General features: G+C 34.9%; 3 protein-coding genes, 2 long non-coding RNA genes and 2 pseudogenes across 11 annotated transcripts; 5 read left to right on the forward strand and 2 right to left on the reverse strand.

Moving 5' to 3' along the window:
* Nucleotides 1-11,074: 11,074 nt before the first annotated feature.
* LOC150020026 (uncharacterized) lies at nucleotides 11,075-58,365 on the forward strand. The gene is made up of 3 exons (XR_016509106.1): nucleotides 11,075-11,191; nucleotides 56,231-56,293; nucleotides 57,748-58,365. It is a non-coding gene; the product is annotated as an uncharacterized LOC150020026 (long non-coding RNA).
* On the forward strand, nucleotides 33,538-34,972 carry LOC150020027 (uncharacterized; annotated as a pseudogene).
* Nucleotides 44,473-45,251, forward strand: LOC150020028 (large ribosomal subunit protein eL8 pseudogene; annotated as a pseudogene).
* A 1,197-nt stretch (nucleotides 58,366-59,562) lies between the features above and the next one.
* ODAM (odontogenic, ameloblast associated) lies at nucleotides 59,563-70,222 on the reverse strand. Of its 6 annotated transcripts, XM_090268126.1 has the most exons (10): nucleotides 66,265-66,407; nucleotides 66,024-66,089; nucleotides 65,901-65,942; nucleotides 65,319-65,366; nucleotides 64,529-64,756; nucleotides 64,065-64,112; nucleotides 62,078-62,182; nucleotides 60,392-60,460; nucleotides 59,845-60,006; nucleotides 59,563-59,616 (listed from the first exon to the last, which is right to left on the reverse strand). In XM_090268126.1, exons 1-10 carry the CDS (start codon nucleotides 66,373-66,375, stop codon nucleotides 59,587-59,589), a joined length of 909 nt encoding a protein of 302 aa, XP_090124252.1. In that variant the 5' UTR covers nucleotides 66,376-66,407; the 3' UTR covers nucleotides 59,563-59,586. The 6 variants fall into 6 exon arrangements, 1 of the variants encoding a protein (XP_090124252.1); XR_016509319.1 differs by lacking the exons at nucleotides 59,845-60,006; nucleotides 66,265-66,407 and adding an exon at nucleotides 70,000-70,222 and having other exon boundaries at nucleotides 60,392-61,264; XR_016509317.1 differs by lacking the exon at nucleotides 59,845-60,006 and having other exon boundaries at nucleotides 60,392-61,264.
* On the forward strand, nucleotides 64,714-175,298 carry LOC150020030 (beta-casein-like). 2 transcript variants are annotated; one of them, XM_090268128.1, is made up of 9 exons: nucleotides 64,714-64,776; nucleotides 169,611-169,673; nucleotides 170,383-170,406; nucleotides 170,505-170,531; nucleotides 171,406-171,429; nucleotides 171,782-171,826; nucleotides 173,141-173,656; nucleotides 174,479-174,517; nucleotides 175,246-175,298. In XM_090268128.1, exons 1-8 carry the CDS (start codon nucleotides 64,750-64,752, stop codon nucleotides 174,482-174,484), a joined length of 732 nt encoding a protein of 243 aa, XP_090124254.1. In that variant the 5' UTR covers nucleotides 64,714-64,749; the 3' UTR covers nucleotides 174,485-174,517; nucleotides 175,246-175,298. The 2 variants fall into 2 exon arrangements, with proteins under 2 accessions (XP_090124254.1, XP_090124255.1); XM_090268129.1 differs by having other exon boundaries at nucleotides 171,785-171,826.
* Nucleotides 150,248-152,963, reverse strand: LOC150020031 (uncharacterized). The gene is made up of 3 exons (XR_016509316.1): nucleotides 152,913-152,963; nucleotides 150,945-151,008; nucleotides 150,248-150,271 (listed from the first exon to the last, which is right to left on the reverse strand). It is a non-coding gene; the product is annotated as an uncharacterized LOC150020031 (long non-coding RNA).
* A 31,102-nt stretch (nucleotides 175,299-206,400) lies between the features above and the next one.
* LOC150020032 (beta-casein-like) lies at nucleotides 206,401-210,923 on the forward strand. The gene is made up of 6 exons (XM_090268130.1): nucleotides 206,401-206,451; nucleotides 207,712-207,738; nucleotides 207,828-207,854; nucleotides 208,905-208,928; nucleotides 209,020-209,064; nucleotides 210,387-210,923. The coding sequence occupies exons 1-6, from the start codon at nucleotides 206,401-206,403 to the stop codon at nucleotides 210,921-210,923; spliced, it is 711 nt and encodes a 236-aa protein (XP_090124256.1).
* Nucleotides 210,924-288,358: the final 77,435 nt, after the last annotated feature.

The raw sequence follows: 288,358 nt of genomic DNA on the forward strand, positions 1-288,358 counted from the left end.
TTGTCAGGAGTATCTCTACTCATAGAGAAAAAATGAGTCAAGTTCACTATCTGTAGTACTATCTGAAAAAGTCAATCCAGTTGGAGGAACATTCCAGGTTTATGGAGAGGAATGAATGTCAGCTTGAGTTATTATTTTTCTCTCCAGAACATCACCATATTCAGTTGCCCTCTCTAATACTTCTGACATTGTTGTTAAATATTCAGACAAAGAATTATCTGCCATTAGGCCAGAGGTTTCAGGATTTTCAGTTAAGAAATTAGAAATAAGCATGGCAGATGTCAATAGAGATAGGAATGGTCTAGATTTAACATTATCTTCTCCAGGTAACTTGGAATCACCACCTTCATAACTGCCTTCGGTGGAAAGGACAATGGAATCACTCATAGTGTTGGCTGCCTTATTCATAGATGAGGAAAAGATTGAAGCTATGTTGTTTTCTTCTTCATTACTTTTACTGACAAAGGGAATATAATCAGGAATGGTATTGAACTCCGCCAAAGGAATAATGTTCTGTGAGTGGAGCATATTTGCCAAGTTTGGTTTATGTTTCATTACATTGAATCTGGTTGATATGGTGATTTTGTTTTATCTGAGTTAGCATCATTATGAAAAAACAGATGAAACATTTTGCCCGTTGAATTGTTCTTCATACTCTATGAGACTGGTGATCACAGCAGGATCAATGGGATCAGTTGTGAATATCCTGCTTTTTCCCATTTGTGTTATTAATTCTGGTTCTTGAATAAATGGGTACTTCATTCTTTCACCCTTAGGGATGAAAGTGATTGTATTATCTCCAGTGAGGAAATGATTTTCCATAACTGTTTCATCTAGAAACTCAAGTAAAAAAAAAAAATCCAACTTGAATCAGTTAGAAAATAAATCATGGATCTAGGAGCCTTAATATTAAAATTGATAGTAGAACTTTTGAGAAGAGTAGCATCAGTGTCAGAATTAGGATTTTCATCTCTCAGGATTAAGTTTGGGTGTTTTTTGGCAGTTTGGATATCAGTTGGTAATCCTTGCAATAAATGTTCTGAGATTGCAGCACTGTCATAAGGTGCATGAAACTCAAGTACCTTAGAGTCAGTAGGGTGTGTGATCTTTCTTATAAGAGGACCATTTTCTTCCTTTAATAGTTCAAAAACATAGTTGTCTTTCACATATTCAAGGGTACCATCAATAGGCATAATAGTTATATCCTCATTGTTTGAAATATTTTCACCTGCCAAAAGGGTATTATGTGCCTCTTCTAAAATATTTTCTGTAAAATTAATCCCTTCAGTTGGATATATCTTTCTTTATAAAAGTATTATCTCCAAATTTATTATTATTAATAGTATTAATAAGTGTTTTTCATTTCTTTTGTTGAAATAACAATAGTAGGTGAAATAATGACCTTGTCAGATGGAGTATTTCTTTCTCCAGTTGGAATAATATTATCAGCCTTTGTTGTGGTATGCTTTTTCATTTTGTTAACTGGATCAAGTTCACAATACTTAGATGAACTCATGAAGGTTGCGAAATCAGAAGAAAGAAGAGTTGATTTTCATGGTGGTAGGCCATATGTCCCAATGGGAGTATTTGCAATGGTTCCTTATCCTCTAGTGATTTCAAGAGAAGAGCTTTGATCTTTATACCTAGATACTTCTGAAAGACTTAGTGTGGAACCAAATGAAAATATTTCTTTTAAATTGAGGGGTGCTTGAGGTTTAGTAAAAGTAGCACCACATTTAACAGTGAAAGAATTATCTTTCAATGAACTTGCATCCTTTGGGAAAAAATTGTCTGCTTCAGAAATATGAACTTCTTCCACATTATTGTCACTCTTGGATGGAGTACTAGGTTTGGTTATTGAGGGAAATAATTTCTCCATAGCTAGACTGAGAACAGTTGCATTTATAAGGTGGCTTAAATCAGATTTAGTAGCTAGATCTTGATCGGAAAACTTAACAATTTTTCTTTCTTCATAAACCCTATGTTGAGAGACTTCTGTATTAGAAAAGTCTTTCATGATTGTTCTTTGAAGTTCAGAGTAGATTTCATCTGCATCAATTTTAGAAAGATCAGCAGTTTCTCTGTTTACTAAGGGCAGTGAATCAAACTCACTACTTGTGAGATTGTCTGAAAAAGTAGTGTAACTGATGAGAAGTTTAGTTGAGGTTAAGGAGTAATACTCCAAGTCAGTCTTATTTTTAATGGGACTACCACCATGATTAATAGAATGAGGATATTCAATTATTGATTCAATCATATTTGACAGTGCAATTGAAGAACTGGTCACTGGGTCAGAGGTTTCAATATTTTCACTTAAGTCATGAGGAATGAACATGGGCTTTTCTGGAATTGGTAGAGCTAGGAATCCTCTTGATTTACTATTCTCTTCTGGCAGCATAGAATCACCTTCTCCATAACTACTTTCAGTGGCGAGAACAGTGATATCATTCACAGTGTAGACTGTATTTATAGATGAGGAAGAGGTTGAAGCCATGCTGTTTATACTTTTAGTATTTTCACTGATAAAAGGAAATTTACCATCAGATATGACATTGAGGTCAGCCAAAGAAATAATGCTGTTCCATGAGTGTTGAGTCTCTGCCATGTGAGTTTTACCTTTAACATTGTCCTCTCTGGATGATAAGATGTTTTCTGTTTCACCTTGGGCATCAGTATTAAAAATAGCAGATGAAGTGACTTCCCTGTAGAATTGATTCTTATTTTTTAGTGGAGAAATGATCACAATAGGATCAGTGGGTTCATCTGAGAACATCTTTTCCTCTACCATGGTTACTATTATTTCTGAGTCTGGAACAAGGATATATTCCATCCTTTTGTCTTCAGGGAGAATGATGATGGTGTCATCTTCTCCTAGAATGTCATCTTTTAGAGTTGTTTCACCAAGAAATTTGTGAAAATTATCACTCAAGTGAATTAATGGGTAAAACATGGATTTGAGAACCTTAGAATTCAAATTGTCAGTGGAACTTTTGGGAACAGTAGTGTCAAGGTCAGAACTGGTGGGTTCCTTTCTAGATATCAAAATTTTCAGTATTTCTTTAGTTTTGGTCTCAGTTGGGGCTTCTTGAGATAAATATTTAGAGGCATCAGCACTGGAGTAGAATTGATGTGACCCAACTATTTGGGGTTCATAATTGAGAGTAGTTACTTTGACAATAGCATTGTTTTTTTCCTCCTGTGGTTCAAGGACATATTCATTTGCAACATACTCAAGAGCTCTGTCATCAAGAACAGGGCTTATTAAATATTCATTATTTGGAATATTTTCAATATCTAAAGTAATATCTGAAATATGTTCTGTAATATAAACAACTTCATATTCAGGAAATATATCTTTCCCTACAAAATATCTGTGCACAAATCTTTTATTAAGAATGGTGTTCAATGCATCTTTTGTTGAAGTATTGATACTTGGTGAAATAATGGGTTTGTGAGATGGAATATTTCTTCCATCAAGTGAAATATTATTACTAGTCTTTGTCATAGTATTTTTTTTCATTTTGACAACTGGATCAAGTTCAGAATATTTAGATGAACTACTAGAAGTTGTGACATCAGGAGAAGCTGTTAATTTCCATAATAATTCATATATTCCAGTGGGAGCATTATGAAGCAAACCTGTCGTGCTTGTATTTTCATCAAAAGAAGTAGAATTTTTATCCTTAAGCTTTATAGTCCTTTCCAGAGGCATGGTGGAATCAGCTGTATAAATTATTTTTAAATTCAGAGGAGCTTGAAGTCTAGCAGAAATGTTAAATTTATCAATCAATGAATCATATTTCAATATCCTTGACTTTTCTAAAACAAAATCACCTGCTTCGGAAATACCGAGTGTCACCTCTTTGTTGTTATCGCTCTTGGAGAGGGCACTGGAGTCAGGGGTTGAGACAAGACTTTTCTCCAAAGTTGAAGCAAGTGCTGTTGCATTTATAGTGGAACCTGAATTGAATTTAGCACATGGTTCTTCTTCAGCAGAGAGTTTAGCCATTTTCTGTATTTCAGGAGGGAAAGGACTTCTTTGTCTAGATAAAAGAACTGTCATTATTGTGCTCAGAGTTTGGACATCTGTCTTAACTTTAGAATTAACAGTGTCTTTCTCCATAGTAGATGTTGAGTCAGCCTCATCATCTGTAGACTTGCTGGTAAAAGTTATTGAATCAATAGGAAAAACAATGGAGTCCAAAGAGTGAGGCTTCAGGTCTGTTTGATTTTGAATGTCCTGATTTTCTGAAATTATATTATTAGATATAATAGACTCATCAGTCAGTAACAATTTTTTGTTGTTCTCTCTCATAGTGAGTGGTGGATTTAGTTTAGAGTGATTGATTTTAATAAAATCAGCAACAAAAGCTGTAGAATGAGGTGTTGATTTCAAGGGTAAATGATATAAGTTATTATAGGAGTTTGTAGTAGACCTCTCTAAGTTATCATTACCAAGAAAAAATGAGCTCCTAGCCCCAGCCTTTGTTGGGTTTGTTGTGCTCACTGTAGAATCAGGGTAAAATATTTCTTTTAAAGTTCTAGGTGCTTTCTGTTTATCAGAAACAACATCAGGCTTAAGAATGAAAAAAAGATGAATGTCCACTGAACTTATATCTCTTAAGTTCACTGGAATTTTGGCTTCAGAAATATGAGATTTATCCTTTACAACACTTATATCTTTCTGGAGGGATGCATTGGCCTCAGATTCTGAAGTAGTGACTTCTTTTGCAGATGGATTGATAATTGCTTTATTTACATGGTGACTTACAACATGGTCAGAAGTGTTACCTATTTGTTCTTTTTCGTAGATTATTGGCTGAAGGGATATATTAGGTGCAAAGGCCACAATGTCAGATTTATTATTAATGCCTACATTTTCAGTGGTAGGTATGTCAGTGATTACATTTAAATAATTCTCTAAAAGAGTAGTGGGATCTTCCAGAGGAACAGAGGAGACCATAGAGAAAAACTGAGGGTCATTTTGCATCTTGGCAACTTCCTGATTTTGGTCAATAATAATAGAGTCTTCACCCAGTGGTTCTGTTACATCTAGTGCCACTGGTTTATCAGATAAGGAATCATCAATTTCACTAAAAACAACTGCAGTTCTAGGTCTCTTCTGATTGGGAATTAATAGGGATTTTAATTTCATGGACAGGATACCATCTATTGTAGGCATGATAGATTCACCATTTTCATTGCTTTCCTTAGAGTCCAAGGCAGAGGCACTATGTGAAATAGTGGTGGCATTTGTTGGCATTTTGTTGGTATTAGCAGGATGTAGAGAAGCTACTGAAGCTGTTTTTATTCCACTCTTGGTAATTTCACTAACATAGGAGATATTCTCAACTTGAGAGGCAAATTCCTGAGCCAAGATGTTACTATGATCATCTGAAGGAATTACTTCAGAAAAATCCATTTTATTTTCATTGACTTTTGATTTTTCTGATGTGATGGAATCTGCCAACCCCACAGCAGCTGTGTTATGAACATTCGATGAAATACCTTTCCTGTAGAAATGACCTTGGTTTTGTATGGGGATGGAGATCACAGCATGGTCAGTGAGGACAGCATTAAATGTTTTGCTCTCTCCCATCATAATTGTTTGTGTGTGTGGTACAAAGAAATACTTGATTTTTTTGTTTTCCAAATTGGAACCTTCAGGGAGAATAATGATGGCATCATCGTCACTTAGCGTGCCTTTTCCTATAGATGTCTTTTCTTGAAACTCAGGGGGAAAATTCTCATCTGCATCAATTAGGGAAGACACCATGGGTTTCAGATGCTGAATATTGAAGTTTTTGTTGTAATCTTTGAAAGAAGTGGCAAAAATATCCGAGTCAGAATTTTCTTTTTTGAGACTAATAGTTTGATATTTCTCTTTAGTTTTAAACTCAGGGTGAGTTATTCTATACAGAAGACTCTTTGAGGTCTCACCTTTAGAGGAAGATGTATGAGATGCAAATCTGTTGGGTCCACGTGCAAATTGAACAGGTTTTTGAATATAATTGTTTTCTTCCCTCTCTAGTTCAAAAGTATGCTTATTTGAAATATATTCAGAATCACTTTTATCAGGTTCAATGATGATCAAGTCCATAGCATCTAGATTATTTTCCTTTGCCAGTGTGGTCACTGGCCTACGAATAAAGAAAACATTTCTCAATGTGTTTGTATATCTCAGTGGTAGAGGAGCACTTTTTTCAGATATATGATAATAATTTTCCACATTTATGTCTTCAGAGGAAACAGGCATAGAGAAGGTGACAGGTATAATGCTTGTATGAGAATTTATTATGCTGCCTGTAGCAATTTGCTCTTTTTCTGTTCCAGGATTAGTTTGCTCATCAATATAGGATGCGTAATTTTTGTTGGAAGTTCCCTTATCTAATAACACAGTGTTTTCCAGAGCAGACTTTATATTGTCTTTCAGAGGAATCCTAAAGGTGTGCCTTCTTTCGGGGGGAAATGTATATCCTTTTGTGATGTTTTCTTTCATCATTGGATAAAGAATATCACCAAAGAATGCATCAGATTCAGCACCACTATTACTGTTTTTTATAACCATTTTTTCTTGAATCTCAGGGGTAAGTTTTCCAGGTAGAGATTTTGAGATTTCAGCCATATAGGATGATGTAGGATCCTCAAATTCGAGTTGTTCAGATGTGATTTTGGTTGTTCCCTTGAACCTTATAGAGTTATATACATCAGTGCCAAGAGAATAATGTTTTGCTTCCAAGTTGTTGCCTTTAAGAACATTATCATCTGCAATAGGGATAACATAAATATGATCCCTCACATTTTCTTCTTTTAGTATATCTTCTTCCTCTGCCATGACGTCTATGTCTTTTGGGGGATCTTCTTCATAGGTCAATGTTATATCTTCCTTGAAAGAGTTTTCAGATTCATATCTTGGGATATAAAACATAGTGTCAACATCTTCTTGAGGAGCAGAGGTGGCAGGTACAGTCAAAACTGTTGGGGTGGGCATACTATAAAAAGTTTTTGGTATTATGATATCAGCCAAAGAGGTTTTTTTTACAGGGTTTGTTGCTTGATTAGGGGAAACAGACTTCATAAAGGCAGGGGAATCAGCTATTAATAGAGTGCCATCATCTCTAGACATATAAAGATCTCTGGAAATGGTAAAGTCATCTTCTAGTTCATTAGGTTTATTGTTAAAAGTATTAACTTTATTCATGGTCAGAAGGACTTTCTTTATTGGTGAGGTGGCAGCTGTTGAAGCCAAGTCTGTTATAATGTCAGTGTTTTGATCTGCATAGGAAATATCATTAGCTACAGAGGTAATGCCAAGAGGGATATTTGTTATTTCAGCCCCAGGCATTTTGTCTTCATTGGTCAGTCTCTTATCATCGCTTGAAGTGACAGCAGCATGGGTTTGATAGCCATCCCTGTAATCAATAAGGTGTGTATCACTCACTGTGGAGAGTAATAGTTTATGTTTCATGATGCTCTGAGCAAGATTTTGGTTCTCTTTGGTGATAGTAAGTGGATTGCCAGTGATTACATAGTAGTATAAATTAGGGAGTAAGTGGTGATCCATTCTTCCAGTTTGGAGGATAGAATTACCAGGTGGAAGGAATTCAGTTCCTTCTGCTGCCACATTCTGTTTCACAGTTACACGTTCACCCAAACCATTGGTAGCCACTGTCTTAAAATGTATTTTATCATTTGCAGGGTTAGTGCCATCATACAGAACATCAATTTTTTTTCCTCCAGAATTGGTAAGATCTCTCTCATTTATTGTTACTTCAGCGATAGGTATAATACTATTTAATTGGGAAAGAGACTTTGCGTTATTGACAGGAACAAATCCATTCCTTTCAAAGCCACTATCTCCTGATTCAAAGTACTTGAAATTATGTTCAGGTGGAAGGCCTTCTTTTACGTGGAAAACAGCATCATCTTCCAATGCAGACTTTACTTCCACATAGGGAGTAGATTTTTCCTCATTAGCCATTTCTTTGTCTATCAGACTTCCAAATCTTTTTCTTGATGTAATAATACCAGCTGTCCTTGCAGACAAAGAGGTGGTGGTTACACCAGGCCTTCCTTTTGGCCTGGTGACCTTATTAATCATCAGATCAGAACTGTTAATTGTATTTATGGCCCACTTACTTGCACTGGCAGTGACATTGTATAAATCATTGGGGGAAATGAAATTAGCTGTAAGGGAAATAGACTCCAATGGATGGTTCGAAGTATCCTCTGATACTTTGTTGATTTTCCATTTTTGTTTAATAGTATCATTAATGACATAAGGATTTTCAGTCAAAGGATCTGATATCCAAGCACCAATCAAGGGATCATTTCTAATTAGCAGGGAGTTTTGAGCTTCGTTATTTTCAGCATTAGGTATTAGGGCAGGTGGTTCTGCTACTGACAGAAAAGCATATCCTGTTTTAGGGTTAGGACCTGCACCACCATCAGCATGGTTATTATTGGTAGAGAAACTAATAGTTTCATCCACAAAATCAGTATATTTATTTGAAGGGGTTATACTGAACTTTGAAGCTGAGATCATTTCAGCTACACTGTCTTCACTATTGTCGACAGACTCAACACTTCCAGGGTGATTGATGGACGCCACAGGGGTGATATTGCTCTGGAAATTGGTGGTTTTAAACACAGCAATTCTTTCAGCATCCATTTTTCCTTTGGCTTCATTGGTAGTAATTGTGGTAGGGGTCCTATAGTCACCTCTGTTGTCAATGAGATTTGTGCTGTCCATTGCAAAGGGCTTTACTTCATATTTGAATAATGAATTTAATATAGCAGAGAGGTCAGAAAGGATGATTTTGTTTCCTGCTATTTGGGAATAATCTGCATCAGGGTTAAGAGAGTAAACTTTTCTTCTAATTTCTGTTGTGGAAGTGTCTGGGTGAAGGATGAGTTCCTCTACAACTTCACCATCTTGGTCCATATGTGCAATTTCTTGAGCCATGGGAATAATAAACTCAATTTTATCCATGTTCACAGTCTTAAAATTGTTCTTATCCATTTTGAGATATGCATTTGCAGGAATATTAGAATGGTGCTTAGTTATTAAATTATGTAGTTTAGATCCACTTGCTTTAGCAATATTGTTATTGTTATGTGTTGTGATGTTTTCTGTCTGAACAGTATGTCTGCCTTCTATTATTGTACCACCCTTTGAAGGCAAAGTTATTTTAAAGTTAATATTGGTGTTCATCAATGGCTCTATGAGGTTAGGGTTAGCATAATGCTTTGTAGAACTGATGTCATTTGTTTTGAAAATAATTAAGTCCCCCACATGCATATTTTTAGCTATATCTAACATTGCTTTTGTATCATCTGAATTACTGGTAAGATTATTACTTTCCCTATACATTCTATAATTAAGAACATGATTTATTGGATTAATATTGGAAATAGTATTAATGGGATTGATATTGGAAACAACTTCATCAATGTCAGTGGCAATCATGATAGATTTTGTATCAGTTTTATAAGTCCTCAGGATAAGAATAGATTCAAAGTCATTACTATTTTTTGCAGAGGAAATGCTAGGTGTTTGAGTATTACCTATAGTTCTATCATGATTCTCCCTGTCTGCAGCATCAATTACAATAGAATTTTCTTCCTGTGAAAGATCAGGAATGTTGTTTACAGTTTTGCCATATCTTTCCAAGTAAGTAGTATTAATTATCTTTTTGTCCTCCATGTCAGGAACATCAAGCAGAGTTGTGTAGTTTTCTAGAATAGCTATGGCATCAGTTCTTTCTGTATTGCCTTCTCTCATAAGGGTTGTGGTACCAATCAAAGATATACTCTCTGGTTTTACTTCTTCCTCACGAGTAGTGATGAAAGTTCCAAGGTGGTTGTTTGCACTTACTATGGCAATGGTACTGTCATCTGCAGATGCATGGAGCTCATTCTTAGCTCTTTGGATGTATGCAGCAGGATTAGTGGCAAAGGATGGTTTAGATCTTCCAGTGGATGGGAAGAAGGGTTCAAGACTTTGAGTTGCTTTGGAGTCTCTCTGTAAGGGGAGGGGATTGCAAGGAAATAAAACATTATGGGTGGTGGGTGGTTATAGATACAGGTGTTGAGATGTTATTGTCCCCAGAAACAGTTATCCTGCTCTGTGCTATTTTGGAGTTGGGGAAAGTCTGGAAACTGTGGTATTGACAGCAGAAGTATCCTGCATAGCAGCAGATATATCCTGCATAGCAGCAGATGAAGGTGTAGCACTGCTCTTTGAAGCCTTTGCCAGAGTAGAACTGTATACTGTATCCTTAACATAAGCACAGCTAGCTGAAATCTGATTAGCTGGAGGGTTTCTTGGTGATTAATCCCCAAATTAGGGAAAGTTATATATGCAAGCTTGAAGAGTCTCTGAGCAATTTCTCTTTAAAAAAGATCCAGAGTGCTTCGTTACTTTATCAATAGACTCAGAGTAGCTATGTAAATAGTTTGTAGGTGCAGAAATTTCCTTTGTTCTTGAGATGGAAAAGAGTTGCCTTGCTGCCGTTTGTCTGATGGGAACAAAGATGTATTGGCGGACAAATGCTGATTTATATGACAGTATTTTCTGACTCTCATTATACTAAAGGAAAAGAAGTACAACATTTTGTGATACTCCCCTCACAGATTATATTCATTAAAAACCTGAAATTAATAGTTACTGTATTAAATTGATCAAATAAACATTCTGAAGGTCTTTGCTTTATTTTTTATTCATTGATTGTTACGTTAGTCAAGTTAGAAATATATAATATAAATGTAGAAAGGAACAGCTAATAAATTAAGTTTAAGTATACTCTGTGAATATAAATCCAGGTGATGTTCTGTAGCAAACATTCAGTAAGAAGTTTCTTACAGTATAGAAGGTATAGAGAAATCCCATTCAGATTCTCTACTATGATGTATTATACCTTCTGTTGTATTTATTTATTATATATGTGATCAATTTTAAAAGGATATTTATGAACAATAGAATTTTAAAACTACAGTGATATTTTGTTTAGCAAAATATTCTTTCTTGCTGATGATCTAAATCCACTCTTTCCTACCATCTAATTTTCAGTTCTGTAAGGATACTGTTATCCAAAATACTGAAACTTACCGGGAAGTACACCACAGAATTCAAGATGGTCACAGTCAGAACTAGGATCTTCATCATGTCTTGCTATTTCCTGCAACTAAGGTACAAGATTGTCCTATGTTACATTAACATATTGACAATTAAAGTGACAATTTTAAAAACATCATAAATAATCTCTATTTTATTTTAATATTATTGAGATTAACTAAAGTGCTGGCTTACTTAATAAGATAAACACAGTGTCCAAGATGTTCTAGTGCATTGTTAGAAATGATAATATGTGGAATAGAATACTCTAATTCTAAGGTCAGTACCATTTTAACGACCAGTGCAAATAGGAAGAATTTTGGCTTTTTACTATAACTTAGAGAATCAAGGAGTAAACAATCTAACTAGCAAAAATATTTTGGATAGACTGCTTCAGTGAGGACTTCATCATATAAATTCACCCTTGTTCTCATGTTAATAATTATCTATTTGTTGCACTTTCAGGAGCATTTAGATAAAAGTTAATTTATCGAATTCAGTCAGAATTTTAAATCTATCTAAGTATGTATTCCTTAAAGAAAAAGGTTATAAGAAAGAATTATTTTGTGATGGTTTCCTTTGCTGTGCAAAACCCTTTTAGTTTGATGTAGTCCCATTCATTATTATTTTTTGTTTGTTTCCCTTGTCTGAGGAGATGTATTAGATAAAGTATTGCTATGAGCATTGTCTGAGATTTTACTGCCTATATTTCCTTCTAGAATTTTTATGGTTTCTGGTCTAACATTTAAGTCTTTAATCCATTTTGAATTTATTCTTCTGTGTGGCATAAGAAAGTGGTCTCATTTTATTTTTCTGCACATGTCTGTCCAATTTTTCCAATACACTCTGATGGGAGAACATGTAGGCCAATACATCTGATAAGGGTTTAATATCCAAAATTTATTTAAAAAATCTTATACAACTCAACACCAAAACAAACAAACAAAAACAACAACAAAGAACAAACCCAAATCCAATTGAAAAATGGACAAAGGACCTGAATAGACACTTCTCCAAAGAGGACATACAGATGGCCAATAGACACATGAAAAGTTCAACGTCACTAATCATCAGAGAATGCAAATTAAAACCACAATGAGATATCACCTCCCACCTGTCAGAATGGCCATCATCAATAAATCAACAAACAACAAGCTGCTGGTGAGGATGTGGAGAAAAGGGAACCCTTTTGCACCGTTGATGTGAGTGCCGATTGGTGCAGCCACTGTGGAAAGTAGTATGGAGTTACCTCAAAAAATTAAAAATGGAACTGCCTTTTGACCCAGTGATCCCACCTCTGAGAATATATCTAAAGGAACCCAAAATACTAATTCAAAAGAATATAAGAACCCCTATGTTCATTGCAGTGTTATTTATAATCACCAAGATATGGAAGCAGCCCACATGTCCATCAATATGCGAGTGGATAAAACAACTATGGGACATTTACACAGTGGAATACTACTGTAAAAAGGAAGAAAACTTTACCCTTTGTGACAATGTGAATGGACCCGGAGAACATTATGCTGAGAGAAGTAACTCAGTCAGAGAAAGACAAATACCATATGATTTCACTCATTTGTGGAATCTAATGAACAAACTGAACTAACAAGCAGAAAAGAGACAGACAAGAACAATGACAGCTAAAGAGAGAGGGAGGTGAGAGGGTGGAGGGATTGAGAGAAAAGGAAGAAGGAATCATGGACGTGGACATGGACAACAACAGTGTGGTGATTGTGGTGTGGGAGGGCGGTATAAAGGGGACAAATAATAATAAAAAAATACAATAGAACATAATTTAAGAAGAAAGAATTAAGTAATTGGTAAAAGAATGGCTCCAAACCTGACTTATTTAAACATTTACCTTGGGAAGGAATCCTTCCTTTCAGTTGCCTTCTAGTTTTAACTTGACCAAATCAGCCTGGCTCAGCAATGCGTGGATAGAGGTGAATCCTTGCAGGAAGTCTAAATCTAAGAAAGAAGCTCCTAATTCTCTTCTTTATTGCAGTGGAGAGAGAAGACTCTTCACATATAAGGGATTGCTTTTGAGCTAATCCCAAAACAAAAGAGAGGAGGTGGCTGTTGGCTTTTGTGCAAGCATCTCTCAGGCACAAAGTGACCTAATTAACTTATCTTCTTGAAAAGGGCAAGGCTCATGTTTTAACTATTAAGAAGCCTTTTAAAAATTAACTCTCTAAACTCTAGTGTCATTTTCCTGTCATTTAAAAAAATTGCTCCTTCCTCTGCTTCCTCAGCAAAAATTTGATTCACTATAATATTATTTAATATGTATTTCCATTTATTAGTTTACATTAGGATTCACCCTGTGAGGTTCTGGTTTTTGTAAGGACAATATTATATTTGGTTGAGTGTCTGAAAATTATATTTATAATATAGAAGAATACATCACTTAAAAATCAACAGGATTGAAACACCCTCTCTGCTCCCTCTTCTACTGGATTTGTGTAGATCCCATGCTGTCCTCTCAGATGCTTCCTCTGGTAAATTCTACACTTGCTGATAGAGCTCTTAACTCCAGTTTCTGAAGCTAATTTTTTATTTGTGTGGAATTCACTAAAATACGTTATCCCTACTGTGTTACTTGTTAAGGTAATTCATTGGTATACATTTTAAAACCTCCATAAAAATACAAAATTACATTATTTTTTATGCTATTGGCTTTATTTTTATGCTATGCAAGGCATGGTGCAACAATACCTTTATAAAACAATATAGAGACTCCTTCTGAACACAATCAGCTTGCTCTCTGTTCTCATCTGAAGACACCTAAAACTTTACTTACTGACAATTGCAACTTTTTTTTTAACTCAGCATAGTTCTTTCATATCATGTAACCCTAAAATTCATAATGCTTTTGATATATATTTCACTAGGTCTTACTAGGTAGAAAGAAAAAATTAAACTTCTTGCAGTTTATTTTTCTTTAAGCTTCCTTAATTTCCCTATTCTCTGGCTCATCTTTATACTTTTTTTTTATTTTGTAGCTGACATTCTTTTATTATGCACTGGAACAAATACTGAATTCCTAAAGTTAGGTCCAAGACTATATTCAATTGTTCTTTTTTTTATCAGGCAGAGTATTGATGTACAAATCATCTATGTACATTATAAATTACCTTCAGATAAGCAACGTGTCATGAGTTGAACAAGTATAATGCTATTACTTCAGTAGCTTGGAAATACCATACTTGTGACATTAAAATTTTTTTATTCAAGAGAACTGAAGTTGGAAAGGTAGTGCAATAATACATACTTAAGGATGCAATGTTCATTCAATTAAAGATGATATTTGCAGCTCTATTCATTTCAAGGAAGCCTCCAGATTCAGACACAGAATTACTGGTTGGCACTGATTCATCTTTATAAGATCTTAGATAACTAAGATTTCCACTTCATGGTTTCCAAAGGTGAACTTGGAACAAGAAGACCAAAGCTTTGTCAGTTAAGAAACTTGATCTTTGAAATTCTTTTTCTATACTTCAAGAAGTCTTAATCCTAGTCAAGAATAAGTATGAAGGATCCAGGGACACAAACAACAGGCTGAGGATTGACTGGGCATGGGGTGTGGACGGGGCAGGAGACAGCAATGGGAAAAAAAAGTGGGACAACTATAATTGAACAGCAATAAAAGAAAAAGACATTGGAAAGAAAGAAAGAAAGAAAGAAAGAAAGAAAGAAAGAAAGAAAGAAAGAAAGAGAGAGAGAGAGAAAGAAAGAAACAAAGAAAGAGAGAAAGAGAGAAAGAAAGAGAGAAAGAAAGAAAGAAAGAAAGAAAGAAAGAGAAGAAGTCCTAATCCATCGTCTGCCTTCATGTAGGTGAATAGTTCATTTATTTTTTCACACGCTTTCCAGTAAATGAACTACTCACTATTTCTGGAAGTTGTCCTCTATAATGAGTAACTAGGCTAACACCAGTGCTTTTCTGTATACTAAAATAATTACACTGAAGCAGAAAACAAATTATGTGCCCACATTTAGTTATGATTCTTACATGGCAAAAATGAAGCCTAAATGCATAGCCCTAAATGACTTTTACAGAATTCTTATTTTGTTTTATTGAACCTCCAATTCAGTACCATACATTGAATGGATGAGAATATATTGGTTCAACAAATATCTATTAATTGTCTGTGAAAGGCACTGGGGGAAAAACAGAAGTCAAAGATTTAACACTTACTCTCAAAGAATTTATAATCTATTTTAGGACCAAAGGAATGTACATGATAACCATGTCCATTATCATTTGTTTAATCAATCAAGAATTAATTGAGTGCTTGTTAACTTTAAGTGATTCAACATTCATATACTTCACAAAGTGATCGTCACAGTGAGTCTAGTAACTGTCACCACTTACATTCATTATGATGTCATTGACTCTATTTCCTGTGCTGTATATTATAGTACCATTAAATGGTCTTTAACTCAAGTGAGTACAGAACATTGTTTCTCACTTCCCTTTATCAGTGATCAGTTTTTTGTATCCACTTGAAAGAGGTGGCTTTTGAGAGTCCTAGGTTTATGTGGAGAAACTCAGTTCCAGCTATTTTTCTGGAGTAGGCTCAATGCCCATTGTTTTGTTCTCATCTGGGTTTTTAAATTTAAGCTCCTGAATGTTAGACACCAAGCACATCCTTCAGGGCAGCCTTAGAGTCCATGCATATATTCCCCTCCCTCGATTTCATTTCCATGTTATATTGTGTGGTTTTCCCTTAGTATTATTTTTTTCCAAGGACCACTATAGATTTAAAATTGCCTGAAGGAGTAGTAGGGCTAGGTGGAAGGGGGTAACGGGGGGAAAATTGGGACAGTTGTAATAGGATAAACAATAAAATATAATTAAAATAAAAATAAAAGTATATTTATTACACTTAATCCAAAATTTCAGTCTAAAAAGTGTAATTATATTTTCCATGGTTTTAAAAATAGGTAAAATGGGAAAGATATCTCAGATTATGTAAGTGGGCATGGAACCTTTGTTTTCATTCCTTTGGTATCTTCTTGTGGAGACTGGCTGATGGGAGTTTTCGCTCAAGCTTTATGTATTTATCATTTCTGCATTCCATGCATTTACTTTGTTGAAACAAAAATTGCAGGATGAAATTAAACAGGTAAGAAAGACTTCATTCAAGACTACTGCAATGGTCAAGTCTGCTGAAACTAAATGTGAGAGATTTTTAAGTGCTGGAATGAGCTAAAGGATGCTACTGGAATGCTGATAAATGGGATGTGCTGAAAACACTGTGTAATTCTTGAGTTTCTGAGTGTTTTTCTCTGCGATTAGACCATCTGTATTTGCTAAGTGGTGCTTATCTAACTTAGGCTCCTAACTTCCCGTAGAGACTGAGTGTTAGGGGCACTTAAGGGTTGCAAAGTTGGAAAAAGGCTTTCATGAAGATGGCAGTATTGCAAAGTGACCAAGAAAGAATTTATAATTGCCAGTTTTCTAAAGAAATGTCCTAAGACTCCAAGGGGCTTAGAGTCAGGAAGAAACCTGTCTGAAGTTTAGTTAAGCTTGGTTAACCTTATATTTAAGTCTTTTATATTGGGAACTTTTTAAAAGGACAACCATATTAATCTTTCAATTAATTTCCAAATATGCGAGTGATACAAATGCATACAGGGAACAAATGGTTTTCAAAATGATTTATTGAACAAAACTTAAAGAGTAAAATTGACTACATTTAAAAAGTGAGAGGGAAAAGCAGAATTTCTAGAATGGTCTCATTTCTAAAATGTGATTGCAGTCAAATGGAAGCAGGCATTTCAGATTTTGGGGTGGTAGAGTTCAGTCCAGTGACTAACGCATCAGACAGACCCAGTGGTAGAGGCGGAAACTGATGGAGGCATAGTGGGAGCCGCAGGGGTAGGTATATCTACAGATTCTGTAATGGCCTCATTCTCTCTAGTTGTATCTTCAGTGGCTGAAGAACCAGGTTGAATGGAGACAGAAGTAACTGGGATGGTGGTGGCACTCCCTGGTATACTCGTACTGGCAATGGTTGTGGCATCTGAGGCTGATGGTATGATTGCAAGACTTGTGGAGGTTGCAGCTGTTGCCATGGTGGCTGTCATAGGAATTGTGGTTGCAGATGAAGCAGATGTTACAGTAGTAGTCACAGAGGTGGTGCTCGCTTCTAAGGTTGTGGAGTCAGATGAAGGGGCCGTGGCATCGGTGGGTGCAGTTGTGGCACCTTCGGTTGGAGTGGTGGCAGCATCAGTGGTTGTGTCATCTGCTGTTTCAGTGGTGGTCTCACCCACCGGTGTGATGGCAGACATGAGTGCAGCTGTGGTGGCAGTACCAGGCACACTGGTGGTTATAGAGCTCGATGCAATTGTGAGACCTGAGGCAGCTGTGTCTGTGACAGAACCAATAGCATTCATAGAAGTTTTGGGTACTTTTGTGGCAGCAGGAGCAAGAGTTGTGGCAGCACTGGCTAATGATGAGGTAGCACCAGTGCTGGTGACATCAATCCCTGGAGTTGTGGAAGGTGTTACAGTTGTGACTCCACTTATGGAGGTTGTGGTTGTACCAGTGGTGGCAGCCATAGCAGGGGATGTGGCTCCTGTGTTTGCTGAAGTTGTAACAGCAACTTGAGTAGTGGAATCATCTGGGAGAATGGCGTCATCTGCTGTGTTTGCTTCATCTTCTGAGGCCTCTGTGGTAATATCAGGTGTAATGGTGGAGGCAGACATTAAGAGAGTTGTGGAGCCAGCCTCCAGGTGTATGGAGGTTGCAGCACTAGAAGCAGCAGACTCTTGTGATGTGTATTCTGCTGAAGGTGTCACTGAGGCTACCAGAGATGTTGGGACAGTTGTAGTGGGGGTAACACCTATTGCTGAGTTAGTAGTTGATGTCACTTGGACTGTGGTGGCAGCCACTGGGCATAGAGTTTCTGGTGTTCTAGTGGCTGCATTATATCCTTTAGTTACAGTGGTTGGGCCTTCAGTTATGTTTTCAATGCCCCTTGGCTTTTTTGCAGGGTTTGGTTTATGACAGGGTAGCTTAGAAGGCAAATGAGGTTGGTGAGGATGCTGCTGGTGCTGGGAATGTGGATCATATGGCCATGGTCTTGGTGGAGGTGGATAGAATTGATGGGTCTGCGTTGGGCACTTTTGTGGTAGATTTGGTCTTGGACAAGGAAGTTTAATGTGATGAAATAAAGATGCAACATGTGAAGGTAATGGTATTATGACTCTATGTGGATACTTTCTCTGTGCAGCTTGAACAGAGTTTGAGCCTTTTGGTTTAGATAATTTCAACCTCTTTCTGGCAGGTGTAGATTTCCTTTTTTTAGATTGTTTTACAGTTTTGCCTACTAGGCGGGGTGGTATTTTCATTCTTCGAGGGGATTTAAGCTGATTTACATCTTTCTTAAGAGGTTTAGACAATCTCTGTTTTAATATACTTGGTCTTTTCTTTACTGTTAGAGATGCAGGCTGCCCCTTTGCAGTCATTTTACCTGTGGTGGGCTGTTTCTTTTGAATTTTCTTATTTGCTAGAAATCTTTTTGGTCCTGCTTGGGCAGATTTAGACTGATTGAGCAGTTTTTTGGAAGGTGGTTTAGAATTTTGCTTTTTTCGTGCAACTCCTCTTGGTCGATTAAGGTTTCTCTTGGTGGATATTGATGCTGTCTTTTTAGACTTAGTTAGATTTTTTTTTTTAGCTTTGGGATCTGCTCCTGTTGCTGTTGCCTTAGTTGGCTCTTTTTTGACTGGACTTAACTGTTTATTTTTTTGTTTCTTTAAAGTTTTCTTTTTGGCTAAACTTTTTTTGGGGACTCCTTTAACTGCTTTTGCCTGATTCTGTTTTTTCTTGGCAGATGATGACAGAGTTCTGTGAAATTTACTTGATCTTTTCTTTGGAGTTGAAGAGGTTTGGGGGGAAGATTTTATCGTTCTGGATTTAGGTGATTGTTTTTTTGATAATTCAGGCGAGGTGTTTTTAAAATTCTTTAGAAAGTTCTTCTTACGTAGAGATATATTTGAAGCTGTGCTCCCACTTGTGGGCTGTTTTAACTGTTTCTTAGCAGGTATAGACTGGATTTTCTTAGATTTTTGTGAACTTTTCATTGCAGCTGAAATTCTTTTTAATGCTGCCTTAACAGTTCTTGGGAAATTCAGATCCCTTTTGCCAGAGATGGACAGGGTTTTTTCAGGTGCATTTCGACTTTTCTTTGTGGCTGAAGGTGGTTTTGGTGCTGCTACAGTCCATTTTGAGTGTTGCTGGACAGTTGTCTTTTGACTTTCTTTAGGCTGTTTTAGAGTTTTGCTTGCCCTTAATGGAGTATTTTGTCTTGTTAGAGCAGATGAATAGGAGGTCCATCCTTTCTTGGTAGAAGTCAGTGTATTTTTCTTAGGCCTGACTTGTATACTTTGTCTTTTTGATCCCTGGATAGATTTTTTCTTTTTATTTGATGTCCTAGAATTTGAAGATAATTGGCTGGCTGCTTTGTTAGTCAATACAGATGGGGCAGACGCATGAGAATGGCCTTGAGGTTTCCCAATGACCTTGCTGGACGGAGACCTCCTTTGTGGTGTCCTGGCAGGGGAACTTTGCACTGGTTGACTGTTGATCGCCTTTCCTATCACCAGGCGCTGTGCTTGCTGACTTGTACTGAACTGCAGGGGGTAAAAATAGAAGACGTTACCAAGTGAAATATTCAATCCATTATTGTTTCCTATTTTTATTTCAATTACAGAAATTGGTCTTCTCTTTAGGTTGAGAAGTGCTTTGGATTTGAATGCGATATAAATTTGGAATAAATTGTACTATGAATTTAAAACCACAAGGCAAAATATATTGGTGATTAGATAAAGTACCTGGTCATTACTTTCAATGCTAAAGTGTTTACTATAAAAATCCAGCCAAATACAAAAATATAATTTTATGAAATGCAATTAGCTGGTTTCCTGGAATGCCATGAGTAAATCTAAGAAAACGTGTGTTTCCCTTAGAGACTGCAGAGTGAATATCATTGTCATGTCCTTTAGGAATTAAGCAAAAAATCATACAGGCAACCATATTACATGAATCTCACTGAAATTATTATAACAAAAGTCTAGTTTAGAAATTATACGAAAGAGAAATATTTAAAAGCAGAAAGTTGGATGTTAGAAATATTCAACAAAAATTAAGTTACTTTTGCTTATAAAAGCTTTGTCTGAGGCATTGAATGCTGTGGGACGAATTCTATGAGAAAATAATAGTGATGGCGTGAAAGGAAAGGATCCTTGGAATGAAGCATGGCTGGTTAAACAGAATTGAACAGACGCTTGAAGCTGACCTATAATTCTAACATTACTAGAAGCAATGCTCTCTAATCAAAGAGAGATATAAGGAGCTAGTGAAGAGTACATATATAATTAAATCAGAAGAGGGTATTTAAAAAAAATTCTGCAAGAAATATATATATATAAAAGCAAAGGCCATTATACTCGAGAGACCCAGGCTCGCTCAGAAAAGTATATAAAACCTATTTGAACATGTCATGTTTCAGATAAATCAAATTTGTGACATATAACTATATTTTATTTTAGATACCAATAGAAGAGACTGTTTTCCTTTTCACTATGCTTATGTGTTATTTTTATTTTTAAATTTTAACATTTATTTATTTTTAGAGAGAAGGGAAAGGAGGGGGAAAGACACAGAGAGAAACATTGATGTGAGAGAGAAACCGATTGGTTGCCTCTTGCACACCCCCAGCTGGGGACCTGGCCCACAACCCAGACATGTGCCCTGAGTGGGAATTGAACTAGCAACACTTTGCTTTGCAGGATGACACCCAACCAACTATACCACACTGGTCAGGGCTTACTGTGTTTATATCTTAAGCAGAAGAATATATTATAGCCTTCGACTGTGAGAACTTAATAATAAGACTTGGAGGGTGAGTGAAAATCAAACACCATATACATAAACTCACACTCATTCTTCAAACTTCATAAGGGACTACCCTTAAAATAGAGGTGGTAGGTGAACCTGGATATTAGGAGAAGTAAAGTCTTGGTGACTTCTTCCTCTAAACTTATTTGGAGATTTTTTCATACCTTACGCTCCTCAACTAATAGTCATTCTTTTCTGCTTCTCTGCCTCTTTTTCCTTTTCCTTCCTTTCCATGCTTCCTTTTGTTTTGGCTTCTCCTCACATTCCAAGTGATTTTGAATATTTCCATGGGTATTAGAAGTAGAAGGTAATTGTTTGTGTATCTTTCCATCTCATGTGACTCAGTTTGGACTTTAGAAATACAATGTGACAATCTTACTCTGAACCCCATCTCAATGTTATGTAGCCCTCAATTTTAGGCTGTTCTTTTAGTTTTCACGTGTGTCGAATCTTACCGAGAAACAAAAGGCAAAGACCAGAATAAGTCCGGTTAGGATTAAAGTCTTCATCCTGTCCCTTAACACCTATTAGTAAAGAAACAAGAGAAAATACTTGTTATGCAATTTGATGATGAAAAGATAAGTTTTACTGAACTGCACAGTGCTACAAAATTAAGATTTCAGTAGCAATTTAAATAATAAAAAATTCTTTTTCTAAAATTAAACTTAAATGTGGATGTGAAATGAAAAGATACATATTTTTTTAAGACACCATCATTATTTAAAAACACTAAAATATTCGCTTTTTTACTTGGTTTGATAATGAGACTTCTTTAAATTCTCACCTATAAGGAGAACTTCATCTTCTATTGGGAATTACAATAGTTAAGAAATTCCTCATTTACCCATTAACCACTCACTGTGTGCATATGTGTATCTGTGCACGCACACACACAAATCCTACTTGCCTTACCCTCCCAACTCCCATGATTTAGGAAAATTGTAGCAGCTGTGACATAAAGAGAGTTCTAGGAAGGTATATGGTATGTTATCAAGTTGAGAGGTCAACTTATGGAACTTAGTTCCTATATATATGACAGGTAACATGGTGTCCTATGTTTTACTGTGTTGCAAAGACAAGTTTCATGAGGTCCTCAGATGATATTGTTTTTTGCTCTTTTTCTCCCTCCAATTTATATTTTTGGTCTACATACTATTCTTAAAATATTTTATGAGATATTGTGTACTTTGTTGCCAATTCATTTTTAGATGAGGTTCACATCACAATTAAACTTATTGAATTATGAACTCTATTTCTGATCTGTATTAATCTAATTTTTGAAAAATACTATTGTGTTCTTTCTGATGTAAGATGGTCATGTGGGAGCAAAGTATATGATGTTTCCATGATGCCAGTTCATTATGATGGGTATACAGAAAAAAGACTCCTTACACCAGAATTTTGTGAAAGAAAAATGAAAACTAAAGGCAGCCTGTACCTATGTTAAGAATTCCCTTAGGGGAGCTCAGTATAAATGAGCTAGTTCTAGTGGTATGTGGCTTGTGAGAATGATGGTGGAACCCCATCTTTAACTGCCATCAGTGCCAACAGATCAACTTTTAGATCATCTACAGAAAACCTTTGAAACCACATGGTGCTTCAGCTGGAGTCTGAACTGAATTAGTTTACATCACTATCTTTTCTCATAAAACAGTCTCTCCTAAGTGCTCCCCATTGCAGTGAATGGTGCATTATTCACCAGTAGTTAGTGTAAGCTGGAAACCTGAGTCAGTCTTGACTCTCTTTTTCATTCTCCCATGTCCATCAGTCACTTAATCCTCATTATATTTTACTTCCTAGAGAGTGTTTTCAATCAGTTCACTTCTCTTATCTTCACCAATAGCATCCTATGCAAATTAGCATCATATCTCATTTGGGCTACTTCTTAACTCAGCAAATATTATTATGTAGTCAGCACTGTTCTAGAAGATGTAGATATAATGTCCTTGACCTACTGAGGTTTCAATTTTCATGATTACCAAAGCAGTCTCTTAACTGGCCCACAATGCTGTTATTAATTAACTACAGTCATTGTGATATTTATAAATTATGAATATGATTATTCTAGTTCTCTGGTTAAAATGTTCACTGGTTTCCCATTGCATTTTAATCTAAAGCCAAAAAAAAATATCCTCAAGTGGCTTACAAAACTAGTTGCAGTCCTGCCTTTCATTGATTTTCAGTCACACCTCTCCAGTCTCACCCACATTCTGTGTGTGTGTGTGTGCACACTTGTGAGAATCTTTTTTTTTTTCTTGAGGGCCTTTATATACATATTCTACTACACAATTCACTGAAATAGGGGCGTTTGTTCTATGTAAATATTTAAACAACTCCAATAAAGGTAGCTAATGAGGTGCTCATTGTCAATAACTCTTACCTTACAGGAGAGAATTCTCTCTAGTGTATGATAAGGAGTCCATCTCTCTTCTCTTGGCTTCTGTGAAACCATCTTATCCTGGTTTTCTTTATACCTCTCTGAAGTTCTTTTTAAATGTTTATGAACTTTCTTTCTTCCTTTCCACATTAGGATCCTGGTGTCAGACCTATTTGTCTCTCCCTCTATAGCAATATGCCTATATGATCTCCTGCTTTTCTACTCAGAAACAGCATCCATTTGGTTGTACTGTTGTACCTTTGACACAGCCTGTCCAAAATTGAAGCTCTAGCCTCTTCTCAATTAAGAAACATGGTGTTAATAGAGAAAAGAAGATTCTAGAAGCATTGTCATTACCCACACAATTACCTTGAAAGCACTGCCCCTTTGGGATCTCGGTCAGGACTTGCTGCTTTTCGATCCATCCAGTGCCTGTGAGACTTAATGCTTGCAGATGTAAAAAGAACTAATTGCATGGTTCTTCCACCTAATAAGGCAACAGTGCCTTCCCTTAGCACCTCCTACTTTTTCCCTATTGGTTGTGGTTGTAAGCGATGACTAGGAAAGAAATATTCATATGTGGGATTATTTCAGTTTAATCTTAAAAAATTTCCCTTTAGATTTTCTGTGCCAAGAACATTGAGAACTCCATTTTTATCTTTTACTTGATAAAACCTGATAGTTAAAAGAAAATTCACAAAAATCTGATAGTTAAAATATATAACTTTTGTGTATATCATTCATTTCAAGAAACTATTATTCAGTTTTTGAAATGCAGTTATGAAATAATTTATATTTTGTCAAACATTTCCCAAATTTTGAAATTTGATCAAGTTTATTTTTGCAGTTTACTTCAATATTCCAAAGTTTAAGAGAATTGAAGAGATAAATGTCTGAAAGAATGTAATAAGAAGGTATACTCTTTCTGCCACTGAATTAAAACAGATAAACACATAATTTCAAAGAGCCCATGCTAGTGAAATATGTCCACCCCACTGCACCCCATCCCACTCCCTTTTTTACCTAGAATTCCTCAAATTTTGAAGAGCACACATTTAATTATCTCACAATCTACTTTATGAATCCTTTTTCATTTGTTCTGGTTATGCAATGAGAAATTCAGATAATTTCATTTGGCATACTTGTTTTTATTAATTTTATTCTGGTTTACCATTTTCTCATATTCACCTATGTTAAACCACACACTGGAAGAAATGTCAAATTATCTGATTCTCAACTAAATAACTGTGAATAATCACCATTGTGTTTGAGAAAATAATAGAAAAAGGTTTTAAGGGCAATTTTAGAATGGTAAAAAGACTACTAACCTTGGACTCAGAAAACCTAGGTTTAACTCCTAGCTCTGTCATTTTATTACTATGTGAGCTTGGTGAACTTGTTTGCAATGCTGTTTTCTCATCTATAAGTGAGAATCATCCCTGATCTATTTACTTGAAAGAATTGGTGTTAAAATTAAATTAGAATATTCATTTACTTTGCAAACTCTAGACCACTATGTGACAATATATTTACAATTTAACTTGTGCATTGAGTCTTCCTAATAATTTATTACTTATCGATATACTTAATATAACTTTTAATGTTAACATTATTTGGAATGACAACTTTGAATTATTTACTCATTTAACAGATTTTTTTTAGATATCAACCCTGTGGAAGGTACTGTGAATTCAGTAGGAACAAGACAGACTTGGTTCCTACTTTGATGGGTTAGGGATTTGTTGGAAAGCAGTATAACACAAACAGAAAAGAGTGGCTTTGATCCATTGATAGCTGGTTAACTTAGCAAGTACACTTCCACTCAGCCTTTCTTTCGGACAAATTTTCATCACCTTTTCTTCCAAGAATCTCATGAAGATCCAAGTCAGGGTTTGGCTGCCCTTGAATGACTGGATGGTTGTGTGATAATGAATGCTGCGCAATAACAATACACAATATTGTCTTTGCTAAGAATTAAGGTAATCACTTTAAAGTTAATAAAATTATATATATGCATGACTGACACACCGATTTGATTCATAATGAGGTGTGACTCCTTTCTCTTTTATGCATGTCATTACTTTGGAACACTAATGACACTTTTATGAAGTCAATATTATTTTAGGTGTTTCAATTTATGGTTCTTATTTTTATTGAAAATGGAATATAGTAGAAATAACTTTGAAGGTTAAAAACTGGTTTGCATATTCTCTAACACAGTTTATTACTTAACAGTACTCATTTGAATTTATACTTAACAATTTTACAAGAAAGAACCTTATATGGAAATTTTATCATATAACAAACTCTAAGTTTATGTAAAAATTATTCATGCATTTGCCAATGTGAACTTTTAGAAAAGCTTTTAGTGATCATCAGTAAACATATTATGTATTTATTAACATGTTATTGATATGGAAAAGATAAATTGTTAATAATTTCATACTTAAACATCAACTGAGATTAAACAAAATATTTCTGGACATATTTCTGTCAAATTTTAGTATATTAACTTGACCTTAGATGTATTTCTATCAGGTTGTTTTGAAAAAAAATAGGAGACTAATTGCTGACACATGGTTTATATCCAATAATTATAGAAGGGAATTTTAGACTTACTTACCCATCTGTCCTAAAATATAACATTTAGAAAATTAAGGCAATGCAAAATTATTGTCTAGTAGAAATTTGAAAGAAAAATAAATATATTATATATAATTTTTGGAAAGAAGGAAGAATGATTGCATAAATAGAAACTATGGTCTCTTAGCTAATTCCAGATAGTAGGTAGCAATTCAAAACTAGGTGAGAATTTGCAGATACAGTGTCATTTGAAGAACAATAAAATGTATTAAGTGGAGATATCTTCATTCTGATATATATATATAAGGAGTGTTCAGAAAGTATCCAGCCACATACTATGAAAAATAGACCTTTATTAAAGAAGATACAAGATACAAGAAACATTGTACATAAGACAATGACACCTCAGTCCTCTTCAAAGTAGACACCTTAAGACCTCACACAGTTCTCCCAATTGTCATCAGCTGCACCGTCATATTTTCCTGCATCTCATTGATGGTCTGAAATCTCTTCCCTTTCAAAGGTGATTTTAGTTTTGCGAAAAGTCAGATGTTGCAGGGCACCAAATATGGGTTGTAGGGGGGCTGAGTCAGCTAGGTGATTTGATGTTTCACCAAAACACTCTGCATGAGATGTGATGCATGAGTGGGAGCACTGTTGTGAAAATGAAGCTGCTAATCACCAGTTGCCCATAGCTGTGGCCTTCTGAATTAAGACTTCTTTTTTTTTTTTTCCTTTCCTTTTTTTTATTGTTGTTCTATTACAGTTGTCCCATCTTTCCTCATTGCTCTCCCCTGCCCCGCTCACCTCCCCTCTCTCCCACAGTCGATCCCCACCCTGTTGCCTATGTCCATGGGTCATTTATACTAGTTCCTTGACTAGACCATTCCCCTTCTTTACCTCCTTCTCCCCATCCCCACTCCCCTCTGGTCACTGTCAGTCTGTTCCTTGTTTCCATGCCTCTGGTTCTATTTTGCTCATTTGTTTTGTTCATTATGTTCCTGTATTAGGTGATATCATATAGTATTTTTCTTTTCCTGCCTGGCTTATTTCACTAAGCATTATACTCTGCAGTTTCCACCCATGTTGTCAAAAAAGGCAGGAATTCCTTCTTTCTTTCTGCTGCATAGAATTCCATCATGTAAATGTACCGCAGTTCTTTGATCCACTCATCCACTGATGGGCACTTAGGCTGTCTCCTGCATTTGGCTATTCTAAATAGCACTGCTATGAACATATGAGTGCATAGGTTCTTCTGAATTGGTGTTTCAGGATTTGTAGAGTATAATCCTAGTAGTGGAATTGCAAGATCAAAAGGCAGTTCCATTTTCAGTTTTCTGAGAAAATTCCATACTGTTTTCCACGATGGTGAATTAGGCCTTTTGAATCATCCAAATAGTTTCTGCAGAGGAATGTTGAAGTTTAACTCAAATTTCATGCAGATTTATTGCTGTACTAGCTCAGTCATGTTGAATGTGACAATCACACAGTATACATACTCACTCAACAGCACCTACCACCCCCAGGTTATATTGATGTCATGCAAACTGTTCTCATTATATCACCAATGGGTGGACATTTTCTGGAGAGACCTTATATGTACATATACAAATTCTTTAAAATATATATTTCTTTCAGTTAATTTCACTGTGAAATGTTTTTATCTTTTACATTTTTAATTTTCTGCTAGTGTTTATTTTTCTTCGCTCATAGTCATCATCTTTAACTCAGCATTTTCAAGAATAATGAAATATGATTTCCCCCAATAGCTTATAATTTAAGCTAGTAAATTTGTTTATTGAATGGATAAATAAGTAAAAATTTAAACGTGTACTTTAACACTCAATGTGGTGTTTTCTGAAGTATAGACACAACATTTCAGTTACAGATTTATGGAACTATTTGGGCCCATATATTCAACAATGTGGAAGTAAGTATACTTACAGTAAAATGAAATTTGCCTGTAGTAAAAAAAATATTATTTTTCCCCAAATTTCTGACTTTATAATGTATAATGGCTTTATAATAGCATACAGATTTATTTAAAATCTCTTTTAAGAGAAATTTATAGTTTAGTTTTTGAGTTAATTCCTATATGCTTATATTCCCTGGACAAAATAGTTGAATAGCTGCCATTGATTTTATATTAATCTGTTTTCCCAGTCCATATTCTTTTATTTTTCTGCCTTCTATGCCTAGCTATTCATCCATATGTGCATTCTTATTTTATCCTGAAACAGATGAGATCATCAGAAATTGAGTTTCTCCATTCATTTCAAACTAGTGCTCAATGATTAGATGAATCTAACAAGAAATAAGTATTATTTAGCTCTTGCTACAAAACAATAGATGCCTGATCACTTGTTCTATACAATATTATACTGGAGGTCCTATCAAAGACAGTAAATAAAAGGCTAGAAAGACAGAAAGAAAATTCTCACAATGTACAGACATGTGTTATATGTAAAAAATTCAGAAAAATGTACAGGAAAATGATCAGAATTACTAAGAGAATATAGCAATGTCATTATATAAAGTTAATAAAATCAATTATATTTATATATATATGCAACAAAGAGAATATAAAATTTTAAAATAATTGGCATTTACAATATCATAAAATACTAAATTTAATGATATGTTCAAATTCTTCAGTGAAATCTAAAAAACTTTATTGTATTAGTTTGTTATTCTGCCATAAAAAGTTACCATAAATTTTTTATATTGCAGTTTTTAAAGTCAGAAATATGCTATGGGTCTCACCAGATTTAAACCAAGGTGTAAGCAGACTTTCTTTCTTGGAGTCTCTTGGGTAACCTCTGTTTTTTCCTCATTTGGGTTGTTGGCAAAATTCAGTTCCTTGTGGTTGTAGGACTGGTGGGCCCATTTTCTTTGCCTTATAAACTTAGAACTGTTGCTAACTTTTTGAGGCTGCTACATTAAAAAAAAAAAATCTACACCAGGGGATATGTTCATTGATTTTAGAGAGAGCAGAAAAGAGGAAGAGAGAGAGAGAAAGAGAGAGAGAGAGAGAGAGAGAGAGAGAGAGAGAGAGAGAGAGAGAGAGAGAGAGAGAGAGAGAGAAAGAGAGAAATGTGAAAGAGAAATATTTATCAGTTGCCTTGTGAACATGCTGTGACTGGGGATTGGATTGCAATCTAGGTATATGTCCTGACCAGGAATTGAATACACAAACTTTTGGTGTACAGGATGATGCTCCAGCCACCTGAGCCATCTAGCCAGGGCAACTTTTAAAAAATTAATAATTTAAATTTGACCTCTTTCATATTTTTAAATTGCTTTTCAAGACATTAATTGTTATAGTAGTTGAAGCTTAGTTATATCATATTCCTGACTATGCCTCTCTTCCAGACTCTAGCATTTGAAAAAGACAGAAAATAAAGGTTCATAAATCATTCCAAATAATAGCACATCTATTGGGGATTTCAGCAAAAGATTTTATGGATGACCAGTAAGCACTTTGCAGAGGTTGAGTGATTTATATTTTTCCTGGCATGATGTATTGAATATGGAGTAAGCATATAAATGACCCATTCATTTTCCTGTACTATTTGATTAAAGGAAAAACTGTCATATTTTTGTACTTTGAGTATTCATCAATTTTTTGTAAACTGGGGTAACTTCAATTCCAAAAGCTTCATGACGTGTGTGTGTGTGTTTGAACAGATATGAGACTGTGGCTTCAAGCCTGGAGGAAACTGGTCATGCAGGTTAAGAGCCTCAATCAACTCCTTGATTCTTGCCATGAATCTTCTTGCAGTTGTGGTTATCTGTAGCCTGCCTATGCCTAGAATTTGCTCTTGGGAGTGATCTAAAGTTAGCAATACATCTCGGGACATAAATTTAATGCTAACTGTAGGGTCCCCATAATTCCAAATAGTCACTTTGGGGTCATCTGGATTCAAACACCATGACTTAGTTTTTCTCTAGTCCCAATGACTAGGCCGCAAATTTAGATGTTCCAGTGCTATCCTGGAGAAGATATTCTTAATCAGTGTTAGACCATGGAGCACTTTGAGAATCAGTTGTAATTATGAACTTTGTCCCCAGTTAAACTTGCGTACTCAAACTCATATTAAATTTGCCTTGGAATTTTAAGGTGTTAAAGATCCCTGAAGCATATTCACAGACTCTTCTCAAGTTAAGAGATCCAGTTGCATTCATTTGGCTTTATTGTACAAAAGCCAAAAAATTAAATGTTGCATGAAAGTACAATATAAGGGCAGGAGACAGAGTTGAATCTGTGAAAATCACATTTTCTCTTGACTAAAGGCCGACAAATGGCCAAAGGAAAGCTTGAATTGATTTCAGCAAAATCTAAAAAAAAAAAAAAAAAAAGACATTTTAAAAATTTACTTCACTTTCCCTTCTCTCTGCACTTCTCCCCCTTCCCCATCCACTCTGGTCACTCTCAGTCTTTTCTTTGTTTCCATGACTCTGGTTCTATTTTGCTCATTTGTTTGTTTTGTTCATTAGGTTCCAATTTACACATGTGCTGATCTAAGTAAATGATAGTGTTTTTTGTTGCTATTTTCTTCAAATTAGACAGCCCATATGGAAATAGATGGCATAGTAATTGAACCTTCATATCTAATATCAATAAGGATGTGAGGTATTGGCTATAAGTAAATCTTAATATTTATTAATTTTACCTTATCTTTTCTAATGCATTACATTGTACAGATTGATCAAATTCTATAATTCTTTTACAATATGCAGTCTCATTTAAATCTCATAGTAACCAAAATCCTGAGAAAATAAAATTTCAGAGGGACTAAAACTTGCCTAAGGTCAACACAAATAAGAGAAACATTCTTCTCTGATCTAACTCTATTATCATTAAATCACATAACAGTGTTGTATTTTAGATAATAAAACATGTAGGCAGTATAACGCACTGAAAGTATCTGTTGCACTCAAAAATTTGTAACTTTCTCTTCAAGTTATTTTATACTCTTTGGTCCTTTTCTGCTTTGTCAATCTTTAACTTCTTCCCTAAGTTTCAAATTGTTTTAGACTCTGCCATTACTCATCGACTCAAGTAATAATAGAGACAATTTACACTACACTTCAAGTTCTGAAAGTACTCTTTTAATATGATATGCTTTCAAACTAAAAATTAGATTTCTTCCATGTGTTTATTTTAGGATAAAATAAATTTGTAGTGCTTAAGAGCGTGGATTCTTTCACAAATGATATCTGAAATAAAGGAAATGGGAAACATATTTCCTTTCCCTTCATTCATACAAAAATTAAAGTGCAAGAATACTGTTAAATGATTAATATGTATTTAAACTCATATCCTCTTGAAAATAAGAAAAATCATGAGATAACATAATATTTACTCTATTATGTGTGAATAGTAATAAAATAAAACTAATAAATTCTGGGAGCATTCCAACTGTCAAAAAACATTTGATAATAAAATATGGAAGTTTTCTTCATTTTGTAAAATAAGATTATTTTTCATTTTTTTGTTGGAACAGAATCTAGTGTATCAATGCTATGACACCATCAAATTAAAATTATAATTAACCCATTTCCTGTCCTCATAACAGACTTAATTTATCCATTAGTATGAATGGATAGTATAAATAGTATAATTTAAATTTTATTATTGTATTGATAAATCCATAAATCTTGTCTTTACTTTTTTTTCTTTTGCTCATTTACCTGTATTGTCTTCTTTGATGCTTCCATAGGGTTTTTAGACCATGGATGAAATAAATGTGATTGTGGTATCCTCAAGTGTGCCTGTGATGAATTCTGAGGAAACTTCTGAAATAACTGCAGTTGGTTCAATGGTAGGAGTAGGCCTAGGTTCAACAGCAGCAATGGTGTTGACCATAGGGATAACTGTCTTATCCTGAATTTTCTTTGGTGGAACGGCAATAAATGATGGATGTAGGTATGGGTGACATACCACAGTGGGTGGGTAGATATTTGGCAAGGCTTGCCATTGAGATATTTGAGTATGTGGTCTAACTGATACTTGTTTTGCATAATATGGGATAGACATATATTGGTTATTAATTGGTACAGCTGGCCTATATTGGTAGTAATTGAATTCGGAATGAGGATATCTCTTCAGAATATAATGAATTGGAATATATTTTACTGTCTTTTGATCAAACAATCTTTTACCATTCTCACGACACTGCAAAAAATAAATTATGCCAAATTGTATTACTGTAGAGTAGAATGTGGAGATATCTTAAATAAGATTTTTTGAAATAATGTTATAGTATTTAACCTTAAGTACAGTATTAAAAGTAGCAAACCCAGCAAGCATATTATTTATAAGATTTGATGTGTCGCTTTCTTTCCACTCAATTTTTAACAAATATTAAAAATCACATTAGTTTCAAACAAATTAGATGACCTAATCTATAATGTAAACCACATTGGCAGATATGAAGAGTGCTCAGTAAATGTTGAGCATTATGGTAAGTGCAACAGCTATAAAAATCTCCTAGAGAGCTTTGACATATTATACATAAACAAACCACACAGAGAAATATATATGTTTTTATATAGATGTGTGTATGTATATATGCAGTCTCACCACATATTAATAATTGTTTAAATTTTAATTTATATGGATATTCAGGTGAGGGGACTTTTTTTCCTAAACTAATTATAGCAGAACAATAAAATAATATGATGTGTGTGGGAGAATTCGTGGATTTATACTTTAACGTTTTTCAGTTTACTGTTATCCATTAAACATCATTTAGGGAATTTTCTATTTTTATTGGTCTCTGTTCTGATTATGTGTAGTTATCAAATATGTTTTCAGATTTTCCTGTGTAAATGGAAACAAATCAACAAAGTTACACTACAAACATTTCTCATAAAGAGAAACATTTAAATATATTAATTTAAACATATTTGGGAAACAAAAGGAGGAAGTAAATACAAGTGCAGGATAATATTCAAATGTGCTCAGAGCAGAATGTTTCCCAAAGTCTTAAAAAATAGGCTCGAGAGACATTAAATTAATTTTCTTCTCAATTTTAAATTCTCAGGCAGTTTTATCATTTGCTCAATACACATGAAAATGGAAACCATATGACTTAGGCTATAAAATGTCTTTAAAATTTACAGATGAACATTGAGGTTGATTCATATGATGGTTTGCTGAACAGTTTTTACAATAATTACTAGATTCTTTATGGAGTTTATTTATTTAGTTTTTAGACAGAGGTATTATTGAACTTTGCAGAATTGTTGTACTTGGAAATTCATTCTCTAGCAGAAATAATTAAAGTAAACTTACAGTTGGTTGTTCCTGGTTTTGCACCTCTGTATCCTGGTGCGGTTCAAAGAAATAATAAGAAATAAGAAGTTTATTAAAAAGTAAGGCAGATCTAGATTTTTTGTTTGCCTTTAAATACTAAAGACAAAGCATGTTTTTTTTTAAAATTATAGTATTGTAAAATACTGTAAAACATTTTCCTTAATCTATAAGGTCTGTGAACCACTCAAAAGCAATTTACTAATTAAAATAGCTATAATGGAGGGCGGAGCAGGCAGAAGTAGAGTGAGGAGTGGCTGCATTGCCTAGCCGAGAAGGCAGGAAACCGAGTGGGAGCAGGAGCTGGGTGGGCACCATGGCTGGGATCACCACCATCGAGGCGGTGAAGCGCAAGATCCAAGTTCTGCAGCAGCAGGCCGATGATGCAGAGGAGAGGGCCGAGGGCCTCCAGCGGGAAGTGGAGGGGGAAAGGCGGGCCCGGGAACAGGCTGAGGCTGAGGTGGCCTCCTTGAACCGTAGGATCCAGTTGGTTGAAGAGGAGCTGGACCGTGCTCAGGAGCGCCTAGCCACTGCCCTGCAAAAGCTGGAGGAAGCTGAGAAAGCTGCCGATGAGAGCGAGAGAGGTATGAAGGTTATTGAAAACAGAGCTTTAAAAGATGAAGAAAAGATGGAACTCCAGGAAATCCAACTCAAGGAAGCTAAGCACATTGCAGAAGAGGCAGATAGGAAGTATGAAGAGGTGGCTCGTAAGTTGGTGATTATTGAGGGAGATTTGGAACGCACAGAGGAACGAGCTGAGCTGGCAGAGTCTAAGTGTTCTGAGCTGGAGGAGGAGCTGAAGAATGTCACCAACAACCTCAAGTCTCTTGAGGCTCAGGCAGAGAAGTACTCTCAAAAAGAAGACAAATATGAGGAGGAGATAAAGATTCTTACTGATAAACTCAAGGAGGCAGAGACCCGTGCTGAGTTTGATCGGTAGCCAAGCTGGAAAAGACAACTGATGACTTGGAAGATAAACTGAAATGCACCAAAGAGGAACACCTCTGTACACAAAGGATGCTGGACCAGACTCTGCTTGACCTGAATGAGATGTAGAGCCACCCAAGTCCTGCCCTGCCGCTGCTCCTCCCTGTGACCCTGACTCCGCCTGAGGCCAGCCTGCCAGAAGCTGACCTTTAAACTGAGGGCTGATCTTTAACCGAAAGGCTGCTTTCTCCTTTTGCTTTTCCCTACCCGCCATCCTCACCCAATTTTTTTCCACCCCTCTCCCCCCCGCCAGACTGTCCTTGCCTCTCCCATAGATTACAGTTGGGCTAGAGGTTGAGCACCTTTGGGAACAACATTTAAGGGAATGTGAGCACAATGCAGATTGTCTTTAAAAGCATGTTGTGATGTACACATTTTGTAATTACCTTTTTGTTGTAGCAACCATTTGTAAAACATTCCATATCCATAGTTCTCAAGTAGCAGTCTAATCCCTTTCACTTTTAGAAGGTAATTTTTCAGCTTAACCCGTATTGTCTTCTCCACAGAGGCGGGAAAGGGTATGGGCCTGCCTTACTGAGAGCCAAACAGAGCCCAGAGAAAGACTCACTGTGGGGCATCACTGATTTGTGCAGAGTACCAGCCAAACCAGAAAGGTGATTACAGGAGGAGTTAGCCAAAAAAAAATTGATGTTCAGGTTTCAGCTTTAAGGTAATTTTTTTTTTCATCAAAAGTGACCAAATTAAAATGGTGATACCTCTGTCTGAGACCAAATCCTTGTCCCACCTCTACCCCTTTCTCAGTGGCTCACAAAGTGGATTATGTGCCCCTGATGTTGAAGTGACCAATTATTCGCTCTCATGCCTCCTTGAAAGAAAGAATATTATGTTTTTGCCACTGATTTAACCATATGAAACTCATCTCATTACCCTTTTCTGGGTCTGAAGCTGCTGTCTCTAAAAGTGCCATCTCATTGTGCTTTTTATCAGTTAGTGCTGGAGAAATTTTGAATAGTTTATGTACAAAACTGTTTTTAAATTTTATATTATTTTGAAACTTCGCTTCTTTGGGGTTGGGGCGCACTGGCCACCCCATCTGGCTGTGAAAGTGCTCTACAGTCTGGGCTGGCAGTGTGCTGATGTTTAAGTTTCTTTCCTTACCCAGTATCCCCTTATCAGTGAGGTTTCTGTGAGGTCTGTTAGGTTTGCATCCTTCAGCTTATTGGCTTAAAATGTACTCTGCTTTGATGTGGTCTCTTTGGGGACCGATTGGCAGAAAGAGAAACCAATAGTACAACTATTTTGGTACTGAAAATTGACAAATGTCTTTTTAAAATAAAGAACCAGTCCCTCCAAAAAAAAAAAATAAATAAAAATAAAATAAAATAAAATAGCTATAATGAACCTCATGGTTAAATTGTCTTAAAAAATCATTGCCTAGGGAGAAATATTCAAAGTTGAAAATGATATGATGATCTAACTTTTGTGCTAACAAATTTATTTGATATTTGTTTAAATAAAAAATATGAAAAACATATAGGGGGAAACCCAAAAAATCCCAGAATTTATTTATAAAAATTGTATATTTATTTTTACATGTTTAAACTTCAGTCACCTTCAAAGTACTCTCCATCTGATGCAATACACCTACTGAGACATTTTTTTCCACTGCAGTTTTTGAACATGTCAGTTCTGATGTCTTTTAATGCTTCTGTTGTTTCTTGTTTCACCTCTTCCACATCAGCAAAATGTTTCCCTCTGAGGAATTTTTTCATTCAGGGAAACAAAAACATGTCACTTGAAATTAGATTTGGTGACTAGAGAGGGTGGGGCAATGGGGCCTTGTCTTTTTTGGTCAAAAACTGCTGAACACTCAGCATGGTGTGAACTGGTGTGCTCCTAAATCACCCATCATGAAATGGGCAAATGTGTTGAAAGTCTCCAAAAAAAAATTCACTGATGCCAAACTCAGCCTCTCACAACAATGCCAGCTGGTACACTGATACGGATGGGTTCCTAGAACACTCACCTAGAGGGGAAAGCCTGTACTACAAGGGGTCTGCCCTCCAGAAGATAATTTTGGTATTTTTGTTTCCCTTCATATTTATTTTATATTAAATGTATATTTTTAAAAATAAGAGGAGCATAAAACATACTTTCTTTTTCTGTTCTACTAAGATGACTTATGAGACTTATGTAGATTTAAAACAATAGCCTCTAGCATAACATCAATATATAAATATTATACACATACTAGTGTTTTTTAAATCAAGTTTTATTTGTTTTTATGGTACTTTTATTAATCTGGTTTTCAATGTGTCTAGAAAACCAAGAATGAGAAAACAATTTTCATAGATGCTTATACAAGTATATATACAGCTTTAAAAATTCACAAGCACCCTGGCTGATGTGGCTCAGTGGATTGAGCACCAGCCTGTGAATCAAAGGGTTGCTGGTTTGATTGACAGGGCACATGCCTGGGTTGCAGACCAGGTCCCCAAAATGGAGCACACAAGAGGCAACCACACATTAATGTCTTTCTCCCTCTCTTTCTAAATAAATAAATAAAACATTTAAAAAACAAAGCAAACAAAAAAAATTTTGAGATAAGGTCATAATATAAAATATTTTTTTTAATGACAGTTCTAGTTGAGAACTTGTCACACATATCCCTTGAATTAAAAAAAAAAAAAAAGATTGTAGAAACCTTTCTAAATTTGTAGGTACAGAAAATTAGAAATTTGATAAAAATAACAAAATTTAGGTTGTATTGAGACAGACTTCTTTTTCTCTAAATTTATACAATTACTAGTTTAAAGTTTAAATAGTGATATAAATATTATGGAGACTTCTTCTATATTAGGAATTCTGATCATCAAAATCTTTTAACATAATATCAATCTACATCATTTGTTTTTGGTATATGTTATTTAATATCTTGTATCTTTTTTTGGAAAACTATTAATCTCATAATATTTTCCCATAGTTTTCATACATGTTTATGGTTGAAAAATAAATGATCGATAATTACGTCATAAAATGTTTATTTTTTACTCTTGTTAACCATTAGTCTTCTTTCAAAAAATATTTTATTATAGAGATAAATAATATATGTGTACCAGTCATCTTTTTAAATACTTTTATTAATTCATTAAGATAATTTTTTTTTAAATGTGACTTTTGAATGGGGGGTTGAGAACAAAAATTCTCTGATAGGATTATCAAATTGTCCAGAAATGTTGTGCCAACTTATAATGCCACCAATAGGATATAAAGTTGTGCAGTTCATATCATATTTGCTAATATAATTATTATTTGAACCATATTTTGGAGAAAGAAATAAACGAGTACATAAAGGATCCTATAACATTGCTCTTTTAATTTGTATAACATTGACTACTCATAACATTTAATGATAAAATCTATAAATTTTTTGTTCTTTGTTTGAGTTACTTGTTAAAGTCCTTAGGGCTTGAAGCTTTTGTGAAAATAAGAGGAGTGTCTGGGGCCTAGAGCAGGCTCTAGTAGCTCAAGAAGAGGTTGCTATCGGTCAGCTAGCTGTGGATCATTTCCTAATTTAAACTTTAATTCTTATCATTTAAAAAGATAACTAAAGTTCTAAATGTGTAGGTGGCCACAGTAGAATGAAATTTCAAAGAATGAATGAAAGAAATTAAAAATGAGTCATAGTAACTCAAATTTTTAAAAAGTTTGACTACAAGAATTTATCTAATAGAATAGCTTAAGAGATATGAACTTAAAAGCAAGTCCAAGCAAATAAGTGCCTGGAATCCCCAAATGAACATGAAAATAAAACAGAGCACTGGTCAAAACAACAATAAAAATTAGTCAAAACATTAAAAAACTTTCTCTTGGTCTAATAGCTTTAACACACAACATGTAATTCAAGAAAATGCCTGAAAACCATAAAGTTGTTTATGTACATGATCACTGGGAAGAAATCAGTCAGTTGACATAATGTGAAGAGTATAACAAAGGATACCATAATGTTTGAATGTTAAGGGTAAATATATCAAGGTCTTTGAAATTGGGAGTAAAGCTTGAATGAGCTTCTAATCTTTTGTGATTTCTGTATTCTTTATAAATTATTTTTAGAGCATTTTATAATAAAAAATTTTTAATATTGCTTTTTTCCCCTTTGAATGTACTTCTTCTATAACATTAGGATTTTAAAGATTTTCTATACATGATAAAGAGTAATTTCTTAATTCCTCGGAACTAAAAGGATATTCAGGAGAACATGACTTTAATTTTATAATAGAAATAAATATAAATTACTTAAGAAAATAGATCTTGTATACAGTTATTTTGTTCTATAAGGTATAACTGTATTAGAAATTTACATAATTAAAGTCATTAAATGGAATTTCTTAAAGTATTAATATAAATTGATTAGATAAAATGAACTCACCAAAAATGGCAGGGTTAGTGCCAGGATATTCACTAGAAAAAAACTTTTCATAATTATGTCTAAAAATAGAAATAAAAGTATTAAATTAAAAGAATCTGTTAATAATTTAGGAATGATTTGGAACAATGTTTTCTTTTTTTTAAGGAAATAAAAGCTAATTGATAGGTAGATTTAGCCAATATGGAAATGTATTATATCAAAAGCTTTAGAATAACCAAACTTGGAGTATAAGACTCTCAGCTGATTTCTCAAAAGAAACTCTGCAGGCAAGAAATATTCAAAGTAATGAAAAGCAAAAACCTACAACCATGATTACTCTATCCAGTGAAGCTATCATTCAGAATAGAGAAGGGCAGAGAAAGTGCTTCCAGGACAAAGTAAAACTGAAGGAGTTCATCAGATCCAAACCACTGTTATATGAAATGTTAAAGGGACTTGTTTAGGAGAAAGAGAATCAAAACTATGAACATTAAAATGAAAACTGTATCACAACAGCCAACAGCAGAAGCTAGGGAATCAAAAGAAAGGCAAACTAAGTAGGCAATGAGAGTGGGAAAAGAATTATAGGTATGGGGAACATATTGCGGAGAGATCAGTGGGGAGAGGGAAGGAGGGAAAGAAAGGGAGATGGTGCAGGAATTAAGCATAGTAGGAGGGAATGGAGTAGACAGGAAGATGTTGAGAAAAACTATATGCACAACCAATGGGCATGGACTAAGGGGGGGTACAACTGGTGGAAGGGGGGGTCACTTGGTGGAGGGGAACAAAGGGAAAAGAAATTGGGACAACTGTAACAGCATAATCAATAAAGCATATTAAAAAAAGAAATTAATAAATTCTTTGTGTAAGAGATAATATGTAAGTGGGGCTTGTCCTTGCAGATATTAATACAATAGTTAGAGAAAATTTTCAAGTAGAAGAGAAAGCCTTGAGAATATCCATGGACATTACACATAAAGAGTTTCATGAGAAGAGAAAGATAAAGTTGGGAAGAAAGTTTGTGGCAGAAAAGGGACAGGTCTTATTTGCCAGGTTAAAGCGTTAAGCATGGCTTTATAAACAACAAAAGCCAGTTGAGTTGTTTTGAATTAGAGAATGATGTGACTATACATTCCTTTAGAGAATTGAGTCCTATCTGAGACTCTGTCTCTACTTGTATAACTTTGGCAAGTAATTTACCTTGCCTAGGCCTTATCTTTCTTGCTTATAAAATGAAATGAGGGTTTAAACTAAGTGATTTCATAAATTCTATGATTTCGTGATTGATAAAACAGGAATATGTAAGGTGAAGGGGAGGGAGCATATTGTGAAATCATTTTTTAAATAATTTGCCTTTCTAATAATCATAAATAATATGATTAACTTTATTGTTTTAATGAGCAGTATAGATATGACAATCGTGGCTTTTACTAAAATATTTAAAGAAATAAATTAGTCTTATCTTTCTAAACAAGTATTGGGGTGTTATACCTGCCTATATGATTCTTTTAATAAATTGTCTTTTCAGAAAGATATATGTAGCACTTCAAACTTTTAATATTTAAGTGCATATTATATTTTTGAAGTAAATACTAACTATATTTAACTATTTTTTGCAATTATTGATATGCCATACTAATATAGACTTGAGCTTTGCAAAGGAGGGTCGCAGAGTTTAAGTCCAGGCTAGGGAAGGAGAAACACATCGGTCTGCGCTTGCCTCAGATTCTCAGGTAATAATGAATAGGAAGGTTGTCTACTAAACTGACTTTAGAACCTCTGATAGGATATCATTAAATGGAAAATAACTCATGTGAACTTAAATTTGAACAGCCTATATCAAATTCAAGTTTCATTGATAAGGATAGAGTTCCTTATTAATTCCCCACCTGCCTGTTAACTTTTTTTTCAATTTAAATATATTTGACATATAACACTCTGTAAATTTAAGGTGTGCAATATGTTGATTTGATATATGATTGACATAGTGGTAATTAGCACCTTTATCAGATCACATAATTATAATTTTTATGGTTGGAATAATTAAGATCTAACATCTTAGCAAGCTTGATGATTATAATACAGTAAATATAGACAGCAATATTATATTACAGTCACCAGTTAACTTTTAAGATTATAGACTAAACTATATTTCCATGATGTATCACAGACTCCTTTTCAATTCAAACATTCTGTAAAATGATAGCAATTCCTCCCATTTTAGCATAAGCAGAAATCAAAGAGATATGATCATATTTAAGTTATCACTTAGTTAAACCTATGAGTATTTAAATTTGCCTTATGGTGAAACAGTAGAATTAGTTAGCTCTTATGAGGATATGAAAGGCATATTTTAAAACAATAGTTATAAAAAATAAAATTATGACATTTGGATAGAAATAGGATTTGAAATTAATTAAGGGATCCATGTGGATTACTATAATACACCGATCTTCCTTACAAGTTAGTCCTCTATATTTGTCTGTAGAGATAGGTTCATTGTCTTGAACACCTTTTCTTTAGAATTTACATTGTTTCCAGTTGTTTAGCCAGTATCAAACATTGGTTTTAACCCAAAGTAAAATTAAAGATAAATTTGATGATAGTATCATACAAAATCGAAGGTTTAGGTTAGAAATTAATCTCAAAATGATGTCAATATGTATCCAAGTTTAACAATTTAAAACTCAAAAAAAAAATAAAAAAGAAAATGTACTTTTAAAATAACTTTGGTGCTGTTATGACTAACTACTTAACTGTGAAAAATAATTGTTCTCTCTTGATGTTTTAATACAATTACCTAAGATTCAGCTCAAAGTCCCTTGTGGGACTTTTCCTAATTTGTGTAGGCAGAGCTTGTTTCCCCTCTGGTTTAAAAACAAACAAGAGCTCTGTAAGTGCTTTATTGGAGCATGTATTTATTGAAATCATATACATGTTTATTTCCCCTCACTAGATTGTAAGATTTTTAAAGCTAAGATAGTTCCTTGTCCAAATCCCTAGCTTTTAGCACAATGCTTGGCACAAAATAAGTATTTACTTTTTTAGAGGTTGAATAAAATCTGAAACATTATATGGGAGACATGTGAGTCTTCTCTCCAAAAAACTAACAGAATAGTAGAGATGAATTTAGCTCTCTGTTTACTTTTCTATAAAAATCTTTGTCAATAATCAGTGGTGCTTAGTGTATTTATAACTGATTATATTTTAAACTAGCATATTTTGTTCCAGGACACTCTAATTTTATCAACATTTTTAATGGGGATCATTCTATTGTCAATTTAGTTTTGGAAATGTAGTTAAGCAAAATGATTTGTTAAACTGGCCTTCTCAAGAATTTTATCATATGTATGTATACTGTAAATTTCCAATGGCTATTTGAGGATGAACATTTATTTTGGGGGCCATCTGGTGAAAATAATGCTTCAAGAAACACACTTTGGGAAGCAGTGCTTTTGTGTGGATCTTATCCCCATAAACCACTAATTTACAAAAGAAAATGGAACTTTGGTTGACTGGCTTGTTGAGAAACTGTTCCACCAATCACAATAACCAAAAGTGTCAAGAGCAGGAATGATGTTGCTCAAATCCAGTGGGGGAATAACTGATTAATTTTAACAGAATGTATTTGCTTCACAAATCTAGAAGTTAAAAAAGTTATTGACAGTGTGTTCTTTTCTTCCCAGAAAGTTACAATGACATAATTTGAGGTGAACAAAAGTTCTAATATGAGAGTTAAAGACATATATCAAAAACTTTCACACACACACACACACACACACACACACACACACACACACACAGGAAAGACAGTAAATTACAGAGTTGGTCCTCCAAAAGTTCAGAGCTGCCACTGTTTGCCTTTGGCCATTCTTCACACTTTGATTCCCTACCTTCTTTATGGCCCCTTCCTCTATGTTTCCCATTACTGCCTTTCTTCAGTCATGCACTGATCTCTAATCTGTCAGCTGTAAGGATGGGAAATGCTCCCTATAAAATCAATTTACCAAATTATATTGAGGACAGTTTGATCCTCGTCCTGTCCCTTCCATAGTTTTAACTGGGATTACTGACTTTAATATCAAATAATGGATATTTATTGTTTGAACTGTTTCTTTGCTCAAATTAAGCCAAAGCTCATTAGGCCGACCTTGATTGGTAGCCAGTTTATGGTTCATGGCAGAAGACGTTCCGTCATTGACGCAAAGGGTCTCAGCTATGTACAATTTAAACTTGGGCGGAGAAATGTAATCTTTGTTCAAAGAGAATTTTTATAATTTCCTGATAATTTATCTGTGGGGACAATGGCTGCCATTGTGACACACTGGAAGACTCATTGTGCAATCTTGCTGGGTGACTTTTGTCATATACCATAAGAAAGTTTATTTTCAGCACCACCGGCTACCTTTTCCTCCTTCAGAGTTTTGTTTCCAAAGTGTTTATTATGGAAGAACTGATGATCAGGACAAATTACTCCTCAATAAAATCCACAAAGATTTTGCTATGTGCATTTACTTTATATGAAAGAGAAAATATACTTGTTAAAGTAAAAACCTATAAACTTGTATTTTTTCAAGGCTGGCACAGATGTTAAATCCTTAAGACATAGACATGTATACTTTTTCTGATGCTTGCATTGTCCTGGAACAAGTAATTTTAGTCACAACTTGACATTTATGGGCCCTACAATTTCAATAGAAGAGTATGGGTGTTAATGTTGTGAGTAAGGAAGGACTGTTACCATATAAATACTGATTTTAAGAAGTTTTTGTTTTATTTGACAAAAAGAAACATTTTTATAACATATGTTCATATGGGTCAGCAATAGGAAAAGAAATAAATATTTTTGAAAATTTTATCATTATATTTCATTTCTTAAACATTCACGAGTACCTTCTGCTCTGCTTAGTACTAGGGAATAGTACTATTATTGTGATACTCCAGGAACTTACAGTCTCCTCAAGGTGGATATAAATATAAATGCATGAGTTATTGGAAGGTAAAACACAGTAAGTTTCATAAATAAGTGAAAATAAAATGCAGTGAGGAAGGGTGAAAGTGGTGAGTGATTCATTGTGTTTGGAGAGATAGAAGACATTTTCTCATGAAAGTCATAATATTGGATTTGGGTTTTGAAAGATAAACTGGATTTACTCACTAAAACACAGGAATGGACATTCATTGAAGACAGCATAGTATAAGGGAAGGCACAGCTGTGGGAGAGTGAGGGCCAGTTATGGGGAATGCCAACGGCCTGGTGTGACAGCAGGGGTGTTAGAGAGGCTGGGCTGGTGGCAGGGGAGTTTGAAAAGAGCTTCAAGATTAGTATGGGGAAGGCCTTGAATGCCATGCAGAGGAAAATGGATTTTATATTGTAGGCAATAAGAAGCCTTCCAAGGCATTGGAGCAAGTCAGAAATATGTCAATACATGTTTTGAAAAATCACACTGGTGGCAGTGTGACAGAGAGATCAACTGAGGAAGAGATGGGTGGCTGTTCCTTTTTTAGCATGGCTTTGATTTTTCCTCCTGCAATAAAGTGAAAACATATGGAGTTAACTAGTTTTTGGCCAGGCCATCACGGAGTCCTGGACTCAGAATTTGTTTACTAGATATGCAGCTGAAACAGAGGCATAGGAGTTGGAATAGCCTGGTGTTGTATTTCTTTTCTGCTACATACTAGATCTATGACTGGGTAGGTCCACAGAACTTTCATGATCTTCAGTTTCCTCATGTTGAAATGCGATTACTGTATAGAGGTTAAGTAAAGATTTGATGATATAATGACTCAAAGAAAGGACTTTGGATCCCTCCTCCTGCTGCCTGAGATGCTGGAGAAGAAGGCTAAGGGGAAGAAGATGGCATTGGCCCTTGCCATCATCAAGAAACAGGAGGCCAAGAAGGTGGTAGATCTAAAAGCCCAATAATTTTGGCATTGGATGGGACATTCAGACCAAAAGAGACCTCACTGTCTTTGTCAAATGGCCTGGCTACATTTGGCTGCAGCAGCAAAAGGGCTATTTCTGTAAGTGTCTGAAAGTGCCCCTGCCGTTAACCAGTTCACCCAGGCTTTGGAACACCAAACAGCTACTCAGCTGCTCAAGTACTGACCAGAGACAAAATAAGAGAAGAAGCAGAGATTTCTGGCCTGGGCTGAGAAAAAAACTGCCAGCAAAGGGGATGCCCCCTCCAAGAGGCCATCTATCTTTCCAGCAGGGGTTAACACTGTCACCACCTGGGTGGAGAATAAACAGGCCCAGCTGATAGTGATTGCACATGATGTGGATCCCACCCAGCTGCTTGTCTTCCTTCCCACCCTGTGACCTAAGATATGGGTACCCTACTGCATCATCAAGAAGAAGGCCAGGCTGGGGCACCTGTTCCACGGGAAGATCTGCATCACCTTCACAGAGGTTAACTTCGAAGACAAAGGAGTGCCGGCTAAGCTGGTGGAAGCCACCTGGACCAATTTCAGTGAGAGAGATGATGAGATCCATTGCCACTGGGGAGGCAACATCCTGGGTCCAAAGCTGTGACTTGCATTGCCAAACTGGAAAAGGCTAAGGCTAAGGAAAAGGCCACCAATCTGGGCTAAATGTACACTGTTGTGTCTTCTGTACATAAACAGAATAAGAATTATCCTTTGAAAACAAAAGAAAACAGAGAGAGAGAGAGAGAGAGAGAGAGAGAGAGAGAGAGAGAGAGAGAGAGAGAGAAAGGACTTTGTAACCTACCAGGATGATAAAGATGCTATTTTTAGTACCTCATCCATTGTCAGTGTTTTGAAGTTACAGAGAATACTTGAGTTCTTTTGATATCGTTTACCAATGCATCAAGTTTAATACTCTACTGTGAATAAATAATAGATATAACTGAGCAATTGAGACTCAATTAGTCATATTTTTTTTTGAATTAAATTAAATCAACCTCTGGCTCTATTAATGCAATCAGTGCAACTACTGAACATAAGCTGCTGAAGAGACTTTTATTCAAGGTATTTCCAGGGCTGGTTGATTTTGGTTACCTCCACTCCCCATACTTTCCCTAGAATGTTTAGTTATCAAGAAGGGTGTATTAAAACTTGTTAAAATTAATTTTTCATTACTATTGGTAATGCACATTTATAAACTAGGAAACCATGATCTTCTTTTTTATGTTAACAAAAGAGGACCACTAAAGAAATCAATGAGAGAATACTGTATGTAACTTTATATTTATTTTTCTTTTATTAACAAGATTATTGATTCTTCAAGGAAGTGGCTCATGTTCAATTTTAGTGACCTGAAATAAATGACAGGCATACAGTTATTAATTCTAATGGGTCACCTCCTTGTGAACTTATAACATTTTTTGCTTTTTAATTACTAGTATTGTCTCAAAAGTACATCTAGTTTAAGAACTGAGAAACTTTTTGCTCAAGAAGACTGAATAAATACAAGAAAAAAGACAGAGGCCTTCACTGGTAGATATTAGCTGATTTTTTCCTAGGAACTAGGAAACAAAATAGTCCTCTGGGTCTTAATGTAATCTTTACTATATCTTTAATATAGTCTACTTTCCCTCAGTTCATTTGGTAATTGACAGACCATCAACTTTTTTTTTCTGATATGTTAAGATGACTGGGCCTCTACTATAAATGGAACATTCAGCCTTTAGGATTTTTATAATAATGTGACAATCATAGGCTAGGTTTGGGGTTTTACTATTAATTAGAAAAATACATGATTTTCTAAGGAATAGGCAGAAATCAAGTTTAGATCCTAGACCCACAAGTTCATCTATTATGATCTCCACTTTCGTTAAAATTTTGCCTTCTGAGTCAGCCCCCAAATGCACATATCACGATGAAAGCAGAAAAATGTTTAAAAAATGTTTTGTAAAAATATTTTAATAAGAAAGTATTTGTTTCTATTACATCACAGAAAATTAGGGATTTAAACTGCTATGTTGATATGATCATGGAAAGACACATGTATGTATCTTGGAGTAGAGGCCCTATCAATCTCTATCAGAGAACACTGAAACAAATTGTAAATTAGTGCGGATAAATGAAAACATTGTAACATTTTCTTTTTCATGGAGTGATGCATTCCAAACCGCAGACAACAAACTTAAAAAGCACATGCTTTGTGCTCTGTATACCTACCACCTATTTCATCTTAAATTGTACCAGGACGGCTCTTTCTTATTTATTTTCCACTCATAGGTGTAGGGGCAGGCACAGGTACTGGAACAGGAAAGAAACAATATCTAAACCATGGATATCGTTGATATAGAAATGGTGGATATAGGTCAAATGGATATCGGTAAGGAGGAGCATAAAACTGTGAAGGTGATTCATTGCTCCCACTGACCTGTTGGGAAAAAAAAAAGAAGTTAAAAAGGCTACTTTACTCTTTAAAAGGAAATATATAAAATAGTCTTGTAACATGTTCTTCATTTTTAAGTAAAAAGCTATAGAAGCTCTAAAATCATTTACCTCTTCTATGTGAACTAAGAATAGAGATTTGATTAATTTACATCCTTTTAGGAAATTTTAGGAAATTACTAAGAGATAACTATGCTTCTTTACCTTTCTATTTATAGCCAAATTTTTCTGATAATTACTTTTATAATTATAAGGCCAAGGGCGAGGGTGTGTGTGAGGGGCCGTCAAATTTCTCTCTTTGCGTTTATACAAGGTCTTTACACAAATCATGTATTAGACACAGTTTCCTCTTTGTCTCTTTTTTCTCCCCTCTTTCCCTCTCTGGAATGGACTTTGCAGAGTTAAAGCAGAGTAGAGGCATGAGAAATTATGAGCCTTTATTAAATAAGCCTTGATAATTTTAGAAAAGTTATTATAATTCAATGTATCACAGAGTGATACATGTTTTAATTTGGATCCCACTGTTACATGAGATATTCAGATATTCCCTTTATATAAACAGAGATCAAATCCCTGAAGTCTACACTGTTGAGTACTAATATGTAAACTCTTTAAAGATTTTTCTAGAATTTGAGAAGTTAGAGTAAAGGAGTATCTTTAACCAACTTACATGAATTTCTCATGGAAATTTTGTATGTTAAAAAGAGGAAATGTAAGAGAAAGGTGAGAACTTCCAGCCAAGATGAAGCCATAGACAGACATGCTGCTTCTCCTTCCACAACTAAGAAGAAATACAACTACCTCAAAACTAGAAACAACCAGAAGTTCCAGAAAATCAAAGTGCATGGAAGTCCAGCAAACAAAAATGTAAAAAAGAAATACTCATCCAGACAGGTAGGACAGGCAGAGCCTGGGCAGAAAGGACACAGTGTGGTGGTGGCAGCAGTGATAGGCCAGCAGAAAGTGCAGTTAACACATTTTAAAAAATCAGGAGGGACACCTGTGGAGTGTTCCCAGCTCCTCACCAGAGCAGCTCACTGTCCAGCACCGAAGAAAATCAAGCCTCATTGATTTTGACTATACAAACCAGTGGAGGTTGGGACAGAGGCAGGAACTGCCGGTTTCTCAGCAGAGTCAGCTTGTTTAAAGGGCCCGCACAGACCTAGAACATTCGCAGACCCCTCCCCCGCATACAGCTCCACAACATGGTGAAACAGGTCACCTGTTACTGATGAATACCTAAGGCTCTGCCCCTTACAACGTAACAGGAGCAACAGCTCTGCCTGGGACATGGAAGCAAACAAACACAGGAGACTTCTGGCCAAGATGGAGGCCTAGACTGACATGCTCCGTCTCCCTCCACAACTAAGAAGGAATACAACTACCGCAAAACAAGCAATAACCAGAAGTCCCAGAAAGTAAATGGAAGTCCAATGTATGAAGTTATAAAAAAGTGGTGCTCGTCTGGACAGGTAGGAGAGGTGAAGCCAAGGAGGAGAGGTCAAGCTGTGCTGTCCGCCGCCGCAGCAGCAGCAGCAGCAGCAGCAGCAGCAGCAGCAGCGAAAAGACAGTGGTAAGCACAGACACCCATATTTAAGGGGAGGTGATAAGTGCCTGGGGAGCACCCCAGCTGCAGACCAGACCCGTCAGCTTGCGATTCCAAAGATGGGGAAGGCAGACCCCCATTTCCTTGGACAGTGAGGCCCAGAGAGGGTGGGGACTGAGGAGGAAGCTCCCAATCGCTCAATGGAGAGTGAGCGGCAGGAATCTATCTTGGACCCCACCACCGAAGAAAACACCACAGTGTGGTGAGGTGAGTAGCCCGGTTGTGATGAGTGCACGGGGCTCTGCCCCCTATAGGGTAGGAGATGTGACAGCCCCGCCCAGGAAGCAAAGGTAAATACAAACCTGTCAGGATGGTACAGATCATGATAGAGATCTCAATTATGCAGCTGACCAGATAGCAAATTTCTAATCTAACGAAGCAGCAGATAGGAAAACTTTCTGAGGCTCAGTTCAGGGCTTTGCTTATAAAAGTGCTTACAGACCCAATAGCAGATCTTAAACAAGACAAGGAAGGAATGAAGGTTAGTCCTGCTGAAATGAACAAACACACATACATAACTAGTGGTGAGGATAAGAAAACCAGGGATCAAATCAACAAATCGAACATAGGGGTGGAACAAACAGTCAATCAGTGCAGAAAGAGGAAACGAGAAATGAGGAAAATGATGAGAGGCTCAGAAACTTATCTGACAGCTATAAGCGGGCCAACATCCAAATCATAGGGTTGCCAGAAGGTGAAGAGACAAAGAACTAGAAATGGAAAAATTATGTGAAAAAATAATGAAGCAGAACTTCCATAACTTGGGGAAGGAAATAGACTTAAAGATCTAGGACGCACTGAGAGTTCCAAAAAAACTGGCCCCAGGGAGAACCACACCAACACACATTATAATCAAAATGTCAAAAATTAAGGATAAAGAGAGAATCTTAAAAGCAGCAAGAGAGAAGAGAATTACGTACAAAGGGGTCCCAATAAGACTGTCAGCTGATTTCTCAAAAGAAACTCTGCAGGCAAGAAGGGACTGGCAAGAAAATTTAAAGTAATGAAAAGCAAAAACCTACAACCATGATTACTCTATCCAGTGAAGCTGTCATTTAGAATAGAAGGGCAGAGAAAGTGCTTCCAGGACAAAGTAAAACTGAAGGAGTTCATCAGATCCAAACCACAGTTATATGAAATGTTAAAGGGGCTTGTTTAGGAGAAGGAGGATCAAAACTATGAACATTAAAATGAAAACTGTATCACAACAACCAACAACAGTAGCTAGGGAATCGAAACAAAGGCAAACTAAGTAGACAATGAGAGTGGGAAAAGAATTATAGGTATGGGGAACATATTGGGGGGAGGTTAGTGGGGAGGGGGAAGGGGGAAAATGGAGGGAGATGGTACAGGAATTAAGAAGCATAGTAGGAGGGAGTGAAGTAGACAGGAAGATGTTGAGAAGAACTATGTGCACAACCAATGGGCATGGACTAAGGTGGGGGAGACAGCTGGAGGGAGGGATGTCACTTGGTAGAGGAGGACAAAGGGAAAAGAAATTGGGACAACTGTAACAGCATAATCAATAAAGCATATATATATATATATAAAGAGGAAATGTAACTTACACTTCGTGGTTCTCTTTCCTCATCTTGTGTGACCTAAAACTCAAACAGTGAAATTAATTCAAGTCATGCTGGTGAAGCACACAAACTGACATTGTATGAAGGAAAGAATTTGGCTACCCACTACCAGATATTCTCTCATAGTATTCATTTTAAAAGATCTAGAATTTGAGTGTCCATAATATATTGTAAGGACTATTTTCTGAAAAGTCTTAATATGTATTTTAAGTGATTCTAATTCCACTGGACTAAGGTTATGTGGAATTGAACTATGCAGTGAGCAATACATCATTTATAATGTTTTCTAAAATAAAATGTTAAAAGGGCAGGTGTTAAGCATGTTTATAAAGTAGAATACAGTGTGTGTAAAGGGAAATAAATTTGGATTCATGATTAGAATAAAATAATACTAATTACTCTGGAGTGTAGAAATGGATACTTACTGGGAAACCAGCTGTGGCTACCAACATGGTTGTGATCAGAAGAAGAAATTTCATCTTATGTTAAAATAGCCTAGAAATCAGCAGAAAGAGCAAATGTTAGCATAAATTTGAAAAATATTCAGGTAGAGTATATGTTAAGTTACCAATAGCTCTTTGATGTTGGACAAGTCACTTAATAAATTCAGGAAGCATTTTTAGAGAATATAGAATTCAAGCCCAGCATTTACAATAGGAAGGTATTAAAGGTTTCAGGGGTTCTTCAAAACCAAATTAAGCAAAGAGTAAGTAAACCACATCACAGACTTGCAGATTATATTTTGTAGTCAGGTCAAAGCATAATTACCAACTACCCCTTTTTAGTTTTTTACTTTTCAAGCTTCAGCATGCAGAGCAGTATATGGATGTATGACTCTGAAAAAAATTAGATGTATCATCCTGGAGCATCATTTTTATTCAAGAATTTATAAGGAAACACAAGTAATTTTATATTAAAATCAGCATGATATAGAGTGGAATATAACTACAGCAAAATTTAAAGGTCAAACAGACAGCTACAAATAAACTGGCAGTTGTTCATACTTTAGAAAATACCTGGTATTGCATGTTCCCTTTGTTTCCTGACTTGAGACCCATGAAAATCAAAATGATGAGCCTCACTCTGTACCCATCTCAGTGTGTACCCGGCCAGCCTTCCACCCCCACAAGGATTCATTTACAGCCATTCTAAAAGATGCACTTACTATGGCTGGGTGTGGTTTTTAAAAAAGTTTATCCTAAATGATTATCTAATTACTTAGCTTACAAATTCCCAAGCAACCATTACATGACAATCCCAATAATTTTACTTTTGATAGTTTACAGGATATCTGTCTATTATCTATCTATCTTATCATCATCTGTCTAGAATTTATCTGTCTTTTTCTATATAAATTAAATCTATATATGATATGTCTTAGTTTACAATGATATTCTTACCGTCAGTTTCTTTTCTAGAATGCTGCTATGGGCAGTGGGAAATGACTGGCCCTGGAATATTACAGCTGTTTTATATACTCTGAAGTAAGTGGAGTTAAGGCTGTAGATTGAAGGCCTCTCCCCTTGGATTAGTTATGACTCAGTTGAATCATCAACCATCACATTGTGTTGAAATTGGGGAATAACCAACACTTATAGTTTCATTGAAACTTTGGCTGAGTGACTACCAAATTATATCTTTGTGTGGTTTCTTTTGAAATTTGTGTGTATCTTATATATTCAAAGCTTATCCATTTGTGTTGGCCCACAGGTAGTCCTGATTATGTTAGTGGGTTGCATAAATGGTTATCTTGTTATTGAAAGTCCACCTGTTATGAGGCAACAGGAATAATGAAGATGCCCCCAAGCTACATGAAAGGAAGAGCTCTGGATCTGACAGATTTGTATTTAGATTTGTAGATCTTCTTTATTAGCTGTAAAAAGGCAAGTCAGACTCTAAGTCTCAGTTTTCTTACCGTTAAAGTGAAAATAAAGATAATTATCTTTGGAATTGGGAATGAAATGAAATGAAATGTATAAAAACACTCATCACGGTGTTTGACTTCATAAATGATAATTTTATCAGCATCAAAGCTGAAGCTTTGAGTAAATCAGACCTCTTTTTGCCATATATCCTCAGGGTTCCTCAGATAATTAGGTTCCTTAGCTAATTTAATGGTATATGAAAGTAGCTCATATAGTAATTGGAACTGAATAAGAGTTTTCTTACTACGTTAGTTAAAATATACATGGGGGGAATTTGCAACCAAGTAGTATCAGGAAAGAGGAATCATTCTTTGAGTTTGGTGATTTAACTTCACTGTTCACACAAAGCACCAAGCACTGGCTCACAACTGTAATTCTGGCTGAATTCAGATGTTTTTACTTTCCTGTGTTAATCTTAGTTTATGTGGCTAGAATATAATAAACAGAAGTTGCCTCTGTGAAGTCTGTGGTTGTCCTTCAACGAACAAGGTAAACCAAGGAAGAGCAACTGGGATGTTTTTCCCAGAAAGAGGTTGTGCGTGGCCTTCAGAAGCTGGACAGGCTATCATATGAAAGAAGACTTGAGTTTATATTTGGGGATGCAGATTGCAGTAGTGAGAATTAGTATATCAAGATATTAAAAATAATCTGTAAGGAAAAACTTTTTAAAAGTTAAAAACACCTATCTCTGCAGATACTGAAGGGAGGTTGATTGGCCACAGGTTGAGGTATAGCTGAGGGGATTTTTGTGTAGTCAATGGATTTTGTTAGATGACCTCTCTATACCCTTTCAGTTATGACTCTCAGACTGGGTTGTAAGCAGGGATGAGACTATCTACTGGAAAAAGTTTGGCAATTAGTGGGGGGGGGGGAATGCCCACAGGCCTATTTTCACTAAAGGATTGGAATTAATGGTAGGAACACGTACATTTTAAGTCACATATAGAAGCTTTAGCAGTAGATTTACTGACTCTAGCTTCAATGAGAGAGCAGAAATACCTTGTTCCATATTTTGTGGCTGACAAAGTTTATATAAATTCAATACATCCAAAATCTTTAGGCAGTCTCACTTTTTTGTGTGTGAACTGAAAACCATGAGATATAACCTAAACTGTAATAGATTTGCAGACATGTTAGTTCTAAAGAGGAATTTTTACTTTAAAAAGCTTTTGACATCTTCCCTCCAAGAGAACAGATACAGACAAATATCTGAATTCTCTTCAAAACCTGTATAAATGTTATATATTTAACCAGAAGTGACTGTAGGGACTATGGATTCCTGCAAAAGATTTGGAATCCTATGTGGCCATGTTGTAGAATCTGAGAAATTTTCAATTCCCCAATCTCCATGGCACACTCGGCCCCCAGCTGTTGAAAAGGGAGGTGGTAATAGAGTTCTCATTCCCAGAGTCAGAACCAGCAAGTGCCAGAGTCATGGGCAGATAGTCCCATGTCCACTCTAGTGTTCCCTGGAATGGGTCTGACTTACACTGGCACCCAGTATGTGCTTAATAAAAACCTCTTGAGTTAAAAAAATATGCTCTTCAAAAACTTCTTTGGATGTTTTCTGGGGCCCTTTATCAGTTAATACCATATCTTACAGTCCAAAGGCCAAAAGCTAAGAAATTCTGTTTATTAACTGTTTTCATAGTCATGGGACATAAATTTTTAATGATTTTATCTTTTCTCATATGGCCCAACTGATGGAAATTGCTATATTCAATATATATTATAAACAGCTTATGTAGCCCATTCCAAAACTCCCCTTTCCTTCTGTAAAATATATCCTTTCTTTTCTCAAATTCTAACTAAAGGTGGTAAATACAAAATTTTAAAATATTAATGACCTCCTCCTATGTACTTAACATTTTTTTCTAAAATATTTGAATGGAACCTGCTGTTCTGATATAAAACATGGGTTACAGAACTACAACCCAGCCTGTGTTACACAGAGCTTTTTAGACACGTCCTTGGTTCCTCCCGAGTAGACGTTTTCCCCTGATGTATGCTCCTTAGGTAGAGGTTAAGAAAGTGGCCGGCAGAGTCATGTATCCAGGATCTCAATCACACCTTCACTTAATTTGGATGACTCTCTAACTCTTTTATAACAACCCAATTGAACATTAAGATAACAATAACAACAGTTTTTCCTATTTGCCTCATAGCTTTAACAATTTAAATAAAAATCAAATTTTTGATGTGGCAGCATATGAAAATCAAAGGTCTTAAACTATGGGTCTCCTTCATGTATGCATCTGATCTTCTCCATGTTCATGGTTCACTTTGAATATCAAAATATAAGAAGCTCTCTGTATTTAATAAGGATTCCAATTATACTAAATCCTAAAGGACCCACATGAATAGAAAATGTCCTATTAGCTTTACATTATTTAAGGTGACATTGTCAAAATGCTTATGTGCTAGAAGCTGACAAATGCTTTCCATGAAATACATTATATCTTATGATTTGGGGGGAACTAGTAAACAGAGCTGCTCAGCTGTTGGCCCTTGCAATTTAAGTTATGAAGCTATTGATGTATAAAACCAGATAGTGTTCAAAGTAGGTTTTGCTTATTAATTTTGTATATAATTGTATTATATTAAGCATTTATTGTGCTTTAAGTAAAGTACTATGCAAGTCACTGTGTAATACTGGTCAGAGAAGACACTGTCCATGCTTCCTAGAGCTTATAGCTTATTAGACAAAATAAACAAAATTAACAATAGCATTTGTAAGTGAAATGATTAAGGGAGTACAGTTACTGTAGAAATACAGAACAGGTACCTACCCCAGCCTAATATAAATGGTCTATGAAAAAGTAAAGATCTAAGAAGTGATATGACATTAGTCAAATGAAGAGGAGGACTAATTTTCTAGGCATAGGGGACAGAGTGTGAAATTTCAGGTATCAGGAGCTCATGGCATATTTCCTGAACTGTGAATGAGTTTACTTTGGCTGGAATGCAATGATCAAGGGGTTTATGACAAATGTGTCATCAGTACCAGCTAACGTAAACTTTTTAGCCAATTAATGGAGTTTGGAGATTAAGCAGAAACCAATAGGAAGGCATTACATGATTTTAAACAGGGAAGTAACACTCTTTCAAGGAGAACAAATATGAAAGCGGTTATACACTAAACCTTGTAAGCGATGAGCATGGTCTTCAGGAGAGATAGTGCTGATAAAGATAAAAAGATTCCAAAGATACTTATAAGGAAAAATCTTCAGATTGTAGACTTCCAGCTTCTGTTAGTGGTAGTGCTAATTACAATTACAAGCTCTGGGCATAATATGGAAACAAACAAACAAAAAACATTTGAAAGACATTGGAGAGTGACCAAAAGGAGGTAGAAAGTTAAAAGGAAATTAGACCCTTGTAATTAAGGTGAAATCTACATTCATGTCATTTTTTTAAATAGGGACTCCCCATCTGCAGTGTGTAGGGGCAACTCAACCTCAATAAGAAAGCAACAGTTTCTGAGGTATCAGAGGAGGGAGTTCGGGAGTGCTTGAGAAGTGGCATCCCACAATGTAGGGAACCTCTGAGGTGGGCCCCTCGAAATCTGTGTATAAACTCTTTCCAAATCCTTGGCTGACCACTGAAATATGCATATGCAAAGCAAAATGACCAGTATTCAGGGGAAAACAATAGCTGGAAAGTTGAAATAACAGAGTAGAGATTTTAGCAACTTCCTATTGCTGTGGAGACAGAGTAGGAATTAGAGTCCCACCAACTTAGAGAAGTTAGATATACACCACAGGACAGAAGGCAGCCTCATAGGTGTGAAGACCATGTTGATAGGACTTAGTTTTGCCCAAACACCAAGGTCAAAAGTGAAATGGATATATGAGTAAGTAAAAGCAAAAGCCTCTATAAGATCAATGTGATCCTCCAGCACATTAACTATACACACACACACACACACACACACACACACACACACACACACCATCAAACTTCACACAAAGTCCATGTATTTAAAAGTGTTACTAGACTATGATATTAGAATGTATATGGATGTAACATTGACAGTAAGATACATGGGTTTTATATATCAGGCTTGAACTAATGCTGTTATAATTCATTTAGATAGGAAGCACCTCATAGAGAAGACTGGCAGGGAAAGTTTTGATCCTACACAGAATGGGAAAGGTAGGTCAATAATAATAATAATAATAATACTATAATTAATAATTAAATAATGATACAAGAGTAAACTCTGTGTTTCATGTACTCACAACCGTATTGTGAATTTGCCCATCTCTGTACTGTGAATTAGCAAATCTAAGCAAAGCTGATTCCAGGGAAATTATTCTGCATTCTACATAGGACTTTTCCAGTTAAACCTGTTCAAAATTAAATTTCTTTTAAAGCTTCACCTTTCTGTCACTGGCCTGGGTTGAGGAGATTGGGATGCTAGGGTTAAAACTAACAAAACAAACATAGTTTTTTGCATGTACTCTGGTGGTATTTTAAAAAACTATACATTCCTGTTTTCTTAGCTTTGGTTAAAAAGAATTTAAAGCTCTTTTATTAAATATTTAAAAATTATAGAATACTTCATTGGTAGCAATTATAGTATCCAGGTTTTCAAACCCAGTTGTTGTTCAAGAATACCTTAACACTTAATATCTTCCTGAAATAGATTGAATCTTGAACAGAGATTAGGGAATTTACTTTTAAGGTGTTATTAAATTGGATCTGTTAAAATTATCCAGAATCATAAGGTCCTATTAAAACTGCCTAGAATAAATAAATTTATCACGCTGAGTTAAATCTTAATGTTTTAACAAAATGTTTATTCTTGATGTAACTTCTCAAAATTTATCATTGTATTTTTATGTAGTTCTTATCTATTTTATGGTTTTATATGTTAACATTGTATTTATGTAATCCACATGTTTTTGAATGTATTTGTTATAACCCCTAATATTGACAAAGTCTCTTGACTTGATTAGAGCTGGATGCTTAAAGTTTTGTAGTTTTCCCTGAGTTCTGCTTCTATTCACTGCACCATAGAAGAGCTATGTTGTCTCATTGCTCATCATTAGTACCTGACCACACAGTTCCATCTCCTTTTTAAAGAGAAAAGCTAAATACTTGCTGTGTTCTAAAGTGTATTCTAAACACTCAACATGAATTACCTCATGGAATTTTTTTCAATGATCTTGTGAACTCTTGGAATTTTGAGACATAATGTTCCTAAGACAGCACTTGTGTTTTGTCAGATATGTTGGTGTTTAACTCTCTGTATCATGTCAAATATTATCAGTTAATTACCCAGAATTGCATTCATTCAACTAACCAATTTAGGAGAAAAGGATCAAGTATAAGATGAAGCTAGAACAGGTAGGTGGTTGGTGGATTACTCTTTTCATCAGTAAGTAGCAAATTCTAGAGTCATAACATTACTATATGCTGGGAAAGGTATGATTCTATGAATTGTGATAAACTTTAAAGCCTAGAACACTAATCAATTTTGTTTGAAACCACCTAATGCATATTCATTCATTCATTTTTTTCTTTTCTTATGCATACACACATCAATTCACATCTATATATAAATATGTAAAGTATATTGATAGTCAATTTTTCTGTTTTCTCAGAATTTCAGGTGAAGATCCAGAGCTGAGAAAATAATCAAGAAGTACTTCCATTGTGATAAGTGAAAGGGGAAAATTTAACATTTTCTGTGTATTTGGTATGACTCATTTTTTTACAGGTGTTATTTCGTGTAGTCCTTTTAGAATTTCTAAGTGGTAGGTATGGTTATGTCTATTTTACACCTGAGAAAACTGAGACTCAGGCAGTATAAGTGACGTGCTGAAGGTTCAAAACTAGATTGAATTCCCGATCTAGTGAAATCGAAAATCTGTGCCCCATTATGTACAAGATACTGCCTCTCCAAACCAGTGTACATCCTCCTGGGGATCTATCCTTCTGGGTGAAGACAGTCATCTCTGCCTCTGTAGCTGTGAAATACTGGGAGCATGCACTTCATGATATCTGCCACCAAATAATTTTGGTTTTAACAGAGAGTGCATGCAAGGAGTCTAGCTGAATGAGCCTGGGGGAAATAATGAGATATGCCAAAATTAGGTACACACTTTAGCTCGTCAGTCTCAATCACCACACTCAGAAATCCAATGTCAGTATATCTTCATTCTCATCAATTACATCGTTTTCCAGAGCCACTCTTTATTGATGCAATTATTCAGTTTATTCAGTGGTATTAGCTTCATTCTCATTGTTACTTTATAGATTATGCAATGATAGGATATTTGAAAAGAAATATAATTTTGTAAAGACAGAACTTATTAAATAATTGTATTATTTTTCTGTGTCTTATCTAAAGAGTGAAAAACTGAAAGTAATATTTCAAAGAACCAATATTAGCAGCAAGGAAGCAAATACCCTAAAATAATATATGAAGCATTGCCATGTCTTCTTTTCTGAAAAATAAGATAGAAGAACATTTTAGTATCATTAGACTGTTCTGTGTAAAATTTCCTAGATATTTTCTAAATTGTTTATAAAGAAATGGGAAACTACATTTTCTGGCATTACTGCTATGTAGAGTTAAGGTCACACTGTGCTGATATCCCTTTAATATATCTAATTAAGTAACTTTGATTAACTTGCATTGTTAAAATTATTATATAATAAAAGTGACTTCTCTGAAAAAGTGCTAACACTATTCATTTCTGATTATAGACTTTCTTTTTATTAAAAGGATGCTGAATATTTTCACAGAAGGAGGGATCAGAAGAAACTTAAAGGCAACAGGAAGGAGATTTCAAAACAAGCAAACAAACAAAAGAACTTGCCTTTTCTCCCTTTGTTCCAAATTGTTTGCTTTTTAGTTGGTATTTTTTACTTCTTGGTCCCATGCCATCCTGTCCTTCTATCAAGCAACCCTAGCCTCACAGCTAGCCAAGTATATTAGAATAGGTATTTAAGGTTACATTTAATATGAAAACAATGGCATTTTAAATTTCCAGGTGATTGTGTAATTTTTTAAATCACTGACACTATTTCACTCCAATCTAATACAGATTGGTTGATACTATTACAACTTGTAGCTTGTGAAATAAAGTCCTGATTTGGGAAAATTGACTCTGTAAATAGTGTCTGTAGAATGACTTATTTGGACCTAGTATATTTACTATTTGTGTTTTCAGAGTTTATACCAAGTTTACAATACAAACATACATGATTCTCAAAATTTATTCTGATTTAAAAATATTTCTAAATTCCCATGACTGTTATTAGCTTTGTAGGAATATATAAGCACTAACTTTTTTTTTTTTTCCTTTCTAAGATCTCTTCATTTGTTCTCCTGACAGTTTTTTTTTTTTTTTTCCTCTTTTAATTTAGGATTTGTCATGAAACTTAATGCAGGCCTCTTGGCAAATACCTACCAAAAACTGAATGGTTAGGACATCTTATGGTTCCTTTAGGCTACTGGTCTTGGCCTAGTAAGAAATAAGATTCATAAGAAGTTCTTATAAATCAAAATTAAATTATACTCTGATTAATTTTCAGTATGTAATTTTGGGCCTCCTCATTCAAGGTCAAGACCATATATTCTATTGTATTATTAATTCATTTTCATAACTAAGTCCTATAAATTAAGCACTAACTCTAGCTTTATATTTTTCTGTTAGATAACAATATCTTAAATAAAATGAATCTTTGATTACTTTCTCTTCCATGAGCTCTGGGGTATTAGTTCGGTCTATAGCAGAAGCAAAAACATTTGTTGTGCTGGGTTTTTGTGAAGTCGAAGGAGTAAAAATTCCTTTACTGGCATGTCTAAAGTTTTTCATTTCTTTTTGTAAGTATGGCATCACTCTTCCTCCTGGCTATAGAGAATGAGAAAGAAAATAAAGTAGTTCCAGGTTCAAGTTTAAGATCAAAATCAGGAAGAACGTAAAGCAACAGGCTTGAGATGCAAGGCAAGGAGTTAATTTAAAAAGTAATTGCCTTTAATATTTCCTAGATATAACATATCCATTAGAAAGACTATGCTAATATGGATGTCTCTTAATACCTAATTTTAAATGAGTGTACATAGGAGAGTATCTGACACATGGTAGTCCCCAATAAATATTTGAGGAGCTGAGTAAGTTGATTCTTGACTGGCATAGCTGTAATAATGGTCGATGGATAATGTTTTCATTAAAATGAACAATAGTACAGAAACCTGTAGGTTGCCAGTTGCTAGTGAAGTGTGGTGAGGAACCTTACCACAACAGACGTTTCAGGAGCTGTATCTATGAAGGTGTCAAAGGCTGGCTGCTGCTGTCCTGGTATAACCTGAAAAATCGGAACGTTTATAAAAGTCTAAATTATTAACTTCTAAAATATGTTGTTTTGCATCCAAGGCAGTTAAACACTTCCCAACTTCTTAAATTAGTTTCTTAAACTAAAAAATAATCACTTAGATTTGAGAAAGAGAAAAGTGGCTCCTGACACCGGGGAACCTGCCTGACACAATAGCTCTGCTTATGTTCTCAGGAGCTTCTTCCTGCCATTCTGCTGGGTCTTGGTGTTCTCTGGAACATTAAAAATCTTACAGAGCATCAACACCAGACAAGTCTGCCTCTGAACACAATGAAGTGTGACAAAAACAAGATCACTTTGTAATCTTGTCTAAAGCAAGATCACAGTGTGAGACATGAAAATACCAGGCATCCTCATATTCTCGCTAGTCTGAGTAACTCTTGCTTCTTTATCAACCACAACCTTGCATCACTATTAGTACCTTTGAGGTAAGAATCACAGTTACCCAATCATAGAACCATCATTCTTTGAACTCTCCCCAAAATCACCTGACACAATCCCAGATCCCATAAGAAGTCATTTCAGTACCTTCTTCTTAAGACACCCCCACAGTTCCCCATGGTGTTTGTCCTCCCTCATTTCAATGAGTAGATAAATCCAACTTTGTTCAACTAGGGATGTGTTCCTGGTGGTTTTTTGGCTGAAACGCACTGATAGATTTAATGTTCTGAAGTAAGTAGTTTCAAAAGTTAGTTTTTTTTTTACATGGAAAGGTTTGCATTTACTTACAGGTTCTGCTTGTTGTAGGATATTTCCAAACTCAGTATAGAATGGCATCTGTCAGATTTTTTTTGAAAAAATGCATTAGATTTGCTCTGATGATATTTGACATAATTTTGTGATAAATGATTACATAAAATTATATATTTTTATATTATACTAGTTGTTTTTTTGAAAGTTCATCTGTTTTAGGCAGTAAAAATTGTTGTTAAATTACTAAGTATCCTTTTAACATCATATTATTTCTAGGTTAAAACTTTTCCTTTGTCTTTAATTTAAGATGTCATTTGAAATTACTACTACTAGTCATTTAAAGCACAATTTTCAGCTTTCTCTGATTTGGTTTGGCAAGTATTAGAGTGGTGATAAACCATTAAATTTTTTTTCCATTTTAAGTAAAAAATATATAGTTATTGTGTCCCACCTGAATTTACATTAGAATTCTAAAAGATATTACAGGTTCATAAAACTAATATATTGTTATTAAATTTTATCTCAAGATCTGATAATCATAGGTAGCTTTCATCAGGGCAGCTATTTGTATTTTAAATAACAACCACATGTGTATATGACAAGAGGGATGCTGGTAGATTTTTTAAGTTGGAAAATTTCACTTTCCAAGACGATTTAGCTTTTGGCCTTTGATTTCATTAAGTCCACTCCCTGATTTTATTCTTTTAAAATCCAGCCTTAGGACATTTCCTAATTAGTCATTGTTAGGAGAAAACACTATAATCTTTTATGAGCACCAGTTCAAGCTGTTGAGTTTCTTCACTAAATATACGCAGATATTCTTTCTTCTGAAAATTTACCTTATCCTCTTTTTTCTCAGATGGAACTAGTCAGATTAAAATCAAACACTTGCAGTACCTGCTCCTCAAATTGCTGCTGTCCTGTTTGTGGAGGTGACTGCGTGACTGTTTGCTGAAGTTGTTCCCAGGGTAGAAGCATGTAAACTGGATAGTATTGAAGTATCTATTTATAAACAGAAACGTAGATGAGAGCTTCCTTTGAGTCAGTATAGGCATATTAAAAAAAACCTTCTAATGTCAATATTCTCTTAAATCTGATGTATATTTAGCAACTTTATGAACAACAACAACAAAAAACACATAACACATTCCTTCCCAAACTTTATAAACAGCTTGGATTGCATATGATACTGGACTGGACTTTGTCTCAAAGTTGGTTGGTCAAACACATTCAGGAAATAGTGTATTCAACTGAATGGCATACTTTTTAAAAAGGACTCCTTGGACTTTCTTTACAAAATTTAAGCTTTATATACAAATTACTTTGCAAATATCTAAGAAGAGGATAGCTTATGTAGCATTTCCTTTATATATTTTGACAATCATCATTTTGCAGGGCATGGTATTAACAATTCTACTATAATGAGTACAATGTCAATAATATATTGCCTCTAATAATTGATATTTTATTAAAACAATCCATATGTATTTTAGAATATTCTGAGAATCCAGAGATAAAGAGCAAATAAAATCACCTGCAACTTTACCATTCACATTATCTTGTATTGCTTCCACTAATGTCTGTGTGTCCATAGATGCATATGTTCATCAGAAATAGGGTTCACAGTACATACATAGAGTTTTTATGCTGTTTTGTTTCCTTACATAATTAAATTAGACTAGATTAGACATGAGAGTTAACAAAACAACTGCGGTTTGAGAAATATATTTTGTGCAATTGTTCTTAATCCTGGCTAAGAATCAAAATCATTCATTGAGCATTTTAGCAGATAATTATATTTGGAATCTACTCATGGGGTTTTGATTCATAAGGTATGGGAAGGGTCCAGACATTTGTAATTTTCAAAATTACCACCAGAGATTCTAATGCAAAGCCCAGGTGGAGAACCACTGGTTTGGTGGTTAGAGGAAGAGTGAAGAATTCTATTTCAATTCAGCTATTTACTTTCATTAGAATTGAAGATTTAATTTCATCAAGGCTTATTTTTCTGATCTTTAAAATGAAGTAATTCCACATGCCATGTATCTAACTCTTTAAATGCGATGACATACAATGAGATAATGTCTAGAAGTAACTTTTGTTTTGTAATGGGGTGGGACAAAATTACATAATTATGATTACAGTAAAGTCAATCAGTATAACAGAGTAGTGAATGAATGCTCAGTACTCTATAGGTGAATAATATAATTTATCTATAATCTTATTTCTTTGAACCCAGGATATTATAAAATGAATTAGCCTAATCTTGAGAGGGTTTTCCATATTACTCTAATGATTCTACTAGTTTTTGTTCATATTTTTAAGATTCTCCTATTTCATGGAAATAGCCATCATTTGATTGTAATATGGAGTTAAATTTAAAATATACCAGAACCTGGAAATGTTTTGACCAGAATTTCATAACTGTCAAATAATGTGGCGAAGTGTTTCTTATCTCTACACTATATCATCATATCATATTTTATCAATTTAATGCATCTCCCTATGAAACAAAATTTGGAGTTGGGCAAAATCTGCCCCTGGTATTTCTCTTGAGTTATTCCCAAATGCCAGCATTTTAGATGCAGAGAGGACATAACCTGGGGCTTAGTGAGCTCCTTTACTCCCCACATGGTAATGCCCTAGGAACTCAGGAGTCCTGTGGATACTCCTTAGCTGGTCTTTCTTCAGGAGTTATTAAGTGAACCTGCCATTAACAAACTGATGCCAGCTCAGCAATAGCAGTATTCAAAACAGTGATACCATTGGGTTTTTATAGCCCTGCTACAGTCACGGCTACAAATATATATAAAAAAAAAATTTATTCAATGGCAAATGTTAGTAGTCCTTTCTCTATAGGAGTGATGATATCCTATGTATTTACCGGTGCTTGCTCTTGAGGCATTTTAAAGGAGAACACATAAGGCGTTGCCTGCCAGAAAAAGAATCATAAAAATGTTTTACTTGACTTTTAAATTTAAAATTCCAGAGCTATTCTTCTCAAAACTAGTCATATAAATTTATATATTAGCAGACTTCTATGAAAACAAGAGGTCATTATTAAATGCATTATCATGAATATAAATTACCTTTTTTCCATAATTATATTTTCTAAAACATGTTTTAATGCTTTTGATGTGTGGCTATGATCCTATAATAGCTGGATTAAATGGTATTTTTAATGTTAGAAATCAGAAAAGATGAGGAACTTCCAGTGAGAGTAGAAGCATATTATGAGGAAGAATTCTTGCTCAATAATTCCTGTCTTATTTTAAAGCTGATTCATATTTATTTTCACATTCAATATATATCATCTCTTTAGAACAAGATGGAAGAGGCCCAACTTACATGATTAGGGCCCTGCTGGGTCTGCACTGGTGTTTGAGGCTCTGAGGGGTCCAGTTTTCCCACATGGTTTCCCTGGAGAAAACTGACCTGTTCTGGGAAGGTTATCTGATTTGGGAACAGCCTAGCAAACCGGTCTAGAGTTGATAAAGAGAATTGGGAGAGTCCCGGAAGTTGAGCTTGCTGTTGTAGAATCCCAGAGAAAGGAGGAATCCATGAATTAAATGGTCCCTGGAAGAACGCAAAAGAAAGTAAGCTTTTCTCTTTCATTTCAGAAATCATTGAAATCAGTACTGAGCAAGTACACAATTTATATATTTTCACTGCTGCATTAATTTAAAAAAAAAAAAAAAGAGCACCTTGGCACATTATGAGCTATGCAAATACTATAACATGAACAATACTAAATTCCCAATGATCATGAGAAATATGGGGGCAGAATGAAGTCAATAAAGAGCATAGTTTCTGTAGTTGCCAGACTGGATTCAAGTCAAATCTTTTTTAAAACCAGGTAGCTAAGTATGACTTTATGTAAAATAGTTAACTATCCCATAGTTGTGAGAATCTGTGTCTGGCATGTACCAAGTTCTTTATAAATAAATGCTAATTATATTATAGTCTTGACTTTAGTGTTCAAACAAATGGTCATTAAAATATATGGGACAAATTAGTAATGTTAAAAATTGAGATTTCATAAATAGAATCAGAAAACATTTTGCTCTTATAAAAAGTGCCATAATAAGAAATGAGCAGTAGAAAAATGTTCTTAAAATAATTATTGAGGTAGAAGTACCTGAAGCTGTAGTGGTGGAAGTTGAGCATTATTAAGATTCAGCAGTAACTAGAAAAGGAAATATAATATAAAAACAAGATTACTATGTGGTAAAGTTATTAAGAACAGTGTTTATTACAAATATAGCACAAGTCAGAGCTGACTAATCTTAGTTTCCTGTTAGGAGTGAAATATTTTTTCACTAAGCTTATACTAAATTGCAATGATTAGAGGTTGGGGATTTAACTACCTCTTCCCTGCTATGTATGAGATTGTACAACTTTATTCCATTTCAGTGGTTTAATTTGTCATTTTATGCTCTTAAACAGCTGTATACACCTGCATTAGGTGCTATTAAAACAAAAAGACATATAAGATATTTTCATTGCTTTTAAAGAATTTAAAACAAGGCAAGATAATATTCTAGAAATAACCTGGTATACAAAACAAACATGAACATTGGAAAAACATTTAGATATAAGAGCACTGAAGAACCAAAGAATCTTTACTGCCTCTAAGTACATTTTGAATTTTTGGCTTTTATCTCTACCCTACTGCTTTTAGAAAACAAACAAAAAGGAGGATATTGTTTTGAGTACTAACCTCATTGCTGTTGCTTGCAGACAAAAGTCTCTGTGGGATAAGCTAAAAAAAAAAGGTAAAAAAAAAAATTTGTTAAAGGTTTTACATACTGATTAATATCCATTGTACTATGAAATCACTTACCGGAGCTGACATTGTGGCTTCCAGCAGCCAAAAAAGAATTATCGTTTTCATTTTCAGATAAAATATCTAGGAAAAATAATCATGAAATTTAATTTTAAAAAGAATATGTAAAAATCATGATAATAATTAGTTGGTATTGTTCAATCAGGAGAGTAGTTAGGTGAATATTATAGTATTTGTTTATATATCAGGATTTGAAATAAAATATTTGTAAGTATCTATAATAGAAATTATTATTTACTCTAAGTAGAGAGACAAACCACAATTGTTTGCTCATCCTTTCAGCTTTACCAAATGACTCATTATGGGGCACGTGATGTAGCTGAATAAGATACAAACAAGATGGCCTCATGTTTTGTGCTGCTCTACACTGAAAGGAGTGAGTCCTTCTGACCCTGGGAGTGCCGATGCCTGGGTTCTTATTATAAAAACAATTTTAATATCTATTTAATGTAGTAGTAAAAATACTACAATAAAGATCAGACAATAGCAGTTTAATACCAAATAATTTTCATTGAAGAATCTAATAACATTAAGAATATATCAAAACTAAGAAACTGAGTTAATATATTTCTAACTCAGGGAAGAAGTTTATAAAATTAAATTGCAATATTGATTTATAGGGCAATCTATGAAATTATATTATGTCTTGTCCTCTGGATGTGAAAACCCTGCCCTACTTCAAATTACTGTCCTACACAAGCAGTTAGGGTGACCTTGGTAGGCTTTCCTATAGGGTTGATGGATTTCAGTTATTAATATTATGAAAGCAAAGATTTGATATCTTACCTCACTCCTTTGCTTATGAAGAGATATCTAGACCCATGCAAGGTCTGTGTTCTTTTTATCTTTCAGCTTTGCTGTTTGGAACATCTCTTATATTTAAAAACCCATCTTTAGAAAAAAAAGACCAATTGTTTTTCAAAAGGACCAGTGATTCAGTGGGTTTCAGACAATGGCTTAGCTAATCACCCCTTTCATAATCATCTAGGTGGTATATGGATTCCCACACTTGATCATGTCATTAAATTATCCTCTGAGAAATGTTTCCCTTGATTATTACAGGTTTCTGTTTTGGTTATGACTAAATCTTCTAGAATAATTTCATTCTGCTCATTCTTTTTCAAAATCATCCATAAAATGGATAACCTAATAGAGTGACTCTAAAAGCCTTTATTAAGGTAAAAAGTTAATGGGTAATAATTTTTATTTTAATAGTAAAATATAGAATTATTAGACATAAGACATAGGTCTAAAAGACAAAAATTCAAAACCAAGTTAGGAGCAGTAAAGATTCTTTGGTTCTTCAATGCTGGACTAAGTAAATAGGAGCTAACTTTATTTAGATTCAACCTTAAAAACATCAGTAAATCTCTTTCTACTTATGGAATAAAATCCTCAAAAAATAGCTAAATCTCTATGTGTCTATGACATGTATGTCCCCATGTGATATGTTGCTTAGGATAATTTTATAAGTAGAAACATGATGGTCCATATATTTTTAAAAAATAGTGGTGAATGTTTTACACTTTAAATATTCTTTTTTTTGCTAAATATGATATTAATATTTAAAATAAATTAAGTATTATTCTATGTACATCATTGATATTTAAATTTTATTTATAAACTGAATTTTGTGACTATTTGTCTTGTTTCTTGTTTCTCTTCATGTTAATGTTGACTTCATTCTGATAGTTCAGGATCATGAGTTTTGTGATAATGTATTATCAATTAATTTCTACTTTGGAAAAGTTCTTTGGCTAATGTAATCTTAAACAAGTAATGGTAGCCTTTTCATGCAGGAAAACATGTTATTGGCTTTAAGTAAGTTTGTTTTTTTTCTGCAGGATGATACACTTCTTAAAACTTTCATGGCTCATAAGTACTAAAATGAAGGCATTTGTTATTTAGCCTAAAAAACTGGAAGGACAAAAAATTAATTAAAATAACAAAATCCTTTTCTTTACGAATGAAAGAAAGTTACTACTAGGATTGTATATTGTTAGACAGGAACTTTCCCAAGATTAATGAATGTTATCTTTTTTAATTAGCTAAATAGATCACCCTAGATGTTGATGGCAGATTTAACTAGAGCTGGGTGATTAATGTAACCAGTTGTTACCTGGAAAATCCAGCATATTGGCGAGTGGGTAGACAGGGTAGATGGTGCTGTATTGCCTAATGATATATATTTACAACTGATGACCTTGGTCTATTATGAATGTTGTCAAATTAAATTTAGTACACATAAACTCTCAGTCTTCTGAGATTTTCTATTGTATCGTGCAGGGTCTTAAGCAGCTAACCTCACTCTGAGCCAGAAAGTTGTCAAGGGTAACAAAGAAAAATTTAGGAATTATATTACAGAGCCAAAATATAGTCAATGTGAAACTTTCCTGATGATGAATAGTTTTATCTAGATATATTCCTCAAATCTGAAGGTAGTTGGAAGAAAATTTCTGTCATTGCCCACCATTATTTGAATATTCTAAAGAAACACAGTTGAAACTGCTTTTTACAAGTTAAAGTGGCAAAGAACTGGCTATGCTTTCCTACCAGATTGCTTCCAACTCTCTGTGTCATTGGAGGCAAAGTTATCTGGCTAGGAAAAGTAGCAGCAATATCACATTGTAGTGTGGATATTGTCTATGTATTTCTCCCATTCAGCTATGCTGAATTTATTAATTTTGCTATCCCATGTCAATCATCCAGTAGGTATTCCCACTGGGAAATTATATAAATGAGTTCCATCATTCAGGGGAAAAAAAGGTGATACAGATCCAGAGCAATGCCAGTCTGTATGGATTAATGTGTGGAAACCTTAAACTGAGAAACCTTAAGATGAGGAAATCCTAACCAGACATTGTCATTATTTTGTTTTAGTTCAATTATCAGAACATCAGACACCCTTCATTTAACTAAAAGTACAAAAACATATATCAATGCCAAGTACGTATGACTGTTGGATTATGTACCATTGAAATTATCCGGATCTTTGCTTTGTTCCAACAACATAAATGATGAAGAAACAACAATGGCCTGTAACTTTGTCCTTTCAAAATGTTATCATTGTGTTTTATTCCCCTTCTACTACCCTGAAAAATCAAATAAGAGTCTTATAGAGAACCATTGTGAAGTAAACCAATATTCTGTAAACCAAAAATCAAATTTGAATTTTAGTATTGCTTATAATAAAATAATTTTCTTACATATGAGCTTTAATTTATCAGAAGCTTCTAATTACATATGCAGATTTTCAGTGAGAAAGCTGACATACAGAACACTCAGTGACTTCATTCATTCATTCATTCATTCATTCATTCATATAACTAATAGTTATTGTGCAGCTTCTATAGTCCACAACTTTGCTAACCATGGAAAACTTAATGTTAATGAAACAGACGTAACCTCTGGGTTCATGGCATTCCTGTTCCCCACCCACCCTCACACACACTATTAAAAAGGTACCAGAATTGTGGCTAGTATGCAGGTCTTTTAATTCTTAATTAAATAGTGTTTCTAAAGCACCAAGCTGCCTAACCACAGAGGAGAGAGACATAGTACAACTTCATCAATAATTAACAGATAAAAATAATAAATACTAAAAATGAGTATTTTCATAAGTTGCCAGAGTTGAAAGAATGAATCTGAACTCAGTAAAGTTAATAGGTCTTGCTACTTTAACAATTACTTTACAAGTAATGTGTTCAGTAAATAAAGAGAATAGCCAAGTTCTCAATAAAATATCTTTTGGCACATAGAGTGTTTACTTTCTGTTAAAGAGTGCACATTACTTGATATTAATCATTATATGTCCACTAAGACAATATATCCTAGCTTAATGGCTCTAGCTTGGTTATATAAGTCTAATTTTATTAAATTTAAGACCTGTATGTAAATTATGACTATAAAATATTGTTTCCAGGAACAATTTGTTCAGGAATAGTGGTATTAAGGAAAATAAAATAGTTCTTACCTATTTCTTTCACAAAAGGACCCACGATGAGTTTCAGAGTAACTGAGAGAGGCCAGTCCTCAAAACTAAGCTTGGGCTACAAACTAGCAACTGCCTGTGATTCCCTGAAGAGTGGCCTCCAGAGCATTCAATGAGAGGCACATCCTTTCAAATACAACCCATCCTAGTCTGGGAATCAACAGTTACCTTCTCTGAAAATCACTTTCTTTGTCCCCTGGCTTGAAATTTTTTTGTTCTACTGAAACTTTATAGTATTCATTTGCACCGTCTGTTCTCTGTAAATTTCAGACCCACCACTTTCATCATGATCCTTGTATCTGTTTCTTCTTTTTGAACCTACGATCAGAGTTTGGTCCCCACCCAGGCTTCTATACTACAACCTCCCAGAAACAACTCCATTTTAACCAAAATCTTATAGTTATAGGAACTTGATTTCAGATTAATGTTTTGGGCTGATTTCTGGCTTTCTCCTTGTCAGACATCTAGCCTAAACCATGCTGTGGTCATGCGACTCTCTTGTGAATGTCCCAGTCAAGGGGAGTAGCACCCCAGGTGCGTCTGCCTTAGTTCTCCCTCAGAATTCTGTTGATCGTCTTTTGTTTCTCATTCTGTTACATTAACAGTTAATTTCTTTATCAAGATTTTATGTTTTCTAATAGCAATGGCATTTTATTGTTCAAAATATATTTATATCTTGTTTTCCTTTCTCCTTCCCCTCTTTCTTTCTCCTTGCCTTCTTCCATCTATGAGTTTTTATTTACTCTTTTATTCTCTTTTATCTGCTTCTCTGTTATTTTTTCCTTTTCTTCTAGTTAACCTGGTTTACAAAGCCCTCAATGATCTGGCTCTTTCTTTGTTCTTCCCTTTTATTGCTTTTCACTCAGGTCCTTATTCATTAAGCTCTATGCCTGGAATGCTCTTTCTCTGATCACCAGGGAGCTCATGCATTCCTGACATTCATTTTAGGAATCACGGCACAAAAGGATAGTCCCAAGTTTTCCAAACTATAACAGCAGCTTCTATACATAAAATCCTGTTTAGATTTTCTTCAAAGCTTGTGCTACTATCTCATAATTAATATAATTGTTTACTTATTTGGTTAGTATTATTTATAATCACTTCTTTTTATATTTTTACCCTATGCCAGTAGAATACAAGAGTATAACTTTATTAGTGTAGAATCTTCGTTTTGTTTACTTCTTTATCCCCAGTGCCTGGCCCATAATCAGTAATCAAATATTTGTTGAACAATTGTATGATACCGTTCTTACTTGGTAATTCCAAAGACATTTTACATAATGATATTAAATGGCACCTACAACACTGACAAATATTGAAAGTCGCTAAAGTATCTGAGATATTATATTGTTTAATATAATTATTATTCTTTCTATAAATGTACACTGCCATACAAATATATTGTTAATGCTATGTATCTTTTATATTCCAAAAAATTATAGATCTAGCTTGATTTAAATACTTCTCTATGATAGAATCTGTTACCTCATTTCTGGTGAAATTACATGATAAATTTGGTAGGAGGATGTGGTAATTTGTAATTGTGTGTCTATCTGTAACATCTTAATCTACACCTTAGCAGTTGTAGAAAGTGTTTTTTTTCTTCTGATGCTACTTGAACAGTGAAAGGGGAACTGATATTTGTCGCTTGGGGAATAAGGCCAGATGTCAAATCTGATCATTTTGTCAAGGAGAGAAATGGAAGCCAGACTGGCAGACAGAAAAATCAGAAGTAGGAAAAAAATCACTTTTAAGTTTATGACAGATGATGCTATAAAAGGGAACTGCATGCTTATTCAATATAATAAGCTCAGTTTATGGAAATAAATGTAGGTAAAGGGGCTGATAGACATCACTCTGTCATCCTGCTCCACTTTGGGAACAATCGTCTCAGGCACCAGTGTTGGTCAATTGGTCATCCATCTTCACCTCACCTTGACCTCTGGAGTTAGTAATGAAGAAAAGTCATCTTTAGTTTCTAACTCTCCTTTTTCAGAATTCTCTGTCAGTCTTCGTAGTGGAGACTGTGATTCTCCAACCAGACCCCATTCAGGGATGAAGGACTTAATGCTCCAGCTGCTAGGAGTGTTGCCATGGACCGCCTAAACAGGATTTCCTCCCCTGCCTGCCCTAAGGCCATTCCTCCTTTGCAGGACAAGGAACAGCCCCCACCCACTTCACTAAAGGGCAAGTCTCTCACCAGCTCCAGAAATTTCCTGAGATTGACTGAAGCCTTTGTTAACTATACAGCAGCTCCACTCCTCCCTTTGCCTGTTCCTGCTTCCTTCCCCTCCTTTCTGTGGTGTTAATTCCAAAGACTCTTAAGTTTTCTGCATGTTAATCCTCACCTCAGCTGGCTTCCTGGGGGTCTTAGCCTGAGAGAGTCACCAAGACTTCAGTCATGAAAATATTATCTCTGGGTGACATGTTATAAAGATTTGATCATAGACCATCAAGTGTTAATTATTTCTCATCAGTTAGGTAGCCCTGAGTCACTATAAAGAATGAATTATTTCTGAGAAATAATGTCTAACTTGATAGTCTCATTTATAAAATTAATGCTATCTTTGTGTCTTGGGCCATAATTTAACATCCAAATTTAAGCTTCTCATTAGTCTTGTTATTATATATTCTAGGGATTAGATATAAATTGAATAAGATCCAGCATTATTTAATATGATGGGTATACAATGCTTACACAGAAAACCATAAAACCCTATGTTCAGAATCCCTGGTAAGAGATTTTTGCAAGTTATTCTTTTTTTATAGAGTGGTTTATAAAACTTGTCCTCCACCATGTTGTTTCAAAACATTTTGGGGGGTGGGGAGGAGAAAAAGAGAGAACAGAGACCACACCAATGTAAGAAGCACCTGGCATTTTTGCAGAGTGTGCACCAGGAAGTTTAGCACTGCATGCATTTGTGGAATATACCAAGTTAGGAGCAGGATAACCAGGCCTATGGACATTTAAATTTTCAAAAACCATCATAAAACCTCCTAGTTTATTGTATTAACTTATTACTTATTTTTTTTAGCCATTTTTATCTCAAAAAGGAGCTGTGTAGTGTTGACAGTAAGAGCATGAACTCTATAGTCATTTTGCATGTCTCTAATTTTAACTGCCAGCTGTAAGCTCTTGAATTGTGGGCAAAGTTTAAATCTCTTTGAAGCTCAGTTTACCTTTCTGCAAGGGAAATACTTCACAGGGTTGTTGATATAATTAATGGTCTAAGCATATGAAAACATCTATTGTTAATTACATTAAGTATTAGACTGTATGTACCATGTGCATGTCAGGGTCTGACACGAGATTGGCACTGAATATTTGTTGAATTAATGAAATAATGAGGCATAATACACAAAAATACTTATTCTTACAAAGACCAACATGGTAAATTGAATGGCATTTTGTGTAAAAGTAAAGTGAAAAGTAAAGAGCCAGTGTGATATTAGAAATAAAAGATCCATAGAGCCCTAGGATAGAGGTAGGCCCCTGAACCAAAATTAAGATATAAATTATCAATCAATTAGTCATTTAATTAAAAATACTTTTGAAATTTTCCAAAATATCTATTCCAATATATCATTATGAAGAATTCACTTGAGTCCACCAACCCCTCTGATCCTCAAATTTTATCCTTTCTTTTTCAGTCAATAGTGTGCTAGTAAACAAGATCTCTGACAAACAAAAACAAAAACAAAAACAAATGAAAACCCTTATTTGTACTACCTCCAAATTTCCATATGTAGATATTCTCACCAAGGCCCACATCCAATTACCAACTGTTTAACAATTGGCTTTAAAAATTTCTAAATATTTAAAGATTGAATCTCAAGGTACAGCTCCACAAATTAATGCCTTTACATAATGGGTAAAGGTTGAATCATATAGTTTGGTTGCCCTGGTCAAAAGTATTTTATATGATGTATTTCAACTAATGTATAAATCAACCATCAATTTATTCTGAGGATGTACGTATTTTGAGATTTGTGAAACTGACATTTGTTTAGTGCCACATATCAGGTTCTTGGTTATGTTCTCTAAATATATATTTTTTCAATTGATTCTCATAAGAATCTTCAAAGTATCGGTATCATCATTATCGTCGTCGGCAGCCGTCCGTCTCGAGAGACGATGGTGTAGCTTCTTAAGAGTCTATCTGCACCGCCGAGAATGGCTGTGCAGTCCGACTCGGGAGTGACACGGCATCTGTCTCCTCCCGTGTTGAATCGACATCTTGCGATGACGCTGGAGTGTCCTCTCCAGTGAAGCTGAAGCTACAGAGCCTGGGCAGGGTGATATGGAGGGTCTGCTGTTGCCCATGCAGCAGACCCCCCCTCTCTTCGCAGCTGAAGGGTCCAAGGGAAAGACGGAGTCAATACAGCTTGGCTTCAGGTGCGCCGCAGGAGTTGCCGGTGTTGACTACAACGTCAAACCGCCTTAGGGACTCCGGCTCCGGATTTTCTGTCGGGGTTTACTCCCTTAGCCTTTCCCCTGAAGAGGTATGCCGCAAGGCAGCGGAGGTTTTTTGGAATCAGAGTTTTCCTTCTCTGATGTGCCCTGACTGGAAGATCGAACCAGCGACACTTAGCTCGCAGGCCGACGCTCAATCCACTGAGCCAAACCAGCCTTATCATCATTATACTCATAAGGAAACTAAGACTCAAATAGGTTAAGTAATTTGCCCAAAGTAGCATAGTTTCTAGTGATAGAGCTCGGATTGGAACACAGGCCTTTTTCCAAAGCAAATGCTTACTTATTTCAACACCATTCTTTGTGTCTTTGCATGGGACCAAATATTGTATAATTTCTTCCCATATACTTTTGAGATATATTAAATAAATGTCATAATTTTCTTGATCAAAATTTCTTTCTCATCATTTGTTTACGAGTCCCAGATGTCTTCAATTATATAAATTCTGACATACATTCTGTTATAATCAATATCTCCCTAATTCTGAGTTTTGAGAAACTTACCTTAGATTGCTTTTGAGTTTTCTAAGACAAAGATGCTAAGCCAGAAAATTTATTTCTGCTTTTTTGGTAGTTTTAAAAACTCATTCTAATATAAGGAAATATGTCCATGATTGTTGTTCCAGTATACAGTTTAAGGGCCCTCAACTGAGATTACCAACCATGAAGGTCATGTAATAACAGTGCTTATTGTTCTGGTCACATTTCAGTGAAGGAAGTTTTATATTCTCTATTCCTTTTCCAAGAAGCTCTTCCACCTGCAGAAACAATCACAGCATCAGAAGCCAAGAACTAATAAGCCAATGTTACAGACAACTTTCTTCATTAAGGCTGCTTTCAGAAATGTAGAAATTGTGGAAACATCAATATTGTGTCTTCATTGAAGTATCTGCTTCATTAGATATTTTAGATTCAGTAGCCAAAAACATTTATAAATTAACAATCATTTTCTGTTTTGTCAAATAAGAATCCCATGTGACTTCTAATAAATGGTAATATTACTTACAAAGTATTCTTCTTTTCTTCTGAAATTAAATTCATGACTACATGAGATGCCTCATCACATTTCTACATGTATGTGTTATTATCTTCTGGAGCATAATCTTGCTTTCTCTTTTTCCATATATGGGTGTGTATACCAAACAAGTAAAAATTTATTTGCAAACTTCTGTAACATCACATTCAACACCTATTTATGAGTGATGATGCTAATTAGAAAATAATGTTTACTAACATGTAGATTGTGCAAGATAATATAATAAGTGCTTTCTTTACACAAATCAATTCAATTGTAATAATCTTTTTGCAACCGTGAGGTTTTAGATAGTGGCATTCTCACTTGATAGATCAATAATATGTAGATCACTGGTTCAGAAATCTCCACAAAGGTATGTGATTAGAGTGCCAGAGCCAGGATCTGTACCAAGGTTTGTACAACTCCAAAATTTATTGCAGACTTATTCCATAACCTTAATGTTTAAATTTTCATGTATGTGCACATTAAAAAAAAAAATTCCACTCAGTAAACTGAATCGTGTTTTGGCATGGGTCTAATGGGTATGAATCTACACTTCTACAAATGTTTTTTTTTTGTATCCTGTTGTAACATCCATGCATAGGAGTTGAAAAAGTATAATATTTATTAATAATTTACTATTAAAATATTCCTTTCTGTTGTCATTATTGAGAAAAAGATCAATTTCTCATGCTGTCGTTTATTGGGCAAAGATTAAAAAAATAGTAATGAGATAAATTTATTGAAAATGCTACAAACTAAGTTCTAATCCTGAAGGTATGAAAAAGTATTAATGAGACTGAGTCACAAAATTGGCAATTAACCTTTATAAAGGAGACAAAAGTAGCCCATGAGTAAACATTGTGCAATGATTTGCAAAATGTCTGAGGATGGGTTACCTGTCTAAGCCCAGGCTTTAAGTAAGTGTTAGGTTGGGTGGAAATGACTCTCTTAAAAACCAATGGGAATAAAACAATTTGTGGGAAATCATTTTGAAGCAGCATGAGCTGTCTGGGTGCAAAGACAGCAGAAATAACCACATGGACCCTCTTTCTTTGGTAATTAGCCATCCTGATTTTTCTGGAAGATAAAATTTACTGAGCAGTCATGTTAATTATTTGCTCCAGTGAAGCATGCTCATGGGGTCTTCTTGTTTAAAAAGCAGTTTGCATGCTTGGGGCCTTCACACAAATTCTAAGCCGAGGATATCACTGAAAGCTGAAACAAATAAAATCTCTATTGTAAGTAGAGTTTTTGAAGACACTTTTAATACTTCTTCACAAAAATATGTCTAAAAGAAGACAGCATCATTTTATGTTGGATGACAGAATGAAGTTTCTAGTTCTGTATTTCATAGAGACTACAGAGAACTTCCATGAGTAGCTGAGCCTTCAGATAAAAATGCTGTTGGAACAAATGGATACAGTTTGAGCTCAGAAAGAAATAATTGTGAAAACATGGCCTGGGGCTAAATGTGAGCATTTAACAAAATGCTTTTTAGAAATCACTGGCAGTTTGATTGTGATATTGGGAAATTCTTGGTAGAAGTTCCTAGAAAACAAATGCATTACTCTTTCCCTTTAATTGTCAAAAAATACCAAAGAATTCAAGGACATGTTCTACCCAATGGCATGTGTCCAGGTAAGTGAGACGGTAATATGATTTCTGGATATGTAATCACCATAAAGTACCAAGCCTAGAGTAGGTCCTAAACTTTGACAAAAACAGCAGCTGTTTGTGAAGTATAATTTCAGCAAAATTTATGAGTCTCAAACTAGCATCTGTATAAGTGAGAAAGCCTGAAGTCTATAAGTAATTAATGCTCTTTGGATAAAAACTTTGTGAAGAGAATTCCTAATAAAACATGGGGTAGGGTGATACATTAAGATATCAACTTCCATAATCACATGAGTATGATAAACTTATTCATTATTACATTTATTGCATAAATGATATTGTTGATAGCATGGCTTCATCATCAAAAAATATTGAGTTTGAATTCCATTTCAGGTACTCATGAGTCATATAACTTTTCTGAACCTCTTTCTGTCTCTGCAAAATGGGAAAAATTACATACTTCTCTCCAAATAGCTACAGAAAGTAAATGCTACTAAATGGGAAAATGAATTGCTCATCACAGTAATGATTCTTAATAATCCATTTTAAGAGAAACTTGACACATCAGGTTTCCCAGGGAGAGGTCTTTAAGAGATAAATGTAGTTTTAAAAAGCCTCCTGAACTGATTTAAAAATATGTGACCCTCCACTCTAATTTAAATAACCAGGCTGTATTAAAGAAGAGTTACTTAGAAAAAATGTTAGATTTATCAGTAAAGAATAAAAAACTAATGCCCATATACCTATCCCTTGCTGTTCTATATTTTTTTCAAACATTCCCTGGTTTATTGGTGAGTTTAGTATTCACAATGGATTCTTTTTGCTAATCTTGGTATTCCTTATTAAAGTGCAGATAATTTCTTCCTTCAATTCTAACAATGATCCAGATCTAGCAATGATCTAGAGTAATTGTATTGAGAGCACTTACATTCTAATAGATGAGACTTACATATAAACAAATGAGTGTGCTACTGTTTGATGAGGATAGAATAGAGGTAGGACCGTGTGTGTGTGGATCAGGGGTGGAGTGGGCTGATAAAACTTTATAGGGCAGAGAACCCCTGTGCTGGGCCCTGAAAGAAGAGTAGGAATTCACCAGTCAGACATAGCTGGAACAAAAAATTCAAGCAAAATGTACATCATGAACAAATGCCTAGGGCATGGCATAGCTTGGCACTTTGCGGGTATAATTATTGATTTAAGATAATTAGGATATAGGATTCCTGTGGAAAGTGATGAGAGATGAGGTATGGCAGGTACTTAGAGGTCACATCATCGAGGATTTTCTAAGACAAGTAAATGCACTTGGATTTTATCCTATTCATCATTGACATCTATCAATTAAACAAGAAAAACATGTATTAGTCATCAGTAATGTCTGGCATATATTTCCATTCCTCCTCCTGGTTGCATATAAAGTTCTGCTTATCAGCCCTTGAATTTAGTGACTTGCTATGGCCAGTTAAATATAAGTAAGAAATAGCAAGCGCCACCTCTGGCTGGAAGCTTTCAGATAATTCACCCACCACTGTCTTTCTGTTGTGGCCACTAGCAATGTTCTACATGTTACCTCTTCCATTAATATGAATTCCTTCAATTTGGATCCCTCAGAGAGAACAATATGAAACAGAACTTCTTATTGACCTAGAGTGAATATGCAGTGTAAAGAGAAATAAATCTTGTAGTTTCATGCTACTGAGATTTGGAGGTTCTTACTGCAGAATAATTTAGCTTACCCTTATTGTTACTCTGTCATATTATTACCTTGCCAAATACTTTTTTATTAAAATGTAGATTACTCAAATGTATTTTCTCCATAACCCTACTAAGTTTTTCTTTCCTAGGATTGTTTCATTCATCTCATTTTCCAGTGGCAGCAATAAGCTGCACCGGCATAAGGTCATTCCAGCTCTGTGATATGTTACCCAAGTGACTTCAAGAGAGCCACAGAAACTTTACACCTTAGTTTATTTGTCTGTAAAATAATACTAATCATATCTGTTTTGTGGGACTATTGTAAAAATTAAACCACATTCCTGGAGAGAATTTAGCAAGATGACAATGTAGGCAGACATGGCTTACTGCACACAACCACATCAAAATTACAACTAAAATGTAGAACAGCCATCAGCAGAACCATCAGAAATCAAGTTGAATGGAAGTCTGACAACTACGGAATTAAAGAAACCACATACATTGAAATGGATAAGAGGAGTGCAGATGAGGAATAGGTTGGTTTCTCATCCACATGTGGTGGGTAAAAATTTGGGAGGAATATCTCAGGAGTGAGGAATCCCAGCCCCACACCAGGCCCCCAGCCCAGGGTTCCAGTGCCAGGAAGAGAGTCCTCACAACTTTTGGCTGCCAAAGACCAGCAGGGATTGAGTCAGTGGAAGATTGAGGGAGCCATAAGCACTTCCTCTTAAAGAACCCACACATGGACTCGTCTGCTCAGACTCACTCCCTCTGAGCTCCAGGACCAGGATAGAGCTTGAAAGGCACCAGTGGTATACAGGGAGAAACTGAAGTGTCTGGCATCAGGGCCAGCAGAGGCTATTGTCTCTTTTTTAAACCCTCTCCCAACAGAGCCAGCAAGCTGGTGCTGTATCTGAGACTCCATCAATCTGGCTAACAATGTTTGACATGCGTTGGAGTTACCCAGAGACTCTGCCCCACCCAACTTACAGGCCCATCCAATCTGCTTTCCCATATGAATGGCTGATCTTGACTCATGCTTCACAACTTCCTAGATCGTATCAAACAAGCAATATTTGGCCTCAGTGAGCTCCAGGCTTGGCATGACCAGGAGACAGCCTAGATTCAGAGCTTGGCTTCACATGGGAATCTCCAAGCCCAGTACAAGTAGTAGCCATCTCAGATTGCTTTATAGATAAGGCAGGGTGCTCTGGGAAAAACACAGGTGGGGCTGATTTTGGCTTATCCCATTTGGGAAACCCCAGAGCCAGAACACCCAGTGGACAGCTACAGACCACATCAGAGCACCACCATCCTGTCCCTGCACTGCTGATTCTCCACAGAGGGCAGAGGTTGGTGATCAGTGGTTACAGCCAGTCTTTGCAGCTGACTTCCCTGGACAAATCCCTCACATTGATCTGCCAACAGCAACTGAGGCTCAACTATAAGAGGAGAATAGACTAAGCCCAAATGAAGGGCACATCTTGAGTACCCAGCTGGGGTGATAGGGAAGGCTGTGCCACTGGACCCTACAGGACACCCACTACATTGGGTCATACAACCAAGACATGGACTCAAAGCAGCTCTACCCAATAAACAGAAACAAACACAGGGAGGCTGCCAAATCAAGGAGGCAAATAAATTTGGCCCAGGTGAAAAAACAGAACAAAACCCCAGAAAAAGTACTAAACAAAATGGAGATATTCAACCTATCAAATATAGAGTTCAAAACACTGATAATCAAGATGCTCAGGGAAATGATTGAGTATAGCCACAAAATAAATGAAGTAGTGAAGGTTTACAAAGTGAAATAAAGAAAAGTCTGCAGGAAACCAACAGTAATGGGAAGGAAGCTGGGATTGAAATTAATGATTTGGAACAAAAGGAAGAACTAAACGTTTACTTGAAACAGCAAGAAGAAACAAGAATTGAAAAAAATGAGGAGAGACTTAGGAACCTCTGGGATAAATTTAAACATACCAACATCCAAGTCATAGGGATACAAGAAGGATAAGAGGAAGAGGAAGAAATTGAAAACTTATTTTAAAAAATAATGAAGAAAAATTTCCCTAATTTGGTGAAAGAAATAGACATACAAATCTAGGAAGCACAGAGAGTCCTAAATAAGTTGAACCTAAAGAAGACCACACCAAGACATATCATAATTAAAATGCTAAAAGTTAAAGATAAAGAGAGACTCTCAAAAGCAGCAAGAGAAAAGGAGAGCATTACCTACAAAGAAGTTCCCATAAGACTATCAGCTGATCTCTCAAAAGGAACTTTGTAGGCAAGAAGGGGCTGGCAAGAAGTATTCAAAGTGATGAAAAGCAAAGACCCACAGCCAAGACTACTCTGTCCAGAAAAGCTATCATTTAATATGCAAGGGAAGATAAAGTGTTTCCCAGATAAGGTAAAGCTAAAGGAATTCACCATCTCACCATCATCAAGCCATTATCATATGAAATGTTAAAGGGACTTATTTAAGAAAAAGAAGATCAAAACCATGAACATTAAAATGACAACAAACTCACAACTATCAACAACAGAACCTAAAAAACAAAAACAAAAACAAACTAAACAAACAACCAGAACAGAACAGAATCATAGGTATGGGAATCATTTGGAAGGTTATCAGTTGGGAAAGTGGAGGGGAAAATGGGGAAATGGTATAGGGATCAAGAAGCAGAATTGGTAGGAACAAAATAGACAGGGGGATGTTAAGAATAGTATAGGAAAGGGTGAAGCCAGAGAACTTACATGCATGACCAATGGACATGAATTAAGGGTGGGGACTGCTGGAGGGACGGGGAGGTACCAGGTGGAGGGAGGCAAAGCGAAAAAATTAGGACAACTGTAACAGCATAACCAATAAAATATACTTAAAAAATAAATAGAATACAGCTTGGAAGTACTTTATAATGGATACTCACAAATCGGAATCTGTTACTATAATTATTATTAATGCTGATAATATTTCTACTTTATTCATGTCAATCTCTCTACCTCTGGTGCTTAATTTCCATAACAGGTAATCATGTACGTGACCAATCACAGCCTTCCTTTGAATTTCAAATCCTGTAACTCTGTAATTGATGTCTCAGCATTTTTTTGAGCTTCACTGATCTAATGATACTCTTTATGATTTCTAATTACAAATTCACTCTTGAAACACCATCTGCTACTTGATGGTTCACATTTATAAATATGAGTATATACTTATACAGATTTTTTCAAATTTTACTTTAGGGTGCAAAATCCTCAATATCTATAAACTATGCCTAGAGCCAGTCAATGCTACAAACTGCATGACTATTTGTTTGTAGATGGAGTAATAATAAAATAAATATCATTGGACTGTATTGATAAGAATAAGCTACAGGCAACAGATCCCTAAATAAATGATGCTCAAGCACGATGTGTGTGTGTGTGTGTGTGTGTGTGTGTGTGTGTGTGTGTGTGTGAGACAGAGAGAGGGAGAGAGAGAATATGGTTGGTGATGCGTAATTGTTACAGGATTAAGTTTTTCTCCCTATCCTGTTTGTTTTTGGACAGATTGTTAACATAGAATTAGTAAAAGAAAATTAATAGAATATAAAATCAGAGACTTGAACACACGAGTCTGAATCTCATCACTTTTGGGTGTTTCATTCACCTAAATGATCCTGTGGCTAACTAACCAAATAAAAATGTTATTTTTAGTGCCAGACACAGCTGTTTGTATGTAGCTTCTTAGAATGTTGTTCTAAGATTTTTAAGGCTAAATCAATTAGTAATGGCTTCAATAGGCACAGCATGGGCCCCATGACATGACAAAACTGTCAGACATAAAGCAGGTTATATAGGCTACCTATATATGCAGTATCTGCTTGTGCATCACCACATGGGGGCACTCTCTCGACAAGGCATACACATGTTTAGTCGTTTCTTCAATGTAATTCTTTCTAATAGAAAATATAAATTGCAATTTATCATACTACATTCTAAATTTTCCACACACTAGATCCATGATATATAAAATACATTTCGTATAATTGTAGGTAACTTAAACTTAATTTCAGCCAACTGGATATGTTGAAGAATCTTCAAGACTACAGATACTAACTAGGGCAAAAGGACAAATTATGCTGGATGGATTTGTGGTTAAGGTGCTCATTGGTAATTATAAATGTGGATGCATATCTGGTACTTTTTGTAAGTAAAATGTGGAGGTGTAAAAATTTAAAAAATTCAAACTTCCTTTGTCTGAAGAGCTTTATAAGTGTTATAAATCAAAGTATGAAATCTAGTATGTGATGAATAGGTGCTATTTGTTTGATTCTTCTGTTTGTTAAGTAATGTAAATATACAGGGGTGTGCAAAAGTAGGTCTACAGTTATTCATATGGAAAATAATACAATAATTAATAAATAATAATAAAAGAATAAACTGTATTTCACATATTCACAACCTTTTCCCACCCCTGTATACAGCCATTTGAAAATAAGGCAACATAGTGGTATCCCTTGCAGTGAGAATTAGTTAAAATCTGGAGATGATTTATTTTTTATTTGTATTTAATCTTAATTAAATATTTATATATATTTTAATGTGGCAAGCTTTCAGAAAATGTTAAATGCTAGAAGAAACTCAGTGCCAACTCAGAAGCTTTGAAAATGATCCCTTAAGCTCTGTGGCAACATTCAGAAGTATATCCTCTTTCCGTAAGAATTCCACTTAGAAGGGCATAGGCTAAGGTCACTTATGGCAGTAGAGAACAAACACATCCAAAGCATTAATCAGGAATAGAATTTAGTACAAGGAAAATTAAGTGATGGCAGAACTCAATGGAGACATTCACAAACAAGAACAGAGACATATTGTTTGCCAACCAGAGAAAAGCCAAAGGAAACAAAGACACGTGGAAATGTCAATAGAACTGAGTTCATCCCAAATAAAGCCAGTGGCTTACTCAAGCTGTCTCATGGACAATGCTAATATTTGGTTCATTAAAGTTTAAATGGATAGGCAGGAGGCCAGTCACCTGTGTGCATACCCAAAAGCATGATTAAACAGCATTTTTGTCAGCTGTTTATGTGGCTCAGCCATTTCAAGGGGCAGATTTTTTTAAATCCATGAGTTCTGCTTATCACCTGCTCACTGATGCCAGACTTTTCCCCCAAAGAAGGTGATTCTATTTTTAGTTTGAGCTTTTGAATTCCATTCTGTGGGTGCTAAAAAAATATTAATACTTTTCCTCCCATCCTCTAGACTCTTCTAACTAGGCTAATAATCAAATTAATAGAAATAGATTAACAGGAGAAAATTACAGCTTAATACAAGCTCATGGGTTAATTATATAGTCTTAATGATTCCATAAAAAGTCTAAAGACAAGGAGGTAATCTTGGATATATAAGACATTTTTGGACAAAAAGAAAAGGAGGATAGAACATTAGATTTCAGAAGTGAGAATGAGTGATTTACAGGTAGTCGAGGAAGAGCAGAACACACATGGAGGGAAAATTCTGTTAGGCAACTGAGAAATAATGGGATGCAGTGAGTATCTAGCTAACATGCTTGAAGCTTCCTGATAGAGTGAAGATACTTATGGTGGTTAAGCCAAGGCTCCCTTCCTAAAGCAGGTCTTTTTTATAGAGTTTTGAACTCTGTGTGAATGGTGCCTCTTTGTAAGCAGTGCTTGACCATTTACCTAAATGCATAAGTGAATAGATTATTTTCAAAATCTAAACCTTCTCCAATGCTAAAAATCATCCTCCCCACCATTATACTCATTCCACTCACATGGTTGTTAAAAGATAAATTGTTCTCATTACTCAGATTAACATTATCTCTTCCATGTTATAATGGAATGATCCAGTTTTATATTAGGAGTTAGGACTTGGAATCTCAGAAGGTGAGAAATGGAAGTGCAGGCTAGCCCCTTAAAGGAGAAGTAGCTGGAAAAGGTCATTTACACTGTTAAGCTATCCTCGAGTGCAAAAACTAAGAAAATATCACATGCCATTGTTTTAAAATGTCCGATGAGTTTATGTCTCCAGGTTAAATTAACCATTAAGATATTGGGAAGAATCAATAAGACTTTATCACTGGTAGGATAAAGGAAGACAAGAATATAAAGTCAAACATATCTTTTCTTGGGACAACTCAAAGATGGTGAAATGTAGGTTGGATATAGAGGTGTTGGGGGAGGGTCACCTTTGATGGCTTGTTCTACACCTGCTACTTCTTTCAGGAGGAATATTTTGGTCAGGAACAAAATGAATTGAAACAATCTATACATTCTATTTGTGATGTATACTTACTGTCAGGAAAGTTTATTGTTGAATTGTATTTTAAGTTCTAACAATATTTTAAAGTTATAGAATTAATTTTTTTCTTAAAACAGAACTGAAGAAAATATGTATATATAATTATTACTTCTGTAATTAAGATGACTGAAAAAGAGAAAGCAGATCAGACATTTTAATATATAATAATAAATAAAATTTTAAAGAACAAAAATATTTTATATAGATTTTATTGACTTCTCCCTCTCTACCTAAAAAATATTAGTTCGTATTCACACAATGTATAAAGTCTCATAAAATCAAAATTAGATTTCACCAGCTTTATAATTTCCATGTTTTTTTTCACTGCAACTAATTTTTTATGTAAACTCTTGAGCATAAATAACCTTTTAAAGTAGCAGATGTATAATAGGTACTGGAAAAAATTCAGGACATTTCTTTTATAATTTAGTCATTTGTATGTGTGCATGCAGTATGTATGGGTTTCTGATAGCCTGATTGGTACTATCATATGCTGATACTGCCATTAAAAACTCTTACTTCGTCTATTATAATGAGAAATATTTCCTGAGAGACTTTAAAACATTTTTACGAATGGATAATTAATAATAACATTCATAAACTAAATATTTTATCTTGAACTATTTATTAAATTTTATTTGTAATATATTGAAAACAACCAAAAGAAAAATGAATATAGCAATTGTCATGTGTTAATGAATTTCAGCTTTTAAATTAGTTGGGCAATGTATATGTCAATACTTAGAAATGTTGTTTGGATTATGCTGTTACTGACTCCTACTGAGAGTGAATCAACTCCTTTCTATAATCATTTAATGATTGTAGAAATATTTTGCCAACAAATCAAATAAAACTTTGTTATTTTCCTGCAATAGATAATTATTTGTACAATTTAAACTGATTTTTGAAGGGCTGAAAGAATAAGGACATAGAATTACAGTGGCCAGATTGTCTCTGTCCCTCTTGATCATCTTGCTGCACAAGTGGAGTCTCTGGAGCAGCATGACCAGGAATCCAGTAAGAAATGTAGAAACCCAGGCTTCACTGCAGACCCACTGAATCTGAACCTGTGAGCTAACAAGATCCTCAGGGAATTTTTATGCCAACTAGAGAAGCACTGAAGAAGAGAGAGAGGGAGGGAGAGGAGGAAGAAAAGAGAGAGAGAAGGCATAGGATGGGGGAGGAGAAGAATGGAAGGGAAGAGAGCAGAATGAATGAGATTGAAATGGTGATTGGGGAGGGATTTGGGCAAAGGAGGGAGGAAGAGACAGAGGTTATAGATGTTTTTGGCCTGTGTTGCTTTAGTATAAAACAGTGGTTCTGAGGCAGGGGCAGATATGAGGATTGGGTTTTTCCAAATAATATATCTAATGCCTATATGGTAACTCTTCCTTCAAGTTGATAACTAGTAGTTTAAAATATTGATAATTTATCTGGATCAACTTTTTAAAAATGTTGATTTTCTAAACATGGACTGGTTATTTCTAGAAGTAATGAATTCAAAATTTCTGAAGGTGTTCATTAAGTGATCAGATAATCATTTGTTTTCTATCATTTACTTCCTCCACACCCTATTCTTTTTTCTATTTTAGATGAAAAGAACTCTTGAGTTGGCATCACTGACTCTGTGGTCCTTTCTGAATGTGAGACTTCCTCTTATAAATTTTTTAATCCATTATCATGCATGACTTATGGAAATGTCATGATATTCTCTTCTGTAGATACTTCCTAAACTTCTATGACCAAAAGAAGAGTTTTTATAATGAGAAAAAATGTAGTTTATTTACAATATTGAATCAAAGAATTCTAACTAGTCACTCTTCTGTAATATTTCTTGAGTTCTATGGTATCTTCGTGTTCCATATTAAGGATAAATCTAACTTGCTAGTAGTTTAATTTTTCTAATAAGTCCCTAACAACTTTGTTTTCCCTTCAGGAAACATTCTGAGGTATGTGGTAGTTACTATGGCCTCCCCTGCTCTGACTCTGGTATGTTTTTAGATCCCTGCCCCCTGTGCTCACATAAACCACCTACATGGATGAACCACCGGCATGGATGATCCACCGCATTACATGGATAGATGCAAAGTGGTCTGCCTGCAGTACTGGGGATGAGTCAGCACTGGGACCTGGTAGGCTGCTCCCCCAGTTCTCCCCTCAAAGCCACCACACCAAACTCTCCCCAAGCGTCTCCGGTCCTCTCTGCCTGTTCCTCCGCTTGAGCCCAGGCGTCCGCATCGTTTAGAGCTGCGACTCAGAACATGGCGCGTTCCTAGAAGCCGCTTTCGGCATCAGTGGGCGGCGGCGCGTGGACTTGCAAGCGTGGGGCGCGGGACCAACCGACGCCACTTCGTGTTGGACAGTGGAAGCTGGAGAGCCGGGCTATTCGGACTGAGCCAATTGGTTTCCATGGATCTCAATAGTGCCAGCACTGTTGTTCTTCAAGTCTTAACTCAGGCCGCCAGTCAGGATACTGCTGTGTTAAAGCCAGCTGAGGAGCAGTTGAAACAGTGGGAAACACAGCCAGGTTTTTATTCAGTGTTGCTGGTAAGTTGCTTAAAAATAGTTATTATTTTTAATAAAATGAGACACTATTCTATTGTTTTAAAAACCTACTTGTGTTGGTGGTTTACTTAGTGAAACTGATCCAAATGTTTGGCTGCCATTGCACTGCCATTTACTAATTCGAGGCATGGCACTTGGAGGACATTTAAGAGATGTTTATTGTTGGGTGAGTATACCCAAGCAGGGTATTGGTAGTATCTGCTTAGAAGGTTACACTGCCAGTTTTCTATTTTAGCCTGTAAATGCTGCCCTCAAGACTGTAAAGGAGGAAAGAGGAAGGACATCTCTAAAATCAGAGAAGGAAAACTCTGACTCCAAAAAACCTCCGCTGCCTTGCGGCATACCTCTTCAGGGGAAAGGCTAAGGGAGTAAACCCCGACAGAAAATCCGGAGCCGGAGTCCCTAAGGCGGTTTGACATTGTAGTCAACACCGGCAACTCCTGCGGCGCACCTGAAGCCAAGCTGTATTGACTTTGTCTTTCCCTTGGACCCTTCAGCTGCGAAGAGAGGGGGGGTCTGCTGCATGGGCAACAGCAGACCCTCCATATCACCCTGCCCAGGCTCTGTAGCTTCAGTTTCACTTGAGAGGACACTCCAGCGTCATCGCAAGATGTCGACTCAACACGGGAGGAGACAGATACCGGTTATAAGCTCATCCGATTGGCGAAGGAAACGAGCGCCAGGGGTCTCCTCTGACGGTGGGAGAGGTCATCGCACCTCACTGGACAGCTACCGTCTCGCCATGGCTCGCCTGCCCCACTGGGTGCGTGGGGATCAGAGAGGCGCCTCTCGAAAAGTGGGCCACAAAACACCTGCACCAGTTAATTCCAAGCAAACAACAAGAAAGAAGCCTCCGGCTCTTCGCCTCGCTAGCTGGAACATCAGGACCATGTGCCCCGGACTTACTGCAGACCTTCCGTGGATCAAGGGTGCCAGGAAAACCGCTGTCATCGATAGGGAACTGGCACGACTAAACATCGACATTGCGGCTCTACAGGAGACCCGGTTGGCCGACAACGGAACTATCAGAGAAACCAACTACACCTTCTACTGGCAAGGGAAGTCTCCGGACCAAAAAAGACAGCACGGTGTTGGGTTCGCTGTGAAGAACACGCTTGTTAACTCCATAGAGCCACCCACAGGAGGCACAGAGAGATTACTTACCCTCCGATTGTCAACAACTTTCGGCCCAGTCAGCATTCTTAGCGCGTATGCCCCAACCCTCTGCGCCACCACCGAAGAGAAAGAACAGTTCTACCATGCACTGGACGAAGTGTTATCCAAGATTCCCAGAAGTAACGCTCTCTATCTCCTTGGAGACTTCAACGCAAGAGTAGGAGCCGACCACATGGCCTGGCCCACCTGCCTTGGAAACTTTGGGAGAGGAAAGATCAATGAGAATGGTCAGCGACTGCTTGAGCTTTTGTGTCACCACGGCCTGTGCGTGACAAACACATTCTTCAAGTGCAAAGAGATCCACCAGGTGTCATGGAGGCACCCCCGCTCCCGTCATTGGCACCAGCTTGACCTCGTCATCACCAGAAGAACGGATATTGGCAGCACCCTCCTCACCCGCAGCTACCACAGTGCAGACTGCGACACGGACCATGCCCTCGTGGTAAGCAAGGTGCGCATAATGCCGAAGAGGTTGCACCACTCCAAGATGAAGGGTCGCCCACGCATCAACACCAGTTGTGCCAGCAACCCAGTTAAGACCCAGCAATTCATCAACAAGATGGAAGATGCACTCGGCGAGGGAGTGGCGGCAGATGACATTATCGAATCCAATTGGCCATGTCTCCGCGACGCCATATACAACTCCGCCATTATTGCTTACGGGAAGAAAGAGCGGAAGAACGCTGACTGGTACGAGGCTCACTGGGAAGAAATGGAACCCGTGATCGAGGCTAAGAGGAAGGCCCTACTGGCTTACAAGGTCACGCCCACTCCCAGTACACTTCAAGCTCTACGGGCTGCCAGGAACAAAGTCCAGAAGACCGCCCGCCACTGTGCCAACACCTATTGGCTAAACCTGTGCAGAAGCATTCAGGAAGCCGCCGATATAGGCAACGCACGAGGAATGTATGAGGGTATCAAGAAGGCAACAGGCCCAATCCCCTCCAAGATCGCCCCCCTTAAGTCCAAGACAGGTGAGGTCATCACTGACCAGGTACAGCAAATGCGGCGGTGGACCGAGCACTACCTCGAGCTGTACGCAACGAAGAACACCGTAACAGACACTGCTCTTAAAGCCATCCCAGACCTACCAGTCATGGAGGAGCTAGACACCCCACCTACTGCGGCAGAGCTCGGCAAAGCCATCGACCGCCTCGCTTGCGGGAAAGCACCAGGAAGCGACGGAATCCCTCCAGAAATCCTAAAGAGCGGGAAACCAGTCCTGCTACAGCCGCTCCACCATCTACTCTGTCTCTGCTGGAAGGAGGGTTACATCCCCCAGGATATGAGAGACGCCAACATTATCACCATGTACAAGAACAAAGGAGACCGCAGCGACTGCAACAACTACCGGGGCATCTCTCTCCTCAGCGTCGTCGGCAAAGTATTCGCCCGGGTCGCTCTTGCCCGCCTGCAGACCCTTGCTTCCCGCGTCTACCCAGAGTCCCAGTGTGGCTTCAGAGCTGGCCGATCAACAGTGGACATGATCTTCTCCCTACGCCAGCTGCAGGAGAAGTGTCACGAGCAGCATAAACCACTCTACCTCGCCTTTATCGACCTCACGAAGGCGTTTGATCTGGTCAGTCGAAGCGGACTCTTCAGCTTGCTACGGAAGATTGGCTGTCCACCACATCTGCTTGCTGTGGTCATGTCCTTTCACGACAACATGCACAGCACGGTGTCCTACAACGGCGCAACCTCTGAGGCCTTCCCAGTCAGCAGCGGAGTAAAGCAGGGCTGCGTCCTCGCGCCTACGCTGTTCGGAATCTTCTTCTCCATGCTCCTCCAATACGCCTTTAAGGACTGCAGCGAGGGTGTCTTCATTCACACCAGATCCGATGGCAAGCTCTACAACCTGGCCCGTCTACGAGCCAAGACCAAAGTCAAAGAGGTGCTCATCCGTGAGATGCTCTTGGCCGACGACGCAGCTTTGACATCACACTCCGAAGAGGGACTCCAGCAGCTAGTCACTTGCCTTTCCCACGCATGCAAGGAGTTCGGACTAGCCATCAGCCTGACGAAGATGAATGTTATGGCTCAAGGCACGGGGACTCCCCCATGCATCACCATCGACGGATACACCCTGGAGGTTGTCAACGACTTCACTTACCTCGGGTCCACCATCTCGAGCTCTCTGTCAGTCGACTTGGAGGTCAACCGGAGAATCGCCAGGGCAGCCACAGTTATGGCCAGACTGAACCGGCGAGCGTGGAACAATTCCAGCCTCACTGAGAAAACCAGACTGCGCATCTACCAAGCCTGCGTACTCAGCACTCTCCTCTATGGCAGCGAGACGTGGACCACCTACGCAAGGCACGAAAGGAAACTCAACAGCTTCCACATGAGGTGCCTGCGACGCGTCCTGCATGTCGCCTGGCAGGATAAGGTCCCCAACACCGAGGTGCTGAAGCGAGCCAATATGAGCAGTTTGCATGCAGTTCTTAGCGAGAGACGCCTCAGGTGGCTCGGCCATGTCAAAAGAATGGATGCAGGCCGTATCCCCAAAGACCTCCTCTACGGCGAGCTAGCAGAAGGCCAGAGGATGACAGGGCGCCCAAAACTGCGGTTCAAAGACATCTGCAAAAAGGACATGACACAATGCTCCCATCAATCTCAACACATGGGAAGTTCAAGCAGACGACCGCCTAGCCTGGAGGCTCGCGGTCAGGCAAGGTACGTCACGCACGGAGGCTGCGCGCAACGAGGAGGCGGTCCAGAAAAGATCGAGGCGGAAGCAGCGTCAACAGCAGCAACAACGGCCATCTGCCTTCACCTGTAACAAGTGTGGCAGGGATTGTCACTCCCGAGTCGGACTGCACAGCCATTCTCGGCGGTGCAGTTAGACTCTCAGGAAGCTACGCCATCGTCTCTCGAGACGGACGGCTGCCGACGACGACAACGACAACGGTCTCAGTCAAAGAAAGTCACTCAGAAAGCGAATCATTTGAGTGTGGACTTAGAGCATGAGTAGAAAGTTAGCAGGCATATAAGATGAAGAAGTGCTACCTAGGCAAATATACATAGAAAAAGGTAGAGAACAAGAGAGAAAGATATATTCAAGTTCTGTGGAGTGTTTATTATCCTTCACTTGTTTATGAGGTCCTCATGGCCAGAACCATGTCTCATTCATCTTTTTAGCCTAGTCAGCCACTTTCCAGAAACAAGCTCAGACAGAGTGGATTGAGTAATACATTTTGAGGAAAAAAAATCAAAAGAAAATCTGCAACTTCAATGTTGTTTATCATACTTTAGAAATGTACATAAATAAGCAACATTTGCCCAAGACCCAAGAGTTCTGAGTTTTATCTTTATAAACCTGCTAGAAAACAGCAGGGATATAAGATTAGGTTAAGAATTTTTAAGGAAAATCCAGTCCTTTTTTTTAGTATGCACATGAATATGGTTTATTCTAATTGTAATTTGCCAGATCTCATTACAGACCCATTTGGCTTTTAGCATTTAATTCTTTGTATTATCCAGATATTTGATTAAGTATGTTAAATTTTTTATATCACTGTCTTTTTAAAACACGATGAACTGTATTTAAATTTTTAACAATATGTTTATATTAATGTGACTTCAGGTTTTAAATTTATTATGACCCTGATATTGGGTTCCCAGTAGTTCAAAATATTTATCCTACTTATAATATGAGGCAGGGGTTTAGATATAAGGAAAATATGTTGCTTATGTTTCACTCAGTTTCTTATAGAAATACTGTACTTCTTAGAGAAATAGAAGGATACTGATAATCCTAGAATCCATATTTAAGAAGCAGTGTGCTGGTTTGCATTCTAGATTCATGCTTAAGCCTTTTAAAAATTGTACCTAAGAGTTTACCAACTGGTAGTTTCAGAAGTCCGCTGCCTTGCGGCATACCTCTTCAGGGGAAAGGCTAAGGGAGTAAACCCCGACAGAAAATCCGGAGCCGGAGTCCCTAAGGCGGTTTGACGTTGCAGTCAACACCGGCAACTCCTGCGGCGCACCTGAAGCCAAGCTGTATTGACTCCGTCTTTCCCTTGGACCCTTCAGCTGCGAAGAGAGTGGGGGGGGTCTGCTGCATGGGCAACAGCAGACCCTCCATATTACCCTGCCCAGGCTCCATAGCTTCAGCTTCACTGGAGAGGACACTCCAGCGTCATCGCAAGATGTCGATTCAACACGGGAGGAGACAGATACCGGGTCACTCCCGAGTCGGACTGCACAGCCATTCTCGGCGGTGCAGATAGACTCTTAAGAAGCTACACCATCGTCTCTCGAGACGGACGGCTGCCAACGACGACGACGAGTTTCAGAAGTATTGACCTAGATCCTAGACCTATGATACACTTTGGCTTGAACAGCTCTTATCACTGGTTTTCTCTAAGAGCCATGTAGATGTCCAGCTATATATTCCACATCTCTACTTGGGTGTCTCTTAGCATCACATATTTCATGTAATCAAAACAGACTCTGATTTCTTTTCCTCCTACCTCAAACCCAATTTATTAACTAATTTTTTGCTCTGTTTTTTCCTTTTCATCATCTCAATTTTTCAGTCTCAATTGCTGCCATCCTAGATCAAGCCATCCTCATCTTCTACTAGACTCTTGCAGCAACCTTTGAACTTATCTTTGTTCTACCCTGGTTGAGGTTCTAATGTTCACTCAGCACCCAGAGTAATTTTTAAAGTGAAAATCAAACCTTAACACTACTCTACTGAAAACTCTCTGATGTGCTCCGATTATTGACTTAGAGTAAAATGGGAAAGTCTTTACCAATGCATAGGACCTGCATACCTCTTTGTCTTCATCTTTACTTCTTTTCGTCTTGCTCACCCATATGAAGGTTCTGGCTTTTTTTTTTTTTTCTGAGCTTGACTGGCTCTTTCCTGCTTCAGAGCATTTATACTTTCAGTTCCCTCCTCCTGTAGTGTTCCCCTTGTAGGGTTTTGTATCATTCACTCCTCTCCATTCTACTCTCTGTCCAACACCCACTAGCTCAAGAAAGCCTTCTTTGACCCTCCAAATTATACAGCATCTCTTACTCTGTCACTTTGTCAGCTTAACTTGCTTCATGTTTTTTCTTCATAAGGCTTTTTTAAAAAACATGTAGATTTTATTGCAAATCACTTGTTGATTGCATGAGTGTACCTCAGAATACAAGGTGCATGAGGAGTTGAAATTTGTCTTATTATCATGGTGATTATCTCCAGCATCTCTTTATGCATGATGTGTAATAGATACTCAAAAATACTTATCAAATGAGTGAATATATATAGAATAATATAAAGGTAACTTCCTGGCCATTGGATAAAAATTATTGAGGTTTACTGTATACTTACTGACCCAAATAACTTTAACAATTTTTTATTTCTCTCCATCATGTAGCAGAAAGAGAATTAGAAGAGGTATATAGTTAAAACCTTACTGCTTTGTTGAGCAGAGCCAGAAAAGGTACTCCTACACTAAAGTATATTGTTATAAGATATTTAAATTTTGTGTTAAATTATCTTGAAACCCCCTAAAACTCCCTATCACAGCACCATATTTTAGTTTTCTATCACTTGTTTTATCCTTATCTTAACATTTCACTTACTTATTTTCTCTGTAGCTCCCCGGTAATGTAATTCCACTGAAAGCAGGCCCCTTGCTAGTTTTGCTCACACCTATGTTTTCAAAAGAGCTCCTGGCACAAATGAGATTGAAAAGCTTTGTGTTGAATGAATATCTTTGGGCAAAACTCAAGGAATAATACGTGAGATCTTATTTCATTAGATGTGTTACTTAGTCTATGATATTCTATTTTTAAATTTTACTTAGTAAATTAGCTTGATTGATTCCCAGTCAGAGCACATGCCTGGATTGTGGCCCATGTCCGCCCTAGGGCACGTGAGAGGCAACCAGTTGTTTCTCTCGCACATTGATATGTCTCTCCCTCTCTTTCCCCCTCCCTTCCCTTTTTCTAAAAATAAATAAATAAAATCTCTTTTTAAAAAGAACATAATAACTTCTAGTAAAGTGAATTTATGGGTACATACATATAGTTATTAATTAGAACATTTTGAAACAAAGGTACAGAATAACAAGTTTGTCAGGCCAATTATTAAACAGTATTGGGCTACCACTTTATACAAAATAAAATGTGATGCACTATGAGTAACAATAAAATGTTTTTAATGTAATGTTTATATTCTTTTTAGGTGTTAGTATCCCAAACTGTACCTTAAAATTAAATAACTATGACAATCATTACCATTTAAAAAATACTTTTTAAGATTCCATAGATAGCTAACTTTGGATTTCAGCATTTCCTTCACCTGCTTCCCAGTATATCAAATAATTGCATGTTAAGTAATTTATGATTAATTTAAGGTACAATAAGTATAATGTATTGTTAGAATCTTAACTTTCATTCCTGGTATAATCAACAAAATTTTTCTCCCACAGAAAATGCATGACAGAGAATAGATGTAATTAAATTATTTTAAATTATCTGATTTCCAAGCTTAGTGACAGGCAAAGAGTCTTTCTAATATGGTCTGAGATTCAATTTTACAGTTATTTATACTTTTTTTGTACTTAGGTTCTACCTGTTGTCTTTATTCATGTCAATTTTTCATTTAAGCATTACTAGAACTTGTATGATCAGTAAAAAAAAAAATCATTTTTCCTTTATGCTTTCCCAGAAAGTTTTAATCTTTTCTATTATAAGGAGGAATCACAGTGAGTCTATTTTAAATAAATATATCAGAGGCTATGTAAATGTTTTGTCTACACAAATAAATTGAAACATATCCTCAGTAGATTAGTAGAGTTGTTTAGTCTCACTGAGAAGAAGCCTTTGTTACTATCTATTTCATATATTGAATTTCTTCTCTTTGTCATAATTTGGGCAATGTTTATGTGATAACCTGAAGTATCTTAAAAGAATGAGACCTTATGAACATTTTCTTGTGATCACTTTAATTCTTACCTAAAAATATACTAGATGAGGTAGAGGTGTATAATAATAGAAGCAAGGAGGCTAGTTAGGAGGTTATTGAAAGAATTCAGGAGAGAGATGTGAGACATCATGGTCTCAGTATAGAAGATCTGATAAATGAGTGGATTATAGATACTCTGAAGTTTCAGCTTCCTGAAGTTATTGAAAGATGAGGTGTATAATTTTAGAGAAAGGGAGGAATCAAAAACAATACTAAGTGTTAATCTTTAGCAAATGGAAAAATGATGTTTGCATTTACTGGAAAAAAAGAAGTATGGGTCAAACAGTTTGGGTAGGGGGAAGATCAGAAGATTAGCATTCAACTGATATGCTACTTGATGTGCTTATTGAACACCTAACTGGAAAAGTCAGATGGGTAGTTGGAGATGTGAGTCCAGAATTCAGAGGATATATCCAGGCTTTAAATAAAAACTTGAAAATCATCACCATGATGATATTTAGGTGGTATTTAAACTATGTGATGAGATGGACAGATGAGGAAATGGGAGTGGAGAGAGGAAGAAGTCCAAAGACTGATCTCCCTGGGACACTGAAATATTAAAGAACTGGGGAGATGAAAGGAAATCAGCAAATGTGACTAAGGCTGAAATCTTAAGGAGATAGGAGAAAATTCATGAAAGTGTGTTAACCTGGAAAAGGGGTGAGTGCTGGGCAGATGGCATTGTTCTCTCTCGGATCCCTCCCCCACATACAGCGCCACAACGTGATGAAACATGTTGCCCTGTACTGACAAATCCCTAAGGCTCCACCCCTTACAATGTAACAGGAGCGACAGCTGTTCTGGGACATGGAGGGAAACAAATACAGGAGCCTGTCAGAATGAAGAGACAGAGAAGTATGGCCCAAAAAGGGAAACAGATCAAGGTTCCAGTGGGAGAACTAAGTGATGAGGAGATACCCAACCTCACCGATGAGGAGGTAGACAACTTAACAGATGCAGAATTCAAAACACTGGTGATAAAGATGTTCACAGTCTTGACAGATATGCTTGAGTATGGCAAACATATAAGAGAAGAAGTGAAGGCTCTGCTAAGTGAAATGAAGGAAAATCCACACAGAACCAATGGTTAAGGGAAGAAAACTGGGGTTCAAATAATGATTTGGAACATAAGGAAGAAAAGAAAAATTAACCATTGCAGAATGAGGAAGCAAGAGTTGAAAAAAATGAGGAGAAATTCCCAAATGTTGTGAAGGAGATGGACATATATGTCTGGGAAGCACGGAGGGTCGCGGTAGAGCTGGACCCAGAGGGGACCACACCAGGATGCATCATGATTGAGATGCCAAAGGTGAAAGATAAAGAGAGGGTCCTGGGGACAGCAAGAGAGAGGCATAGAGTGGCCTGCAGAGGGGTGCCTATAGGACTATCAGCTGATTTCTCAGAGGACACTTTGCAGGCAGGAAGGGACTGGCAAGCAGCACTCAATGTGATGAAAAGCAACCTACAACAAAGGTTACTCTATCCAACAAAGCTATCATTTGGAATGGAAGGGTAGATGAAGTGCTTCCCAGACAAGGAGAAGCTAAAGGCGTTCATCATCACCAAACCATTATTATATGAAATGTCAAAGGAACTTACTTAAGAAAAAAAATATCAAAACTATGAATACTAAAATGACAACAAACTCACAACTGTCAACAACAGAATCTAATAAAAATAAAAACAATCTAATTAAGCAAACTAGAATAGGAAGGAAATCATAAGTATGGGGATCATTTGGAGGGTTATCAGATGGGAGGGAGGAGGGAGAGGAATGGGGAAATGATACCGTGACTAAGAAGCATAATCGATTGGTATAAAATAGACAGAGGGATGTTAAGAATAATACAGGAAAGGGTGAAGTTAAAGAACTGATATGCACAACCCATGGACATGAACTAAGGGGGGTGGGATTGCTGGAGTGAAGGGGGGGTACTGGGCAAAGGGGAGCAAAGAGAAAAAAATTGGAACTACTGTAACAACATAATCAATAAAATATACTTTAAAAAATGGGTTTTTCTCAAGCCCACTAGTTAATGTTATCTCATGATCTGTGATAAAAAATTGTACTGAAATTAAGTAATACAAATTCTTCCAGTTATTAAATTCTCAAAAATTAAATTACTTTTCCCTTGATTTATTTAAAGTTAAAAACACTTCCTTATCTTGTTATTCAGTTGAGTCTGAGCACTGCACTACCTATGCTAGTTGAGTTTGGTCTTGTATTCAGCAACTGTAACCTGGGCTATAAATTCTCATTCTCTGTGGAGTTTTCCAAAAAAACTGCCATAGCTGGGTATAGCGTTGATGCCTATCATATTTCGTTGCCCATCAAAACTTAATATCTTGGAAGATAGAGAAACAATAAGAGAAAACAGAAAAAGATTTTTATTGCTACCACTGTAGTGTAGTAGTTTGCATGAGTTATTCTTATAACTATGAATATAAATCCTGGCATCAGAAACTTCTCAGATGGCTTTTAATTGTTGAGCTATATATCTCATTTGATAGGGAAATTGTACCTATGTATAAAGCCTTTTCAGGGAGTGATATTGAGATGGCAAAATTTTAAAATATTTTTGCGTCTTGAAACATTGCTATTATTCAACTTTTACCCAAAGTTCTCCTTATCTTTTTAGTGTTCTTTCTATCTTCTTAAAGATCTTAATTATATGTTGTTTTTGCTCTTTGTGTTATTAACACTCAGTCATACATTGAATATGGAAATCACCTTCAATAATTTCCTGAAATCAAGATCTTAATTATGTCAAAGTCAGTGTTCTTTGGGCCACAAGGAATCATGATTTCTTTCAGCTTTTGAAATTTTTAGGCCATCAGTAATCTGTCACTGCACCAAGGGCAGGTAAATAACTTTCTGCCCCCACTTTTCCTTTAGTACTGCCATATTATTCTAGTGCCCGTGGGACTTCTCTTCTTCTACTTCCTGTGAGAAGTGTCAGATTAACTTTAAAAAATCTCAGCCTAGTTTTTAGTTATATTCTTTTCCTTCCTACCTCACGTAGCAACAATTCTGTTTGTAGAATTTCAGTCCTTTACATTTTATTTCCCCTGGCTTTCAGGTTCAAACAGACTTTACTAGGAGCTGACATATGGCGATTTATATGAAGCTATGAGTTTGCCAAAGCATTTGTTCATTGCTCAAACAAATATCATCAACCTTCCCATGTCTGTGTAAGGTGATTTTACTAAGGCAGTGATTTTTAACCTTTTTCACCTTCTGGCACAAATAAACTAATTACTAGAGTTCCATGGCACACCAAAAAATAAATTTTTTGCCCATCTGACAATAAATAGGTATAACTTAGATTCATTCACACAAAGCAGCTATTGTCGTATTGGGTCTTGTCATTTTTTAAATTTGACTATCTAAGGGAAAAGAGGTCAGTGCCCTCTGACTAAATAGTCAGGTATTGCATGTTTTAAAAATCTTTGTGGCACACTGGTTGACAATTGTTGCACTAAGGAGTTATTCTTTCATCAATCCAATTCCCAGCTTCAATCTGAACTTTAACTTTTGCCATTGTGGATGGTGTAAAATGCCAGTCCCGAAGAGATGTCTGTTTTAATCCCTGAAACACGAGGCTGTTATCTTGTTTGGCAAAAAAGGAGGGCCTTTGAGATGTGCAATTAAATTAAAGATTTTAAAATGAAGAGATTATACTAGATTATCTGGGTGGGCCCTGAGTATAATTCCATGTATCCTTATAGAAGGAAACAGAGGATGATTTGAACACACACAAGAGATAAAGCAGTATAAAAAACAGAGTAGACAGAGAGAGTTGATGATTCATTCCTTGGATACTGGAATGATGCAGCCACAGTTAAGGAATTCTAGTAGCCACAGAAAGAAGTTGGAAGAGTCAAATCTCCCCAAAAGCTCACCAACAGACCATAGCCCTGTTGACACATTATTTTTAACCCAGTAAAATGGATTTCAGACCTCCAGAACTGTGAAAGAATAATTTTTAAAAAATGTAAGCCACCAATTTTGTGGTAACTTGTTGTAACAACAGGAAGAAATGAATGAAACCACCATACTTAACTTGATATTAGTTTGTGTTATCTTCTAATTTCTAAGTAAGTTCTGATTTCATGTTTTCTTGGTATGCTCTTTCATCTTCCCTCTTACACTTTTCTAGCTGTGTAATCTTTGGAAAACCATTTCTCTTCTCTGTTACTGTTTGCTAATGTCTAAAATGGGGATAATATTAGTACCTACTTGTGTAACTGAACCCAGATTCAGCTGCTTCTTACAACAAAAGCCAAACTCATGAGACAGGTGCTTGTGAAAAGGAAAGAAATTTATTCAAGTGCAGGCTGAGAAGATGGTAGACTCAGTGCAGGTTGAGAAGATGGTAGACTCGTGTCCCAAAGCCCATCTTAACATCTCAGTACAGACAGAGGTAGGGAAAATGGAACAAAAAAAATAAAGGAGGGGCTTTGGATGTGCAGGTGTGTCCTTGTTGGTACTGATATGGATTTTCAAGGTCAACATCCATGAGTTGGCCATGTGGATTTCTGTGTCTGGGCAGTAGGCATTAGCCAGGGTTTTGGGGTCAGGCTGCTCCTTAGGTTCACATAGAAATTCAATCTGCTGAACTGTAAAGTATTCTAAAAAAAAAAACCCTTTTAACATGCAAACTTTAGTTTTGAGAGAAAAATCAAGTTAGAGTAATAAGGTGGGTTTAACATGTACTAAGATTAATATGGGTAGCTTTATATAGGTATAGTGTATTCATTCCCCCTTATACTTTTTTGGTAATTATAAGGGCTTATAAAAGCTTAGAATAGCACCTAAAACTGGCAAGTGCTATATAAGTTGATACTAAATAAATGTTTTAAAAGTAGATGAAATGTTTTGGGGGAAGGGAAATGGAGAGATAGTCATCAAATGATGGTTGTTTCCCATTCTGTGAACTTTCAGAAAAATAATTTGGATACAATTTAAAAAATATTCTATTTGTGTTGTGACCTATTATTTTAAATAGTGCTCATTCAAAAAAGGCACATATTGTCTTTATATGTTTAAGTCTCTGAAAATTATTATTTACATATTTAGGAAGTAGCCTTTTAAATATTTGAGTTATGAAAAGTACACTATAATCATTGTTTCTGTATAAATTAAGTAAAATAAAAAAACACCACAAATGAACCTATACATTGTGACTGATATTTTTAATATAACACAATGAAAATCCTTGGAAAAAAAGTAAATTTTCATAGATTTCACTGACTTCTGCACCAGTATCTGTAAAAGGAAAATAACATATTAGTTTTGTATAAAATTACCAAATTACTTGCACTTACAGCAAAATTGCTGTTATTGTCATCTACAAATCCATGCTATAGTTAAAATACATGTTTAAGATAATCAAGCTTGTTTGCAATATTATGCATTCTTGTAATAATGAAGTCATTTAAAAATGCAATGTTAATTCAATGTTATTTATTTACATGCATGTATATATTATGCAAGATGTCTATTTTGCACGTGTGTATTAGATTCAGATAAACAGCCTCCTCATACTGAATAATTTGAAGCAGAATTTCTTCTCTGCATTGAGATGTTTCTAGAAAAATAACACTTTCTTTAACTGTTGTGAATTAATTGATTAATGTAGTAAGAAACTAAAACAAATGTTTGCTGAGAATATGAAATTACTAAATTTATCTAATATCATGAACTAATTCACTCACCAATATTCTTTTTATAATATAAAATAAGTAAAATCCAAAAGAAAATAGCAATATTCAGGGTTCAAGTAAGAAAATTAAGTCTTTCAATTTTTTAATTTCTATTTTTGGGCAATTGCTGCTCTTAAGAGTCATCTTTAATAATAATAACTGTTGTCACACACCTGGTTTTCAATATATACTTTAACTACTGATGGCACTTCAGTAGAAATTCTGATTTGGCTGATAAGCAAATAAAAGCTTGCTATTTTCCTGTCAAGGAAATATTTATAACAGTAAAAATGAAACAGCTTTGGGAAAGAATGAGGAATGAGAACTTAAAATAAGGGTAACTAAATTTTTTGCTTAGGTGATTAAGATGGAATGGATCTAATTAAGTTTTTCTGAGCAGTGCCTTTCTTCTCAGGACAGTGTACAATGGGGGATAGAGGTAAGGTTGTTGGGGAGAAAGTGGGCACTGGAACATTTCAGATCTAAATTTTTTGTTTATTTGTTACTAAAACAATGGTTCTCAGAGTACTTTAAGAATGGTGGCTGAATGAATAGCATGCAGGAAAATCTGTGAGGACTTCAATAACAGTTCTTCTCATCTGCAATTCAAATCCTTCCCTCATATGAAAGTTCCTTCCCTATATTGACAACTATTATTTTAGAATTTTGTCATAATTTAATTGAATCAATTTGAAGAAGAACTTTCTAGCTGTTTATAAGTTGCCTGAGTTCCTTACATAGGACATGAGTTCATAATTTCAGAGGTCCTGAGGCACAGACTGATAGTACCTCTCCATATCCCACTTTCTTATTTCTATGTAGTAAAAATATATTCAAAGCTAGTTTCAGATTATAAGGTTTAGTTTATTTAATGTGTTATTTTAAAATCTCATTACTATATATGACTTACAGAAACAAATGCATGGTACTCTCTTCTTTAAAGAATTTCATTTTTTTACCTATAAAAAAATTGAAAGATTTTTCATACATGATGAACTGTACTTAATTTCATAGTATTGGGCCTGTCTTTTCTTAATAATCTGTCCTCTTTAAGAAGTTGTATTCTGCTGATCTTTTCATAACTCATATTTAGAGAACTCCATAGTGTCACCAGATTTAACTTTTGGAAACAGACAACTGTTCAATTTACCTTTCTCGATAAAGTCCTTAATAAATTCTGTTGGCTATAGGATAAAGTCAAAACCTTTAGCAGTGTTTTCAAGACCCCTTCTTATCAAGTTATATTTATTTTTATCTATACTTTTTAACACTTCTCTTCCACCCTATGTGAGCCATAAATTAAAGGTGTATACTGGTAAATGAAAAATGCTTTATGTCAAAGAAACTTACTGAATGAACGTGTTAATGTGTGGAACGCTGTAGAATAAGTCTAGCTCTTTATACTTTTATGAATAGTTCCAACAACTATGTAACTTGATCCTGATTCCTATCAGGAACAAAGGAACAAGAAGAAAATTTTGTACATCCTTTTAGAAAACAATTTCTAGGAGTATCCTATTAGTGGCAGTGTACTGAAGAATGTATTCATTGGTGGACTTAAGTTCATATTTTTTTAAATTTATTTTTTGTTTTTCAATTACCATTAACATTCATTATTATCTTGTATTAGTTTTAGATATACATCCAAGTGGTTAGAAAACCATATACTTTATAGAGTGGCTCCCTTGCTGCTTCAAGTACCCACCCAACCCCATAAATAGTCATTATGATATCATTGACTATATTCCCTGTGCTGTAATCGACATCTCTGTGAATATTCTGTAAGTACCAATTTGTATTGCTTAATCCCTTTGTCTTTTTCATCCAGCTCCCCACTCTTGCTCTCTGACAACTGTCAGTCTATTCTCTGTATCTATGGGTCTGTTTCTATTTTGTTTGCTTATTTTGTTCATTAGATTCTGCATATAAGTAAAATCATATGGTAGCTGTCTTTCTCTGTCTGACTAATTTCACTTAGCATGATACCCTCTAGGTCTATCTATGATGTTGCAAAAGGTAAGATTTCATTCTTTCTTTATAGCTGAGTGGTATCCCATTGTGTACATGTACCACAGCTTTTTATTCACTCATCTACTGATGAGCACTTGGGCTGCTTCAGTTTCTTTTTAGCCTATGCCATGGTTCAGAATATCTTTTACATAGCTTGGAATTTTCCTCTTATAAAATGCTGAATTTCTTGGACTATATCTACTAAAACACAGGGACTATGTACTTCTTAAATATTTTTTCCTGAAAAGTGGATTTTTAAAAAAAGTTTAGAGAACTACACTTTGGATCAAAATGAGTAACAGGAACTGGATTTAACCCCTTGCCTGAAAAAAAAAAAAAGTTAGGTACTAAAATGATGAAAAGCAACAGTTTATTAAGATCTGAACATTAGGCTTTGAATGACAATGATCCTTAAGCATCAGGAAGCAAATATGATGAATCCTATGATTGTCCTAGCTTACTTCCTGGTAGAAATAAGACAGGGAATAATACCGCTCTAATCACTTTTATTTAACAATGAGCTGTAGGTTTAAGCCAGGATAGTATGCAACAAATCAATAATTACATGGAAATAAATAAATGACATTTAGTTTGGAAATTAAACTGTTCATCAACAGATGAATGGATAAAAATTATATGATATATTCATATAATAAAATAATACTCTGCAAAAATATATGTAGATGGAACATAACTATGTGGATAAATCTCAAACAATTCTTTCGAGTAAGACAAGAAACCAGATACAAAACGGTATACTGTTTACAGTATGATTCTACCTATATAAAATTCTAGAAGATTCAAACCAATCTGTAGAGACAGAAAACAGATCAGAGATAGGAAAGGGGTGGGTGGGATTCTAAAGGAACAAGAAAAAACTTTTGACCCTGCTGGGTATGATCATCATCCTAGTGACTCTTTTCTTGGGTGTATCCATATGTCAAAATTTTCTGAAGTTTACACTTTCAGTACATGTAGTTTGTTGTATGTATGTTGATCATTCTCTCAATAAAGTATTCAAAATGTTTGAGCTGATATGTTTGCTTATGGAGAGACTGTATTGTTTTTCCTTTCCTAAAAATGTATTACAGGAGTCATATTTAGGCAACCCACCAGATTAAGACATGCGGAAGGACGAGGTTGTGGGGCAGCATGTGTGGCTGCAGCAGGTGCGGCTGGAGCAGGTGCGGCTGGAGCAGGTGTGGCTGGAGCAGGTGTGGTTGGAGCAAGTGTGGCTGGAGTAGGTGTGGCTGGAGCAGGCTCAGCTTCAACAGGCTGGATCACAGCAAACTCACTTGCATGCTCTGGGACAGGGGGTAGGGGAGTACTAGATGGCTTAGTTACATACTCTATGGGGTCAACTGCATTAGACCGGACAAAAGGTCCTGCAGGTCTTTTCGAGGTATGAATGACAGAGGAATCCTTCCGAAAAGGAGCATCTAACCAAGTAGGTATGCGAAAACTAGAAATGCGGTTGAGGGAGGCTCTAGGAGTACTAAGAACCCAAGGATATCCAGCTGTCACTGGATCAGAGTTAGGATTCCCAGGGTTCTTGCGTAAATTATTCCCTGAAGGAGAGCGAGGAGGAGTGAAATCATTCTCTACTGTAGGATAAGGAATATCCATAAATGAGTCAACTGGGTAATCCTAAAGGAAAAACAAAGAAATCAATTAAAGTTTTTTGTTTGTGTGTATCCTATCTATATAATACTCATGTTATGACTGTGATGATATAAATGAATGAATCTTACTTAAAAAAAAGAATTCCAATTAAGTCTCTATCTTAAGGCTGATGTCAATAATAGACTCTACTTATGAAGACCCAGTTCTTGTATTTGTTGGAAAATACTGCATTCTTAATCGACAATACTTTTCTGTTATATAAAAACTTTATTTGTATAGTTAAATTTCATTTAAAATAACAACATAATGAGCAGGCAGTGAAACTAAAGTAAGAGTATGAATACAAATTACAGTATATGTAAATATAGATATGCTTATACTTATATATTCATTTTAAGTAAGTCTATCACAGCAAGAAAAGAGAGCATGTTCTTATATTTTATTCATAGCTTTTAAATAATAATATTAAGTTGTTTAATATTACACAGAAAATGCTGTTTTTAATTTAAATTTTTTTAAAAAATTTAATTGTTCAATTACAGTTGCCCCAGTTTCCTCCCATTGCTCTCCCTGCTCCACCCATCCCACCCTGCTCCCACAGTCAATCCCCACCAGAAAATGCTATTAAAAAAATTAATGATGTAAAATACATTTCAATTTCTTAAAGTATAAACAAATGTGATATATGTTACCTTTTCACTGGATGAGAGAAATTTCTAAAACAGCAAAGAAAACAATACTTGTTTTAAATTTTATGCCACTAAAGTATATATATTTCTTTTAAAAATTTTTTTTAAATTAATTAATTTGTTTGTTTATTTATTTTTAGAGAGAGGGGAAAGGAGAAAGAGAGGGAGAGAAACATCACTGTGTGGTTGCCTCTCACTCGCGCCCCCAACTGGGGACCTGATGTGCAACCTAGTCATGTGCTCTGACTGGGAATTGAACTAGCGACACTTGGCTTGCAAGCCAACGCTCAATCCATTGAGCCACTGCAGCCAGAGCTCTATATGTTTCTTTAGAACTCTACTTCAGAGTGAGTGTAATTGACAAAACTCTCTGAATGACTTTATGTTTTTTAAGCAATATTGTTTTCTTGTGATTATGTGAACACAGTCCTGTTTATTCTAAATACTGTCTTATGAAGTATATATGCAATGACCAATTAAAAAAATTAAATTTATTGAGGTGAAATTGGTTAATAAAGTTATATAGGTTTCAGGTGTACAATTCTATAATGCATCATCTGTATTATGGATTGCGTGTTCATCACCCCAAGTCAAGTCTCCTTCCATCACCATTTATATCCCCTTTACCTTCTTCTACCTACCACATCCTCCCTTTCCTACCGGTAATTATCATACTGTTGTCTGTGTCCATGTGATTTTTTCTGAATCCTTTCACCTTTTTCATCCATCCTCCCAAACCCTCTTCCCTCTGACAACTGTCAGTGTGCTCGCTTTATCTATACATCGGTTTCTACTTTGTTTGTTAGCTTATTTTGTTCATTAGATTCCACATGTAAGTGAGATCATATGGTATTTGTCTTTCTCTGACTGGCTTATTTCACTTAGCATAATATTCTCCAGATCCATCTATGCTGTTACAAAAGGTAAGATTTCCTTTTTTTTTACAGCTGAGTAGTATTCCATTGTGTAAATGTACCACAGGTTTTTTATCCACTCATTTACTTGGGTTGCTTCTAAAGCTTGGCTATTGTAAATAGTGCTGCAAGAGTTTGAGCCTTCTCCTTAAAGTCTATGGGGAAAATTTATCCCTTCTCTGGTTTACAAGACCAGAATAGTGCATATATTCTTTTAAATCAATGTTTTGAGTTTCTTCAGATAAATTTCCAGAGTGAAACCACTGGATCCTAGGGCAGTTCTATTTTAAATTTTTTGAGTTAACCCTATACTGCTTTCCACAGTGGCTGCACCAATCTACACTCCTGACAACTGTGCATTAGGGTTCCCTTTTCTTCACATCCTCTTCAACTCTTGTTGTTTGTTCATTTATTGATGATAGCCATTCTGACAGATGTGAGGTGGTATCTCATTGTGGTTTTAATTTGCACTTCTCTGATGGTTAGTGACATTGAACATCTTTTCATATGTCTACTGGCCATCTACATGTCCTCTTGGGAGATGTGTCTATTCAGATCCTTTCCCATTTTTTACTTGGATTGTTTGTTTTTTTAGTGTTGAGTTGTATTAGTTCTTTATAAATGTTGTATATTAACCCTTTATCAGACGTATCATTGGAGAATATGTTCTTTCATTCAGTGTGTTTTTTTCATTTTGCTGATGGTTTTCTTTGCAAAACCTTTTTAGTTTGATGGTATTAGATCACAAGTGTGCACCTCTAGACCATATCTCTTGGCCTTTTTTCTTTTTTTTTCCTTTTTTTTTTTTAAAGAGGGCCAGAAATGAGAAAACAGATATGGAAAAGGGAGAGAATGTTTTTAAGTACCCAATAAACTTTTATTTATTTATTTACTTATTTTTAAAGATTTTATTTATTTTTAGAGAGAGGGGAAAGAGGGAGAAAGAGAGCGAGAGAAACTTAAATGTGTGGTTGCCTCTCGTATGCTCTGAACTGGCCTGCAACCTAGGCATGTTTCCTGACTGGGACTCGAACCGGCAACCATTTGGTTGGCAGGCCAGTGCACAATCCACTGAGCCACACCAGCCAGGGCACCTTTTTAAAAAGAATGTCATGTTTAGGTACTGCACATTTATGAATAGGAAGAAATATGGTTTCTTGGCACTCTGCTGTCATCATAATTTGTGTCAAAAGTAACAAGTAAAAAAAATCTAACCTAAATCGATTGATGAATGCATTGGTTTCCTACCTTGGGATACTTTATGGTTATTTTCTGTACAGAAGTCATCTAACTCTTTGGGACACACTTCTCATGCTAGTAGTTCCTAAATCATATTGTACTTTCTTCTGTACTAATCTTTCATATGGGCAACATATAGGCAAGGCCTTCCTGAATTCATCACTTAGTTTGTTCAGATAAACTTAGTGCATTGTAATAAAATTTTATAGATGCATGAGGAGGAAAACTGGGCATAGCAAAAATTATATCATATTACAAAAAGAGTTCACTTATTTAATGCCCTGAATCATTGAAAAAATTAAAGACCTTATGGTAAATATGTTAAACAGAAATATATAGTTCATAAACATGTTTTATAGCAAATAAAAATAAATTAACAGCATTAATATTTTAACAGCAATAGAAGTAAAAAAACTCCATTGTAAATAAATCAATTTTTTAAAATGTAAAACACTCTTTAAGGTAAAAACAAATAAATTTATATGTAAATGAAAACATTCTTTTTTACCTCATCACGAAAGTGGAAACGCTTCTAAAACAAAGAAAAATAATTATTTCACTATGGTTACTTATTTAAAAACATTTATACCCAGTATTCCATATTACTGAAGAATTTATACAGCTTTTTCAGTTTTTTTTGAAATATGAGTCACTAAGTTATTTGTAAATTATTATTATCATTATTATTATCACCATTATATGTTTTGACCTAGACAATTACCTAAAGGAGTTTTACATTGGCTGATGGACTGTGGTTTGCAATATTCTATGTATACATGAATCTTTCCATCTAAAAAATCATTAATCTCTTACTCACATACACTATTATGCTATTTTCTTTCGCTTCTCAGGTTTTATTGTATTTTGTGTGTGTGTGTGTATGTAATTGGCCTGTTGCCACCTCTTTACAGATGCAAAAGGACTGTATATCTAATTGTTCTCCCATGAAACTTCGATATATTTTATGAATTCACCACAGATTATGCATCACAGCATATTATAAGAATAACAAATGGTGTAGAAAATCACCACTTACAATTGTTAAAAAATTAGGATAGGTGTCATAATTTTCTCCATTTTACAAAAGAGGATTAAGAATTTTCCATCAGCCATTTCTTATATTAGAGTCTCATCTATTGACTGTACATAGAAGGTCATCATACAAGTTTACTTCTACTCCATCAAGGTTTTTTGTGACTATACATAAATAACCCAGCAATGAGATTTCACTGCCAGAGAAAACTCATCCAACTTTCTATAATTTGAAGACATAAACTAAATATCTACATGCTATTCTGGTTCCTTATAATTTTTTATCCTCCTCCAGCCCACTGCATTTTTGAGCTCACTTCTTTTACTTGCTATTTATCTATTGTCAAATAACACAATTTTATTATTTTAGCTTTTAAAATTTATTCTGAAAGTTTGGCACAACAAACCTTATAGCCATTGACATGTCTCTGTTGCATCATCATTTTAATAACATATTATTAATGCAAATCCTTCTTATAATTATCTGTTGGTTATACTACAACTGCTACAATTTTAAAAGTCCTTTTACTCACCTTCCTTGCAAAAGCAACACACATAATGCAAGCCAAAAGTAGAAGCTTCATTTTGATTGACCCTATAAACATTAATATTATCAGTTGGTTATTTCAGAAAATATACAATGTATTTCTTAATTATTTTTCTTTTCCTAGAGAGAGACAAAAGAATCCATGGCTTTATTAGTCTGACCAGTAAGACCCTTAACAGAAAATTTGGTCTCCCTACTTAACTACTGTCAGCATGACCTAACAATAATGACACCACATCCAAAATTAAGTTTTAAAAATTCTGTATAAGTTGTTTAAATAATGCCAATTTAAATCATTTTGTTATGGATAACCCAATACTCATATTTTACTAATTTTTTTTCTTGATATGACAACTATTAATTAATTTTCTAACTGTATTTTTGCCATTACCATTTACTCCCCCTATCTTCCACTTCCACCCACCCCTCCCCCCATAATCCCCACACTGTTGTCCATGTATGACAACTATTATTTAATAAGGCTCTAATGCATTAACAATTTTATTAAAGGTGAGGAAGCATTTCTTAATAAAGCATATGCAGAAATAAAGTGTTTTTTAATGTCAGAATAATTAACAGCTAACAAAGAATAATAGAATTATAATTTTAGAGTCCTTAAAGATATCACTTCAGAAATGGAAAAATCTCTACTTTATCAACATTTAAAATCTTTTCTTCAGTGTCTCACTGTCTCAATGTATTTTTCTACTCATATAGCACTCATCATTTTGTACTTTAGAATGCTCTAGAAGGGACAAAACATTCTTTCCCATTCAAACAATACTTTGTCCTTCTCCTTTTCTTCTTTTTTTCCTTCAAATAGTTTTTAAGTGGCATGGGCTTACCTGACCCCATTGTTCAGTTCTTCAGAAGACTATGATAATTCCTGAGTAGAGCAAACCCATCCTTGTTGAGTTTATGTGAATTCTAGATTCCAATCTGAACACAGAGAAAAACAAATTCCTTTGATAAGTGTCCTCTCACATAAGCTTGAAGTGAGAATTCAGGTGTGTGGATTAGATTTACACAACACCCTGTGTTACTAACTTCTCAAAACCAAGAGAGAATATAAGTATGCCATGAATTCATAGGCACTCTCTTCAAGTTTGTCTAACTGAAATCAGGAAGAGAATCTTTAAAACAAGAGCATTTTAAAATGAAAAAAACACCTTGTTTTCAGGTTGAAAACTAATGGCTGTAGATACTGGTCTTGATCTAGACAATGTGCCTCATTCTCTTTCCTTTAGAGGTATTTATAAGAAGTCCTTAATTTAATTATTATTATTATTTTTTGTTTTGAAATAAATCAACATCAAATATAAAAAATAAAAACTTCTCAATTTGACTTATTTGGCTGTAAATTCTCTCATTTCAGAGAACCCTAAAAATGAGGAATTTCCCATAATATGACACTAAAGGACAAATTTAGAAATTATATTAAATTTAATTCCTATATACATCTTTTAAATATTCATTACTTGACAGAATTAAGCATCAATTAGAAAGTGTGATGAAGTAATCTTTCATTTTATGTTAAGCACTGAATATAACAGATTAACCTATATAATTTAAAAATAAATTTGGTGTCTCTTTGTATGTCAGTGTTGAAACATAATTGCCTATTATAAAAAATGTTAAAAACTGAGAGAGCCATTATATCCTATGAATTTATTATTGACAACAAAATACCTATATTTATATGTAATAACAAATAAGAAATGATAAGATATAGCTGGCAAGTCATATGCCTAAGTCACAGTCAGAGTAATGTGAAATGATATAGTTTGGTACCCTTTTGGATCATAATAGTGGGTGTAATTTTTGTTAAGAGTTGGAAAATCCTCTCTTCAAATTATGTAATTTTCTCTCTGTGAAGTCAGTTAATAACTTCCCCCTCTCCATACATTAAAGTCCTTACAGAAGGAAAAGAGTGCTCATATACAAGCATAAAAACATTTACCTCATTATCTACTGAACTGTAACATGTCTGGCATTCAGTAAAAATTTACAAGTCACACAAAAAGTGAGGAAAAAAAGTCTGAAGATAAAAAAGTAATCATTGGAACCAGAGTCATATTTTTACACAAATGTTGAAATTCTCAGATAGGGAATTTAGATAATTTTGATTAATATATTGAAGATACTAATGGTAATATAGACTTACAAGATCACCTAGGTAATTACAGCACAGAGATGAAAATTATGAGAAAGAATAAAATGGAAATCCTAGAAACCAAAAGTTCATGAACAGAGAAACAGAATGCATTTGATTGGCTCATCAGTTGAATAACCACAGCCCAAGAAAGAATCAGAGAACTTAAAAAATATATACAAAAAATATGCAAACGTAAAGAAGAAATGGCTGAGGTCAGACACTTAGAGAGCATCAATGTATGTATGGGAGAAAGAAGAGTAGTCCATTCAAATAATTTAGAAGAAATAGTTAAAGAAAGAGAATTATAAGAGTTGCCAGGAAGTAAATCTTAATCAATAGGTCCAAATAAAATGGTGTCCCAAGGCAATATTCTTTTTCTACTACAATTTCTCATCTGCAAGGTATAATATTAGCATTTATTAATAACATGATAGGAATATCAATAGTGGAAGGCAACGATATAGAGACAAATATATGTTATCCAGTACATATCTGCTCAGTTAGTTATAAATACTATAATCACCATTATAACTTTTGCCACATATTTAAGAATGATAGATTACAGAAGAAAATTATAAAGCACTGAAAGAGCTATTGGCTTTGAACTAGAGTAGGGTCCCCACATCCTTTGAGACTTGAAGGAAACAGTTAAAGTTATGTTCGGATTTATCAAGTTATAGAAGTGTCATACTAGAGAGATGGACAGAGTTTAGCCTTGACAGAGTCAATATAGTCAGTGAAGTAAGGGGAAATATTTCCTGGTGAGATTAGTTGAAAGATTAAGGAGAGTTGAGAAAGGCAGCTAACTCTAATGCCAAAAAGACAGAGTTTGGTTAGCAATCATCTGTGACCAAAAAAGTTTAGAAAACAAACTTACCTTAGAAAACAAGCTTACTTTAGGGTTCAGCTGCTATATGAGGTGTCAGTAGAAATCAAGTTTATGATGTTTTAAAGGTAGGACTAAGTAAAGAAAAGCAGAAGAGCTATATGAAATATCAAGATAATATTTTAAAATGTCAAGGATAAAGTCTGCACTGTGTCAGAAAGGAAGTGAGGCTAACAGGGACTAGAGAGAATGGAATATAATCACAGTGTTAAGGGATGGAATGTTCTATTATGACAAAGGAAAGTTCTTAAGTTCTACCTGTTCTGACCTTTTAAAATATATATGTGATATGTTATCTCCTTCTGAAAACCCTTTAAAGTTCAGCCTGAACAAGAAAGGGAAGTGGGGCTAAGAGAAATTTGAAAGGCTGGATTGAAAAAAAAAAAAAAGCCTCCAATTTTCAAATATTTTCACCAAAGGCGCATAACATACAATGTCATTCCCCTGTGACAACGCTGATGTCTTCCTATCACAACCAAATGCTTAACATAACTTTTTAAGCACAAATAACTTTTATCACATTTTTTATCCTCATCCAAGGACATGCCTCTGGTTTTTAGAGAGACAGACAGACAGACAGACAGGGAGAGGCAGAAACAGAGAGACGAAGAGACACAGAGGAACAAACATTGATCTTGTATGCACCCTGACAGAGGACCTAATCAACAACCGAGGCATATGCCATGATGGGGAACTGAACTCTCAACCTTTTGCTTTATGGGATGACATGCCAACCAACTGAGGTACATCAGGCAGGGCATTACTTTTATCTTTATCCCTTTCTCCTGATTCATTTGCCTTTAACTTTTCTCATCCCTCTAACTTCTCTGGACAAGTTTATCCTCCTAGAGTTGTTTCTTATAACCCATAAAAACACCACGTTACTTACTTTTGCTGTTTTTTCATTTGTTGATACCATTAACAAAGGCTTTGGAAGGTGTATGTTCTTGTAGGGGTTCAAAACATGCCACCCCAAGATGTGCCTCAGTGGTATGAGACTTATTTTGAACTAAAGGCAACTGAGATCATTTGGGATCAGGAGAAAGTTCTGCTCCCTGCTTAACTATCTAGAGGAATTTACATTAGGAGGCTGGCCCATGATAAGAGTTAAAACCAGAAAATACTTTCTCTCTCTATATCGTAGGGCAAACTAATAATTACTGAATATGTGCTCTCTCTGCAATTATTTGCTGAAGCTCCAAGGTGCATTACCTCATCCCTAGCTTGAATGTCATATAGTACACCTCATTTTCCCTTTCTGTCTCTGAACATCTTATATGGAGGTCTCTGACCCTTATGTCTTCAGGGTTCCCATACACATGTACGTAAATGATTTGGTCATTTTCTTTTGCTGATCTGTCTCATGTCTATTTGATTATTAGGCCAGCCAAAAAAACCTTGGGAGTAAAGGAAAGGTCTTCCTCTCATACATTCTCAGTGCCTGACTCCCTCGTGTAGGGTGAAGATGTAAACTGAGAGAGGCAGATTGAAAGTTCTGGTGAAGATTTGGGACTAAGGTTGTGACAAATTGTGATTATGAATAAATCAGAGATGGAAGGATGATGGTGGAAAGGTACTGTGAATCAAGTTTTGGTTGGAGAATATAATTTGTAGTGTTCAAGGTTATCCATTATGAAAGGTAAAACTAAAGTACTCAGAATGTACAGTTATTTTGGTGGTAGTCAAGTTGGTTTAAATTGAACTATTTAAGGACTATTCATATTATCAGCAGCAGCTCAGTATAAACAATGAAATGATAATTACACACCAAAAATTGCATTTGAAATTTTATTTTTTGAGGAAAATAAATGTGGTTCCATAACAGAATTGTGAAAACATCTTAAATAATTATCTGCCCAGCTTGTATGAAATTACAGTACAGACCCAGCATATTCAACATGACCTAACAGGAAGAGTATAAACAATTCAGGAAATAGTCTGCTCAGTTTTCTATTGACTCAATATGTATGTCTTATTAATAGGCCTGTCCAGACATGCTGGTAGTATGAAGTAATATGGTAGATGTGAAACTGTAGAAGATGGATTTTCCAGTCAAACCTAAAAGGGAAAGGCAATATTGTATTATTTAATAAAGAGTAGCTCCCCCCACAGCCCTCACCATGCACAGTTTTGCTCTCTGTAGTTTTAGTTACCTTCGGTCAATTGTGGTCTGAAGATTAAATAGAAAATTACAGAAATACACAATTCATAAGTTTTCAATCACATGCCATTCTGAGTAGCACGATGAAATCTTGCACTGTCCCACTTTGTCCCACCCAGGATGTGAATCATTCTTTTGTCCAGCATGTCTCTGCTGCATGCACTATCCACTCATTAGTCACTTAGTAGACTTATGGGTGATCAGGTCACCTTTCCTGGTCACAGTGCTGTGTTCAGGTAATCCTTATAGTAGCCTAACACTACAATGCCTACATCATTCACCTTGTTTTATCTCATTATGTAGACAATGTAACATCTCACATCATCACAAGAAAGGTGAGCACAGTAAGTACAATAAAATATTTTGAGAGACTATATACATATAATGTTTATTACAGTATACTATTATAATTGTCCTATTAATTATCAGTTATTATTCTTAATCTCTTACTGTGCCTAATTTATAAATTAACTTTATTATAAGCATGTATGTATAAGAAAAAGCATATATAGAGTTTGGTATTATCTGCAGTTTCAGGCATCCACCTGGTGTCTTGGAACATGTCTTCTGCAGACAAGGTGGGGCTATTGTATTCCAGAAATAATGTATGCTTGTATACAGAACACACATACTCATTCATTCTTCTCTGGCAGAATGTTATTTGCTATAGCTATTACTAGTTAAAATTCTTTATTGCCCAACATGATAACTAGCACACAGTAGGATTTTAATAACTATCTGTTGAACAATAAATAAGTTCATAAGGTTCTTCAGTCTAACATAAAAAGTAATATTTACTTATTAAATGGTAGTTACACTTTCAATCAATTTTGAAAAAACATTTAATTATTCTTACTTTTGAAATATTTTATTTGACAAACTATTATTGTTTTCTACATTTTAAAACTTTTGCTCCAATTGAAATATAGATTTTAATAAATTAATTTGAGATTAGTTTCCTAATCTTAGATTGGCTTCTAATATTAACTACCTCATAAATTTTTTGGTGAGCATGAAATTAGTTAACTTAAGCAAAGGACTTCTAATTTTGACTAGCACATGGGAAGCCTCAATAAACTATTGTTATTACTGTTATTACTTTTATCACTTATTTCTTAGAAACCTACTTTGTCTAATAGCAGGACATATAAAAAGAACAAGAAGATAAAGTGAGTGAGACAAATTGCAAGGTAGTAGATAACCTTTATGCTGCAAGAACAATATAAAAAATTAAAAAGTGACCAAAAATAACACTGTAGTGCATTCTTTCATTTGGATCTCTATCATGACTTTATAGCAATGATTAAAGTGTCAAAGAGAGAAACTAGGAAAACTAGAAAAGAAAGTCATGTGTGTTTTTAATAATGATTAATATTTTTAATAATGATTTTCCAGAGGAAATATGTGGGAATTTGTTTTAAAATAGCTTGATCTGTATAAGAAAATTCTTGATATTACTGTAGCTATCTTCATACAAACTGAAATGCTGAGTCTGAACTTTTTGTCTCAATTCAAAATTAACAGGTAAAAATCTCTGTGAACATTTTGCGTGTGAGAATTTCCACCCAAAGCCATTGCTTCTGGCTGAATGTATCATCAGGTAGAGAGAAAAATTCTTATAATATTTTTTCAAAATATTTATAAAACACACATTCAAATTACACAGATACCTTCATTTGTGAATCAAGAAGGTATAAGCAGAATTTAAAATATTTCATAAGCCAAAATATTATTTAATTAAAGTTGAAACTGTATTACTTAAAAATATTAAGGTTACATTCAGAGAAGGAAAACTCTGACTCCAAAAAACCTCCGCTGCCTTGCGGCATACCTCTTCAGGGGAAAGGCTAAGGGAGTAAACCCCGACAGAAAATCCGGAGCCGGAGTCCCTAAGGCGGTTTGACGTTGTAGTCAACACCGGCAACTCCTGCGGCGCACCTGAAGCCAAGCTGTATTGACTCCGTCTTTCCCTTGGACCCTTCAGCTGCGAAGAGAGGGGGGGTCTGCTGCTTGGGCAACAGCAGACCCTCCATATCACCCTGCCCAGGCTCTGTAGCTTCAGCTTCACTGGAGAGGACACTCCAGCGTCATCACAAGATGTCGATTCAACACGGGAGGAGACAGATACCGTGTCACTCCCGAGTCGGACTGCACAGCCATTCTCGGCGGTGCAGATAGACTCTTAAGAAGCTACACCATCGTCTCTGGAGACGGACGGCTGCCGCCGCCGACATTCTTCACATAAATCCCCTATTTAAATTACTGTTTAAATTCTAGGCCAAAAGGCACTTACCAAAATGGAGCAGAAGGAGTTAATTCAAGAATCTTAAAAGTACCTCTTTAAAAGAAAAAGAAATCACATATTTTAGTTAAATGTTTATAATAAACAAAGAATATTTACAGCTCCATGGAAATATTCAGAACTTTCTTTAGGCATCATATATTCAAAACTACAGATTGGAAATTCTTATTTTCTCTTCAATGGAGAAGATATCTTTAAATGCTACATGTATATCTAAAAAACTATACTTTATTTTAAGGAATCCTGAGAAATGAAGAGATTTGCCCCAAATCAAAGGCTTATTTATGTCAGGTCTTCAGATTCCAAATCCTATATTGTTTATATTAAGTTGTCAGTTCTTTGGGTTTGATTTCCCGTTCTCCCACTTATTCTTCATGTTAAAAAATGTTTCCAGAGTCACATTTTTAAAATTGAAATAAAGGAGAAATGTTACCTAGAACTTCATCTAACTACTTTTTATAATTTCAGATACTTTTGTAAATGGTCATAATATTTTATAGCTTGGCCTACCTCTAAGAATTGTTATAAGAATTAGCTGACATATAATAAGCTAACACTTAAGAAATTTAAATCCAATGTAAATGCAATTTATCATTATAATTATTTTTATCATAGCTGTATTAGCACTGATTCATAATTTAATTTCCAGCCTAGAAATTTTTGTTTTGCTTTAAGCTTCTATTTGAGAACTTGAGATTTTATTTCATTTCTTAGCTTACTTTTACTATAAAAGATAACTCTATTCTTTAAATTAAAAAATAAATAGAGAGAACTCACCACAGCGGGGATAAGTTGGTAAGCATTAGTCTTAATGTGACTCCATGGCTTCATAGCTGTCTGGTATTGAACAGTCTTGAAATATTGAGGCAAGGGGAACTTCTGGTGATATTGGGCCATTTTGTTCTAGAGGTAAATTATAATTAAGTTATAACTTGTTTATAATTTATGTGAACAAATTAATATAACTTATTTATCAATTATAAATCCCAGGTGTCAGAGCACACTTGGCCATAATCAAATAAATGAAAACTTTATTTATCTGAATCAATTCTAAATGATATCAAACAGACCTAACCAAAATTGATTCTGTATTCATATTCATAGAATTAACTGTAGATATGAGAATATTTGTTAACTCAGACCCTCAAGACCAAAATGCATAAGTAAAAAAACAAAAACCTCAAAACAACAAAAACCAAAAATAAAAAAAGGAAAAGAAAAAGTGTGTATAAGAAGGTGAGAAGTTAAAATTTTAACATATTAAAATAAGTGTCTTAGGTTGTGTTTTTCTTGTCCATTCTGGTGAGAATGTGGTCCTTAGAGCTTATAGAATGTATAATTTCACTTAGTAGAATATGATACTGAGACAACTGTTAATCTTTCTGAATAGCAATTACCTTGTAGAAGTAAATAATTTAATATCAAAAGAGCACTTTGCATAATTCCTATCCTGTTTTATGATTAAATATTCCCTTCCTCCATGCTCTGTTTTAAACCATATATATGCATGTGGCTATAGATTATTATAGAAATTAAAACTGAAATTTTATACACATTGCTATCTATTTTCAGAATAATTTCCTGTTTTTACAAAATGGAAAAAATCAATGGATTTTTAGAATAATCAGAAATAATGGCTGGGTGGATACATAACTGGTACAATGGGAGAACATATTTGAACATTTCTGACAAATTATAATTCTAATTTATGAAAATTCTAATTTATAAAAAATTTTACTGTTATTGAGAGGATTGCAGTATAGCAGTGTCTAAGCAAAATCTGAGTGTTATAAATGTTCATACAGAACACTTACCAGAAGATTTAGAATATTCTTTTTTTCTTTAGTCATCTTAGCTTTCTGTTAGTAACAAAAACAAACCTATAAATATATATGTAAGAAAATATTATGGGGCAATATTTAATTAATTCTGTTTGAATAAAAATAACTTACCTGAGTGAATACTTCAGTTGATTCCTTAGGGAAAGAAAATGAGAATCATCTTTACTTGGATGGCCCACTAGTACTTTGGTCTGTATCATTAGATCAGAGAACTAGGGCTAATTATTTTAATGATTTTAGGCCAAGCCACTGCTACGAAGAAAGCTCTGCTTTATAGAAATTTATTGTGAATAAATGAGTTTAAATATTCATTAACAGAGTATTTTCTGTATCAAGATAATGGTACTTAACTGAAAAAAAATCTCTTTTATTTCAAAACTTCCTTTTATCTACATTTTTTGTGTAATGTCAAATTGTCATGGAGTATAGGCAGATGCCAAAAATAGAGAGAAAGTGAGAAAGACAGGGAGAGGGAGAGGGAGGGAGGGAGGGAAGGAGGAAGAGAGAGAGAGAGAGAGGGAGGGAGGGAGAGAATGGAAAACTAAAAAACTAATCAGGCCTAAAAAACTCATGTAGCAAAGCCTTAGTGTCCTTTCTGGAAAGACTGTTGTTCTTATTTTTGGCTTTGTGCCCACAGTTTGAGAGAAATGGTAAAAGCAGGATCTTTAAGGCACCAAGGAAGACAATGTTGGGCTGCAGTCCATGCTCCATCCTCTCCCAAGACATTTTCCCACTGTGCTTATCCACTTCCATTTTTCTAATACAGTAGGTGTTCTTTTACCTGGGATTTACATACTCATAACTAAATCCAGTATCTAACTCCTGAAGCAATCAATATGAGAATCAGGGCAAAGCTATGGTGAAGGCAATTGACAGGATCCTGATTTGGCATTGGCTTATTTTAAACATGTAGTTTTCTAGAGAACCAGAGTCCACCTATATAAAAGAGCCACTCCTGCCTATGTAGATAGCTTATTCCATACCTCTAAAATGACTTTGCATCTGTGCTTATTTTTTATGAGGATTTTTCTGTATTTCATTGGACGTGTGGAAGTGGTTTTATTGAAAATTTTGCAATAGCTAATTTACCAACAGCAAGAAAGCATAGTGTTTCTCAATAAAATAGTGGGTCCTTTAATTTGAAAATATAATTTCTCAGTAAATGAAATGCTAAAAGATTTCTTGAGAAATTATTTTGGGGCCAGGGTAATTGAATCCATAGCAATATATTCTTAATATTTGTGGAATTAAAGATATCTCTCATATTACAACAAGTATATTAGTATGACAGATGAAAACAATTGCAGTAAAATTTCCAGATTAAAAAATAGTAAAAATTAAAAAAAACAAAAAAACAAAACACTGCAAACTACATAAAGCTAAGGCTACACGGAAGAGTCTTGTTTACATGAAAGAAATTAACTGAAAGAATTCAGCACAAAGTTAAGAAGTAGAGCAAAATGGTATTTTTCAGTAAAAAGACACTATTGTATTAAAAGAAGAGCATTTCATTTAGACCTAATTAGTAATATTTTAATATTAGTTTTTGAAAATAAGAATTAAATATAGCTTCATGTACAATAAATACCTTACCATATCAACAATCTTTGGGGTTTCCTTAAAGAAATAAAAGAAGAATTAGAGACTCCATTCTGACTGTATTGCATATACGTAATTTCCTCTTGAATATATGGAGAAAATAACCCTCTTTTATGAAGGAGAATTAAATTTATTTTTATTGCTTCTTTTAATCACCTTTGTACTCCCAAAATCTAGGATCATGTAGTACTTACTAAAAATGTATTTCTTAAATGAATGATGAATGACATCTCTTTACTGAACAAACAAACAAACAAATAAATAAATAAATAAATTTTATCTGACTAGTATACCTAACCATACATATTTTCTGCTCATGTTTATACAAAATAAATATTTATTATATATCCATAACAAAATAAAAATTAATTCCTAAAATATAATTAATATAAGTTGTTTTCACTTACTTCCTGAGAGATGATGGCTGATTCCTTAAAAAAAATTGAAATGTACATTTTAATCTTATTTATAAAATTGTTATTTTTATTTTCTTTTTTGGACATTTATTCATTCTGAGGGATTAAATAACTAGGAAAAAAATTAAGCTATTTTTGGGTGATGTGAAAATATCTTTAGTCCTCTGTGACATGCAGGAATACTTTTGGCCAATAGCACTTTGTATGCATCTGGATCAACTGAAGTCCTTATTCCAGAATGACACATTGCATTCCTCCCACTCTGCTGACCAAATTTAAGAGGTACACCACATTGCCCTGGTTGGGTGGCTAAGTTGGTTGAAATGTCCCATGCACCAAAATGTTGTGGGTTCAGTCCCAGTCAGGGCACATACTGGGCTGCAGGTTCAATACTCAGCTGGGGTGCATATGAGAGGCAACCAATTGATGTTTCTTAGATTGATGTTTCTTTTTTTTTTTTTTTTAATTTTTGGTTTTTCAATTACAGTTGTCCCATTTTCCCCCATTTCTCTCCCCCACCCAACCCACCCCTTCTCCCTCAATCATATCCCTCCCCGTTGTCCATGTCCATGAGTCATTTATACAGGTTCTTTGACTAAATCCTTCCCTTACTTATCCCCCTTCTCTCCCTCTCCCCTCCCCTCTATTGACTGCTATTCTGCTCTTTGTTCTATTTAGTTCCTTTGTTTGTGTTGTTCTTTAGTTTCCTGTATTAGGTGATATCATATGGTATTTTTGATGTTTCTCACATTGATGTTTCTTTTTCTCTCTCTCCTTCCTCTCTTTCCTCTCTCTAAAATCAATAAACATATCCTTTAGTGAGAATTTTAAAAAATAGACACACCGTGTCTCCCAGTGTGATAGAAATATTGAGGTGATATTTTTTTAAAAAAGAGTATTAAAAATTTTTTGTGAAGTCTACTGGCACAAATCTAATTCTTATACACTTGAATGTGTACAATTTTGTTCTGTGTTCCCCAAATTTTCCTCAGAAGTATAAAGTTCTACTTCGCTAATATTATGTAAATATAGATTTATTGCTTAAAAAACTAGACCAAAGATTAGTGCAGTATATTTTATATATATGTATATATATCTGCAGTATATTATATATATGTATGTATATGTATATTTGTGTATTTACATATACACACACACACACACAATCTACTGGGGTGTTGTCTTTGTATTAAAATGCCTTACCTCGCTGGTGGAGAGCTGTTCTCTGTTCTGTACCCCACCAAGAAAAGACCAAGAAAACTTTTGTTATTTATTCCTCATATGAGAAAACATAGAACTTTTATAAAACAAAATAGAAGAGAGTACTTGGACTTTCAAGTTACTCTGCTTCCTTACATTTTCTTACAGTACTATTTTGTTGTCACATAAACATAATCATTTCTACCCACTCAGGAGTAACCAAGCAAAATGGTCTATCAGTAAACACTTAGGACATGTATGTTAAATTTAAATAAAATTGCTCACTTGTCACTATTTTTGCTATTGTTATTTGTTACTCTATTTGGACTATATTGTTTGCAATTTAATTTCTGAATCACAAGATTATACTCACAATTGTTATACTGTACTTTCTTGTTTTAAAAGAGTTTATTTACTTATTTATTTGTAGAGAGAGGGGAAGGGAGAAAGAGAGGGAGAAAAACATCAATGTGTGGTTGCCTCTCTTGTGCTCCCCGCTGGGATCTGGCTCGAAACCCAGGCATGTGTCCTGCCTGGGAATCAAACTTGTGACCCTTTGGTTCACAGGCCAGCATTCAATCCGCTGAGCCACACCAGCCAGGGCTGTTCTACTGTACTTTCTAAGTTAGATCTTGGGGCATTTTGTCTCTAGCTATTTTACATATCTGTATTCCAAGTTCAACCCTTACCAAAAAAAAAAAAAAAAAAAAAAAGGAAACCCCTAAACAAACAAATAAACAAATAAACAAAAAGGCAGCACTCACCACAGTTGAGAAAAAAGGGTAGACACTTGTTTTAATCTGATCCAATGGGTTTATAACAATCTGAGGATGACGAAGAGCCTGGAGGTATTGGAGCAAGTTCTTTTTCTGATAAAACTGGTTGATGTTCTAGAGAGACAGAAAATTATCAGGGTTATTGAAATATTGACTTTCTTCCAAGGGGAAAAGCAGATTTTGGCAGAACAAATTTATTTAGAACTTTAATTAGATCATTATAAATGGTGGCAAATTTACCTAACAAAAGAATAGTGTAGGCACATATGATTTATTATAACTTGTCTACATTAATAATAAATTATAGAATTAAAGAAATTATCTGATAATTAAGTCTCCAGAACAATATCTGTGTGATAAAAAAGTATATATGATTAAAGAAAAGGACAATTCCTTGAATTAGAAAGTGTCTGTCATTTCTTTTCCATGTGTGTAAAAAGTCTGCTATTTGGAGTCAGAACTGACTTTTAATTCCCTTGATCTTGGGCACTAGTATCAAGACCCTAATCAGATTGCTTAATTTCTCTGAGAATTAGTACCATATAGGATTATATCTGTTAAAATATATAGCAGTTTGCATAATGCCTTTTACTATCTATCATTGATCATCATCTATCTATCTATCTATCTAATCTATCATCTGTCTAAACTTCAATTATCTATTTATCATCTATCAGGCTAAATGAATAATCTAGTAATTTCCAGAGTCTATGATCTAACTCTAAAGATTTTTTAAAAGAGATAAAATATGAAACCACATGACATCTTTTTCAGGATGATCTTCATTCCATAGATATTGAAAATAAATGGCTGTGTATAGAATGTCAATTGATCTTCAGAATTGCCTTGGAATAATTATTGAATGAATCCATAGTTAATAATTGTATAAAGGGAGAATGCTACTGTTTGACAAAGTGTAAGTATGGTCTTTCTAGTAATTAGAATTGCTGAAAGAGAAAGGTTTTATTTGGAGAGTCCCATTTTTCAGTGTTCAAAGAAAAATTGTTTTTATTCTAAAAGTTTTAGAAGGAATTTCTGCTCTGTGTAGTGATATGATAAGGTGTTACCTTTTTAGATGCATCTACCTACTGTGTTCCAACATTTTAAAAAGAGATATTTTACATAGACATCTTCTAATATAATTCTTCAGGGTCAATATAACTATCTTCATTTTTAGTTGAGGATACAGTGGCTTGGAGTTGAAGTGGTGATTTGTGGTCTTGTGGTTGGAATACAAGTTACTGACTAAAGTGTGTGTTCATTCCTTGCACAGACAGCAAACTTCTCTAGTCTGCAAAGGACAGGATACATGACCTTCTATTTAACTTGAAAACTTTTATTCTTTATATATCTGTGTATGATGCTATAGTCAAAGAGAAGCTGGGTGGCCAATAATGTGATATTTCGACTACACTAATATCTAACTTAATGGGAAACAATTGGTATCACTTAACGTGAAACAATTTTCTGAGGTTTATGACTCCTTCAAAGTCAGTTAGATAATTGCTCTACCTTAATTTTCCCTAAAATATAAATCCACATATTTGACAAGATAATAGGTGGAAAGTAAAGTAATAAAAATGGAAAAATGTATATTACTATATATTTTGGAGTGAATATTTCACTGGCATGAAATGAGTTACATGATCATTTGGGAAAAGAAAAAGCCATAATATAACGGTCTACTTGAAATTATAAATTGTATTAGAAATTCAACAGTTGTTTTAAGTAGTGTTTTGTTTTTCCACAGTGAATTTAACTCTCCATTAAGAAAACAAAAGTACTTGATATAAAAATATGCAAAAATAAAACAGTGTTTAAGTGATAATGATTTTATTTGAATGAAAATTGCTTACCTCTGTGGGGACTTCAGCAGATTCCTTAGGGGAAGGAAAGAAGAATTAACTTATTTTGCATAATTTAGCCTTAGAGTTGTACTACAGTAGAAGGGGCAATTGATTGAATATTTAGGGCTCAAGCAGGTACTACTGAGAAAATATATCATTTATAAGGAATCCAGTAAGTTGAATATTTATCATCATTCTGTGTTAGTAATAGCATGTGATTGAAAATGTGTTTTATTTGAAAGTTTTGATCACTTCTACTTTATTCATACAATATATAATGCCCACAGATTGTAGGCAGGTGACAAAAATTTCCTAAGTATGGAGACTAAATCCTGCATACTCGTTCTAGAGGACACTATTGTTATTTAGAAGTGGCCATTGGCTCTCCTTTTGAAACAGACTTGCAGCCTAGAGAAAGAACAAAGCATGATTCCTAGGCACTAAATAAGAAGGTTTCAGACTGTGCTTCAGAGGCCACAAGTCTATGGTCACAGCTATGCTTCCTCCTTTGCCAAGCGTTTTTTCCATTGTGCTTACTGCTTGGATTTTTCTACTATAGCAGTTGTTTCTGATACCAGTGATCTACATATCTTAATCCATTCCTGCATTCACTCCTTTTAAACAATAGGTTCTCATATTTAAAGGTGCTCAGGTGATGCTGAGTCTGCAAGCTGAGGGGTAACAATTTGAGAACTTTGAAGTAAGCAATATTGAGAGATTTTTCAGGATATAACTATGTCGAAGGCAAAAGGTAGACTCTTGATTTGACAATAATGGCTTGATTCTTCTAGAGTCAAGTATCTGATATCTCTGTCAAAGAGCAACAATGTGAAACGTGGGATGGTCACTTTCAATCCCAGCCACCGCCCCCAAAATAAACATTACCTTTGAGTAAATGATTTCTCCATTGTTTACCCCATTTGTGACTTTAACAACAACACTTTGCTAGAAATTTACTAGGTCTTCAAAAACTTGCTATTTGATATTTAAAGAAAAGTTCTCTTACCTCACTAGATGAGCTGGTAAAATATTCCTTGGAAAGCAATAATAAAAATAATTAAAATTGGGCAAGCAGAAGAAATCTGCAGCATTTACCTTTGAATGTTGGTGGTCATTTGTGATATCTCATATTACCTACATGATCATTAGTATGATAAATTAAAATAATTGAAATAAAAGCAATATTTGGAAAACAAGTGAAAGATAAAATTGATCTTGTAATTAAATGAAAGTGTCTCAAGAGAATATGGATCAAGTTAGATGGCTACTACTAAAGTGGACAGGGGAAAACTGTCATTTTAAAGCATTATAAATTTACAGATAGTCCCAAATCCATTAATATTATAATATTACATATTGGTAATACGAATAAAAGTTTTCAAATAAACAAATTTCTCACCATTTCTTTTATGTTCCTTGTGTTTTCCTTAGAGAGAAAAGAAAAAAAAATACATTTATTATATCCACATTTTAAATAAAATGTTCTTTCCTAAATTCAGAAGGAAAAAGCCCTCTTCCATAAAGAAAAGTATTAAAATAAGTTTATCTTTATTGAATGAATTTTGTATAAATTATATTAAGACTTCTCATATGGTAATAAACCTACAACCATTGGTGTATCTTGTTTTTATTACATTTACTATTGTATCATTAGAGACTAAGGTGGTTTTCTAAACAGAGTTCTTGTTCAATAAATAAATGTCTGTCAAATAAATAAATGAATATGTAAGATTAATTAGGCATTACACAGATAAGCTTTTTTTATTGAAATAGTCATTTTATTGCATATTAGAAAAAATATAACACTAAATATGTGTTTTTAAAGGAAATACATATTGTTTCTATGATAAACAGATCAACTATTTTTAAACTATTTGTAAAAAGTTTAAATTAGTTTCAGAAAAATATTGCGCTAGGAAAATAATTTTTAAAATGAAGAAAATGTTAAGTTTGGAGATTTTTCACATCTGATAATCAAGTGTACTGATTCATTCAAAAATCTATTTTCTTCAATAAAATTAAATAAGAGAGTGTACTTTTGATCTCATTCTTTAAAAATAATCTTGGCTTTCAAATTTGATTGAATTAGAATATATTGGGTTCAAAGTACTATAATGTTTTTACTTCACAATTTACTATAGATGTGAAATCAATATATATCTCACAGGATGTGGAATAAATAAACCCTCTTAAAAGAAAACACACAAAATCAGGAAGGATATAGCATTTACTAAAATGCAGCTGAACATCCTTGGGCATAAAGTGATAGCTAAGAAAATACAAATTTGTTAACAAAACAGTACAGAATTGGGGAACAAAAGTAAAGTTAATAACTATTAACAAAAAACTCTTTCAAAGATATTCTGCTTGAACAACGTGGCTTGCAAATGGCTCACAAATACTTTCCTAGGATCCCTTTTATGTTAGTCCACAATACTTTGGTAAAACAATGAAAACAATGGCATTGTCACAATCATAGTTTAAAATAATGTTAATTTTGGGTGAAGGAGAAAATGACCTATGTTTCTTAGAAAAAGCTATCAAAGATTAGTAGATTAAAATAATTAAATTTTACCTTAATGGGATGAATGAACATATCCTTTTCCCGCTTAAATTTCTAAAAAACAAGCAAATGTATTTTCTAACCTCAATTAAATAAAAAGAAAGTTTAAATACATGTAATTTAAAAATGATCACTTACTTCCTGGGAAATGTTGACAGATTCCTTAGAAAGAGAAAAACAATTTAACTTATCTATTTAAATTGTATTCATGCTAGCAATAAGGTATCAATCCACAACCATTGCCCTTTGGGTAGATTACACATTTAATCTTTGTCTGATTCACAGAACAAAGTTGATCAAAGTTTCAGTTTCTTTGTATATTTAACTTATCATATTTCAGATAACAAACTCATTCCACACTGTGCTTTGGGTTATGCATCAAAAGCTTTTCCAAGTACTATCTGCAGAAAAGAAAACATTTTCTATTTTCTCTGTATAATTTCCAATGTCCTTCTGTTTTTCATTACTACATTTTTTTCTTTTGAGTTTTTAAGGAGATGAAATACATCACAGGAAAACAAAATCCTTAGGTGACACTGGAGTAGTCTTTGGGCATCTGTTATACAACCATAGCCAAGAAGTCATTTGGAAATTAACATTTAATATGGACCCAGAAAAGCATGAGTCCTTATTGCAGACACATAGAATAGGTTCCTGTCACTGTACTCACAAAATATAGAATGTTCATCATAACTTCTAAGCTAGTATCATTAATATTGAGAGACCTTTAGGTAAATAACTGCACACATCTAATCTTGGTAATTTGAAAATATAGATTTAAAAAAAAATATTCCATAGTCTTGTATTATGGTTGCACTTCAATTTTCTCAGACTCTATAGCTCTAGATATATTGATTTTAAAAAGCCAACAAAAACCTGAACAAAAGTATTGTAAAGACTTAATATTTCAGGGCTTATTATGCTTTTACTAGGTGAAAGAATTTTTTGTTTATATTAAAGTGTCTTACCTCACTGGATGAGCTATACTCCATTTTCTAGATTAAAAAAACAAAATCAAAAACACAAATACAAGTTACAGTTTTGTCGTTTATTTAAAGTGCCAGGCTCTCTCGTTGGGTTTTTGTTTCTGTTTTTGTCATTGTCTTGGTGGCAAGGGACTTTCAGAAATGGGTTTCTGTGAACTTTTAGAGTTTAATTAAATGTTTTTTTATAATATTAATAAGCAAATCATTCTATACTTTAAATAAATAATTGTTACATTTTAATATATTTATTACTTTTAGGAACTGGTAGGTTCTTGATTTTAAAGTATTAATCTTGTCACATTTTAAAATATATATGTAGATGGGCTACAGAATCTTAAAGTGCTATATCATATTATATTTTATTTAGTTTATATTAATTGCTAAATTTAATTAATCTTAACAGAAAGGTTGAGGAAAATTACTGATATAGAGAGCAAGGGAGATGAGTGGTTAAGGCTAGTAGGCAGAAGAAATAATTAAGCTTGAAGTAAGATTTATCACCAAAACATTATCATTTTTTTTTCTATTTACCTAACTAAAATTCTCAGTCTCGCTATACTCTTGAATTGGAGATGAATTTAAGAAATAACAAAAATTCTTCAAAATTTATGTGTGAGTTACAGAAATGTAGAGAAAGCAAAGAACTGTAATCCCTCTAAGGATGCACTTAGAGTGATTAACAGTGAAGTCTACAGAGTAAGGGAGGGGAAAAAAGAAAAGAGTTCCTCCTGAGGAATTTTATAGATTACTCATATGTGGTTTCAAAGCACTTCACACAAAGTATCTAGTCCACATTTATCATTTTGTGATATGAACATTTTTATAACATTCTCACTAGGAGATTACAATAATTTGAGAAGTTAAGGATTATTTTGCATTAGTTTATTTGGCAAGGTATTTTCAAAGTTACTACTCTTTTAACACATCCTTGTTTCCTGTCTAGACATTATGGATTCTGATCTACTGGAATAAAAATGGTGAAATACTGACACTTGCTTGAGAGATGGTTTTGGAATCTATATCTTATCTGTGGTTATCTTGAACTTTCAAAATATCCTAGTTATGGCTTATATATGGCTAAATATGGTTTATATATGGTTATATATTTTTTATCTTTATGAAGCAGTTCTTGGATTGAAAATAGTTCCCCAGAAAATTCAAACAGATACAGAAGGAAGAATATGCCTTTTAACCTATAACTAAAATCTCCCCAAAACTACAAGAAAAATGTTTTGTAAAAAGAAGTCTGTTCACCTTGATATCTTACATAATCAGGGCCAATGCTACTTTTGATTATAGTTTTAAAGATCACACACTTAGTTTCTATCAGAGATTCAATCATATTTAAATAAGAATAGATAGTCATAAGTTTCTCATTATACTTACATGCTTTGCAAGAGCAACAGCCAAAAGGCAGGTAAAAATGAAGAACTTCATTTTGACAGTCCTGTAAAATAGATACATAGTAAGCCAACCATAGTTTTACTCTCCTTAAAATTACATATTTTCTCATCATTGATGGTGATTTATCTTTCTTCCAGGAAATTGGAAAAGGATATTTGACTAAGGAAACTTGATTTTTAAGCTCCTTTCCTGCTCAGTCTCTAATACTGTCACTATATATAAGTTCATGAAGTTTTCTGACCACATATCAGTTCACTCTTTCCTGTAGTTAAACAGTGAACTGAAAATGAAATAAATGATTCAAATGCATTTTTTATATATAACAGTGTTTTACTCTCTAAATCTAGAAATATTAAATTAATTATTTTAAAGGACAATGTTTAATTTAATTTTATTCAAGTAATATTAGATTTTCTGGGGATCCATACTTATGCATATCTAGAATGTATGTACACAAGCATTCTATGTTTTAAGATTTGCATTGCCTCATTTTGTTATTTATTTTGTATTTCTACTAAAAATATCAGATATATTTGTTTACTGTTATGCTAAAGATGTCACATATAATATTTATTTTAAAAGCATCTCATGACAAAAACTTTTAAAAATAAAATTATAAACATATTATTGCCTCATAAAATCTGAAATAAATTTATTACATGTAGTGGTTTACCTCTATTTTACTTGGGCATTTTATTTTCCATGAATAGAAGAAATTGGAACATGAAAAATTGTTAACTGAGAGTTTAAGAAATGCTTTTAGCATGTTGATAAATGAGAAACAAAAATAGTTACAGTTATTAAGCTCCTTCTATATACAAGATACTGTACTGGGATGTAAAAACATTACCTCTGGTCTATAGAACAACTATGTTAGGTTAATATGTCCAATTAACAGATGAAGAAAGTGATCCAGGAGGTCACACAACAAATGTGTAGTGCCCTGGATTTCCAAAAACTTAATTATGATGACCTTGATTTTAAAATAAGACTTTGGCACTTCATTATAAGATAGAGAAGTATAATAAACAGTTTCCATGGTCTATATGTTAATTGTATCCAGAAACACTGAAAAGGACATAAATCAGTAGCTTATGTTAGTTATAAAACAACTTCCCAATGTGTCTTATGGTACACTGACATTGTTTTCTTTAAAAAATATATTTTAGAGCAATGTTATTAGGTTTTACAATATTACAAGGCATATAGAAGAACAAAAGAATAAATAAAGATATTACCTTGTTTCCTAAGTGGAAGGCAAGAAGTCTAGGCAATAGGAGATCTCCAAAAGGTTATCTATTACAGCACTATTTAAACCTTGTGCCTCCATGATATGGTAATTCTGTGGTTTAAAATACCTAAAATGAATTTGAATTCTAAGAAGCCATGATGATTAGAAATTTTTTTTTATCCAATGTTTGTACCACATATTCCAAGAAGTGCTTCCCCTTGGGTTGATTTAGCACATAACAAGAAATGAGGATCTTATAACGTGTAGTGGTTTTCTATATTCCACATTTGTGTAGCTCACGTCTGCCATATACTAGTTGTGTGGTTCAGGATAATTTTTATTTTTTCCTAGAGACACCTTAATGCCAATTCTAGTCTAAAACATTTTGAATAAATACCTAAAATGGCATTTTGGATATGTTAATTAAATGTTATTAATGTATTGAAAAAAATCTTCACCATATTCAGTGCTTATAATTTGCCAACACTAAAAATATAATTATCATATGCAAGTCAATGTGATATAATAGGAAAGTCAGCTCTCTTTCTAACTAGCACTAACCTTCATAAGTATGTACTTTTATAATGTCTCTCAGTAGTTTCTGAATCTATAAAGTAATATAATTATATTTAATTCAATTTATAAGACTGTTATAATTAGTAACAATTTATGTAAAGTGAATTTGTATCTATACGTCACCTACTTTTCAGAAGTAAAAATGAAATTGCTATGGTGACCAGGCAGGTAACATAACTGTCTAACGTAAGTTCAGGTTTAAGAAAAGTAAGGTATCATGGGGACTATGGGGATATGGTGCAGGGATTAAGAAGCATAATTGATTGGTACAAAATAGACAGGGGGAAGTTAAAAATAATATAAGAAAGGGTGAAACCAAAGAACTTATATGCACAACCCATGGACATGAACTAAGGGGAGTGGGATTGCTGGAGGGAAGGGGGCTACTGGGCAGAGGGGAGGAAAGGGAAAAAAAATGGAACTACTGTAACAACATAATCAATGAAACATACTTAAAAAAAAAAAAAAGATATCATGGGGACTGTGGCTTTCCTGAAAATCCAAGTCTGGTCTGAAGGGAAAGGTTAATACTCAGCTCCAGTTAATTTTGACATGTAATATATATGCCCCATTGTTGCCACATCTTCCACGTTTTTAGGATAAAGTGTTTTATTATTTATTCATAATATGTTTATATATTGATTGTCAACAAATTAAAACTGTTTATGAAGGTTGTGTCTGCTGACAGAGCTCCACCACAGATGGATCTTGTTCAATGCTGTCAATTTGAGACTTCTGGAGAAAATGCTAGTTTCTAAGTGCATGCAATTATTGGAAGATGAATCATTTTGAGAAACCAAGTCTTCTGGGTACCTGAATCATTACTCTTTAAGCATCAAGATGTTAAACTTCCTGATAATTTTGCATAGCAATCATTGCAAAATTTATTGCACATGTGACTATATTCTTAACACTAAAGAAGATCAATTGTAGTACTTAAGGTATTTAACAGCTTAAAGCTGTTTCTCCCATGGGATTATGGTCATGGAACTCCTATTTTAAATCTATTTCTAATTTTTATGTTTCTTTTGCTGCTGCCTAGCAACCATCTTGTTGTTTTAATAGAGCTACTTAAATAATTTGTTTTCCAAAGAAGAAGAACTCTGGCTTTCCATCATTCCATATCTGCCACTTAGATAAGCCTGACACTTAATTTATACTTAGTAAACACTTTAATTTCCCTTAACAGTCAGGACTATTTGCCTTTTTGAAGCAACAACTTCAGCACTTACTTACTGCTTTTAATTTTTAAGGGCATGGTAACTAGATGACCATGCTTGTTCATTTCTGTGACTCTCCAGTAACTGATCTATGAGTTACTTTTCTATGAGATGGGTCCATCTGCCCATTCTTTTCATCTAAGAACTTATCTAGAGTTTCTCCCTTTTTCCTATTACTTTTTTTTCCCTTTGTACTTGCTCCTTTGATAAGACTACAATATCCTAAGTTTTTCTTCATTCTGTTGATACCATCTTATCGTTCTGTGACACCTAGTAGCCACATCGCTCATTTCTTTCCTTCAGTCGCCACCAAACTTCTTGGAAGAATTCTACTTGAGGCTTCCTTCTAATCTCTTTACATCCTTCTGCATCAGTTTATCTTCCATTGCTTAGATAATTGTTAGGAGCTTTCTAATAGATTTTTCAGATAAGGATATCTGTTATATCTAATGCACACTTTCATAGTTTCTTTACAAATATTTTCTTTCTAAAATAGATTTTATTGAATCAGAACATTTCCAGGGTCTTTTAAATACCATTCAGGGTAATTTTTAAGATGTTTAACATAGAATACAAAGTCATTCAAAATCTTATGAGGAGATACTTTTGACTCCCTTTCTTGACATGTCTTATGCGTCATTCACAATATTTCCAGCGCACACCATGAAATGTCCCATGTTCCTTCTGACTGGAAATGCCCTTCTATCATATTCTCTGCTTTGTAAATGCCCATGTGTTTATGAAGATTGGTTTGAATGTTGAACCATCTATGAAAAGATCTCCAAAACTGTTGATGTACTTGAACTTTTTATATGTGCTATGAACAAAATAGTTGGACAGATGCTGAAGTTGAAAATGTAGTTAAGATTCTTTTTTCAGTGACTAATTCGTGAGACCTAGTATGTGCCAGGAGTTATTCTCAAGCATCTAGAAGAAAGCCATGAACAAAACAAAAATTTCTGCTTTCATAGAGTTCATACTCTTACTGAGAGAGATAAACATATGGTAAGTAATAAATTGGTGGTTTGTAATGAAGTATGCTATGGAGAAACTTGAATTGGAGAAAGAAGATAGGAAGTATTGGTAGGAATGGGGCGTTCATTATTAGATATGATGGCCAGGAAATGCCTCCCTGAGCAAAAGAGTAAAATGAGGAGGTAAACCTTGAAGATAGTTCAAGAGGAACTCATCTACAAAGGTCCTGGTATATGAGTGTGCTTGGCAAGTCTGAGAATTATTGAATAGACCAGTGTGGTTGGAGAATAGTGAGTTTGATGGAAATGAGTTCAGAGAGGCAAATGCGACAATAATGCAGAGTAAATAGTATATAGTAATACTTAACTACCTAATGGGGTTAATAAAAATGCTAAAGGATAGACTAAAGACAAAGCCCTTATAAGTATTTGCTATCATCATGGTTTTTCAGACTTTCCTGATGCTATTGATATACAGCTAATATGAAAATCCAAAGAAAAGGAATCTCTTGTCATCATTTAAAAAAAAAAAGACATAGAGAATCTCAGTGGGATATAAATAAATGGAGAGAAGGGTTTATAATATAGGAAGTTCTCTGTTATCTTACTGGGTGTGTGCATATACCTGTTGTCATGTACTTAATACCTTACAATGATTATAGTTCATCAAGGCACTTACTTATATATAGAAATGTCCTTATCTAAGAAGCAGGTAATCCAGAAAGAAAATAACAAATGGAGTGTGTGCACAGTTGAGAGAATTGAGATATAGGTCATGTACAGCCAAACAAAAGGCCAGCAGCCCTCTAAGAATGGAAACAAAACTTGAACACAGGTTCATAAGAGCTAGAAATAATTTTAAAATGTCAATTGATATTAAGAATGTTAATAATTGATTAGAGAATATTGAATCATTGGAAATAACTTGGTAAGTTTCATTAATTTCTGAGTCTGAGAGGAAATGATCTCTGGTAGAAAAATGACTTATGAGAAATAAGTCTAACCATTTTTCTTTCTATAAAGAAGATTTAATTCAATACATATTCTTGACATGCTTTAAAAATCTATGAATGAATTCTTATACAAAATTAAAACATGAACAGTTACTTTTTTTTTATGTTCTGTTAATGTCAACTTTTATTTTCTTTTTTTTAAGTATATTTTATTGATTATGTTGTTACAGTAGTTCCAATTTTTTCCCCTTTACTCCCCTCCACCCAGTATCTCCCTCCCCCAGCATCCCCCCCCAAGTCCATACCCATGGTTCGTAAAAAATAACTATCCCTCCCTCTCAGATATTAAGACCCTTTGTAATCTTGTAAAGGACAATGGGCGAAGGTCTCAAGCTCCTCTAGCTGCTTCAAGCTGGACATGGTCATCATCCTACCTACCCTTGGGTCCAGAAATCCCTAATAATAGTGGGGGTGTGGAGGGGAGGGTGGCCTTCCCACATGGGGAAGGATCGTGCAGACTCCAGGTCAGTTGGCTGTCTCCGGACAACGGCATGCTTGGTTTAGCAGGCTGGCATCCTTGTTGTGTTCTGGGGGCAACAGATTTGGCAAAAAGGGTTAAAAAGCATCATTCAATCAATAACTACTAGGTGACAAAAGGCAGGGATTAATTTTTCAATGTTCCACATTAGGAGAAAAAAAAAAAAAAAAAAGGGCTTCTTTGGAGGAAGGTGTGCTAGGCACATCTCGCCTGTCCAAAACCCTTTTGCCCATTATATTTAGTTTGGGCTGAGGGAAATAGTTTATGTTTCCCCCCTCTCAGACCTCTGGGCCCTTTCTGTCCAAGCCATTAGGATAAAAAAGAGAAACCAGTTTTAAAGTGAAGCCCACAGACCACCCCATTCTTCACCAACCCAGCCATTTAGTTCAGCCAAACTGTTGAGTCTCAGGAGGCAGTGCTGCAGAGAGGATTAAGTGAGGCTTATGCGTACAGACAATCACTCAGGTAATGCGGTCATAGGCTTATGCCCGGTCAAGTTGTGATGTAGCGGCCTTTTCTGTCTCTCCGTGGTTATAAGACTTCTTTCCAGCTAGTGTTCCGTTGGTTATTCCAGATGATTTCTCCAAAATTAAGTTGTAAATCCAGACTGGTCCTGGGAGGAGTTTAGTGTAGCTTCCACTTACTCCTCCGCCATCTTGGATCTCCCCACAGTTACTTCTAATTTTAAAACCATAACGTTACTTTAATACACAGAAAAAAATACTTTTAAGCTAACAAGCTATTGTCTATTGTAATAGCTATATGCATGTGTAGTACAAGTATAATGTAACACTTGGGAGGCACACATACAAATTTCAGAATTGTGATTACCTCTAAGGAGATATGGTTGGGAATGAAGTTGAGTAGGATGAACAAAGTTTCAGTTGTATTGTTAATAATTTTTATTTTCATTAAGGGCTTTTAAAAAATTAAGGAATGATTCATGCATGGGGAAATACACATATTTTAAGTGTATAGGCCAATCAGTTACCAAGGTCAAGGTATGTAATATTTTATTTACCCCAGCAAGTTTTTTCCTGCCCTTTCCCATTGTTCACCTCTTTTGGTAACAATCACCCATCTTGATCAATAATTAGATTTTCTTGTTTTAGAATGTCATTTGTATGTGATTATACAGCATGGAAAACTGTTTGAGGTCTATCTGAATTGTTGCAATTATGGTTGAGTAATTAATAATCTATACATTTCTTAAAAATCCATCTTCTATTGAAGGACAACTTGGCTGTTCCAGTTTGGGATTATAATAAATTAACTTGCTGTATATTTGTACAAGGATTTTAAAAAATATATACTTTTATTTTTCTTGGATAAGACAGGTGGAATTGTTGGGTCATATGATAGAGGCACGTTTAATACTTTCATAAACTGCCAAACAGTTTTCTAGGAAAACATTTGGGATGATTTGACACTCCCACTGACAATAGATGAGATTTCCTGTTGCTTACTTCCTAATTCACACTGAATTTTGTAGTCATTTTTACTTTGGCCATTCTAGAATGTTTATAGTAGTCTCTCATGTTGCTTTTAAATTGCATTTTTCTGATAACTACAGAAGTTGCCTCTGATGCTTTAATTGTACTATTTCTGAAAAAAAATGGCATATTTTTTATAGTGTAGTTATTATTCATGGATTTATTTTGGCTGGTTTGGCTCAGTGGATTGAGCGTCGGCCTGCGAGCTAAGTGTCGCTGGTTCGATCTTCCAGTCAGGGCACATCAGAGAAGGAAAACTCTGACTCCAAAAAACCTCCGCTGCCTTGCGGCATACCTCTTCAGGAGAAAGGCTAAGGGAGTAAACCCCGACAGAAAATCCGGAGCCGGAGTCCCTAAGGCGGTTTGACGTTGTAGTCAACACCGGCAACTCCTGCGGCGCACCTGAAGCCAAGCTGTATTGACTCCGTCTTTCCCTTGGACCCTTCAGCTGCGAAGAGAGGGGGGGTCTGCTGCATGGGCAACAGCAGACCCTCCATATCACCCTGCCCAGGCTCTGTAGCTTCATCGCAAGATGTCGATTCAACACGGGAGGGGACAGATACCGTGTCACTCCCGAGTCGGACTGCACAGCCATTCTCGGCGGTGCAGATAGACTCGTAAGAAGCTACACCATCGTCTCTCGAGACGGACGGCTGCCGACGACGACGACGACGACGACGACGAGTAAGAAGAGATTTTTGAAGTTCTGATATATTGCTCTTTCATACTAAAGTGTTATGAGATATCTAAGTCACATGCCATTGGAAAAAAGTTACAGAAAATAAAATTTAAAAATATCTTCTTGCATTATGCTGCCTTATTTATGACAATTTAAATAATTATCATCTAAAATACATGCTAGAAACATATAATCACAAATATCATTAGCATCCTAAATTATGCATATGCCATATTTTATGATAAAATAAGCTCAGAGTTTCTTCAGATTAACCCATTTATTTTCCAGATGAAAATAGTAGATAAATGAGGATAAGTGAACTCCCAGTTTGGAAGTTAGGCATTTTCTTATTCTGAAGATAAAATAATTGCTAAGAGAAAAATATCTTTAAGCAATGCAAGATTATATATTCTATTTTCCTCAGAAGAAGCTTATAAGCTAATAGGTTCCACTATAATAATATTATATTGAAATAAAGTAGAAATATTTGAAAAATAGATTATGAATAGTTCATGTAAATAAATATGTCTCACTTTTCTATATGAATTATTAGCTTTACAGGAAGAGAAAAGTAGAAAAAAGATATCTTAATTTTATAATATGGTTGAGAGTAAAATTTAAACTCATCCTGTGCCATTATTATGATTAAACTGAGAATTGATGCAGATCACTGGTAATTTGTATACTAAACTACTCATTTCTATTTAAAGACATAATATAAAACTAAAAGTGAACATAGATTAAAATAAAACATTTTCTAAGTAATAAGAACAAGAGTTTTTTAATTCAAATATTAGCTTTGCTGATTAGTACATTTTTCTATTTTTGTCTTCTTTTATTTTATGGTCCCCTTCCTTTTTCTCTTTTTTTCTATGCCATATGAAGTGGCAAACCATGAAATAAAGTAGAAATATTTGAAAAATATTTCTTTATAACTTTATAACTCGTTTGTAATTTTAAACTCAGATTAGAGCACCTGTTAGTATTTTGAGTATTGCTACTAATTATGTATAACTTTCCCAGTAACTAGATTCAAGGAATATCCAAGGTGGAAGATCCTCTAATTTTACCAGAAGGGGAAACAAGGTCCAAGGAAGTTATGTGACTAGTCTAAGTACACAGTTGGACTCAGATCAGGAAATACTGACTTTCAGGCCAGTCATTTTTACATTTAAGGGTATTCTCTCACTCCACTTCTTTAGTAAGTAATCTTTTTCAATTTTGATTGTATATCTCAATGTGTGTGTGTAAAAGTGTATTTGTTACCTTAAGGAAGTTTTGTAAGCTAATTTGAGGAAAATATTTACATAAAAGTTATAATTTAATAAACAACATTAGGTAAATGCAAACGCAATTTAGAGCACACATAATGTAGATAACATTAATGTAACTAATAAGAATTTATCCTCTAAATTTCTTATGTACTTATAGACATGGCAACCACTAGAACACGAATGAAAGTAATGAATCAAACTTGATTTTGAGTCCTGATAAAGTTTATATAATAAAGTAATAACTCATTCAATACTTTGTAGAATGTATACCCAATATTCTCTGTGCTAACGCATTGCGACACTAGGAATACAAAGAAAATTAAGATTAAACTCCCTTATTTCAAGGACTTTACTTTCTAATAAATTTGTACAAGGTAAGTTAACAAAATAGTGATGGGTATATACTAAGAGTCAACATGTTATGAGATACTAACAATGTTTATATTTCCTAAGTGAATAAGCAGGGACATTCATGTAAGGATCAGAGTAAATGTTGTGCTAGGTCCTACAATAGAGAGAAGTTACAGAAACAAGGAGGCGAGCAAATGTAAGATGTCGGAAGCCTGAACAGACATGAAAATTAGAGTGGAGCAGGGTAGAAGAGCAAAGAGCATGAGTGCAAAGAATGAGTAGCAAGAGAAGAGGGTAGAGGTTCACAAAGGCTGAAGAATCTACATCTTATTGTGAGGACTGAGGGCAGCATAAAAGACTTCAAGCCAACATGTGACATTGGAAGAATTGTGTTTTAGATTAATGACCATGACATCAATACAGAGAAAGATTAACAGTGCAGCTAAATAGCAGACCGGATGACCGTTTAAGAGGGTGTGTGAATAGTTAGTGCACAATTATAAGAGATCACTTGTAGAAAATGGCATCAGGGATGATAATTAAGAAACAGACTGAAGTACTTCTGGTTAAGATGGCAGAGTATGAAAAAGCTGTGCTCACTTCCTCCCACAACCACATTAAAATTACAATGAAGCTACAAACAACTATCATTCAGAAATGCCTGAAATATGGCTGAACAGAAGTCCTATAACTAAAAATATAAGCAAGAAGTCATAGAAAGTCAGGAGGGGCAGAAATGCAGAACATCTGGTCCTATAACCATGGTGTTGCCGTTAAAAATCAGGAGAAATATCTTGGCTGTGGCAGTCCTCCCCAAGGAGCAAGGGGTCCTAGCCCCACACAGAGTCTCCAGCGCAGCGTTTAGGTCTGAGAACCCTTGCTTCTGACTGTGAACACCAGCAAGGATTGTGGCTGGGTGCGACAGAGGGCTCCTGGAGTCCCAGGTGGTTTCTCTTAAAGGGCCCATGCACAGACTTACTTAGAACTGCAGCAGCTTGAAAGAAGTCAGGAACATACAAGGAAGAACTGCATTGTTTAGCAAGGGCTATACGAAGAGTTTTCTCCAAGACAGAAGTGCTGATGGAGGTCATTTTTTTCTGACCACCACCCTACAGAGTCAGCAGGCAGGTGCCATATCCTAGTCCACATCAACTTGGCTATCACTGTTTGCCTCAACCTGGTGATTCCTGAGTCTCTGCCCCACTCAACTTATGGACCCACCCAAGCTGTTTCCAGCGACTTTTCCATACAAATGGCCTATCCTGGCTCATGCTTTGGACTACTCTAAAATCTCTCAAAGAAAAGCATCTGGCCTCTGCTTGCCACGTACCTCTCATGCAATGACCTAAGGCCTGGCACTAGTGGCAAACAGCATGGTTCATAGCTTAGACTCTCCCAGGCATCTCCAAGCCCAGCAGAGTAGCAACCATCTAAAAATTTCACTGTAACCCATGCCTCATGCTCCTGGTCAGGGCACATGTGGCAGGTGACCTTGGCCTGCATACCCTGGTAGGCTTCAGAGCCCATGCACCCATTGGCCAACTTTAGACCATCTCCACCAGCACCACCTAACCATCTTCACAAGTGACACATTCAAGGGACAAACTGAGCAGGCATCAGCACCCCATTGAAATGAGAGCTGCTCTGTGGGATAAGCCCCTGCACAGTGGTAGTGGCCACTACTTGAAGCTGATTGGCTTGGGAGTAATCCCTCCCATTGAGGGTCCAACAACAACCAAGGTTTATTTACAACAGATGAGTATACATAGCCCACACACAGGGTGTACCTGGAGGGTTCAGATAAGGTAATTGGGGAGGCTGTGCCACTGGACCCTACAGGACACCTACTACATTAGGTCACTCTACCAAGCCCAGGAGTCATAGAAGCTCTACCCTAATACATAGAAATAAGCACAGGAAGGAAGCCAAAATGAAGAGACAAAGAAGTATGTCCCAAATGAAAAAACAGAATAAAACTTCAGGTAATAACTAAGCAAAATAGAGACAAGCAATCTACTAGACGTAGAGTTCAAAACACTAGTTATAAGGATGCTCAATGACCTCAGTGAGAAATTCAACAAAAAGGCAACATAAAAATGGAGATAGAAGACATAAAAAAAGTCAGAAACAAAAAAATATAATAATTGAAATAAAGAATACATTATAGGGAATTAACATTAAGTAGATGAAGCAGAGAATCAGATCAGCAATTTAGAAGATAAGAAAGAAAAAAAAATCAATAAACACAGAAAAAAAAGTGAAGATAATGTAAAAAACCTCTGGGACACTTCAAGCATACCAACATTCATATTATGGGGGATGCCAGAAGGAGAAAAGAGAGCAAGAAATCAAAAACCTATTTGAAAAAAATAATGACAGAAAACTTCCCTAAAGAAAAAGTGGTGCATATATACGAGTCATAAAAGGAATAAAGTTTGGCATCTGCAACAACATGAGTAGACCTGGAGAGTACTGTGCTAAGTGAAATAAATCAAACAGAGAAAGGTAAATGTCAGATGATTTCACTTACATGTGGAATCAAAAATAGTAAAACAAGCAGAAGAGAAATAGACTCATATATAGAGAACATTTTGAAGGTTGCCAGATGGGAGGGAGTGATTGATGCATGAAAGAGCTGAAGAGATTAATTGCTAACTGGTAGTTACAGAATAGTTATGGGGATGTAAATTACGGCATAGGGAATATAGTCAATAATATTGTAATAACTATGTATGGTGTCAGATAGACACTAGATTTTTCAGGTGACCACTTCATAAGTGATATAATTTCTTATCATTGGGTTGTGTATCTGAAACTGATATGTATGTCAACTGTAGTTGAAAAATAAAAAAAATTTATATAAAAGTAAACTAAAATTAGCCCTGGTTAGGTGGTTCAATTGGATGGGATGTCATCCCATACACCAAAGGGTTGCAGGTTCAATGACCAGTCAGGGCACATGCCAGTGTTTGTTGGTTTGATCCCTGGTTAAGGTGCATATGGGAGGCAGCTAATTGATGTTTCTCTCTCACATCAATATTTCTCTCTCTTTCTCCCTTCTTCTCTCTAAAATCAAGTAAAAAACTATCCTTGAGTGAGGCTGAATAAATAAATTGTTAAATTAGAAAAAATAAAATTGACCACATCTCAAAAAAAGAAAAAGAAGGAAACAGATTGAAGAACTATTTAAAATAAGAAGTGACACACTATTAAACAACCAATCAAAAATTGCAGGACATGTTTGTATCTACTGTGAAAAATAGAATTGGAAAAAATTATTAAATTCTACCCACCATTTTATTAAAAAAAAGTTAAATGACATCATTTATTATGGTTCCCCAGCTCAATTGTTTGCAAGTGAATTTAGAGCCAGTGCAGGTAAAAATGAACCATATTTGAATTGGACACATCAAAATTAAAATGTATTGTGAGGGATATTTATTAATTTTGGAATATACAAGACTCATACTTTACATAATTAAAATATATGATAAATAATAAATAAATTTCACCTGTTATTTTTAATGTCAATAATAATAAAATATTACAGAACCATATTGCACCTGAAAATGAAAATGTTATATTTCTCCCCAAATTTTTAAGAGCTATTTTGTTTCTTTTCTCTTGTGGTATTTACATAAAGTGTTCAAATCCTAAGTATACAGCTTATAAGCTATTATATATACATTCACTTGTGTAACCACCTTCCATCCCAAAATCTCCATTTTGTCTCCCCTTGTCAATATTGCATCTAAAATGTAACTACTATCATAACATCTAAACCAGATTAATTTTACCTGACTTTGAGCTTCATATAAATAAAACTATACAGCATGTATTTTTTTTTTGTGGTTGGTTTCTTTCATGCATGTGTGTGAGGGGCATCCGTGCTATTACAGGTAGTGATAGTTGGTTTACTTTTATTGCAAAGTAATAACCCACTGCATGGATAAATTATTATGAATTCTCCTGTTTATAGACTTTTGGGTTGTCTGGAGTTTTTTATTGTTTGCTTTTCCTTTTATATGTAATACTTTTACAAACATCCTGGCACATGTCTCTTTCTGGGCACAATCAGTTATTTCTGTTGTATGTTTTAAAATTTTAATAATCAAATACAAGACATTATAATGATTCACATATTACCTTTCTTGGTTTTTATTTATAGTTTCTCTCATTTATTTATATTAAGAACATTATGTTATTCAAAATATGACAAAATAAGTGTAACAATGTATTTTTCCAACATGTAAGCACTCTACACAATTTTTTACCATGTCATGCTGCAAGAAAAGATTTAATCATAGTGTTACTGTCCTTTCAGAGAAGGAAAACTCTGACTCCAAAAAACCTCCGCTGCCTTGCGGCATACCTCTTCAGGGGAAAGGCTAAGGGAGTAAACCCCGACAGAAAATCCGGAGCCGGAGTCCCTAAGGCGGTTTGACGTTGTAGTCAACACCGGCAACTCCTGCGGCGCACCTGAAGCCAAGCTGTATTGACTCCGTCTTTCCCTTGGACCCTTCAGCTGCGAAGAGAGGGGGGGTCTGCTGCATGGGCAACAGCAGACCCTCCATATCACCCTGCCCAGGCTCTGTAGCTTCAGCTCCACTGGAGAGGACACTCCAGCGTCATCGCAAGATGTCGATTCAACACGGGAGGAGACAGATACCGTGTCACTCCCGAGTCGGACTGCACAGCCATTCTTGGTGGTGCAGATAGACTCTTAAGAAGCTACACCATCGTCTCTCGAGACGGACGGCTGCCGATACGATACGATACTGTCCTTTGGTATCATATTTAAATTAGAATAATGAAGAGGCCTAGAGAAAGTGACCACTACCTGCCAAAAAATTGTATTTGCTGGTTTGGAAAAACATATCCAAAGGATACAATTAAAAGTATTTAAAAATGATCATTTTCTTTTTTTTAAACAAGATGTTAAACACAATGACTGGATAAAACAGATAAATAGGTGGCGTGTGCTATATATTATGCAAAAAAGAAAATTTTATTGATGGAGATAAAAATATAAAGAAGATGAAGAACTGAGCTATGAGAATAAAATGATAGGAAAGGTCAAGTCAAACTTTAAACATGATGTCCAATAGACATGAAAAAATGTTCAAAATGTCATTACTCATCAGAGAAATGAAAATTAAAACCACAATGATGTACCGTATCACACCTGTCAGAATGACTATCATCAATAAGTCAACAAGCAAGTGCTAGGGAGAATGTGCAGAAAGAGGAAACTTTTTGCACTGTAAGTGGGAATGCAGATTGGTGCAGCCAATGTGGAAAGCAGTAGGAGATATCTCAAAAATTAAAAATGGATCTGCCTTTTGACCCAGCGATCCCACTTCTGGGAATATATCTGAAGGAACCTAAAACACTAATTCAAAAGAACATAAGCACTCTTATGTTCATTGCAGTTATTTACAATCACTGAGATATGGAAGCAGCCTAGGTATCCATCAATAGATGAGTGGATAAAACAACTATGGGATGTTTATGCATTGGAATTCTACTTGGCCATAGAGAAGCAATATTGAATACCCAGGGGAAGCCATTTATTTTCACCTGAATAAATCTTGCCACACCAAAATCTCCTGTGCATAGGCCCCTGGGAAGATTTCTTTGTCACCACAAGAAAGAACATGATTTCAGCCCACAGCAATTCTACCAAATTTTCTTAACTCTCAGATTCTTGCCTGAGCATTAGAGCCTTCATACTCTCCTACTATTCCCTTTCAATTTCTTCAGTTCCAGTGTTGCTTTCTTTGTTCTGTGCAACCCATGTGGGATGGAAATTGGCCTTTAGTTTTGACTGCTTTTCTAGGAAGAGAAGCCCTGTGTCCATGAATTTTTGAGAATGAATGTTTCAATTGCATAGTAATTGTAGTACATTGTAATTTGTAGATTTTATCTCCCAATATTTAAAACAATTGTATAGCTGAGATTTTTATCTCATCCACCTCCTAAAAGGAAATTAACTTTCTTAATAAATATGATTAAAGACAATGTTTTGTTTAGTATTCTAGTGATTTTGTGTACACTGAATGGATTGGAATTTCTTATAGTATAGAATATTTCACAATTAAAATGAGGTTGCCTAGATGATTATATTGCCCTTTGAATAGTCATCCGGCTATGTCAATACTTTCTTTCTTCCATAATCATTATCCAGAAGATGACAAAATAACATTGTATCTCTTTTCTTAAAAATATTGAAATACTAAAAAATATTGTGTGTAGTCATATAATAGTTGCAAGAAATGTTCATGAGAATCAAGAGGAACATGGCTGCCAGACTTTCAGTTGTGTCCTTTCCCAAACATATGTGGAAGTCATGGCTCTCCATACCTCAGAATGTGATCTCACTTGGAAATATGGATAATTGCAGATGTAATTAAGACCTGGTTATCCAGGAGTAAGGTGTGTGTCCTTAATTAAATATGACTGTTGTTTTTATAAGAAGAAACAAAGAGGGAGAAGATGACTTTGTGACAACAGAGACCTAGATTGCAGTGAAGAATTTACAAACCAATAATTCTCAAGGATTGTCAATAATGCTAGAGAAAAAGCAAAAGTAAAGTCAGGTTGTACCCCACACCTGTCACAAAGAGCAAGACTCTGCTGTTGTTTCTTTGCTATTATATTTTGTACTTTCCTTTGGCAGTGGAGGAAATTAAAACAATGTTATGTCCAGTATATGCTTCATAGATAGATTTATTGTGCCAGGAAAGATTGTTTTGTTTAATTTTATGATACTTCAATACAGAGAACAAAATAAAAAATGATTAAATAGTGAAGAGGATATCATTACTACTGTGTTAGAACATTGATCATGGATCTCAGGTATGTGTTGTTCATCTAACATTATTTGAATGACTTTTCTTTGACAGCTTGAATTTCTACACATAAACATTATTTATGGGTTAATTTTTTAAGTTCCAATCGAATACATGATTGTATTATCATGTATAATATAATTATTTGTACACATAATGCTCTACTTTTTAAAATGTTTTATAAAATGCTTTCAAAAGCACTTTGGATGCATTTATTGTATGTGGGCTGATAATATGTTGCTAGATGGGGGACATCCTTTTTGAGTACGAAGAATCATCATGAGTAGAGAGGAAAGAAAACTTCTGACCAAGCCTGTGGAAAAAGAGAAAACATTCCTTTTATTAAACTACAGACTAAATCTTGCTAACACCATTACACTTTCCTGTTTTTGAACTATAACCAGACCTATTTCTCTGTGTCTGACCAAAGTGTTCACAGTTGCCTTTTTGACACCTGTTACTTGGTATCCACCAAATGATAGGCTCTCCTGGGCCCTTCCGTTCTGCTTGTTCCAAAGCTTGAACAAGAACTAAAAAGTGGAACATGCCCTCTTTATCAGCTTATCCTGAGAATTGGTTGACCACGGAGAACACTGTTTGCCACTGGTCATTTCCACATGCTTGCCCACCTTCCCCTTAAAAGCCAGTGCTAATCTTTATATACCTCTGTGTACACTTAAAAAGGCCTTTTCCTGTCAGATTTTGAGAAGCTTAACAATTTCTGAGATTTGAGCATTCTCCCCATGGCAATGGTCTTTGCTGTGAATAAAGTATTTCCTTGTCTGTGTTTGTGGAAGTATTTTCTTGGCATGACAAAGGATCCTTGATTCAAAACCATGCCATGGTTTTCATGTGAAAAAGTTTTACTAAATTTATCTAAAGTAGTTATGCAATCAGACGCTGCTTAGAATAAATTGCTGGTACCTCTACTACCCCTTTCTTAGTTCAAGCTCTTATCTCTCATCTTAAATTACTGTGATAGTTTGCCAATCAACTTCTTTATGGTCTGTCAGTAATCCCCCTCCCTCACTTGCCAGACTCCTGCTTGTGTGATAAGCCTCATAGCACATCCAATCACATCACTGCTTTGTCAAATGATGTTCTGACTGATGACGGCCAGCTTTGATATCCATCTTTGTAACTAGATAATAAGCTGCCTACAGCAGAGACTCTGGCTTAATGGTATTTATATCCAGTGCTATGTCACTGCATACTCACAATGAGGTCCAGAAATAACTGGTGACTGAATGAATACAAATTTCAGCTGGCCCTATATTTCCTAAAATAATACCACAAGTAACAACATTTATTTCCTATTGTTTCTTTCCAGTCATTTTAGCTAATTTCTATTGTCTTTTTTTCACTTTTCAATTTTCACATGAGGTTCAGTTCTCTATGTTAAACTACTTGGCCTTTGGATTTGAATGCTATTCACTTTCCAAACTAACATTTTCTTTAATACCCACTAATTTAAACCAAGCAAAACAGAAACACAAAGCCAAATTCCCTGAAAAACAAAACAAAACAAAACAAAACAAAACAAAACAAACCCCCACCACCCAAACAGACAGACAACAAGAGGACATTGGTTCTTTTCTGAGAGACATATTTGCTAAGCACTTTTATGTGCTAGTCTAGTTTTGAGAACTTGCATTCTTTTTTTTTCTTCCCCTTCCCTGGTTTCATCTTTCATTCAATCCATTACCATATTGGTTAATCCCTTTTCATAGTCTTTTTCTCCTATTACTCTTAAGTCTTTCTATTAGGAGCCTATCTCAGGTCTCCTGCTTCTTCCCTTAAATTCAGCATATACATTTCATCCATGTTTATCTCTCCCAAATAATATTTTAAATATATTCTTCCTTGATCAATTATATTCACCTCTTACCTAATGCCTTAGGGAGGAAGTTCAGACTCTTCGCCCTGTCAACTAAGTGAATTCAATTTGAAAATATTATTTATGTGCATTTAAAAGTATATAATTGAGATCTGTTGGATTTCAACTTTGACTTGTAAAACTGCTTTATTCGGTAGTCATATTTAATCTTTCCTGGAATTTGTAAAATACACTGAATGTTGTTTGAGATAAAAGTGACTTTTCAAAGTAAATTGGTAACATTTCCTCATCTTCTTGTTGGAATTATAGTAGAGCAGTGTCTCTAGGCTTAATGCTCATCACAGTGCCAAGGCAAAGTGTCTCAAGCTCTATTGTGTTATGAATCAAACAGGGGCCTCATTAAAATGCAGATTCTGATTAAATAGCTCTGGGTGGGGCTTCAGACTCTAAATTTCTGACAAGTTCCCAGATGCCCTTTGTGCGGCCACTCCAGAGATCACATTTTAGAAACATGTTTTAAACACTATCCAGGCAAAGATTTAGTGGCAGGGCATCATGGCATCACAATGATGTACAACTCTTGTCACAGGCCTTGATGGAATATGTCTGTTAATAGTCTCACTGATTTTATCAAGTGGTTACATATTATCATAATGCTTGTTTGTTCATGAGTAAAAAAGCAGTTTAGAAAAGATTAGGAACCGTTTAAGGTCATAAAACTAGTAGTTGTCGGAACCAGGATAAAGAAACACCAGAGATCCCATTTAAAAAGCCCACCTCTAAACACACCAATGCAGTTGTTTTCTTTTGGAAACTTTTAGATGAATAAATGTGCTTTAGGAGAGCTACACTTGGCTATATCACTCTAACTGGTATGCTTTTGGTGTGATGGTTTGACTTCATTTATTCTTGTTTTGATTCTCACCATTGAAATTTCTGGAGAAAAAAAGAAGCACTAGATCCTTGGCCAGGTGGCTCAGTTGTTTGGAATGTCATCCCTTACACCAGAAGTGGTTGTAAGTTCTCTCTCCTGTCAGGGGACATACCTAGGTTGCAGGTTAGATCCCCGGTTGGAACACTTATGAGAGATAAGTGTAGTAAATTTCTCTGAAGCACATTGATGTCTCCCCCTCTCTCTCTCTGTCTGTCTCTCTGTCAGTCTGTCTGTCTGTCTCTCCCTTCCACTCCCTATACTCTCTAACATTAATAAAAACATGTTGTCTGGTAAAGATTTATAACAGAACAATATGTAAATATTAGAAGATAAAAATATTTTTTAAATGTCACATGTTGCAGCTTACCTCTGTCATCTGTCCTGTGTTTACTACTTTCTTCCATATGGGTATGGGTATGGTTGTGGATATGGGTATGGATATGGTTGATATGGATATGGATACCCTTCCTGAAAATACAATGGCAGAGGAGAGACGATGACTTTAAATATTTTACAATAATTTCCACTAGAATCTGAGTTTTTAAATTGGTAGAAACACATGATCATCTCCATGTTTGATTTTTCAAATTTTTAGTTAGGTTTTCACTTTGTTTTAAGAAGAAGAGTTGAAAGGAAGAGAAAAATAGGAAACCATTTACAGCTATATTGTTGTTGGCAATTCTGTTGTTTAATAACACAGGTGAATCCATTGATTATAGACAACCACTCACACAAATTTTAAATAATTTTTAAAATGTTACCTCCGAGCTCCTACTTTGCCCACCCTAGAATTTTCCAGGGAGAAGGGATTTGTTAATTTTAGGTTTGGTGGAATTACTACTTCTTACTCTTGACCTATGGTCACCTTACTGTCTCTTAAAATTCCTATTCCTTTAATATTCAATTCTGTTAATTTCAATATCTTATCTCTCCTTCATCTTGAAATTTCATTCCTTTTTAAAATTCATCTATGTAACATATTGATAAGAATTTTTGAGAACTTATCATGTTGATTGGCATGTGAAAATAATGTGATATTGATAATATATTTTATTTTAAAAATGCTAGATAAATGTTTTCTACCTTAACAAGATTAATTTAACTTAACCTAATTACTTCATCATCCTTCACAAGAATCAAAATGAGTAAACTTATCTCATCATGTGTATTTTTAGCAGCCTCTATGCTCCCTTAGGCCTGTATTACATTTTTATAGATTTAGAATTTCAATGATTCTTTAGGCCAAGGCAATTATTTACTAGACAATGAACATTCTGAGAAATAATTGGCTTTTTCAGGGTGGCATTGTAAGTTCTATCTAAATCCTACCAATATACAATCTTTGGGTCATTTATTAGTATATCATAATAAACTAACCTAATGTATACTTCAGTCATTCACCATAAAAACATGTTTCAGAGATAAGTATTGATTTTTACAATAGGATAAATACTCAGGGAAGAAAATGTGTTTCATTATACTCTATTATCAGGGGAATACTTACATAGTATCTGTTTCTACGGAAATGATGTTTCTGTTAAAATAAAGAACAAATTAAAATTGTTATCCATGTTTAATTATCAAGTTTTCCAGTAAATGAAAGCATCTTACCTCTTCAGATGAAGAATCAGCTCCCTTGAAAAAGGAAAAGAAGAAAATAGTGAATATTTCAATTTATAATTCTAGTTTGAGTGTCAAAATTCACTTAGCTGCTACAATTATGATTAAACAAATGGAGGTAAAGACTGAGGTAATTGATACAGATACACTCAGCTACTTGTTTAATATTTAGTGACATCTTTAACATGAACGAAGACTAGGCTTTGGCTATAGTTAATATGCTACATTCCAATAGCAATTCACTCAAGTCCATATTTCTTTTGTGTGTGACAAAAAAAATCTCTCCTTATGACTAGCATGGTAAAATTTAAAATTTAAAATTTGGGTTAGCTCAAGACCAATGTTTTTTAGGTAGCTATGTTTTAAATTCCTAAAAAGCTATATCTGTTTAAATATAGATATCCCAGTAGTCTGTTGTTACAATTATGCTTTTCTCTGTTCTTAGGTTTTTATCATTTTCGGTCTTGCATGTCTGTGTGTGCTTAGTGTCACTGCGTGTGTACTCAAGTTTACTCCAAGTCCTTAATGTGCTGATGTAAATTAATTCAAGGAAAATGTTCATTCAAAACTTTAAAATTGACAAAGCCATGTTTGGGCAATGTAAATATGGCCGTGGGCACAAGAAAGAAGAGGCATTCTCTAAATAATTGCTGAGAACATATTCTTCAAAATTTTATGATATACTTACAATCATGGCAACCATGAGAGCCACGATAAAGGCCAAGGCAAGTATCTTCATGTTTGGCTGAGTTCTGTGAAACATATGTGACAAATCAGTGACACAGTCATCCTGTGCCATCAACTCATATAGTGATCAAACTAATATCCACAGGCTAGAAGTACAGAGTATTAAAACACATTACATGACATCATAGAACTTAGAGACTAGTAGAGAGCATTGTTGTGATATAGAAATTTTAAAGTACCATGAAAACAGACAAAGTGGATGTCTTAAACAGACCAAGAGAAGGTGAAAGTATTAAAGTAAAGAAAAAGGTAAAACTTGTGTCAGATTATACAGAAAAGTAAAGAGAGGTTTAGGGAAACTATGAAGAAAAGAAATGACAGAGGGAATAGCATGTAGAAAATGAAATAGTTCACCAGGTAAGAAGAACAAAAATGAGGACAGGCTAACCATTTAGATTGTGAAATTATAGGAATCTTACATGATGACATATGGGGTAAAGGTTAAGGCAACTTTAAAAAAATATTCAGAAGTTAGAATTACAGGTAATAAGGTCTATTTTATAATAGGGATTGAGAAAATAACTCAGGTGTCTGGCTTGAAAATTGTGAAATTGGTGTAACCCTACTACTAGAAATTTAAAGATAATTGATAGTGTAAAATGAAATTGAAAAGAAGTTTTAGGGAAAATATTTGTAGATACATTGAGAGATTGAATTGGTAAAAATGATTTAACCTCCAAATTATCTTATTCAAAGAAATTACTCTAATGTAGAACACTGATATATTTTTGTAATTCGGTTTATACAAATGAACTTAGTTCTCTTGCTGTTGTATAAGAAGTAAAGCAGATTATTTATTTTTCAGTTATAGATTTCTAAATTAACACTTTTTGTAAAAATTATTTGGTAAATAATGCTAAAAGCTTTTTCTTCTTGATCATTTGGCCATCAGTTTTGATAGAAAAAAAGCGAAACAACTTTTATTCTAGTGATAGGAGAAAATGTTTTTCTACCTAATGACTTTAAATCTCTACCATATGAAGCACAAAATGTGACTGATGGTATTTCCATTGTTCCTTACTGGTTGATTTTGCCTCATTGGTTGAAACTTGAGTATCTGTCACTGGACAAATTGAGAAAATTATATATTTCTTGATAACATTTTAAAAATCATCTACTACTTACCAAACATTCATTAATGTCCTGATACAAACAAAAAATGCAGCTTTTAGTGTTGTTCATACCCCAAATTTAATTGGAAGTAGAAGATTAAGGATAATTCACAGAAACTGGTCTTCTACAGATAGACAGATACCCAGATGAATAATAATAATACAATAATAACACAATAATAACAGTTTGACACAGAATAAAAACTTTTTAAACCAAATAACATAGGAAATGAAAACATGTTAAAATGAATTAATAAAACAAAATAGTCTGTCATAATGTTAATTATGTAGAAAATCAGAAATTATTTTTATGATAAAAAGGATAATGAAAAAGTAATGACACAGAATTAGTGATGATAATACAGAGACTTTGATGAAGATGAATGAAGCTTTTGAAATAATACAGACATTGACAAAAAAAGAGCTTATGCTACTCAAGAGATCTTTTTCTTATAAAACGTAACCTTGAACTTAAAGGTAAAACAAATCATAATACAATAGATATTTTATATTTAGTAAAAAAAATAAAAAGACTTCTAGGTTATTTCACCAACAGAGAACATGGAGCACATCTCCTTGTTGCACATTATTCATGTGATAACAATGTTGCTGTCAATTCAGAGGCATTGTGATCCTGTCCTCACCTTCAGATCCTGACATAGGATCATCATTTCTTTAAGTTGTTTCTTTATAAGAAATTATAAATAAATTATATACATTTTAAAATTATTTACAACTCATTATAGCAAAAAAAATTAGAATAAGACATAATATTAGATTGTCCATGAATATATTACCTTTTACCCAAGACGAGATGCAGGAGTTAGAGGAGCTGAAATTGCGAAGCCCTGAGAGACAGTGTGCTGTAGGGCACTGATGTATTTATATACACTGAAATTCTACATTTGTTTTTCTAAGTTATGTCAATTATGACATCATATTATAGAACTAAAACTAATGCCTAAAATCTGTCTGGACAGATACGAAGAATAAACTTAAACTTTACAATAGATTATTGTAAAGCAGAATCAGAAGAAAAAAGTACAGTCTTCGCTTGTTAATCCCAGTGTTTGTCTAGGTATGCATGAATAAGACAAAGAGAAAAGTGTGCTAAAGTAAGCATGGAGATGAATTGAAATGGTAAAAGTTTTTCCAAAGAACACCATCTGCCTTATTTCAACAAATTCATGTCCAAGAGGGAAAATCTCAAAATGATACCATCTTATCAAAATTTTGCTGATTCTTTAATATTGGTGACAACTGGCATCATAAAATTGAAGCTATTTATTTTAAATGTACCCTTATTCTATTGACTTTAGCATATTTTCAGTCTTAAAGTTTATTCAAATGGTTGCTAAAATGGAGTAATCCATTTAGTATCATCTAATAAAACAATCTTTATTTTTGAAGTCTAATGACCACAGAAGCTCAGTAATCTAGGTCTCACATAGTAACTTGATGCATATGTTTGGCTATTGATTTTACTTCCTTTGAGTCTTTAGAGGTTCATGTTCTCACTAGAAGCCATGTGTTAACATGATTACACTAGATAGGAGGAAAAATTAGTTTTCACTAAGTCCCTAGACAAGTTTTTATAAATATCACCTCTTTGCTGCTGGTTGGATAATATAATGTACTCAGAACTGAATACACAAAAAATTATTTTTAAGGTTCAGGTATGTTTTGTATCCTAGTCTGTTACTCAATATGTGGCACATGTGACCATCAGAGTCAGCATCACCTGAGGTCTTGTTGGTAATACAGATTCATAGCCCTTTTTCCAGGCATTTGAATAAGAATCTAGGAGGAGCAGTAGGAATCTAATTTTATCAATATCTCCAGGTGATTCTTTATGGACCATAAATTTTGAGATACCACATAATCGACTCGTAAGTATAATGTGTCCATAGGCCTGACCCTATAAATAGAATTTAAGGCATAATTTTGCACCAGGTGTTTTAAGAAAATATTTATTAGGTTTGTCTTTTACACTGCATTAGAAATTATTGTTATTCTCTGGATGGAAAACAAACCATTATAAGTGTTTTGTTAAGGCAAATAAAGTCCAATTCAATTAAATCATTCCAATCCTTTTTTATTGATTTCCATGCCTTTTAGATACATAGTTGATTCTCAATGCAAAACAAGTCCAGTCTTTAGTATATTTTTAATGGGAAAAAATATACAAGGTACATACAGTAGGTTTTGAAATAAGTCTGAATTTTGGAAAATAAGCCCTGCTTTATACATTTTGGAAATGTTAAATGGTTTTCTTCTTTCTTTCCTCTATTTTCCTCTCTCCCTAACTTACTTACTGTACCTCCTTTCTCCATTAATTTATTTCTCTAGTGATTTCTCTTAAACCATATTAAAGGCACTATTCTAACAGCTCTATGATATTCACAGCCTACTGAATAAAATGTGAACTAGTGATTCAAAGGCACTACCAAACAACATCAGAAAAAAAAAAGAAAAAGAAAAAAAACTACCAGGTAATAAAAATCGACAAATGCTAATATACAGAATTTACCTACATTCAATTTATCTTACCCATATTTCAGGTAGGGACACAAAAGGGTAGTCATTATCTCACACATCATTTTCTGCTTCAAAATGATAGGAAGTGTGGGGATTATGTGACAGAAGGAATCCAGTGCACGGAACTCTAAACATAGGAGTACCTTTGGATGTTTCTCATGATGTCATCCTCCAGGAATAAGTCAGTTCAGAATATTGATGGACCAGAACCTATCCTGTTATTTTATAATTAAGTAAAACAGGTATCATATCCTCTATAACCAAATACCAGGCTGTTTAAAAATGCCAGGGGCTTTCATTCAAGGGAACAATCAACAAAGAGTGACTGGTACATATCAACTGTGGTATTGAATTGGTGGCATAAAGCTGCAATCTTTAAAAGGGTATTTATTTATTTATTTATTTATTTATTTATTTTTTCTCTGAAACTTTTTTTTTTCTTTAAATTTTGGTTTTTCAGTTACAGTTGTCCCCCTTTCCCCTAATTTCTCTCCCCCACTCATCCCACCTCCTCTCCCGCAATCATATCCCTCCCCGTTGTCCATGTCCATGAGTCTTTTATGCAGGTTCTTTGACTAAACCCTTCCCTTATCCCCCTTCTCTCCCTCTCCCCTCCCCCCTATTGACTGCTATTCTGCTCTTTGTTCTATTTAGTTCCTTTGTTTGTGTTGTTCTTTAGTTTCCTGTATTAGGTGATATCATATGGTATTTTTCTTTCTTTGCCTGGCTTATTTCACTAAGCATAATTCTCTCTAGTTCCATCCATGTTGTCGCAAATGGCAGGAGTTCCTTCTTTCTTTCTGCTACATAGTATTCCATTGTGTAAATGTACCACAGTTTTTTGATCCACTCATCTACAGATGGGCACTTAGGCTGTTTCCAGCACTTAGCTATTGTAAACAGTGCTGCAATGAACATAAAGGTGCATAAGTTCTTTTGAATTGGTGTTTCAAGATTCTTCGGGTATAATCCTAGTAGTGGAGACGCTGATTCAAAAGGCAGTTCCATTTTTAATCTTTTGAGGTAATTCCATACTGTTCTCCATAGTGGCTGCACTAGTCTGCATTCCCACCAACAGTGCAGTAGGGTTCCCGTTTCTCCACATCCTCGCCAGCACTTGTTGCTTGTTGATTTGTTGATGATGGCCATTCTGACTAGTATAAAATGGTATCTCATTGTGGTTTTTATTTGCATCTCCCTGATGGCTAATGATGTTGAGCATTTTTTCATGTGTCTATGAACCTTCTGTATGTCCTCTTTGGAGAAGTGTTTGTTCAGGTCCTTTGCCCATTTTTTAATTGGGTTGTTTATTTTCTTGATGTTGAGTCGTATCAGCTCTTTATATATTTTGGAAATCAGTCCCCTGTCTGTGATGTCCTTGGCAAATATGTTTTCCCATATGGTTGGTTTCCTTTTCATCTTGCTGATGTTTTCTTTTGCTGAGCAGAAACTCTTTAGTTTGATGTAATCCCATTTATTTATTTTTTCCTTTATTTCTCTTGCTTTAGGAGGTGTATCCGTGAAGAGATTGTTACATGAGATATCTGATATTTCCTTGCCTATGTTTTCCTCTAGGACTTTTATGGTGTCACGGCTTACACTTAAGTCTTTGATCCATCTTGAGTTTATTCTCGTGTGTGGTGTAAGTTGGTGGTCTAGTTTCATTTTTTTGCAGGTCCCTATCCAGTTCTCCCAGCACCATTTGTTAAAGAGGCTCGTCTCACTCCATTTTATGTTCCTTCCTCCTTTATCAAATATTAGTTGACCATAGAGGCCTGGGTTTATTTCTGGACTCTCTATTCTGTTCCACTGATCTATATGTCTGTTCTTATGCCAGTACCAGACTGTTTTGATTACAGTGGCTTTGTAGTATTGTTTGATATCTGGTGTTGTGATTCCTCCTGCTGTGTTCTTCTGTCTCAAGATTGCTTTTGCTATTCGGGGTCTTTTTTGGTTCCATATGAATTTTTGGAGTATTTGTTCTAGGTCTGTGAAATATGTCATTGGTATTTTAATAGGGATTGCATTGAATCTGTAAATTGCTTTGGGTAGTATGGCCATTTTGATGATGTAAAAGGGTATTTATGATGATATTTATGCTGGATTTCTTATCTCCTACCTTCTTCCCCTCTTGTTTTTCTTTCTCCTTACTTTTCTCCTCTTCCCCGTTTACTTCTCCTACAATGAAAGTGTGCTATATAGTTTATGACATAATCCACAATGCTTATTTATTTAACTAACAAACCAGTTTGTGTTATATTTCTATAGATTCAGAAGAGAAGCAGACAAAAGACAGGACCCTTTGGTAACAACAAAGCATGTGGAAGAAAAAACAGAAAAGTCTTGCAAATCCCCTAGAATGGAAAGAACAGCAGAAGAGAGAAAAAATGCCAGATATTTGTGAGTTGTGGAAGACAAGAGTATGAAATACCAGGAAGGAAGATTAACATTCATGAATAAATTTACAATGACCTTGGAGATTACTTAAGCTTCTTAAACTATAATTTTCTTATCTAGAAAAGATATAATAAAGTTGGACTGGATTAAATGAGAAAGTATATAAATCACATTGCAAATAGAAATACAGTAGTTCAAATATAAAATTAAGTAACATATTTACATGTTTCATCATAATCTTCATTAGGAGGAGCATCCTAATTTTAAAAAATTTACTCAGGATGATACAGTAAATGAAAACCAAACCCCAAAGACAAATCATCTTTAGAAATTATGTGTCACCTGAACCATCATGACTAGAGTGAGAAAGTTACAAATCTAATCAGATATAAACTAATTTACAAAATGGTGAGGATGGGAATTTGAAGTCAGTCATGCCAAATGTATGCAATTTTCTCTGAAAAATAGATGATTGTTTTCTGTACTTGATTAATGGATATGATGATTTATATGTTTAAGAAATTAATGCTGCCAACAATGATAGTTTTACTTCTTCCTTTCCAATTTGGATGCCTTTTATTTATTTTTTTCATTGTCTGATCACTGTGGCTGGGACTTCCCACACTATGTTGATTAGTGGTAAAAGTGGACACCCTTGTCTTGTTCCTTATCTTAGGGAGATAGTTTCTTAGTTTTTAGCTTAGCATGATGTTGGCTCTAGGTTTCTCATATATGGCTTTTATTATGTTGAGGTATGCTCCCTCTACTCCAACTTTGCTGAGTGTTTTTTATCATGAAAGGATGCAATACTTTATCAAATGCTTTTTCAGCATCTATTGATAGGATCATGTGATTTTTGTCTTTCATTTTGTTTATGTGGTATATTACATTAATTGATTTGTGAATGTTGTACCATCCTTGCATCCCTGGGATGAATCCCACTTGATCGTGGTGTATGATCTTTTTCATATATTGCTGGATCTGGTTTGCCAATATTTTGTTGAGGATTTTAGCATCTAAGTTCATCAGCAATATTGGCCTGTTATTTTCTTCCTTATGGATGTCTTTACCTGGTTTTGGAATTAAGATAATACTACCCTCATAAAAAGAGTTTGGGAGGCTTCCCTCTTCTTGAATTTTTTTGGAATAATTTGAGAAGGATAGGAGTTAACGCTTCCCTAAATGTTTGGCAAATTCACCTGCGAAGCCATCTGGTCCAGGGCTTTTGCCTGCTGGGAGTTTTTTGATTACTGTTCAGTTTTGCTAGCTGTTTTCAGATCATTCAGGCTTTCTGCTTTTTCTTCATTCAGTTTTGGAAGACTATATGTTTCCAGACATTTGTCCACTATACCTCAGTTTTCAAACTACTTGGTATATTGTTGTTTGTAGTAATTTCTTACAATCCTTTGTATTTCTGTAGTATCAGTTGTAATTTCTCCTCTTTAGTTTCTGATATTATTTATTTGGGTCCTCTCATTTTCTCTATGAGTTTGGTTAATGGCTTGTCAATTTTGTATATCTTTTCAAAGAACCAACTCCTGGATTTATTGATCTTTTGAATTGTTCTTTTAGCCTCTAAGTCATTTAATTCTGCTGTTTTTTTTTCTCCTTCCTTGTATTCATTGTGGGATTTTTTGTTTTTGTTCCTTTAGATCTTGTAGATGTGGGGTTAGGTTGTTTGAAATTTTTCTATCCTTTTAGTTAAGCCTGTATTGCTATGAACTTCCTTCCGAGGACTGCCTTCACTGTGTCCCATAGGTTTTGGGCTGTCGTATGTTCATTTTCATTTGTTTCCAGAAAGTTTTTGATTTATTCCTTGATTTCATTGTTAACACATTCATTGTTATTTAGCATGCTATTCAGTCTCCATGAATTTAAATGTTTTTGAGTTTTTTTTCTCAAGGTTGGTTTCTAGTTACAAGCCATTATGATCTGAGAGAATGCTTGATATGATTTCAATTTGTCTAAATTTGTTGAAGATTGTTTTGTGTCCTACCATATGGTCTATTTTTGAGAATGTTCCATGTGCATTTGAAAAGAATGTATATTTTGCTTCTTTGGAGTGAAACATTCTGTATGTATAAATTAAGTCTTGATAGTGTATGTAGAAAACCCTATAGGCTCCACCAAAAAACTATTTGACCTAATAAGTGAATTTGGTAAAATAGCAGGATACAAAGTCAATATTCAGAAATTGAAGACATTTTTATAAACTAACAATGAAATATCAGAAAACAAAGTAGGAAAAGAATTCCATTCATTATAGCAACAAGAAAAATAAAGTACCTAGGAATAAACTTAACCAAGGAGGTAAAAGACCTGTATTCAGACAATTATAGAATACTGAAGAAAGAAATTAAGTAAGACAAATAAATGGAACCATATATCATGTTCATGGATTGGAAGAATTAACATCATTAAAATGTCTATACTACCCAAAGCAATCTATAGATTCAATGCAATCCCTATTAAAATACCAATAACATATTTCACAGATTTAGAGCAAATATTTCAAAAATTTATATGGAACAAAAAATGACCCTGAATAGCCTCAGCAACCTTTAGAAAGAAGAACAAAGTAGGAGGGGTCACAATACCTGATATCAAACTATATTACAAGGCCACTGTAATAAAAAATGTCTGGTACTGGCATAAAAATAGACACATAGATCAATGGAACAGATTAGAAAGACCAGAAATAAACCCAAATCTCTATGGTCAATTAATATTTGACAAAGGGAGTAGGAGCATAAAATGGAGTAAAATAGCCTCTTTAATAAGTGGTGTTGGGAGATCTGGACAGGTACATGCAAAAAAAAAAAAAAAAAAAAAAAGAAACCAGATCACCAATTTACACCATATACCAGAATAAACTCAAGATGGATAGAAGGCTTAAATATAAGTCGTGACACCATAAAAGTCTTAGAGGAAATCATAGATAGTTAAATTTCAGTTATCCCGTGCAGCAATATTTTCACCGATATATCTTCTAGGGCAAGGGAAATAAAGGAAAAAGTAAACAAATGGGACTACATCAGATTAAAAGCTTCTGCACAGCTGAAGAAAACATCAGCAAAATGAAAAGGGAACCAACCATATGGGAAAACATATTTGCCAATGATACCTCAGACAAGGGTTTGATCTACAAAATATATAAAGAACTCACATGACTCAGCACCAGAAAGACAATTCAATTAAAAAATGGGAAAATGACCAAACAGACACTTCTCCAAGGAGGACATACAGAGGGCCCAGAGACATATGAAAGGATCCTCAACGTCACTAGCCATCAGAGAGATGCAAATTAAAACCACAATGGGATACCACCTCACACCTGTCAGAGTGACCATCATTAACAAATAAACAAGCAACAAGTGCTGGCAAGGATGTGGAGAAATGGGAACCCTACTGCGCTGTTGGTGGGAATGCAGACTGCTGCAGCCACTGTGGAAAACAGTATGGAATTTCCTCAAAAAACTAAAAATGGAACTGCCTTTTAACCCAGTGATCCCACCGCTGGGATTATATTCTAAGAATCCTAAAACCCAAGTTTTAAAGAACCTATGCACTCCAATGTTCACAGCAGTGTTATTTACAGTAGCCAAGTGCTGGAAACAGCCAAAATGCCCATCGGTATGTGAGCAGATAAAAAAAAATTTGGTACATTTACACAATGGAATACTATGCAGGAGAAAGAAAAAGGGAATTCTTACCCTTAGCATGGATAGAACTGGAAAGTATTGTGCTAAGTGTAATAAGCCAGTAGATGATGAGACAAATACCATATGATTTCATCTACACATGGAACCCAATAAACAAAACAAATGAGAAAAATAGAACCAGTGACATGGAAACCAGCAAAAAACTGATAGAGACCAGAGGGGAGGAGGGAAGGGGGATAAAGGGGAAAAGTAGTGGAAGGGTCTAGTCAAGGAAAAAGTATAAAGGACCCATGGACATAGAAAACAGGGTGGTGATTGACTGTGGAAGCAGAGGTGTTGGAGGGGTGGGGGGAAGCAATGGGGGAAAATTGAGACAACTCTAATTGAGTAACAATAAAAAGAGTTAAAAAATAAATTAATGATATTTTTTGAATGGCTTATTGAAGGAAAATGGTTGAAGGTATATGACCAAAAACAAGAAAATTTTTTATAAGCAGTATTATAGTCCATGTTTATGAAACATAAATAAATTTTTTTTCCTAAGAATTGAGTATCCTCAGTAGCACAACAGTATAGGTAAATTTAAGCACTTTCCACAATTGAGGTTTTTACAAGTAGGGTTACTTAAACCCAAAGTCTCACAGAAGTCATTTGAGTTATTGTAAATATGCAATAAGTAATAAACATGAAATCCTAGATTAAAAAATGAAATAAAATTTAAAATGAGCAGAAAAAATAAAAGTATATGGAAAGGTCAAGGGCCTGGAGATTTCTGTAAGGTCAAGTTCAAGAGGTATCATTACTTCCACCCTTGTCTTTTTCTAAGATATAATGAAAATGATATCCTCTTCCAATGGCCTTCATCTCAAACCAGAGTCTAAACTTGACCTACTGAGCTCTAATAATCTATATACGCCTTTCTCTGTAACTTAGTTTATTTCCATTTACTTCCTGCTTTCTTTTCTATCCAGTTGATCTCCTTGAAGTTCCCTAAACCTAACAAATTTTATATATATATATATGAATATGTGTATATATATATATATATATATATATATATATATATATATGGTCATTAAATTGTTCTTTTTTTTTTTTACTTGAGATTTTGTTTCTTCATGCTCATTTCCATACTTAATTTTTTTTAAATGTGAGAGATGTTCTGGACTTTCCTATTTAAAATATTGTCTGTGCCCTTGCCCTGTCAGCCTTTTATTTCTTTAGAGCACCTATCATCACTTGAGATACATGTAGCATTTTGTTACTTCTGGTTTGCAATTCTTAACTATAATGTAAGCTCTATGAAGGAAGTGTTTTTGTCTTTTTTGTTCTCTGCTGTATCTTCAGCATCCAGAGAGCAGTGCTTGACAGCCAGGCAATCAACAAATAAGTCAGTCAATAAATATTTATAGAATGAAAGTCAATGGGGACACCACTTAGTGGAGGGCCTTCAATCATTTATGTTTTTGTTACTTGCCTTTTGCTGTGGAGTCACATTGAAGGTTGTCTTTAGGCTTCTATGAACTCATAGGCAATTTGAGGATCCTGGAGAAGGTTGAGAATAGATATTGTGGCTAATGGAATGAAGGACAAATAAGAAAAATATTAGAATAAATTGTTTGATAGAACCCTGCTGAGCTTGTATATATGTATATGTGTATATATATATATATATATATATATATATGTGTGTGTGTGTGTGTGTGTGTGTGTGTGTGTGCATATTTGTGGGCTACATACTTTTAGGATATAAAATATGACAAAATAAATTAGAATGAGTTGATCTGAAAGAAACTCTCACATAAAGTTGATTTAGTATTACCCAAACTGGGAAAGGAAGAGGTTAAAGGAATGATTTTATAGTATTGATCTATTATAAAACATTGAAATAAATTATATATACATAAGATTATGTTTCAAAATTATTTCTTTAAGATCCAAGATGGTGGTGGAATAAGTAGAAGCTACACTCATATCCTCCTAGGACCAAACTGGAATTACAACTAAATTATAGAACAATCATCTTGAATAACTAACTGAAGACCACCTGAAGAGAAGCTTTTTATCAAGGATTTACAAAGAAGCCATGCAAGACTGGAAGGGCAGAGATATGAAAAGGGCTGGCTCCACCCCCTCCCATGACAGCAGCTGAGGTTCCAGAGGGATATCTCAGTTACAGGGGTTCCCCCTGACAAGTGTGGAGTCTAAACTTCAAGCTGAGATTTCCAGCCAACAGCACCAGGGCTGGGAAGAGGTTCCCAAATAACATCTGCCTGTGAAAAGCAGCAGGGTTTCTTTCTGCCTGGGAAAGATGGGAGTCCACTAGAGAGACACGTACCTGCTAAAAGGGCCAATGCACAACATTTCATCTGCAGCCACTCACCCTGGCATTTGGTGGAGGGAGGGCAGAGTGGACTAGAGTCACATGAGGACAGCCTGGGATAGTGGTTCTGGCAAGAGAGTTGAAGGGACCATCGCTAGGATTCTGTGCTGAGTCATTCTCTATTAACTCAGATGCCAGCTTTCTTGGCTTGAGCATTCCCTTTTGTGTGGCATCAGCCTTAGGAAAAGCAATAGCTTCACACTCTGGACTCTTTGTGCCACCCTGAAAAATGTGTCTTCCTGAGGAGTCAGCTACCTTGGCCAAGGTGTAGAGGTCTGAGCAGACTCAGGGAATGTCAGTGACTAAGTTGTGTTTCTTTGGGGAAGGGGCCATTCCCCTCATAAGGATGGAAAGAAGGGGAAGGGACTAGTCAAAGAACATGTATGAATGACCCATGGACAAGGACAACAGTGTGGGAACTGACTGCAGGAGTGGGAGGTGGACTGGGCAGAAGAGGGCAAAGGGGGAAATATTGAGACAGCTGTTATAGAACAGCAATAAAATATTTTTAAAAAATACCTAAAACTCTTGACGACTTTTTGTAAATAGTACATATTACGTACTTTTATGGCCTGCTTCAGATTCATTGTGGACTTTGGGCAAGACCCTGTTTCTCTCTGGGTTTCAGTTTCCTTTCTTCTTACTAATCTGTCCTTCATAAACATTAGCTGATAAACATTCACTTATTACAAAAGATTTGAGCTCAAACCTTAGAAGCCTTATTTTAATAAATTTGTATGTTATCAATTATTTTCAAGTAGTGATTTTTTCAGTGTTACTCTCTGTCCTAAAACCCTTCAACAAATCCCCACTCTGCAGAATAAAATTCATGTTCTTCAGGAGCACAGCATGCTTTGCTCTTCACTATGTGACCTCTTTCTCTTTCCCTGTTCTTGTCTCCATCTACTCCCTTTGTACTTCATGACCCCTATGCACTACTTGATTTAGATGTACTTACTTGTTTCTGATATCCAGGACCCTTTTCTTCCTTTCTTTTTAGCCTATAATTCTCTTTCCTACTCAGGTCAAACAATTCATCCAGTTTCAAGATCTAACTCAGGACACATACCTTCATGAAGGTCCTCTCTGGCTTTCTTATCCAACAACAAAATAAACTAGGAATTCCCTCTGTGCCTATTGCTCCTTGTGACAGTTGTCTTAAAATGTTTATTACATTTCATGACAGGTAGCCTTCATATTACTTTATTCTAAAGGTTTTGATTGCTTTGGTAACAAAAATTTTGCCATTTTATTTATTGTTGTATGAATGGCAAAATCCTGGTAAACATAGACATTTAATGTGGAATATTTCTCACTGTTGCCTTCAATAACCTTTATGCTTACCTGTCTTCAGTATACAGTACTGCATGCCTGACTATTCTTTGGATCTATTCACCATCCAGGAAGACTCTTCTTTCTTTCTTTTTTTAAATTAATTATTTGTTTGTTTATTTATTTATTTTTAGAGACAGGGGAAAGGAGAAAGAGAGGGAGACAAACATCACTGTGTGGTTGCCTCTCACTCGCACCCCCAGCTGGGGACCTGACGTGCAATCTAGTCATGTGCCCTGACTGGGAATCGAACCAGTGACACTTGGCTCACAGGCCAACGCTGAATCCACTGAGCCACAGCAGCCAGGGCAAGACTTTCTGATGCTGTTATTCCTATCTGATAAGAAGCTCTAATCTGTGCTTCATAACGTTGCTTACTTTCATTAGGCATGGTTTTTGCCTTTTTTTCTATCTGTAGTCATTCAAATCCTTTTGAGAGTACTGGTTTATTATTCAATGACTGCTATCTCTCCTTTCTAGAACAACCAACACTTTATGATTAATCATTTAGCACAAACACATTCTATTCATGTCCCCACCCCAACAATTCTCTTGATATGTTGATATTATACTGCAACCATCTTAACATAAATCTACTTAGGTAAAGAAAACAATCTGATTTCTACTCTCATCTAGGTATTAGTGCTGTGGGTATTTTTATTTTCATATTAATCAAAAATATTTCCTCTTTCAAATATAGAAAAGCCAGCCACATCTACTTCCCTTACTGCCAGTTGAAAACTCCATCCTGCACCTACCTGGAAAAGTAAAATCATTTAATTTCATTTTTTTACCCTTTATTTCAAAGTATGTATTATATTTACTCATCTTCTCCTCCTTTTCTTTATTCTCAGAAAAACTGGCACACTGTGTACAGGTTTATTTCTTTTGGTTGTGACTCTGATCCTACTGGGTCTTGGATTATCAATTTAATCCCCACCCTTTGGTGTGTTTCAGCCATTTCTCACCATTGGCCTCTTTCTTTTAAGCTAAATATCTCTGTCCTAAAGTTGTCTTTGTGTGATTCTTGTTCCTATAGTCATAGATAACATTTGATAGGTGCCCTTAGTTCTACTTCTAAAATCTCTAAAGAGTAGTGTTGCTTTTAATTCCTCACACATTACTTGCTTCTTAATCACTTGGAGTGTATCCCAATGGTTACAGTGATAATGACCCTCTGTGTCCAGAAATCTCTTCTGTTTCCCCCTTATTCCACACTTACGTAGCATTTTCATTCTTGCCCTCATTTTTTTTTTCTAGCTATTTCTTCCCATGGCTCTGATGATCCTCTACTTTCTTCTCTTCAATGCTCTATATTATTTCCTGTTTTCTTCTGCTGCACCAATCTCTGAGTAACGGCATAGGCTTGAGCTCTATTCTTAGGCAGTTTCTCTTTTGACTTGCCACTTCTTCCCTGGGGAAGTTCAGTTATTACTTTGCCAGAAAAAAATTCATTTCTACTGTTGTATATATGATGCCATTGAGCATTATATTTAATTAACAACACATCTTATACACCCTCCAACTTATCATGTATAAGATTTAACCAAATATGCCCTTTCTCATATCAGCTTGGTTTCCAACTTGGTTTATAACATGGATAAATTTTCAATTCCCCTGGCATATTCTATTTATTCATTTCCTTGAATTCTCAAATTTCTCTTATTTTAATGTAAGTCTGCTTTCTGTTGCCTATGATGCTTAGCATCATTTAAATAGTTGAGATCATTGTAATGTTTATCCTCAACTACTATAATAACATATTATAACAACCTCTCAGGTTGCATGAGATATTCCAGAAAACTTTGCAATCGTTTTCTTTCAAGTTTCTAATACCTTCTTTATTTTTAGTGAATTATGTCACAATGCATGTCTGAAATTAAAAAATATCCACGATCTGACTTCACCAAAACCCTATAATGGTAACTTATATACTCTATATCCTCTGTTTCCTAAAATACAGAAACCAGCAAACACGGTATATCACTGTTAAAGCATCCATATTCCTTCAGCCAAAATAATTTATTCACATTTAATTATGCCTCATAAGTGTCATAATTCTTTTAAGTTTCAACTGGAATAACAGCTCCTTAAAGACCAGCACCCACGCTCACACTCTGTAAAAGTGCCCATTCCTCCAACCCAGGCATGACAAATGATGCACTTTTAAGCCCAAAGACTACATTGATAAATAAATTTTACAACAATTTCTCAAGGGATTAATACATAAGCATTGTATATAATCAGATAAACACACATGCACTCAGATCTTGTTTTAAATGATATCTCTACAGTTAACAAAAATATAGATTTTGCAAGTTACTTAATCTGTTGGTGTCTAGTTTCTTCATCAAAAATATGGAGAGGAAATCTCTCATGACATTTTTGTTACAATCATGCAAGATAAATCTCTAAAGGGCACAATGACAGGTATAGGGTTGGTGCTAAGTAAAAAAAGTAAAGCTATTATAATTATTATGTTTGACTAGAAAAAGGTAACTGATATTTATCAAATGTCTCCATGACATTTTACAAAACTTTTATAACAAATTTACCAAAGATTTTGCCTACATGAGCCATCCAAATTCCTTTTCTGAGAATGTTCCATTACAGAGAAAGGCTTATTTTTCTTCAGTACAAGTATTGGTTTTAAGTTAATGATTTATTGTACCCAAATCAAGTGGCCCTGGGAGCTTTGTAATTTGACTCAAATGACTAAGCTACCATCACAGACTTGATAACTTGTCATTTTTCTACATTGTGGCATAGAACACTAACAGCTGCTCAGGTTAGCATGAGATTGTGGCCTTTGTATGCCCCTGCATATGTCCAGTGCTCATATAGCATTCACCCACAATTGAGATCTTGAGGATCCACCAAGTGCTAGAGACCTAATTAAGTCTTAAATAATTTGGAGATTAAGCCAGAGGGTCACTGTCCTCCGATGACTGTTATTAGACAATTGCATTTCCTGGACAGATTTCCTTTGTCAGATGTGAATTGTTCCCTTGTTAAAATGCTTCCCAGAATTTCTGAGGAAAGATATTATACAGAAATAATTTTCTGCTAATGCAGACTTCTTGGAATTTAAACCTACTATAGATTTTATTCCAAACCACAAAATTAACATGCCATTAAATACAGTATATAAACAGCCATGAAAACAGACAGACCATCATCTACTTAGCTTCTCCTTCACCTCTTGTCCTCCACTTTGGAAAAAAGGTAAGAATTTCACATATAAATTTGACGTATCTTCTCTGTAGCTTTATTTCAACTAGGTTGAGATATATAAAGAAAATAATTTTTTAAGTATAGTCTTTTAAGTAAAGGTCTTTAAAGTAGTACTGATGTTATTCTCAACGCTTAGGTGAAAAAAAGTAGACATTTCTACTTTGAAGATTTGGTGAAAATCATGAGGCCAAATAAACTTTATGAATGAAAGAAAATGTAGTAGTATTTTAAAAAATGTGGTTAATATCTTTTAGTACAGGGTAGTTAACAAGCTATACTAAAGTATCTAATCCATGAATTATGTGTCTTTTAACATATTACATTCATAAAACCAAATATATTTAAAGCATTTTAAGGAAATTATTGTAAAAAAATGTTTCAACAAGTAGTCATAAAGGTAGTATATTGAATCAAGATATTATGGAAGTTCTTTGGAAACAAGAATTACTTGAAATGTTTATAAATAATATTTTTATAAAAGGTATTCATTGAACTAGTTTACAACATGCAATATCCCACTTTATTGTTCAACTTAAGAGATTTAAAAATTATTAAAGTAGACAGAAAATTCAGAATTCAGTAAAAAAGAAACTAAGTTTTATGTTGTAAGAAAAATTCTAGAAGAAGTAGAAATAACTTGAAAAGAAAAACAAAAGAGATTTTAAAGAAAGAGTACATTAACTTATTTTTTTTAATAATAGTTTGGCTTAAAATTGGTATATAAAATATTAATTATAAAATATAAAAAATACAATGAATTATTCCCTACTCATAATGATATCTAATATAGTAACTTATTTTTTGATACCTAAAATGAAAAGCTAATTAAAAACTCATAGAGGTCTCAAGCAAAATAAAATTAATAAGGATTATATAACACCCATGAGAAGAATCTAGAAAACATATATGTCTAATAAAGATAAATATTTGCACCTAAAATATTGCAAACTATATTTTGCACATGAACTAGGGAATTTTTCATGAAACATTTGTAGCAGAAATTCAGTTTATAAATCTAGAATTGAAGATTGTATGTCAAAGTATATCGGTGGCACAAGTATTATTATTTTTTACTAGAAATTATAAAGATGGAACAAAATGAAGCATTTTGTACATTTTGGTCAAAACTCTTAACACATGTTATAAAAAAATATTTTATATTATGCTACAATAATAAGTAGCCTGTTTTGGGGACTGGGCAAGAGATCCTGATCCTTTGGTAAATCATCAAGAAATAAGAGAAAAAGAAGCATGGTGTATTATCTCTAAAGAAAGAAAAAGAGACATCATTAGGTGTGTTGTGATGAACACAGTGTAGTGGCTACACAGAGAGAAAAAAATAAATGTATCAATCCTATTAAAACATTTGGACAAATGGAGCAAATAAGTGAAATGCTCAAATAAAAATCTCAGTCTTATTAGAAATAAGGAGATATGATTAAACCAAATATTCATGAAAACTATTTTATTTATAAGAAAAGGTAAAATAAACTATAATCTTCTATGTGTATGTTTTTTAAAATCAGTCTGTTTCCAATCAATATGAGGATTCATCAGGACTGAAACCTTAATATTTTGTTCACTGCTTTAAACACAAACCCTAGACAGCACCTGGCAATTAAGAGTGCTAAATAAATATTACTTATTTTGAATAACTGAATCAATTAATAACCTTTACATAAATATTTACAACATTTTATCCTGTCTTTCAAAAACACACTGTACCATAAATGAGATGAAAAAGTGAAGTTAGGTAGAGCTGATAAGTAAGACTAAGGAGCCATAGAAGATTTTGACTTCGATTGTATAATAAAACTTCTATTAGTATTTTTTCTGAAATGTAGATACATTAATTCTACATTATTTTTGGTTTCTTTTAAAAAGTAATGCTATCTAAATAAGAAATTATATTACATTGACAAGCATAATGTCTTTTTTCCCTTTCACAGGACGTGAGAGCCATGAAGGTCCTCATCCTTGCCTGCCTGGTGGCCCTCGCCCTTGCAGGGGAGGTAAGAAAATCTCCAAATGATTAGCATAAAGTGGAGTATCTTCCCATGTGAGGAGAACAACATCACCAGTATTTTAAATGTACAAATAAAACAGAATTTCAACAGAATTTTAAAAATATTTTAAAGATAATCATGTACACTCATCCACTCTTTCAACAGTGTCCTAAAGGGCCACAAATCTGGCTTAAGTGCTACCAGTCCCTAAATAAAAAAACAAAAAAGCTTATAATCATGAGACAAAACAAGGAGAAACAAACATAAACAAGAGTAATATTGCACAAATGCAATTGCGTGCATATACAACCTAGATAAATATACTATATTCCAGGGATGAAACTGATGTACTTCTTACTCTAGGGCATTTGGCCAAATCCTACCTGTGTTTATCCAAAGGCACTCAGATATGAAGTATCAGGCAATAATCATAACTATAAACATATTAGTAATCATAATAAAAAGTGTTTGATACATACAAAAATAAGTCCCTCTCTGTTGCCTATCAAAAATTATTCTTCACTCAGGTAAAATAAAAATATACCTTTTAGAGTCACCAAATATAAAAATACATAGAACAGAATTACTTTTCAGGGCTCTCAGAAGACATACATTTTTTATTTCTTAAAATTGTGAAGGAGGTAGTGCTGCATGAAGAAGGTAAAAAATGGAAACTAAATGGTGTTTTGTTTTTGTTTTTGTTTTTCCCAACAAGGAGGAACTCAGTGTATCCAGTGTGGTAAGAAAATTTTATTCAGAGAAAAATTTCACTGTAAAATAGTAACATTTTTGACAATCCATTTGTTCATTTTGTTTTTGTTTTTGTTTTCTTTATAGACTGTAGAAAGCCTTTCAAACGCAGAGGTAAAACAACGTTCATTTTAATGCAATTCCCCATTTTGGAGCAGTAAAATTCTGTAGACACTTTGTATTGTATTACATAGGGCATTTTCAAACTGAGAAGAGGATGCACATAGGAAAGGATGGCAATATAGGAGGCGGGGAGACATGCAGATGGACATATTTTGTAATTACAGTAGTCACTTCAGTGAATAAGAGGCAATGAGACTTAGTTTTAGTTTTAAATCTGCTTGTCAGGTAGATATTTACACTTGCACCACTTTTGGGGTCTGTCAATACCCCCCCCAAATTATAAACATGGGTATATTTTATCACAAATGGGTGTACTTTATCACAAATGTTATCAGACTCTTATGGAAAATATTTAGTTTTTACAATTCATTTGAAGCTTAGATGTAAATAAACTAAGGATGATTAATAGAATGTATCAATGGTTATTATAATCATTGATTACTGTATTTCATTCTCTTAGAATCAGATAGTGCATTAAAGATTATTTATTGTAGTAGAAAGTGAACATAGTGAGAGAGAAAAATGAGCATCTATTACATGCCTCTGTTTGTACTATCTTCACTAATTTTCTTTTCTTTTTTCTCTTTTTTAAATTTTTAATTGAATTCATTGGGATGACATTGGTTTGCAAAATTATACTCTTTTCTTTCTTGATTGCATTTTTCTGTTTTTTGTTTTTTTTAATACAACTGATTTGTACAGAAGAGTGCAGCATATGAGTCCTAGTAATTATCCTGAGTTTTTAATGATGTTTTCAAGCAAGGTGTCCAAATTAACCTATTAAATGCCTTCATTTTCTGATTCATATGGGCAAATAAAAATTTTTGTGAAAATATAACCTAATTTTATTTTTATTTTTCTGAAGGAATCCATTACACACACCAATGAGGTAAATCTATTTATTTATTTATATTAAATTAATTGGAATAATATTGGTTAATAAGATCATATAGGTTTCAAGTGTACATTTCCATTGATACATGATCTGTACATTGCATTGTGTGCCCACCACCCAAATTCAAATCATCTTCCCCTACCACATATTTGGCCCTCTTTACTTTGTACTACCCCCCCCTCCAGCCCTCTGGTAACCACTATACTGTTATGTGTCTATAAGTTTTAGTTTTATATCTCACATAAGTGGGGTAAAACCCTTACATTTCAATGTATGTATTTTCATAATTTCCCACATTCAATTTTTACAGATTATATAATTTGTTTTTATATGATTTGTTTTTTAGCAGAAATCTGAGACATTTGAAAATGACAAACCCCAGCAAAGAGAGGTAATTTGTTCATAATATTTCTAACATTTTTATAAAATATAATAGATGCAAAGATGTGCATGGTTAGTCTAAACAATTGTAAAATAAATAAATGCCAGTAAAAAAAAGTGAAACTTTAAGTCAATATATTTTTAAGACATAAATGCATTTTTAGGCTCTCCTTGCAGAGAATAGACTAAATATTTAAGAATAATTATTGATATGCTCACTTTACTAGTGTTATACTGGTTTTCCATAAATGCACACTACAAGACACATTTCCAGGTTGGGAACCAGATCCCCCTTATTCTCAAGATAGATAGGCTGATGAAAGAAATAGGAGGGCAATAAAGCGCACACCTTAATTTGATCATTGATTAGCTCTATAACCTTGGCCCCACGTTTCTCTGTACTTCAATTTCTTCTGTAAACTGAGAATATTTATAAGCCCCTAGGGCTGATGAGCTGATTCAATAAATATTCAATGATTTACAATAAAATTTTATGTTTTATATTAACATTTATGGATACATGCAGTCAATAAAAGAATTCCCATTACGTAGATGAGAGAAGTGAGGTACGGGATAATTATTTATCACACAGTTATTTATTAGCCACGCTTGCTTAAACATAAACATTTTTTAGACAACATGAAATTCTTTAATTAAATTACATATGTGGTAACATATTTATCTAATTGTAATATTTCAGTATCCTATCAGTGTAGTGGGTTTGTTTGCAACTCACAACAAATACTTTTCTAAATCAAAATAAATTTTAAAATCAATGCCTCTTTAAAGACACAGTAACTACCATCTACCAAGGAAAGCAGTGCTAGAAGGTAGCTGGTGTTGAGCAACTCCTCCAATTAATCCACAGATTAAGATTTATTTTTTATGAAAATACACAAAAGTAAACCTTGAAATCATTTCTCTAATTATTTTAAAAACAAATCTTCCTTGTGAAAACAATTTCGTCAATTATTATCGCATTACGTAGAAAGGTCCATGCCCTCTGAATACCACAGTGTACAGCTAGCCCCAGCTATTGAAGGCAACTCAGAAAAGGAGAAGCAAGTTTGAAATCCCCAAACATTGACTTCAGTTTGATCTGTGCTCACCCACAAAGCAAGTGGGTTAATGAGAAATCCCTCAATGAAGCTGTAACTCAGTCTTCACAGGACCCCAAGTGATTTCTTAACCAGCATAAGTAAAAAAAAATTTCTTACTCTCCTTTCACTCAGTTATGATTGTTCAAAAGAGAGGAGGTTAATTCATCCTGAATGGCAATTATAGCTTAATCATGGACTCTAAGGGTTTCTCTCTTTCTCTCCAGGATGGAAGCCAGGGCAAATTCCAGGCCTTTGTCCAGCCACAGCCTCTCCTCTATCCTTACGCTGAGCCCATCCCTTACACTGTCCTTCCACAAAACATCCTGCCTCTTGCTCAGCCTGCTATGGTGCTGCCTGTCCTTCAGCCTGAAGTGATCCAAGTCCCCAATACTAAGGAGACCATCTTTCCTAAGCAGCACATGATGCCATTTCTTAAATCTCCAGGAGTGCCATCTTTTGAACACCAAATCCCAAATCGTCCACAGCTTCCTCTGCCTCTGCTCCAGCCCTTGATGCACCAGGTTCCCCAGCCTCTCCTTCAGACTCCCATGCTTCCTACCCAGCCCCTGCTCTCCCTTTCTCAGCCCAAAGCCCTGCCTTTTTCCCAGCAAGTGATCACCTACCCCCAGAGAAATATGCCCAACCAAGCCTTTCTGCTGTACCAAAAGCCTCTACTTGGCCCTATCTGGGAGTCCTACCCTGTGACTCAACCTATTGCCCCAGCTTACAACTTAAAACAAGTAAGTCCTAATCTACTAACTGCTGTTTTATTCATGATGTTTATATGATATTAGAAGAAGTGAGAAATACAGAATAAAAGAATAAATGAGTAATGAATAAATCCAAATGCACAATGTTTAGATCAGGAATTCTCAACACTAGTTGCACAATAAAATAACCTAGGTAATTCCCCCCCCCCCCCAAAACTTAATGTCTACTACTGCTCACAGAGATTTAGATATAATTGCTCTGATTTTCTATGTAGAAGATACTGAGTATTGGAAAGAAATTATTTCAGAGATTCTGATCTAATTGATCAGGTGAAAATATAGATAAAGAAAATTGAAACTTAATAAAGGCAGATTTAAATTTGGTAATTTGGGTGTGAAATAAAGAAGTGTTATTATTTTCTACAGTTTTAAAGTTTTCTTTTTTTTCACATCTTTTCTCCATATGCTTTAATTCACATTTTGTTTTTGTTATATGCACATGGGAGGGCAAATGATTGAGATGCTTATTTAATTACTCATAGAATTTTTATTCTAATTTTTTAATTTAGTTTTTAGAGAGAGGGTAAGAGAGGGAGAAAGAGAGGAACAGAAACATAGCTGTGAGAAACATCGATAGGTTGCCTCTTGTACATACCCCTACTAGACACTGAACCCACAACCTAGGCAGGTTCCCTGACTAGGAATCAAACCAGTGACCTTTTGCTTTGTGGGATAACACCCAACCAACTGAGCCACAATGGTCAGGGCTCATAGAATTTTTAGAAGAAATATTTTTTCCAAAAAGTGAATTGTATATTTATTCATTTATTTATTTATTTTATTTTTTTTAAGGCTTAAGAGGATTTCAAAGTTGTTTGCCTCTCACTTTTGGTAAGTTTTGGGAGTTTGAAGATTAGACTAATTAGGTTTATAGTTAATACATTTTTACATTTCATTTATCTGAATAAGCCTAAGTAGTGAGAAACTCCACAAATATATGAACTTATTAATTATCAATGTGTCAGGGACATCTGGTTAGTTGACTATTATGTACTCCTGAAATTATATATCTTATATTTTAAATAATTTTAATTTTATTTTTATTATTGACATATTTGTGGTTTGCTTTTAAATGCCTACATCCTTATGCTTAATTATCATCATTTTTAGGGAAAAAAACTGAAAGCAGTTTCTTCTCCTTTTATGTGAATATGTTTGAGCTTTTAAAAACATCAACTTGCATTCTCATTTCTACCTTAGGCTCCATAAAATATAATTGTTTTTACTGCATTTAAAATTTACAGATTGCTCTTTTAATTCATGAGTCAAAATAAAATGAATTAATCCCACTCTGAGGATTAAAAAGGGGAGAAAATATAGCTTTGAGATTCTTAAGATACACATTTTAAAATTATTATGGTAGACTAGATATTTCACTAAATTCCAGATGAAATGCTACTTGATCTTTGGAGACTTTTCTCTGCAAGATGGGTCACAACTTGGTACAGTTGTAATAAAATTTCTCTAATGAATTTGTCAAATTAAAATTACAAATGGAGAGAGATGTATAGCTATATAATAAAGCATAACTAATTCTATATTTGTTCTCTATTTCATAGAATTGACTGCGACTGGAAATGTGACATCTTTTCAATGTTTGTATCAAGCTATCAAAAAATTAACAATTTTTAAATGATTCTACATGGAAAAAATGAAAACGTATTTCCTTATTTACTTTATTGTATTATATATAGCATTCATCTTAATTTGTATTCCACTCAGAACCTCTCTTTTCTAAATTTAAAAATTGACCACAGACTGTCAATTTTGAGTTGGAAGTAGCATAACCATATGAAAAATATCTAAAAATCATTTCTGGAATTGTGCTTGTTATTACTATTTCCTTACCAGTCATTTCAATAAATGAATCCTTTATGCATATTTAAGTTTTCCTGTGTTGATTACAATTTTCAAACCTAATTGACTACTTTAACATTAACTATATTATTACAGTTGTTAAAAATAGCCATGAAAAAGCACAGACAACAGTGTGGTGACTGGTGGGGAGAGGATCTTGATTATATGTGGAAGAGGATATAGGGGGATATATAGTGATGAAAAAAATATAAATAAATACATAAAATAATCATGGGAGAATTGAAATTAAACAGAATGCTTTGAATTGAATATTAAAAGATATCAGAGAGTGGAAAGAAAAAGTAGCCATTTCCTGTTTTTGCTTTAGAAAGTCTTGGTTCACACCCATAGTTCCATTTAAATCATTACACTTGTGCTCTACACCTTCAACCATACCCAGCATCAGATGTCAAATTTATGATCATCCTAGAGAAAAAAGTTTCAAATGTGAAATTTGATTCACAGCTCTGTAACATAACAGCTAAATTATGCTTTAAAAGTTACTTGATTTTTTGGAGCTGCAGTGTGCACATCTATATTACAGCCAATGCAAAGGGTTTTATTGAAGTTTTAATGTGATTAGTGCACTGCACAGTACATGGTAAGTGGTCCCTGTTGCTCCATATTACTGACTTAACTTATATCAGAGCAGCAAGAGCCATTACCACAGTCAGAATGAGCTGGGTTACTTACTTATAGCCAGTAATGCCCCAAACCAAAGACTAACAGGAAGCTTGATACATTCAAGTTGATCCACCTGAGTTTATACAATGATTCATCTCTAGCAATTATTCGATCTTTCCTGCATCCTCAATGTTTTCCTCACATCAGGGTCTGGTGCAAACCAAACTTACAGTATCGTATCTTCCACCTTTAATGAAAAAATTTCCATCTTTAACAGTAGACCTCCAAATCCCTCCCAGTTCTTTGGGTTACTGTGGCAATTATCACAGAAGTATTCCTATAGCTTCTTCAATGATCTCGTATGTTATTCTCTCATGAACCTGCTCCCATGAAGCTTTTGTTTCTACTGAAACCACTTATTTTTTCAAGATCACTAACAACTTTGACCTTGTTAAACTGTCCTCATGTTACCTTTCCTCTCAGTGCTATTTGGTAGAGTTGATCATCCCTTCCAATTTGAAATATTAAACTTCTCTTCATTTGAAATCTTAAAGCTGTGGTTTCTCTCTTAACTCACTAGTGACTTCTTTGAAGTCTCCTTCTGTTATTTCCTTTTCCAAGACTTTTAGAGTTGCAGTACCTTAGGAGCTAGACTTTGGCTGGTATTGTTTTCTTCAATGGCTTTATGTCCATCTACAGTCTGAGAGAATCTAAATGTATATCTTCAAACTACTTCTATCCTCATCTCCAAACTCATACATTCCACTTGCCTTCTTGGCCTTCACACCTGACTACCTAATTAATATTTCATACCTTGGCTGGCCAAACATGACTTTTCATCTGGATCCAATATCTAACTTGTTTATTTTTAATTGAGCGTATTTGAGTAAAAAATAAAACTGATAAAAGACTATGTAGATAACAGATGTGAATAAACATTTCATCAAAAGAGGATATCTTAATGGTCAACAATCATATGAAAAGTTACTCAACCTCATTAGCCCTGAGAATAATACAAATTAAAGTGGCCATATAATATCATGAAACAACCAACAGAATGACTAAACTTAAAAAAAAAAATTGCCATGCCAAGTGTTCACAAAAACAAGCAAAAGGAATGCTAAGCAATGACAATGTAAATGTAGGCTGGAAACCAGTGTCAGTCTCTGTCAAAGATAAACATTTGAATAGCTCATGATCAGGGGTTTCACTCAAGTATATAGCAAATGGGAATAATATATATGTGCACTAAATATATGTGCCCAATATTATTAGTGGTATTATTATGTGATCTTAAACTAAATCAACATTAATGTGAATCAATGGCATTTTGTATAAATAAATTGCAATATACAATGGAATGGAATATTGTATTATAGTTATTGTGAATGAGTAACTGCCACACAAACCACCTTGGATGAAATCCATATAAGTACTATTGAGTGACAGTAACCAGGCACAAAATATAACAGGGTTTACAACTCAATAAATAGACTATTTGAACCTATAAAAAATTAATTTCTGGTGAAATAAGTTAGACTAGTAGTTATATGACGAGAGATAGGTCTTGATAGAAAACATGAAGGTACCTTCAGGTAGTAGAGATATTTCTTTCCGTTAATCTGGATGATGGATACTTCATAATGATTCATTTTGATATGTGAATTTTTCTAAGTGCATGCTTATAACTTAAAATTTTTAGTGTATATTAAATTTAAAATCATGATTTTTTTTCTCTAGTGTCTTGCCTACCTGCTTTTTTTTCCTTTCAGGAGGAACCTCACCAATACAGAGTAGCCTCTTTGCTTTTGGACTTGAATGCCATTCAGTATCAGGGCATAGGACCTGGTTTCCTCAGTAGCTGTGGAGTGGATGGATAATACTATTGTGAAATGCATGGATTTAGCCTTATTGGGGTGAAATTTGAAAAATAAGAAGCAGGATATAGGAGAAAACTTGCAGCTTAATTCCTCCTTCATTATTTTCTCTGTATGTTATTCAGAGGCGCAGTTCTACAGTGCGACCTGCGTTAATTACACAATCATCAGTTTAAGGTTTTGATTGCTGAAAGGATTCAGAGGATTCAAACAGTTTACACTAACAGAATAGCTTTCTTATGGACAATGAACAGAGCACAGCAACATTAGGACAAGGATATGCATTAAAAGAGGTGCTGAGAGCTCAGGAGCAAACTCATTTGTCCTCGCACTGCTTGGTAGCACAGGATACACTTCATCTCCAGGTCTTAAAACATGAATGGAGGGCCTGCAAGACACCTCATTCTAGCAAGTTTAGAACTACTTGTGAGGGTTTCTTACAACAGTCATCTAGGTATATTTTAGCTACATGAGCTGTCTTAGTGATTATTGGAAACCACCCCCATTTCACTCTCTTACTGCTAGATTCTACTGAACCTGTTGCAAACCATGTGCAGTTATTACTGAACAACTCTGAAAGACTGATAATATCCTGCCCAAAGAAATTCACAGATATGCAGTTGAAGAATAGTATTTATCTTTAATTATTAAGAAACCATAGTGTTAGCCATGGGTTAGTAACTTGAAATAAGCATGTAGTCAGTGCAGGCAAGCTGAGATTAACCTACATTATGCATTGACCTTCTGGAGAAACTTTGTATGCCGATAAAACATACCTGCTGAAAGTCTTTTAACTTGTGGTGAAGTGGCTTCTGCATTGCTTTGCATCTTTCTTTACCTTAATCTACTTAAGGTGCAGGCTTATACATAAATCATAATTGCTTCCAAACAAGCTTCAATAGATAATCACTTTAAATAGAAGCTAAAGTTGTAGAAATTTACAAGTATTTCTAAATACAAAAAGTAAATGAACTACAAGATATTGTGACTAAGTTGATACTAAATTTAATGAAATACTTCAACATGACAAAATGTATTTTCTCTCAACAGTTATCTAAAGGATCTAAGAAATGTCTGATTCTATGGGAGAACCTACCTGAAAATCAGTCTAGTATACTATAAAAATATTGAATTTTCTGTATAAATTAATATAGTGGGTGTTTTTTGTACCCTGTCTTCCAAATTGCTGATTTGATTTTCCGCTTCACCCTGCCTACTTTTATTTCCTTCTTGTAGTATTCTCCGTTTAAGATATTGTGTTTTTCATTTCTGACTGGTTCTTATACATGGTTTCTATGTCCTTTTTCATGCTGAAGTAATTGCCACTAAGTTCCTTGTAGTTCCCATTAAGTTCCTTGAGCATCCTTATAATCATTACTTTCAAATCTATGTCTGATAAACTGCTTGCCTCCATTTCATTTAGCACTTTTTCTAGAGATTTCTCCTTTTTTTTCATTTAGGGGTTTTTATTTTTTGTCTCCCCATTTTAGTTGTCTCTTTGTGTTTGTTTTTATGTATTAAACAGAACTGCTTTGGCTCCCAGTCTTTGTGGGGTGGTTCTATGTAGTAGGAGACCTGTGGGACAAAGTATTGCAGTCTCCTTGATTTCCTGAGCTGGTTGCTCTAGGAAAGGCCCTTTTGTAAGTTATGTGGGCTTTCCTGTTGTAACTGGGTGTTGATTGCTGTCAGCCCGTTTATGAGTGGGATTTTCTCTCTGTCTGGCTGACTCAGAGGCTAAACCCCAACTACATCATGCAAGTTTTGTACAGACTGACAAAATAAAACACAAGAAAACAAAACAAAAAGCAAAAACCTCAACAACAAAGCAAAAACAACAATAAAAAGGAGTAAGAAAAGAGAAAATAAAAAAGAATAGTAAAAGAAAAAAGGAATAGGAGAGAAGAGAATAAATAAGAATAACAAAACAAAGAATAAGAAAAAAGAAAGAGAAGAACAAATTATAAGGATAAAAGGAGAAAAATAGAGTAAAAAAATGGAAGAGTAAAATAAGAGATATGAAGGAAAAGCTAGAATAAGAAAAAGAAAAAAGAAAAAAATAGAAAAATATTTAAAAGCTATGGAAAAGACAAAATAAAGAAAAAGAACCAAGTGAAATTTGTCTCAGCTGAGTTTAGTGCATGCCTGCTGCGATCTCCTTTTAGTTACTGCTTTGATGTTGTCTGAAGACAGTATAAAACAACTTCAGATGCTGTCCATGTTGGGCCCTCAGCAGCCTGTGTGAAGCAATGAGCAATCCATAGTTTGTGGCTGCCTCTGCGGGGCTCTGCTGCACATGGGAGGATCATGCTGCACTCAAGGGCTGGATTTTACCAGCACAGCACCCAGGAACAGGTCAGCAAATGTCCCCAGGCACCAGGGGATTCACCTTTGCACACCAGCTGGTTGCCATTCTTAGTCATTGAAACCCCTGTTTCTGAAAGGGCTTATGGCAGAGTCAGGATGACAGGGCTCCTGCATTTCCCCTGATGGTCAGTGTTGTTCATATGTCAGAGAAGATTCTGGGTGTATCCTCCTTCCCTAGAGCCAAACTTCTCAGTCTGTCCCCTATTATTTTCCTGAACTCAGCAGGGTGGAGCCCCTAGCAGGCAGGTAGGCAAGGCCTCCAGAGCCCAGCGCTTGGGTCTGCCCAGAAACCAGGAGGATGTTTCTATTGGGTATTTATATCGATTTTTCCATGAAGGGAGATCGCCTGCCCAGTTCCCAGGAATGTCTGGGGAATGGCCATGCCCCAAAGCCAGTCTCTGACAACCCCTGAATCTGCCCAGACTTCTATATCCGTATATATATGAATATGCTGCTGTCTCCTCAGCAGGGTTTAAGATGCAGGGTTAGGCAGCAAGATTCCAGAGAGTGGGACAAGCGACACCCTAGAGGTTCGGGTAATTGCTTTTTACCAGGCTAATTTCCCTGGGAAGGGCTTGCTCTTCACAAAAGAAATGGCTGCTGCAAATATTGGTTATGACCCTGCATAGGGATCCTGGAAGCCACTCTTCCAAGCCTCTCCCCAGTGCCTCTTACTTCAGACTCTCTGGCGACTGCAGTCCACACTGCCCTCTCTTTGCCAGAGCCCGGGTAGAGCAGTTGTGAAGGAAAACCTTGTGCTTTGACCCCTTAAAAAAGTGGCTTTGTCTCCAACAGGCTGGTCTCTCCCTGGCAGAGAGAAACCCTGCTGCCTTTCACCTGTGGATGCTACGTGGGCCGCCGATTCTATCTTTCACTGATGGTTGCCACATGGGTGGCTGCTTTTGGCTCTGGAACTTTTGTTGGGGAGCCCAGTCTGGAGTGTAAGTTTCACTCCTCTCAGGGAGAAGCTCTCTCCATAACCTTGGCCTGCCACCTGTGGGTTAGGGGCCTGACCCTATAGCTACCCTGCCTTTCCTGTCAGCCTTGAGGTGGTTGCCATCCATCCTCCATTAAAAGTCTTCTCTTCAGATAATCTTTGGATGGTAATTCAGCATGACTGTTCCCCAATTTAGTTTTATTTCTAGTTTGGTTCTGGGAGGAGATACCGGAAAGGTGCTTTTACTCCCCCTCATCCTGTGACCCTTTCCCATATCCCAATATTTTCATTTAATTAAATTTTAAGGAAAATTAGCTAAATATAAAGAATCTATTTAAAATATTTTACTCCCCCTCATCCTGTGACCCTTTCCCATATCCCAATATTTTCATTTAATTAAATTTTAAGGAAAATTAGCTAAATATAAAGAATCTATTTAAAATAAAATAACAATTAAAAAAGTAAATCTCATTTGGGTCTTTGAGAATATCAGAGCAAGCAACTATTGTCATTTTGAGAAAGAGCACCTTGTTTGGAGGAGGCTGAACAGCCCATCATGGATAGTAGGTGACTGTGTGTGCCAAGATGATTGTTTAATCTATCTAGCTATACACTCAACTATTGTATATTCAAGTGGTTTGTGCCCAAGCAGGTCCAGTTGGCATAAGTAAATTGCAGAACCAGGTTGTTCAAATTTCCAGTGCTCCTGCAACTGCCACACTTATTTCCCTCTCTGGAAAATATTGCTTATCCTCATGGGAAATATTCTGTAAACAGCTGACTGAAAATGAAAGATCTTAGACCCATTTATCATCTGCCAGAATCAAGCAGAAGTGACATTTTAATATTTTTTCATTAAAATATGTGAAAGTGTCATAAGTAATTTAATGAAAAAAATATTACATAATATTCAAAAGGTTATGTAAATAGTATTGAATAAAATGACAGAAAATGTGGATTGTGTCCTAAAATGTAATTTATTGAAAAGAAATAATCTTAGTCACTGCACACAATTACTTTAAATGATGGCACTTACAGAGGAAGCAATTCAAAGACTTTTAAAACAAAATTTCTGTAGTAGAAACTTAGTATAGACTTTAATACTCCCTGTTTCAATGGCCTTCATGCTGACATGATAGAGCTGGAGTTTAGACAATTGTCTGTTAAGAAAATTTAGCTTAAGGAAAATAATGACATGTGATCTAATATACAGTGAACTCAAGGAGAAAAATTACCCTCAATTTGGAAGCATCCTGTTTTAAAATAGCAGTCAAAGCCTTTGGGTAGGGAGGATTTACATAGTAGACAGGAGAAATTTAGAGAATGAAATTTCTGGTCACATCTGTCAACAGAAAAAGAAATATGTGGTTAGTTATAGTACATATTTTTGAGGGAAGACATACTATTATATGACACATTTGGTAGTCATTGTCTCTTTATCTTAAGATAAAGCTCACACTATTACTTGTGCTGGTTTGTTCCACGTTCATTGCTTCTGAATTTTTACTTTTAGAGACAATTTATTGCTATATTAGCTTTTTTTTTTTTTTTTTTTTTTGCAGTAAGATAATGAAAAGAAAAAGGTTCCACATAGTTTATACTTTTATTATTTCCTTGGTTTGGTCAGTTCAAAGGGAAGTTTTCATTGTCAAAAGGAAAAAACACTCACAAACATACACACATATGCAAGATTAGAAGCCATGAGAGATGAAGGTAGTTTTAAAAAATTTTGTAGACATTACAGTCTATTTGCCTGTGACACACACTTGGTTTCACTTGGTGACTAGCTAAGGGTTTCACTGAAGTGATCATAAATATCAGGACCCCACTATTGGGTTCACCAAAGTCTCAGTCACATCTTCATGGAAAATTAGCAACATTCACACTCCTGTATAAGAGTTTCCACATTATAAATAATATTAGTTAAAATTAGGTAATTTTAAGTAGATATTTAAATGTAATATGGTTATGAAACAAATATGTGCAAACATGAAACCAACTTAATTATTATCTAAGTACTATTGCATTCACAAGAAGCTAAACTTTAGGAAACAATAAAAGAACCTTTAAAGAGTACAATCATATCTTTGTACTTACACATGTCCCTTTGTAACCACCACCCATATCAACATCTTCAAAGTGCAGAAGGCTAACTCTTGCCTCCCCTTCTCTCTTGTTAATATTCCATCCAAAGTATAACTACTGTCATAGCCTTTAAAACAGATTAGTTTCACCTGATCTTCAATTTCATATAAATGACATTATACAGTGTATATTCTTTTGTGTATGGTTTCTTTCATTCACGTCTATTGCATGTTATTACATGTAATGATAGTTGGTTTATTTTCATTGCTAAATAATAATCCATTTTATGTGTTAACTGTAAGTTACTCTCCTGTTGATAGACCTATAAGTTGTTTGCATTTCTTTATTTTTCCTTTTATTAATAACACTGTTACAACTCCCCCTGCATCTGTCTCTTGGTGGGCATAATCACATATTTCTCTTGGGTATTTAAAAATGTTAATCATCAAAAACAAGAAGTGACAATGAAATATATGTCATCTTGTTTGGTTCTTATATGCAGTTTCCTTAATTAAAAAATTTTTAAAAATATTAAAGTTATTCAAAATATGAAGTTTTAAGAGTATTTTAATTAATTTTTCAACATGCAAGCACTGTACAGAATTTTTGACATGTCACAATGCAAGAAAATATGCAATTATGGGGCTACTTTTCTTTGGTATTATGTTTAAATTAGAAGAACAAAGAGGTCCATAGAAACTGGTCTTAACCTGCCAAAAAATCATATTTGTTGGCTTTGGAAAAACATATCTGAAAGATAAAATTTATAATGTTTAAAGAAAATAAAAATTTTCTACTTTTAAACAATTCCCGTAGGCAGCCGTCCGTCTCGAGAGACGATGGTGTAGCTTCTTAAGAGTCTATCTGCACCGCCGAGAATGACTGTGCAGTCCAACTCAGGAGTGACACGGTATCTGTCTCCTCCCATGTTGAATCGACATCTTGTGATGACGCTGGAGTGTCCTCTCCAGTGAAGCTGAAGCTACAGAGCCTGGGCAGGGTGATATGGAGGGTCTGCTGTTGCCCATGCAGCAGACTCCCCCTCTCTTCGCAGCTGAAGGGTCCAAGGGAAAGACGGAGTCAATACAGCTTGGCTTCAGGTGCGCCGCAGGAGTTGCCGGTGTTGACTACAAGGTCAAACCGCCTTAGGGACTCCGGCTCCGGATTTTCTGTCGGGGTTTACTCCCTTAGCCTTTCCCCTGAAGAGGTATGCCGCAAGGCAGCGGAGGTTTTTTGGAGTCAGAGTTTTCCTTCTCTGATGTGCCCTGACTGGATTTTAAACAATTAAGGTGTTAAATATAATGATAAAATAAAACAGGGATGAATAGTTGGTATGTGCTATTAATTATGCAAAATTAATAAACTTTTAATGATGAAAATAGAAATAAAAAGTTAAACAGAGATATAGAAATAAAATGATTTAGGAAAGTTTATGTCAATCTTTAAAGCAAAAAAAAATTTTGCAAAATACAACTCCTTTAAGTTAACAAAGAGATAACATATATACAAATTCAGAATTTACTTTAAGTTTGAAAGTATAATTAATTATTAAAAATATATATTAGACTTTCAGACAATAAATACAGATACAGATTCTAGGTACTCACAACAATTAACTAGCAACTCATCTTTTCCATTGGGAATTGGCCCTATTTTGAATCAAAAGACAAGGAATAAAAATATTTGATTGAAGCAATTAGATAATTCAGATATATCATTTTGGCATTTGATTCATAAATATTGTAGCTCTGTACTCTCCATCTAAATAATTATTGGCATAAGTGTAACTTTTAACATATGCTGTCATATTCAAGGTTTATTCTAACATGTTTGATTATATTCTCTTTCTTTCAAGTTGTCCTCCCTCCCTCCCTCCTTGTCCCCCTCCTCCCCTTCCTCTCTCCTTTCTTTCTTCCTTCCTTCTCCCTTCCTTTCTTCACTTATTCTTGTATGTATTTACCTATGCTTTCAAACTAGTTTATTTCACTTAGAATAATGCTCTCTGGGTTTATTCATGATGTCCCAAAATGTAAGTTTCATCTTTCTTACACAGTATTCCATTGTGTAAATTCCACTGTGTACCTCAGCTCTTTTTTTTTAATCTACTCATTTAAAGATGGGCACTTTGGCTACTTCCAAATCCTGGCTATTGTAAATAATGCTGTAATGGACATAAGGGTGCATATATTCTTTCAAATCAGTGTTTCAGGTTTTTGTTTTGTTTTGTTTTTTTTTTTGATAAATTCCAAGAACTGGAATTACTGGGTCATAAGGCAGTTCTATTTTAAAAATTTTGAGACTTCATACTGTTTCCCACAGTGGCTGTGCCAGTCTGCATCCTAACAGTGCACCAGGGTTCTCTTTTCTCCACATCCTCACCAGCACTTGTTGTTTGTTAATGATGGCCATTCTGACTGGTGTGAGGTGATATCTCATTGTGGTTTTAATTTACATTTCTCTGATGATTAGTGATGTTGAGTATCTTTTCATATATCTAATGGCCATCTACCTGGCCTCACAGACTCATAGATACAGAGAACAGACTGACAGCTGTTAGAGGGGAAGGGTGTTGGGGGGCTAGGTTGAAAGGGTTATGTGCTAAGCAAAAGAAACAAATGAAATACTCAGAGACACAGACAAAAGTATGGTGATTACCAGGAAGAAAGTGGGAGTGGTGAGAGGTATACCAGGGTAAAAGATGGATAAATGGTGATGGAACATAGGAATTATAGGATTGCCAGAGGGCGAAGAAGAAGAATTAGAAATTGAAAAATTAAGTGAAAATATAATAAAGCAGAAATTCCCAAACTTGGGGAAAGAAATAGACTTACAGGTCCAGGAAGCACAGAGAGTTCCAGAAAAACCAGACCCAGGGAGAACCACTCCAAGACACATTATAATCAAAATGTCAAAAGTTAAAGATAAAGAGAGAATCTCAAAAGCAGCAAGAGAGAAGAAAAGAATTATGTACAAAGGGGTCCCAATTAGCCTATCAGCTGACTTCTCAAGGGAGACCCTGCAGGCAAGAAGGGACTGGCAAGAAATATTCAAAGTAATGAAAATCCAAAACCTACAACCACGAATACTCTATCCAGCAAAACTGTCATTCAGAACAGAAGGGCAGAGAAAGTGCTTCCAGGACAAAATAAAACTGAAGGAGTTCATTAGATCCAAACCACTGTTATATGAGATGTTAAAGAGACTGGTTTAGAAAAAGGTGGATCAAAACTATGAACACTAAAATAAAAACTGTATCACAAGAAACAACAACAGAAGCTAAGTAATTGAAACAAAGGCAAACTAAATAGGCAAAAAGAGTGGAAAAGGAACTATAGGTATGGGGAGCATATTGGGGGGAGGTCAGCAGGGAGGGGGAAGGGGGAGAGGGAGGGAGATGGTACAGGAATTAAGAAGCATAGTAGAAGGGAATGGAATAGACAGAAAGAGGTTGAGAAGAACTATATGCACAACCAATGGACATGGACTAAAAGGGGGGAACAACTGGAAGGAGGGGGGCCACCGGGTGGAGGGGAGCAGAGGGAAGGGAAATTGGGACAACTGTAGCAGTATAATCAATAAAACACATTAAAAAAAAAAAAAGAATCATTGTGATAGAGGAAAGAAAACTTCTGACCAAGACTATGGAAAAGGAGAAAACATTCCTTTCATTAAACTATAGGCTAAGTCATTGCTAATTCCATTATGTTTTCCTATTTTTGAATTATGACCATCTATGCCTTTGTGTATGACCAAGTGTTCACGGTTGTTTTTTTTGTTACCCTTTACTTGGTATCCACCAAATGATAGGCTCTTCCGGGCCTCTCAGTTCTGCTTGTTTCAAAGCTTGAACAAGAACTAAAAAGTGGAACATGTCCTCTTTATCAGCTTATCTGTGAATTGGTTGACCACGGAGAACACAAGTTTCCACTGGCCATTTCCACGTGCTTGCCCACCTTCCCCTTAAAAGCTAATGCTAATCTTTGTATATCTCTGTGTACCCTTAAAAAGGCCTTTTCCTATTAGATTTTGAGATGCTTTAAAGTTTCTCAGATTTGAGCATTCTCCCCATGACAATGGTCTTTGCTGTGAATGAAGTATTTCCTTGTCTGTGTTTGTGGAAGTATTTTCTTGGCATGACAAAGGATCCTTGATTCAAAACCATGCCATGGTTTTCATGTGAAAAATTTTACTAAAATCACCTAGAGTAGTTCTGTAATCAGACTCTGCATTAGAATAAATTGCTGGTACCACTACTACTTCTTTCTTAGTTCAAGCTCTTATCCTTCATCTTAAATTACTGTGGTAGTTGCCCAATCAACTTCTTTATGGTCCGTCAGTAATCCCCCTCCCCCACTTGCCAGACTCCTGCTTGTGTGATAAGCCTCATAGCACATCCAATCACATCACTGCTTTGTCAAATGATATTCTGACTGATGACGACCAGCTTTGATATCCATCTTTGTAACTAGATAATAAGCTGCCTACTGCAGAGACTCTGGCTTAATGGTATTTATATCCAGTGCTATGTCACTGCATACTCACAATGAGGTCCAGAAATAATTGATGACTGAATGAATACAAATTTCAGCTGGCCCCCTATTTCCTAAAATAATATCATGAGTAACAGCAATTATTTCTTGTTGTTTCTTTCCAATCACTTAAAGAACTCCTTATTTACTTATCTTTAAATATCTTGACCAAGCTTACTATATACCAAGCTGTGACTTGTCCTTGTACATACTTCAGGGTCTTAAGAAACATTTAACAGCAAGGAAAAAGTTATTGGATAAATTTCTATTGTCTTTTATTCACTTTTCAGTTTTTACATGAAGTTCAGTTCTATATGTTAAACTACTTGGACTTTGAATTTGAGTGCTATTCACTTTCAAAACTAACATTTTCTTTAATACCACCTAATTTAAACCAAGTAAAACATAAACACAAAGCCAAATTCCCTGAAAAACAAAACAAAACAGAACAAGACAAAAAAAAAAACAACAACACCCACCACCCCAACAAACAGACAACAGGAGGACATTGGTTCTTTTCTGAGAGACATATTTGCTAAGCACTTTCATGTGCTAATCCAGTTCTGAGAACTTGCATCCATTTCTTTTTCTTCCCCTTCCCTGGTTTCATCTTTCATTCAATCCATCATCAGATTGGTTAATCCCTTTTTGTAGTCTTTTTCTCCTATTACTTTTAAGACTTTCTATCAGGAGTCTATCTCAGGTCTCCTGCCTCTTCCATTAAATTCAGCATATACATTTCATCTATGTTTGTCTCTCCCAAATAATATTTTAAATATCTTCTTCCTTGATCAATATAGTCATCTCTTACTTAATGCCTTAGGGAGGAAGTTCAGACTGTTTGCCCTGCCAACTATGTGAATTCAATTTGAATAAATTATCCATGTGCATTTAAAAGTATTATATATAATTGAAACCTATTGGATTTCAACTTTGATTTGTAGAACTGCTTTAATTTGGTAGTCATAGGTAATCTTTCATGGAATTTGTAAAATACACTTAATGTTGTCTGAGATAAAAGTGACTTTTCAAAGTAAATTGGTAACATTTCCTCATCTTCTTTTTGGAATTATAGTCTCTAGGCTTAATGCTCATCATAGTGCCAAGGCAAAGTGTCTCAAGCTCTATTGTGTTATGAATCAAAGAGAGGCCTCATTAAAAGGCAGATTCTGATTAAATAGCTCTGGATGGGGCTTCAGACTCTATATTTCTGACCAGTTCCTAGATGCCCTTTGTGCGGCTATTCCAGAGATTACATTTTAGAAATGAGTTTTAAACACTATCCAGGCACAGATTTAGTAGCAGGGCATCATGGCGTTATAATTATATACAACTCTAGTCACAGGCATTGATGGAATATGTCTGTCGATAGTCACACTGATTCTATGAAGTGGTTACATATTATTGTAATACTTTTTTGTCCCATGAGAAAAAAAGCAGTTTAGAAAAGATTAGGAACAGTTTAAGGTCATGAAACTAGTAGTTGTCTAAATCAGGATAAAAAACACCAGAGTTCCTATTTAAAAAAACCCACCTCTAAATAAACCAAGACGGATGTTTTCTTTTGGAAACTTTTAGATGAATAAATATGCTTTAGGAGAGCTATACCTGGCTATATTGCTCTAACTGGTCTGCTTTTGGCGTGATGGCTTGACTTCATTTATTATTCTTTTAATTCTCACCACTGAAATTTCTGGAGCAAAAAAGAGGCACTAGATCCTTGGCCAGGTGCTCAGCTGTTTGGTGTGTCATCCCTTACACCAAAATGGTTGTAGGTCCTATCTCCTGTCAGGGAACATACCTAGGTTGCCGGTTAAATCCTTGGTTGGGGCACTTATGAAAGGCTACTGATCTATGTTTCTCTGTTGCATTAATGTTTCTGTCTCCTTATCTCTGTCCTTCACCTTTCCTCTTTCTTTAAAATCAATAAAAATATATTCTTGGTGAAAATTTAAAAAGTAAATAAAAATTAAAAAATTAAAAAAAATTAAATGTCACTAGTTGCAGCTTACCTCTATAATCTGTCCTGTGCTCACTCATTATCTCTATATGGATAGTGATCTCAATGTGGCAGTCAGTTTTGATATGCATATGGCTTAGACTTTCCCTTAAAAAACAATGGCAGAAGCTTGAAGCAGCTAGAGCAGTGGTTCTCAATGTTCCTAATGCTGCGATCCTTTAATACAGTTCCTCATGTTGTGGTGACCCTCAACCATAACTAAAACATAGTGATTAATCACAAAAACAATATGTAATTATATATGTGTTTTCTGATGGTCTTAGGTGACCCCTGTGAAAGGGTCGTTCGACCCCCAAAGGGGTTGCGACCCACAGGTTGAGAACTGTTGAGCTACAGGAACACAAGACTTTCACCCTTTGTCCTTTATAAGATTATAAAGGGTCTTAAGTCTCAGAAGGGGCAATTGTTACAGAGTGGGGGTCCCCCCACAAAATAAATAAATTAATTAAAAAAAAATGAAACAAAGTGGACAAGTTCTGTAGGTTAAGAAGTTGTAGTTACACTAATGGCAATGGGAAGTCACCGGACTGTTAAGCAGGGAAGTGATATGATTGGACCTAACTTTTGGACGGTTTGCTCTGCAAAAGGGACAGAGTACTGAATAGGGGCAAATCAACAGGTGGGTAGAATCATTAACAGAATATGAAATCATACCTTCTTTTCTTACCCTCTGATTACTAGAAATTTGGATAGTATAGTAATACAGAGAAGTTATGCCAAGGAGGCACTCACTACTGACCCTCTCCCCCGAATTGTTTTGGCTATGGTCTGAAGCATCCGAAACACCTAAAAGTTCCTCGATCGCCAACACAGTAGGGATCTAGAGCCATTCAGACAGGACAGAAATGGAAGGCACATCAGAGCCTCATAGGATTTCAGGCACCGAGGTGAGGGTGCTGGGGAAAAGCCAAAGGAATGGTTGGAAGAAGAAAAAGAGGATGAGATCAAAGCTGAAAGAGAGCATCAACTTTTCTTCTGAAGCCAACTCTATGTGAATTGAAAGGGCTGAAGCACTGATCTTCCTTCCTGAGGCCCCAGCAACTAGCGGACTATGTGGTTTACAGTTCACTGTGGAATGTTTCCCTGGGACTTGCCCTGGCCTGAAGAGAGCTGCCTCTCTCAACGTTGCCTCCTCCCCAGGAGCAGCTGACATTCAATGACTGACCTATTAGAATGTATGAAGGTCCAGATCCACATCGTGATTCAACTCTGTAGGACCATCTCAACTCCACAACACCCAGTGTGATTAACTGAGACCTTTCCATGATGACATCACATTTCAGCTTCTCCCTCTGCACAATCCTTTTTCCTTCAACCCAATAGGAGTATTAATCTCAACAGCACAACTTAATAAGCTTTCTTCATGGAAAACAAAACAAAACAAAAAAAACAATGACAGAGAATTAAGACAATGACAGTGTAAATATTTCACAGTAATTTCCATTAGAAGCTGAACTTTAAAGTTGATTGGAGCTTGTAGATCACCTACATGTTTGCTTTTTCAAAATTTTAATTAGCTTTTCACTTTCAAATAAGAAAAATATTAAAGAAAGAGAAAAATAAGAAAACATTTACAGTCATGCTTTTTGTTGACAATTCTGCTGTTTTATAATACAAGTAGATCCAGTGATTATAGCCACCTCCTCAGATAAGTTTTAAATGATCTTTAAAACATTACCTCCAAGCTCCTACTTTGCTCATACTTGAATTTTCCAGGGAGAAGGAATGTGTTAATTTCATGTTTGGTGGAATAGCTACTTCTCACTGTTGACCTATAAAGACCTACTGACTCTTAACAACTCCTACTTTTTAAAATATTCACTTCTGTTAATTTCAATGTCCTTCATTTGTCCTTCTTGATCTTCTAATTTGGTGCCATGTAAAATTCATCTATTTAATATATTAGTAAGAATTTTTGAGACCTTATTATGTTGATATGAGATGTGAAAATAATATATCAAGAATATATTTCTTTTAAAAATGCTAGATAAATGAAATTTTTTAATTTATTTAACAAGATCAGTTTAACTTAATGTAATGACTTGATCATCCTCCACAAGAAACAAAGAGGTGAAAACTTACCATATCATGTGTTTTTTTAGCAGCCTTTATGTTCCCTTAGGCAGTATTATATTATATAATTTAGAATTTCAATGATTCTTTAGGCCAAGACAGTTATTTACCAAAGATGCTTACATTCTGAAAAATTAATTGGCTTCTTCAGGGTAGCATTATAAGTTTCTATCTAAATCTTACCAGTATACAACCTATGGATAGTTTACCAGTATATCATAATAAACAAACGATGTATAATTCAGTCATTCACCATAAATACATGTTTCAGAGATAAGTATTGATTTTTAGAATAAATACTCTGAGAGAAAAATCTGTTTCATTATATCCCATTATCCAGGGAATACTTACATAATATTTGTGTTTATAGTAATGATGTTTCTGTTAAAATAAATAACAAATTAAAATCATTACCCATGTTTAATTATCAAGTTTTCTAGTAAATGAAAATGTCTTACCTTTTCAGATAAAGAATCAGCTCCCTTGAAAAAGGAAAAGAAAAAAATAATGAACATTTCAATTTATAATTCTAGATTGAATGTCAAAATGCACTTAGTTGCCACAATTATGATTAAACAAATGGAGGCAAAGTCTTCAGTAACTGAAACACTAAGCTAGTTGTTTATGTTTAGTGGCATCTTTATCATGAATGAGGACTAGGCTTTGGCTATAGTTAATTTGCTACATTCTAATACCAGTTCACTCAGGTCCAAAATTCTTTTGTGTGTGATAAAAAAAAATCCTGTGACTAGGAGAATGAAATTGAAAAGTTAAAATTTGAGTTAGCTCAAGACCAATGTTTTTTAGGTAGGTATGTTTTAAGTTCCTGAAAAGCTATATACATTTAAATGTAGATTATACAGATAGTCTGGTATAACTTCTCTGTTTTTTTTTTGGATTTTATTATTTTTCTCACTTACATGTCTGTGTGTGCTTACTGTCTCTGTGTGTGTACTTAAGAATTATCCTAATTCCTTTATGTCCTGAAGTAAGTTAAGTCATAGAAAATGTTCATTCAAAACATTAGAATTGACTTCTGGCCAAGTTGGAGGCCTAGACAGACACACTGCATCTCCCTCCACAACTAAGAAGGGATACAACTACCTCAAAACTAGAGACAACAAGAAGTTCCAGAAAATCAAGCTGCATGGAAGTCCAACAAACAAAGATATAAAGAAGAAATACTCATACAAACAAGTAGGAGGGGTGGAGTCAGGGTGGAGAAGACACAGTGGTGTGGCAGCATTGGCGGCTGCAGCAGCAGGCCAGCAGAAAGCGGAGTCACATGTTTTAAAAAGTCGGGAGGGACACCTGGGGAGCGCTCCCAGCACCAGACCAGACTTCATAGCTCACAGTTCTAGTGCTGGGGAAAATAAAGCCTCATTGCTTCTGACTGTGCCAACCATTGGGGGTTTGGGTGGAGAAAGAAAATGCCAGTCTCTCAGCAGAGCCCGCTTGTTTAAAGGGCCCCCACAATCCTAGAATGTCAGCAGAACCACCCACTCTGGGAATGATGACCAGGGCAGGAGCTAGAGAGGCACCAGTCCCATATGGAAGTGGGAAAAGTGTCTGGAAAAGAAGCGAGTGCTGAGCAAGCGGCATTGTTCCCTCTCAGACCCCTCCCCTACATACAATGCCACAACGTGGTGAAATGGGTAGCCCTGTATTGATGAATATCTAAGGCTCCACCCCTTACAATATAACATGTGCGATAGCTCTACCTAAGACACAGAGGCAAACACAGGACACTGTTGAGATGAGGAGACAGAGAAATATGGCCCAAAAGAGGGAACGGATCAAGGTTCCAGTGGGAGAATTAAGTGATGAGGAGGTAGCCAAACTAACAGATGCAGAGTTCAAAACACTGGTGATAAAGATGCTGAGAGGCTTGACAGATATGCTTGAGTATGCAAATGCGTAAGAAAAGAAGTGAAGGCTATGCTAAATGAGATGAAGAAAATCCACACAAAACCAATAGTGAAGGGAAGGAAACCAAGGTTCAAATCAATGATTTGGAATATAAAAAATAGTCAACCAGTACAGAATGAGGAAACAAGAATTGAAAAAAATGAGGAGAGGCTTAGGAACCTCTGGGACAACTTTAAACATGCCGACATCCGAACCATAAGGGTGCCAAAAGGAGAAGAGAAAGAAATTGAAAGCTTATGTAATAAAATAATGAAGGAAAACTCACAAAATTTGGTGAAGGAAATAGACATACAAGTCCAGGAAGCACAGAGAGTCCCAAACAAGCTAGACCCAAAGAGAACCACACCAAGACACATCATCATTAAAATGCCAAATGTTAAAGATAAAGAGAGAAGCTTAAAAGCATCAAGAAAAAAGCAGGGAGTTACCTACAAAGAGGTGCCTATAAGACTATTCTCAATAGACACTTTGCAGGCAAGAAGGAGCTGGCAAGAAGTACTCAAGATGATGAAAAGCAAGGACTTACAACCAAGATCACTCTATTCAACAAAGCTATCATTTAGAATGGAAGGGCAGATAAAGTGCTTCCCAGACAAGATAGAGCTAAAAGAGTTCATCATCACCAAGCCATTATTATATGAAATGTCAAAGAGATTTACTTAAGAAAAAGAAGATAAAAATTAAGAACATTAAAATGACAACAGACTCACAACTATCAACAACTGAATCTAAAAAATAAAGACAAAACCCAACTAAGCAAACCAGAATAGGAACAGAATCATAGGTATGGGAATCATTTGGAGGGTTATCAGCTGGGAGGGAGAAGGGGGAGAAATGGGGAACTGGTGCAGTGATTAAGAAGCATAACTGGTTGGTACAAAATAGACAGGGGGAAGTTAAGAATAATATAGGAAAGGGTGAAACCAAAGAATTTATATGCATGACCCATGGACATGAACTGGGGGGTGGGGAATTGTGGGAGCAAGAGGGGTTGCTGGGCAGAGGGGAGCAAAGGGAAAAAATATTGGGATTACTGTAACAATATAACCAATAAAATATACTTAAAAATAAAAAAACCAACCTACTACTTGAGAAATGTTAGTATCCAAGCTACTTAAACACTATAGCCTATGATAACAGCCAAGTCACTAGTGCTCATGGGGATCTCAGTTTTCTTGTCTATAAAATGAAATGGGTAGACTGGAAAAAAAAATATTAGAATTGACAAAGCCATGTTTGGGCAATGTAAATATGGCCCTGGGCACAAGAAAAAAGAAACATTCTCTGAATAATTACTGAGAACATATTCTTCAAAATTTTCTGATATACTTACAATGATGGAAACCATGACAGCCACGATAAAGGCCAAAGCAAGGATCTTCATGTTTGGCTGAGTTCTGTGAAACATATATGACAAATCAGTAACACATTCATTCTGTGCCGTCAACTTATTTAGTGATCAAACTATTGTCTACAGTTTTGTGAAACAGGCTAGAATTAAAGAGTATTAAAACACATTGCATGACATCATGGAATGTAGAAACTAGGGGACATTGTTGTGGCACAGAAAACAGACAAAAGGGACATCTTAAACAGGCCAAGAGCAGGGAAAGGATAATAAAGTAAAGAAAAAGGTAAAGTTCATGTAAGATTATATACTGAGTTGGCTAAAAAGTTTGTTTATTTTTTTTTCCTATACAATGGCTCTCCTAGTGCTTAGTTGTCTTTAACTTCATTTGAAACAATTTTTTTTAGATTGTATTGTGATAGCTGTCATATCAGCATGTATATTTAAAAAACTTATCAAAATTGGTGAATTTTTGTGTAGCCATTTTAATATTGAAGATGGGAGAAAAACAGCATTTTCAGCATTTTATGCTTTAATCATTTCAATAAGGTAAAAATGCAACTGAAGCACCAAAGATTTGTGCAGTGTATGGAGAAGGCTCTGTGATTGATTGAACATGTCAGAAGTGGTTTGCAAAGTTTCTTTGTGCTCAAGGAATAGCAAGGAGGTCAGAAGAATAAGAGTAGGAGCTAAACTAAACTCAGAGAGGCATCAGAGGGCCTGACAGAGTAAAATATTTTACATTATTTTAATGATCTTTAAATTTTATTCTGTTAGTGACAGAAAACCAATGGAAAATTGTATGCAATGAAGTAAAATAACATGAATTGAATTTAAGAGCATGACTCAGACTTCTCATTGAAAAAATAGCCTGAAGTGAAGAAACAATAAAACCCATTAGCAGGCTATTTCTGTAGTCCAAGGAAGATATAATGGCTTGAACCATAGTGATAGCAATGAAGGTGGTTAACATCTGAGATCCTGGACACCATAAGAAAATAGAACCAAAGAAAGCTGCTAATCGATCAGATATGGGTTGTGAGAAAAATGAAGAGGATTCAAGAATACTACATAGTTTTTATGGCCTGAGTGATGACAGAAAGTCAATTATAATGAAAATTTTTAAGAGTGGTAAAGTTTGGGGAAGGTCAGGAGCTCACTTTTAGGAATAAGTTTGAATAATTTATTAAGATGTTCAAGGAGATAGGTGTTAACCTGTTGGACATACAAGTCTGGAATATAGGAGAGAGTTGGGTTTGCAGCTAAATTTGAGGGACATAAGCTGATGGTAATTAAAAACACAAACCTGGATACATTTAACAGAGAAGTGAGTAGAGGCAGAGAAAAGAAGTCCAAGACCTAATCCTAGGACACTTTTCATCACATAATCTGTAAATGAGAAGCTATCAGTGAGTCAGAGATAGAGTAGCCAAAAAGGTAGAATAATAAAGAGAGTATTATGACCTGGAGCCAAACAAAGAAACTGTCCCAAATGTCAAATGCTGCTAATAGCACAAGTAAAAGGAAGATCTAGAAATAACCATTGGATTAAAAAAAACTAATGTTAATTTTAAGCCTGCTAAAAGTTTTTGTGGACCATAGATATGAAAGTCTATAAGATTATAAGAAAAAAATGGGAGAAAAGAAATGAGACACCAAGTATGGACAACTTTTGAAAAAGTTATTCTCCCTACCCCTGCAAAGAAAAGGAGAGAAATTGGGTAGAGTAACCAAGAGAATGAGAATGGGGTCAATAGGATTCTTTTTATTTTACTAAATTTATTGTGATAACATTGGTTAATAAAATTATGTAGGCCTCAAGTATATAATCCTATAGTGCATCATCTGTATATTGCGCTGTATGTTCACCACCCAAAGTCAAATCTCCTTCTGTCACCATATTTTGAACCCCTTTCCCCTTTTCTATCTCCTCCCCTCTCCCTTTCCCTCTGGTAACCAACATACTGTTGTCTGTGTCTATGAGTTTTTGTTTGTTCATTTGTTGCTTTCAATTTTATATCCCACATATGAGTGAAATCATGTGGTTTTTAACTTTTTCTGTATGACTTATTTCACATAGCATGACATTCTCAAGATCCATTCATGTTATCTCGAATCTATATACTGAAACCTACATGACATTCTTAAAAGAAGTCAATGAAGATGGAAAGAAATGGAAAAATATTTCATGATTATGGATTGGAAAAAACAACATAAAGTGGCCATATTACCCAAACAACATACAGAAATAATGCAATCTTCATCAAAATCCTAAGGCATTTTATAAAAAGATTTGTATGGAACCAGAAAAGATCCCAAATAGTCAAAGCAATCTGAGAAAAAAAGAACAAAGTCAGAGGTATTACACTCCCCGACTTCCTTCAAATTATGCTACAGAGCAACAATTATCAAAACAGCATGCTTTTGACAGATAAACAGACACATAGACCAGTGGAATAGAATTGAGAACCCAGAAATAAATCTGTATATATATGGGCAAATAATTTTTGACAAAGGAGCTAAAAATATAAGATGGAGGAAAGAAACCTCTTCAATAAATGGTGTTGAGAAAATTGGAAAGTCATATGCACAAAAATGAAAGTAGACTGTTATTTGCCATCATACATCAAATTTGACTCCAAATAAATCAAAGACCTAAAAATAAAACCTGAAACAATAAAATACATAAAGTAAAACATAGTTACTAAATGTATACACATTGGTCTTAGAGAGGATTTTATGAATTTTTTAACATCAAGGCAAAGGAAGTAAAAGAATATGTTTTTTAAGATCAGAAGAGTTATGGAATGTTGAGAAAAGATGTAAAGAGAGGAAAATAGTAATGCAATAAAATTTTCCTGAGTCAGAAGGAAGGTACGGTTTCTTGCTCATAGTGTAATGTTTGGTTTTGATAGTAGCAAGAATAATTCTTGAAAAGTAACAGACAAAGAATACTGAGAAATGAATAAATGGGGGAGTTACATGTTGACACATTTTGAAAAGCTCATTCTGCTTTTATTTTCTCAGTAAAATAGGAAGAAAGTGATTTGCTGTTTAATGCACAAATGCGGGAGAGGTGTTGTTGCTTTGAGTATTAAATAATTGTCTAGAAATGTGGGAGTAAATATATAGGATACGGCTGGACTTCATTTTAAAGTAGAAAAGAGGGACACATAGACATATGGAGTTTAAAGGTCATTGAAAAAGTGACAGGCTCATTTTAAGGTCTTATGTTCTGGTGGAATCAAATAATTCCTTATTTCAAGCATTAAAAGGAATTTGTTCAGTAGATAGAAAATGGTATAGGAGAATAGGAAGGATGAAATTAAGAATAGGGAATGATGAAATTTTTTACATGACCAAGTAGAGTCATCTACCCATTCATGTTTATGTTTGGCTCCTTAGCATCTTCATTTTTGTGTCTTCGTGTGTCCTGTTGCATCATCTACACAGTGGTTCTAAATCTGGGATGATTTTGCCTTCCCAGAGGACACTGCAAATTTTCTGGAGAACATTTTTAGTTCCACTAGTGAAATCTCATAAGTGAAGGCCAGTGGTGCTACTATACATCGTACAATGCACAAGGCAGCCTCTACAACAAAGAATTATTCTTCCCCCCAAAATGTCAATAGTACAATTGGAAAACCTTGGTGTAGCGTATCACATGTGCTCAACAAGTGTGTCATGAACTGTAGGTAAATTTTATAACAGTCATGCATCACAGAAGGACTTTCTGTTCAACAATGAACGCCAAATATGACAGTGGCCCTGTAAGATTATAATTGAGGGTAAAATTCCTATCACTTAGTGATATTGTAACCATTGTAAGGTAGTGGAGAAATGCGTTATTCACATGTTTGTGGTCATGCTGGTATAAAGAAACCTACTGTGCTGTCAGTTGTATAAAAGTATGGCACAATCATATGTAGTACATAATGCTTGATGATAATAACTCTGTTACTGGTTTGTCTTTTGATTGTATCATTTTCTCTCTTCTTGATTTAATCTTGTGCTGTTTTGAATAGTAACATGCAGTACAAGCTTATAGCCTTGTTGCAATAGGCTATGTTATATAGCCTAGGTGTGTAATAGGTTTCACCGTCCAGTTAGTGTAAGTGTACTCTATGATGTTCACACAATGACAAAATCACCTAACTATGCATTTTTCAGAGTGTACCCTCATCATTAAGCAGCACATAACTCTATAGGTAAAGTAAGAGTAATTAGGATTAAGAATATATCTTATAAACCAGTTCCTTGGGCTTTATGCTTCCACTGTGTCTGTCTGCTCAGAGAAAATTTTTCTTAATCTCTGATTAACTTTATAAATTAATTTTAAAAGCTATATTTTAGATACGAGATGCTATTTTATTATATTTGAATAATTTAATGGAAAGAATTAAAATACTTCATCTATATGAATAATGTTAAAATACCTATCTTTACTTAATTTGTCAGAGTTAATCAATGATAAGTTATATTGTTCATAAACCTGGATCATTATACAAATCCATACTATGTGTTTATTTTTTCTTTCTTCCAGTCCCTCCCTATGTTTTGGAACTTATCAAACAGTTCCTCCTATATTATTTTAAAAACTGAGGATTTTGTTGCCAGCTCTATCTCTAAATAGCCATAGTACCCTGAGCATTCTCACAACCTCAGTTTTTTCATCTCCAAAGAATATTTAATACATCATATGGATGATATTTAGGGTTTCTTACTGTTCCTTTTTGAGAACATTTTTGCTCCCTTTGGTACACTCTTTATCCTGCTTTCCTATATGCTTTTTTTTCTTGAAGGTGTTATTTACATGGCTTCTGTTCTTGCCTTTGTGTTTCACCCTAATTTCATGCCTGAATTTTCTGATCCATCATCCAATATGGAAATAAGGTTTGGATGAATAAATTCAATTCTGTTGATACAAACAGTCCTAGAACTACTTGCTTTGATTGCATCTCGCTCCTCACACAGAGTTGTCTTACAAAGTTTCAATGTATAAAATTCATTTTTATGGTATAAAAAGGCAACCCAAGTCATGCAGTGGGAAATCTTGGGTTCTCACATGGCACTTTGCTCCTTACTTGTCATTGTTTTCTGATGCATACCTAGTCAGTGGCACCACATATTATCTTAAATCTCGCGCTTCTATATATATATATATATATATATATATATATATATATATATATATATATATATATATATTTTTTTTTTTTTTTTTTTTGGATAAGCCTTTTTGCTAGCATATGGTTCATGATTTCTTTGTTCAAGGTTTTGCATACATTTCTGACCCAGCTGAGTCCATAACTATACTGATTAATGTGATTCAAAATAAAATGAGTAATGAGGAAATGTTGTATTTATTGCACAATATGCCAATAATTTACTGAGAAAATAAAAAGAAAATGTTGAATAAGTAAGGCATGCTCACTTTTGTAATTCATTTCTTAGAAATCACAGTTTTCTTGCCAATACCTTGGCAACACAGATCTAATACATATGGCACACTGGGCAGCCATGACCTTTAGTAATTGGACCTGTGACATTGAGATTATTTCATCATTTCTTTCACGACTTCATCCAGAATCAATATGAACGCAGTCTTAGAATAAATATTAGCTGAATAGTTCAAACAGACAATAGACATTGACTTAGGTTTTCAAAGTAATACAAAACTTATATGACTATTAGAAGTGTTAACTTCTCTAATACAACTAGTATAATATGAATAGAAGTTATATTATAGAGAAAAATTATTAATCATGCCAATATTTTACTTACTTAGTCCTGAATGTATCTATTACAGGTAGTGAACAGAAGAAAACAACACTGTAAAACTGAGCAGTGCCAAACACAATTGACAATTATATTTATGAACATCAGTCACTAAAGAGACAGAAACTTGAAGACTGCTTTTGTAAATAGGAAAATATTAAGTACTTTTGAGGCCTACTTCATATTTTACTGTGGACTTTCGCCAAGACCCCTCTTTTCTCTGTATTTCAGTTTCCTTTCTTTTTCTACCTTCTGTCTGTCCATGAACATTAGATGATGAACAGTAACTCACTGTACAATTTATGAGATAAAAACTGAGAAAATTCATTTTCAAAAATTTTTATCATTATCAATTATTTTCTATAAGTAGTTATTCTTCAAATATTACCCTCTGCCCTGAAACCCTTCATCAAACCCCCACTATCTACAGAATAAAATTTACATTTTGTTCTTAATTATTTGACTTCTTTCTTTTTCTCTGTTCTCATCTCCATCTAATCCTTCTGTGGTACTTCATGGCTTGATTTAGGTGTAATTACTTGTTTCTGATATCCAAGACTTTTTTTTTTTTTTTTTAGCCTGTAATTCTCTCCCCTACTCAGGTCAAACCATTCATTCAGTTTCAAGATCTAACCCAGGACACATATCTTCATGAAGATCCTCTCTAGCTCTTCAACAAAATTAACTAGGTATTTCCTCTGGGCCTAGTGCATATTTTTACATCTTTATTAAGTGTTTATTACATTTCATAATAAGTAGGTTTCATATTAGTTAATATCAAAGGCTGTGATCTCTTTAGGGTCAAGAATTTTGCCTTTTTATTTCTTGTGGCATTATTGGCAACTACTAAAATACCTGAGAAGGAGACATTTAGTATGTAATACATTTCACTCTAATTTACCTTAACAATTCCCTATCTTCAATATACAGTACTGCATGTATAACTATTCTTTGCATTTAGTTATTATTCAGAAAGTCTCTTCTTTCTGATGCTGTAATTTCCAGCTGATAAAAAGCTCTAATCTGTACTTCTTAATATTGCTCACTTTCGTTAGTCTGGTTATTGCCTTTTTTCCCTATCTCTACTCATTCAAGTCCTTTTGGGGGTTCTAGTTTACTACTCAACTACTGCCATCTCCTCCTTCCTAGAACAACCAGACTTTATGATTAGTCATTTAGCATGCACATATTCTATTCCCTGTCCCCATCCCAACAATTCTCTTGATCTACTGATATATTGCAACCATCCTGGCATAAATCTGCTTGGGTAAAGAAGACAACCTGATTTCTACTCTCACTCAGGTATTAATGCTGTGAATATTTTTATTTATCTTTATTTTTATGTTAACCAAATATTTTCCCCCTTTTAAATATCCCAAAGCTATATCTACTTCCCTTACTGTCAGTTCAAAATTCCATCCTGAACCTAACTGGAAAAGTAAGACCATTTAATTTCAATTTTCTACTCTGTATTTCAAAGTATGTATTATATTTACTCATCTTCCCCTCCTTTTCTCTATTCTCAGAAAAACTGGCACACTCTGTATAGGTCTATTTCTTTTGGTTGTGACTCTGATCCTACTGGGACTTGGTTTATCAATTTAATCCCCACTCCTTTGGTGTGTTTCAGCCATTTCTCACCATTGGCCTCTTTCTTTTAATCTAAATATCTCTGTCCTAAAATTATCTTTGTGTGATTCTTTTTCCTATAGTCATAGATACCGTTTCATAGGTGGCTTTAGTTCTACTTCTAAAGTCTCTGAAGAGTAGTGATGCTTTTAATTCCTCACACATTACTTACTTCATAACCACTTGGAGTGTATCCCAATGGTTACAGTGATAATGACCCTCTATATCCAGAATTCTCTTCTCTGTTTCCCCCCTATTCCACACTTATGTAGCATTTTCACTCTTATTTTCATTTGCGTTTTTTTCCTAGCTATTTCTTCCCATGGCTCTGATGACCCTCTTCTTTCTTCTCTTAGATACTCTATATTATTTCCTATTTCCTTCTGCTGCACCAGTTTCTGAGTCACAGGGTAGGCTTGAGTCCTATTCTTAGACAAGTTCTCTTTTGACTTGCCACTTCTTCCTTGAAGAAGTTCATTTATTCCTTTGCCACAAAAAAATTCATTTCTACTGTTGTATGTATGATGCCATTGAGCATTTTATATATAATTAACAACAAATCTTATACACCCTCCAACTTACCATGTATAAGATTTAACTGAGTAAGCCCTTTCTCATATCAGTTTGGTTTCCAGCTTGGCTTATAACATGGATAAATTTTCAATTCCCTGGCATATTCTATTCACTCAATTCCCAGATTTCTCTCCTTTTCCTTATTTTAATAATAAGCTCGTTTCCCCTTATCTAAGATGTACAACACCATTTCCGTATTTCAGATCCTCACAATGTTTATCCTCGACTCCTATAATACCTAATCATACTATAACAAGCTCTCTTACTAAGTTGCCTGTGATATTGTCATAGAGATATATCTTCCAAAAAAGATTAAATCTTTTTGCTTTCAAATCTCTAAAATCATCTTTACTTCAGTGAATTATGTCACAATGCATTCTGAAATTAAAGGCATCCATGATATGACTTCATCAACCCCCTGTAATAGTAACATATTCTGTATCCTCTATGTTTCCTAAAATGCAGAATCTATCAAAGGTGGTATATTGCTATACAAACAACCATATTTCTTTCAGGCAAATATTTTATTCACAGTTAATTATGTCTCAAAAGTGTCATAATTCTTTTAAATTTCAACCAGAATAACAGCTCCTTAAAGACCAGCACCCGTGCTCACACTTAGCAAAAGCACCCATTCCTCCACTCTAAGCATGACAAATGATGTATGTTTTAGCCCAAAGACTACATTGAGAAATAAATTTTACAACAACATCTTAGGAGGTTAATGCACGGGCGTTGCATATAGTCAAATAGAAACACATGTACTCATATCTTGTTTTAAATCAATTTTTTTGAAATTAACAATGTGGATTTTGTAAGTTATTTGACATATTGGTATATCAATTTCTTCATCGAAAATATGAAAAGGAAAGCTCTCATCATGTTTTTGTTACAATCATACAAGATAATTCTGTAAAGGACACGATATCTGGCATAGAGTTAGTTACTAAGTAAAAAAAAAAGTTTATTATAGTGATAATGTTTAAATAAAAAGGTAACCGATATTTATCAGGTAAATAAGTCTCCATGACATTTTACAAACTTCCACAACAGATTTACCGAAGATTTTGTCTATAGAGCCAACCAGATTGCTTTTCTGAAATGTTCCATTACAGAAGAAAGATTATTCCTCTTGTGTCCAAGATAGTGAGTTTAAGTTAGTGATTTATTGTACCCAAATCAAGTGGCCCTGGGAACTTTGCAATCGACTCACATGACTAAGTGGCATGAAACACTAATAGCTGCTCAGGTTAGCATGAAATTGTGGCCTTTGTAAGCCCCTGCATAGGTCTGTGGCTCATATAGCATTCACCCACAATTGAGATCTTGAGGACCCACCAAGTGCTAGAGACCTAATTTAGTTTTAAATAACTTGGGGATTGAGCCAAAGGGTCACTGTACTCCAATAATTGTCTTCAGTTCTTAGACAATTGCATTTCCTGGACCGATTTCCTTTTTCAGATGTGAATCGCTCTCTTGTTAAAAATGCTCTCCAGCATTTCTGAGGACAGATATTAGGCAGAAATCATTTTCTAATCATGCAGACTTCTTGGAATTTAAACCTATTACTGATTTTATTTCAAACCACAAAATTAACATGCCATTGAATACAGTATATAAACAGACAGAAAAGCAGACATACCATCATCCACTTAGCTCCTCCACTTCTTGTCCTCCACCTTGGATAAAAGGTAAGAATTTCACATATAAGTTGATATATCTTCTCTTTAGCTTTATTTCAACTACTTTGAGATATATGGAGAAAATAATTTTTAAATATAGTCTTTGAAATAAAGGTATTTATAATACTGACATTCTCAACACTTATGTTAAAAAAAGGAAATGTGCCTATGAAGATTTGGTAAAAATAAAAGGCCAAATAAGATTTATGAGTCCAAGAAAATGTAATAATGTTGGTAAATATTTTTAGTACAAGGTAGTTAACAGGCTATACTAAAAGATCTAATTCATGAATTACATGTCTTCTAGATTGCTTAAACATATCATAGTCATAAAATCATATATATTTAAAGTACTATAAAATTATTGTGAAAACTTTATTCAACAGGTCATATAAAGGTAGCATATTGAATGAAGATATTATGAGAGCTCTTTGGGAATATGCACTACTTGAAATGTTTATAAATAGCATTTTTAAAAGAGTGTAAAAAGTATATTGGTGGCAGAAAACATAAAGATGGAACAAAGTGAAGCATTTAGTACATTTTGGTCAAAACTCTTAACATATATTTTATACTGTGCTACAATAATAACTAGCCTGCTTTTGGGACTGGTTAAGAAATCAGAGAAAAAGAGCATGGTGTATGATTTCTAAAATTATATGGCACAGAGGAAAAGAGACATCATTAGGTGTGTTAGGATGAAGACAGTGTAGTGGCTACACAGAGAGAAAAAACAAATATATCAAACCTATAAACATGTCTGGATAAATGGAGCAAATAAGCAAAATGCTAAAAAAAAAAAAAAATAACCCCAAAAACCTCATTCTTATTAGAAATAAGAAGATATCATTAAACCATATATTCATGAAAACTGTTTCATTTAGTAAAGAAAAGGTAAAATGAACTATGATCTTCTATGTATATATGTTTTTAAATCAGTCTGTTCCCAATGAATATGAGGATTCATCAGGGCTGAAACCATAATATTTTGTTCACTGCTTTAAACCCAGACCCTAGACAGAACCTAGCAATTAAGAGTGCTGAATAAATATTACTTATTTTGAATAAGTGAATCAATTAATAAACCCTTATATAAATATTTACAACATCTTTTATGTCTTCAAAAAAACTCATTGTTCTGTAAATGAGATGAAAAGAATAAGGTAGGGTAGAGCTGATTGCTGAAAAATTTTAATGGCTTTCATTGAAGTATAAAGTTGATAAGTAAGACTAAAGGAGCCATAGAAGATTTTGACTTTGGTTATATGATAAAACTTCTCTCAGTAATTTTTCTAAAATATAGGCATTTTTATTATCTTTGTTTTTTTTAAAGATAAGTCTACTTAATTAAGGAAATATATACATTGACAAGCATAAAACTTTTTTCCCATTCACAGGACGTGAGAGCCATGAAGGTCCTCATCCTTGCCTGCCTGGTGGCCCTCGCCCTTGCAGGGGAGGTAAGAAAATCTCCAAATGGTTAACACAAAGTGGAATATCTTCCCATGTGAGGAGAACAACATCACCAGTATTTTAAATGTACAAATAAAACAGAATTTCAACAGAATTTTAAAAATATTTTAAAGATAATCATGTACACTCACCCACTCTTTCAACAGTGTCCTAAAGCGCCACAAATCTGGGTTAAGTGTTACCAGTCCCTAAATAAAAACAAAAAAAGCTAATAATCATGAGACAAAACAAGGAGAAACAAACATAAAAAAGAGTAATATTGCACAAATGCAATTGTGTGCATGTCGTCGTCGGCAGCCGTCCGTCTCGAGAGACGATGGTGTAGCTTCTTAAGAGTCTATCTGCACCGCCGAGAATGGCTGTGCAGTCCGACTCGGGAGTGACACGGTATCTGTCTCCTCCCGTGTTGAATCGACATCTTGCAATGACGCTGGAGTGTCCTCTCCAGTGAAGCTGAAGCTACAGAGCCTGGGCAGGGTGATATGGAGGGTCTGCTGTTGCCCATGCAGCAGACCCCCCCTCTCTTCGCAGCTGAAGGGTCCAAGGGAAAGACGGAGTCAATACAGCTTGGTTTCAGGTGCGCCACAGGAGTTGCCGGTGTTGACTACAACGTCAAACCGCCTTAGGGACTCCGGCTCCGGATTTTCTGTCGGGGTTTACTCCCTTAGCCTTTCCCCTGAAGAGGTATGCCGCAAGGCAGTGGAGGTTTTTTGGAGTCAGAGTTTTCCTTCTCTGATGTGCCCTGACTGGAAGATCGAACCAGCGACACTTAGCTCGCAGGCTGACGCTCAATCCACTGAGCCAAACCAGCCAGTGTGTGCATGAACAACCTAGATAAATATACTGTATTTCAGGGATGAAACTCATGTACCTCTTACTCTATGGCATTGGACCAAATCCTTCTTGTGTCTATCCAAAGGCACCCAGATATAAAATATCAGGCAATAATCATAATTATAAACATATTAGTAATCATAAGAAAAAGCATTTGATACATATGAAAATAACTCCCTCTCTGTTATCCACCAAACATAGTTCTTCATTCAAGTAAAATAAAAGTATACATTTAGAGTTACCAAATATAAAATATATAAAAACAATTACTTTTTAAGGCTTCAAAAGATACACAATATATTCTATTTCTTAAATTTGTGAATGGGATTTCTCTGCATAAAAGAAAAAAGTAAATAGGAAAAATGAGTTAGCTAAGAAACCTAAATGTTTTTTTTTTTTTTTTTTACTTACAGAAGGAAGAATTCAGTGTAACCAGTGAGGTAAGATTTTTCTTTTTAATTCAGAGAAAAATTTTCAACCATAAGATAATAACATTCTCCAATTTCCAGTTGTGATTTTTTTTTAACAGACTGTAGAAAACCTTTCAAGCAGTGAGGTAAGACAATGCTCATTCTGAGGCAATTTTCCATATTGAAACAGTAAAATGCTATATGATCTTCCTGCAGTGTTATTTTAGGGCTTTTAAGCCAATGCACCTAGGAAGTGACATAAATTCTGATGTAAATTTCCAGTATATATCTTTAAGAACAGAATAGATGTCTACAGATTTTACCACTCAAACACTTCCTGAGCTAGCTTCCTACTTAAAATTGTGTCACTGTGCCTCAACCCCTTCTTTAAATGAACTGTACAGTCTTTTTATGTCTTGAGCTCTCTCCATGGTGACCTCTTTCACAATTTTGACCTTTATTGAGCACCTTCTCTGGATTAGACATTAACTAAGAGCTGTGGCACAAACTGAAAAGAGGATGCCATAGAAAGAATGGCAATATAGGAAGTGGGCAGACATGCAAATGGACAAATTATTTTGTAATTACAGTAGTCACTTTAGTTAACGAGAGGCAGTGAGACTTACTTAGTCTTAGTCATGAATCTGCATGTGAAAGTCAGGTAGATATTTATACTTGCACCACCTTTTAGGGTCTACCATTACCTGTTAAGTATACCTTATCTTCACAAAGGTTACCAGAGCCTTAGGGAAAGTATTTATTTCTTATAATTTTTGTACTAAATATAACTAATAAACTAATAATGATTAACAGAATATATATCCATGGTTATTATAATTTATTATTAACAAATATAATTCTTTTAAAACAATATAGGCCATTATAGATTAATTGTTGTCATATGAAGGATGTATAGTGACAGAAAATTAGCATCTATTAAATGCCTCTTTTTGTACTATGTTCACTAATTTTCTCTTCTTTCTTGACTGCATTTAACTGTCTGTCTTTTATACAACAGGCTTATACACAACAGTGCAACATATAAGTTTCAGTAATTGTCTTGTGTTTTTGATGATATTATCAAGCAAGGTGTACACATTAACCTATTATGCCTTCATTTTCTGATTTATATTGGCAAATTAAAATTGTTCATGAAAACTTAACCTAATTTAATTTAATTTTTATTTTTTCTGAAGGAATCAATTACACACATCAACAAGGTAAAACCCTTATGTTTAATGTAAATATTTTCAAAATTTTCCACATTTAATTTTTACAGATAATAGTATTTTTATATGATTTTTCTTTTAGCAAAATCTTAACAAGTTTGAACATGAGAAACAGCAGGGAAGAGAGGTAATTTGTTTATGATAAATATATATCTAAAATTTTTGTCAAATATAATATATATAAAATACTTGTATGTGCATGTTCATTCTAAAGTATGGTAAGAGAATACATGCTAGTGTAAAAAATGAAACCTGAAGTCAATATATTTTTAATACATGAATGCATTTTAAAACTTACAGTTAACTTGCAGGGTATAGGATAAATAGTAATTATTGTTTTGTTAATTTTTCTAATGGTATATCTGTTTTGTATAAATGCATACTAGTAGCTGTATTCCTCATTGGAAACTAGGTTCCCCTTATTCTCAAGATAGATAGGCTGATGAAAGAAATAGAAGGGCAATATGGCACAAATCCTAATTTGATCATTGATAAGCTCTATAACCTTGGCCCCAAGTTTCTCTGTACTTCACTTTCTTCTGTAAACTGAGAATATTCATAACCCCCTAGGGCTAATGAGCTGACTCAATAAATATTCAATGATTTACAATAAAATTTTATGTTTTATATTAACATTTATGAATACATGCAGTCAATAAAAGAATTCCCATTACGTAGATGAGAGAAGTGAGGTACAGGATAATTATTTATCACACAGTTATTTATTAGCCACGCTTGCTTAAACATAAACATTTTTTAGACAACATGAAATTCTTTAATTAAATTACACATGTGGTAACATATTTATCTAATTGTAATATTTCAGTATCCTATCAGTGTAGTGGGTTTGTTTGCAACTCACAACAAATACTTTTCTAAATCAAAATAAATTTTAAAATCAATGCCTCTTTAAAGACACAGTAACTACCATCTACCAAGGAAAGCAGTGCTAGAAGTTAGCTGGTATTGAGCAACTCCTCCAATTAATCCACAGATTAAGATTTATTTTTTATGAAAATACACAAAAGTAAACCTTGAAATCATTTCTCTAATTATTTTAAAAACAAATCTTCCTTATGAAAACAATTTCGTCAATTATTATCACATTACGTAGAAAGGTCCATGCCCTCTGAATACCACAGTGTACAGCTAGCCCCAGCTATTGAAGGCAACTCAGAAAAGGAGAAGCAAGTTTGAAATCCCCAAACATTGACTTCAGTTTGATCTGTGCTCACCCACAAAGCAAGTGGGTTAATGAGAAATCCCTCAATGAAGCTGTAACTCAGTCTTCACAGGACCCCAAGTGATTTCTTAACCAGCATAAGTAAAAAAATTTTCTTACTCTCCTTTCATTCAATTATGATTGTTCAAAAGACAGGAGGTTAATTCATCCTGAATGGCAATTATAGCTTAATCATGGACTCTAAGGGTTTCTCTCTTTCTCTCCAGGATGGAAGCCAGGGCAAATTCCAGGCCTTTGTCCAGCCACAGCCTCTCCTCTATCCTTACGCTGAGCCCATCCCTTACACTGTCCTTCCACAAAACATGCTGCCTCTTGCTCAGCCTGCTATGGTGCTGCCTGTCCTTCAGCCTGAAGTGATCCAAGTCCCCAATACTAAGGAGACCATCTTTCCTAAGCAGCACATGATGCCATTTCTTAAATCTCCAGGAGTGCCATCTTTTGAACACCAAATCCCAAATCGTCCACAGCTTCCTCTGCCTCTGCTCCAGCCCTTGATGCACCAGGTTCCCCAGCCTTTCCTTCAGACTCGCATGCTTCCTACCCAGCCCCTGTTCTCCCTTTCTCAGCCCAAAGCCCTGCCTTTTTCCCAGCAAGTGATCACCTACCCCCAGAGAAATATGCCCATCCAAGAGCCTCTGCTTGACCCAACCCAGGTGTTTTACTCTGTGACTGAACCTATGGCCACAATTTACAACTTACAACAAGTAAGTCCTAATTTACTAACTCTACTGTTTCATTCATGATGTGTATGTGATAGTAGAAGTGAGAGATCCAGAATACAAGCATAAGTGAATAATGAATGGATTCAAAATACACATAGTTTAGACGAGGGATTCTTAACAGTAGTTACACAATAAAATAAGCTAGGAAACTTTTCTCCCTAAAATTACAACATATTACAACATATAGGACAGCTCAAGAGATTTAGATACAATTGTTCTGATTTTCTATGTAAGATACTGAGTATTGGAAAGAAATTATTTCAGAGATTCTGATTTAATTGATCTGGTAAGAATATAGATAAAGAAAATTGAAACTTACTACATGCAGATTTAAATTTGGTCATCTGGGAGTGAAATAAAGAAGTGTTATTACTTTCTATAATTTTGAAGTTTTTCTTGTGTGCAGCCTTCTCCAAATGCTTTAATTCACCCCTTGTTTCTGATATATGTAAATAGGAGGGCAAACATTTTAGATGTTTGCTTCATTACAGAATTTTTAGAAGTGTTCCTGGCAAAAAGTGAACTGCATATTTATCTTTTATTTATTTATTTATTTGTTTATTTATTATTTATTATTTATTTTTAAGGTCTAAGAAGATTTCAAAGTTAATGTTTGTCCCTCACTTTGGTAAGCTTTGGGATTTTGGAGATTAGACTAATTATATTTATTCTTAATATATTTTAAGATTTCATTGTCCTGAATAAACCCAAGGCAGTGAGACACTCCACCAATATATGAATTGATCTCTTAATTATCAATGTATCAGGAACATCTAAATAGTTGACTATTATGTACTCAAATGAAATGATGTATTTTTTTGCATTTAAAATTATTTTAATTTTAGTTATGTTTTATTGACAGATTTGAACAGTTTGTTTACAAGTGCTTATGTCCTTACGCTTGATTAGAATCAATTTTAGAAAAAAAATGAAAGCACTTTTTTTATTTTGCAAATATGTTTGAGTTTTTTTAAAAAATCACCTTGCATTTTCATTTCTATGTTATGCTCCAAAAAATTTAATTGTCTTTTAACTCATGGATCAAAATAAATTTAATTTGTTCTAGTATAAGAATAAAGAGTGAGAGAGATTCTTTAGATACAAACTTTTTAGTGATTATGGTAGACTAGGTATTTCTCTAAAACAATTCCTACTGAGATACTACTTGGTCATTGGAGAATTTTATATGCAATGAGGGGAATATGGTGTATTTGTAATAAAACTTCTTTAGTGAATTAATCACCCTAAAATTACAAATGGAGAAAGATATATGGTTTTATTGTATAACATAACTAATTTGATATTTTTTCTCTATTCCATAGAATTGACTGTGACTGGAAGTGTGACATCTTTTTAACATTTGTATCAAGCTATCAAAGTATTAACAATTTTTAAATGATTCTACATGGAAAAATAGAAAATGTATTTCTTTATTTTGTATATTATATAGGATTTATCTTAATTAGATTTATGCTCATAACCTCTATTTTCCAAATTTTAATTCAAAAAGTACCACAAAATGTCAATTTTGAATTGAATGTCACATAAACCTATAAAAATGTTTTAAAATATTTTCTGTAATTGTGCTTATTATTACTATTTCCTAACCAGTCATTTCAATAAATTAATCCTTTATGCATATTAAAGTTTCCGTGTCTTTATTTTAAATTTTTAAACCTAATTGGCCTTTTAATGCTAACTTTATATTATTACTTTTGTTAAAAATAACCATGCAAGAATTGAAATTGAATGAAATGCTTTGAATTGAGTATTAAAGATATCAAAAAGTGGAGGGAAAACATAATCATACACTGTGTTTACTCTAGAAAGTCTTGGTTTGTACCCAGAGTTCCAGTTAAACCATTACATCTGTACTTTAAACCTTCAAGAGTACCCAGCATCAGACGTCAAATTTTATGGTCACCCTAGAGAAAGAAGTTTCAGATGTGAAATCTGATTCACAGCTTTGCAACACCATACTGAAGTGGTGCTTTGAAAGTTACTCAGTTTTTTTTGGATCTTCAATTTCCACAAGTACATAACAGCCAGTTCAAAGGGTTTTTATTGAAGTTTTAATGTGGTTAGTGCACTGCACAGTACATGATAGGTAGTCCATATTACTGACTTTGCTTAGAGCAGCAAGAGCTGAGTTATGCAGTTTTAGCCAGCAATACCCAAGAACGGAAAATTTCAGGAAGCTCTGATATTCATTGTCTCTGACTGTGGAGTAATTGTTTCATGGTGATGAATTATCTTTCCACCAACTTCTGCACTATGCACTCAAATTCATCCACCAGAGTTTGCACAATGATTCATCTCTAGCAATTTTTTAATCTTTCCTGCATCCCCAGTGATTTTCTTATGTCAGGAGCAAGTGAAAACCAAACTTATGGTATTATATCTTCCACTTTTAATGAAAAACAATTCCATCTTTAACAGTTATTCATCCCTCCCAGTTATTCAGGTTACTCTATGGCAATTATCATAGAACTACCTTTATAACTTCTTCCACTATCTCATATGTTATTCTATCATCAACCTGCTTGCATGAAGTTTTTGTTTATACTGAAATCACTAATTTTTTCAAGGTCACTAACAACTTTTGCCTTGCTAAATTATGTTCCTGTTATGCTTCCTCTCAGTGCTATTTGATGGAGTTGATCATTCCTTTCAATTTGAAATATTATACTTCTCTTCATTCGAAATCCTAAACCTTTAGATCCTTGGTTTCTCTCTTAACTCACTAGTGACTTCTTTGCACTCTTTCTGGCTCCAACTCATACATTCCATTTGCTTTGTTGGCCTTCACGCCTGAGTATCTAATTAATATCTCAAACCTGGCCTGGCCAAGCATAAACTCTTCATCTGGATCCAGTCCTTAACTTGCTTACATTTAATTGAGCATATTTATGTAAGAAAAGCAACTGACACAAGACTATGTAGGTAAGATACTTGAATAAGCATTTCACCAAAAGAGGATATCTTAATGGCCAATAAACATATGAAAAGTTACTCAACATCATTAGTCCTCAGAAAATGCAAATTAAATCTTCCATGTAATATCATGACACAACCAACAGAATGACTAAACTTAAAAAAATATCGTTATACCAACCATTTGCAAAAACAAAAAGAATGCTGAGCAATGCTGATGTAAATGTAAGCTGGCACAAGCACGTTGGAAACTAATGCCAGTCTCTGTCAAAAATAAACATTTGCATATCTCATAACTAGGGGTTGCACTCGAGTATATAGCAAACAAACATAATATATATGTACACGAAATATATGTACCCAATATTGTTAGTGGTATTATTCTAGAGATCTTAAGCTAAATCAACACTAATGTGAGTCAATGATATTTTGTATAAATAAATTGCAATACACAATAGAATGGAACGTTATACTACAGTTGGTGTGAATAAGTGACTGCTACACAAACCAGATAAGCATTATTGAGTGACAGTAACCAGGCACAAAATATAACAGGGTTTACAACCCAAATTAATTTCTGGTGAAATAAGTTAGACTAGTAGTTATCTGAGGGGTGATAGATCTTGATAGGGAACATGAAGGTACTTTTAGGTTCTAGTGATATTTCTTTCCATTAAACTGGATGATGGATACTTTGTAATGATTCGTTTTGATATATGAGTTTTTCTAAGTTCATTCTTGTAGCTTTAAATTTTTCAATGTATAATAAATTTAAAATCATGTGTTTTTTCTCTAGTGTCATATCCACCTGCTTTCTCTTCCTTATAGGAGAAGCCTCACAAATGCAGGAAAACCTCTTTGCTTTTGGACTTGAATGTCATTTAATAGTAGGGTATAGAACTTGGTGTACTCAGTAGCTGTGGAGTGGCTGGATAATACTATTGTGAAATGCATAGATTTAGCCTATTGGGATGAAATTTGAAAAATAAGAAGCAAGATATGGGAGAAACTTGCCATTTAATTCCTGTTTCACCCTCTTCTCTCTGTATTATTCAGGGGTGCAGTTCTGTGCAGCCTCCACACAATCATTGCCTTATGTTTCTTATTGCTGCAGAGATGCAGAGCACTCAAACAGTTTACACTGGTAGAACAGATTTATTACGGACCTCTGGAAGAGATGTGCAAGATATAATTTTGAACTTCTACAATTATTTGATATATCTTAATATGTAGTAAGAAAAGTTTAATGACTCTTGGATAAAGAATTGAGCACTTGTTGCCATCCAGGAATATCAAGCTACCACAATCTCTTATTCAAAGGGAGAGGTCCTTGATCCAAGTAGTGACAATTAGCATTCTTCTGTTAACACATGGACACTCAAGGAAACTGCAGTATAATCACTTACTCTGGGATTAGCTCCTGAATGACCATAAAGCCCTGAGATTTCGGCAAGCCATCTTTTCTATAAACTGCAAATTACGTTAGTTCAAGGAGGAGTAATGGTGATGGTATAAAAGTGTTATTGGCTGCCTTTACATTTCTAAATCCAGCTGGGCTTTATTTACTCTTGGAATGTTTAATTACACGACCTGTTAGGTTCTTTTCTTATTTTCAAACCTTATATAAGATTTATTCATGTCACTTGGCACCATAAGATTCCTGAAGAATAGACTCAATCCTTGTATGTCATTATTCTATGCTAGTGGATCCTTCACTGCTTAGGGTCATAGAGTTTCACTTTTTAAAATTAACTTTGTTGGGGTAATGTCGGTTAATAAAATTATATAGGTTATAAGTGTATATTTTTGTGATACTAGCTTTATTTTTTGAAAAAACCCAAGATTGAATTTTTTAATTACACAATTAATGTCTTAGTCAGTTGAAGCTTTCATAACAATCTCCATGGCTTTAAAAATAGTAATTTATCACAGTTCTGGTAGTTGGGAGTCCAAGATCAAGGTGTGAGCAGTTTCTATGTCTGGTGAAGGCTCTCTTTGGCAGCCTTCTTGCCAAATCCTTACATAGCAGAGAGACACAGAGAGAGATAGAGGTGGAGGAGGAGAGATCTTCTCTCTCATATATTTTCTTATATGAGAACACAAGTCCCACTTCTGAAGTTTCCACGTTTATAATCTAATTGCCTCCAAAGACCCCCTCTTCTGAATACCATCACATTTGGTTCAAGTATCTAACATACAAATGAATTTCTTTTTATTTTAAAGGCAAAAAACTCATGTTTGTGCATTATGTATATTTATGTATATTTGGTAGGATGTAGAACAATTGATGACCAATTAGATGTAGTGCAAAGAGGACTTGTCACTTGTTTGTTATGGCCTGGAAAATACAATAGTTCTTAAAGAATCATGAAAGTTTGGCTTGAAAAGTAACTCTCACTTGAGGTTTTGAGAATATGAGAACAAGTAACTATTTGAAACATAGCTCTTTGTTTGGCTTTGGAGGACAATCGACAGCCCACTACAGACTAGATGGCCGTGTATTCCAAAATGACCATTTAAATGATTGTTGTATAATTTATCTAGCTGTAAACTCAGGTATAATCAAATAGATTGGGCCCAAGAAGGACCTGATGATGTAAGTAAATTGCATAACCAGGTTGTTCAAATTCCCAGTGCACCCACAACTGCCACACTTCTCTTTCTCTCTGAAAAATATTCTTTTTCCTCATGGAAAATATTCTATAAATAGCTGACTCCAAGTGAAAGATCTTGGATACAGTTTATAATATTTTGGCATCAGGAAAAAATAAAATTTTGATATTTTTCATTAAAATGTGTTTGAAAGTGTCATAAATAATTTAATGAAAACAAATGCTACATTCATAAAGACTCCTAAAAGGATTATATAAACTCTGCTAAATGGAATAATGACAGAACTTACAGATTATGCCTTAAAATGTAATTTATTAGAAAGAAAAAAATCTCAGTCACTGCACACAATTATTTGAAATGATGGCACTTACAGAGGGAGCGATTCAAAGACTTTTTAAACAAAATTTCCATAACAGAAATTTAGTAAAGACTTTAATACTCTCTGTTTCAGTGGCCTTCATGCTAGTGCAATAGAGCTGGAATTTAGACAATCAGCTGTTAGGAAAATTTAGTATAAGGAAAATAATGACATGCTATCTAGTATACAGTAGTGAACTCAAGAAGAAAAATTACCCTCAATTTGGAAATGTCCTGTTTTAAAATAACAGTCAAAGTCTTTGGATAGGAGGATTTAAATAGTAGTCAGGAGAAATTTAGAAAATGAAATTTCCAGTCACATCTGTAAACAGAAAAAAAAATGTGGTTAGTTATAGGACATATTCTTAAGGGAAGAGACACTATTATATGATACATTTAAAAGTCATTTTCTCTTTGTCTCAAAATGAAGTTCACAAGGTTTTATCTTGCTTTTCTGTTAAATATCCAGTGCTCCTGATTTTTCAGTTTTAGAGATTTTTTTTTTTTTTTTTTTTTTTTTTGCTATATAAGTATTTTTTTTTGCAGTACGGTAATTAGAAGAAAACAGTATGGTAATTAGAAGAAAAGGCTTTTACATGCAACAGCTCCTCATTTTATCATTTTCCTTAGTTTGATTTATTCAAAAGCAAGTCTTCACCATTAGAGAAAGAAAACACTAACATGAATAATTAGAAGCTCCAATATAGGGTACAAAGGCAAGTAAAACAAATCTGTAGGCATTTCAATCTATTTACCTTGACAAACACTAAGTTTCACTTTGTGACTAGCTAAGGATTTCATTGCAGTGATCATAAAGAAGAGGACCCACTATTGGGTTCATCAAATCTCAAAGTCACGTCTTCATGGAAAATTAGTAACATCCACACTCCTGAATTTGTATAGGAGTTTCCATATTATAAATTATATTAGTTAAAATTATGTAATTTAAAGTTGTTAAAATATGATAAGATTATGAAACAAAAATTTGTGAATGTGCAAACCAGTTTAATTATTTTCTAAGTGCTAAGGTATTCAAAAGTAGCTAGACTTCAGGACACAAAACAGAACAAAAATTTTACAGTCTACAATAATATTTGTACTTCATTCTCATAAGGAAAAAGGATCATTGGTTAGACAGGTAATTCCCATAATTGTGGAAATCCTAAGAACTTACTTAATTTTTCTGAAGGGATTAAAAATTATTAAAATTATGTGATAAAACTAGTCAGCAATAAAATTATACTAAATAAAAGAAAATTTACTACTACATACTGTTTTTATTTTCCCAGCACTGTATTTAACAAAGATTATTATATTTACTGACCTTCAGAGTTATAAAATTTAATCATTATATTATTACAAGTAAGAAAAAAGTCAGGATTTGAATTCAGGTCTTCTAGATGCCAAAATCTTTGCTCTGTTCCCCATACTGCATTCTTATATATGTCATAGTTATAACCAAAAAGATTTAAAAATCATTACAAGCACAAGTACCATAAAGTTGAATTATATAACTTTTTATATTTTTAATTGGGGGAAGTTTTTCCCTTCCTTTATCAGAATACATTTTACTTACAGAATAGATAGTGTTGTTCCACGTGTTCCTGAGTAATGGATTAACATTAGGCATGGATGCCAGAAAGTATTACCCGCTTCCATTTCAGAAAATTCTAATATGAGGCATTAAGTATTGATTTGTTATGTTTATTCTAAATCTGTTTTTATGATATTTTCTGTAAGTGATTTTCTTTAATTTCTTCTAGTAAAATATCAATATGCAGTAATTTAAATAAACTTACCACCACTCTGGCACAATGTCAGTTTTTTCAATGTTCTCAGAGGCGATGGGTTGAGTGATGCTGTGGAATGGTGTGGAAGGAATATACTGCATGATTTGGGGATAATACCAAGCAGCATAGGGGTAGGCATCAAGCTGTTGGAAAGGCTAGAGGAAAAGACAATTGAAAATCAACAGCATATGAGCAATAGCCCTTCTGAATCTTTAAAAATCAATCATTTCATTTATTTCTGACACGTCTGTTATAGCATCACAAGACATGATTACTCTCTAAGGGAAAATGAGAATTTGAACTCTTCAGTAGGGGTGTATCATAATGAAGAGTTGTTTGGAAAGGCTTTTTTAGGATACCTGAAGAGTAATGAATAAAACACTTCTTTTAGGTCACTCTTTGGTATTAAACTCCAGGAATCTGCATTACTAACAGAAGTCTAATTACAAAGCCACGACCCCCCCAAAGCAGTAGTGTGATTTAATTAAATTATTACTTAATGTATAAACTCATGGGCGTTTGGACTGGAAAGAATAATTTTTGCCATTTAGCTCTGTAATTTAATTTTCCAAGAAGATACTGAGTTCAAAGGAAGGGTCCCTCACCCAGGGTCAATACAGCTGGCTTTCGGACATGCCAGAAATAGAGAGAAAATAATTCTCTGAGTCCTAGCCCAGTGTTTCTTATAAACACTAGAGTTGTGGAACCAAAATATTATTTTCCTTTTTGAAATTTTGGAAAGGGTACTTCTTTTGATCTAACATAACATTTCACTTGTTTCTAAATATTAGCATAATTCTCTATGTCTTAATGGGAAAGATATATGTACTCTGCTAAAATTAGAAAAAATAATAAAGGCATTTCAAGATTTGCTGTGGTGACCTGACCATACAAATATTAAAAGTAATATATCTGATATTTTATTTTATTTTATTTCATTGCAATATTATTTTTTTTTAATTTTTATTTTTTGGTTATTCAATTACAATTCTCCCATTTTTCCCCCATTGCTCCCCCCTCCCAGCCCATCCCTTCTCCCACAATTATATCCCTCCCCGTTGTCCATGTCCATGAGTCATTCATATACGTTCCTTGACTAGACCCTTCCCTTACTTATCCCCCTTCTCTCCCTCCCCCCTCCTCCCTACTGACTACTATTCTAGTCTTTGCCTGTTTAGTTCGTTTGTTTGTGTTGCTCTTTAGTTTCCTGTATTGGGTGATATCATATAGTATTTTGCTTTCTTTGCCTGGCTTATTTCACTTTTTCTACTACAGTTGTCCCATTTTTCCCCCATTGCTCCCCCCATACCCCCACCCCTTCTCCCACAGTCAATCCCACCCTGTTTCCATGTCCATTGGTCATTCATACTAGTTCCTTGACTAGACCTTTCCCCTACTTTTCCTTCTTTTCCCTCTTTATTAATTATTTAGATAACAAAATAAGTATAATACAACCAACTTACCTCAATGTAGATGTAGTCCTGCTCCTCAATAGAGAAAGAAAAATATTAGTTTGTGACTTAAATCTACCTGAATAACATGATAGAATATATTATTACTACTAAATATTGTCATTAAGAAAAAATATCGATGTAGTTATCACACTACTTTTTAATAATTACATGAAAGTGGAGACCAGTGTGCTCTTTGGAACTCAAATGAAGTGAATAATTGCCTTTACTTTCCTCTTACTTTGTCTAATGAGTAACTGGAGAATTTCAAAAGAAATTGAGAGTAAAATCTGATGCACAGTGAGGAACCATTATCATAAAGTCAATTGATAACCTCAGTGTTTTAAATCTTAAGGAAAGACTTTTCTTTCTAATCACATTCATATTGAGAAAACTTCATGGCTCTCTTTAATGCTTTTGTTAAAAAAATTAGTGTGTTGTATATATGTTGAACTATCATTAGATGAAAGCCAGAGAATTGAATGCAATAACTGACTTTAAAAGTAAATATACAAAAAAAAAGTACTGAAAAAAATCAGGATACGAGAGTCTGGGGAAAAATAAATTGATAGATACATATTAATTTTTCACAAACGAGAAAGCAGAGCTCGAAGATAATACACAAATTGCTTCAGGTTATATGATTAGAAGGTGTCAGATCTAAATTTAAAACTCAGATTATTTCCACTACACAATAATATAAAATAATAAAAGATCAAATTTTGACAACATGAGTAGACAGTTGGGATTGTCGTAATTTAAAAGTTGACTTGAAACTATATTTGCTCTGGGATAGGCATAGAATTATTCTTTCATTTTCTTTTGGCATCTGAGATCTGATCTTTCACAGCAGCGTTATAACTAGAATTGCAGAGTCTAATACTTGGCAACAGCTAGGAAACATTAGGGCAGCACTACTTCATCATGCAACTAGTACAAGAGCTTCCCCCTCGAAAAACAATGGTTGTTAATAGATAGTATTTTGGGGCAGTATTAAAACACACATACATGCATGCACACACACTAATTTACCTGATTCACTATAGGCTCTCTCTGAAAAGAAAAAGAGAATTGGAATTACTTTTTAAAACTTCAAAGACAAAAGAGGCAACCTATTAAAAATTTTTTTTATTTTAGAGATTTGGGAGCTGACACTAAGCCAATTGTATTACCTAGAGACAATTTCTTCTAAGACATACAGAGCAATCTCAACAATCTTTACAAGATTCACTGACTGGCAAGTAGTGGTTGGAAGACTCCATGACTGGTATAGAACTGGCCTCACTATTCACAAGAATCAGAATTCTTTTGACAGCGTACATTTCATAATAGCTGGGTATTGCCTCAAAATGAAATCAGAAGCCTCAGAAATAATGTGGAATTAATGGAATGTAGGGCACTACTTATTTTTTATTACTGATAAACTCATTGCACAGATGAAAGGATCAGAGAGGACCAGAAGAGTGTTTTTACCACATTTAGTAACTTTCCAGATGATTTCTTCAAAAGAAAAGTATATCAAATTTCCAACATGCCTCACTTAAGGGGGTATAATTATAGTTGAGTTTGAGATTTCTAAATATAAATCAAATTTGAAATTCAAATCTTGGACATAAAAATATAAAATTTAAAACATGTTAAAAGAGAAATTAATGTAACCAGGGAGATTAACACATCATTAGTGCTCATGATTATAAATTGAAGCAGACAGAATAGAACGGGGTCCATTCCAAAGAGCAGTGACTAGTAGTTCTCATCTCTCAGGCTGACAAGTAAATAGAAATCATGTCAAAGAGTTGGGAGGGAGAAATAACTCCTTGAGAAGAAAGAAATCTCTTCAAAAGTGTGAGGCTATTTAAAAACAAACATATTTTAACTTCAAATATAGTTTTATTGTGTAATTTATTAAGCAAAATATTACCAGTTGAATGTAGTTGTTTTCATTTGTCTTGGGAAGTTGCTCCTGTATAAAAGGAAATACATTCTTAATTAGCTATATTCTGGTATAACACATTCATTTGACAATGTACTAAGAGTATATCATCATCCATGAAGTTTAGAATAAACTGTATTCTACACAAAATTGTGGGAAAATATTTTTTTAAAGTTTTTTATATTCTAACTTTAGAAAAAAATATTCACCTAATGGCTAAGATTAGTATATTTGGAAAAAATAAAGAATTTGTAAGTTCATGCTCCAGGGGAAGATAACAACGTACCAGTTCTCTAGGATTATGTATTTTCTGTTCATGGTTATTTGTTAATTATTTTTAAATTTTATCTTGGATAACTTTTAAATGAAATATTACCAGATGTGGGTAGTAAAACAATTTCTGCGTTGGAATATATTTCTGTTTAAAAAAAAGAGAGAGTGGCACATGTTATAAAAACATAATCTATAAAAACAATAAAATATGTTAATTACTTAATTTACTCTTACCTGGTTCTGGACAGCTTCCTAAGAAAGAGAAAACAGTTTGTTTTAGTACATTGATTTTATTCACTTGTGAATAACAAGCATTTACTAAGTGCTTTCATTCATTCAAGTCTATGCTAAATACTGGGAACACAACTATGAAATATAATGAACACAATGGGCAAGACTAATATAGTTCTAACACTTTCTAAGGTAATAAAATATATTATTCAGGTAATATCTAGATCAGTAATGATGAATTTCAGCAGGGTACTTATATATTTAAGTTTATTTGGAGTTTAAGCACATGCAACTTGGTTACAAAACCAAGAGTAATAATTGGGATCCAAATTAAATTATTGACTTTCCTCTTCCTACATTGTTAACTGGGGAAAATGTGAAAATGTAATTTTGCTAAATTAGGACAGGTCTTATCCTTAAAGTCTTAATTAAGTCGTTTATTTACTGTAAATAAAAACAATTTTTGGTTTTGTTTTGTTCTCTAAAGTGAAGAACTTTATGATATTCAAAAGGATCAAAACTAAACAGTGGTAAGAAAGTTGTGCTGATTGGTATGTTTTTGATTTATAGCCTCAGCATATTAAGAATTTAAATATTTTAGATGCATATACTGATGAAAGACCTTCACAATGTTGTCAGAAGTCTCATGAGAATAGCAAATTTTATAGAGACTGGTAAGTGGGGAAAGGAAAAGGAAGAATGAAAATTTCATTGAATTTGTAACTAGCCAGATTTAGGGCTAGCTGAATAGCAGGTTACTCATTCAGTATTCAAAATAACACTGGAAATTGAGTATAACTATATTTTTATTTCACAACATTAGTCTCAGCATAAATAGAAATAGTTTTAACAAAAAATATATAGGCAATTATATAAATAATTTGTCAATTATTGTTAATGGTCAAGGCTAGAATATATCATTTCTTGAGAAAAATGAAAACATATTTAGAAGTGAACCCAATTTAAAAGTTAATGTATTTTAATTCTGAAGACTATGATTTTGTATTATAATAAGTAAAATATTACCAGCTGGAGTTGGTTGTATTTGTTCAGCTGTTCCTATTAAAAAAGAAAAATATTCTCAATTATTTGGACACCAGTCAGTCCAACCTCATCACTTTCAGGTGTTAAGGCTAGAATCCTGCTATGTCATTTCTCAAGAGTAAAAAATAAGAAACTATTAATCTTACTTCAGTGTTATTTCCACTACAAATAATTTGGAATGATTTACTTATTTTTAAAGTATTAGAAAAAAAAATTTTAAGCTTATTTTTAACTTAAAATAAATTAAAATGCAGATATAAATGCATATTCAGGTAATTTTACTTATTGTGTTTTGTATGTCAGAATTATTATTAAAAAACAGGTTTTACTTTCTGACTATGAAGATATAACTTTGGTCAAATTAAATCAGAGTGCTAGATGAGCTCAGCAAAAACAATGATGAAGCTCTACTACTAGGCGCATTTATTGAGTGTATACTTTGTGCTTGAATTGTTTTAATTATTTTTAATTATTTAATATTTATTATATTGTAATTTTAGAATTTCACTACAGACTTATTGTAGATAAGGAAATGGTTTAACATTACATTCTGGTAAAAGGTAGGGCTTAGAGTCAAATTTAATTCTGATTAAATCTGTGGACTTACATTTAAATACTATGCTATTCAGATCCAAAAGCAGGCTATAAAATACAAATATTCAACTGAAAGAATAAATTAAATGCTTGGGATAAGAAAATTAGTTATATTTTCAGAGGGGAATCACTAAACAGCTAGAGTCTGTTAGACTGCTTACTATGGATTAAAGTTTAGCAGATAGTAAAAGAAATTATTTATTAATAAAACATTTTAATTTGTTTCTTGGTATATTTGCCTTTGATAAAGTTTTAATTAAATTTTACCAGAAAGTGTTGGTTGAGCACACCTTCCCTTGGAATCTGCTTCTGCTAAAAAGAATATATGTTGTTTAAGTAAATTGTTACATATTCTGGATATCACTAATGTATTTTAATTTAGCAAATACATCTCACCTTAGTGCTGATGTGAACAACTTCCTTAAAAATGTAAAAATGCACAATTTTAATTTCATGACTTACAAATGTACACTTAAGGTAAGATTATTAATTAAGCAAACTCTATTGCTAAATAACTATAACTGTGGTGAACTGATTTTAGCAACAAATTTCTGGATACCTGAGACAAGGTGAATAATTTGATGCACGTGCTATATTCAGGGTTGCCTTTTCTCTTCTCACTGCTTTCATCAGGGAAATTATTTAGGATGTTGAAGGTGGATGTTTAATATTCACCTCCACTTAATTCATACTTAATTCACACAATTGGTATGATTTTACTTTGTAACTTGGACGAGACTCTGCTCCCAAAGTTAGGAAGGACCCCATCACCTAGAATTGATTGATTTCTGCACAGTATGTAAGGTATTCACATAATTGATTTAGAAACAGAGTCATTATTGTAATTTTATTTTATTTTTTTTTTCATTATTGTAATTTTAATGACAACATTAAATTCTACCAAAATCTGGGAAGGGCAAAATAATTAAGAAAAACCAAATGGTTGGGCATAACAGATGTGGCCAGATAGAATGGTATTCCCAGAAACCAGACAGGATGGTATTGCCAGAAACAATTCTGTAACAATTATCTCTAATGAATAGTTGCTTTCTTATATCTGCTGGGTCAGTATTCATGTGTGTTAAGATTAAGATAGATCTACATACATTTTGCCTTGTATAACAGTACAACAAGCTTTCATAAACATTTTCTAACTAATTGAAACACTGAATTAACATCAAAATCATTTACCTCACTTGATGAACTGCTGCTAGCTATATTTTGCTATGAAGAAAAAAACAAAAAACAAAAAACAAAATAAAACAAACAAACAGTGTTACTGATTCTGGGGTTTTTAGAATTGAAATAAACTAGTTTCACACTTTTCATATTGGTTTGCTAACTCTTGGTTTCAGAACTGAAAGTGGTATGAAAAGATTCAGAGCCAATAAAATGTATTTTTTTTTGGAATGTCAATTTTATTTAAAATATATTATAAGGGGAAGTATAATAAGTAAGCTGGTAACTTAAAAACATTTTTTATTAATACAAACACAGACATATGATTGAGTAGAATGCAAAATGTATATGGATTTTTGTAATAAAAGTGAAATCTCTTAGGAAGAGGTCTATTGAACTGGGTACCCAGGATCTTGGGTTACATGTTCATTTTAATCTACCACTTGATGTGAATAAACTGGGAATATAAAATACAACAACCAATTTCAGTATGAAATTTAAATTATATTAGCTTTGAAAACATCTACCCTTTGAAATATTTATTTTTCTTCCAAATCATGTATGTTTATAATTACATATTAACATAATTTTTGTTCACAAGTATATATTTGAAAAGATTGATTGTTATGGTCAACAGAGTATTCATCTCTTGGGAGAGTTGATTAACTAGATATTATGGGCTAACAGATTTTTTTTTCATATTTTTAGATTAGGTACCAGAGCCCATTGATCTTAGGTAATTGCTGCAATAGATCCTTTCTGACCAAGCACTATCCTGAACACAGAAGAGAAGGACCTCAGACCTTGAAATGGCAAAAGCTAGGTTTTGCTGGGGTTTTAAATACTCATGCACATTTTTCTTTTTACTCTTTATTTTAATAAATAATGTTTTCACTGATTATCATTTTTAAATGACAAATTCACTCCTCTAATTTTTGCATTTATGGCACAATTGTACATTCTTGGGTAAAATAATGCTTAGTTTAAGAAGGTAGTTTTCTTAAAACAAAGCATGCAACTTATATATGATACATAAATGTAGAATTTATTAAAATAAAGGTGTCTTACTTCAGAGTCATTCATGACATATTCCTTAGGGAAAGAAAAAATAATTTATTTTATTTTTCATAACAAATATTCAAATGTAAAATAATAAATACCAAATAAAACAGATGCCAAAGAAGATAGAATATTAAAGCAAAGTGATAAGAGAAACAAAAAAAGCCTGACTGCTTTGGACTGAGTATTTCAGAGTTTAATAAAAACTATTTTTACTCTTATATAAGTTGTGTTAAATCAGTGTAAATAATCATATTTTTCTTTAACTAGCCTGACTTCTTTTTATCTTCAATGTGGTTTTTGGATATTAAACAGAAGCATTGGATTAAAAATTAATCCAAGAGTAAATAAAGGTGTTCAAAGCATTGATTCAATGACATATAAATACTTAAGCAAAATGAAATTTTCCATCTCGTAGCTGGTGTTCAGTTTTTATGACCATAGAATTTAAGTTCAGAATATTAGTGTTGATTATTCAACTAATTCTAGCCAACATATGATATGTTTTATCTTTGAGATATTATTTGTTTCGTTTGGGCAGGCTATTTAAAACAATGTTTTTACTTCTTTCTTTTTATTATATTGGATTTACTCATTTTAAAAGAAAGGATCTTACTTTAGTTTATTCATTCTTAATATCCTGCTAAGGAAAAAATTATTCAGGAAAAGGGTAGTTAAGAATATATATTTTTAGCTCATAAATTTTCAGTACCTGTGTAGTTTCTTAATACCAGATCTCTTAAAAATTTAATAGACAAACCAGATCAAAAAAGTCATGTTTAAAGAAAGTGAATAATTAACTGTGATAATGTAAAACAGTATTGGAGCAGACATATTGTTTTATATATCCCTTAATAAGTATTTTTTCCACTTTGGTCATAAGGACAAATAATTGACCAGTCTACAACTGCATGCATTTATGCATTGATTCATCCATCCATCCATCCATCCATCCATCCATCCATCCATCCATCAATCCATCCATATTACTGCTTTGTCTCTTCAAAGTTACATCAATAAAATCAGTAGTCTTTAGAATTATCAGTGTAATTCATTAGACATTTTGAGTATCTGACTAAGAAGTTCAAAGAAAGGACAAATGCCATAGGAAAAATATTTTTTTCTAAATTAAAACACTTTTCCTACTGCAAAAATACACTTTTTGCCAACTATTTTAAGAAAAACTTTGGTACCTTAATTTCGTCACTCTGTTTTTCTCTCAGAAGTTCTCTCTGTTGAAACGAATAAAGTGTAGCTTGTAAAATATGTTTTCAAAAGGACAAATTTTTAGATAATTTAAATATCATTGATGTTTCTTACCATGTTCAGTTCATTGATATAATCCTTAGAAATAAAAGAGAGCAAAAACATCAGTGGAGAGGGGCATAAATGAATGAAAATCTATGAAGAAAGTATACCTACTTTGTGCTGCTGTAAATTGTTAAAAAATAAATAAGCTTTTCATGAATGTACTAACACTTCTTGCTGTATAATTTCTAACATTGTCTCTTTGTTAAGCTTTCTTTGCCCAAGCTGTCAGTATATAAATGTGCACTTTAAAATATTTTACCATTTGTTTTACTAAACTTGTTATTATCTTTCACCTTGTATTAGTTATAGGCCTGTAGAAACCACCGGTCTGGTTCAATAAATCTAATGTTCTAATGTTTATTTTTATAAAAAGAATAAAGAATTAGCACAACACTTACTGGACAGAACAAAACTTGCTTCTCTTTTTTAATTCTATAGCATATCTTGTGAAGACTTTCTTACCTTTCTTAATGCTCCTGGTATAGGCTACAAAAAAAGTTATATTAAAAATTATTCAGACAAAGTTGGGTTGTAAATAAAAAAATTTAAATGATGGCCTTAAAGTACAATTTTTATTTGTGTTCTATTTGACAATTAAGTCAAGATTATAGAAAATACAACATATGAAGGGGATTATTTAAAGAAAGAAAACATTCCATCATGATTTGCATGGAACTTGCAACGTTTTAAGTAGGGTATGCAAAGGAAAGCATAACTGTTTTGCAAAGAAACAAATGTGCAGGAACAAATTAAAATTTAAAGCAGCTCTTTAATATTTGCATATCTGGTTTTAATATTCTTTATGGATACTTGGTGACTGATTGAAGAAAAGGTTTGATCAAGTCAACTGAAAAAAAGATATTTTTAAACTAAAATTTAATTAATTTTCCCAGAAAAAAAGTTTGTCTTTAAAAAAAGAGTAAGTGGATGGCACATACCAGAGCAAACTTGAAAAACTTTCTTTCTTTGAGGGCTTCCTGTAGAAATTAAATTATAAATTATAAAAATGAAAAACACCCCCCCCCAAAATGAGCACATTTTCCCCTTAAACACGTTTTCATTTAATTAGGTAAATTAGCATATTTCTTAGGTAGAAGAAAATATAATTACATTTAGCTTTATGATCTAAAGTCTCAACAAGACATCTTATTTGGTTTCTTTCTAACCAGGTCTAGAACTTTAGTGGATCAAAACAAAAAGGAATTGAATAGAGATTTAATCAAAACAGAGAACTGACATAGTAATCCCAGTAAAGGTAAATAAAAATTTGAATAGAAAAGACTTTCAGCATTTATATTTGATAACTGAAAAAGAAAGAGTAGTTTGTGCTGAGGGTGAAGGGAGGTAAGAAAGAACCTTACCTCTGTGCTGTCTGGTTTATTCTGCAAAGAATAATTTAAAAAAGAGAGAGATATTAATTCAATTAGTGAACAGACTAGAGAATTAAGGGCTGTTGCAGAAAGATGAGATAAAGTTATCTAATTCAAGACTAAGTGTGTAAAATGAGACCAAATTGTAAATCATATGTTCAAATGTAAGTAAAAAAGAGAGAAATAAGAATGGATTAAAATAAACCAGATTATATTCTATTTAATTAACTATTTCTCTTGAATAATATGGTTTTCATTAACCGTATTTACACAAATGTCTAAATTAATATCTGTCAGTACTTGGACTGAAGGTATTATACCTCAGTAAACGTGAAACTGGCTCTTTCATAGAAAAGGGATGAACAGGTCTAGCATCTGTGTTAATACATCATCACTCAAGATTCAGAAAGAGAGAGAGTTCTTGGAACATAGAATAAAATACTCACTTTAATGAGTTCTGGGTGTCTTAGAGAAAATTTCTGTGGAAAACAATGCAAGAATTGTAAAAAAAAAAAAAAAAAGAAAAAAAACCAATAAAAATACAATAATAATACCACAATACATATATAATCTATGAATTTGAACATTGGTATTTAAGAAAAAGGTTTGTATCTTAAGAACTATATTTGAGACAAAGTTTCCTTGGGAGCAAAAACAAAAGAATGAGAGAAAGAGAGAGATATTTGTTCTATTGACAAAGATCAAAGGAGAATAGATTAAATATGTCTTCTTTTTAGAATGTAGTTGAGAACTGAGAAAACTATGTAAAAGCTAAAAGTTTTTTAGTCACTTTGAATTACTCCAGAATGATAAAGAAGTTACTTAGTATTCTGAACTATTTATATTACATGATAGTTCTAATGGCAATTTTAAACTATTGTAAATTTTTGGAACTAATTATACTTCCCTAATTTAATGTTATTTATTGTTATTTAATGTTATTTAGATTTTACTTTTATCTTTAATTAAATTATATAAAAATTTATCTCAATATGAGTTTTGACTTTAGAGACAAGACTTAGGTTTTTTAAATGATGACATTTAAAAACTGATGTTTTATTTAGAATAGAGGTCCAGAATCTGTTTTCTGGGGAAACTTTATTCATTTCACTTGTAAAAAGACAAGATAATAATGACTCCAATGACACATTTCTGAGGAACCCGGATCATTTTTTGTAACTTTAAGTCAGAAATTTATTTCTATTGGTGGTTAGGTTGTAGCACAACAAAATGTTATTGGGTAAGAAATTCAGTTATCTGTGACTCTGTATTATCCAGAAGAGAATCTAGGGAATAAGTCTCACCAATGTAAACAATAGAATATCTCAGCATTTCAGAAACTTTACTTCTGTATGAGATAATTTCAATATCTAAATGTATCAGATCATTATTTTATATAAATTGTTTTCTAGTCATGTGGTCCCTCTTTATGTATTCCTCTTGCCTTCATTAACCACACATCAAAAAGGAACTTTTTTCTTCGTATAACTGCCTCAGTGTTTGTTTGCTCGTTTTGAGAGGAAAAGTTATTTAATTTATATTATCTAGTTTAATTTTACAGTGACCACAGTGACTGATCTCCAAGTCAGTGCAATCAGCCCTATTTTCTCTACTTTGGGGAAAAAAATTGGTTGACACCTGCTATTTCAAATGAGATGAATTTGACTTTGGTTCCAAAAACAGGACAAACTGGAACACGTGCTTTGAAGTTGTATTTGGTAAGAAAATATTGGACACCTATTCTATACCTCAGAGAAGGAAAACTCTGACTCCAAAAAACCTCCGCTGCCTTGCGGCATACCTCTTCAGGGGAAAGGCTAAGGGAGTAAACCCCGACAGAAAATCCGGAGCCGGAGTCCCTAAGGCGGTTTGACGTTGTAGTCAACACCGGCAACTCCTGCGGCGCACCTGAAGCCAAGCTGTATTGACTCCGTCTTTCCCTTGGACCCTTCAGCTGCGAAGAGAGGGGGGGTCTGCTGCATGGGCAACAGCAGACCCTCCATATTACCCTGCCCAGGCTCTGTAGCTTCAGCGTCATCACAAGATGTCGATTCAACACGGGAGGAGACAGATACCATGTCACTCCTGAGTCGAACTGCACAGCCATTCTCAGCGGTGCAGATAGACTCTTAAGAAGCTACACCATCGTCTCTCGAGACGGACGGCTGCCGACGATTCTATACCTACAGATATACTAATTCTATAATGAATGCAAGAAAAAAGTTTAAGTACCGTCTTACATGATACTTATCATGTTGTATAATACCTTATTTCTTCTTTTGTTTACTTTTTGTTTACTTTTTACTTTAATTTTTATTATAAGATGTTTATATTTCAAGTCAGATATTTTATTTAGAGTTAAGGCTTCGAGTGGATTATGTAATGATATTCAAAATGTAAAATATTACCACACTTTTAATATCAAAACTTCTATATAAAATTAGAGATGATCCACTGCTTTAAGATTCTTATTCTCAGTAGTTTGTGTTTGATGAGCTATCAGGTCATTTTTAAATGGAATCTAGAACACTTAAAATTTTTACTGTACTCACAGGCCTGGCAAGAGCAATAGCCACAAGGCAGGTAAAAATGAGAAGCTTCATGGTTGTCCAGGCCTAGCGAAGAGAACAAAATAAAAGAAGTCAAGTTTTATAATAAAATTTGTATTATGAAAAAAATTATTAATTTTCCAAAAAAGAGTAATAATATGATAAAATAGCTTTATCTGAGAAATAGTATTTTTATTAAATTATGATTTTAATTTTGATACTAAATATAAATGCTTATCACTCTAATTATATTGCTTAATGTTTATAGCACTTAGAAATACCAATTTCTTACCAATATTTTCATTCACTGACTCTCTAAAATAAGACAGTTGATCCTTGAGATAGTAATGTGATTTAATATGGTTTTATCAGTGAACTAGAGAAGCATCAATATCCTAATATAATTAAAAAAAACAAAACAATTTTTTTCACAGTTGATCATATTTTATAAAAGAAGTAATAAAATAAAATCCACGGAGAACTGGCATTTATTTTTATTTGATACTGTCTTTCTTCTTTAAGTCAATTTGAAAGAATCCTGCTTTTTCAGAATCTTCATGAAAAATGCTGTTGGTACATTATGTAGAAACTTTTAACTTCTATTATTTAATTTTTAAAAAAAGTTAGCTTAATTTTTTACTGCATTTGATATATCCATGACATGACTTTGTGAAGATGATTAAACCAGAAAGAATAATAAGATTCAGATGTCTTATTGTGTTTGATTCCTAGAGTTCCATCAACTTGCAAGAACCTAGAAATAATGACACATATATATGGAAAATTGGTTTCCAGAACAACTAGAAAACAATCAGGTCATACATGCAATTTGTTCATACCTTAGTCAACAAACTAATACTGACATATTGTATATATACTGAATCAATTTACAATTTGTAGAATCTAAATGCATCAGTTAAAAAAGACATATTTATAAACTCAAAAATTAATTTACTGTCTATTTGTATCCTAAATATCCAAATTTACCATCTTCACAAATGTAGTCATAAATAATTGTCTATCACTGAATTACTCTTTATGAAACTAACTTTTTAGCCAAATGATATGAAATTAAAATGTCCTTAAAATATTCTACTACAAATGATCTTATAAAGAGCAAAAAAAGATTAGACAATGTAAAATCATAGTAATTTTGTCTTATGTAAATACATCACCTTGAACCCAAGACTGGGAAGAAGAAGCAAACCAGAGACGATGATGAAAATGATGGCAGATTTCTTTGCTCCACAGTTATTTAAACCTAGGATTAGTACAATGCTGATTTTGTAGTTTCAGTGCAACCAATAGTTTTATTAAAATTCTAAGAATTTTCCATAATAGGAAATTAGTTTTCTGTTCAATTGCCTTCCAGGAATTTTTGAGAATTTTCAATAAAAGAATGATTCATACTACAAACAAATTAAATAGGAAATGGAATAGCATATTAAACTTTAAAACTTTTTATATTTATGGTTACCATGGGAACATGATTTTATGTTAAATGACAATTAGAAAGACTAACATATCAAATTATTGGTAAAAAATGGGTCTTTAAAGTACTTTAATTTTTATCAACACACTAAACCAGGAGAAGAATTAATCATTTATTTCACCTCTTGAAACTTCATATTTCCTCTATTATTTATTTTAATTATTTACTTTATGGGGTAACTCACATTCTATGTACTCTGATCATTTTTTTTCCAAAAAGGAAATATCTTGTAGTTTTCCTATGCATTTTGGTGGAATTTTAACTAAATAGGTAACGTTTTGTATGCTTTGTTTTGGGTGTTCCAGTTGTAATAGCACTCATTAATATAGCTATTAGATTGCTTAATTAAAATTAATAATTATTCAAGAATTACAATTTTTAAATGTGGCAAAAATCAACTATACCTTCTCTAATTTTCTACCTTTTAAAGTAAATAAAAGCAAAAAGTAAATATCATTCTCTTCAATCCCAATTCTACACCTACAATTAAATGTCATTGCAGATGTCATAGAAAACCTCATATATGCTGAAGAAATATCCATACATAAAGTTAATTTTTTGTTGTTGATTGTGACTGCTTTTATCACAAGAAAGATATTCAAAAGAATATTTGTACCCCTATGTTCATTGCAGCACTATTTACAATAGACAAGAATTGGAAGCGGCCCAAGTGTCTATTAGTAAATGAGTGGATAAAAAAGCTGTGCTACATTTACCCAATGGAGTACTACTAGGCTGTTAAAAAAAAAAAAGGAAATCTTATTGTGACAGCATAGCTGGACCTCGAGAACATTATGCTAAGTTAAACCATTCAGAGAAGACAAATACCATATGATTTCACTCATTTGTGGAATATAATGAACTAACAAGCAAAATAGACAAACTCATAGATAGGAGAGCAGGCTGACAGCTCTCAGTTGGGGTAAGGTTTCAGTGGGGAGATGGATGAATTGGGCAAAACAAAAACATAAACAAAAACAATTCTTTAAATTCTTTTTTCTTATTCCTGTTCTGATTTGGCATTTTTTACTATCTTGTTTTCCAAAAGCTGATTGATCCTCTGCATCATCCAACCTACTCTTTTTCCTTCCAGTGTATTCTTGATGTCTGATATGGTATTATTCATTTCTGATCAGTTATTTTTCATGGTTTCATTTCCAATCAGCTATTTTTCAAGGTTTTATGTCTATTTTCATGCTGTTGAAGTTCTCAATAAGTTCCTTGAACATTCTTATAACCATTAATTTGAATTCTATATCTGATAGATTTCTTGCCTCCATTTTATTTAGCTTTTCTTCTGGAGAAACTTTTGTCCTTTCCTTTGGGGGCTGTTCCTTTGTCTCTCCATTTGGCTATTGCTTTGTATTTCTTTCTATATATTAGATAGTTCTGTTATGACTTATTTTCTGTGGGGTAGCCTTATATAGTAAGTTTCCTGTGGAACTCAGTGGTGCAGTCTCTTTGATTTCCTGAGCTGGGTGTTCTAGAGATGTCCCTTGGGTGAGTTATCTGGGCATTCCTGTTGTAATTGAGTCTTGATTGCTGTTGACCCATTCATGTGTAGGATCAACACTCAGGCTGATTGACTATGAGGTTCACCCTTGACCATGGCATACAAGCTGCTATGCAGGTACTCCTAGAGTCTCCCTTTGGATATGTTGTTTGTAAAGTTCATTGCATCCTGCCCTAATGTTGGTTCTGGGCCCATTGGGAGGACTTCAGAGCAGGCCAATAGTCAGACACTCTCTGTGCCTGGTGCTCTGCAACCTGCTTAAATCCACAAGTGATCCACAGTTTGTGGCTGCCTCTGTTGGATCTGACTGCACACGAGAAGGACCAAGCTGTCCTCCAAGGCTGGCTTTTACCAGCACTGGGCCTGAGGGCAGGCCAGCAAACATCCCAAGGCACTCCAGGATCTACCTCTACTTGCCTTCACCCACCAGCTGCCTTCCAAGCATAATCACTAACAGAGCCTCTGGCAGAATCTGAAGGATGGGACTAAAGGATCTCCTGTGAGTGGGAGGTGCTGTTCAGATTTCAGGGACTATGGTGGATGTGATCCCCTGCTCCATAGCCATAGGACTGAGTCTGTACAAGATTTTTCCCTGACCTCAGCATGGTAAAGCCCCTAGTAGCCAGGTGGGTGGGGCCTCCATAGCCCAGAGGCTGGGTGTGCTGGAAATCAGAAAGTTGTTTCTATCAGATCTCCTGTGAAGGGGAAGTGCCAGTCATGTTTACAGGAAAGCTGGAAGAATGGCCCTACCCCAGAGTCAGTCATTGACACCCTCTGAGTTTGCCCAGACTTCTACACCCTGGTCTGTGCCACTGACTCTTCATCCAGGCTTAAGACCTGCCAGGTGAGGCAAGAGGGATTCCAGAGGGTGAGGTAATTGCTTTCCTCCAGGCTGATGTTCCTCAGAAAAGATTCCCCAGGAAAGATGGCCACTGCAGTATCCAAGAAGGTCCCAGTACTGGGATCCTGGTGGCTGTCTCCCCCCAACCAATTATCTCCCTAGAGCCACAAACCCCAGACTCTCCTCAGGTGATTCCAATCTGCACTGCTGTCCCTCTGCTGGAGTCCAGGATGAGTGGCAATGATCAAAATTTTACATGTTGACTCTTTAAGAGGTTGCCTGTGTCTCCAGCAGACTCCAACTCTCCATAGTGGACAGAAAACCTGCTGCTTTTCAAAGCCAGATGCTCTGTAGGCACCTCTTCTCACCTCTGGTGTTTTGGGCTGGGGAGCCCTGGATGAGGTTAGGCCTCTGGCTCTCAGGAGGAACTTCTCACACCTGAGATATCTCTCTGGAGCCTCAGCCATGACCCATGGGAGCAGGGCCAGCCCCTTTTGCATCTTTGCCTTTCTTACGAGTCTTCGATGTGGCTTCTTCTGTAAATCATTGGTTATAAAATTTCTCTTCAGTTAGTCTTTAGTTGGTTATTCATGGTAATTTTTCCTCAATGTACTTGTACTTCCAGTTTAGTCCTGGGAAGAGGAGAGTGCAAGTTGCTTTTTTTCATTTCTTTTATTCACTTATTTTTTCACAAAGGTAAGGTAACTGGACTAGGGCCTGGTGATATTAAAGTGGAGCAATTAGTAAATAAATAAATGTATAGGAGGATCAAATCCCTAGCCTGGTATTATGGTGGATAATCAACGCAAGAAAAGCAAATAATTTAATATGTTTAATTGTGACATTTTTGATAGTCCAAATATTAAGTTTTGAACAGGACCTCTGTAGTACCTATGAACAGCTGTAACTGGGGACCATACTAGAAAAGGCTTCTTAGGTAGATATGATTTATTTTAAAGAAAGGAGAGAAATCAACCTTTTTAAAGTGTCTAATTTGTAACATAAGACAAGCCACCTCTTAAAGAATATGTATCTACTGTGGCAATTCTAAAAAATTCAATATCTGAATTTTCCTATCTATAATCTCCTATTGATGAGGATCAATCTTTACTTTGTGTGAATCAGTTATTGAAGATAGTTAACTAATAATGTGTTTTTAAATACATAATTGTTATTATTGTAAAATATAACTGTTCACTGCAATTTGAAAAACATGGTTCATTGTAGATTTGTACAATGCCAAGTCTTGCAAAATTTTAGCCCAAGTTTACTTGCTTTACCTTGATATTTTTCATTAGCTTTTATCAGTTAACACTGGTTAGTTCTAACCATTAAAACAGAACTCAAATTTGAAACACATATTTAGACCATTTATAGTCAGATGTATCTTTAATAAGTATTGAAAAAATGAGATTATTGCCTGGTACCAATCTTCTGATGTAAGAGTCATTTGTAGAATGAAGATAAAATTGATCATCCAACAATAAACATTTATTGAAATTAAAGGGTTTTCTCTTCATAATTACAAAATAACAATGGAAATAAATGAGGACAATTATAGGTACACCAAAGCATGGCCACTCCAGTGATATCACACAGTTTTAAAAATTCAGCAGACTCCCTAAACAAATGAAAGTGAAAATGGGTCAGATAAAAGACAACTAAGTACAAAGCATCTTTGTTTTATAGCACTTTGATATTTAGAACAAAAGCTTTTTGGATTTATACTGTTAGATAATTAGCACAAAAATGAAAGAAAATACCATTCACAATAGATTTTGAAAAATTACTGAATTAAGAGGTAAACTTTACTATTCAAGGTTATGTTTATTTTTGCTATGTATTTTGGTCTAGACTCAAACCTTTTCTGGAGGACTTATTTGTATGATGCAGTCAATAATTCTGAATATGAAGATTCAAAGTTAGATTGTCATAGTTCTTCCAGGAACTTTGGGGCTTACGACTTTTGAGTCTTCCAGGAAAGTGTCCTTTAATTGTGTAACAAAGAGCTAACCTTCCAGAAGGAAACACTGAGAAATGTAAATGATTGTTTTATTTTTCTCTAGAAACCCACAGATCATTTGGAAGCTATGAAAAGATTTACAATGGATGCTTAGTAATTGCTCTAAAATGTGTACCTTGGCAATCAGAACTAAAAGAGAGTTATTTTCAGGAAGTTTCTGTCTAGTAGGAATATATGATAGCACTGGAAATATGGAACCAATGCTTAATTTTGTGTTTGTATTTTTTTAAATGTTCCTTTTAATTCTTTCGTCTCTCTGTAGGTCACTGGAGATCTAAAATGAAACATGTTATGAGTAAAGTGGTATAATGTGGTGATTTCAAGTCAAGGCTTTGGGGTCAAATTATAAGTTTAAATCCTGACTCTCCTCAACCAACTGTGTTAGTCAAGTAAATCATTGTGTCCCAATGTTTCCATCAGTTCAAGAACACCTACTTCTGATGTGATTGAAAGGGAAAAATAAAATTACACACTTAAAGGAGTACCTGAAACAAAGTAAATGCTCATTTAAAATTATCCATTACTAGAACATGATTTACAACAAAACAAAACAAAACAAAAAAAATGCTTCATGCCCTCCCTGGCCAGTGTGACTCAGTTGATTGAAGCATCCCATAAACCAAAATGTTGTGGGTTCAATTCCTGGTCAGGGCACAGGCACAGTAGAGGGTCGTAAACAACATGTACCTCTCTGGGGACTGAGGAAAACAACATGTGCTTATGGAGACTGAGATAAACATGTTTATGAGCAACTGTGCAAAAACAGCATGACTTTGCAACCAAGAGGAGTGTAGAAGTGGGGATGAGGGGACAGACTGCTGAGACAGCTGAGAGGGAGAGAGCAACACCAGGCTGCTCTGTTCAACTCTGCTCTAGCTGACTCTGAAGCAACGCGTATTCTGCCTTGCACAATGCTGACCCTGGCGGGCTGCCTCCCAGACACAGACTACCTTTGGGAATCGTGTTTGCTATCCTCCAATTCTTTTGTGTGATGTTAATGCTGACTGCTGATTGTTTCTGAGTGATCATTATTGTTATTGGGTTATTATAGATTTGGGTTGAATCTGCATTAATAAAAGCTGGGTGATTAGCATAGTCACCTGTGTTGACTCACTGTTATTCCTTGGTGCTGGCATTACCTGTGGGTCTGGTGGTTATGTAGGTGGCCTGGCATTTTCAGACAACCCTAATGGGGGTCAAGGGATGACTTAAAGGAAATGCTATCACAAAACATTCACTTGGGACAAGATGAGATCAGTGAGACAAAAAAAGAGGCCAAATTCGATAATAAGAGGACCTTCAAGGTAAGAAAACATTAGGGTTAAAGTGGAGGTGGAACTAGAAGTTGAATGATGATTTCTTCCCCTAAGGTAGTTTTATTAGAGCAGATTCAGTTTCAATTTTCTGACTTTCTTGGGAGTAAAGGAGATGAAAGGGGTTACTTATAATATCACTAAATGTTTATAGACATAGCAAAAGGGGCTGGGAGGAGACTGTGGAGCTGGAGTGTTTCAGAAGAGAGCACTGAACTAAATCACAAAGAGGAGATAGTGGGCTGGAACGTTTTTGAACATGACTGGTGATCAAAAGCAATGGAGGATGTAGTGCAGTAGAAAATTTTCATAGACGCACATGAAAAGTCATAGAAAATTAACAAGTAGCAGTTATTTCAGAATTTAATATCTGAGTGATTGATATAATAACTGAAAACAAAAGAAGTCCAGAAGACAGCATATGATGAGATGAAGTGGCTAAGAATTTGAAATGACTATTAATATTTGGGTAAATTTTAAAAACTTGAGAAGAGAAAGAAGAGGTTCACAGATGACAGAAGTGCTAATGGTGAGGATATGGAGGCATGAAATTAAAACTCTCAAGTAATTCTGTTTGGGAAATGAATCAAAAAAGTAGCAAATTTTATATTTTGAAAGGTGCTATAGTTGTGGAGGAGTACAAGAATTTTGAATTCACAAAAGAGGATGTGTCATTCCCAACATGAGAAGATTAGATGTTTTGCTAGATGAGTAAAGAGTATGAGCTGAAGAAGTGTGTAAAGAGAGGAGCGAGAGTTCACGTGGAGGTGGGAGTGGTTTGAAGTGACTATGCCAGAGTGCTAATAAGGGGATGGGGAGTGATGTGGTTGGAAAGGAAAGTAGCTAGCAGAACACAGAAGACCATGTAGTACAAAAGGAATTCTGACTTGCTCATCAGAACTGAGAACTCTTCTGAGGAAGGTGGAAGCCTGAAGGACTGACACTTGCACCTTGGGCCTGGTAGTGAAGCTCTGCAGTGCTCTTTGCCTCAGCCCCAGCTCTCCCCAACCCAGTTGTTCTGGATGTCATGACTTTCTCTTGCTTCAAATCAGGACAGCCATGGATTATTCCAGCCCAGGCCTCCAGGCCTTCCACCCCTGTGCCCAGAAACCCTCCAAAAAGGATCCAGGAGTTAGATCCTTTCCTGACTGAGCAACTCACATTCTATGCTTCCGGCCTCCAGGTTCCCTTGTTTCTATGCACTCATCTGCGGAACAAGGAAGGGCACACACTACAATGCACTGTTCATTGTTTTGTTAATCCTTTGAGGCCATCAGATTTTTCCAAGAGTGCTAAGAGCTGGCAATTGTTGAGCACTTTTGATAAGCCAGACACTCGAACACTTTGTTAGCACTTTTAAAGGATTTTCTCATTATAAAGATTCTTCTCATGACAACCCATATAAATATTATTTTTATTTCAGTGTTAAGAATGAAGAAACTAAGACTTACAATAATTAAACAATTTTCCCAAGTTAGTACATGAGTTAGCTGGGATTTGACCAGCCTGCTTTATTCAAGAAACCCAATTCTTAAGCACTGTGCCCTAGATATACCCCAAAAGACTTTCTGTGTCCTAGATAAAATACTAAACATAGCTTTATTACATTTTTGTGTCTTATTATTACATTTTCATAATCAAATAGATTATTGAAGCATTGAAGTCAGTTTTATAAGGTTCTGACATTTGACTTGTGCAGTGAGGTATGGGGTTTGAGTCACAAGCTTTCACTTATTGTAGAACAGATGTAGATTGAGTTTAGTGATTATTTAAATTTGTACGAAGTTTTTAAAAATCAATGAGAAAAAAATTTATTTACTTGCCATCCAAAAATAGCCAACCATTGGTAAAAATGTGTTTTTAGTTCTGTAAGTTAATGTATATGAGTGTGTATACTGTATTGCATTGATTTTGTAAGCTGCTTTTTTCTTTACTTTTCATAATGTCTTTATTTCTCACACTATCATTTTTTAAAAATTAGCAATATATAGCAAATTTTAGGTAACTGATTCTGTTCTTCAATGCTCAAAATGTAAAGTAGATAAATGTGTACTTCTTTGGTTGGAATAGTTCCCCTCCTGATGGAATTTTGCTCTTTTTATTTCCTGGGTCTTTTTAAGTTTCTATGGGCCATGAATTAGAAAGCCACAGTTTTATATAATTTAATATATTGGTTTCACAATATTTCAACTTATTGATATGTTACAATTTATTTAGCCACCTTTAAAGAGGCATTTGTATTTTTTCTGTTTGTTGTATATAGCTGTAACATGTACACACACACATAAGTTTTACTCTCGCAATGTCCTTTGCGTGCATTCTTAGAGGAGGACTTGTAAATGCCTGAGGGAAAGAATATAAAGCTTTCTGATATCGACTCATATTTCCAAACACCTTTCAGAAATATATATATATACATATATATATATATATATATATATGATTTATAGAAGCAGAATTAAAGTTTGAAATTTCTTGTTTGACCAGGAGTTTTATATCTACTATTTTTCATCTAACTTTGAGTTTTATGTCCCTAACTTTATGTTTGTATTTCATTGAATTGCATTTCGCTAATCATAAGCAAAGTTGTCCGTTTCCAAATGCATATAGACTACATCTACTCTTTTGAATGATTTGATTTACTTTTTTCTTAGAAAATGCTTTGATATTTTTATAAATTTTTATTTAATAAAAAGTGTATTTTTCTTTTGTCATTTATTAACTTTGTGGACATGTTTTCACAAATACCAACCAAACATCACATATTTTCTTTGCATGGTGTTTCTTTTTTTCAGCATTTATTGTCTCAGAAATTTAAAAAGTTTTTTATTATAATTTTGTTTTTAGTCACTGAGTTCATATAATAAACTAATATAGAATACTACTGTAATGGGTTTTAAAAACTCATATTTGTACAATAAAATTGTTTATTTTCAAAATCCAAAGGGAAATATCCTAAGTCTCCAAACCACAGAGAAAGTGTCTTTTGGCCTCACACCCACTTTCACACCTAGCTTGCCTATTTTTAAAATTTTGGTTTGTGATATCTATATATTTTCTCTAGTTTCATTCTTTATATTTAACTCTGAGTTACTAATTTTTAAGACATGACAGGAAATCAAAATAGCATTATCTTTGTTTAAGTCAGCATTAAAAACAGGGATTAAGTACATTTAATTTGTCCTAAAGCTGTTGTATCATCTTGAATAGTAGTAAGATAAGTCACTTAAGAGGAGAGAAGCATTCATCATCTGTAAAACAATAACCTTTTTGTGGTGTGTTCAATATGGGTCTTAAAAACGCCCTTGTGTCAATCAGAAAGGTTATAGAGTTTACCAAAGTTTTTTGAAATGATGAATATTTAAAGAGTAAACAGTTTCCACTTCATCATATAAATTAGAATAATGTCTCCTTTAACTCACAAAATAAATAACAAACAAATTTCTATATGTCAGTGTTTAATTTGATAAAAACCAAGTTATTTGGGGTAATCTTAATATTATTAATCACATAAAACTTATGATATATGAAACATTATATTGAAATTGTGACTGCATATATTATTTAAACTTACTATACAGTAATTTCTTTTAAGCACAATAGTTGCTTACAGAAGCTTGTTTTAATGTTATGTTCACAATTTAGGAAAAGGGTTGTGTAGAATATAATTTTTAGCTATAATACAAATATAAGAACAATGATTTTTCCATGCTTCATTTCTCTTCTCTTAAAAAACAAAAATAAACGAAAAACATCACTATTCTCTTAAATTGCCTCTTTTTTTTTTACCCTTATATTGTAGAAGGGTTGAGAACCTGTGCTATAACTCTAACAAACAACTATCTTTAAATATCTGTATCAAACACTATTAAAATCCAGATTTTATTTTGGCAGAGAAATATAAAGCTAAAAATTAGTACTTATTAAAATTGAGGAATAATCAGCCATGTTTGGTTTAGAAATGATTTCAGAAGCATTTGAACACCCACTCTGGGTCTTCACCAAATATTGAGGGAGTCTATCCATGGGTCTCTTGCTTTTCTGTAGGTCTTGCAAGTAGAGGCACTGGCTGTCCTGGTTCGAAACTATCTTTTCAAAGATGTTTTTACACCAAACATTCTAGGAAGATAGAGGTAGTGTTCCCTCTCAAAATAAAGGCAGGCAAGTTTACTATGCAGTTATAGTAAAGATTATAGGTCTATCCAGGGTAAAGATCCGGTAAGCTTAATGCTCATTATAAAAAATTGAGTTCCATAAGTTTGGAGTTCCTTTACTGTAAAACCACATCTTGCATATGCAGATGTCCCCTGACCTTCTTTACATAGCCCTGTAAATATTGGGACTGGGCATCCAGGGCAGATGGATAATTTGCTGTGACAGATGTAGGAAATAAAAGTCCTTTGTCTTGTGTTCAGGAGTCTCATGTCTGCTGTTTTATCCCTGAAACTGTGGGAGGCTATCTCATTATCTTACAAGAAGGATAAAATCACACTCTAATGTTTCTGAAACTAAGGTTCTGAGGCATTTTAGAGTGATTTGGAGAATCTTTTTAGACATGCTAAGTCTAAAGATCTTATTTTGGGCTCTTGATTTTGGGAAACAAGGAAATAAAGAAGGAGATGAATACCAGGGAAACCATCAGAAATGGTGTCAGGCTTTTCTCTGATGAATGATTCTGGAAAAAATAAACAAAAGTACAGTTATGAGAGAAATAGTAAAACACAATACTGAAGACACCATCTGAATAGAATATCAAAGTTCTTTTTCAATGACTAAAGTAAATTTACCTTGGAGAATAATAATTATCAAAGAAATAAAGTTCTTGAGTATTTTTAAATGTTATTGATATTACAACACCAAATCATAAATTTGCATAAAGTGATTTTCAAAATAAGTATGACAAGAAATTGTCAGTCTCTTGGCATCTAAAAACTAATATGGTGAATGTGATAATTTAATGAGATTTTAAAATATGAAAGCACCTTAGCCTACTCAAAAAAATTATCAAAACTTTTCAAAAAGTAGTGATTCAAGACTTACAGTTTTATTCATAATTATACTACATTTTAATCAGAAGTTTTGGGGGACCATGTGCCCTTTGGATTTTATAACTTTGTATATCAATATTAACAAAAATTAGAAAGAATAATTCCTAAAATGAAGGCCAGGAAGAGCAACGAGAGAAAAGAGGGAAAGAAATACAAAGGACAATAAAGGAAGAAATAAAATGGGCTATGAACTTACATTTGTGAAAAGGGTTTCCTTTGTGTTCTTATCTTCCTTAGTTGTGCATTTTTCTCTCATTTCACCATCATATTTGGTTAATTTATAGTCCTTGCTTTTTACATTACTTTGAGTTACTTTATTTGATTTTGTGAGTTTACTCTCCTTCAGCCACAATTCTGAATGAAAAGTCCTATAAATATAGAAATATTTGAACTACTATTGAAAATATGTAAAACACCCAAATTTATTATACAAGAGAAAGAGATATACAAGTAACCAAACTCTATGTATCTATACTCAGGTGGTGTAATAATGGGCTTCGCCAAAAATTGCAATTTACCCGTTTTATATCTTGAATTTTGCTAGAGAATTTCAATCCCTTCCTAAAATGTAAATTAATATTCTGTACTCAAAAAACTTTGTTTTGTTCTGGTTTTTCAGATTAGGTTACCCCCAAAATATTAGAATTATGCTAGAGAGAGATATAGCACACCTAGAATTTTCTGGACAGATTTTGAAAAATTAGTAGCAGAGGAAAGTAGCTGGATTGTGTAGATTTGTAAATTGTGTGGATTTATGGGAGATTCTGGGTAACATAAGATTATTTAGTACTCAGTGATACTAGGGAATTAATAGAATCAACTAGTGAAGTCAGAGAAAGACTAGATAAGTGCCTAACTACTAGTTACTTGAAAATGCATGATTTTATTTCATTACAGATTCATAGTCATCATTTCTCTCTTTGCATATAAATTTCCCTATATTTATTATAGAACTAAGGAGTCAGGGACTTTTTCAAATACCAGGAAATTTTGATTCTTGGTTGCACACCCCTGAAATCAGCTCTGGCCCCCTTGAGCAAAAGCTTGCTGGAGAGGGTGATTCAGAACTAAAGGGGTATTTAATATTAAGTAATCAAGGGAGCTTTGAAGGGTCAAAAAGGACAACAAGGACATCTGTCTGAAATACTGTGAACCCTATGTAGCAGCTGGGACCAAAACATCTAAATTTGTCTTCACTTTTGTGTTAATCAGCATTCACAATTCCAGGAGCAAACATCTATTTGTCAAACTTGGGTCATGTGGGCTCCAACAAAGCATGAGGAATTAGGACCTGGGTCTTTGGAAATCAAGTATGTGCTCATGCTGTCAACCAAGACTACACACAGTGAAAGCAAAGAATCTTTCCAAAAATAATTCAGAGAGCTATTTAAAAGTGGACATTTGAGGATTATACAGTGTAAACCCTACTCAAACACAGATGCAGATTTTCTCAATTAACTGTGCTGATAAATAATCAGCAGCTGAATAATCTGGAAGTTCATTTATATGTGATGAACTGTAGCAAACAAGGATGCATACATTATGACTAGAATTGCATTTATTGATAATGAGGGTAAATAGCCCTAAGAGAGTTTTAATGTAGATAACACATATATGCATGCTATTTATAATCTGGTAATTGTAGTATTTATTTATATACTTGCTCATTTTCTGGCTTGTCCATTAGACTGTGAACTGGAATAATTTTTGTCTTAACCTTAATGCCCAGCACCATGCTTAGAAGTACATGTGCTAGATAGAGGTCTGTGTATCTTCTTAGATACATAGGAAAGGAATAATAAGTTCTCTGAATTTCATTTTCTGAGTTCTCATATTACACAATAATAATTTTACTGTATTAATTTATTTAACTTGAAAGTAGAAGTGCCCTGGAATCACACTTGTTTTCTGATTTTCTGGCTTTTAATATCATAAGAAACATTGCTCAGGATGTGCTTTGATTTTTAAAATGTGGCTTCTTAAATATATAAAAAAAATCACTAAAACAATATTTATATACTATATTCACCATGAAAGGTATTCTTATTCTTATAACAGTGAGAATAATTAATTTAAGATGCAGTTTTCTCCAAATTCCAAGAAAGTTGAAAGAAATACTTACAAGGCTTGACACAAGAAGGGCCTTCTTTCTTGGCAGTCGGTGTTACTCCACTTTAAAAATCCTGCATAAAATAGATTAAAAATGTGTAAAAATCAGTGCTTTTCCAACCATTTTGAGGAACTTATTCATATTTTTCATGCAGTACTCAATTGGTAAATCTGAATTTGCATTTTGCTAACCAAATATCACTTTGTGAAGTGTTACCAGATAAGGGGTGAAAGAATCTCTAATCAAATATATTTGGTGTAGTTCAAAACATTTGTATTTCAATGCAAGAGTTTTCAGAGCCTAGCCCAAACCAGTGTGGCTTGGTTGGTTGGGCATCATTCTGCAAACTGAAGGGTCACAGGCTCAATTCCCAGTCAGGGAACATGCCTAGGTTGCAGGTTAGGTCCCTAGTCCATGTGAGTATGAAAGGCAACCAGTCAATGTTTCTCTCTCACATTGATGTTTCTCTCTCCCTCTTTCTGTCTTCCCTCTCTCTAAACTTTCTCTCCCTCTTAAAATAAATAAATAAATAAATAAATAAATAGAAATTAAAAAAGGCTTTCAGAGCCTTTAATTCACTAATCTGATTTACAAATTTCCAAGAGAAAATTTATAGATTATTCCATTTCCAAAATATATTTGATAAAGGAACTCTTTCTTTTTTGACCTACTAATTATATTTTCTTTAAAATTTTGAGAAAAAAAAAGTGCAAATAATTAGGAAGAGACTTTAGTGGTGAATCTCAAATTTAAAAATATATATTTACTTTGATTATCACATACACTTACCTTCAATTGCTACAAGTACCACACATTCTTTTTGCTTTTTAATGACTTCCTGTCCATCTAGTGGTTTATGTTGTCCATTTCCTGGTTGAACAATAATTTTCCATTGGCTATTCTGAAATAAAATGATGAATCCCAGATAGAAAAAAGTTTTAGTTAACAAGTTAAGAGTTACTAAAACATATAGTGTTCCTTGGCTATGTTATAGTATAAATGTGACATTGACCACAGAGCAAGAGCTTTTAGAATGTAAGTCATGATATGGAACTTTATCTTTCCAGGGTACCATATCGTTGGCAGCCGTCCGTCTTGAGAGATGATGGTGTAGCTTCTTAAGAGTCTATCTGCACCGCCGAGAATGGCTGTGCAGTCCGACTCGGGAGTGACACGGTATCTGTCTCCTCCCGTGTTGAATCGACATCTTGCGATGACGCTGGAGTGTCCTCTCCAGTGAAGCTGAAGCTACAGAGCCTGGGCAGGGTGATATGGAGAGTCTGCTGTTGCCCATGCGCAGACCCCCCCTTCTCTTCGCAGCTGAAGGGTCCAAGGGAAAGACGGAGTCAATACAGCTTGGCTTCAGGTGCGCCGCAGGAGTTGCCGGTGTTGACTACAACGTCGAACCGCCTTAGGGACTCCAGCTCCGGATTTTCTGTCGGGGTTTACTCCCTTAGCCTTTCCCTTGAAGAGGTATGCCGCAAGGCAGCGGAGGTTTTTTTGGAGTCAGAGTTTTCCTTCTCTGATGTGCCCTGACTGGAAGATCGAACCAGCGACACTTAGCTCGCAGGCCGACGCTCAATCCACTGAGCCAAACCAGCCAGGGAGAGGGTACCATATGGTGCATAGATTATATTATCTCATAACTTAGAGAAAATTTAATTCTGATAATAAAAAACTAACTGGCCAGTAGATGTGGATTACTATCTGGATAGATTCAACTAAAATGTTATTTTTGAATGAATGAACGTGTGACTAGAAGACCAGGTACATACTAAAATCATAATCCTTGAGAACAGAAAGTCAAAAAATGTATTTATGATAAAATGGGCTGCTTATAGAGATTTAATGTCCCAGTATTCATATTGGATCCCTTAAGTTAAGTATTCAGAAGAATATTCTAACTATAATAGGAAGAATTATATGTAATATTATCATAGCAATAGAATTAATCTATATTATATTTATACAATATAGCAACAAAATTATGCTGCATAGGCAAAAGGAGTAGATTCGATGTTATTAATGCACTTTATAGAGTATTATTTAAATTTTAAAATAAAGTTTCCTGGCATAAATTGCAGAGCTGACGCTGATTTTCCTTACAGAAGTAGTATCCATAAACTCATACCATACAAAACATTGTACATTGACCAAACTTTGCTTAGAAAAAAACTGTGGCCTAACAGATGCACCCGAGATGCCAAGTTTTACAACATAAGGAATTCACAAATTGTAAGTTTATTGATCTTTTTAATTTAATATTTATTATATTTTTTCCATTACCATGTGGTCCCCTTATACTCCCTCTACTCACCCAATCAGTCCCCACACTGGTATCCATGTCCATGCGTCCTTTTTCCTTTTTGCTCAATCCCTCCACCCCCCAAATTCCCCCTGCCAAGCTGTCATCCTGCTCTCTATGAGTCTCTATTTTGCTTGTTAGTTCAGTTTGTTCATTAGATTCCACACATGAGTGAGATCATATGGCATTTGTCTTTCTCTGACTGGTTTATTTCACTTAGCACAATGTTCACCGTGTCCATCCATGCTGTCACAAAGGGTAAAACTTTCTTTTTTATTAAGGCCAAGTAGTAGTACATTGTGTAAATATTCCATAGCTGTTTTGTTCATGCATCTACTTATGGACACTTGGGCTGCTTCCATATCTTGGTGATTGTAAATAATGCCATAATTAACATAAGGGTGCTTATGTTCTTTCAAATTAGTATTTTGAGTTCTTTCTGACATATTCCCAGAAGTGGGATAACAGGGTCGAAGGCAGATCCATTTTTAATTTTTTGAGGTATCTCCATACTGCTTTCCACAGGGGCTGCACCAGTCTGCATTCCCACCAAAAGTGCAGAAGGGGTCCCCTTTCTCCACATCCTTCCCAGCACTTGTTGTTTGTTGATTTACTGATGATAGCTGTACTGACAGGTGTGAGATGTTATCTCATTATGATTTTAATTTGCATTTCTATGATGATTAATGATGTTGAGCATCTTTTCTTATGTCTATTGGCTATCTGTATGTCCTCTTTGAATAAATGTCTATTCAGGTCTTTACCCATTTCTTTTCTTTTCTTTTTTTTTTTTTTTTGTATTGAATTTTATAAGTTTTTTATAAATTTTGGATATTAATCCTTTACCCGATATATCAGCAGATATATCTTCCATTCTGTAGGTTGACTTTTTAGTTTGTTGATTATTTTCTTTACTGTGCAAAACCTTTTTAGTTTGATGTATTCACATTTGTTTATTTTTCTTTTGTTTCCATTACTTGGGAGACATAGCCGATAAAATATTGTTACAAGCAATGTCCAAGATTTTGCTGCCTATGTTTTCTTCTACAATTTTTATAGTTTTGTGTCTAACATTTAAGTCTTTGATCCATTTTGAATTTATTCTTGTGTGTGGTTTAAGGAGGTAGTTAGTTTCATTTTTCTGTATGTATCTGTACTATTTTTCCAACACAATTTATTGAATAAACGATCTTTAAGCCATTGTTAAGGGCTTGCTTCCTCTACCTAATATTCATTGACTCTAAAGGTATGGGTTTATTTCTGGGCTCTCTATTCTGTTCCATTGACTTATGCATCTGTTTTTATGCCAGTACTGTGCTGTTTTGATTACTATGGGTTTATAGTATGGTTTGATATTAGGTAGTGTGATTCTTCCAACTTTGTTCTTCTTTCTCAGGATTGCTGTTGCTATGCAGGGCCTTTTGTCATTCCATATAAATTTATGAAATATTTGTCCTTGTTCTGTGAAATATGTCACTGGAATCTTGAGAGGAATTGCATTGAACCTATAAATTGCTTTGGGTAGTATGGACATTTTAATGATGTCAGTTCTTCCTACCCACAAACACAGTATATGCTTCCACTTATTTGTATCTTCTTTAATTTCTTTTGTCAGTGTTTTATAGTTTTCTGAATATGGGTCTTTTAATCCTTGGTTAGGTTTATTCCTAGATGTTTGATTCTTTTTGTAGCAAATGTGAAAGAGATTGTTTTCTTAATTTCCTTTTATGTTAATTCGTTATTGACATATAAAAGATGGAACTGATTTCTGAATATTTTATTGTGTACTGCTACTTTGCTGAATTCATTTGTTAGTTCCAGTAGTTTCTTGGTGGAATATTAGGGGTTCTCTATGTACAGTGTCATGTCATCTGCAAATAATGACAGTTTTACTTCTTCCTTTCCAATTTGTATGCCTTTTGTATTTTCTTGTCTGATTGTTGTGGCTAGGACTTCTGGTACTATGTCAAATAAGAAAGCTGGAAGTGGACATCTCTCTTGTTCCTAATCTTAAGGGGAATGCTTATTGTTTTTGCCCAGTGAGTATGATGCTGGCAGTGGGTTTGTCATATATGGTCTTTATTATGTTTAGGTGTGTTCTTTTTATTCCTACTTTGCTGATAGTTTTTATCATAAATGGGTGCTGGATTTTATCAAATGGCTTTTCTGCATTTATTGATATAATCATTTGGTTTTTATTATTCATTTTTTTATATGGTGATTCACATTTATTGATTTGTGAATGTTGTACCAACCTAGCATTCCTGGAATAAATCCTACTTTATCATGGTGTATGATCTTTTAGACGCATTGCTGTACTCTGTTTGCTAATATTTTGTTGAAGATTTTAACATCTATGTTCATCAGGGATATTGACTTTTTTTTTTCTTTTTGTAGCATCTTTTTCTGGTTTTGGAATTAGGATAATGCCAGCCTTGTAAAATGAGTTTGGGAGCCTTCCCTCCTCAAATTTTATGAAGTAGTTTAAGAAGAAGAGGTGTTAGTTCTTCTTGAAATGTTTGGCAAAATTCACCTGTGAACCCATCTAGTGCAGCGCATTTGTTTATTGGGAGTTTTCAATTACTGCTTCAATTTCTCTGATTCGTTCTGGTTTAGTGCTGGTAAATTGTATGTTTCTAGGAATTTATCCCTTTTGTCCAGGTTTTCCAGTTTGTTAGCATACAGTTGTTCATAACATTTTCTTTAAAATCTTTGTATTTCTTTGGTGTCAGTTGTTATTTCTCCTCTTTGTTCTGATTTTATTTATCTGGGTCCTCTCTTTTTTTCTTGATGAGTCTGGTTACAGGATGTCAATCCTGTTCATCTTTCCAAAGAAGCAGCTCTTGGATTCATTGATCTTTTGTATCTTTTTTGGACTCCATATCATTTATTTCTGTTCTGATCTGTATTATGTCCTCCCTTCTACTCTCTTTGGGTTTTGTTTGTTGTTCTTTTTCAAATTCTTTTAAGTGTGAAGCTAGATTGTTTATTTGAGCTCTTTCTTTCTTCTTCCTTTCTTTCTTTCTTCCTTTCTTTCTTTCTTTTTTTTTCTTGAGAGAGGATGTTACGCTATGAATTTCCTTCATAAAATTGCTTTCCCAGGGTCCACAGATTTTGGATTGTTGAGTCCTCATTTTTATTTGTTTAAAGGTATCTTTTGATTCCTTACTTGTTCTCATTGCTGAACCATTCATTATTTAATAACATGTTATTTAGCCTCCATGGTTTTGCATGTTTTTCAGTGTTCTTCTTGTAATTGATTCTTAGTTTCATAGCATTGTGTCTAGAGAAGATGCTTGATATGATTTCAATCTTCTTAAAATTATTGAGACTTGTTTTGTGTCCTAATATGTGGTCTATCCTTGAAAACATTCCATGTGCACTTGAAAGGTGTTCATATTCTGCTGCTTTGTGGTGAAATGCTCTAAAGATATCAATTAAATTTGTTTGATCTAGTGTGTTTTTTAAGGCTGCTCTCTCCTTGTTGATTTTCTGGCCAGAAGATCTATTCATTCAAGTCAATGGGGTGTTAAAATTCCTGAGTATGACTGTATTTCTGCCAATTTCTCCCTTTATGTCTGTCAAAATTTTCTTCACATGTTTAGGATCACCTATGTTGGGTTCATAAATGTTAACTAAGGTTATATCCTCTTGCTGGATTGTTCCCTTTATCATTATGTTGTGTCCTTCTTTGCCTCTTACTATAGCCTTGATTTTAAAGTATTTTGTCAGCTGTAAGTACTGTTGTTCTAGCTTTTTTTCTTCCCATTTGCATGAAATATTTTTTCCATCCCATTACTTTAATCGGTGTGTATATTTTGATCTGAGATGGGTCTCTTAGAGGCAGCATATATATGGGCCTTTTTTTCTTATGCATTCTGCTACCCCATGTCTCTTGGTTGGAACACTTAAGCCATTTACATTTAAGGTGATTATTGACAGATGCATATTTAGTGCCATTTTATTGTTATACTATTTTCCTCTGTTTATTTCTGTTTTTCTTCTTCTTAAAGCAAGCCCTTCAAAATTTATTGCAGTACTGGTTTGGTGTTAACAAACTCCTTCTCTTATTCTTGTCTGAGAAACTCCTTATTTTTCCTTCAATTTTAAATGATAATCTTGCTGGGTAGAGTAGCCTTGGTTGTAAGTCCTTGCTTTTCATCACCTTGAATATCTCATGCCACTCCCTTCAGCTTGAAATGTTCCTGTTGAGACATCAGATGGCAGACTAATTGGTGTTCCCTTGTATATAACTATGTACTTTTCTCTTGTGGCTTTTAGGTTTTTCCCCTTGTCTTTAAGCCTCGTCATTTTAATCATTATGTATCTCAGTGTAGGCCTTTTTGGGTCCAACTTGTTTGGGACTCTCTGAGCTTCCTGGACTTGTGTTTCTTTGTCTTTCCCAGATTATGAAAGTTTTCAGTCATTATATCTTCAACTAGGTTCTCAATATGTTGCTCACTCTCTTCTCCTTCCAGTATTCCCATGATGTGGATGTTGTTACAGTTCACCTCATCCAAAATATTTCTTAAGCTCTCCTCATTTTTTCAAAATTCTTTTTTCTTTTTGCTGTTCTGCCTGGTTGTTTTTTTCTACCTTGTCTTCCAAATCACTGATCTTATCATCTGCTTCATTTAACTTACTCTTTACTTCTTCCAGTGTATTATTTATTTCAGTTATTGCATTCTTTATTTATGACTGGTCATTTTTTGTGGTTTCTATTTCTCCTTTCATGTTGTTGAGTATCCTTATAATCATTACTGTAATCTCTCCATCTGATAAGTTGCTTGTAGCCCTTTCTTCTAGTTCTTCTTCTGGAGAATTCTCTTGTTCTTTCATTAAGGGTCTTTTTTTTTTTAATTTGTTTTTCCATTTTGGCTGCTTATTTGTATTTGTTTCTATATATTAGGTAGACCTGTAAAGACCCCGGTGTAAGTCTTTGTCTGATGCTACTTGTGACTGGCTCTAGTAAACTTCTTTGGAGTTATCAGTGATCCACAGCATGTGGCACCCTCTGCTGGATCTACTGGTGTGCAAAGAGAACAAGGCTGTCACTATGGCCAGCTTTTATCAACACTGGGCCTTGGGGAGGGTAAGCTGAAGTTTCATAGAGCTCCCACAGATCCACCTTAGCTGTTAAACTAATCAGTAATATAGCCTGAAGCTGAAATCAGCAGCCTGGCTTAAACTCCACAGGGTGGGGCAGGATAATTTCTACAGGATGGGTTATTGCTTCCCCTGAGGCTGATGACATCTGAATAGGAATGCTCTGCCTGAGAAAGATGGCTTCTGCACTATGGGGAACAACTCAGCATAGGGATCCTGGTGGCTGTTCCTTCAGTTCTCTTCCCAAAGCCACCAATTCCAGACTCCCCTTAAGCATCTCTAATCCACTCTGCCCTCCCTCTGCCAGAGGTAAGTGGTTGCAAATGGAATTTTGTGTGTTGGCTCTGTAAGAGGCTCTTTGTATCTCCAGCCATCTCTCCCTGACAGACAGAAACCCTGTTGCTTTTCACAGCTGAATATTATCTGGGTTCCTTTCCAGCTCTGTGCTGTAGGCTGGGGACTGTGTGGTTTAGACCCCACACTTCTCTGGCAGAACCCCCCATCTGCTGAAATATCCCTCTGGGACTTCAGCTGCCACCCGTAGAAGCACAGGCAGCCCTCTAGTGCCTCTTCCACACTCCCTACCAGTCTCATTGTGGTGAAATGGTTTCTTCTGTCTGTCCATGATTATAAGTCTTCTCTTCAGCTACTGTTCAGTTGGTTATTCAGGATTTTTTCTCTAAAATTAAGTTGTAATTCCAGATTGGTCTTGGGAGGAGGTTACTGTAGCTTGCACTTACTTCTCTGCCATCTTAGTTCTCCTCTCATTGATTTTTCAAATATGAAATTTAGTTAATAATTTTTCAATCTCTTGAAAAAGAGAAATCTTGTGAACACCAAAAGACCAAGAGGATATGTGTCTTATCTTAACTAGCAGGTCCCTCATACTACTCTACTAAAATATATATGTATACATATTTATCCCCTATTTTAGAAAAATAATTTAGCAATACCTGATCAGGATTTTCTAATTTAATCCATATATTTTCACTCTGTTGGTAGTTTTTTACCAAAGCAGCAATGGCAGAGACCTCATTCAGGTTTTGGATGGTGATAAGATGGAGCCCATGTTGTTGGCACATACTCTGGAAAAGAAAATGAAAGAGAAGTAATTCTTATTTTTTTTTGTATTACTGTGCACATTATGTAGAATTTAAAAAATACATTTCCAAAATTTAGTGTTATAGATTAAGTGGTCTCAAAGAACCTGAGCAATGAGGTAAGGGGAGAGACTTAAAATTATAAGTGAAAACATGAATATTTACCTGTGCCTGAGACCAGTTCATTCTATGGTTAAAGTAGGTTAAGCAACTGGATATGTTATATAAGGAGTTAATAGGGCACACAGAACCATTCTGAGGGAAACTAGAAGCCTTGCTGAGAAGCAATAATGGAAAAACCAAAAACACTTTCATCTTTGATGCCTTCCTGAAAACCTGTGGGGGAAAATAAAACAGCATGTGGTCAGAGATAACAAATTAAGTAAACATGTAAGCACACTAATTTTAAATAATTTTTCTGAAGTTAAAACATACTGTTTCATTCATTATTCAATTTTCTATCCAAGGCTGTTAGGGTAGCTAGCAATCTTGGAAAGCAAATGACAGTCTGAATCCCCAAATCTACTAGGACTAAGATAAAGAAATACCAAATTCAAAGAGAGATATTGCACTAGTGTCTTGACAATATATATATATAATGTTTAAAAGTTGGAACTGAGGGAACAGAATGAGTGTACAGTTATATGGGCCATTGGAGATGAACAGATAATTGTTCCAGATTGGTGATTTGGACATAATTGCTACAACTTCATCTGCTCCAGTAGGCACTGGAACTTTTACATTTTGCTTCTTCCATCTTCCTAAGTTCTACTTTGTTGGCTACAAGGCACCTGGTGAATTGTGTTCAAACATCTTAGTACTAATTAGTCATATCTGGATTAAAGCTAAAATGATCTTTCCAACCATTCTCACAATACCATCCTTAACATAACTTTTACTGCATTTAATTTGCCTATTGCTATTCCTCAAACTTACCTCAGTTTTCTCTCCTGTCTTTGAGTTTCTCTTTCCCAAACTATTAAATATATTTACATTTATGTGAGAGAAATAATATAATAAAAAAAGAATGAGATCTGAGATAAAACAGACCTCAGTTTACATCATGCTCCATATTTAGGCAAGACAGGAAAGTTGTCCTTAATATGAAACAAAAGGTGAATGTTTCTTCTTTCCTTTATCACTGCTAATAATGTGTTTAGTTTTACAAAATCTTGACTGGTAAAGTTTAGGTTAAAAAGGTGTTGAACTGTTTTTGCAAAATGATGTAAAAGAATATCTGTTAAGGGTGAAGAAAATGCTAACACACTAGTTGATTTTTGGCTTCCATTAGGAAGTTTAAGATAAGGATACCAGGATCTTGTATATAGCTAGATATGACTAGATATAAGTAATTCTGATTTTTAAAGAATTACAGCATATGACAGAAAGTTGGAGTCTTCTGAAAGACGCTTTGTTAGATTTTTAGCTAATGAACAATAGAAACACATAATAATTTGGTTTCACTGTTTTTGTTTTTTTAAAAAAATTTTGTGCTGTAGTCCCTCTTGACATCATTAGTGGCAAAGAAATGAAAAATTGAACAGGCTGGTGTAAATGATATCATGGGAAGCATAGAAAACATGCTTGGACGAAAATAAGATAGTAAAAAGAATTCAACATGAAGAAGTTTTGATACAATCACCAAGATTTATGCGAGGAGCAACCATTCAGAGTGAAGGTTAACAATCTTTAGAAAAACCATCTGCAATATTTTAGAGGGGGTCTCAATTTTCTGTTGTCACACAAGTTGTAATTTTGTGGTTTCTCATTAAGGTATTTTCAGAAAATAATGGTCTCTGTTGAAAGGACAACTCACTGTGGGACTCAGGGGAGTTAGAGTTTATAAATTTTATTTACTTTACCTGAAATACGGAAATGGAAATAATGATGACTAGTATTATTATAAATATAAAAGGAAATAAAATCTGTGAAAGATCTAGAAATATATCTGGAACATAAAACTATAGTAACTTCCAATTCATTATTCCTTGTTATACCTCTCCTTTTGGAGAAAGCTATGTCCTCATGCACAAAATCCTCCTTGTTTGCTTCAACTGGTCTTCTATTCAGGTGTTTAAGGTAATATTATAGAATCAGAATGTCTAAATGATGAATTTTGAGTAGATCAGTTATCTTTGTCCTTCTTTATTTTTTCCTTCCTTTCCCTTCTTCCTTCTTTTTTTCTCTTGATAGGTTAAACATTATTGTTCTTATAATCCTCAAATTGTTCTACATCTAATAGGGATACAATATTTTAAAACAAATATGGAAAAAATAAGTTAAAAACTTGGAAGTATTACATTCCTTGGATTCAGATATTCCATAATTTTGCACATGAGAGATAGCAATCTCCTGCCCTTAAAAATGAAACTTATAAATTGAAAGCAAATATCATAATTATGTGCATAAAGTAGCTATTCACATACTTTTGTTGTTCCAGTGCCTGCCATTTCTAGAACCAGAATCATTCAAAGATGAATAAACTGAAACTTGATATGTGGGCTAACCAATGAATAAAAATTAGAAAAAAAGGAAGGAGAGCTACAAATAATAATAAGAAGAGAGGATAAATAATCCATAGTAAATTTTTAAAGTTCTAGACAACTTTCACTGAAAACCATTTGACTATTTTGTTATAAAAAGTTGAACTGCATAGATGAACCCAACTGATGATATAATAATTAAAATTGGAATTGAGCTCTTTGCAAATAAATTTGTCATTCAAAATCAAATTTTAGACTGCTGGCCAAGATGCAGGCGTAGACAGACATGTTCTGTCTCCCTCCACAATTAAGAAGGAATACAACTACCTCAAAACTAGAAACAACCAGAAGTTCCAGAAAATCAGACTGCATGGAAGTCCAGCAAACAAAGATATAAGAAGAAATATTCATCCAGACAGGTAGGAGGGGTGCAGCCGGGGCAGAGAGGACGTGATGTGGTGGTGGCAGCAGCGGCAACAGTGGCAGGTCAGCAAAAAGCGCAGTCAAACATTTTAAAAAGTCAGGAGGGAAACCTGGGAAGCAGTCCCAGCTCCTCACCATACCTCACAGCTCACTGTCCCAGCACCAGGTAAAATCAACCCTCATTGCTTCTGACTGTGCAAACCGGTGGGGGTTGGGATGGAGGCAGAAACTGCTGGTCTTTCAGCAGAGTCTGCTTGTTTAAAGGGCCCCCATGGACCTAGAACATCTGCAGACACACCCACTCTGGGAATGACAGCCAGGGCAGCAGCTAAAGGGGTGCCAGTCTGGTGCGAAAGTGGGAGAAGTGCCTGGAAAAGGGGCGAGTGCTGGGCAAGTGGCATTGTTCCTTCTCAGACCTCTCCCCTGCATACAGCGCCACAACATGGCAAAACAGGTCACCCATTACTGACAAATATCTAAGGCTCTGCCCCTTGCAATGTAGTATTTGTGACAGTTCTCACTGGGACATAGAAGCGAACAAACACAGGAGACTTCCAGCGAAGATGGAGGCCTAGACTGACATGTTCCATCTTCCTCTACTAAGAAGGAATACAACTACCGCAAAACCAGAAATAACCAGAAGTTCCAGAAAATAAATGGAAGTCCAATGTCGGCGTCGGCAGCCGTCCGTCTCGAGAGACGATGGTGTAGCTTCTTAAGAGTCTATCTGCACCGCCGAGAATGGCTGTGCAGTCCAACTCGGGAGTGACACGGTATCTGTCTCCTCCCATGTTGAATCGACATCTTGCGATGACGCTGGAGTGTCCTCTCCAGTGAAGCTGAAGCTACAGAGCCTGGGCAGGGTGATATGGAGGGTCTGCTGTTGCCCATGCAGCAGACCCCCCCTCTCTTCGCAGCTGAAGGACCCAAGGGAAAGACGGAGTCAATACAGCTTGGCTTCAGGTGCAATGAATGAAAAAGTCCAATGTATGAAGTTATAAAGAAGTGGTGCTCGTCCAGACAGGTAGAAGGGTCAAAGCCAGAGAGGAGAGTTCAAGCTGTGCTGTCCATGGAAGCAGCAGCAATGGAGGCAGGACAGCGGTAAGCACAGACATAGTTAGGGGGAGGCGAGAAGTACTTGGGGAGCACCCCCAGCTGCAGACGACACCCGTCAGCTTGCAATTCCAAAGCTGGGGAAGGCAGACCTTCATGCCTTGGACTGTGAGGCCCAGAGGGTGTGGGGAAGGAGGAGAAGGCTCTTGATCTCTTAGCAAAGAGTAAACAGCATGACCAGACAGCAAATATCTAATCTAATGGAGCAGCAGATAGGAAATCTTTCTGAGGCACAGTTCAGAGCTTTGCTTATAAAAATGTTTACAGACCTAACAGCAGATCTTAAACAAGATGGGGAAGGAATGAAGGCTAGTCCTGCTGAAATGAACAAAAACACAGACAAAACTAATGGTGAGGGAAAGAAAACCAGAAATCAAATCAACAAATCAGAACATAGGGAAGGAACAAATAGTCAACCAGTGCAGAAAGAAGAAACGAGAAGTGAGGAAAATGAGAAGAGGCTCAGAAACTTATCGGACAGCTATAAGTTAGCCAACATCTGAATCATAGGTCCGCCAGAAGGTGAAGAAGAACTAGAAATTGAAAAATTATGTGAAAATATAATGAAGCAGAACTTCCCTAACTTGGAGAAGGAAATAGACTACAGGTCCAGGAAGCTCAGAGAGTTCCAAAAAAACTGGACCCAGGGAGAACCACACCAAGACACATTATAATCAAAATGTCAGAAATTAAGGATAAAGAGAAAATCTTAAAAGCAGCAAGAGAGAAGAGAATTACATACAAAGGGGTCCCAATAAGACTATCAGCTGATTTCTCAAAAGAAATTCTGCAGGCAGGAAGGGAATGGCAAGAAATATTCAAAGTAATGAAAAGCAAAAACCTACAACCACAATTACTCTATCTAGCAAAGCTGTCATTCAGAATAGAAGGGCAGAGAAAGTGCTTCCAGGACAAAGTAAAACTGAAGGAGTTTATCAGATCTAAACCACTGTTATATGAAATGTTAAAGGGCCTTGTTTAGGAGAAAGAGGATCAAAGCTATGAACATTAAAGTGAAAACTGTATCACAATAATCAACAACAGTAGCTAGTGAATTGAAACAAAGGCAGACTAGGCAATGAGAGTGTGAAAAGAATTATAGGTATGGGGAACATTTTGGGGGGAGGTCAGTGTGGAGGGGAGAAAGGGAGGGAGATGGTACAGGAATTAAGAAGCATAGGAGGGAGTGGAGTAGATAGGAAGGTGTTGAGAAGAACTATATGCACAATCAAGGTGCATGGACTAAGTGGGGGGACAACTGCAGGGAAGGGGGTCACTGGGTATAAGAGAACAGGGGGAAAAAAGATTGGGACAACTGTAACAGCATAAACAATAAAGCATATTAAAAATAAATTTAAAAAAAGATCAAATTTTAAACTATGTTAGTATGACATGCAACATAAATAGCCTTTTACCGTTTATCTAAAGTCAGACAAATAGTATTTCATATTATGTACTTTATTCCAGAACTTGGAAATAAAAAAATGTGATAATCTTTGATGTGACCAAAGCTTTTTTTTAGAGAACAAGGTTTACACTAGTGTAAACAGACCAAATTTTACAGAAATTTAACTGAACTCATATTGAGTTGGTGAAAAATAAAACTAATTACATTTGCCATTTAACTAATGACTACTGTGTGGCATGCACCTTACCTTCATGATGAGGCTTTTCATGGCCTTTTCTTCCCTGGCCATCTTTGCTGTGGAATGTAAGGACCACAACACAGGCATCTTTGCCAGTGTTGTTCATTAATGTAACTTAAGTACTTTTAACAAAAAAGTTAAAATATTGAGTCACAGTATTTAGGCAATAAATAGGTTTTCAATACTCAAAAGAAATAAAACATAGTTACCAAATAGTAATTTGGAGATTCTTAAATAATATAAAGGTTATGCATTACACCGATATGCTGTATTTTATGGAACTATCTTATTTTAAGAAGTCTTTCTGACTTCTGCTACCTCCACTGATTTAGAGGATGTGCACAGTTCAGAAGTACATTAATTACTTAAAGATCTCTAAATGTGTTAAGTTTATGAATTTTTTAATAAGATTATGTGTTTAAAAATATTAAAACATAAATGATGATTAAATGGCTTATGTTCTTGGCATAATCATTCATAAATTCAAAAGAATAAAAACAGTTAAAATGGTGCATTGGGGAATAATGATGTCACAGATAAAGTGCTCAGAAAATAAATACAGTTCACTTCGTAGAAATGTTCTGAAATCATTGGCAGTTATTGAAAGGTGGACTTGGAACCAGGAAATTCTTTGCTGGCATATTTCAGTGACAAGGGTTTCCAGTGTCAGTATCTTTCTTTAGCCAAAATTAAATGTTTATGTGAAAAAAAGCTATATTTTGAATGTATATTTTATATTTGAGATATGTTTTAATATAAAGGCAAACTATACTTATTTTACATGTGCTCTTTAAATTTGGAATATCAAAATATTGGATAAAAAGTAACTAGAAAATTATCTAATCAAATTGTATGTCTTAATATAATTCAATTCTAATATTAATCTAATACTGTTAAACCAACTCTTATGGTTAAGAATATAATTTGGCAAATGTCATTAATGCTTATCCTTTTCAGGACTTGAGGTCAAACTAAGATAAGGAAGAAATTACATTTAATTCTTTAATATATGGCAAGGATTTAAAGGCACAGAAAAATAATTATTATAATGAAAAATAAATAATATGTCCCATTATATGTATATGGACATGAATTAATTGTTTAAGATGAGCAAAATGGATACTTCTGTCTCAAAAATGTAATTCTAAAAGTAATATCCAAATATAATATTCATTAAACAAATACATTTGATAAATATGGTTGAAATTTTTAATTGACAATGACATTCCTAAATAGGTTTTCTATGTTTTGGGCCCAAACACCAAAATATGACAGATGGGAAGAAAAAGAAGAAAAGGAGGAAAGATAAAGAGGTGAAATGGGCAAAATAAACTTTACAGTGTCTGGCTTACTCAGCATACATGATCTGAGATGGCCAACTGGTGTCCCAAAAGCTAAATATTTTATTTGGCCTGAAACATTCAAATGTTTGCAACATTAATTTTTTTTTTACATAATTCAGGAATTCTAGATTCTCTTGATAAATCAGTTAACTTAACAAGACCAGGCCTGCACTCCTTTAGAGCTCTATTGGCAGGATTGAGGTGCATGTGCTTTAGACAAGGTGTGCACCTTCACTTAACACTTACCACTAGATCCTGTTAATGTACACTTAGCCTACTTCATTCATTTTCTTTTCTATTAATTGCCTGGCCCCATGTGAATTTGAGGTTGCACTAAACCCAGACAATACAGTGTCATTTACTCATCTACTTGAAAATACTTGTTAGTAATAGAGAGTGTACAAAATATTGTACTGGATAATAAGGATTATAAAAAAGACATTTTAAAATATAGACCTTGACCTTAGGGATATAACAGTATAGAAAGGGAGACAAATGAGTACAACATCAGCTGTAATAATAGTAGAAAAAGATTTACATTCCAAGAGATGGTATCACTGTATAGGAAATAGGGAACACATTTCCAGTTAGAATATGAAGAAAGCTTGGACAAAGTATAAGAACAGAAATTTGGTACCATTGCATGGGTAGGTAGATAAATATTTATGGAGTTATGTTGAGAAGGTAAATCTTATCTCTCTATAAGACTGTCAGTATTAGGCATTGGATTCAAGTAATTTAGGCTTATTTGTACCTGTAGGTATATATTATTTATGTATATGCAAATGTACATAATGTGTGTATTATATTTATATGACATATTTATGATTTGTCATATAGAGATTATATTGATATTCACCACTGTCCTTGTACGTGTATATAAATTCCTTCAGAAATTATATTTAAAAAATCTTCAAGATTTTTGCAATTGTTTTGTACCCTCTTCCATGCACCTCCAAAGAAAAGCATTAGATTTTTTATTATGACAATAATATTTTTATTGAATCATTATAAAGTTCCAAATACTTTATATAAGTTATGCTTTTTCATCTTTACAAACACCCTGTAAAATCATCTCTAGTTTACAGATATGGAGCCTAAGAGAGGTTAAACAATTTGTCCATGGCAAGAAAGAAACTTGCAGAGCCAGAATTTGAACCCAGACATGCAGCCTCAGAGATAGCACTACTATGATAAATAATGCCTGTATTTGCTAAAGCAACTTTTTCTTATCAGAGTCATCACAACTAAACTGGGCAAAGACATATTTTTGTCATTTGGCTTGTTAATTTCTCTAGAACCCTCTTTCAAGAAATGAATAGCAGTCCTTCTTCCTCTAACTTCTCAGGTAGCTGTGCAGAAAAACATACAACATAGATTGAGGTGTCTATCAAACATTAAACTACTTTTTTTTAAGTAAGAGGAATTGCATCTTAAAACAGCATAATATGACCTGTTAAATAAATGGAAATTTAAGGAAAAAAATAAAAATTTTTAAAAATCAGTTGAGTTAACAAAACTGTATCCTTTATAACTATTCTTAAGAATAAATGTCACCAGTAACCGGGGGTCTAGACTAATGTATCATCTTTGATTTGTCACTTTTCGGTAATCACTACCTTCAATTAAATACAAGTTCTATCAAATCTACCCTTTTAGTCATTTGCAAATCAACCTCCTCTCCATTCCCTTCAGTAAACTTCACACCAACTCCATCTCTCCATTTGTTGAAGTGACTACCTCATCAGATTTTACTTTTCCATACTGCAGTTTCAGTGATGTTTCTAAAGCTTAAATATGAAAATGTCGCTCTTCTTCCTAAATAGCTAAACCTTCCATAATCCTTAAGGCTTGTAAGGTGCCTCACCCCTCGTGCCTATTCTTATCTCAACACTTATCTTACTATATTGATCATTTACTTATTTTTTCTTGGATCTAAAGTTTCTGATAAGGAGGAGCTGCACATGCCTAACATAACTGGCAATAAATAATTACTGAATAAATACATAAATAAAAGACACAAGGTAATGAATATGAGATTTAAAACATTACATTAAATATTTTTAAAGAGATAAGAAAATATATTATCTCACTTGTCAATTTTTAAAATTCCTTTTCTCACATGCTCTAAATATGACTTCAAGGAATGAAATTTGTTTCCTAAGTAATACATTATAATTCTCATTGTATCACAGTTGGAAAAAGGTAAACAATTTCTAAAGAAAATTATAAAATAATATATAATAAGAGTTTCTTTAATATAATTAGAATCCAGTTATAACCTGGTTCATTTTTATTGACTTTTACTTCACAATCCTCAAACTGTTTTTTATCATTTAATTTCCTTACTCACAGTAGGTGCTCAAGTTTTAAAAAAATAGAACATAAAGTTGATACAATATATTTTAATTATATAAAAATATACATATTATATTTCTTTTTGATTCAATTAAATAAAATGTTAATGGTTATAAATTACTCTTGGCACTGGTGTTTTTTAATACTTTATACTTAGATAAGATCCCTCTACTGATGTGTTCAAACCTAGATTAGTCATCTCTCAGAGAAAATGTTGAGGAAGCATCCTAGGCATAAAAAAGATTTGTCCAGAAGCCTTTTTATATATTCCTCAGCATGATATTTTGTGATTCAACCTGTATATTTTAATCTTCAATAGCAATATATGAAAATTTATCTCCACGCAATCTGTATTGCAGCAAATTCCTACACATAGTGGAGTAGATCAGAATAATTATTTTCAAATAAACATTCTAATGTAGATTCTTATCACTTCCTCATTACACAATTACTTTCTCCCTGGTTTCCATTTAATTATATATATATAAAAAGAAAACTTTAAAGACTTTGGAGATATGTTCCAACAATACTATCACTTGCATACTTCTTCCTGTTTCCTGATTAACCTTCCAATTAAGATTACTTACCTCAGTGTGAAATGTAGTCTTGTGACTCCTGATCTCAATTTGCCTTATATCAGATTATTATGTTATGAAATGGAATGAAAAATATAGGTTTAAATGATATGTAAAGTGTTACAATCAAATTATTTGCTATTTTGTATATTTCTTCTGTAAAGGAAGATACACTTATTCAAAACCTGTACTGTTTAATATGTCATATGTCCTGTAATATATGAAAGAACAAATAATTGCTCTAAGAAAATTATCCATTGACAAGGAAGTCTATATAGACAGAAGGCAAATGGACCTTGGTAAACCACAGATCTGATGGAGGAGGAGTCCTGCATTTCTGAGCCAGACACATTCTGTTGAAATCTCAGAGGATTCAAATTCTGAGACAATTCAAAATAAGTAATTGATTGGCCTAAGTATGTATTTAGGATAGATTGATTTCAGAAGACCAAATTAGTTATAAAGCAGAGTGACAAAGAGAAAAACATTTAAGCAATTAGGGGAGTTGAATTATCTATAAGGAAAAATTTCCAATGAAGAATATTGAAATTCTAAATATTAAAATTATAAAATTTCATTTTAATTAATCTATGGAATCTCATTTTGTGAGAGGCTCTAAATTATTTGATTCATCTCTGAAAACTTAATATCCAAAATTTATATGAAACTTATAAAACTCAACATGAAAAAAATAAACAATCCAATTAAGACATAGACAGAGGACTTGAATAGACATTTCTCCAAAGAGGATATGCAGATGGCCAATAGACATATGAAAAGATGCTCAATGTCATTAATTACCAGAGAAATGCAAATTAAAACTACTATGAGATATCACTTCACACCTGTAAGAATAGCTATCATCAATAAACCAACAAACAAGTGTTGGCAGGGATATGGAGAAAAGGGAACCTTTTTGCACTGTTGGTGGAAATGCAGATTGGTGCTGCCACTGTGGAAAGCATATGGAATTGCCTTAAAAAATTAAAAATGGAACAGCTTTTTGCCTCAACAATTCCATTTCTGGGAATATATCCAAAGAAACACTAATTCAAAAGGATATATGCACCCTTATATTTATAGCAACATCATTTACCATAGCCAAAATTTGGAAGCAGTCCAAGTGACCATCAGTAGATGAGTGTATAAAAAAGTCATGGTACATTTACGTAATGCAATACTACTCAGTTGTAAAAATTAAAAAGGAAATCTTACCGTTTGCAACAACATGCATGGACCTAGAGGGTATTATGCTAAGTGAAATAAGCCAGGCAGAGAAATACAAGTGCCATATGATTTCACTTATATGTGGAATCTAATGAACAAAATAAACTAAGAAACAAAGTGTAGACAGACTCATGGATGCAGAAAACAGACTATACCTGTCAGAGGGGAGAAGGTTGGGGCTGGTTAAGAAGCATGGAAAGATTAAACAAAGACTCATAAAGACAGACAACAGTATGGTGATTGCCCAAAGGAAGGAGTAGGGGAGGTAGCAAAGGGTAAAGGGGGGATAAATGGTGGTGGAAGGAGAAGGTGATGTAACTTGGGGTGCTAAACACATGATATAATATACAGATAATATATATATAGAATTGTTTACCTGAGACCTATATAAGTTATTAACCAATATCACCCCAAAGTCAATAATAAATAAATAAATAACACATTATTTAACTCATCTTTTCTCTCTCTAGTTTCTATGGAATTCTCTGAGGAATGGTTAATCAATCCAGAAAAGGCCTCTTCTGTTTTGGTTTGGTTTTTCTCGTCTAATTTTATCTTTATAAAATATACTTGTCTGTATAAGTGGACCACCATTTGTTTCATACCTTTTCTAGAGTATGATAGGACTATATTTATACATTGAAATTTAGTGTTTTTAAAAAACTTTCCATGGCTATAAATACTTTTCAGAGTATTAAAATATAATTATAGTTTGAGTTATTTTTACATGATTGATAAAAACAACAACAATGATAAAGATGGTAGGTTTCATGGTGCCTTGGTTAAAGGAGATTTTGCTAACACCTTGAGTTAATCCTTTGTTTTGCACTCCTAATTTTCTTTTCCATTTTAAAGAACTGTACCATGGTTAGGTTTAGATTGAGTAGGGATATGCCTTTATTTTCCTTTAAGTGATGAGACTGTTAATGTGGAAGAGTAGATGAGAAAAGAAGACCAGCATGCTACCTCTACCACATGTTCTGAGCGCAACAGTTTAGAGAAGAGTAGAGACTACTGCTCCATGCATTATAATTTCATGTTAAATGTAAGTTTTCTTTACTGTTAACCTCTTAAATGAATGCACTTAAATACTTTAAATGAAATCAAGATTTCACCTGGAGGTACATGTTCCCCCTGAAACTCACCTAAGAGAGTACAACTAATTTTTTCATAAGTAGCCCAGAAATGCATTAATGTTTTCCTAATTTTTTATGTTTTACAAGCTTTGAATTCTCTCTTCAGTGTAAAATATCTGATCCTCTGAAACTTACACCATTTGATATGTGCAAGTCTACCCTCTTACAGTTGTCATCACTAAACTTCTAGTATCTTGGACTTGGTTACTGAGGACTATTACCTCTTCCTCAAAATCTTCCTCTTGCCTCCCAGTTCCACAGACATAAGGGTTCATTTAACATCCTTACATGTAATTCAAAATCCTAGGCATTGCTTCTCTATAGGGCCTTATTGGCATTTTGGAAGACATACTCTTTTTTGCTTGCATTAGTTAATTTATTCAGGAATTTTAAAGTGCTTGGATTACCCCTGACACTTACAACCCCTCCCCAGTCTTGTAAATAATCAAAACCAATTGTATTATACATGTTTCTGCACATTCTGCATTAAGAACAGTTAGGAGCTTTAGCCAATCCAATCCAGAACCACTACTTCAATTATTTCACCTCCTCATTTCCACCTCTACTTAACTTCTGCAATTAAAGCAAACCTCAACTTTGACTCAATAAAAGTTGATTAATTACATAGAATTCCTCCACGTCTAAAAGGCTAGATTTGATTATGTTCGTCTTTTATCTTAACTTGCTAAGCTTCTAGTTTTTTTATTTGGCTATTTCTACAACCATAGTTGTACTTTAAGGAATATTTGCTTTTGCAACACTATCTCTCTTTCTCTCCATTAACTACTTTCTAAGTCACTCAGAATCCATGGTCCATCTAGTCATTCTATTGCCAACATTCTAAACTTCCTAGTTCCAGTGTCCTTTCAAGCTGAATTGCAAAATCCCAGTTCCCAGTCTGCACTGTGTATGAAGAAGCGCCCCCAGCCACATGCTGTTATTTAAAATGAAAGTTTAAGTTATTAATATTGAAAATTTAGTTCCTCTGTTACACTAACCACATTTCAAGTGCTAAAAGCAATGTGTAACTGATGGCTGCTAAATTGAATGGCACAGAATAGACCATTTTCATTATTGCTAAATGTTCTGATAGACATCCTTGGCCTGAGTTATCTATTTCAATATTGGACTATTAACACCACAAAGTCATGCACATTGTTGCCATGGTGTATTTCTGTGCTCCAAATGAAACCGGAAAAGTTGGCGATCATGCTGCCTGTCAACACTAGACGCAATAAACGGAGACAGGGATTAAATCTTTATGTATGTTTTATTCAGATGGCCGGTAATCTGAGAAGATGACCGGTTATGTACCCTAAAAGACCTTCTTACATTTCCTTTTGGTTCAGCCTTTTTATAACGAGGGGAAAAGTGTAGGAAAGAGGTTAACCAGATAAAAGCTGCACAGTCCATCAATTTCCCTAGCAGCCTTTCATCCATTGACCCACAGTGATTTTGCATCTGTGTCCTACGTGATTCTTTGTTGTCCTGTGTCCTGGTCATTCAGATGTCTCTCCCTGGAAGAAATAGCGCAGATACCATACCGATCTCTTGCCTCCTCCTGGGGCACAAGAGTGGAATTGCTTGTGGTCTCCTGGAGTCAGGGTGGATCATGTCCTCAGTTCCTGGAACAATTAGCTTTTTACATACATTAACTACGAAGCTTATAACTATTATTTAAAACTAAAACTTTCTGACTCTTGACCCCCATCACAAACTTATCTGGACTGTGAACGTTTCTCACAGAAATGAATCTATTTCCTGTTTTCTATTCCACTATTTCAAATGCACTCTACTCAACAAAAACTTAACTGCACCAAATCTATCTGCTCTCATTGTTCCTGACAACAAACAAGCAAACTCATTCCTCTAAAATTTCTGTTGCTCTTTCTCTCCCTTTTCAGTAGAACAAGTGTCCCTCTTCTTATATATATGTAACCATGATAAAGTTTATGTTGAAAATTAGGCACGCTATGAGATTAAGAGATTAACAACAATTACTGATGATAAAATAGAACATTTATAACAATATACTGCAGTAAAAGTTAAGTGAAGGTGTCCCTCTCTTTCTCTCTCTCCTACTTCCTTCTCAAAGTATCTTATTGTACTGTATTCAGTTTTTCGTTTAATGAAAGCACTTTTTTGGGGGGAAGGGAGCACACCTGAAATACCAGCATCACTGTTCTTACGCTTTGGTACCATTAAGTAAAACAAAGGTTACTTGAAAACAAGCACTGCAATGATGAACATTGGATTTTGTCAGCATTATATTTAATTTTCTATTTACCTTTATGTCATCCCTCTCTCAATTGTGAATTCTTTGAGAGCAAGGTAGACATCACTGCATCATCAACAACCTGTAGAACTTGAAACAAACTTGGCCACAAATTGATAGTTTTTATTAAATTTTCTATTCATTCCTAACTTCATAGCCTTGACATAGAATAAATAAAGACATGAAGTAGACAACAAATTTATTTGTGCATTTTGATGTCCAGCACCTAAATATATTAATGAATTAAGTGTTCAAGACCAGATAAGTTGATGATAGAAATGTCTAGACAAATGAAGTTGGTAATGCTTATTATTTAGCAAAGATAAAATAATTCATATAATAAAGTTATATATTTGATTGTAGAATCTATAACAAATATTTTGTTAAGATTTTAATAACAGATTATCTTTTAGGAAAATTTAAAAACTCTGTTTAATGTTATTTCAATACAGATACATAGTGTCCACCTGCCTAATTAAACAAAGATGCTGTTTGCAGAACCTATTTAGTTTTCTTCTTTACTTTTGAATTTTTTCATCTGAGCTTATTATATTGCTCTTTGATGCCACCTAATGACCAAAGGTGATACTTCATTTCTGAAAAGAAAAGGAGCAAAATTAAAATAAAGCTACAGTTCCTTCTCAAATCAGAGGGGAATTCTCCCTAGGTTGTGTGTATTGTATGTGTATGTGAGAGAGACAGAGGGGTCGGGGGAAGAAGTGATACATTGTGGTTTCTCTTAGTTCATTTGTTTAATATTGCTTGGCCATCACAACTATTCCCCAGACAGAAAATTCAAATACGTTCTTGAAATGGTCAGAAAACATCTAACCTAGAAAACAAAACTATGAACTTCTTTAAGACTTGGAGTATTTCTCACAAGGGTGTTTAAAATTAAAATCCATCTTAAACTTTGGGTTTCCACTTAGCTTTTGATGTTTCTTCTCTGCTGCTTTCTTTAAAATTCCTTGGGTTTTACCTCCTCCTACTGGAACTAAAAAGAATATCACCAATAAATTAAAAACATCTTTTTTTGAATATTTAATAGACTTTTCCTGTAAAACCTTCTACTCTCATACTTATTTTCTATATAGTATTCCATTGTTTATTAAATTTCTTTAAGGCTATATTATTATTTAATTGTTCATTAAATTACTAAATTTATTAATGATCGTAGTAGTATAGTTTTCACTAACCTGCCCTGGCTGGTTTAGCTCAGTGGATTGAGCGTCGGCCTGCGAGCTAAGTGTCGCTGGTTCGATCTTCCAGTCAGGGTACATCAGAGAAGGAAAACTCTGACTCCAAAAAACCTCCGCTGCCTTGCGGCATACCTCTTCAGGGGAAAGGCTAAGGGAGTAAACCCCGACAGAAAATCCGGAGCCGGAGTCCCTAAGGCGGTTTGACGTTGTAGTCAACACCGGCAACTCCTGCGGCGCACCTGAACCCAAGCTGTATCGACTCCGTCTTTCCCTTGGACCCTTCAGCTGCAAAGAGAGGGGGGGTCTGCTGCATGGGCAACAGCAGACCCTCCATATTACCCTGCCCAGGCTCTGTAGCTTCAGCGTCATCGCAAGATGTCGATTCAACACGGGAGGAGACAGATACCATGTCACTCCCGAGTCGGACTGCACAGCCATTCTTGGCGGTGCAGATAGACTCTGAAGAAGCTACACCATCGTCTCTCGAGACGGACGGCTGCCGACGAGTTTTCACTAACCACTAAAGAAATGTAATCAAAATTACGTTTATAATTTTTCTTGTATTTATTATTGATTAAAATCATATTTTATCAAGATTATCCCAATTTCATCTTTATTTTAATTTATTGGCAAATAAGGGCGCTCATAGCTGTCTTATCACTTTCATTTTATAAATCACTTGTTCTCATTTCCACTATTTTTATATTTATTTATTTATATGTATTTTAGTTATTTACCTCCCTGTTAATTTCCACTATTTTTATATGTGTGATATTTTAACTTAGTCTATTTTGCCTGAATTTTTCTACTTTAATATTAATATAAAAGTATAAAAATTGTTTGACTTTGTTTTTCTTCTCTAAGCATTTTTTCATTTTTCACAAATAAGAGCAGACATGCTGTCCAGATCGCTGGGAGTAGCATGAGGGCAGGAAACAGGAGGGGCCACCAAGGGAGATAGAGGCAGGCCATAGGAACAGGACGGAGGAGCCGCTTGTGTGCTCATGGAGCCACACTCCTCAGAGATGGAGGTCAGAGATTCCAGCAAGCAGCCAAAGAATACCTTTGCAAACTGCCTCTGCCCAGGGCCACAGCAAGATCATTGAGTTTCACAGGGCAGCATCAGGCTGCACTACCAAGGGACTGAGAGGCCACGTTGCCAGGGAACCAAGTGCATGCCTTGTGGGTGCTCCTTTCCCCACATGGAGCTGAGTGAGCACTGCAGTAGTCTCCCCCATTGGCCATGATGGTGGCAGGGTTAAGTTCTTACACTGAGTGTGCAAAAGGCTGGCAAGATAACTGGATATGAAGAAATGCCCCTTTCCCCTGCCCTTCTGGTACCAGATTAGGGAGTGTGACCAGGGAAAGGCAAGCACATGAGCCATAGATGTCAAGATGGTTGCAAGGGGGGTGCTGGGCCAGAGAGGCCTGTCAGTGTGGCTTAGGAAAGGCGGGATTAGTTGGGAGGTGGGCCAACTTGAAGCACACAAAAGTCTGGGAAGTTGATTGGTCATCTTGGGAAAATGCCTGGCCTCTTTCACACCCAAAACCAATACCAATATACAGTATTCCCTCACTTATCACGGGTATTACCTTCTAGACACCCCCCACCCTCACGATAGGTGAAAATTCGTGAAGTAGGAACCTTACTTTTTTTAGTATTTATATATATTTTTAAGGCTTTATAAATCCTTCCCACACATTTATAAACCATTCCCAGTCCTTTCCTACTCCCTTATTAACCTTTCCATACTTTTATAAACAATACTTATGTTCTTAAACATATTCTACACTCTTAAACCTATGTAACTTTAACAACATGCATATATAGTACCGCAAAATCCTGTGATATAGTGAAAAATCCGTGATAAATATTTTTTTTTTAATCCTGCAATACAGTGAGGCCACTATAAGTGAACTGTGATATAGAGAGGGACTACTGTAGTGCCAGAGGAAAAAAGAAACAAAGTCTCTGTTGCTCATTGCTCACAGCTTGGAACCTGCACTAAGATGGTGCACTGGTGTGTCTTCATGGGCCACGTGGCCTTAGCGGCAGCATAGCTCATGTCTCTGGGAAGGTCTCTTTCCCCCCCCACTCCCCCACCTGGTGAAACATTTGTCAGTGCATTCATATGCTCTCTCATCTGGGAGCATGCAAACTTGTGGCCCTACCATCTCCATGGCCATGGCCATGCCAGGTCTGTTACAGAGCAAAAGGGGCTTCTTTCACATGGCGCCTCGGTGTAAAACCCAACAACTAGTGTTGAGGAAAACAGGTCTTTATTTACAATATTCCAACCCGGGGAGGGCTGTGAGAATTCCTGCTCAGAACCCTGTCTTCGCATGGAACACAGCACTTCCCTTGTTCCCCAAAAGGCTATAAACCAAAACCAAGCCCAGTAGTTCCCCATCCCTTATCTGTCAGCTTTCTCCTTCAGGATCTGGGGTACAATGTCATCAGCCTCTGCATACTAGTCCAGCAAACACGAGTTCCAAAAGTCCAAAAGTCCGGACGTCCAGGCTTTGGAGTCTGCTGAAGTCCACACAATTAAAGCAGCAGTAGCAGCAGGCCGGCTTGCTTACCAGCCCGGGATGTGTGGCCTCCCTTTCCTTCGTTCAGACTGCATGGCTTCATGCCCTTTCAAAACCGCATGGTTCTCCCCCTCCAAATGGCTGCCACCTTATTTTTAAGTCCCTGACTGTGGCCTGTGACATAGTGGGTGCAGTGACCAATTCTGACCACTCACAGAAACTTGCACAGGCCCTGTATGCTCTTTCCTCACCATTCTGTGGTCAAGGCCCCTCCCATCTCCTTGGGGCCTTGGAAGAACCAAAGTCATTTGCATAACTAAGACCTTAGCCATCAGCAATAGATATGCAAAGGCATCTTAAAAGCTGTTCCCTTCCCCCATCTCCCAGCCACAGGCTTTGGGGAATTTGGGGGACCCGCTCTGTAACAGGTCCACATGCAGCCTCCAGGAGGGAGTGTGAAGCTGGACAGCAGCCGAGAACAAGCTAAGCTACCTGGATGACCACTGAGCAGTCACCTGTAGTCCCAAAGGTGGTACGTTAAAGTGGAGCAGAAACTCCGGGCTCTGCCTTTTGTTCTAGTCTTGTTGAGGACTGACTGCTGGGCTTTGTCTGGGTTTTGCAGAGGAGATGTGCTGTGTGATGGGGAGATCCCCATTCTCCCAGGTTGTGCAGCATGCACATAAAACCTTTTTCTTTTTTAATCAGCTCCCACTTCACAAGTTTGGCTTTTGCCTTAATGGGCAGATGAACTTCCCTTTCTTGTTTGGTGACATTTGTAATATTGAATTCTGCATACCTTTAGTTTAATCTGATATATTTTTCTAGCTTTTTAAGTTGAATTATTATCTCCTTATTTATTTTAATTCTTGTAATCTTGTTATATTTTTATCTTTACAGAAAAATTATAAAGATAGTAGATTGCCCTTATATGCCACACCCAGTTTTCTCTACTATTAACATCTTACATGAGCTTTGTGGATTTGTCACAGTGAATGAACCGGTATTGATAATATTATTAACTAAAGTTCATACTGATTCATGTAAACATAAGAAATCTGTAGTGACTTTTTATGAGTTTATCTGAGGCAAAGTTATGACAATTGCCAGGAAGCAAAACCTTAATGAGTTGAGAAAATGCTCTGGAAAATGGCAGTTTTGTACCTTATTTTATACATTACAATCAAAGAGGAGATGTAAGTGGGTTACATAAAATTCATTGGTGGTAAATTATGGAGGTGGGAGAAAGCAAAGTGGGGAAACCTCTAGGATTGGATACAACATAAAAATGATAGACACATACTTCTTTTACATAGGTGGCTACAAGATAGTTAACAGTCAACAATTAACATGGTAACAATAACAATGAGGTGATTTGTGGTCCCTCTGGGGTGCTGTGGTTGTGCCCAGAGGGGTTTGGGAAAAGGGAAATTACCTTGCTGTTTCAAAGGTATGCTATTCTAGATTCAAAAAGACAACAGACAGGCCCAATTAAGGTGAAGATTTGACTTCTGTGGGGAAAATTCTAGCCTAAGACATGACTACCCACAATGAAATGCCTTTAGTTAAAAAGTTTTAATTTCAGAACATCCTATACAGGTCCCCCCTGAGCTTGTTGGGTTTAATATGTGTCCCCTTCTCCACATTAGATTTCCTTAATTTTACTTAATTTCCTCTTTCTGTTCCAGAATCCTGTCTAGGCTACCCTATGTTGTCCTGTGTGTCCTAGGCTACTCTTAGCTATGACAGTTTGTGTATGTGTGTGTGTTGGGGGTTGGTTTTGTTTTCCATGATCTTGATAATTTTGAGGAGTAATTCTTAAGTATTTTGTGTACTGTCTCTCAACTGGGATTTGTCTGATGTTCTCATCATTAGACTGAACTCATGGATTTTGGGGAGGAAGACCGTAGATATAAAGTGCCATTTCATGTCAGCATATTAAGCATATATGCTATCAACATGATTTATCATTGTTGATGTTAACCTTGATCTTAATCACTGGCTGAGATAATAGTTCTCAGTTTTCTCTGCTGTAGTGCTCTACTTTTCTCCCCTTATCTGCAGTACTCTTTGGAAGTGGAGAGAACCAAAATTCTGCCATCCTAAAGCTGTTTTGGGGGATTGATTTTGTCATTTATTAAGAAACAAAGACTCATAAAGAAATTTTGACCCCTTTTCCTGCCCAAGAGACTCAGATAGAGGAAACTGCTTCAGGAATGAGAGTTTATGATGTTCTCTTAGTCTAACTTGAATTAAATGTGATAAGCAAGAGGGCTCTGGGTCAGGAAAACTCCAAGCCTCTTAGCTAGATAGCCCGTGGGTCTCATTGTTTCTGAGTTGCCTGGCAAGAATTTGTCTGTTCCCTTCTTTGTCAACTACCTATAAATTGTGCATTATCACTTCTGAAATCTAATTCTCTATTTCCATCTGTTTGGGCTGAGAAAAATGGTCCCCTTACCTTTCTAGTTCTCCTAGATGGTTGAATAATTCAAACAATAAACAGCAGATTAACAGGAGAAAATCAAAGGTTTAATACATATGCACAGGGAATTCACAGAAATATAAAAATTTCAAAGAGAGTGAGGCAACATTGGGCATATAAAACAATTTGGACAAAGGAGATAAAAGTGGGAGATGGTATCAGGTTTTGGAAGTGAGAATGACTGACTCACAGGTAGTTGAGAAAAAGAGGAATACAGTATACAAGGCAGGAAAACTCTTGCTAGGCAACTGGGAAACACTGAAACACTACTGGGGCAGGGGTGGGGTGTGTGTGTGGCTGAGATCGGAGAAGCGAGATAACGCTGGCCCAACAGACTTGGACTCTTTCTAACTAATGATAGGATATAAAATTCTTAAGGTGATTAAATTATAACTCTTGTCCTAAAGCAAGATTTTCTATCTGAATCTTTTTTTTTTTTTTTAAGGAAAAATGGAAGTAGAAAACTATTACTGAGTTTGTTGGGCTTTAATTGATTTTAGTTGGAAATAATCTGCGTGCCAGGGTGGCATATTTTGAGGATACTTGCTTCTGACCCCCACAGCCCCTTTCTCCTTCATTCTAAAATGTTTTATATACCCAATGTTGCCTCATGGCCTTTGAAATTTTTATGCCAATGTGAATACTCCATGTGCATGTATTAAAACTTAGATTTTCCCCTCTTAATTTGTCTCTGGTAATTTGGTTATTAGCTCAACCAGAGAAAAATTAGAAAGTGGAAGGGAAATATGAATATTTTTTAGCTCCCACAAAACTATTGCCAGTGGAAGTGGGCTGTTTTATGGGATTGAAAGAAAAGCATTCCAGGAACCTGTGTGGGACGTGTGGTCTTGTGGTCGGGTTTGTTCAGGTGGAAGGTGGCCCTATGTCCCATCCCTGTCTGTACACTTTGGAGAAAGTCCAATCATGTTTTCAACAAAGCCAAAACAAAAGCCAGTGTCCAGAGTTTCTGCATCATATTAAAGTTTAGTCCTTAGCAGCAGTCTCAGTCCCCATTCGCATGGCTTAGCTGTGTTCCAGGCAATACTGTTATATCCAGGCTCCCACCCAGAGGCTGTGTTTGGAGTCTGCGAGGGCCACATGGTTATTGAGAAAGAACATGCAAATGCACTGGGCAAGCATGGGTTCCTGGAAGAGAGAGGAGAGGAGAGGGAGTGGGAGTGGGAGAGGGAGAGGGAGAGGGAGAGGGAGAGGGGGCTTTATTCCCTTGGGATTATGTCACCTGTTTTAGGAAAGATTAAGAGCTTTTACAAAATAAACAATCAACTTCCCAAACTTTCCCAGGCTTGCACTGGGTCTATCTCCCTAACAAATATACTATTTCTCCAGGCTAGACTGACAAGTCTTTATGGTCAAGCACTTCTCCTCTGTGGTATTTTCACTTCTATTGCACATATGCTTACCTCGCCTTGTTCCCTGCAACAATCTAGTAGTAGAGAGGAGAAGGGAGCATTGTTCATCTTCTTTGCAAGGAAATGCTCTCATTCCCTGGAGTGTGTTAAACTGTAGCTTCCTGGTGAAGCAAACAAGTGTATGCTCCCCAGACCATTAGGCTCAACAATGTTTGATTACCTTTGTTCTTTTTCTTATTACTAACTAGCTACTACCTCTGGTAACAGAAAGAAGTTATTATGTGCACCCATACTTAAGAAGAGAGGGGTTATGCTCTATCTCCTTAAAGACAAAGTACTATACAATTACATGAAATTCTATTGCATGGGAGATTTATCTCTTCTCCATTCATTCATTCACCATTTATTTAATCATTTATTTGTTATTAGTAAAGACTTTAACAAAAATCTTGAAACAACATCATCAAGCTAAAGGCAACACCTTGAAATTAGTTCTACAGTAGTCCCTTTCTATATCACGATTCACCTATCGCAGCCTCACTGTATTGTGGGATTTTTAAAAATATTATATTTAATTATTTATCGCGGATTTTTTGCTATATCGCAGGATTTTGCAGTACTGTATACGTATGTGGTTAAAGTCACATAGGTTAAGAGTGTAGAATAAATGTAAGATTCCTACTTTGTGGTGGTGGTGGGGTCTAGAACATAATACCCATAATAAGTGAGGGAATACTGTATTTCCAAATAGCATTTTAAAACGCTTTTAAAAACCACAAATTATACAAAATCAGCTTTAAATTTTTTCAATACTCTACACTACAACTTCTGTAATCAAAAAAGGAAGACTGGAAAGGGAAAAAGGGACTAAGAAAAACAAGAAAGAACTACAATACCAGGGGTTTCTGTGACTTGGTAAATATCCAACAAAATGCTCCATCCAAATATTATAGTAACATCTTATTTCTCTTTCTGATAGCTTATTAAAGAGAGTGGATGGGAGGGCAAGATTTGTTCCTAGTTATGGTAAAAAACTGCTTTATAAGTTTATATGCTGTAAAATATAGGCTTATAAGGGAATGTCAAGAATGTAATTAAGAGATAAACCAGGATTAATCTTTTTGGAATTCCAATGTCTCCTAGACATAGTTCATTTGTTTTCATTGCAGTAAGATATTTCAGATTCTTCAAAAATAGTTCCCAATTGCATATGCCCATGGTTTACAACAACACCACAGAAAATAATTTCTGTATGAGGGTGTTCCCCTTTTACTTAGACCACTAGGTACCTTAACCAGCTTTAACATCAATTTTTTTTTTTTTTTTAGATTACTTGATTCTGAAGTACAAACAAGTGAGATTCTATTATACGAGGTCTGTGCAGAAGGTATCCAGCCATGGACTATGAAAAATAGAGACATTTATTGAAGAAGAGACAAGGTACAAGAAAAATTGTACCCTAGGACAATGATGCCTCAGTCTCCTTCAAAGTTGGCAGCTTGTGAGCTCACACAGTTCTCTCAATTGCCATCAGCTGTCCCATCATATTTTCCTGAACCTCATCAGCAGTTTGAAATCTCTTCCCTTTCAAAGGTGATTTTAGTTTTGGGAAAAGCCAGACGTCACAGGGCACCAAATCTGGGCTGTAAGGGGGCTGAGTCACGTGGATGATTTGATGTTTCACAAAAATGCTCTGCACAAGACATGATGAAAGAGCAGGCACATTGCCATGATGAAGCTGCCAGTCACGTCGCCCACAGCTATGACCTTCTGCATCATCCAAATAGTTCTCGCAGAGGAATGTTCAAGCTTAATGCAAAACTTGTTGCAGATTTTTTGCTCTACTTGTGCAGTAATTTTGAATGCAATGGCCACACAGTACACATGCTCACTCAACAGAGCCTACTGTTTCCACTAACTACAGTGAAGTCATCGTTGTTCATGCATGCACATTCCAGTCCACTCTCCTTGGCTGCCAGGGTACGTCAATGTCATGCAAACCATTCTCCTTATATTAACAATGGCTGGATTTTTTCCGGACAGACCTTGTATTTCTTAATTTATGTAAGTGCTTCATTTCTTTAAGCCAATAAAATACTACAACGTGGTAATATTACATGGAAGCAAAAAACATCATAGCATATGTACATATATAAACAAATATATTACAAACATTATACTTATAAACAAAATTCCTAAAAATTGTAGGAAAGACACAAGATTTGTCCTTTGTCCTTTACCATTTTTGAAGAGGCTGGAGAAAGGTGGGAGTGTCAAGCATAGGCGAGTTAGTCACTTGTGTGTCAGTTTAAAAGTGTCAGTTCTTTTTTTTCCTTCAGTTACCTCAGCCTCAGACTGCAGTGGGCTGCTTTTATTTCTGGTTACCCAGCAGTATACTTATTGAGACTTTCAAAATATTCCTATCAGTCCCTGAAAAATCAGCTTCCAATTTTTGACAAATTTCTGGTCAGTTATTAAATTCTTCAAAAGCTGTTTAAATATACCCATTCTCATAAATTTTATATCCCAATAACCCTTTAAATAATTTTTGCCTTGTTGGGAAATTGTTAAGTTTCCTTTCTTTTTTAAAAACATATTTGTTAATTGACCTAATTTGTATCTATAAGACTCAAAAAGCTAAATAGTAAATTCAAAAAGTTTTAGGAAAAACTATATTTTTGTGTGTTTATTTTTTTCTTCTTAAGTAATAAAAATTCTACTTCCAGTGTCTTAATTTTTTAATACTATCTGCAAATATCTGAAGGTAAATAGAAAGGGTTCTGTGTGGACTTTAATTTTTGTTCTAATATCTGTCCTTCAAATTTATTAAGGATATCTTAATGGCTAGTTATTATACAAATATGAGAGCTCTCTAAAAATTTTCAATTTAAAAGTTTTTCCAATTCAAAACATGCACCATCTGGCCAGCAACAGTAGGATTTTATAGTGCCTCAACTAATAAGCCTTTTATAGCTTAATTAAGTAAGCAAAAAGGCTTCCACAAAGACAGTGAAAATTATACAGCCCTCATAGATGAAAGCTTATTAACAAAAAAAGTCAGAGAAAACACAGACCTTCATTACACAGGTGATCAGAATGGTGGGGTGTATATGGTGTCTCTGGTGTCCCACAAAATGTGATATGGTTTTAGCCAGAAACTCACAAATTGTAACACGAGGCAGGCACTACTGGAATAGGATTTTTTCAACGCTGTCAAGCAACAAAGGTTTAGATGACAAAGGACCCTTATAGGCTGAGGCGTCTTATGACAAAGTCCTCTGAGAGCCGCAACAGCTGGACAAACAGACTTTCAGAAACTTAGTTTATTAGACTGGCCACCAGGTGCATCCCAGTAAGTGCACCTTCCAGATGGTGGAGACCAGAAAAATATTTTTATTGGTCACAAGCCAAGCTCTTAGGATATAGAACAAGATAAAAGGAAAATCCTCATCTGATTTTTATGTGAAGACTTACAGCAACATTTTTCTGGACAGATGCTGGTCTGGAGAGAACTGCCTAACTCCCCAGCCTGTGAGGCTGGCTCAAACAACAAGCTTACAGAAGATTAATGCCTGTGTTTTATCTATTCCTTCTTATGAAAAAAAAAATGTCATAAAATACATAGACAAAATAATCATTTCTCTGGGAGAAAAGTACCAATAAAAATCAAATTAAATTAAAATTGAATTCAAGAGTCACTAGGCCCAAGCTAGCTTCAGAAATATTTTCTCCTGCTAATCTAAATTTAGAAGAAGGAAAGGACCCATCACTTTTAATTTCCACCAAGCACCACAGACAAGAAATTGGAGGAGCTGACTGGGTAAAACGTTGACCGCCCCTGTCAGCTGTGGTCAAACATTCATGATCTCTCAGCTGCAGCAGGGCAGGGAGTTAGCAATGTACCAGGCACCACATAGTAATTCTTCTGCCTGGTTTGCCAAAATGTGTGAGCTAAAAATATATTAATACTTTTTCTCCCACCTTCAAAGGTCCTCTAGCCTGAGCTAATAACCACATTAACAGAGACAGATTAACGAGACCCCCCACAAAAAAAATTTCATACATGTGCATGCAAAATTCACATAGGCATGATCATTTCATAAAAATTCCATAGAAAGTGAGGCAACGTTGGGTATATAAGACATTTTTGAACAAAAGAGAAGGGAGAAACATGGTATTAGGTTTTAGAAATGAGAATGGGCAATTTGCAGGGAGTTGAGGAAGAGCTGTACACACATGGTAGGAGAATCTTTGCTAGGTGTAGTGAGCTAGGGAGCATCCCTGAAACAAATCACTCACACAGATTTGTGTCTTTCCACTGTGCCAGGTGTATTAGGAGAGACTTCCCCCATAAGCTAATAGAGTCATTAGCAGGTTATACACAGAAAAGGGGAGCTTACATGATGGAAGCAAGCAGACAAGTGTCTGGTGCAAAGTCCCAGTCACTAGTGGTGTCTGCAAATGGAGAGCTGGGTGTTAGTCTCAAACAAGGCAGCCATAATGGTGGCTCGCATCCGGTGGAGGGAAACTCAGCAGAGCTCCCAGCATGACTCACGGTACAGCCAAGCTTGAGCAGGAAATGGTCAAAGCCTTGAGTTCTTATAGCCCACAGTCGGCAGAGGTCCCACTCATACCAGTGTCCAGATAGAGTCCTTATGTAAGTGTCTAGACTTGTGATTTTGAGCTTTCCAGACCCCTCCCAACGGCATTCCCATTACACCCCAATACCTCAGGCTTGACATGGAACTTGAAACAACTGTTATGGCTGACAGTGATTCTATATTGGAATGTCAAAAGTGTCCAGAAATTTTGTTCTGCTCTTGCTCTATACAATAGGCAACTCAGAAACAATGGGATGCAGGAGATATCAAGCTTCCAGGCCTCTGCAGGAAGCCCTCGTGTTTATCATACTTAATTTAAATTAGGCTAAGTCAAACATCCTAAGAGCTCCTTTCTGAAGCAGACTTTTCTGTCTGAATCTTTTGGGCAAAAAAGGGCCAAAGGCTCTTGCTCAGCATTTTGTTTCTTCATAAAGAGCTTAAAATCAATATCCCAAAAAAGCAGTTCAAGCAGAATTTTGGTCTCTTCATTATGGTATTTAAGGTAATGTGATTTTGGATTGAGTACTAAATGAGCAAGAGAAAAAAAGAGTACATATGTATATGAAGTATTGAAATCAATTTAAGCAATTAAATTCCTGGTATTTTCTGAGCTTGAGAAAAAATTAAAACATCTTCTCATATCATCTTTGGTAACCTTTTTATTTTTTATGGAGCATTGTCATCCTATATTTCTCCGTGTCTATTAAAATATATTTCATACTCTTATGCTGTCCCAAATGTCCTAATCCTTCTGTTTTGTTTTGTTTCTTTCCTTCTTTTGGTATGTCCTAAACACAGAACATGCCTTTTCTCTACTTTTCCAGTCTCAGTCTTATCCGGTAAATACTCATAGTTATCTATCAATGAAATTAAATAAAATTTCCTTATTCAGGCAAACAAAGCCATTCTCAATGAGCCTCCACTTGTTTTCAATCCTTACCTCCTATTTAGTATTTTGTATTCAATCATATAATATTAATTACTGTTCTACAAAAATGGACTTGATTTTTTTTTTTTTTCTGCACTTGTTCACATTGTTGTCTTTGGCTGTACTTGCCTTTCTAGTATTCTTGACCTGTCAAAGTTCTCATATTTCAAGGCCATTTTAAGGTGTTGTGTTTTTTTTTTTCTTTTTGACAAAAACTTTTGCATGTCTTAATTCTATAATTCCCAGCACTCTCTTTTAAATTTTTCTTATTTCATATTATTTCATATAGCAATATATATATATATATATATATATATATATATATATATAATTAGCCTATATAGTCAGTGATTAATTCACTTTCAATTACATAGTAAATTATACTGCTAGGGAAACTGAAGTTAAATGAATGTATTGTGAATTATTTGTTAAACATAATTTGGTTTATAAAATGTTTCTTAAGTATTCTTATCAAAGTTCTAACTAAAATAGACACCAAGGCAATCAGGCTAGAAACCATTATTTAATTTTTCCCCCCTTTTAGTGTGTTAGTGTGCCTAACTTGACCATGTAAAAGAGTGTAGGGAGAAGAAGAATGATTGTGGTATATTTTTTTCTGCACTATGAGAAAGTATCTAAGAGGTGAACATAATCCTTAAAATGAGAAAGAAGCCAACAGGAACATGCAGAGTATTTTCCAAAAGTTAACATTAGGAACTAAATTTAATTTATACTACTTCATTTTACTTTTTAATAGAAAATTATCCAGGGGCGTGGTAGCTTGCCCATTTATACAATCAATTGTTTGAAGATATTTCAACATACAGGAAGAGGTTTAAGGAAGTAAACATACAATATACATTGAAGTTTAATCAGATGTTTGAGGAATTCCAAATTCTTTCAACACAGGCCAACAGGCCGAATCCTGCTAAGGAAATTGAAACCAGCTGCATTATGCTCCCTTGCTGTATATTCACAGTATTCTGTAGCCAGTGGGCCTCTTCCCAGGACATTGACTCCAAGATTGATGTTGTTTTCCTTTGAGTCCTTAGCCAAACCAAACCAAACCAAACCACACAACCTTTTTATATGTTTTCTGGGTGGGTGGGTGTAATTTTTTACATGTAGAATTTATACTGGGAAAGTTTCTTTGGTGGATGATGAGAAGTGAGGCACTAGGGGTGAAAAAAATCTACTGATCCAGTATTCTACCAACTGAGCAATTTAATAATCATTCCTTTTTTTTTAACTTGATCAACACTACAGTTTATTTGTAAACATATTATGAGTCAATAATCAAATTAACAACACTTTATACATTTCATTGTATAATATTAACATCATACCAGAAAACAATCCACTGTACTTAGTTACAGTTTTGGTACTTTAAAATCTTTAAATTCAAACTGTATTTGAAACACTGAACATAAAAGAGAAAGACGAATGGCAGAGAAAATCAAAACATGAAATAAAAGAAACTAATACTCAAAAAACAATACAAAATCACCTGATTACATATTTAAAAAGAAAGAAATCAAGGAAATCAGATGATCACATTTGCTTTTTCAGTACTTTCCCTAAAATTCATGATCATTACTAAGTTTTATTTCTTCTTCCATTATTTCTCAAAGAAAATGTAGCAGCAAGTCACTCCCACATTTTAAGTTTTAAATTCACCAACAACTGGGTTCACTGCCAACAACTACAAGTATTTGATTCATTATTAGTGTATATGTCAATATACTAGGCTTAGATCGGTAACATAGGAATAAATAAAATAGCTACTTAATTCAAACAGAGCAAATGAAAATGAGATTAAGGAGCCCTGACCAAATGACATACAACTTACAGCTGAAAAACTGTAAAAGTTACATACATACCTAATAGCACTGGGAATGTACAGTATCAATTATTGGAAAAATAAATGAGCGATTCACAGTCTAAGAAATTACTTTCATTTAGTATGTATTTTTCATTTTATAGACAAACATTGATAACATACACTGGTTTCTACCTCATATAAGAGAAAGTAGAAAACTAAATGTTAATTGCATTTACCTCAAACACAGCACTGACTGTGCCACAGTTAACCTGCTCCAAAATCTTCAATTCTACAGGTAGATCATGATATTGAATGCACAGTTTTTTTAAACGGTTTCTAAAGAAGCATATATTTTCAGAAGTATGTTAAAATCCACAAATATCAGTTCTATAATTAACATAGTAATCATTCTTGTAAAGTGATTTACTAGAAGGAACAATGTAGTTCTAAGTTTACTGACTCCCTGATAAATAGGATTTTTATCCCTTTTCCTATAAGATCCAAAGCATGAATTGTAAAAATTTATGCAATTTCTAGAAAGTGACTTTCCAAGCAAAATTATAAATACAATTGTTCCATGACAGTTTATTCAGATTGGTGAAGGACAATCCACACACATTATACAACAGTAGACTCCTTTACACTGGACTATAAAGTTTTTTCCATTTATGAGAAAAAGTGAGTTCTTGTTAACTGTTAACTATCCTTTACTCATCTATGTAAAAGAAGTATGGGTCTTTTTGTTTAACTTTTTATTTAATCTCAAAGATTTTCCTGCTTTGCTCTCTCCCACCTCCCTAATCTATCACCAATGGGTTTTATGAAATTCCCCTTTGATTCTGATGAATAAAATAAGAGGTAAAACTGCCATTTTCTGGAGCATTTTCTCAATATGTTGAGATTCTGCTTCCCAGCAAATGTCGTCAGTTTGGCTCAAATAACCTCATAAAGATTTTCTGCAGGTTTGGATGTTTTTTATGTTGACATTTACTTGGTGTAGTGCAGCAGAATTCCAAAAAAGTCCATCCAGGACCACCTTGCACACCTAGACTCATGCTGGGTCCAGCAGGGACCCATTATGCCCCACTAGCTCCTTGTTTTGCATCAGGTAAACTTGGGTGAGTTTCTCTTGAAATTCTGGAAACCCCTGTTTTAAGATAAGAGACCCTGGCATTATTTGACCTATTTTTTATAAAGTCCTTCAGGTGGTGCTAAAAGTTAAGGGCTAAAATAACACAGGTAAAGGCAGGACAAGAAGGAAAATAAATGGCTGGTTTTTAACTTTGGTTTTTCAATTGAAATTGCTCTCTGAGAGTGTGAACAAAACATTTTGTTGGATAAATGAGAGCCTGAACTCAGGTGGCTCCAAAGATAAGGGGCACTTCCTTTCTCCAGCTTGAATCTCTGGTATTCTTAGGTGAATAAGAATTTTTGTGGAAGTCTCAGAGAGTATTCCTCATGATGGGCAGGAACCCCACAGGGAATTCCATCTCAACTGTAGTTAAATAATTGACCTGTCTGGGGACACATACATAAAGGTTGATTACCTAGTGCTCCAAATCCTCATGGCTGTATTAGACAGCTGGGGAAAACTCATTTGAAATGGGATCAGGCACTCCTTGTTGCCTTGCTCCAGATTAGGTTAGCATCCCAAAGTAGGCTTAAATTAAGTGCTTTTGAAATAGCTTATGAGAGATCCTTTAAATTTAAAACACGAGACAAAAATCAAGCAATATGTAACATCTGGGGCAAACATGAACTACCCTGTCTGAGGAGCTCTTACACTTATTGCAGCTGGGAGACTGAGGTCTTACTAAAGACCTGGAATACTCAAGGTCCTGAACGGCAGTTAGCTGAGCAATGGACAAGTCCCTATAATGTCCTGCTGACAACACAGTCTTCCCTAAAGCTCATGGGAATGAAGCCTCAGATCCACCACACATGGATAAAGCAGGCACTGCCTGAGGACTTGGATCTGGCTGCTGCCGTTGATACTGCAAGGGAAAGTTCAACCTGTACTCCTGAAGGAGGTTTAACATTTCTCTTTCTGAATGGGACAACACTTCCCAAAGCTAAGTGACAGTGTTACTTTTTATTTTATTCTGTATTCCTCAGAGGCTTCTTCAGAAAATTTATTCTGTTATTGGGTGTGCCACCAAAAGCCTTGCTCAGGGTTATATCATGGGGATATTGTAGTCTCTCCAGTTTCTGATTTCACTAGAATTCTCCCTGAATACTAGATATACCCCCACTAAACACTTGATTTTTGGTCTGCACAGTAGGTATCAGTTTGGAAGTCCATCTGCAAAACTGTCTCCTGAAACATAAAGCAGTCTACCAGTTTCTCTTGTTCAGCAGTGCCATCATCTAGACATCGCATATGCTTCCCTCTGAAGATAGCAATCCTTCTCTCTCATGTAAAGGCTTCCCTCCATTCCTGACCCTTCCTCTTCCTTTCGTAGATAGTAGATAGTAAAAATTTCTGGACCCAGGGAAAGTAAGATTACATCTTTGATAGCAGGAAGTAACTACAGAAGAGATATTTATTAATTTACCTTTGTAAGGTTACAAGAGTCCAGAGTTTTGAAGGGGGACATTATTACCATATATTTAGCACTGGAGAGTCTCTCCCATTGGCTTAGATTGTGGTATGGGGAGGTTCTTGCTCTGAGCATGCTGAAGCTAGAAAGATAGATAGGGCCCAAGTGCACTTAAAGGGAGAAAGATAATTGGATAGGGCCCCAAGTGTGCCAAAAGCCAGAAAGATAATTGTCTAGGGGAAAAAAAGTCCCTTTCTCCATATCCCTGTAAGAATCTGGGGCTCGAGCAAAAAGATGGAGATGGTCTTTGCCATGGGAGTCCAGCATTCTCTCAGGTTGTGCAGCACCTGAATAAAGAACCTCTTTCCTTTTGTACCATCTCCTCTCTCTTGAGTTTGGCTTTTGTGGCAGCAGGCAGCCAAACCTCCATTTTGTTCAGCTATAGTCAGTGGAAGATGAGACAGGCTAGTAAGCCAGGACTAGCAAAATAGGGAAGCTCGGACAGATAGTTCAACAAGCAGTTTGCAGCCATCTAGTAAATCTAGATGCCAAGCAGTTTGCAGCCATCTACTAAATCCAATCTTCCCTAAACCAAGGATACTTAAGAATAAATGGTTTGTACTTATCTTACCCAATAAGAGGGTAAATAGTTTAAGTCATCCTACTAGAGAGATAGATAGCAAAAATGCCAATTAATGCCTTTTATGCGAACCACACTCAAGGACAGATGAAGTTAAGAGCTAAGTCTCATTTTGGCACATCAGCATAAAGCTGATGAATATTCTATTGAGATACTCCCCAAGACCTTCCCTAAACCCCCAGACTTTGAAAGTTTTTAGGGTGGAAGAACCAGCACACTCTCCCTCCAAGGAGCATACCATGGCCTTTCCTCTTCCCCTAGCCCTTTCTTCCCTCACAGGTATGCATCTCCTAAAGTCTAAGGGCCCCACAAGTCTTTCACCCAGGGAACAATGAGCAGTGGTGAACATTCCTGGGCTGACACCTTGAACCTGTCCCCACAGCTCCCTTTTGTCTGACTTCTCAGTGAGCCAAAGCAGCCCAGCCTGGGTTCATTTTCCCACCTAGTTTCCTTTCTGTTTCTTTTTCTATCTTAGGTCATTCTTTGTTTCACTGTCTCCAGCTTTAATAAACATCCTCTAAAAATCATCTGGATTCATGTGGTGAACACTGTCCTGCATGGAGTCAAGAGCTCACACACTACCGGCCAGCCCTAGGCTGATCTGCTTAGGGCCAGGCTCTGTTTCTAGTAATAGGAAAGAAATATTGAGAAAAGAATTTTATGTATAAATGCTAGAACCCAATTATGGGAATGTGCTAACCCAACAAGGACTGCTAACTATATTAATTTGGTGGAAGCTGAAGTGGCTATAAAATTATGGCCTCTATAACTGCTGCTCAAACACAGAAAATTTATTTATAAAGCTCTTACTCTTCTTCTGGCCCTGGCTGGTTTGGCTCAGTGGATTGAGCGTCGGCCTGCGAGCTAAGTGTCGCTGGTTCGATCTTCCAGTCAGGGCACATCAGAGAAGGAAAACTCTGACTCCAAAAAACCTCCGCTGCCTTGCGGCATACCTCTTCAGGGGAAAGGCTAAGGGAGTAAACCCCGACAGAAAATCCGGAGCCGGAGTCCCTAAGGCGGTTTGACATTGTAGTCAACACCGGCAACTCCTGCGGCGCACCTGAAGCCAAGCTGTATTGACTCCGTCTTTCCCTTGGACCCTTCAGCTGCGAAGAGAGGGGGGGTCTGCTGCATGGGCAACAGCAGACCCTCCATATCACCCTGCCCAGGCTCTGTAGCTTCAGCTTCACTGGAGAGGACACTCCAGCGTCATCGCAAGATGTCGAT

This window comes from Furipterus horrens, unplaced genomic scaffold (assembly GCF_987537825.1).
Source record: "Furipterus horrens unplaced genomic scaffold, mFurHor1.1.pri manual_scaffold_2, whole genome shotgun sequence".
NCBI lineage: Eukaryota > Metazoa > Chordata > Mammalia > Chiroptera > Furipteridae > Furipterus > Furipterus horrens.

What these genes read in the sequence shown, in the direction of transcription:
- ODAM (XM_090268126.1), bottom strand. Translation starts at nt 66,375, where the DNA reads ATGAGGCCATCTTGTTTGTATCTTATTCAGCTACATCACGTGCCCCAT. An exon ending in CTGCAAGCAACAGCAATGAG is followed by an intron (nt 65,367 to 65,900) that starts GTTAGTACTCAA and finishes TTCCTTTTCTAG; the next exon opens with TTACTGCTGAATCTTAATAA. An exon ending in TGCCTCAAGAGCAAGCACCG is followed by an intron (nt 62,183 to 64,064) that starts GTAAATACATAG and finishes GTTTATAAATAG; the next exon opens with ATACTTCAATACTATCCAGT.
- LOC150020030 (XM_090268128.1), top strand. Translation starts at nt 64,750, where the DNA reads ATGGTCCCTGGAAGAACGCAAAAGAAA. An exon ending in AAAGCCTTTCAAACGCAGAG is followed by an intron (nt 170,532 to 171,405) that starts GTAAAACAACGT and finishes ATTTTTCTGAAG; the next exon opens with GAATCCATTACACACACCAA. An exon ending in CCATTACACACACCAATGAG is followed by an intron (nt 171,430 to 171,781) that starts GTAAATCTATTT and finishes TTTGTTTTTTAG; the next exon opens with CAGAAATCTGAGACATTTGA.
- LOC150020032 (XM_090268130.1), top strand. Translation starts at nt 206,401, where the DNA reads ATGAAGGTCCTCATCCTTGCCTGCCTGGTGGCCCTCGCCCTTGCAGGG. An exon ending in AAAACCTTTCAAGCAGTGAG is followed by an intron (nt 207,855 to 208,904) that starts GTAAGACAATGC and finishes TTTTTTCTGAAG; the next exon opens with GAATCAATTACACACATCAA. An exon ending in CAATTACACACATCAACAAG is followed by an intron (nt 208,929 to 209,019) that starts GTAAAACCCTTA and finishes TTTTTCTTTTAG; the next exon opens with CAAAATCTTAACAAGTTTGA.